This window comes from Pongo abelii, chromosome 3 (genome assembly GCF_028885655.2).
Source record: "Pongo abelii isolate AG06213 chromosome 3, NHGRI_mPonAbe1-v2.0_pri, whole genome shotgun sequence".
Lineage (NCBI taxonomy): Eukaryota > Metazoa > Chordata > Mammalia > Primates > Hominidae > Pongo > Pongo abelii.
This window is the reverse complement of record NC_071988.2, coordinates 17941900-18230257: the sequence shown is the minus strand read 5'-3', so window position 1 is coordinate 18230257 and position 288358 is coordinate 17941900.

Below are 288358 nucleotides of genomic sequence, written 5' to 3'. Positions count from 1 at the left end.
ACATGCACTGAATGTTAATGTTAAAGACTTAAATTAGGAATCATTGTAAGGAAAGGAGTGAGGCATGTCAACAAGAAGTGGGTTAAAGACAATTTAAATTAAAAAACACTAAATTACTGAAAAACGAAAGGGAGATTGTTATAAGTCTTACACCAAACCCTTATAATCACGGAATGTCAATGTCATAAGAGGAGTGACTCATCACCAAGGACAGCTGTAGTTGTATTATTGTATCCAACAAAATTATCTCTGAGTTTCGCAGTAGATATCCTTCATTTTCCTGATGATGTCTCTTTACCTTGAAATTCCTTTTTTCCTGCCAACAGCACACAAATTTAAGCCCTCCGCTTCTCATTTTTGCAATTATCACCTTAACATCATCTTCATGAATCTTTTTGACTTCTGCCCAACTCCAACTAATTCATTCTTGCCCTTGAAATCCACTTCCAAATTCATGTTTGTTCGTTGGGCTTTGTCCCATTTCTAGCCACCTACCATTCCACAGTGTTTTACAGAGGCTGTCATATGCTTGATGCTGCTGAAATTAGAGGTCTTTGGAGCTAGGCTCTGCCATGTCTTCCACATCTGAGTCATACTTCCTCATAGCTATATTCCTAAAACTCCATGCTATCCTGAACACATATTTTATAGCCCTGCTTTTGAAACATGAATGTAATTCAGAAAGAGAAAAAAACATGGAACAGATAGTACAGTTCTACTATGTTTCAAGAAGCAAAATGAAAAATGAAAATATCCAGAATTTGGAAATGCTGTCTAGTGTGGTAGATTGACTACTGGCATCTCACTCCCATCCTCACCCCTGCTATATTCTCATTATATCACAGTGGCTTGTACCTTGGAAGCTGTAATTTCCCGATTTTTCTGGCTCACTGGGCAAAGCTCAGGGTCTGACTGTAAGAGGTACTCATATGAGATTTAGAACATGGCTAGAAAGGAGTAGTCATTGCCATTCTCCTATAGTAGAAGCTAGGAGAAATGGGGGCAGAGGGCAGAGGTATGGTTTTCAACAGGTTCTGAGTAAACTTCTTCAAATCACCTGCTTCATTGTTGACAGCAACTGAGATTATTGGCAACAATTGCACTCAATTTCCTTGTGTCCTAATTTTCCTGAAGTTAATAATTTCTCACTGACTATTGCTCCCATAGCACTTTCCATGGGTTTTCAAGTGACTATTCCTGCTTTAGATTCCTTCCTGTTAAAAATACTTGGGTGGTTTCTTTTTTTCCTGTCCAAACTTTTAATGGTACGTTTTACCAACATCAGTTTTCTTGGTGAGTGGGATTATATACAGAATAGATGCAAATTGATGATATTAATTCACTTATTCTTTATGTTGTTAAATAGATACAGAGTAATTAAAATATACCACGTTCCAGAGTTGACTAGTAATGGTATACTCTCAAGGCACATAGAGTCTAAGTGAAAAAATTAATTCAAACGATGTCAATACAAGTTAAAATGGATTCAGTTCTATAAGAGAAGAAGGAGTGCTGTAAATGTCGAAAATAAAATAGGATTTGATCCTTCATTCTGATACTTTACATTCTTGGAATCTGTTTTTTCAGCCAGGACATTGGTGATACTTTTCTATTTGCTGCTGATGAATTTGAACTACGTGGTACTGCTATACTCATTCAATTCATTACATGAATTTATAATTAAATATTTAGTATTTGCATGTGTTTATGTGTGTGTGTTTGTATGTGTGTCTGTGTCTGGAGAATGAGAGGAAAAAAGAGAAAAAGAGAGAGGGCCAAGAGAAAAGCATTATCATCGATCTTGCAGAGATCACTTAGGTTGCCATTGACCCAATATTACATCTTATAGTCTAATGATTCTCAAGGAAATTGTGTTTAGCATTTGAGACAAGACACTTTTATGAAGGACCATCCAATGCACTGCAAAACAATGTGGCATTTCTGGCCTCTACCTACTAAATACCTATAGGACCCTTAAATCATTGCAACAAGTCAAATACTAATACTATATTATGTCTCCAGACATCTATTCCATACCATCTCTATGATGCTCCTCTCAAAAGGAAACAATGTTAGCATGAAATAAATTAATGTTGCATACCTTATGCACTGTAATCATTGCCTGACTCTTGATTAGCAATTGTCATCTAATGCTTATAGTTAAATAGTTAAATGGCATTTAAACCCTAATTAAAACAAGATGTCATTTCTGCCTATGCAATTAGGAAATGTTTAGAAATTTTAATATTTGATGGTAATGAGAATACAATAAAATATGAAGCTTCGTAAGTTGGGTATAGAAGGGTAAGTTACTCCAAAGTTTCTAGATGACAAAACCTATGTGCATCAGCCATCTTAAAATATGTTTATTTTGATAAATTAAGTCTATTTTTGGAAACTCATATCTTGTCTGTAATATAAACAAGAATGAGGTCAAAGAGGTTCATTCCAGTGTAAAATATATTTGAAAACAATGTAATGGTCTAACAATGTAGGCTTTTAAGCTTATTTCCATTAAATGAAGTTGAAAGTTCGTCTTATGGAATAGTATGCACCCACTACAAATGCACTTTATAAAATAATATTATCATAGGCAATATTAAATAAAAATGTTATGCCAGAAAATTACATTTAAATATCACCTCAATTCATCTAACTATGAATAAAGGTATACATAATAACACATTAAAATATTTGACAATTCTTTTCTACCCATCTCACTCAGTGAAGGGGTAAAGAGATATTGGGATGTTGCACATGTTTGTCAGCATTTACTAGATTATGTACATGAAAACAAATGCAAAATTTCATTAGCTTACAACAAATAGTCACTCACATTAAGTAAAGCTTGAGTTTTGTACCTCAAAGCATTCCAAAGCCTCCATGATTTCGCTGGTCTTGGCTGGTCTTCTGTGAGCTTGGCTTGAGTGTGCAGATTGAGTTTAGATGTCCTTTGAAAGAACACTTTCTTCTTGAGTTACAAGGACAAGAAGAGTTTCTTCAAGTCCTTTGGTGGAGGACAAGAACACAAGAGGGCAACGTGTTTCCAATGATTCATTCCAACATGCATTCCGACAATGCAAGAAGATTGACAAAACAAAAACTTGCACTGCTCCTAAAAGCATAGGCTTGAGCATCACACTCAAACCAATCATATTTCTTCGGCCAAAAGAAGTCTATATGAAGCCTAAAGTCAGTGGTTTGAAAAAAATCTACTCCACATAAGTAATGATGACAAAGGAGAGAAGTGGACAAACAATTCATAACAAATCTGAATAAATCTATCATTGCAAGGTGGAGGTTTCCTTGTTTTATTTATTTATTTATTTATGTATTGCTTCCCATTTTAGTATACTTTTCAAATTTGCTGTGTTTTACATTTTTTAATTTTAATTTTTTGATTTTTTTAAACTTTTAAGTTCAGGGGTACAAATGCAGGTTTGTTATCTAAGTAAACTTTTGTCATGGAGGTTTGTTGTACAGATTATTTCATCACCTATGTATTAAGCCTAATATCCATTAGTTATTTTTCCTGATACTCTCCCTCCTCCCACCCTCTACCTCCTGATAGGCCCCAGTGTGTGTTGTTCCCTTCTACGTGTCCATGTGTTCTCTTGATTTAGCTCCCACTTGTAAGTGAAAACATGCGGTATTTGTTTTTCTGTTCCCGTGTTAGTTTGCTAAGGATAATGGCATCCAGTGCCATCAAATGCAATCACAAGTATTTTACTTTTATACATAATTTTTTTAAATTCAAATATAAGACAGCATTTAAAATATCTATTATCATTTTTGCCCAAATTTGGGCATGGAATTCTCATCTTATATTGTGCAAACTACCTGCAATTTCTCTTTGAACAAAAAAAAAAAATTATTATTTTATTCTTTTCCCTTTAGCTTTTTGTACTGTTTCTCTTTTTCATATTTTATAAATAGTGTACTTTCATTGGTTCAGTGAGATTAATTTTAAATTATTTCAGAACTCTGAGATAGAATTCATTTGTTATAGAAATTCCAAGTGTAATGTGAGTAGTTAGGTGTTTCTTTACTGTTCATTTGTTCTTGTATGAACAATAAATGAAAGCAAGATCATCTGTTAACCACGAGAGGAGCAGAGTAAAGAACCAGGAGCTCAAAGAGAAGTGGGAGGTTTTAAATAGAATTGATATAAAATAAAAATGGATTTAGTAAGAGATGGATGAAAAGATCATTGAGAGCCAATGAAGGTCCAATTTATATATGTTGTTGTGATTATAGTGTTGTTGCTTTCTGTGAATTCCCAGTAGGGTACACTGTTCTTTAAAGTTACTTTGCATTTGGGGATTTCAGCTGAAAGCTGAACAAATCAACCAGTGACCTTTCATTGTGAATTAATAATTTGGTCATTTTATTTTATTTTTTGATATTTCTTTTTTCCTCCTCAACATTTAAGTTTTGGGGTACATGTGCAGGATGTGCAGGTTTTTATATAGGTAAACAAGTGAGATGGTGGTTTGCTGCACAGATCATCCCATCACCTAGGTGTTAAGCCCATCATCTGTTAGATATTTTTCCTGATGCTCTTCCTCCCCCCAAGCCTCCACCATCAAGGTTAATGAATCTTTCCTTCATAAAATAAAATAACCGTTATTTGGTGGTTTTATTTTACGAAATAAAGATTCATTTGACCCTTGGTATATGTACTACTCCATATTTTTTAATATAATTGTAATTTTAACAATATTTTTTACTTCCTTTTTAATAAGTCATAAACTTTGGATCATATAAACATAATTTCAGATCCTAGGTCTATCAGTACCAGAGATGTTGTGATATTTAAGTTACTAGTAATTAGACAGTAGATCTTAAATGACATCAATAGCATGATTATTAGAAACTAGATATAGAAAACTGAGACACACAGTAAGGAAAAGGAGTAAGTCGGTGATTTCCAGGAAAAAAAAAAAAGATGATCTTACTGGCAAGAATGATGTATGAATAAATAAATAAAAATAAATAATTGTGATTTTTTGAGATTTTAAATATGATCAGACAAATCCAATAGTAACCTGAGACTGTAAATGTGTGACTGAAAACTGTTGGGAACATCCAAACACACCACTGACAGCAAAATGAAAGTTAATTTAAGAGTGGTATACTAAACTGTGACTTAAATTTGGAAGTGGCAAACTGATGATTTATGTTGGAGAAAGACTGTGCATGAAAAAGTATGGAGCCACACAGTGAAAAAGTGCATGCAAAGTGTCCAGAGAAAAAACACAACTTTCAGTTGTCTTAGAGTGGTGCCTTCTCATCTTGGCCAAACCCACCACTTGTCTTTGCTTTGTTTCTGCGCTCTCCAGGCAACATTCCAATTAGTAATCCAGATTTCCCTGAGCTACAAGCTTGGATGAGAATTCCTTGGATGAAAGATAGAATGATTTTGGTCAATTAAAAGGAATGTCCCCTTTGAAATGAATTTACTAAGGGTTTGCTTTATATGGTTCTTTCTCTTAGGTGTTTAATTATTATGAGTCAGCCAACCCAATTTGTGAACAATGCAGCACGGACAAGAATGTTTGAAGGCATCATGATAATGACATCCTATGAGATTTATTTTTGAAAAATTAATTAGCCTTCAATTGTTACAACTTACTGCCATCTTCTGTCTCCCTACAAAATCGTAGTCATCTCCTACTTACCTACAATAAGCAAATTATGAATAATCTCTATAACCCTGGACTGAGTTGACTAAACATAGTATTGAAAATGTGCCTTAATATTAATTCTTAAATGTCAAAAATATTTCTAATCAAATATAAAATCCTAGATAATTATTATTCTCTTGATTCTCTTGATGTAGTAACATGAAAGTTTGATGGGTGGTTAATAATCTTCATGTGCACTATGGCATAGGCCCATAATAACATCATCTTGAGATTTATTTTTTCTTACAACATCACCTGATTATTTTAACTGCAATTCCATTCAAATATCTCTAAACTAGCATTTCTTCTGTGATCTCAAAATGTCATAGCATATCCTGTGCTGGAGAGAGCTGTAATATTAATTTATAACCCCAAACCTATGCTACTAACCAGGAAATACAAAAGCCTACCAGTAAGTGTCATGTTCACGATTCTAGTAATTTAATTGTTTAGTTTTGCTACTTAACTTTTTCCTACAATATTTTAAACATTTGGGCGATACTAAATCACTGGCTGTTTTGGGCGGATTTTGTAGTTTATAGAGACACAATGCATGGAAAAAAAGTAAAGATAAAATTGGAAATGGGGAAAATTTATCTATAAAAGGAAAGGAAAACTCTATGGTCATTTAATGAAATGAACACATTAATAATTTGTAACTTTCCCACTGCACTGCTAAATCTTGGCACTAAACAGAAATGCCAAATGTAATGTTTCACAAGCTATTTTTTCATAAATTATTCATTCTTTTTACAGTTGGAAAAAATATTGTCATTTATATTGAACAAAAAATGCTAAAATAAAAACATCTGGCAAAAATAGGCCAATGTGTTAAGATTTAAGTAGAAGCATTCCTGCTTATTGTATACTGCTTTTTCCTCATGTCAAATTCTTCATATATTTATTGTAAATTGTAGTTTAAGATAATAATGCTGCTACAAAATTATGGTTTTCTTTGTATTTTCTTGTGGTAAAGTTTTCTTATAATGTTACAGATTAATAAAAGACTGAAAGGGCACATACAATGTGAATAAATGTTTGGCACATGAGTCTCTGCCTCTAAGTCACTGTTAGAACTGACTAGTTATGTCACGTCTCTTTGGGGGTCAATCCAAAAATGCATATTTCATCTGCAGTTAAATGCAATTTCACAGAACTGAACACTACTTCATAAACGTCAAATACATATATGTTGGAGAACCTATAGAAAATTCATATGCCATAGAGAAGACCATGGGTTTTTGGAAAATAGATTTGAAAAAAAGAGATAGTTCATCAACTATCATTTGTTGATACTTGCTTGTAAGATTCAATTTGATATTTTTATCTTTTACTCCTTACCTAAAGATTACAAAGGTAAGGGAACTATTCATTTTTTCCATTGAGTAAGTCGACTTGACTGATTGTACTTTCATTGGATAGAAACAGATACTTAATTAGGCCTCCTATGTGTTCAAGAATAATTTGGCTCACGCCTGTAATCCCAGCACTTTGGGAGGCCGAGGCGGGCGTATCACAAGGTCAGGAGCTCCAGACCAGCCTGGCCAATATGGTGAAACCCCGTCTCTACTAAAAATACAAAAATTAGCCTGGCGTGGTGGCAGGCACCTGTAGTCCCAGCTACTCGGGAGGCTGAGGCAGGAGAATTGCTTGAATCTGAGAGGCAGAGGTTGCAGTGAGACGAGATAGTGCCACTGCACTCCAGCCTGGTGACAGAAAGAGACTCTGTCCACCCCTCCCCACCCCCCAAAAAAAGAATAATTTCATTAGGAAAATTTCCCCTTTTTATTTACTTATTTTTTATTTATTCAAGAGAGGATACCAAGAAGTATTTAAAATAAAACAAAAAATTCAAACTAGAAATTTATACTTTAAATTTATACTCTTCAAAATGCAGTGCACCCCAAACGACCTGTCCATCGTAATAAAAATACTCTCATGCTCTTGCTAGTGACCTAAAGACATGTATATGTCTTGTTTTGGCTAAAGAAACATAAAACACAACTCTTATGCTTATTTTAAAATGTTTATTTATCAAAATTATGAGAGACAAGGAAAAACAGTCACCTTCTGTTTTTGGAGGTTACTGTGTTAGATGTGATGTCTGGAACTGATACAGCCAAATTGGGCCATGAGGGTAAGCAGCGTTAACATGCCACCACACAGGACCAATTCACTAAGAATTGTCAGTGCAGAAAGAAAGAAGGAATCTGGTTCCCTAATGGCATTATTAAGCCCCTGAGGGACTCAAGGTAAAATGTGTTCCTTTGGCTTTTTGTTACATGTGATAAATATTCTTTTTTATTCTTTAAGTTAATTTGCGTTAAAATGTCTATTGTTGGAAACCAAATCATTTTAGCTGATATAAAAGAAGCTTATTTTTATTAAACACTAAGGCTCTGAAATTTGCTAAGTAGTTTGTGAATTTTAATCTTATTTAATTTTCATACAGGTATTGAAGTAGAGGTTATTATTACTACTTTAATAATGCTAAAGTGGATGCTAAAAGAGGTCAAATAACCTACATCAACTTACGTGGCTATAAACTAATGGGTCTGAATTTGAAACCATATTGTCTAACTCAAACACCTTACTTTATGCTGGTTGTTAGGATTCTTTGAACTTCTATAAAATTGTTCGATAATTTATATTAGAATATTAAGTAATACTTGGCAAAATTCTCCTCTGTGCAGATTTCTTCTAACTATCAAAAATACAACAAACAACAACAAATTAGCTTAATTAGGTAGTCCCAACTTTTTCATGGTAGCTGATCAATTTTATCAATCAAGCCATTCTATGTTACCTACAAAACTACACAATCTATTTACTATTTACTGCGTGCCTCTGGGATTATTCAATATCTGTATAATGTGGCAAGGATGCAGATATAATAGACATGGTCCCCTCCTTGAATGAAAACATTGCAATGTATCTGAATTATATGTGTGGACATCAGAGTATCCCTTTCTCAATCACATTTTGATATTCTTTTCCAATGTTGCCTTCTGCTTTAAGTCTTCCAGTTCTTCTTTCCTAACCAGTTGTCATGTACCCTTCTAATCTCTTAATTCACATACTACTTTGTAACTTTTAACATATAATCAGGCATTGAAATTATTCTGATATGTTTTAATTAGCCCTCATAATCATTTTTCAAAATTGTTGAGTGTCAAGACAAAATCTTATTCATGTTGCCATCCTTCATATCACCTAACATTTATTCATTTAAAAATATTTATTGAGCTCCTAATTCGGGCCAGATACCATGGTAGGAATTGGGGATAGAAAGATAAAGATATAAAGGCTTGGGACTTGGGAAATTTTGTTGAATTTAATTCAATTTACCCCACAATAATACAGAAGCGAGCCTTTACTGATCATCCTAAGAATTGGGGTCATATAAAACATAAGGTTAATGACTAAATAATGGAGTAAAAATTTAAGGTTAAATGCAAAGCTGGTATACTACATTATATAATTTCCTCACATAATGAAAATGGGTCATTACGGATTCCCTGCGTTCAAGCCTACTTAACCCAAACAACAATGAAAAAGAATCTAAACACAATTTCCCAGCTTTCAGATGGATGAGGTTAAATTGAGCAAGACAGCAAATAATGAGGGATAATAGTGAAGACCTCAAATCATGCAGTACATTAACAAAGCTTATGTGAACTTGATACTGGAAAAGACATACATCTCTGCCGTATGAGAAGCAGAAAGAGATTGCTTCCTAAAGAGAAAACAGAAGACACAGCCAACCCTCTCTCCATTTTCAGATAAAATTATTTCTTCAACACTAAGCTCACATATAACGTTTTTCATTCCTCCTTTCTCTGCCCCACAAGCTCTGTTCTCCACCCACTCAGAATGTTCAATCTGTACTTTGTGAATGGTGGCTTCTCTTTTGACCCAGGTAATGAGCTGTTAAGTCTTTAAGAAGAATACAAAACAGCTCCATGGAGGTCTCTCTGGCCTAGGAACAATGTTAGGCATTATGTATACACTATCTTACCTTATCCTTACAACAAATTTACAACATGGGGCCAAGCGACAAGATGAGAAGTGAAGTGACAAAAGCTAGGTTGTTTCCTGAGGTCACACATGAAATGAAGAGCCAAGCTGGGCTTCAGACTTAGGAATGTCTGCCTTCAAATCAACACACTTCCCACAATCTTAAACTCTCTTCTCAGAGTAATGTTGTTATTTAGATAGATTTTTTGTATATTGCATGTTTCATTGTGTTGATTAATTCAATAAACAAAATGGTAACAAGTAGGTGAAATAATAAAGCATTTCTATAATAAAATTAATTTTATGTCCTCAATTAAAGTATTACCAAAAACCATACATTGATTCACACATGCGATCCTGCTGATGAATGTTTCTTGTTAGCTGTAAGTCATCACTTTTTTTTTTTCTTATTTTGAGATGGAGTTTCATGCTTGTCACCCAGGCGGGAGTGCAAAGGCACGATCTCGGCTCACTGCAACCTCTGCCTCCTGGGTTCAAGTGACTCTCCAGCCTTAGCCTCCCAAGTAGCTGGGATTATAGGCGCCCAACACCACACCCGGCTAACTTTTGTATTTTTAGTAGAGACGGGATTTTGCCATGTTGGCCAGGCTGGTCTCAAACTCCTGACCTCAGGTGATCCGCCCATCTCAGACTCCCAAAATGCTGGAATTACAGGCATGAGCCACCACGCCTGGCCAGGTCATCTCTCCTACCATAGAGAAGACATAACATTTTTCCAAGATATGTTGAAACATTTATAGATTATGCTACATGATCTTTCCACTTTCACTTGCCTGACAATAAAAAATATAATACTTTTTTCACTTAGCTGAATCTAAATGAAAAAATATCAACTATGTTTTTGTTGTTAGATATAGTTTTATTTATTTATTTTTTATTGGCTTTCCCCAAGAGAAAGAGGCTAATGTCATCAATAAGCTGACACTGGAAACTTGTTTTTACAAGAAACTTTCTGAATGTACACTTATGAACATTTAAATTGCTGTCACAGTTTTAAACTATCTGATTTCTGTCTGAAGAACAAAGTTACATATAATGTTTACATTAGATAGGCTAAGCACACTTTATTTTATTTGGCCAACATCTCAGTTATTATAAAAGAGAAAGACTATGTAATCAAAATTTCTAATACAACCAAAGCAATGGTGAAACATCTTATAATGAACTAACTCACATAGAATCCTAGCTTTTAGGTTTTTTTAATTTATAATTTTAAGTATTTTAAGATTATCATATGTGTGTTTGTATATTTCATAGGCATTTTGATTAAACAGCTACCCTTCTTGGAAAATAACAATGCTCTTGTAATTGTTCTTCCTGTTTTAACAGACTTGGTGTTAGCTTAGGTCACACAAAATGAGCTACATTGTGCTTGACATGACCAAGATTTGTCATACAGAATTCCACATTTAAGACTGAATTTTTTCAGCTATCTTTCCTTTTTCTGTATCTTCTGGGAATTTCCTTGGTTTTTAGTAATAGAAAAGTCCCAGTAATAGTAGCTTAAACAAATGGGGTTATATTCTTCTCAAGTAGCAAGGCGTCTGGAGATAGATGATTTCTGGCATTGCTTCAGGTATTCAGTGAAATTAAGGTCCCAGACTCTTTCTAATTTGTCTGCTTTCCTATACTTTTGTCTTTCCTATGGTTTTGTTGGCTTGCTTTTGTCTTCAGGCCTCAGATGGTGCTCAGATCCATGCATCGTGTTCTCACCCAGAACAGGAAGAAATTGGAAAGATGCGACAGCTACTGCATCTTCCTTTATGTCAGGGAATCAAAATCGTCTCTCAAAAACTTCAGTGAGATGCCCCTTCATACCATAGGCAGAATTGAGTTACAGGGCCACTTTTAACTAGAAGACAGATTGCAATAGCAATTGTTTAGCTGGTATCTGGATACCCCCAGATACAACTAGGATACTGGTTAAAAGGGAATGAATGGATGGTATATCAATAAGCAGCTAAAAAAATCTGTTGCAAATCTAATAGCATTTCTTATTTTAGAAGGTTGAAGTAGTAGAAAGGATAAAAGTTTAACCAAAGATTATGGCATAAGAAAAGTGCAGAGAGAGTAGTAGAAAAGACTGTATGAAAACTTGGGTAATTTATTTTCCATTTTTATGATTTTTTAATTCCAATAGATGGTAACTTCAACCATAAGTTAGCATTGTATGTTTGTGTGTGTGTGTGGGTGGGTGGGTGGGTGCATGCATGAAGGGCTAGATGATATCTATTTCAGGCTTTGAGGACTATGTGGTTTCTACTGGAGCAACCCAACTCTGCCACTGGAGCACAAAATAGCCACTGATGATTATACATAAAGAAATGGCTATGGTTGTCCCACTAAGACTCTTTTTTTTTTTTTAAAGGCAATTTGGCCATAGTTAGCAGAACTCACCCCAGACTGAAAACAAAACGTACTATGAAAGAAAAATAAAATAATCAAATCATAAGAGACAATAGAAAGGGATGTTTTTATCAATAACATTAAATTGTGGGAAGTTATAGAGTGCTGAAATTTGAAGGGTCAGGGCCAACAGGACAATAAAAAGATCATGAAGATTTCATTGTGTCGTTAGGGCAAACATGTCAATGATGAGGAGATGCAAATCTCATGGTTTTGAAATGACAGAAATATTAGTGATGATAATCTTACATGTTACAACACTATCTCCAGGTTTCTACCCCAAACAGGAAAATTTCTTTGATCAGGAAACATCACTCTCGTTCTCCTGCTCTGCCTAGTTTCCTTCTTAGCATTTAATACTACCCAATATTATATTACAAGTATATTATTCTGTTTTCATACTGCTATAAAGAACTGCCCGAGACAAGGTAATTTGCAAAGGAAAGAGGTTTAATAGACTAACAGATTAGCATGGCTAGGGAGGCCTCAGGAAACTTACAATTATGGTAGAAGGGGAAGTGGAAGCAAAACACCTTCTTCACAAGGCGCAGTAAGAGGAAGTGCAAGCAGGGGAAATGCCAGCCGCTTACAAAGCCATGAGATTTCTTGAGAACTCACCCACTATCATGAGAACAGCATAGGGAAAACTGCTCCCGTGATCCAATTACCTCCATCTGATTCCGCCCTTCACGCAGGGGTATTATGGGGATTTTAGGGATTACAATTCAAGATGAGATTTTGGGTGGGCACACAGTCAAAACATATCAACAAGGTAACTAGTTAATTCATTTATTGTCAGTACTTCTCATCCCCAATAAAACATAAGTCCATGAGGTTTGAGACTTCAGTTTATTTTATTTTATAATATTGATTAATTGTTAAATCCTCAGTTCTTGGAATAACGCATGACACTTAGTTGTTGCTGAATAAATATTTATTAAGTAATTGAATGAAGAAATAATTCCATAAATAATGGTCTGGAAACTATGCTGACATGTAGGTTTTGTCTAAGACCCTGATGATGTGAACCATCCAAGTATTTCCACTGACTTGAATGTTCATGTTAGATTTTCTGGAAGTCTCAAAAACTTATGGTCACTTCACCCTTTTAGTCAAATTTGGAAGCCATGGAATGAAAAGTCTGTGTATGTATTTGGGAGAATCCTTTATAAACTATGCTAAGTGTTCAACAGATGAATGGATAAAGAAAATGTGGTACATATATACAATGGAGTACTATTCAGCCATAAAAAAGAATGAGATCCTGTCAATTGCAACAACATAGATGGCACTGGAAATTATTATGTTAAGTGAAATAAGCCAGGCACAAAAATACAAGCATCACATATTCTCACTTATTTGTGGGATCTAAAAATTAAAACAACTGAACTTATGGACATAGAGAATAGAAGGTTGGTTACCAGAGACTGGGAAGGGTAATGGGAGGGTGGGAAGAGATGAAGGTGATTAATGGGTACACAAAAAAATAGTTACAAAGAATGAATAGGACCTACTATTTGATAGCACAACAGGGTGACTATAGTCAATAATAACATAATTGAGTATCTTCAAATAACTCAAAGAGTGTAATTGGATTGTTTGTAACTCAAGGATAAATGCTTGAGGTGATGGATACTCCATTGTCTGACGTGTCCTTATTTCACATTGCATGCTTGTATCAAAACATCTCATGTTCCCCATACATATATATGCTTACTATGTACCCACAAAAATTTTAAAAATCATATTAATACAATTCACAAATAGTACATTAATATTTATGAAAAATATAAATTTTATAAATAAAGAAATTTATGAAATGTCTCTACACTTCTCTATAAATACAGACACAATAACCCAGGAATTATCATCAACTTCAAACACCCCATTTTGTTTTTTTCTTTAATTTGTCTGTTGTGGAAAACCAAATACCGCATGTTCTCTTATAAGTGGGAGCTAAATGCTGATAATATATGGACACACAGAGGGGAAAAACAGACACTGGGGCCTATCAGAGGGTGAACAGTGGGAGGTGGAAGAGGACCAGGAAAAGTAACTAATGGATACTAGGCTTAATACCTGAGTAACGAAATAATCTGTACAACAAACCCCCACGACACAAGTTTACTTATGTAACAAACCTGCAGTTGTACCCCTGAACTTAAAATAAAAGTTAATTTTTTTAAAAAAATTACTTATTGATTGCATCCCTGCTATGTGTCAGGTCCTCAATATGTGCTAGGTATATAGTGATTAATGAAGTAGGTGGTGTATAGTTTAGAAATTTTCAGGATTATAATAAAAAATATACAATACAATTAATGTATTTCATATAATTATATTATTAATACATCCCTGGTAATTGGTTATCAGAGAGGCACTTTATATATATATATAGTGGGATATCTCTCTCTCTATATATATATACACACACACACATATATAAAGTATATATATATATACACCTATATATAAAGTATATATATATTCTCTCTCTATATATAACACATATAATATATATTATATATTATATATAATATATACATAATATATATTATATGTTATATATAATATATATAATATATTTATTATATGTATATATAAAATATATATAATATATATTTTATATATTATATATAATATATAAAATATATATTATATATAAAATATGTATAATATATATAAAATATATATTATATATAAAATATATATAATATATATAAAATATATAATATATAAAATATATATAATATATATAAAATATATAATATATATAAAATATATAATATATATAAAATATATATAATATATATAAATATATATTATATATAAAATATATAATATATATAAATATATATTACATATAAAATATATATATTATATATAAAATATATATATTATATATAAAATATATATATATGGTACCTCCATTATATGTTTACAAAAAAAACAGAAATTTAAGAGAAGGTTTTTTTTTTAATTTTTAATTAATTTCATGCACACACACATACTGATCATTTGGTCTCCAGAATTCCTGAAGTAGTATGACATTTGATCATTAACTGTGAAAAAAGATATCATCTTCAAAGAGTTATGTGACAGTTTATCTTCAGAAGATCAGGGACAGCGAGAGTCTGTTATCCTGGATCCCTTTTTTTTCTCAACAGATGAGTATAATCCTACATGTCTGATGACTATCTCCAATCCCACTTTTGACATCAATTAAGCTTACATAGGATGCATCTAATTACAGACTTTCCCTCCTTTCCAAATTCCAGCTTTATAAACATTGGGAATACAAATTTCACATGTCCCTGAACTGACATTTCACTGATCATTTTTTCATTCACTTATTTGACAAATACAGTTAGCCCTCCATGTCTGTGAATTCTGCATCCATGGATTCAACCAACTATAGATCGAAAATATTTGGGGAAAAAATTCCCTGCAAAATTACAAAACGCTAAACTTGATTTTGCTGCACTCACTGAGTACTATGTTGTTAAATTCAGTTAGAATCAAATGTGTCAAAATGTATACGTCACTTCTCCATCAAGTCACCAAATGCTGATTCCCTGTTTTGACTGTACTTTTGAGGGAAGATTCTGGGATCATGACATCTTTTCAGTGGTAATAGGAAGGGAAGATATAGAATAAATTATTCTACTAAGCAGATGGGCCATTGAGGGTATTTTGTAAAGTTTCCCAAATTTATATTTATTATGAGAAATATGTTGAATTATCATTTGTCTATTTCTCTCAAGAAAGAGCCATAAATTAAAATTACTGCTGACTATCAATATTCTGGCTTTTTAGATTCCAGAAAATAAGATTTTGTCAAGCACGTTCATGCCCTTGTGCTTTTGTTCATATGGGGCTATTTGTCACCTACTTTGTGAAGTCTTCTCACAGTTCTTACTAATCTAGGCTAAAATAATAATTAATTCTCAGTGTCTCCTACGTAATAAATATTTCTTTTCAAATAGTGTTCACATACTTCTGCCTCTATGCTGGGTACTCTATATGATTTCACTGCAATGTCCAGTATGCTCACAAAGTGTTCATCTCCACTTCATATCTGAAGATACTGAGGCTCACAAAAGTTAAGTAATTTGCCCACCATCTACCTAATCCTGAAGTTAGAAATGTAGACAGTGTTCTTCCCCTCATCCCCCAAATCACAGCCAATTTCAAAGTTCTAGCAAGTTCAGTTTTGTTTTTTGTTTTGTTTTTTGTTTTTATGGAGTACTGCTCTGTCACCCGGGCTGGAGTGCAGTGACGCGATCTCGGCACACTGCAACCTCCGCCTCCCTGGTTCAAGTGATTCTTCTGCCTCAGCCTGCCCAGTAGCTGGGATTGCCGAGTAGCTGGGATTTTTTTGTATTTTTACTAGAGACAGGGTTTCACCATCTTGGCCAAGCTGTTCTTGAACTCCTGACCTCATGATCCACCCTCCTCAACCTCCCAAAGTGCTGGGATTACAGGCATGAGCCACCGCGCCTGGCCACAAGTTCATCTTTAATACGTCTCAAGTTCACTAATTTTTCCCATTTCCGTAGCCGTTGCATTAATACAGCCCACTATTTTATGTCACATGGGTTACTGCCCCATTCTCTGACTTGTTCCTCCTAACTCCAGTATTCTTGCTCTACAATGCACTATACTGCTGCTAGAACAGACTTTCCAAGATTAAAATAAATACTTTAACTCCATATTGTTCTATGGAAAGAAAAATCTTCCTCATTCTTTTTCATTCTCATTATTATTATTGTTCAAGTCATTGTTTCCTCCTTTGAGGTAAATAGGACACTAACTCAGATTCTCTTCTCTGTCTCAAGTCTCTAATATCACAAAATCATTGCAAAATTCACAAGAATTAAAATATCAAAGGGGACCCCAGGAAGGCCTTCTAAAGGAGACACATGAAAAGAAAGCACATATTGTTCAGGAAATTAGAGTACAGGAAATATTACAGACCATTTCTCATGACTAAAATGAATTATCTACAACAAACATAAACTTACATATAACTGCCTACTAGCCTGTAGATCTTTCATTAGAAGCAAGTCATTTATCCATGAAGAAGATACGATGATCAGAAGGGACTTCTGGAAGTATTCTTTGAAGGCAAGATATCGTTATAGAAGTCGTGTTTATAGCCAGAGGTAGTCAATTAGATATCTCCAAACAATGCAATAACTTACCACCTTTATAAAGATCTTGGACTATCCATTCTAACGGGAAAAACTAACATTATAGCTCAGAGTTTAAGAGCAAAAGCTATGGAGCCAACCTGCCTGTTTGCTTTAAGTTTTACACTGACACTAATTAGCTGTGAGACTTTGGCCAAGTTCTTTTGTGTGACTCAAGTCTCCTCATCTGTAAAATGCAGAACATAATGTTACCTAACAAGGAAGGGAATTATAGAGTTACATGAGCTATTTAAGTATGTGTGTGTTGCCAAGAACATTGTCTGGCATGTATTTTGTTACAGAATATTATAAACTTTATGTTGTACCTTATACATACATTCAAAATTTCCTTAGCTAGCTACTCATAGAATTAGAGAGGGAAAAAAAAGCTCTTATCATAGTTTATTACAATTTCAAAGAAACTTAGAGTTCTACTTTATATCCTTCATTGTATAATGTAGAAAATAGAGGCCCAGAAATATGACTATTATTAAGGCACTCATTCCTAATAAGGGAATATATTTAAATATTTAGCTGAGGCAATTCTACTCTTGGTTTGGTATCCTTCCAAATTAACTGTTATCTTACCAAATGCCAGTGATCTTCAATACTTTCCTTGAGAGTAAGTGTGGAGAAAGGACCATTTTCCCTGAGGGAAAGCCAAAGAAGCTAATAAACCAGATGATTTACCCAGTAAAACACAGCAAAGATACTGAGATAGAATTGTAATCCATGACTCCTCTTCAAAAGTTGTTTTCCCGCCTACAAATTGATGAGCTATGACTTTTGGGGATATAATACCAAAATATATATCCTCACAGGTTCAAGACGACTCATAACCTTAGTTTCAGATTTGTAGTCAACAAATACAAATTTGTACCACATTACTATCAAAATTCTCATACTTTTCTCTGGTAAAATAGCCTAAAAATGACTAAAGACATCTTACGTAACATTTTCATTATTTTTGGAAGATTGTACTTCTAATTCAGCATATCAATATGTAAGTGGGGCAAAATCATTATTTTGGAAAAGAAGAAAAAAATCAACTGCCTTATCTACTATTATATTATTACATCAAGCAAAGCCATTTCTATAGCAAAAGCTATGTATCCACAAAAATATATCAAACGTTTGAAAGTATAAATTAAGAAGAAAAATTATATGTAAGTCTGCGAAATTTAAAAAGGAAGTGCAGGATTGAGAGAGCAAAGAAAATATCTCACAAATTTGGCTCAAAATACTTTCCTTTGGTATCTGAAGCATCTGAAACCTAATAGAAAATCTTGGCTTCTAGAAAAAAAGTAAACTAAAAGTTTAGGATATCGCCATGTATTTTTAGCTGTTTGTCAGTAAATTATATAGATGAATATAAGGCTTTCCGAAGCATTGGTGAAAAGAATTTATATGGATAGTTGTGGGGTTTTAAAATTGAAGAAAATCTATCTGCTAAGAGGAGAGGTTGTTGGAGACTATTTTTTTCTACTGAACCCACAAATCACTTTGAGGTTCCTCTCACATTTCGTGGTGCATGTATCTTGTATCCTACAGAATGTAAACTGAAAAGCAATGTGTAGACAAGCCAATATTAGTAGCGTGTCTGATTGCCTGTTGCTGTCAATCTTGTGGGGGAAGGGGGCAGCAGAGAAATCACTGCTAATGACTTCAGAGTTTGCATGTCCCGTACTCACTTATTACTGGAAAAAATAAAATGTAATGAACCTGATATGGACAAGGAATGAGAGGAATAAAATATGTATTTTAGACTGTCAGCAAGCAATGAAACAAATGAGATTTATGGCAGAATTGGACATGTGATTTATAGTTTTTCTTGTTCTTCATTTAAAAGAGGAAATTAAAACCACACTTGCATATGATTCAATCTTTGATCACTAGAGAATAGCTGCTGCAAATTAATTATTATAAACTCCATTACCCTTGTTCACCCCAGATGCTGCATCCATAGTACCTTCCAACCAATATCCTAGGGGAAAAGAGGTTTTTTTGTTTTGCCTTGTTTTTATAATTCTTTAGGAAAAAAAATAGCTGACATTTGGTGTTTCACTGAGTGGTAATTTATTACTGAAGGAACTAATTGAATAGTCTCAAGGAAAGAACATAGAGGAAAGACCCAGATTAAATTGTTAGCAGCTTCTTACTTCTGGCTGAAAGAATGTGTGTGTTTATTCTCTTTTCATCATCTATAAGCCTAGAATCAAATACTTTAACTTATGCATAAAGATTTTCAGATCTTCAGCTCTGATAGTGTCTGTATAATTCTATAAGTAAATGCAGAAAATATTTATTTCATAAAGAATTTTGCTCTTGTAGTCTTCATTTAAGGCAATAAAAATTATTGGTCAATTAAAATATTTTAAGACAATACAGAATAGAGCAATGACTCATTGGAGGGCCCTAAGATATACCAAAGAAAGAATCCATTTAAAATAAATATTTCAATACAAATTTAATAAAATACATGCATATAATGTGGTAATTAAGTATAAGAAACCAACACTCTTTTAGGAGAATGCTTAGAAAACTACTAATAGAATAAAATATAAATGATCAAAAAAGAAAAATATTTCACATAAAGGTAATCAAATATCATACTTAAACAAAGTCAAAATCTAAGGTGTTTTTGTGTATTTTAACCTGTGAGCTGCAAGTGACGGTGGAAAAGTTGAATATGATTAGGGACCTTATTGATATGGCAACACAGGACAGATGACTTTAACAGAGTGGGCTAGATCTTTAGATGTTTGTTCAATTGAAACATGTATACTTTAATTTTTCTTGGACATTTCTATAGACGGTTATGTTTATTTGTAGAAAAAAAAGGAACAAATCTGTGAAGCACTTGAATAATAGTAAATAATTAAGATTTTTAATCTTGCACATGATAAAAACTTATTGTGATAGAATGAGAACTATATATTTTGATCTTTGTCTACTGTTCTTGGCACACAGCTCCTAAAATACTTGTAACTTCCTAAGTGATAAAAGCAATAGGAAAATCTCTTGTATAACTCTTGGTTTTTGTTTGTGGCTCCTGAAATAGCTTCGAAGAGATAGAGGCAATAGGAGCACCTTTTGTTATTTATAACAAGCCGCTAGGGGCAGAGAGAAGGCACCCAGACATGTGCGTATCATCACCCCAACCCCATGCCAACAGGACCATGCACACAGTCTCCAGCAGGAGTGCCCTGCCCCTCTCCAGCTTCATGGCCACTGCCACTGTGGCGAATGCCTGCAGCAAGGTGCCTACCAGCACCTGTTAGCACTCTGTCACAGCTGCCAACTTTGGCACCCCCAGTGCAGTGGATTCCAAATCTCGAGGAGCCAGAGAACAAAGTCAGGGCCCAATACAAATCCTACAGAGTTACAGAACAGAGTCTGGGAGTTGGGAGTGGAGTGTTGGCCTCCTAAAATCTCTCAGAAACAAAGCCTGTCAGCTGAATGCACGTTATATCACAATCAAACTCTCAATGTCATCAAATAGGATAAAACTAAACAAACAAAAAAAAAACACCCAAAGGTCAGCAACCTTAAAGATTGAAGGCAGATAAGCCAGGATTGAAGGTAGATATGCCCACAGATGAGAAAGCCTCAGCACAAGAATGCTGAAAACTTAAAAAGCCAGAGTGCCTTCTTTTCGTCAAATGCCTGCATCACCTCTCCAGCAAGGATTCTGAACTGGGCTGACATGGCTGAAATGACAGGAATAGAATTCAGAATACAGATAGGAGCAAAGATAACTGAGCTTAGTACATTAAAACTCAATGCAAGGAATTAAAAATCATGATAAAAAATGCAGGAGCTGACAGAAAAAATTGTGAGTATACAGAAGAATGTAAGCAACCTGATAGAGATGAAAGACACACTACAAGATTTCATAATACAATCACAAGTATTAATAATGGAATAGATCAAGTAAAAAAAGTAATCTCAGAGCTTGAAGAGTGGCTTTCTGCATAAGAAAGCCAGACAAAAATAGAGAAAAAAGAATGAAAAGGAAGAACAAAACCTCAAAGAAATATGGAATTTTGTAAAGTGAACAAATCTATGACTCATTGGTGTCTCTGAAAGGGATGGGGAGAATACAGCCAACTTGGAAAACATATTTCAGGATATTATTCATGAGAACGTTCCCAACCTAGCTAGAGCAGCCAACATTCAAATTCAAGAAATGCAGAGAACCCCAGTAAGGCATTTTGCAAAAGATCATCCCCAAGACACATAATGATCAGATTCTCCAAGGTCAAAATCAAAGAAAAGATATTAAAGGCAGCTAGACAGAAAGGTCAGGTTACCTACAAAGGGAAGCCCATCAGACGAACAGCTGACCTCTCAACTGAATCACTACAAGTCAAAAGAAATTGGGGGCCAATATTTAACATTCTTAAAGAAAATTAATGTCAAAATTTTATGTCTGGCCAAACTAAGCTTCATAAGTGAAGGAAAAATAATATTCTTTTCAGACAAGCAAATGCTGAGAGGATTTGTCACAACTAGACGTGCCTTACAGGAGCTCTTGAAGGAAGCACTAATATGGAAAGGAAAGACTGTAACTAACCACTACAAAAACACACCGAAGTACACAGACCAATGATGCTGTAAAGCAACCACATAAACAAATCTGCAAAATAACCAGGTAACACCATGATTACAGGATTAAATTCACACATATCAATACTAAGCTGAATTATAAATGGGCTAAATGTCACAATTAAAAAACACAGAGTGGCAAGCTGGATAAGGAACCAAGACCCATTTGTATACTGTCTTCAAGAGATCCATCTTGAATGCAATGACACCTGTAGGCTCACAATAAAGGGATAGAGAAAAATCTACAAAGCAAAAAAACAACAAAAAAGCAGGAATTGCAAACCTACTTTCTGTGAGAACAGACTTTAAACCAACAAAGATAATTAAAAAGACAAAGAAGAGCATTACATAATGTTAAAGAGTTCAATTTAACAAGAAGATCTAACTGTCACATATATAAGCACCCAATACAGAATCACCCAGATGCATAAAATAAGTTTTTAGAGAACTCCAAAGAGACTTAGACTCCCACACAATAATAGTGGGAAACTGTAACCCCACTAACAATATTAGACAGATTATTAAGACAGAAAATAAATAAAGATATTCAGGACCTGAAATCAGCATTAGATCAAATGGACCTGATAGATATCTATAGAATTGTCCACCCAAAAACAACAGTATATACATTCTTCTCATCCCCACATGGCACATATTCTAAAATCAATTACATAATCAGAAGAAAATACACTCCTCAGCAAATGCAAGAGAGCTGAAATCATAACAAACAATCTCTTCGACCACAGCTCAATCAGACTAAAAATAGAAATCAGAAATTAGAAATCAAGACTAAAAAATTCACTAAAAAACATACTTGGTGCAAAAGTAATTGAGGTTTTTACATTTTTTTTTTTTTTTTTTTTTGAGACTGAGTTTTTCTCTTGTTGCCCAGGCTGGAATGCAATGGCATGATCTCGGCTCACTGCAACCTCTGCCTCCTCAGTTCAAGTGATTTTCCTGCCTCAGCCTACTGAGTAGTTGGGATTACAGGCACCCACCACCATGCCTGACAAATTTTTTGTATTTTTAGTTGAGATGGGGTTTCACCATATTGACCAACCTGGTCTTGAACTCCTGACCTCAGGTGATCCACCTACCTCGGCCTCCCAAAGTGCTGGGATTACAGGCATAAGCCACCATGCCTGGCCATTTACCATTTATTTTAATGGCAAAAACCGCAATTACTTTTGCACCAACCTACATGGACATTGAATAGCCTGCTCTTAAATGACTTTTGGTAAATAATGAAATCAGGGCAGAAATCAAGAACTTCTTTGAAACTAATGAGAATAAAGATGCAACCACAGATACTAGCATCTCTGGGACACAGCGTAAGGCAGGGTTAAGAGAGAAATGTATAGCACTAAATGCCCATGTCAAAAAGGTATCAAGTTAACAGCCTAATATTACAACTAAAAGAACTAGAGACCCAAGAGCAAACAGATCCCAAAGCTGGCAGGAGACAAGAAATAACCAAAATCATAGCTGAACTGAAAGAGATTGAGACACAAAAAAACCTATTCAAAAGATCAATGTGGGCTGGGCACGGTGGCTCAAGCCTGTAATCCCAGCACTTTGGGAGGCTGAGGTGGGCTGATCACGAGGTCAGGATTTCGAGACCAGCCTGACAAACATGGTGAAACCCCATCTCTACTAAAAATACAAAATTTAGCTGGGCATGGTGGCAGGTACCTGTAATCCCAGCTACTCAGGAGTCTGAGGCAGGAGAATTGCTTGAACCTGGGAGGCAGAGGTTGAAGTGAGCCGAGATCGTGCCATTGTATTCTAGCCTGGGTGACAGAGCAAGACTCCATCTCAAAAAAAAAAAAAAAAAAAAAGTTCAATGCATCCAAGAGCTGGATTATGGAAAAAAATAATAAAACATATAGACCAGTAGCTAGACCAATACAGAAGAAAAGAGAAAAGATTCAGATAAACATAATCAAAAATGACAAGGGAAATATTACCACTGAACCACACAGAAATACAAAAAACCCTCAGATAATATTATGAATATGTATATATTGAATATTATGAATATATATATCTATACACATAAACTAGAAAATGTAGAAGTAATAGATAAATTCCTGGATACATACTCCCTCCCAAGACTGAACTGGGAAGAAACTGAAGCCCTGAAAAAAAACAATGAAGAGCTCTGAAATTGAGTCAGTAATATTAATAAATAGCCCAGAAACCAAAAAAGCCCAGGACCAGATCCATTCATAGCTGAAATCTATCAGATGTATAAGAAAAGCTGGTACCATTCCTGCTGAAACAATTTTTAAAAAAATTGAGAAAGAGGAACTCTTCCCTAACTCATTCTGTGAAGCCAGCATCATCCTGGTATCAACCTGACAGAGATGCAAAAGAAGACATACATATGGCCAATAAACATACGGAAAAATATTCAACATCTCTAGTCATTAGAGAAATGCAAATCAAAACCACAAGGAGATACCATGTCACACCGGTCAAGAATGGCTATTATTAAAAAGTCAAAAAACAACAGATGCTGGTGAGTTTGTGGAGAAAAAAGAATGCTTATACATTGCTGATGGGAGTGTAAATTAGTTCAACCAATGTGGAAGACAATGTGGCAATTCCTCAAGACGGAAATACAATTTGACCCAGCAATCCCATTACTGGGTATATACCCAGAGGAATATAAATTGTTCTATTATAAAGACATATGAATGCAAATGATCATTGCAGCACTATTCACAATAGTAAAGTCATGGAATCAACCGAAATGCCCATCAATGATAGGCTGGATAAAGCAAATATGGTGCATATACACCATAGAATACTATGCAGCCATAAAAAGGAGTGAAGTCATATTCCAGCTGAAGGCCAGTATCCTTAGCAAACTAACACAGGATCAGAAAACCGAATACTGCATATTTTCACTATAAATGAGAGCTAAACAATGAGAATACATGGACACAAAGAGGGGAACAACACACACTGGGGCCTATCAGAGGGTGAAGGGTGAGAGGAGGGAGAGGATCAGGAAAAAAACTAATGGGTCCTAGGCTTAATACCTAGGTGTTGAAATAATCTGTACAACCAACTCTTATGACACAAGTTTACCTATGTAACAAACCTATGCATGTACCCCTGAACTTAAAATAAAAGTTTTAAAAAACCCATTTTAACCACACCTGAGTTTATGTTCATGAGGTGACTTTTGGAAAGCCCCTAGATAACCACATTACAGGGGATGGTTGCCAGAAAAAAAGCAACTATGTGATTAGAGGGTGAGAAAGTTTCATAAAACCGAAAAGGAGGTTCCAGAAGTTTTGGGGTTCATGAACAAGAATGCATCCACATGCCAGAAGTGTGATACACAGCAAAACTCCAAGAACAGAAGCTCCTGTACTTGGGATCCTTCCAGACCTCGTCCTATATATCTCTCCATCTGGCTTCTTCATCTGGCTGTTCATTTGTATTATTTAATATATCCTTTGCAATACACTGGTAATAATAAGAACCACATTTTTCCCTGAGTTCTGTGTGTTGTTTTACCACATTACAGAAACTGAGCAGAGGTTTGTGGAAACCTGCCATTTCTGGGCACGTCAGATAGGAGTTGTAGGTAACCCGAGGACCCACACTACTTGTGAATGAATGGCATCAGAAAGAGGCAGGCAGTCTTGTGGGACTGAGCCCTTAACCTGTGGGGTCTGCATTAACTCCAAGTAGTTAGGGTCAGTACTGAGTTAAGTTGTAGGATACCTAATGGGTGTCTGCTGAGAATTGATTGGTTTGGGGAAAACACCTGCAATCTGATGTCAGACTTGAAGTATTCAAAGTAGTTACAGAGTAGAAACAGAGAAGGTTTTCTTTCAAATTTTAACTCAAAATAGCTTAAACAAAACCAGAAAATGTAGTGTCTCAAGTTATTTCAGATATAAATGAATTCAGGAACTCACAGGCCTTACTGGTTGTCCCTAGGAAAATCTGAATCCGTTTCTATATTTTTCAGCAAAACCATAAGAATTACTGACCTTGACCTAGCTTGGCTCCTAAGCCATCTCTGGATCAATTCCTTTTGATCAGAATGGAATGAAATGACTGGCCCACCTGAATCCTGTGCCCACCCCACTTAAAACCTAGAGACTGCAAATACAGCATGGGTGGTCTCCAAAGAAAAATCAGGATGTAATCTCCAAAATACACGGAAGCAATGCTGGGCAGGAAGAAAACAACACATGAAGAAATTTTCCTCAAGCATGTTACTTCTGTATCTACTGCCAGTTGAACTGCATAAGATATAGATAAGGCCTGCCAGAAAAAGAAGTCATTAATTTTCATTAGATATGAATTCATTTATGCCTTTTAAAATACAGTTTGGTGTTATTGTTCATTTGTTGTGGGTATGTATATTTTTCACTTTATTTTTTACATATTTTGTGGAACTTGAGAATATAGGTGTTGTCTTTATAAAGTAGTAAGATTTTAATAAAGTTAATTTTTAAGGTATGCTTATCATAATTTTAGAGTATATAATAAGGAATATAGAATGAAATATAATAATTCATAGCTCTGATGCCCAAAACACTTTGATGTCTCTATTTTTTCCTCCCCATTTCTTTTTATTCCAAGTTTGTGGTTATTTTTTATTAATATAAATTTAAATTTTTATTAGGTGTTGTATGTCACTTTTAACCTGCATCCTATGTTGAACATTGTTCTACTATTATCTGCTTGGTATTATAGACTCTTCATGTAAAAAAAAATAATGAATGAATAAAATCTAACCACAACATATCCTAAATTCTGTATTTGAAAATTTGGGCCAGGTGCAGTGGCTCATGCCTGTAATTCCAGAACTTTGGAAGGTGCAGGCAGGAGGATCACTTGAGGCCAAGAGTTTGAGACCAGCTTGGCCAACATGGTGAAATCCCGTCTCACTAAACATGCAAAAAAATTAGCTGGACGTGGTGGTGGGCATCTGTAACCCCAGCTACTTGAGGCAGGAGAATTGCTTGAACCTGGGAGGCGGAGGTTGCTGTGGGCTGAGATCGTGCCACTGCACTCCAGCCTGGGCGATAGAGTGAGACTCCATCTCAAAAAAAAAAGAAAAAAAGAGAAAAAGAAAACAAGAAAGAAAATCGGTATTGTTTCCAATGTTTTATGGTACAAATAATGCTGCCATAAATATCTTCTTGCCAATGCTTTGTTTTCTAGATTTCTATTATTTCTGTAAGAACATTTTCTATAAATGATATTCCAGGATAAATGATTATGAATGTCTGGTAATTGTGTAAGGATTGCCTTTGCTTTTGAGCTTTTCTTTGATTTAATGATTCTCTTAAAAAGTATTTCTTAAAGTTACACTTTTCTAAAGTATAACTTTAGAAAATATTGGAACATTGAACTTAGTATTCATTTAATAAATATTTTGGGAACACCTGTTGGGTATCATGGAGCATATTGTGGGGATATCTAATCTAGCCTTAGGGAGAAAGAGGAGACTTCTAGAAAGGAATGATATGTAAACAGATGATGTAGGCAAACCCCAAACTGGGGTTCAGCCCAAGAGGGTTCTTGGCTTTGCTCAGGAAACAGCTCGAGAGTGAGCCAATAGTGAAAGAAAGGAACTTTATTAAAGCAATAGTGTACAGCAAAATGGTTGCTCCATATGTCTGTGGGATAGCAGGGCTATCCCATAGGCAGAGTAACACAGGGTAGCACTCAAGGATTGCTGGCTAGCTGTATTTATACCCACTCTTAATTATATGCTATATAAGGAGCAGGTTATTCATGAACTTTCTGGAAAAAAATGGGGGAGTTCCCAGTACCCTATAAGGTTCTGGGACATTGCCATTGCATTTGTAAAATGTCATGGTGCTGGTAGGAGTGTCTTATGCAAACACACTCTAATTTCTCGTCCTGGCTGGTTTTAGCTGGTTTCTTTACTACATCCTGTTTTGATCAGCAGAGTTGTAACTTGTGCTCAGAAAAAAAAGTCCTGTTGATCTCTTACCTCACTGGGACCTGAAGAATCAATAGGAGTCAGGAGAATAATTAAGTATAAAAAGCAAATGTATACAGGGAAAAGTGAATCTCAAAGAGAAGAGATAAAATGAGAAAATGCATGTTATGCTTGGAAAATCACACGTGTTATAGTTTTGCTAGAGACATGAGACTGGGAGGGATGGCAGAGGCCATATTTCAAAAGGTTCACCTGTAGTCACCAAGGGAAATCAAGACAGAATTCAACAAAGACAGATGCCTACCTGACTCCAGCTCTCTACTGCATCACATTACATAATCTCTCAGGGGTTTGCTCTCAGTGTAGTGAACTTCTCTGTCTGACTCAAATTTAAAAATTGGTATTATCTTAAAGAACAATGGAAGGGTTGGAAAGGAAGAAAGAGAGTGATATAGTGTCTTTGACCAGTATCATTCATTGTCTGTTTTAGAAATATGGGTGGGCAAACATCTTTAACCTGAGTCCTCTTGCTTTTCCCAACACAGAGAAAATAATCTCCATTAATTTGCTTTAGTAAATGGTTTTATGACTAATTTAGGGGCCAAAATAGCTGAAGATATATTTTCTAGAAAGTACAAAAGATGTGGTTGAATACAGTAGACTTCCTTGGACTCAGCCCATATTAAATTTCAGATTGAAAAGAGGTACATCGTACCCACCGAAAAAATATGTTATTAGCAAATAATTTCCATGTGAAGAAATTAAGTCCTAACAACTCTCCTTACATTTCAGTTTTAGCTTTCTCTGAGAGTGGCTTATTTTGGCCTCACCTAAGGATGATAGTTTGCAAGCTGTCCATCATAGGCAGTGATACAAGCAGAGATGCATATATAAATGTAACTTACACCTCTGTTGCTGCTAGCCCACTCTTCAGAAAGCCCATACCATGTTTTTCAGAAACTTTTAGTAAGGAAGTTGTAAAAGCAAAATAGTGGTTGAGGGATGGGTTTGGCAGCCATCTCGCTCCTTTTCCTGCCTTTCCCTACAACTCATTAGAGACTGTAATTGAACCGCTTCTCTGTCACAATCTCCCCATCTATTAAATGAGGATAATTATTACTACCCTTTCCTTTGCCCTTTGATAACTTCACAGGGGTATTCAGAGATGTTATGAAGATTAATAAGCCAAATGTGTGTGGAGTGCTTCAAGCTCCTCTTAAGGGAGAAGATAACAAAATCCATCACTTTGAGAGCAGGAGGGGCAAGATACTAGAGGACAGTAAACAGGTGGTCCACAGCTCTGGCTTCTTTGAGAGGAGTACAGGTGGTCTTTCTTCCAGTGTCTATCGGTATCAGCCCTGGCCCACAGAGTACTGGTCATTGGCCTCATATTCCAATAAGCCCTCTCTGGGTTAACTCCAATGCTTAATCTAATTGACCTTAAAATATGCCTTTTTTTTTTTGGAGGAGGGAGTAGCTGTAGTAGATTAAATAATGGCCCCTCAAATATGTCCATGTCCTGACCCCCAAAACCTGTGAGTATGTTACCTTACAGTGACTTTGCAGATATGATTAAGTTAGATATACTGAGATCAGGGAATCACACTGGATTCTATGGATTGTCCCAATATAATCAAAGGGAACTTATAAGAAGAATGTGGTTAGTAGGAGGAGAGATGATGGAAACAGTTTGGAATAATGAAAGAAAGAAGCATTGGGCCAAGGAATGCAGCACCCTCTGGAAGCTGAAGAAGGCAAGGAAACGGATTATTTCCTGAAACTTTAAGAAAGGACACGGCACTAAAGACACCCAATTTTAGACTTCTGACCTCCAGAACTGTAAGATAGTAAAGGCGTTTTGTTTTAAGCCTCTGAATTTGTCACAATTTGTTATAGCAGTGTTTGTGTATACATACACACACATATATCACAGTGTTTACACACACACACACACATATATATTCATACACACAGACACATATATAGTGTATGTGTGTGTGTATATATATGCATGCATGATCACTTCAATAAAACAGATCTGCAGACCTGGGCAGTTTTTCTTCATAGAGGAAGAAAAGAAAGCAGAATCAGCTCCACCTGTCCTTTTTTAGAAGAGACTTCTACTTTAGGCATCCCTGCCCTGAGTTGTGTCATATAACTACCACCTGCTGCAAACCTGAATGAAATGAGAACAATTTCCATAAAGAAACTTGGTGAATGATTAGTGGTTGCACAACTAAGGGTGCCTAACACACTTTTTCTTAGACAACACTGTTTACAGGGCACTTTTTACTTACTAGATGAGGTGTATACACCATTAACCTCCTGAGTGTTATGCTTATAAAATGGAGGAGAGAAATAGATCTTGACAATCCACAAAGTAATGGCTAAGCTAGAATAAGAAAATTGGTGTAAAAATTATTTGCACACTTAAAATGCTCAAAAAATAAATTTTTACGATTATGAGAATTCAAGTGAGTTAGCACTGGAAAAGTTTGATTGCCAAAAAAGCAGTGCTTCTATTTCAATAATGACTTCCAAATTTTTACACCAAATGCATGATTAACAGGCATCCACCATGACCAGTTAACTGTCTATTCATCAGCCTCATCCAAGAGTGAACAAAGTATGGAAATAGGATGGAATACAACATTGCAATGTGCTCACCAAAATGCTCCCCACACCCCCAGTATACAGATAATTTCCTTATTTCCAAGCCTCCTTTGCAGTGATGTATGCCCATTTTCCTGCACAGAAGTGATAGAAGCCAGTCACAATCCTGACCCTCAAGGTCTTCTGAACAATCCTTCATGCCTTGTCTTTCATTATCCATAGGCTGAATAGAGAGAATAGGAGCTAAAGGTGCAGAGCCACAGAATAAACTTGGGTTCCTGAAATACTACATGAAACAGAGGCCTTGATGATCTATATGACACTGTAATGTCACCAAAAACAGTTATTGTGCAAGAAATCATTTGCAATTTGGGAGTTGCTTGCCTTAACTGTTGGCTTTGCCTAACACAAATTGGTGCACCAATGATGAGACAAGGAGAGCCCCCCAGAGCACAGGAAAAGGAGGGGTGATGCTTTGTACATAGAGAATTTTAAAGCAACAACAATGTAACAAAACTCACTAATGTCGATTTTATTTTTATTATCACCTACATTGACAAATGTAAATAATATCAGTGATAAAATCTTCCTCTCCATACAGTGGAATGAAGCTGTGAGTAGTTGAGGATAGGAGGATAGGAGGCAGGAAGACTGCTTTTCTCTCATTCCATCTCTGCTTGGTACACAACTGCTACCAGGGATAAAAAGCCAAAGCAAGCCAAAACAACAAACAAAAAAATCACTTCACCAGGTTCGAGGATAGGAAGTACTGCTCTAAGTTTTCACTCCCTTACTTAGTAAATGAAGCTCTCTGATTCTTCCACCTGGAAGTAAATTTCACAATTCGCTGAGTTTTCTGAAAATCAGATGAGGCTGTGAAACTCTTGGGGAATTTCATAAATATCATATGAATGAATGCTAGCATTATTATTACATTATTTGCATATTTCTAGGCACACAGGATACTCTTTCATGATCACATGTATAATCATAATCAGGTTTAGTTTATAGAATAGACTCTTTCTTTTTCATATACCTATACTTATATGGATAGATAGAAACAGGCATATCAGAGAGACTGAAAATACTTCTTACAAATACTGAGTTGTTCAAGTACCACATTGTTTGAAGAGAGGACCCTTCTATATTTCTGTAAATTGTGCCCAGAAGAAGAGAAGACTAAAGTAAACATTTCTACCACTTTACTTACCTTTTTGTTATCTTTCCAAACTCCAACCATTCTGCAGAGAATATTCATTAAGCATCTGTTGTATCAGTTCCTGGTTTCCAGATGAATAAGGCACCATCTCTACTGTTCCCAAATCTAGCATCTACAAAATTACCCATGGATATAAAGAAGCATTTGTAATAAACGTGGACAGGTGCTATAGCAGATTTGTGGATTTTATAGAGCAGTATATTGATTTTACTTGAAAACTCAAATTTGGTTGCCAGCTTTTGATTTTGCCAGACATTAAGATAACTAATTACAAATGCATTTTTATAAACTATGGAAAAAATTAACACTGAATATATAAAACATACTTTCAGAATAAAGTCAGATTCTTAAATTGATGTATTTATCTTATTTTATTTTTGCAAAATAATATTTATTCATAGTTGAAATCTACATTAAAATAACATATTTTGCCTATCTAGTTGACAAAGATGAAAAATAGATGTATTATGATTATTGACAAAGGGTGTTCTCAAATATGTGCTTTTAGTCACAGTGTGGGAAAATGTGAATGAATGTGTGTGTGTGTGTGTGTATTAGTACATACGTTACTACCTATACTTACATCTGTATACCTACACAGGTACATAATTTTTATCACCCCATAGCTACAGCTTTGTAGCCTGCTCTTTTTAAATCTTAACTTCGTATTTTGAGTATTTATTTTGTCATTAATGTTACCTTTTGTTCTTGTTTTTAGCAGGGGTACATGTGCAGGTTTGTTATATAAGTAAACTAATGTCACGGGGATTTGTTGTGCATATTATTTCCTTATCCAGGTACTAAGCCTAGTATTCAGTAGGTATTTTTTCTCATCCTCTCCCTCCCCTTAACCCCCACCCACAAGTAGGCCCCAGTGCCTATCATTCCCATGTTTGTGTCCATGTGTTCTCATCATTTAGCTCCTGCTTATAAGTGAGAACACACAGTATTTGGTTTTCCGTACCTGCATTAGTTTACTAAAGATAATGGCTTTTAACTCCATCTGTGTTCCCAAAGAGACGTGGTCTTATTCTTCTTTATGGCTGAATAATATCCATGGTGTATATGTACCATATTCTGTTTATCCAATATGTCATTGATGGACATTTAGGTTGATTCCATGTCTTTGCTATTGTGAATTGAGCTGCAATGAATGCTCATGTGCATGTGTCTTTATGGTAGAATGATTTATACTCCTTTGGGTATATATCAAGTAATGGGATTGCTGGGTCAAATGGTACTTCTGTTTTGAGGTTTTTGAGGAATTGGCACACTGCTTTTCACAATGATTGAACTAATTTACACTCTTACAGTGTGTAAGCATTCCCTTCTCTCCGCAACTTCGCCAGCATGGTATTTTTTGACTTCTTAGTAATAGCTATTCTGACTGGTGTGAGATAATATTTTATTGTGGTTTTGATTTGCATTTCTCCAATGATCAGTGATATTGAGCTTTTTTTCATATGCTTGTTGGCCGCATGTATGTCTTCATTTGAAAACTGTCTGTTCATGTCCTTTGCCCACTTTTTAATGGGGTTGTTTGTTATTTTTTCTTATAAATCTGTTTAAGTTCCTTACAGATATGGATATTAGACCTTTGCTAGATGCATAGTTTGTAAAAATTTTCTCTCATTTTGTAGGTTGTCTGTTTATGCTGTTGATAGTTTATTTTGCTGTGCAGAAGCTCTTAAGATTAATTAGATCCCATATGTTAATTTTTGCTTTTGTTGCAATCATTTTTGGCATGTTTGTCATTACATCTTTTCCCTTTCCTATGTAGGACTTTATTTTTAAAATCACAGTTTTTCACATTTTTTTGTTTGTTTTACCACAAACTGCTGAACACTTCATTTCTTGTTATAGACCGTGGCCTTCAGATCTTCACAGTGAAATAGGTGTGAAGAGAGATACAAAGGCTCTTAAGAGATACAAAGTAGAGAGCAGGCCATCTCCCAGAGACTCCAGTTGGAGGATTTTATGTGACTGTTTACCCCTGGAGTTGTGGCCTGGGGTACAGAAGTGAATTCCAGGAAGGTAAGGGGAATATGGAGATCACCAGGAAACTCGACTCACAGGACATTGTTCAAATGCTGATCCATAAACAATGACAAGGTATTAACAGTTAGGCAGAGAATGGGAGGGCTGGAGATGGTTTTCCCAGTAGAGAAAGCAGCTCCAGCAAAGGCAGATAAATACGAAAGAGCACAGCACTAAAGCCGCTCATTGTCAAAGGGGACATATTTGGTGAGGGTCCCAGTAGAGGAAAGGATGGGAACATGGAACTTGTCATCCCTCTTTCTGCATAATTTCTTTTCAGGATGCTGTTTTTCATGAATAAGAACTGACTGTTTTAATACCTGAGGTAGCTGAATTGCCTTATGTTATATGAGAGCAACACTTTCAGACTAAATGAAATTGGTATCAGTCAGGGTTCTTTAGAGGGATGGAACTAATTTTTTATATATATATATATACACACACACACACACACATATACATATATACACAAACATACATATATATAATATATAAATACATATATAATATATATAATATATAAATACATATATTATATATGTACACATATATATGCACATATATAAATATATATATACACACATATATATGTGTGTGTATATATGAATATACACTGGAACTAAAGGTGCATACATATATATGTATGTGTGTGTAGATATATTTATATATGTGCATATATATGTGTACATATAATATATAATATATATGTATTTATATATTATATATGTATTTATATATTATATATGTATGTATATATGTATATATACACACACATATATGTGTGTGTGAGTGTGTGTGTATGTGTGTGTATATATATATATAAAAAGGGGAGCTTGTTAAGTATTAACTCACACAATTACAATGTCCCTCAATAGGCCGTCTGCAAGCTGAGGAGAAAGAAGAGCCAGTCTGAGTCCCAAAACTGAAGAACTGGGAGTCTGTTGCTTGAGGGCAGGAAGCATCCAGCAAGGGAGAAAGATGTATGCTGGGGAGCTAGGCCAGTCTAGTCTTTCCACGATTTTCTTCCTGCTTTATATTCTAGCCATGCTGGCAGCTGATTAGATGGTGCCCACCCAGACTTACGGTGGGTCTGCCTTTCCCAGCCTATGACTCAAATGTTAATCTCCTTTGGCAACACCCTCACAGACACACCAGGATCAATACTTTGCATCCTTCAATCCAATCAAGTTGACACTCAGTATTAACCATCACAAATTTCAATACCAATTGTGATGTCAAATATAAAATAGCAGCGTATTCTAAGCATTTTTGTATAAATTGTGATGGGATAGACTTTCCTATCACATGCTGCAGTGAAGAAGAGGAAAAAATCATTCCAAGAATAAAGAAGAGGTTTGAAACTACCTTCATAATGCAATTCATGCTTGGAAAGGAGACCGCTCTACTCTCAATATTATGGTAAAGCATTAGCAATCATTGGGAAAATAGTAAACCTCCTCTTCAAGTTATCTGTTCATGTTGCTGTTATCTGTATAAAGAAGAAAGAAAGAATAAGATGTAACCCATGACTGAGACCAGCTCTTGGCCTCTTTTAATCTTCCATAATCCTGAACCAAATCTCCTACTATATACATTCCTCAGCAACAGAACTCTTAAGTGAGTCAATATCTGATTTGTACTAGAGGATGAAGATTTTAGAACCAAATCAACTAATCAAACAACAACAACAACAAAAATCCAGAGCCTCAGCTCAGGGACCAAGGAGAAGAAGAGATCAAGGAAAATGGAGAATTTAAGAGGTGGTTAGAAGTCAGACTCTGATGAAGGAATATCTTTATGAGGTTATACAGAATCCTGACCAAAAAGTTTTGCTTTTATGATCCTATGTATAGGAATAAGTGTGCCAGACTTGAGGCAGCATATCTGACTTCTTTCATCCCCTCGTGACCCTCCTTTGGGAGATGCTGCTCTTGAAGGAGAAGAAAAGTGCTAACTGGAAATTCTTTGAAGCCTCACTTTCTCATTGTCAGCTGGTTAAAAGAAAACAAAAACAAAAACACCTGCCCAGCTACAATCACCACTAAAAACAGAGATGTATTTGAGATTGCTCAGTAATGAAAATGAAGAGGCTGTGCTCCTTGGTATTTATCCAAATGAGTTGAATACATAAAAACCTGAAAATGAAGGTATATATCAGCCTTATTCATAATTGCCAGAATGTGGAAGCAACAAAGATGTCCTGCAGTTACTAAATGGATAAATAAACTGTGGTACATACAGACAGTGAAATATTATTCAGAACTAAAAAGAAATGAGCTATTATGCTATAAAAAGAAATAGAGGAAACTTAAATATCTTTACTAAGTGAAAAAAGCCAAACTGAAAGACTGCATACTGTATGATTCCAACGATATGATATTCTGGGAAAGGCAAAACTATGCAGAGGTTAGGAGAGGTTAGGAGAGAATCAGTAGTTGACAGCGGTTAGGAGGGAAGGAGGGATGAATTGGTATAGCACAGAGGATTTTTAAAGCAGCGAAACTATTCTGTATTACATGGTAATGGTAGCTGTGTCCAAATCATACATTTGTAAAAATCCACAGAATGTACAATGCCAAGAGTGAAGCTTAATGTAAACTTTAGACTTTAAAAATATTATTTTTAAATAATTTGTAAAAATATGTTGATCCACTATATTACATGTTGCATACTAGTAAGGGATATTGGAGGATGTTATGCATATATGGGAGCCAGAAATAGGAGCTATCTGTGTCTTCTGCTGAATTTTACTGTGAACCCAAAACTGCTCTAAAAAATAGTCTATTAAAGAAAAAGAGGAGGCAGGTCTAAGAGTGTTGTTCATCTAATCAGTAAAACTAGCTCCCTTATTTATTTTGGAAACAACTCCTCATAATATATATGACTAATATAATTTGGATCTGTGTCCCTACCCAAATCTTATTTTGAAATGTAATCTCCAGTGTTGGAGGCGGGGCCTGGTGGGAGGTGATTGGATCGTGAGGTGCTTTCTCATAAATGATTTGGCACCATCCCTCTTGTTACTGTCCTCGCGATAGTGAGTGACTTCTCCTGAGATGTAGTCATTTTAAAGTGTGTAGCGCCTCCCCCTTCACTCTCTTGCTCCTCTTTTTGCCAGGCGGGGTACCTGCTTCCCCTCTGCCTTCCACCAGGATTATAAGATTCCTAAGGCCTCCTCAGAAACTGAGCAGATGCCAGCACCATGCTTCCTGTACAACCTGCACAACCGTGAGCCAATTAAGCCTCTTTTCTTTACAAATTACCCAGTCTCAGGAATTTCTTTATATTAATGTGGAAGAGAACTAATACAATGACGTACAAATATTTCTCCCTTTCCATAGGTTGTCTTTTCACCCTGTTGATTGTTTATTTTGTGGCGCAGGTTTCTGGTTTTATGTAGTCCCGGTTCTCTATTTTTCCTTTTGTTGCATGTGCTTTTGATGTCGTATTCAAGGGGTCATTGGCAAAAAAAAAAAAGCTAAAAACTTTCCCCACTTTGCCTTCTCAGAGACTTACAGCTTCGTATCTTATATTTAAGTGTAACAAATTTTCAGTTGATTTTTGTGCATGGTGTACTGTAAAAAGAGGGTTCAATTTCATTCTTTTCGATGTGGGTATCCAGCTTCTCCAACATCATTTGTTGAAGGGACTATATTTTCTCTATTGTGTATTCTTGGCAGTCTTGTTTAAAATCGGTTGACCATATATGTATGGGTTTATTTATGGGCTTTCTATTCTGGAGCGTGTGTTCATATGCCTTTTATATGCCAATACCATATTGTTTTTAATGATTATAGACTCATAATATATTTTAAAATCAGGAAGTATGATGTTCCCAGCTTTTTTCTTCCTGCTCAAAATTGCTTAGGCTATTTGAGGTCATTTGTGGTTCCATATGAATTTTAGAATTGTTTTTCTATTCCTATAAAACATACCTTTGAGATTTGGATAGTGATTGCATTGACTCTGTAGATGACTTTGGGTAGTATGAACATTTTAACAATATTAATTATTCCTGTAAACAAACACATGAAGTTTTTCCATTATTTTCTGTCTGCTCTATTTTTTAATCAGTCTTTTATAATTTTCAGTGTATATCTTTCGTCTCTTTGGTTAGATTTATTTCTAAGTATTTTATTCTTTCTGATGCTATTGTGAATGGATTGTTTCTTAATTTCCTTTTCTTATAGATTATTGTTGGTGTATATAAATGCAACTGATTTTTTGTGTGTTGCTTTTGTATCCTGCAACTTTACTGAAAGTGTTTAATAGCTCTAACACATTTTTGGTAGAATTTTAAGGGTTTTCTGTATATAAGATCATATCATCTGCAAACAGATAATTTTTCTTCTTTCTCTCTAATTTGGATGCGTTGTGTTTATTTTTTCCTGCCTGATTTGTTTGGTTAGAATTCCTTATTTTACAACTCAATATCAAAAAACCCCAAATAACCTGATTTTTAAAAAGACAAAGAACTTGAATAGATGTTTCTTAAAAAATACATAAAACGGCTAAGAGCTATGTCATAAAATATGTTCAAAAGTGCTAATCATTAAAGAAATGCAACTCAAAACTACAATGTGATATCAACTTATACCTGTTAGAATGGCTGCTATCAAAATGAAAACAATGATAATAAGTGTTGACAGATTGTGCAGAAGTTGGAACACTTGCACACCATTAGTGGAAATAAAAAATGGTGCAGCTGCCATGGAAAACATTATAGATGTTCCTCAAAATAATAAAAATAGAACTACTGTCAGATCCAGACTTCCACTTTGGGGTGTATATGAAAAATAATTAAAATCAGAACCTTGAAGACCTCTACATTTTCATGTCATTGCAGCATTACTCACAATAACTCATTTACAAATACAGCCCAAGTGTCAATCAACAGATGAAACGATAGAGAAAAAATGGTATATACACACAATGAGATATCACTCAGCCTTAAAAACAACATGAGTGGTCTTGTAATACATTATGCTAAATTAAATACTTCTGTCACAGAAGGATAAATACTGCCTGATTTCTCTCATATAAGTTATCTAAAATAGTGAAATGTATAAAAGTAGAAAACAGAATGGTGGTTACCAGGGGCTGAAGGGAGAGGAATATGGAACGTTGTCCTTCAATGGGTAAACAATTACAGTTATACAAAATGAGTAAGTTTCAGGGGTCTATAATACCACATAGTGTGTATTGTTAACAATACAGTATTGTACATCTAAAAATGTGTTAAGTGGGTAGATTTCATGTGATTTGTTCTTACTGTAAACACACACATACAGAAAGCAACAAAGGGAAACTTTTGGAGGTTATGAATATATTCATTACCTTGATTTTGGTGATGGCAACTCATATGACCCTGTAATTGTACTCATTGACAGTTATCCAAGATAAATAAAAACATATCTCCATGTAAAATGTTTATATGTCTGTTCGTAGGAGCTTAACTTGTAACAGTAAACATTTTGCAACTATCCAAATGTCCTACACTAGGTGAATAATCAAACGAACTAGCACATCCATATTATAAAACTTTACTTATCAAGGAACTATTGATGCATACATGTAATAAAATAAAATATAGTGACATTAAATGAAACAAGATGAAGTGACATTTTAAAATGGGTTTCCTTCTGGCTCTAATTAATTATGGTATCTAAAACACATCTACAAATACTAATATGATTCTTGAATGGTATTCAGATATTCAGATAACATGCAGATGTGTCACATGTTTTTATTTACTTCATCCATGGACTTCTCTTGGCTGGAGAAGAAGGAAAGCCCCCTCCACTTCTCTTGTGGATTTCTGGATCAATAAACACATTTATATTGTATGCTGTGTGCTTTGCTTTATAAGTTCCATGACATGTATTAAAGAATGAAGTTCTCTATCCTTCAGAAGGTACCATGTTCTGACCAGTGTGAGTCCTGACATTGGACTAATGAGAATTTGAAGAGCTGAAGAGGTAATCGATAATTTATCAAGCACCGGAGAGAAAGAACAACTCTTTCTAGGTGATGTTGACTAAAGACAGAGGAAAAATTTGCTAGTGAAAAAAACAGTTGCTTCTGTAACAGATGAAGTTCCAAACATTCATAACTTAAGAAAACAAAATAAGGTCATTTTATTCTCTCTTCACAGTATCAGGTGGATGCTTCTAGCCAGGTAGACATCTTTTTGGTCACTTTAAGACCAGTACTTATTCCAGGTGTGGCTTTACCTCCCTCTGAGCAGACCCTCAGTGGACTTTCCATTCAGTTATTGGCTTAGGAAGGAGAGGCTCTTGCATAGGTTTATGGAAGGTTTTAGAAGGACAGTTCTGGAGTGGGTCACAATATTCCAACTCACATTTTATGGGCCAGAACTTGCCCAGTGCCTAAACTTTACTGCAAGGGAGACTGGAAGAAGCAGACTAACTGTGTGCCCAGGAACAAAAGGTAAAGATTTTGCAATACAACCAGTTAGTCTCTGCTACCTGAGGAAATAATAAAAGCAAGCAAAGCCCCACCAGGTCACAGAAGATTTTAGCCTGTGCTTACAGGTGCCAGGACTGGCAATTGATGTAGAAAAGGGGGTCTCAGGTATTTTATGAGAAAAATAGTCCCTGTAAGAACTGGGTGCTAAGTTATTGACCACTCAAGGACAAATTGTTAAAGTAGGGAATATCATGAAACACTGTAACAAGTAGATAAAACTAAAGCTGATGTTACTCAGAGGAAAGAGGTTTTCTCTTCTCGTGTCACTGGAAAGTTATAGAAGCAAGTGGAACATTTTAGAATGACCCAAGGTGACAAATATACATCTTAGGACACAGAGATAAAACAATTGAGGAACTAGAGAAAACAAGTTGAGCATCTACAGCCTGGGGTTGAGTTATGGAGAATCTGAACTTCCACAAAAAATCTCTGTCTTTCCCTCAACTGACTTATATGTATTTTTCAAATTTGCAAATATTGATTATATGTGTATTCTGATAAGTCAGTAGTCATCCTCCTATTCTCTGTAGGTTATACCATTACTTTAGCCACTTAGAACACAAATTGCCTTTTTACCCCTAGGCATCCACTATCAATGAGATTGGATATAAATTATGAATTAGAAGCAACTGACTTGTTGCTGTCTCTGGAATTACTCAGTAGCCTTATTCCTACTTACTTTCCTTCATCAGGTCTTATGCTGAAAATCTTTGAGCCAGATCTATTTAGTTTGGTTTGCTTTGGATAATCATCAGACTTAGTTGACCTGATGCCTTCACAGGTACCAGTATTTGTGTTTGTTTTGCTTTGTTTTATGAGTCATTACCACATTATAAGAATGGCAATTCTGTGCAGAAATGTGGTTTTTATGCCTGAAGGTAGTTTCAGTTCTAGGCCCCACTTAAGGCTTTTGAACCTGATCCCCCATGCAACTGTGAATAAGAGCTGTACAATCTTCCCTCCTTGGAAAGTACCTGCCACCTGCCTCACATTTAAAGAGGAAAGAGGAAATTGCAAGACCAGTTGATTCAATTTTTAAATTATTCCTGGAGGAAACAAACAGGCCAAAACAGCTATTCTGTGAAATTCATTTCCTGGACTAGAATCCCCAAACTAAGATAGTTACTGGTGAGGAACTTTTATGCCATTGGTCATGTCTTCACTTACCTCTTCTCTTTTGGAAAACTCACTCTCCCCTCCTTTTCTAAAACTTGGCATCCTGTTGTAAGTTCTTACTAACCTAGTTTCAGTGATTGGTCAAGAGAAGGGCACATGACTCATAATGAACCAATCAAAAACCTACTCTGCAATTTTTCAAAGTAGAAATGTTAAACAGAAAGTTCTTTTCTTTGTGTGACACAGCTGAGGATATATGATGCCAGAAGATGTCCTTGATCAGGAATATTCATGTCCATGGTGAAGCCCATCTTACAGGATAAAAATCTGAGTGAACAGAATGAGAAAAACACCATAAAACTCTACCCATGAATGAAACTTCCACCTTCCTCAGAGTTGGCTTATTGAGCTAATAATTTCAACTTTCTTTTTCTTATTTTTAATTTTGTAACTTTTAAGTGACTGTGTTTATATGTGTGTGTGTGTGTGTGTGTGAGTGTGTGCATGTGGTTATCATGTGGTTATCCAAACTAGTTTAGACTCAATTTTGATCAAAGCAACAGCAGCAACAACAGAGGCATAATTAAGATATGTGAGAATGTATGTATGAGTGTGATACATATTATACATAGATGATGGTTTTGTTACTGTTATCTCAAAAGGGGCTTTTATGGATAAGCACTGAGGATCCCAAAGTCTGGTCATGCTTAGGAAATATGGGGCACTCACTTATAACCCTGAGAAACTAGACATTGTCCAAGTTGCAGTGTCTTACTGTTCAAGATGAAAATATGTGTCTGTATGTTTTGTTGACATTCTCTAAAATAATAAATATGACTTATCTAATAGTTTAAAGCTTTGCTAGTATGTTGTTTATCATGAATGGACATATACTCTTGGACATTATTTAAATCAGGGAGCATATATTCCGTTTAAAACTGGGCTTATAGAGCAGAAGAACACATCAGTAGAAAATAAATAATTATTTTTGGTATCCAGTTTTTCTTAGTGATGTCTGAGCTCCAATATAGGGTAGAAGGAGAGAGAATTGAGTCAGTTTCCAAAATTATTGGGTTCAAATTTACTAAATGATATAATAACCCTTTAATCGTCTATTAGAAGTATAATCTGTTTTATCTACTAATATGTAAAGATTGGTCAAACTTATTTTGAGATGGCTGAAGCCCTGCATTTCTGATTTGAAAAGTTGCCTGTGACCCCTGCACAGAGACCATAAGAGTGCCCTGAAATACATCTCTTCCCCAAGGCCCCAGGATAGAACACAGACAGCAATTCAAGTGCAAAGCTGACTTGGCCCTTTAACGTAAAACAGGCCTGCTTCTGTTGAGCCTTTTAAGACAGCTCTTTCTTTCTGTGACGCCCCTGAGAACAAAACATCAAATACCAGTGAGAACAAAGAAAGTACCTTGGGAGTATACTCAAATATCCTCAAATCCTCCTCACTGTAACTCAAACACTACCGAATTTTGAATATTTGAACATAATTCACTAATGTGTTCCATATAACCCTCTTGAAAAGACGAATGAGTGCTTAAGTTTCTCTGAGCATTTACACTAACTTTGAATTGCATGTAAACACTAAGAAACCCTCTTAAATATATGGCATTTTTGAATAGTTGACATAAGCTAATATATATAACCTTTTGTCTTGTTATTCTGTTCAGTTTATATTTCATTGGGAAATTGCAGAAACTAAACAGGCTGTCATCTACATGTGTGTATGTGAATGTGTATTATATATGTATTATATAAACACGCATATATGCATATAATATATACTCATTTATGTGCATATACTGTACATACACATATATGTGTAGTTTATATATTAAGTACTGGAGACTTGGATAAATTAATTGCTTTTAAGGCATTTTTTTTGTTTGTTTTTAAAAGGCAGTTTGTTTGATAAAGGAATGAATCTACTTGAATCTCTGGGAATTCGTTTTATTTATTTATCTAATTTTTTTTAGAGATAGGGTCTCACTTTGTCACCTGGCTGGAGTGCAGTGGTGAGATGGACCTACTTTTGGTTCTTTTTCTATTTGCCAGTGGACACAGAGAGGAATGACCCGACAACCCAGCTGTCCCATCTAAAACTGTGTGAACTTGAGTCTCTCTGATCTCATTTATAAAAGGCTAACAATGATAACACTTGCCTGATTGGGATACTTTCTAACATTTGGAAATCATGTAGTATATAAAAGGCACTCAAAAGACGCTCTTTATATTTTTGCTATTAATGCCTTCTACTTATCCTTCTAGATTGTGAATTAGGATATTGTGAAACAATATCCTATAAATCTTACTTCTCCTGGGCCTAGAAAAAGATGTCTATTGCAAAGAAAGTGCTCAAATTATGTTTGCATAATTGAATAAATATGTCTCCTCTGAATTGGAGACACTTTATTTTTTTCACTCTTTACTGCCTTTTTATGTTTCTGTTTTGGCAACCCCAATTCATACTGCTCATCATTCATAATCATCTCATGCCTTGGCTCCTCTTTGTATTTTATGCATCAGGAATTATAAATTTGTATAGTTCTCTGAACATATTATGCCATTTAACCTTAATTCTTTCTTATATTATGTTCCCTGTATTTACAATGTGCTCACATGTAAGGTAAACATTTAATTTAATAAATATTTTTGGACACCTACTATGTGGCAGCTATTGTGCAACATCCTGGGAAGCAAACAGCTATCTTTGAACAGATTAGATACAATCCTTCCCTTGATGGAATCATGTATTTTTTTCTGAGAAAGTTCTATGCACTCTTCAATAGTGGTATGTGGTGGGGTGTACGGAGTGGGAGAGGTCTGTCCTAGCAGGAAATAATAGTTTATTACTGGTATTGTTTAGAATTGCTGGCTCAGAGCAATAATATAAGGCAGATTAATTTTTAGTTTAATTGTTATTTGTATTTATCTACAGAAAATGCATCACCTTATTGCGTATATCTAGGTTAGATGACTCCTTAGCACCCCTTGAAATAGTGAAAGAGGGGCTTTTGTAAAGTAGCTTAGGGCATGGGGGGATATAGTCATCTTTGAGCATGATAAAGGGCAGGTGAGAGGCTGGCGGTTTCTTATTTTCTTCATGCAAAGCATCTGATGAAATCTTAGGCTTTTCCAGCTCAAAGCCAGGTTACTATGAGACCATGAAAGTGCTGGAATGTTTTCCACCTTCAGGATCCAAAGCCCCACCCTATGTCTTAAAGGAAATTTTGGACAATGACTTTAAGACTTAGCAAAGTTTTCCTCAGGTACTCTACCATCCTGTGAGTTTTAAATGTTTAGAAACATGTTATTTGGATTTAAAATAAAGTTCTGATGGCATACATGATTTCTCAATTTCGTCTCACCAGCTGTCACTAAGACTGTATAATCTGCAGCATACTATGGAATAGAGCTTAATGGTGGAACTATTTATACACATTGACTTCCCTTAACTATTATAACAAAAAATGAGTTTTGGACAATTATCTTTCCTTCTTCTCTTTGTTTTTATGAAATTAAGCTTATCAGCTCTTTTGCATAACTTTGGAACTAAAAAAGCAAGCCATTTCTCCGGCATCATGTTGACTACTTCCAGAAATCCTGGAAATACTTGTTGACATATTTACATCTCATTTCCAATGAGTGATATAAGGGCCAGGTTGATTCACCAAAAAAAAAAAGAAAGAAAAAGAAAAAAAATGTAGTCTCAGAGAATATTTGGGAAAAAGTATCTCATTGCATAAGTGAGCCATTTGTTTCTTTTACAGTTTGTTACTCACTTTACTAGTAAGGGTGGAGCAGCTGGGTTGAAAATGATGGATCGCTCTCAATGAGCAGCTACTGAAATCCTGCAATTTCAGTAGGTCACACTGAGCAGAAGATACCAAGCTCTTCTGGTAACAGAATAAATTGTCCTGATGGGGCATTACTATGCCCTAGTGAAGCTGCAGTTTTTCAGATGCAAAAGCCCAAAATATTTCCCTTTCTGTGATTTCCTTATCTTTTCCTCAGATTTTTTTCCCTCAAGGTCTTTTACATTTGGATTTTATTTATTATTCTTCATTGGAACATTCAGTAGTCAACCTCACTAGGATTTATCATGTTTCCCTTTATGTCTACATATATTACGAGTATTAGAAGTTTCTCATTATTTGTCCTGTTAAGTAGTTCTTCTTGGGTTTCATCTGTGCCTTCCTGTAGTTCTTAGCTTCATTCATTCATTCAACACACAAAATCTGGATCCTGGAGTAGAAACAATATATGAGATATGATATCCCTGGTCTGCGGGAAGGTCAAAGAACATATATACAATTAATGGATTTACACCTTGATAAGTGCAATAAAAATCTAAATGGAGGTCTTACAAAGATGAGAATATCACTGCTGAGTGTTAAAGGAAGGTTACACAATTGAGTATTCTGAAGGATTCTTACAGAAGGATCTAGAGGAGATCTGCCTAGAAATTCTCCCTTGAGTAAAAAGTATGGGCTGAATCAAGTAGATGCGTTAAAATGTAGTTCACATAAAATAATATTTACATTTTTAATATATTAGTTCAGTGGTAATTAATATATCAGAGAGTTGTATAACCTTCTTCACAATCTAATTTTGGAATATTTTCATTACTCCAAAAAGAAACCCTGTATCTTTTAGTAGTCAGTTCTCATTCCTCCTTTGCCACAGCCTTTGGTAACAACTATTCTTTTTTTTTTTTTTTTTTTTTTTTAAGAGTTCTTTTTTTTTTTTAATTATTATTATACTTTAGGTTTTATGGTACTATTCTAAGTAGTGGTATTTTAAATTTATCTAGTCTGGATATTGAATATAATTGGGTTCATACAGTAAAGTGGTCTTTTCTATCTGACTTCTTTCACTTACTATAATATTTCAATGTTTATACCTGTTGTAGCATGTGTTAGTACTTCATTGCTTTTTATGGCCAAATAATATTCCATTGCATGGATATGAAACATTTTGCTTATCTATTAATCAGTTGATAGGCATTTGAGGTTTTTTTTTTTCACTTTTTGGCCGTTGTGAATAATGTTGCTGTGAACATTCATGTACAAGTTATTTAGTGGACATATGTCTTCAATTTTCTTCACTATATAGCTAGTACTGAAATATCTGAATCTCCTTGTAACTCTAATTGTAACTTTTAGAAGAAATGTGAAACTTTTTATCAAAGAAACTTACATCATTTTACATCCCCACCAAGAATGTATGAGGTTTCTAATAGGTATGCTGTGAGTGGGAAGTGATATCTCCCTGTGGTTTCAATTTGAATATTCCTAATGACTAATGATATTGAAGGACTTTTAATGTGCTCATGTTTACATTTTTTTGGATAAGTGTATCTTCAAATGCTTTGCCCATTTTTAATTGGTTTATTTTTCATTTGGAAGTTGTAGCAGTTCTTTATATATTCAGGATACCAGACAATTATCAGATAAATGATTTGCAAGTAGTTTCTACTATTCTGTGGATTGTATTTTAACTTTTTGGAGATGTCCTTTGAACCCTAAAATTCTTAGTTTTGATGAAGTCCATTTTACTTAATTTTCTTTTTTTCTTGTGCTTTTGGTGTCCTGTCTAAGAAAACAATGACAAATTTAATGTCAAAATATTTGCTCCTATGTTTTCTTTTAAGAGTTTTATAGTTTTAGCTTTATATGTAGTTTAATAATCCATTTCAAGTTCATTTTGCAATTAGTATGAGGTAGACATTTCACTTCTTTCTTTTTTTCTTCTTTCCTTTTCTTTCTCTCTCTCTTTTTCTTTTCAGCCAGGAGTCCCAGCACTATTTGATGGAAAAAAGAAATCAAAATAAAGAAAAAACAACACTATTCTTTCTCCATTAAATGGTCTTTGCACCTTTGCCAGAAATCAATTGACCATAATTATAAGGGGCTCTCAATTCTGTTTTATAGATTTATATCTAGCCTATGCCGTGCCCGTGGTTTTTATTTCTATAGCTTTTAGTAAGATTTGAAATTGGGGATAATTATTCTTCTAACTTAGTTCTTTTTTGGACATTGTTATGGCTATTCTGGGTTCCTTACATTTCTGTATGAATTTGGGGATCAACCTGTCAATTTCTGCAAAGAAGCAGCTGAGATTTTGATTTGGATCGCTTTTACTTTAGAGATATCTGAATTAGTGGAGTATTGCCATATTAATAATATTATGTCTTCTAATCCATGAACATGAAATGTATTTTCACGTATGTGGGTCTTCTTTAATTTCTTTCACCAATATTTTGTAATATTTTGCAAGTTTTAGTGTATGAGTCTTACATTGTTTGTAAATATTCCTAAATATTTTATTGTTTTATGTTATTGTAAACTAAACTCATTTCTTTATTTCATATTCTAATTATTCATTTTTAGTGTATAGAAACACATGATGTTTTATATTGAACTTGCATCCTACAAACTTGCTGAACTTGTTTATTAGTTCTAATAGTGTTTTAGGTGTGGATATGGAGAGGATGATGTCTTAGGATTTCCTACATACAAGCTCATTTCATATACAAATAGACAGTTTTACATTTTTCCTTTTTAATCTGAATGACTTTTATTTCTGTTTCTTGGCTAAGTGCCCTGGCTAGCACCTCCAGTACATTTTTGAATTAAAGTGGCCTCCACAGACATCTTTGTCTTGTTCCTGATCTTAGAATAAAGAACTTAGACTTCCATCACTAAGTACAATGTCAGCTGTGAAATTTTTACAGACAACATTCATCAGGTCAAGGACCTTCCTTTGTATCCATAATTTGTTGAGTGTTTTTATTTTGAGAATATTTTAGATTTTGCAAAATGATGTTTCTGCATCTATTTAGATAATTGTTTTGTCTTTGTCTTTTTTTCTGTTAACATAGTGTATTACACTGCTTGACTTTTTCAGCTTTAAATTCTTGCTGTAATTCTTACTTAGTCATAGTGTATTATACTTTTTTATGTTCAACTTTGAATTCTTGCTACAATTCTTATTTTGTCATAGTATATTATGCTTTTTATATGTTGCTGTATTTGGTGTACTAGTATTTTATGAAGGATATTTGCATTTGTATTCTTTAAAATATTGGTTGTTGATGTATTTTCTTGTAATATCTATCTTTGTATATTTTTTGTATTATTGTCAGGCTGGCTTTATAAAATGAGTTGGAGCATATTTAAGCCTCATCTGTTTTTTGGAATAGTTTATATCTGTTCTGATCACAATGGAATAAAATTAGAAATTAATGACAGAAAGAAAATGTGTAAATTCACAAATATATGATAAAATGACATACTCCTGAGTAATCAATGATCAAAAAAAAATCACAAAGGGAATGAGAAAATAATGAAGAAAAGAAAACACCATATACCAAAATGTGTAGAGTGCAACTAAAATAGTTCCTAGAGGGAAATGTATAGCTGTAAAGGCCTACATTAAAATGAAGAAGAGAGATCTCAGACCAATAACCTAAACTTCTACCTCAAGACACTAGAATGTGAGTGCAAATTAAATACAAAGTAACTAGAAGAAAGAAAATAATAAAGTTTAGACTAAAAATGGATAAAATAGAGAAAAGAAAAATAGGCACAGTCAATAAATCTAAAAATTGTTTACTCAAAAAGAAAAACAAAGTCAGCAAACTTTTAGCTGATAAAAGGAAAAAAACTCTTCCAAAAAACACGTAACAGTTATCATAAAGAATTTTTAGCAGTTATAAAAGTTGACATTGATAGAGGTGATGTATCTTCTAGAGTCATTTTATATAAAGTAGCAGGTATTCACTTGGGGTAACTGTGTGTATTTCACCCAAACTTGTCTGACAGGTGAATATCTTATTTATCAAAATATTGGCTGAAAATATCAACCTCACCAAATTCAATGGGAGCTCAAAAAATTTTGCAAGTACATAATTTGATATATGACTCAGAGTAGCTATTCAAGGTTGCTTTGCTTCTTCCCTGACTGGAAATTCTCTCTATATGTCCATCCCCATTACATTTAACATGGTTGGTTCTCTATCTAACTGGCTGAGTGAAGCAACCTGCACAGTGTTCACTGACTTATTCAGGAAATGCAATGAGCAATATGCATTTCTGTTATAGATAATCACAGTTTCTTGGAGTCAGGAAGACATCAACCTCCAACTATTATCAATTCTGAGACAGGTTACTTGATGTTAATATTTCTAAGTACATTCATCTACAAAACTGAGATGAAAATAAAATAGACACCAAAGAATTAGCATGACCATTCAGTGACCTGATATAATTTAACTGTCTCACACAGATCTGGCCCAGATTAAGGTTCAAAATATTATTTTTTCTCCCTTGATCTGCCCTTCACTTTCCTTGTGGAGTAGTGTATGTTTGTATGTATACTTATATGCCATAGGAAACAAAATTCCATCAAATGAACACAACATCCACTTAACTGGAAAATAAGCCTTTCAAACATTCTAGTTATAAGCATAGCAATTTCCTCTGAAAATTATGCCATGTGGCTAGAATAAAGCAGATGTTTAGCTGACCTCACCTTCACTTATGAGAAACTGATTACTTATTTGTTCATCTGTTTTCTTCCAAAAAAAAAAAAAAAGAGTAAGCCTGGAAGTAAATTGCTAGCTTCATGGTTTCAAAAGAATCATCGGTTTTCCCTGTCTGCATATTACTCCCCATTTTGAGCCACATCATGGTCTTCATTTGAGGGTTAAAGGTACACTACCATCATAAAGGTTAACGGCTTGCATCACAAACTCTTTCTACACCCCAAAATAACTAGAATATTTGACAAAGGATAACATATAGGAAATGGCTGCTTTAATCAAACACATCTTTTGTGTAGCCTTTTACTTGTGAATTGCTTCTCATTAGCTCATATTATGTGATACAGTTACCATGGCAATGCTCTGTCTATTTCCTAGATGCCATAAAACATATGGTATTTGGGCGGTTGTGTGCCGTAGTAGTTGTCAGATGATTCCTATCTCTAGCAAAACTGACCAGGTGGTTACAAAACAAAATTTAATTTCCATTCTGTGCCAGAAATTTTGGACAGTCAAATAGTTAGAGGCAAAACTCCAGAATGGCATTATTCCACAGAACATTTGATGATGATGGAAAAGTTTTAGATTTGCACTGTCCAGTACAAGCAGTGACCAGCCACATGTGGCTCTGAAGTACTTCAAATGTGATTAGTGAGACTAAGAAAGTGAATTTTAAATTTTATTTCATTTTAATTAATTAAAATTTAAATTTAGACAGCCACATGTTGCCAGTGGCTGCCCTATTGAACCCTGAAGCTCTTGATTAACAGGAAATGTAATCATTTTTATGCTGAAATTTGAAGAATTCTTAGAAAATACTCTGTCAAAAGAAAAGGCTGCCCAACCAGTTTTGTAAGGTCTGAAATTCTATTGAGACTGTGAAATTTGAAATGAATTCAGAAGTATAAAGGTAATGGCTACCCATTATCACAGTCATCATCTAGATTATTTTATTGCCGATAATTTCCCCTTCTCCATCCTTGATTTTATAATGATTTCATTCTTTAACTATTGCCTCTTATATTGTCATTTTTCTCCCTCTACCTCATTTTTTCCCACAAATTTATACACCCATTTGAGATTCCCAAACTATATTCTCATGATCCTCTATATCCTTTAACTCCTTTACTGCTACCTTACCTGGCCTCATAATTCAACATTAAAAGCAATCACTTGCATAAATCTTTAACCACCTTTCTCCTCTTTCCTTCACCAGCCTAGTGAGTCCCTAACCCTAGGTAAAATTCAACTTCCCTTCCCAGTCAATACCTTCATAGGAGCAGCTGTATGTGATTGGGAAGTATATATACATATATATACTAATATATCTAATTCTATACCATAATTACATGAGGAACATCACTCTTTAGTATGAATTAATTTCCATGTCTTTCATTTTCCTATGTATCAAGATTATTTGAAATCTTCAATCTCCTTAACCTTCCAAAACATGCTCTCTCCTTCTCAGTTTCGATTGCCGATCCTAGAGAACACAGGAGGAATGTAAAGAGAACTTGCACAGACTTCCATGATTACACCTACCAGCCTGGCCCATTCCTCTGACTTCCTTCTTATTACAATGGACCAACTCACTGTGCTACTAAGGACAACTCACTCATCCTTGCATTGCATTTCTTCCCAGTTTCTCTACTCAAGGAACCACTCCTGAAAGGACCCCTCCCTTTCCTACATCATACCATCTCCCTATCTACCTTCTCCCTCATGTCTACATATAGCATCTGTAATATCTCCTTTTTAAAAATACTTCCCTGACTCCCAGTCTCCTTAAAGCAAGTACCTTATGTTCATATTTGCATGCCTCACAGAAAACTGTAGTTTTTATTTCCTGCCTTGGCTTCCTCTCTCATGTTTTCTTAAACCCAGGGAGGCTTTCCTCCTGCCATATCCACAATAATTGCTTTTGCCAATTATCATTGACCTCCATTTTCTCAAATTAATAGTCATTTCTTAGTTTCAATTTCACTTGGCTTAGTGATATTGTGAATATTTAAATATGCTATCCTCTTTGAAATTTTTTATATCTTTGGTTTTTAGGGAATTACACTGTCATAATTTGAATCCTGTATTTTTCAGGGTTCCTCAGCTGGTTTCTTCTCCAAGGAACTGGAGACTGATCACCAAATATGAGCAACACTCCACCCCAGGCTTAATCTTTGGACTTCTTGTTGCATTAGCATTTACACATTTTGGTAATGTCATCATATTTAATGGCTATAAATGGCAAAGATACTCACATCTCCCCAAATCCTCAGTTCCAGATGCATGGCCAACTGCATATTCTATATGCCTATTTGGATATTTAACATGTATCTCAAAATTAAAATTCCCCTACTCACGCTCCCTTCTTCACTGATCCTTCCATAAACAGAACCTACATTCTTCTAATTATTTCTCTTTATCCTGCTTCTACTTTTTCCCCACTACCATATCTATTCTCTACACATTATGTTTCTTTCATTTGTTCTCTCCCTTTTTTCCTTGGCCAGCCTTCCTTCCTGCCTTCCTTCCTTCTTTTTTTCCCACTTTCCTCTCTCCATCTTTCTCTTTTTCTTTCTTTCTTTTCTTTCTTCCTTCCTTCCTTCCTTCCTTCTTTCTTTCTTTCTTTCTTTTTTATTTTTATCTTTCTTTCAAGGAAGTATCTTTTAAAGAACATATTACAGATACTATGCTTTCTTTCCTTCTCTTTAACATAAATCAGAACATATCACTTGTTGCTGACAGCATACTCAAATGCTCTGCCCTGATTCTGCTGTCTTTGACTCTCTTAGGATCCTCTCTCAGTTCACTGTTCTGAATTATTTGGCTGCCTTGCTGTTCTGAGAACTCTCGTACCACACCTCCAATGCAGAATGTCTTTGCTGTTTTTTCTGCCTAGAATACCCTTAACAAAGATATCTGTATGATTTTCCTACCACATTTCTTCCAGATTTCCCCATAGTATCACCTTTTAGATAAGAATTCCTTGATCATTCTATGTAAAATAGCAGTCATTTCTCCTTCCTCTCATCACTCTGACTCTGCTTTATTTTCCTTCATAGGATGTAACACCACAAGACAATGTGTACATTATTTTTTGTAAATTTTATTGCCCTTTTCTTTTCATTAGAATAGAAACATTTTTAGTACAGCAAACTATTCTACCTTATTCAGAATCTACTTTATTCTCAGCTCTTAGACCTACGTCTGACACAAAGAAGTCTACTTATCTACTTTATATTGGCCCATTTTATAGATGGAGAAAAATTTGGAAAAAGCTCATTTTTAATCAAGATTTTATGCTTACTGATTGTAAGGCTAATCAATTCATTTTAGTAAAATACATAAACAACTGCACAAATAATAATAGCAATAATAACACTAACCACATGGAATTCCAGCCTACAGGACATTCTCTACATAAATGCTCCGTTTCATTGCCCCCTTCCTTTGGCTAACTCTGTTTCCTTAGGTCTAAAGTTATCAGTTAACTCTATATAAGTTACCAAGTTACAATATTTTACCATCTGAAGAGATAACTGAATAATTTAAGCTTGGGCTTTGTAGTAACATATTAAAACTTCAGCTAAGATCACTTTGTTTTTCTGAAGGTGAGTTTTTTTTTTCTTAAATATAAATATGAAGATGATAAGAACACCTTCTTCATTACATTGTTTTAAAAGTTAAATGAAGTGAAATACGTGATGCTTGCCCCTGGCAGAACAGCTACTAGATTTAATTACCAGCGGTTGGCAAAACCATGACCCACTTGTTTTTGTAAATAAAGTTTTATTAGAATACAGCCATATTATTTACTTATTGCCTGTGGCTGTGTTCATGCTACAACAGTAGAATTAAATATGCCCTGAAAGACCTAAAATAGTTACTCTCTGGCCCTTTACAGAAAAGGGTTTTTATGACCTGTGAAGTACACAAAAATCATTACTTTCAGTAGTAAAATATCTTTCATGACCAAAACACCTCTTGATTTTTTAAAAGGACCTTTGATGTCTGAGTTCAAATACTGGAATCACTTATACAACACATTAGTTTACTTTATTTCTTCATTAATTTCTCAAAATGACTTTGTGAGGTAGGCATTATTATTATCCCTATTTACCAATGAGAAAAGTGAAGCCCAAAAAATGTGACATAATTTATTCACAATAGACACAACTAGTCAGCAGTGTAGCTGGTATTTAAACTCAGGTTCAGGGTCCATACTCTTAAACATTTGTTCCAAAATAAGCTATATAAAATTCTGAAGGATGCAGTCCTTATATCCATGTTAGCAGGGAAGAGACATACTTAGAGTCATGGGGCATTGACTTAAATTTGAAAATGCATTTTGTCCTGCTAATGCATAATTGATTCTGTATGCACATGGGAAAACTAGAGAACTGAGAAGGTGACATTGCTTTCAGGTTTTCTAAGAGTTTTGGAAAAGCAAAAACAGAAAATTGTAAGAAAGGGACTTCCCATTAAATGGAGGAATAGCTAATGTGCTGGATAGGGTCAGTGTCGTTGGCTCTGTGTGTGTGTGTGTGTGAAAAACAATAGGTTGTTTTTGATGATGATTCAGTATAGTGCAGTGCCCTGTACCCTATATGCCTAAATCAGCTCAAGCCCATTGAAATTCCCATCCCCAAGCAAGAAATTCACAGGCCAAATTGAGCAAAAAGCAAGAAAAGAGGTATAAAGAATGAGGTAGAAATGCAAAAGACATTAAAACATGTAGAATATTAAAAGAGTCAAAATAGCATTGAGTTAAGAGAACAGACTCTGGGGTTGAACTTGAGCTTCAATCCTAACACTCACAATTTACACACTGAGTGACCGTGCATAAATTGTTTAATATTTCTGTTCTTTAATTTCATCATCTGTGAAATGTTAATTATACAGTTGACCCTCATGTTTGTGGGTTCCCCATCTGTGGGTTTAATCAAACACAGATCAAATTTTTGGGGGTATTTCAAAAGGAAGGAAGGTGGAAGAGGAGTGATGGATAAAAATTACCTATTGTGTATAATGTTCAATATTTGGGTGATGTGTACACTAGATGCCCAATCCCCACTATTACACATATAATACCCATGTAACAAACAAGCCCATGTAACCTCTTAATTTAAAATTTAAAATTGGTTTTTAAATTAAAAATATATATATCAGGTTAGAAATTATGTCTGTACTGAACATATACAATATTTTTTCTAGCCATTATTCTCTAAATAGTAGAGTATAACAACTATGGTGTAACATTTACATTGTATTAGGTATTACTAGTATTTTAGGCATGATTTAAAGTATGTGGCAGCTGTGCATAGGTTATATGCAAACACTACATCATTTTATATAAGGGACTTGAGCATCTGCAGATTTTGGTATCCGTGAGGGTTCCTGGAACCAATTCTCCAATTACAATGACTATAATTGCACCCAAAACATATAATTAGTAGGAGAATTAAAGCATATAGCACTCCCAAATTGCTTAGCATACGTTAAGGCTAAAAACCTAATAGTTATTGTTACATTCTAGAATAGACTTTTTCAATATAGAAATGGACTTGTTCACCTTTATATTTCCAGAGCATAATGGGGTACCATGCATAGAACACATATTGAATAAGCGTTGTTTAAATTAAAAAAAGTTTCTGCTCTTCCCCTTCCACTCTAAGTAGACTCTTATCCCTCTCCCCCGCCTACTCCCACCCCACCGATCCATCGGTGAAAAATAATCATTATTGTGTAGTAAAGTACTGGCCTTGAAATATGAGTATGTGCTTGATCTTCTGCTTTACAAACTTAGCTCTCAATCTGTTAAATGAAATTAATGCCCTGTGGCTTACCTATATCTCAGAAAAATTGTGAAAACTAAATTAACAGTGCAGAGGACTTTAGAGAGGAGACATTAAACTGACCTAAAGGATTGGCATTATTCTTTGTTAGTACACATGCATGCTTCTGGTATTGCCTTTGTCTAGTTCATCCTGCATAGAGTAGGAAGAATAATTTTCAAAATGAATGTCCAGGATATCAGTCACTCACTTCAAACCATGAAATTGCTTCCCAACAGACTCAAATATGTTAGAAATAATCTCCCTGGCCTCCAGAGCTACCTCTCCAGCCTGGTCTTCTCCCTACCCCCAACTCACTGTGTTCCAGAACCTCTGGCCTTCTGGCTACCCTTAAGTGTGCCAAGCACACATCTAATGCAGAGCACTTGTATCTGCTGTTCATTATGTCTTAAATAATCTCCCCACAATTCATTTCCTTATCTTCTTCTGATATCATGTTCAAATACTACTGTTTCCGAAGGTCCTTCTCTGGTAACCTTATTGAAAATTCTATGCCCTGTTAACCCTTTATACTTACCTTACTTTTTTTTTTTTTAACAGAACTGACATTGTTGTAGAATAATATGTTTATTGTTTGTTGACTCTCTCTACCTTTTTAAAGCTAGGAATTATTTTTATTGAAAACTGTTTGTACCCACAGCCCATAGAACAGTGTCTGGCACATGATAGATACACACTAAATATTGGACTGAATATAAATGAACTTGTGACAGCATAGAGGAGGTCTCCTGACCACTTCTAATGAAAAGGATATTGGACTTAAGAATTAGGAGATTTGATCGCAAGTTCTAGCCCTGCTGGTTAAAGTATGATATTGGGTCATTTTGCTGATACTCTCCAGCTGTAGTTTTCTCACTTGTAAACCAAAAATTGAATGGAATCTCGAGTTTTCAAACTGCACAATACAGAGGCTTTCTGGAGGAAATTGGCTAGATACAGGGGTTATTTGTGATCTGGGCTTTAAAACGCAGTCTCTGCTTCAGCTAAAATGTTTGTTTCTACTTATTGTATATACTGAGCTACTATAGAAACTAGGGTTAGTGTTTAAAGAACAGATTTTATGATTGGGGAAAAACTTACAATCTGGCCCTAATTTTATCTCTGGTCAAAAAACGTATCAAAATTCATTATGATAAGCTAAAACCTGACTGTAAAAATGATTGTCAATATAATCTATCATTGGCATGAATTGATAAGAGACTACTTTTTATTTTGTGTCTTGGAATTTGTTAGCTTTGTTTATGTAATATACATTAGTTGAAAATTGTGAAGCAGAAAAAAAACATTTTAAGCAGTAACTGAAATATAACATCAGTTTTGCTTTGGTTTTCTTATGACCAGGACAACCAAATATAAGTGATGAATGAGATACAGTGTTCTTGAATCACAAACATTAACCATTTTTAATTCCCTTAAATCATTTAAGACTTTAAAATATGCTAGAGTTTAATCTAGGATCCATGAAATAAACCAATGATTGCTACATTTTAACAGCACATGTGGAAATAATACTCTGCCAAAGTGAGATGAAAATTTCAGTCTCAGTGCCTCTGGATTTTCCCTAAACCTTCTATAAATGTAAATTAAAATACCCATCCTTCCCCTGAATATGTGGACTGGGTGATTCTCATTCTTTATCTTAGATCACTTTAAATAAATTGATAGGATTTGCTGCAGGGAGTTTGGATAAGTTCACTATACTAAAGCAGTTTTTGAAGTGTGATGAAAGTGGCTTGACATGAGGATTTGTACAGTGTTGTGAAACTTGGAGGTAATTGCCAGCAGGTCACCCTTGATTCTTTACATAAACCCATTTTGGAAACCAACTGTGAACACCTATGGGACGCTCAGCCCTGCTAAGCCTACTTTCTCCCCAGAAAGTAGACCCCTAGCATTCTGGTCTAAGTTTCAACTGAGAACTTTTGGACACTTGCTCACTTTTGAGTTTCCAAAGTTTGTGGGGAAGAGGGGAATGGAGCAATTATAAATTAAAACAACAAAAACAACAAAATAATGGAGTTCAAGTCTCAGCTGTCCATGTCGAAGGAAATTATAACTGTAAGCTCTGTTCTTAGAGATTAGGCAAAATTGACAAGAATGTCACTTTGCTTCCCACACACTATTCTGACCTAGTTTTCCTTCACCAGTCTTCATTTTCTGTCCACAAATTCTTAGTGACAACAGGCAAATGATGTTTTGTGTGAGACAGGCCAGAACAATGTGGAGGCTCCTCAGCAGCCGCGTGTTAATGGTTCCTGACAGGGTTACCCTTCCATTCATCCTCAAAACATGAGCCTCTGGGAGATAAATTCACTGGAGACCTTTAGAAATAGGTGGTAAGTGGAATAGGAAATAAATAAATAAACCAATGCATAATCTAAGTGGGATGAAACCCTTCTCCAAGGCAAAGGAGGGACCTGCATCCATCACATGGTGACATTATAAATCTGTATGCTTCGCAAGGCAATGACATGAAAAATTAGACTGAACAAGCCACAGATGCACAATTTGTCAGCCTCGAAGGAAAGGTTAATGCAAGTTAAATATTGACATGTCAGCAATAAGGATTACGCCAATTATAAATTTACACCAACACTGCTGCACTTTAATGACTGTGTGACACTGACAGGTCAACATAGGGTGCAAGAATGACAACTGAAGAGAGCATCATATAAATTAGAAGTTAGCACACTTGGGCTTTTTAAGATCTTACCTTGTTTTTTCTCAATTTTACCTTTATATTAATCAGAGCCATATCTATCTATCTGTATGGGTGTATCTATCTATCTATCTATCTATCTATATATATATATATATATATATATGTATACACACACACATATGCATGTGTGTATCTGTCTGTTCATATGTATATACACACACACAGAGAGAGAGAGAGAGAGAATGAGCTCATGTCCTTGTGAAGATTGACGAGTCTCCAGATCTCAGCAGGTTGAGTCAGTAGGCTCGAGAAGGCAGTGAGACAGGAAAAACCATCTCGTTCTGGCAGGAGTGTCAACATTTTGTTCTATGTAGGACTTCAATGGATTAGATAAAGCCCACTTACACCAGGGTCAGCAATCTGCTTTACTTAGTCTACCAATTCAAATGTTAATGTCATACAAAAATAGCTTTGCAGAAACATGCAAAACAATGTTCAAGCAAATATCTGGGCACCCTGGACCATAGTCGAGTTGATGCATAAAGTTATTACAGTTCTCATCTAAACTCACTTAAGAGTAAATACTAGCATCTAATAATTATAAAACACTTCCCATATATCAGGCACTATGCTAAGTGGTTTACTTGTAGGCTCCTGTAAAGGCCACCACAATTCCAGAAAGCTACTAGCATTTGCATTGGCTGCATTTGCCAGATGAAGGGTTAAGTAACTTGCTCAAGGTCATAGAGCTGGTAGGTGGAGGGACCTGGATTGGAATCATGGATTTTAGTCTGGCTCCTGAACTCATGGGACTAACACCTTGTATTAGTCAGGGTTCTCTAGACAGCAGAACTAATAGGGTGTGTATGTGTGTATATATACATGTACACATATATACATATACACACATATACATATATATATACATATATACACATATATATACATATATATATATAATAAGAGTAGAAACCTTATATAATAAGAGTAGAAACCTCCATTTCATAGTCATATTTTCTGTTCCTTCTGCATATTCTTCCTACGGGGCATTCCACTATGTGAAAAATGTCTTTTGAAATGTAACAAAAATTCATCATTGCAATTGCTTAGGAGGAAAAGGAAACTATGGATACCCACCCTGACAAATAAAAATCATCTTTCTTCGAATCTAATTATGACAAGTATTTGAAATAAATTCATTCTTTTCAATAAGGAACTAGATGTACATCATGCAGTTTTGAATCTTTTAATTCAATTTCAGCAGTGAGCACTTAACTCGAGTATAGTCTTTGGTGAGCAATTACCATATAGGTAACATGTGTATAGTCACCATTCTTTTTACTGAAGTTGACTGATTTAGGCAAAATCAATATGCCTCTTTTAGATAAGAAAATATAAAAATTTGAAATAAAATTATAGTCTATAAGATTTTGAAGGAGGAAGTCAGGAATTTTGAAGGATTTGAAATTATTTCAATGCAACCATAAATGTAGATCCCTCCTGGAGGTATGGAGAATTCCAGGCAAATAGTTGATTGGTAAAGGATTGGATATAATTGACTTTCTCATTATTTGAACTAAGATGGGCAACTGGGCTCTGGTTTTCTAGTTCTGATAGCCATCCACAAAAATACTGGGACATGACTTTTAACTCATACGTCACAGAAATTCTGAAATACATGTTGGGAATAATTGAAAGCTTGCATAAATCTTAAATTTCTATTGGACACTATCACTCATATTAGATGCTATTTAATTTTATCTATTGTCCATAGCACATGTGAAATTATAACAAAAAAGTAATTCAAAAATTTTAAGAGCACTACCAATTGACCTATTATTTCAGTTTGTTGCTTCAAATATTGCATACCTGCTTTTAGAAAACTCTATTATCTACAGATATTTTGTAGATATAATTCCTATAAATTTGATTTAATTAATTAGTGGGAATGCTTTTAGCAATGGTAATTGGAGAGGGAACATTTATGTATAGCTTCCAAAAATCTCCACCTTGTAGTCAGGCCCCAAAAGAATGACATTACTACCCATTACTATAGAAGAGGCCTCTAAGATGAAGCTGTTGGGACTCTATCACAATTTGAGCTGATAGGGAAGAGAAACACAGTGAGAATAAACTAAATGAAACTCACCAAAATCTGGACAGGAAGTGGAAGTCAGCCTAGCTTTGCAGGCTTGGCTCAGCACGGGCAGTAGTATAGACCAAGACATAAGGCCCAGAGGTTATAGCTCATTGTGATTTTGGCTGCATTAGTACCATTAAATTCCATCTGAAGGCCACAGCACAGAGGGGATTATAAGCAGGAGTAAGAAATGTGTGCAGTGTAAAGACCTTTGCTGTGGTAATGATGTGACTGGCTATCCAACCTAGGAAACCAGTTTAATGTGAGAGAAAACCTAGTACCCAAATCTTGGTTCCTTATGTCATTCTTCAAGAAAATAAACCAGGAATTCTTGGAGAAATTATTGATTGCAGTGCTGGAGCAGGGAAAGACTCCTTGTCCCTTCTGCTATGTGAGGACACAGCAAAAACATAGCTGCCTGTGAACCAGACACCAAAACTTCCAAAGCTTTAATCTCTGTGGCCTCCAGAACCGTGAAAAATGAGTTTCTGTGTTTATAAGCTACCCAGTTTAGGATATTTTGCTATAACAACACTAATGGACTAAGACATCCATTCTAAGCATAAGAATAATATCACACAAATCCAAATTGAGGACATTCTATGGAATACCCAATCAGTACTCCTTAAAACTGTCAACATCATCAAAATTAAATGAAGTCTCAGAAATCTCAGATAAGAGAAGGAAACATGACAACTAAATGTAACGTGGCATCCTGAAAGAGATTCTTAAAAAAACAAAAGGCAGTAAGAAAAAAATCCTAAAAATGTGTAGTTAATAGCAATGTACCAATGTTAGTTCTTTAATTGTGACAAATGTGCTATCATTATATAAAATACTAAACACAGAGGAAATTTGGTGATGATATATGAAAACTTTTTGTACTTTGCAACTTTCCTATAAATCCAAAACGATTCTAATTTTTTTGAAAAGTCTATTTAAATTTTATTTTAAAATTATGGAAATATAAAGTGGTCCCTGGCTTACAGGAAAAAGATTTAACATAAATCAATTTTCTAAGCAAGTGGATTCAGTGTCGAATTTGTCCTCAAATTTGGTCAGATATGGTAAAATAGAGACAGGGGTACAGTTAATCTTAATAGTATGACTTTAAATCAAGATAATCCTGTGCTCATGTATTAATTGACTTAACAAATCAATTAATACACTGTTCATGTATTAACTGATTTAACATATTAATACACTGTTCATGTTTAACTGATTTAACAAATTTATTGTCGTGCCCTCTAATGTGAATGCTAAACAAAATATGAGCCTTGTCTTCAAGGACCAGATAGTCAGTCTAATAATGGATGAGACACAGGAGAAAAAATAATGATTAAATTACAGTAAGAGAAGTTCTACGATGCATGCCAAATGAGGATGATAGCAATAATGATAATATAATTTACTATGTATTGTGCATCCTCTTTGTGTAGACATATGCATTGGGGACTGGGGAAATTGACTACTTAATAAGAATAAGAAAGTCAGGGAAGGCTTCCATAGTAGGTGATGTTGAGCTTAGTTTTTCCAAGATTCGTAGCATTACTAATTAGGTGAATAAATTAGAGGTGGCCATAACTGACTATGTCTCTTTAAGCAAAGACATAAAGAGAAGAACCAGTCAAGTGATCCAACAGAGGCTGACAGGAACAAAGTAGCGAAGATTACCCAGGCGATGAAGCATGGGATTAGGGATTCCTAGTGGGCCAGCAAGGTAAGTGATTGCTATAAGGGAAGTACAGTTATGAGTAACCAATCCTTTCCCATAAGAGCAGATTTTAAGGAGATAACTTCAGTCACTTGAGAGAGAGAGAAAAGTTGAAATATGATGAGCTTCATTATTAAGCAAATAAAATAATTAAAAATAAAAGTTTGATATAAGAAAATGTTTTTGTTGCATCAAAATGAAAGCTATTTAAAGAGAATGTTAAAAATATAAGTAAGTAGAAGAGAAAGACATGCTGATCACGACTATTATGAGAATAAATTGGCATGATCTGTTTGAAAAGTGTTTGATAGTATGAATCTTAAAACTAATTTGACCAATTAATTTTATTTCTAGGAATATTTTATCCAAAGGAAATAAATGAGAAACAATGTAAAATGTTATATATGAGAAAGAATGTTAATTACGGCATTATTTATATTAAAAAAAAAGAATTGGACTTGGCCCAAGTATAAAAAATGTAATCTATCAAGAATATTATGCTATATCCATATAATTTAAAATTTTGCAACTATTAAAAATTCCATTTAAGTAATAGTTATAAACTAAGTGGTGTCCTTTTGTAATATTCTTATGTTGAAGCCCTAGCCTGCAATGTAAGTAAATGTTGAGATAGAATCCTTTATTTTTAGAGATGGAGTCTCACTCTGTCACCCAGGCTGGAGTGCAATGGTGTGATCTCAGCTCACCACAACCTCTGCGTTCCAGGTTCAAGCGATCCTCCCGCCTCAGCATCCCGAGTAGCTGGGACTACAGGTGCCCACCACCACGCCTAGCTAATTTTTGTATTTTTAGTAGAGATGGGGGTTTCATCATGTTGGCCAGGCTGGTCTCGAACTCCTGACCTCAGGTGATCCACCCGTCTTGGCCTCCGAAAGTGCTGGGATTACAGGTGTGAGCCACCGCACCCAGCCAAGATAGAATCTTTAGGAATGTAATTAAGTTAAATGAGATCATAAGGTTGGGGCCCTAATTCAGTAGCAATGGTAGTATCCCTGCAATAGAGGGAGCATCACCAGAGCTCTCCCTCTCTCCTCTTAACAACAGAGAAAGGCCATAGGAGGATAGTGAGAAGGATGCCATGAGCAGACCAGGAAGAGAGGTCTCACTAGAAACCAACCCCGATATTACTCAGAACTGTGAGAAAATACATTTCTGGTGGTTAAGCCATTCAGTCTGTAGTATTTTGTTATGGCAACCGAAGCTGACTAATACAGAGATTATTCTTTGATTCAAGATAATATTCACAATATATTATAAAAAGACAAAAGCCATTAACTGAAAATTATATGCTATATAAACTTAATTTTTAAATTATTATTCTTTTTAAATTGTATGCCACAAATTTTAGGGACATAAAGATTTTTTAAAAGAGAGAGAATTTACCCCAAATGTTAAATAATGTTTCTCTCATATACTGGAACTACTGGTGATTTTAATGTATTTTTTTTCCATGTCTATATTTTCATTTTATTAATAATGTCCATAAATTACTTTTTTCAAATAAAAATAAATAAAAAGTAATAATAGATATATAAAGGTGAATGGGTTAGAGCAAAAGTTATTTTGAAATGTAAAAAAGAAAATGTTAAAGTTCTAGGCTATAAAGTTGGCCACTGGAGGCAATGCAATGTCCCAAAGTCAACTCTGGGGTCATATGCCCTCTAACCAAGGTGAAAGTAAGGGAAATGGGGAGGACCTTCAGGGGATGTCAACGACCTCCCAGATACAGTAGCATGACCTACTGTTAGGACCCTATTCAGCCTGGAAGAATATAAACCTATATTAAAGTAGTTTATCTTCATCTTTCCTTGGTCAAGATTGGCTCAGGGGTCAAAGCCTCACTGATCCTGCAGACGGGAATATCAAAAGATTAGGCAATAAGATCCTGTGCATAGAAGGAGAATGGTTGGAGCAATGAGAAGGACATTGGCAGATCAAATGAACCATACTTCAGCAGCCTTTGAGTTGTCATAAGTGAAGCTAAATAAACATAAAAGTGGTAGAACTAAGAATTCTCTTGAAACAAGAAAGATTGCATCACATAAAAACAAATATAAGTAAACAAGAGAAAAATTAAATTGCCAGCTAAAATGGAATAGAAAATTTAGGATTGAGAAAAGAGAATGTTAGTAAATAATAAGCCTTCCAGTATCTCTCTATCTACCTACCTGCTTATATGCCCACACAGGTAGGCAGGTAGATAGATATTATCTATCTATCAATATTAGTTATTGTTTCCCATATAAATATTTATATATATTATATATGTATATATATATATTCCACAATACTATATTCGTGGGCATTATACACACACACACACATATATTTATAAATATAGCATATATAATATATATATTTCCCACAATTCTATATATGTGGGAAACAATAAGTAAGAAAAAGGTTCACATATAAATCTATTTAGCATTCAATGAAATCCAAATTCACCATATGCTACATGTATGATTTTGGTTGTCGTATTCAGTTCCATTTAATTTCCATTTTAATTGGAAAAGGTGCACTGGAGAACAAAAAAGATGATAAGCCATCAGAGAAGTTATTAATTCCGGGAGTAAGGAAGATAATGTTTGTATTTGCTAGAGAAGAGGCAATTAAAGTGAGATTATGATTGAAGGGGATAAGAGGCAAGGCATACAAAGTAGAGGCATTAAATGTTCAACAGAATAATAGCAATGATAGGGTGCATGTGGCATTGCGAATAGTTATGATAAAACTTTCCAGAAATATAATGGTCTGTTATACAATTTGCTTTATATGATGGTGTTATTCATATTAATAAATGATGGTACAATAAAGCACCGTGACAGTAGATACACTGATCAATATCTCATAAGCTCTAACCAATGGAATGCATGAAAACTAATAAATCAGCGGCATTACAATTATAGTAATATTAATAAAAACTATAGTAACAACTACAAGAGTAATAATAATTGTTAAAAACCTTCGTAGTTTACCACACACATACACCATATCACTTATCAGTTCAGCTTTGACTTTATACTGGTATTAGAAAAGTTTTGTTAATTATAAATAAACATTTGGAACATGCTACTAAGAGCCACTTTGATCCCTTTACAATTTTGCTGTTTGCAAGTATAGAATTCAAGCATATCAAATATTCTGTTTAATGGCGTAAATGACTCACCCACGGAGTGGATGCAAAGCACGTTCTTCCAGGCTTTATCTATTCCAACTTGTCAGAAAATGATCTGCATATTTAAATAAAAGGGAAGTTTGTTGTCATATATCAGGAAGGGGCAGGAATGGATTCCGTGACTCAAATATGTTATCAGAACTGAATTTTTGTCTTTAGTTGTCTCTATTTTACTTTCTTCTCAGAAAGACTCCGTAGTAAGCGTATTGACCAACAGCAGCAGGAACTTCATAATCTCCCTTTCTTTCAAACCCTTTAGAAAGAAGACTTTCTTCTAATCTCTACACACCAACAAATTGGTCATGTGGGGTAATGTACACATTCCTAAATTTGGTACGTAGGAACACTGCTTCATCAGCCAGCATGAATCATTCACCCATTCTAGAAGTAGTAACAGCATTTTGTCATGAACAGCTTCACTGGGGTTACAGGGGATCAGAGACATACTTCTTGAAGGGACATGAATCTGGAGAATTGGAAGGCGTACAGCACACACACACACACACGCATGCACACACACAAGCAGAGCCAGCAATACTCTTCTGCTAGAGAAATGGTACATCTCTCAGGAAATATATTTTCTTTTTATGCAACTTAGAGGTTCTGCTATTTTATGTTATTTTTTTCTGACAACTCTATAAGTCTCTGCCATACTTTTCCTGGGTTTACAATGCCAGAACTTTTCAGTGATATAACACCCTCAATTTACACACACACACACACACACACACACATCACCACCACACCATATACAAAGTTTCCATAATAAAAATGGTATCAGATTTCTCAACAGCAACACTGTTGCTGAAGAAAATGAAGTAGTGCTTCAAAAATTCTGAGAGGAAATAATTTCCAACCTATGAATTTATAACTAGTGAAACTAGCAATCATTTATGTAGAAATAATAAGAATATATTCAAATATGAACTAATTTTAGGGGAATTAATAAAGGATTTTCTGTGGAAAAATGAAAGCAAAAACTGAAACAGCAAATAATACAACCCAGGAAACAGAAGATCTGATCCATGAGAGAGGCAAGGAAAATTGTTCAAAACATGGGTGTTTTGAACAAAAAGTTGTGATAAAGGTCTAAAGAGCCAGCAGCTGGAATAAGGCAAATATAAATATATTTAATAAATTGCTATATTATTGAATATCTTTGAACACTGATTAATGTTAGTTTTATTGGAGAGTTTGGAAATAAAAATATAGAAAAACATATTAACTACAAGAATAAGAAAATATTGCAGAAAAATAGAAATATAATTATAGTACACTGTGTGGCACAAGTCTGAATAATATTTGGGTCATTAAAATAACAGCAAATAGCATCATTTATAAATAATAATTCTACAAAAATTCAGTGGTTCATAATGTGTCCCAGAGTATTAGTGTTGGGACCATGTGAGAAGTTGTGATCACAACATTGCTTTGATTTGAAATCAAACCATTGGGACCCACTGCAGAAGGACTGAATCAGAAACTCCAAGAATGAGGCCCACGATCTATGCTTCATTAGGCCTTCCAGCTGATTCTGATACATGCTATTTGAAAACCATTGCTTAAAATACATATGGAAGATGTGACTGTAGATCTTGGGAAAGAGTAGAAAAGCTGAACACTCCACTTTCAGAATAGAATATTAATGGAAAACAGAATAATTAAAATGGTAATATAAGAATCTTCTTAATAAATATACATGTGAATCTCAAAAAGAACAGGTAAATTTACTAAAAGTATTTTATTTGGGGGAAAAAGAATTAGGAGTGAAAAATTTGGGACAGAAAACCACTATTTTTCTTTATGACAATTGTTTGTAATAATTGACATCCTGAGACATGTAAATGTAAGTTAATAAAAACAGATAATTTAATTGGCAAGGGATAAAGATTAGAAAAATATGTTTTCTAGAAAAATAGAACAGACTGTATATATTTGTGCAAATGAATAGTATTCCCAAGTATAATATGCAAAATGCAGTGCTTTAAAAATTCTGAGAGGAAATAATTTCCAACCTGTGAATGCTTAACTAGTGAAACTAACAATCAAATATGTAGATATAATAAGAATATATTCATACACGAAATGATTTTAGGAGAGCTAATAGAGGATTTAGGGGAGTTAATAGAAGATCCCTAACTGGCTTCACTCTGGTCCTAGAGGCTTTTGAATTTGCTACTCATATACACATTTCCTGAAAATAGGATGTCATAGGTAAAGATTAGCAATGACCACTTTGGAAGTATTGTTGTTAAAATATTAAAGACTTTCCAGGAAAGTTGACAGAGGCAATAAAGAAGCAGTTTGACTGATGTTTGGAAGATAGGAACTGCTAAGGTGATGGCCAATTGTTATGAAGAAAAAGATAAAATTGGAACTCAGAAAATGGAGGAATGACAGCCTTGGAAATAAAACACAGATCAGAATGATGCTAGATACTCTAGATACAGATATCATAAAAGCAAATGGACACTGAGACCTGTAGTGTGGAAAGAATGAAAAACTAGGACTAAGGATTTGTCTGGTGTCTCTGCAGGAGAGGAGGTTAAAAATGAGGCCTTGATCTATCCAGAAAGAAGGAAAGAACTTTCTTGAGACTCTTGACATTATTGGCATGGCAGGTTCTTTATTTTCCTATGCAGACTGTGATGGTTCAATAAATATTGTTGGTAATGATCGATGGCTTTCATAGTGCCAGGGCTGTGTAGTGTCTGATAATATAAAACTAACATGAAACAGTGATTTACATTTCCTTGATTGCTTGATGGTTAACTAAATAGAATGTTTAAATATATATGCAAATGAATTGATTAACCAGTCTCACTTTTCAAATGACCTCTGTTTTGTATTCAGCTTTCACATAGACTCTTTTGATTTATCAGAATATTTAACTATGTACAGTATTTGGGTTTACATACAGTGGGGTGAATTTTAATGAAAATCATTTATCATCTTAAGGACTTAGCCAATATGTCCAAGTCAAGCCTGTTACTCTCTTGCAAAGTTTAGCATGTTGCAATGGGATTGCTTCAACTCCAAGAACAAGGACTTTGAATTCAGCATTTAGAAAATATCAGCCATACAATATAATTTTGTGAATAGTGATAATGAGGACCAATCTTAAAAATGATTATTTTCAAGCATATGTAACTCAATCTTAATAATAACAATAATAGCAACAATCATTTATTGAACACCTACCATGTACCAGATTCTATGTTAGAATTTTTTGTACATTTGCTTTAATTTTCTCTACAACTATCAGACTTCTCTACGTTAAGAATGTGAAAATTGAAGTTAGGAGACTATATAAGAATAACTATCAAAAATGTGGTCTTATGGCTAGTATGTATGGGACCATGAAGCGCTCTACCTAAGTTTTCTACCTCAAAGTTATCATTTTTCTCCATTGATTTCGTGCTTGGCTGTTTTTAAAACTGACATTTCTGTTGCACTGCCACAATATATCACAAAAGAATTAAACAAATATGATAGTGTTTTTCAGATACTGTATAAAACTTTCATGATGTTGAATTATTGATAAATAAATGAATGACTCAATAAGTATTTACTGGCTTCTACTAAATCCTTGACAGATGTTAATGCCCATAGAAGAGCTAACATAATACCCATCTGTCATTTATTGAATATCATTTTACACATGATAAGATAAAGGTTAACAGAAATTAAATTAAAGTGTAAGGATTTGGGGGGATGGGGAGATGCAGGAGTAAAACTCAATGTAACAAATTTCAAAGCCTTTCTTTTTTAAACATTATATCATGCTGACTCAAAAATTAAGGACAATGTTCCTTGTGAAATTATGGATATAAGATTAGCATCCCAGAGTAAACTAATATTGTAAAGTGCAGAATAGAGTGTTGGATGACAAAAAATAAGGAACTGTATAATTAATATTTTTAGTACTATCCCATGTGTCATGTATGGCATTTTACATGATGTTTTATCTAATCTTTACTATAACTCTAAATATAGAGTATTATTTAGAGTGCACTAATCATCAAATAGACTTGAGAGGATGTAATGACTCAAAAGGATTGAAAGTTTATGTCTTGCTCACATTGTGTTATTGGATAAGTAAATAGTTAGGCAGGGCACCTGTCTTCCATGCAGTCACTGAGGGACCAAAGAACATAGGCGTTCCATCTTTAAAATGTAACATTCAAGGTCATTTTTTAGGTAACCTCCATTACAACCAGTGGAGAAAAACTCCTGGAGGAGAGTTGATATGGAGAAACATGGGAAGGATACCCATTACCTGGGCTCACATCCCCATGGCTAGAAGGTTGTACTTGTAATAAACTACAAAAAATTCAGGAAAGATAGTTTTGGCAGAGTAGCCACTTCTCAGGCACAGCTTTCATTATGGAAAGGGGAGCATGAATTTTTGGACATAGCTAAATTGGACATAGCTAACTATCTCTGACACAAATAAGCGATTCCATTGTTCATGTAAGGAAACCAAGGCTCAAAAACATTAAATAGCTAGTTCATAGATTCAAGGTTCTGGAATTTAGGTCACGGTAAAACCTCAATGGTGCTCTGAAAACTACGGCCCACAAGCAAAATCCAGCCTGCCACAAATAATGTTTTATTGGAAGACAACCATATGCATTTATTTGTGTATTGTCTGTGACTGCTTTCACACTACAATAGCGTGCTGAGTAGTTGTGACAAAAGACAGGGTGGCCTGCAAAGTGTCAAATATTTTTAACTGCCCTTTACAGAAAAAAATTGCTGTGTAAGTCGGCTGTTGCTTCTATAACAAATTACCACAGTCTTGATGGCTTAAAACAACATAGATTTAGGTCTTACAGCTCTTGAGGTCAGAAGTCACAAACAGATCTTACTGGGTTAAAGTCAAGGTGGTATAAGGGCTGCATCCCTTACTGGAGAGTTTAGAGGAGAATCTATTTCCTTGTCTTTTCCAGTTTCTAAAAGTCACGTGTATTCCTGGGTTCATGGCCCCTTTCCATCTTTGAAACCAGCAATGGTCAATCATTTCTCATGACTCATCACCCTGACACTGATTCTTCTGGCCTCTTCTTCCATTTTTAAGGACGCTCATGATCATCCTTTTGAGAGTATCTCTTGCCCCCTTCTATTTAATAACTCTTGTGATATTATATTGGGCCTGACTGGATAATCTCCCATCCCAAAGTCAGTTTATTAATGACTTTATTTTATTTGAAACCTTAATTCCCCTTTGCCATGTAATATAAAGATTCACAGGGTCCTTCAATTAGGATATGAATATCTTTGGAAGGTCATTATTCTATCTATCACACTGACCCCTATTCTACATTCTAAAAAGTTGATTGTTTTCCTTTCACCATTTTCTGTTCCTAAAGGAGACATAAAGATGGCCGGGCACAGTGGCTTACGCTTGTAATCCTAGCACTTTGGGAGGCCAAGGCGGTGGATCACCTGAGGTCAGGAGTTCAAGACCACCCTGGCCAACATGGTGAAACCGTCTTTCTACTAAAAATACAAAAAATTAGCTGGGCGTGGTGGTGGGCACCTGTCATCCCAGCTACATGGGAGACTGAGGCAGGACAATTGCTTGAACCCAGGAGGCGGAGGCTGCAGTGAGCCGAGATCACGCCACTGCACTCCAGCCTGGGTGACAGAGAGAGACTCCATCTCAAAAAAAAAAAAAGCGTTTGCTAAAGCCAGAAAATTTGAATCTGTGGTTCAAAAGATATGTAAAATATGGATGGATGGAAATAATGGAGAAGAGTATTTGAATAGGGAAAATATTTGGAGAAATTACAAAAAAGGGTCATTGAGTCAGGAATGTGCAGGGCATGGAATGGATAGGAGCTCAGGGGTCTGTGTTAAAGGAAGTCCCATGCTTCAAAGTGAATGGACTAGATGAAAATGCACAGAGACTCTGAAGTTGGATATGTTAGGTAGAGTCAGATTGTATAGCACCTTAAGACAACAAGAAGAAGTACTACTCTTTATTGCAAGATTACAAAAGTAAATCACATTCTAGTTTAGGTAAAGGTCAGAGGTATACAATGTTAGATAATGTCTTTTTGGTTCTCAGTTTTGGAAGTACTACTAATAATAATTACCACATACTGAACATCTATTATGCATAGAGCTCATTACAAATATCAGTCTGCAAAGAATGTACTAGTGTTTCAAATTTACAAATACAAACCTCAGACCCAAAACAGTTGCTGTTAACTTTGAGAAGGGAAATCCAGTAAATATTGGACTTACAGTTTCTACCCTGAAATGTCTGAAATCATGTACTTATACTATATGGTAAGGACTGAACATTTTTATTTTTCTCTCAGTCTTTTGGAGTCTGTAACGTGGAAGATCTCTGGTGGGGTCACATCAAACTGAGGTGGAAATACTTAGGCATAGGGATCCCTTTGATTTTTCTCTTACTTTACTGGTTGACAAAATTCAATAATAAATAACCTGTATGATCAAAAATGTGGGTATTTTAAAGATGCACATTTGGACCTATTTGCAAGGCACAGTTAGAGAATTAGCTCTATGGATCTACAATGGTCTCACATTTATTTTGAATTGCAGGTGCCTTCTCACTATTTCTGCACGTCAGTGTGAAACTCCTCCTCCTGTCCTAAATACAGAAAAGAATAAATTGCATTTTCAGCACCATTGAAATAATTATGTTTTCAAGGTCACAATCAATCATCATAAACTCAGTACCTTCCCCTTGGGAAAAAAAAATGATTCAAATTTCAGATGCATTGTTTTTGTCATTTTGAAAAGAATGTGCCCACTAATACAGAGAGATATGAAACAATCTGCCTGATAGAGATTCATTGAAATCTTTTGATTCTGTGCTTTGATTGTTGTACCACCCAATAATAGCAGTAATGATAATAATACTAAAATCCATAATTACTATTTTGTGGTACTTCATTATTTGGAAAATATATTTGTATTCAGTGTCATGTTTAGTTCTGATAAAATCCCTCAGAGTCAGGCAATGATGACCATCATTTTTCTATTATACATGTAGATTGCCAAGGAGGTCTAATACATTCTCCAAAGTCATGCAGTTAGTAGGTGAAAGAGCAGGGAATCAAATCGAGGTCAGAATGATTCCAGAGCTCTAATGAAGGAAAACTCAGCCCTTGTGTATCCTTTTAGAAGTAATGTAAATAAAGCAAGACTTTTCTTCTCACTAGTCTCTGAACAGAGTGGACAAAAATACAACTGCTAATTTGACTGATTCTGATTTCAGTGCTACAAGTTTCTGGATTCATTTGCCCACCTTCAAGTATGTCTACCTTTTTGATGAATGCATTTTCTTCTATTTTCGCTATAGCAGAAATCTAAGGTGGATGTCTTATTTAATTTTCCATAATGCACTGACATACCTTTCCAATCTTGTTCTTCATTTCACTTATATCAGTTGTTTCTTCTTACTGATTCTGATTGTATTTTTCGTATTGCTTAATGCTCCTGTTTTCCTTTTCAGTCCATTTTCAGCCTCTCTGGTGGCCAAAACTATCCTTCTGTTTTCTTAGTTGAAGTTTGAATAAAATATTTTTCTCCTTTGATCTGAGAAAGATTAAATTAGTGCAGTAGAGTGCAAGGAACAAGAAAGAAATATAACTGGAAATGGGTACAAATGGTGAGGATTTCTTTGCCTGAAATGGTAGCATAAAAACTAACTTAGAGAAGTTAGCATAACCCAAGAGAACAAAAGGGCCCAGGACATGAGGGATAACAGAAGCAGAGGTTTCTGGTAAGTTGGAAATCTGAGTTGTAGGGCCACAGACCAAAGCTGATGTGAGAACAGAAAGATATTTCCTTTGTGAAGGAATATAAAATGTATGCATCAATAATAACTAAGCTCAGCAGTGTTCCCCCGGGTCAATTTATGGAACACTGTACATACACCCATCTCTCCTTGAGCATCCCACAAATCAAAAAGCTTTTGGTTGAAGTTAGACGGCTAGAGCTCTTTTGGACATAAGACATCTCACTTAAACCGACAAGAAACTCAGACACGGGATTTCACTAACTTAACAAATAATGTAAATGAAGTGTCTACTTAGGTGTTTGCAAGTTCTCACAGGTAGTCAGAATCTGTTGGTCTCCATCCTTCAGGTCTGCTTTGTTGTATAGTTTCATTCTCAGGAATGGAATCCTGTCTTGGTGAATTTATATTCCACTCCATCTAGCAACACCAATGTAAACAGGGAATTCTTTTTCTTTTTCTTTCTTTCTTTCTTTTTTTTTTTTTTCTTTTTAATTTTTGTTGAGATGGAATTTCGCTCTTATTGCCCAGGCTGCAGTGCAGTGGTGCAATCTCAGCTCACTGCAACCTACACCTCCCGGGTTCAAGCGATTCTCCTGCCTCAGCCTCCCAAGTAACTGGGACTACAGGCACACACCACCACGCTGTTAATTTTTTGTGTTTTTAGTAGAGATGGCGTTTCGCCATGTTGGGCAGGCTGGTCTCAAACTCCTGACCTCAGGTGATCTGCCCACCTCAGCCTCCCAAAGGGAATTCTTTTTCTTAGCAGTTTTGGCAAAAAGCCAAGAGTAGAGTTTCATTAATTTCAAGTTGGTCAAGTCCATTCATTAGTGAATCATTATAATTTGAACTGGCCAGATCTAGGGAAATTGTCTTCACCTGCAATTGTGATGTAGGACCAGGCCAAGGATTTAAAGTGGAGAAAAATATTCTCCAAAGCGGTAATGGATGTTGAGCAGGCACAAAACAATAGATTTGTTTCACAGATGACTCAAGATAATAGTTACTGAGTGCTCACTATGTGCTAGCTATTATTGTTATTGTTTTACAAAAAAAAAATTCAGTTCATCCTTACAATAACATTACGTGAAAGGATGATTTTTGTAGCTATTTTACAGGGGTGCAGAGCACTTGAGTAATTTCTCCCAACTCCCAAGTCACATGTGGAATGCTGCCTTGCTCACATATCCTGAGCATCAGTGAGCATGACTATGATGCTTAGGACACTAATCTCATTTGGAGGGTTCCAGAATGGCCAAGCAAGGTGAGACCAAAGAAAAATACCAGGTGAGATTCCAAACCTACGATACAGGGGGCACACCAGCATCAAGCAGTCAGAAACCAGCCCAGGGATGAGGAGAGAAGAAGAATACTGTAGGTAAGAAGAGTAGACATGTGACAGCTGACGATCATAGGGAGAGAGAGAGAGAGAGAGAGCGACTCGGTGTAAAATCCTTTTTTTTTTTTTTTTTTTTTTTGATAGAGTGTAAAATGAGGATGAGTAAGAGGCCTTCTTCCCTTGCCCAAAAGGTTTTCCTGTTTGGACTGCACCAAGGGGATCTATGTTCCTTACCACGGCTCAGCATTATCCTAAGGAAGTATGCCTTGTTGTTTATGTGATGGAGCTTTGCCTTCGTGTGTGCAGGCTGCTATAACTAAATATCATACACTGGGTAGGTTATTCTCATAGTTCTGGAAGCTGAAAAGTCCAAGATCCAGGCAGATTTGGTGTCTGCTTTTTGGATCACTGATGGCACCTTCTTGCACTGTCCTCAGATTGTCGAAGGTATGAGATGTCTCTTGTACCTCTTTAATAAAGGCACTAATTCCATTCATGAGGTGCCCCCCAGCAACATAATCATCTCCCAAAGGCCCCACCTCCTAATACTATGACCCTGGGAGTGAGAATTTCAACATATGAATTTTGTGGGGACATAACATTCTGACCAGAGCAAGCTACTCTCTGTTCCTCCCCTCAAAGCCCTCCCTTGCTTGTTGACTACCACATAGGCTGTGTGCACCCTCAGCCTTTTCCTGAGGCAAAAGTTTTTTTAAAAAGTAAATAGGTAAAGCTTCTACCTTTTCTTCTACTTATTTTCTGTATCTCACCTGACATGTCCCTGGGAGGCCCTAAATTAAATCCCTTTGCTCTAGTTTCTGTTATGTGCCCGTAAGCACTAATCACATATTATTCTGAATATCTGGTTAATGTCTGCCTTTGCTGATACACAAAATGCCTTCTGAAGTGTGTTTTCCAACATGTAGCTGCAGAATCACAGATTCAGAATCTCACGTTCACTCCCTTTCCCTTCTATTTACAATCAAATCATTTTGTTAGTGGCTAATCAAGTATCAAATAATCTCTCTTCTCCCTCTACACATACAAAAACACATGCCTCAGGTCCACACAGTGCTTCACAGTTAAAAAGGTGCCGTAGCTTAGGCCCAAGATCAAGTGGAGCCTTTTGCTCTGTCCTATTTTTATCCCCCAGTCTGGAGAATATGACCTTACCACAACAGTATTAGCAAAATTCCTCTCAATTTATACAGCGGTGTGGGCTGATTAACTGATACTCAGACTAAGGAAGTGATCGTGGAATGAGCTGAGCAGCAACAAATAATAGGAAACAGGAATATGTTTAGGGTATTCCACCTCTAAAGTTCTTAATCTGGTCCTCCCAACCAAAGACAGAAGAATGAAAAGCAGGACAAATGGAAAGAAACTACTCATCCTTACAGTTCAGGATGCTGTTTTATTCTGAATATCACCAATTTCGTCTTTTTTCCCATCAACTTTTCAACGAATGGGACTGCAATGGACTGAAAGTTTGTGTCTCCCAAAATTCTTATGTTGAAGCCTTAATCCCAAAGTGATAGTATTCGGAGGTTGCACTTTAGCGAGATAATTATTTCATGAGGGTGGAGCCCTCATGAATGGGATTAGTGTCCTTCTAAGAAGTGACTAGAAAGCTAGCCAGCTCTCCTTCTACCATGTCAGGATCCAAAGAGAAGTTGGCAGTTTGATGCTTAGAGGAGTGTCCTCACCAGAACTCAACCATGCTGGCATCCTGTTCTCTAACTTCCAGCCTCCAGAACTGGGAGAAATACATTTCTGTTATCTATAAGCCACGCAGTCCATGGCACTTTTTTTAGTTTTTGTAGATACATAAGGTATATATATTTATGGGGCAAATCAGATATTTTGATACAGACATGCAAAGCATAATAATCTCATCAAGGTAAATGGGGTATCCATCACTTCAAGCATTTATCCTTTCTTTGCATCACAAACAATTCAATTATACTGTTATTTTAAAATGTACAACAAATTATTGTTGACTGTAGTCACAGTGTTATGTTATCAAATACTATATCTTATTCATTCTAACTATATTTTTGTGTCTATTAACCATCTCTACTTCCCCCCACCCCTAACTACCCTTCCAAGCCACATGAACAAAACTATAGGACATTATGATGTGTAAAATAAGCCAGGCCCACAAAAACAAACTTCACATGTTCTCATTTATTTGTGGAAGTTAAAAATTAAAACAATTGAATTTATGTAGATAAAGAGTACAATGATGGTTACCATGTTCTTTTTATATAGCAGCCTGAGCCAAGTAAGATAGGAGATATACTGTGAAGCACAAAAATCCTGTAGAAAAGCATGTATAATTTTGATTTATAGCTAGGCAAGGACCCAGAATCCCATCATGTGGAACTGCTATCACCATTGGAGAATGAGGTGTGACATAGAGAACACAGTGTGGAAACCCACCTCTAAATGTCACTGGAACTGCTGTTTAAGAAGGTTTAAGTTATTCAGCCTGCTGCAGAAAGGAAGAATGCACCCAAGGGGAACCTAGGTAGAAAGGGAGAATTGGGAGAAGTTCTTATAGGATTTGGACTTGGGTTAGAGGTTTCTAAGCAGGATTGAGGAAAGTGGAACCAGTTTGTGTTAAGAGCTAATCAAAAAGTGAGAATTTAATGACTGGAAATCATAGCAAATTTTATCTAAGAGGCAGGAGAAATAAAGTGGGGTTTGAATTGCCATATACATACAGGGGAAACCATCACTCGAAAAAGACAGCATACATCAGGAGATGAGGACGCTTAGTTGCAGAATTTCACATTAATCATTGTCGATTTTGTGGTCATGAGGAGCCTTGTCTATATCTCATCCAAACATGGTCAGTGTGGTCATAGGCTTTGCCTTGTGTGAGCATTATTTATGTTCTCCTGGGAACACTTCACTCTTGTTGTTAACAGAGCTGTTTTTCACTTTTTCAGTGGTTCAGGTCATAATGACTAAAGATGTTTTTTTTTCCTTTCTGATCCTACATTTTATTTTCATTCCCCTCTCTGACCCCCAGTTGCAATCTTACTTGCCATTGTAATGTGATAAGATCTTACCCACCGGTCCTAGAGAGAATGGAGTAAAATGGAGCCAGCCAAGGGAGAGCATGCTCTTGAAAGATCACTAAACCCTGAGCATGACTCAGGAAAAAGGCAGGGAGAAGATGCAGCACTTCCTTCCACATAGAAGACACTCTAGCCCTCTTACAGATCTCTGACCACATAAGCAGGATGAGGAAGAAACCCCACCACCCTGCTGCTTTTAAAAGCTGTGCCCCCAAAAGGAGGGATTTCTTAATAATGATGACCTATTTGGTCAGAGGGTATATTTTGCCTGAGAAGTCAGTTCCTTATGATATGCCTTCATATGTAAAAATTTCAGCTGTACAGATAGAATTATTTGTCTTTTCTGCTGGTAGTAAGGTTGAGGTACAACTTCAGGCATTCTCCATTCTTTCAATTAGCATGCATGTTCGGAATGTCTTCTATCTAGCAAACAACGTGAGAGGAACTGGGACTTAAAGATGAAAAGATGGCTCCTGTCTTTATAAAACTCTCAGACATTCTTGATATTTAATATTGATCCTATAACATTTAGACGGATATTATTAATACAAATTGAAAACGTTTTAGGGAGTGCCTGATAGTCTATAGTGCAGCTAGGAAATATGTGGTAGTCTATTAGTCTGTTTTCATACTGCTGATAAAGACATACCCAAGACTGGGTAATTTATAAAGAAAAAGGGGTTTAATGGACTTAAAGTTCAACATGACTGGGGAGGCCTCACAATCATGGCAGAAGGCAAAAGGCACGTCTTACATGGCAGCAGACGAGAGAGAGAATGAGAGCTAAGTGCAAAGGCTTTCTCCTTATAAAACCATCAGATCTCTTGAGACTTACTCACTATCATGAGAGCAGTATGAGGGAAACTGCCCCCATGATTCAATTATCTCCCACCAGGTCCCTCCCACAACATGTGGGAATTATGGGAGCTACAATTCAAGATGAGATTTGGGTAGGGACACAGCAAAACCATATCAAGTAGTGACTGGAGGTAAAGTTAACGCTGGGAGACAGTACTGGACAAGGACTTTAAATTTCTGTTTCTCCATATTTAGAAGAAGAAAACTGGGAAAAATGGCAAAGAAAGTGTTTTCTAGATACAAGACTAGATGTGTCATGATCTATGTTATAAACAGAACCAAGAGAAACTTTTTGCTAGCTATTTTAAAAAGAGAAAGTTTTGTTGTTGTTGTATTGAAGTGTATGTGGATTTTGCTCCAGAACAGGAGATTTACATTAGTTGACATATGAACATTTTTGCTAGCTTTGAGGAACACTGAATTATCGGAAATTCATCTTGCCATAAGGCTCAAAACAAACCTTCTTCAGGGGTCGGTGATTGTGATTTAACTCAGAAATGTTATCAGAATGTGCTCTCACCTTTTGTTTTCCCAAGACTTTTACTTGCTTATCTAATCAAAATATAATACCTGATGGCTAAAGTAGAATGTTGCCTTGCAAAGCACTGTTTGTTTACTTTTGGAAACATCTGGAAGGAGCTAGTATAGCAGTTTGTACTCTAGCTACAATGTCACAGACTCAATTAGTGACATAGTCTAATCCTCTCCCTACCATTAACTTGTGGAATGAACTTGGTAAAGTCACTTAATCTCAGATCTAAATTTCCTGAAAAAATAAAGGGAGAAGAAGAATTACCAATATTTTCTCATAAAAAAATTGTAAAAGCTGATGGGTGCAGAAGTTCTAGACAGGCAAGGTATTTTCATGAGTTAGCAAAAGGCATGTAATTTTATGATTTAAAGACCAAATATTTTTGGTAATCTGTATTATTAACAGTTCATCTGGATAAAGAATATTTGCAAGTTTCTGGCTACTCACTGTTGTTGGTAGATTGAAATCAATAAAGCATTTAAACTTTATTGATTTTATCTTAGACTGAAGGGCTACCTGTATATAAAATAAATTGAAACTGAGGTGAAAATATATATTCTTTTGCTGTTTAATGACAGTCATAGTGGAGCTGACTTAGAGATTTTTTTTAGAGGGGGAAATAGGTGAAATCTTGTGATTCATCTCTTTCTCATGTTAAATAAGTTTTTATTTCTTAGATTTTGAAAATAATGTGAACAATAACCACCATTTGCCCACAGTCTACTTTATAGCAAAAGCTGTTCCCATTTTATTTTTAATTCTCACAATAACCCTACAATATCAGCAGGTATTGTCAGTTCCCTTATAGAGATAGTATCAGGTAAAAAAAATATATAATGTGGCTGGTCATTGATGGAGTCAGGCTGTGAACCCAGATGTAGCAGATCTAAAAGTTTCTTTAGTCTTCACATGACACACTTCCTCTTCTCTTTGATATATCTGAAGGGGCAGAAAAAGATGAGCAAGAGTCTGATGTGTTGCCTCCAAAAGATCTTCCCCCTCCTCACTGATGAATCAAGAATCTTGTATTTATGCATGCTCTTTGTAGTCCCCTTCCGTTGAATCTGGGCTGGCCCTGAACTTAGCCTGCAACAGAGACAGTGCAATAGAAGTGTGGTTGAGTGACTACAGAGGCTAGCTTAGGTGAAGCCTTGAAGCTTCTGTAGGGCTTTCTTGGAATGCTCTCCCAGGTTAAATGTCTTCAGCCTGGTCCCTTTCCATCTGTCCAGTCTGGCCTGTAGCACATCCAGAGTCATGTGTCTGGTAGGTAACAATCTGGATTAATACTCATGCAGATGCTTCACTGGAGAACGCAAACAAATTGGAAGAATCATAGGCTGCAGTTTCCCTTGTTCCTTCCTTTCTTCGATAGAAATGTGCAAGATTCCTTCTACCAGGCACTGGTGACTTAGGGATGAATGAGACAAGGCTCCTGTCAGCAAGATGCTCCATGGAGTTGACAGAAACCCAGACTCATTGAGAAACCATTTAGAACAGAGACAGGGAAGATTCTGGGGATGGTTTTTCAGGTAGAAATTGCAGTAAGTTTAGTGACTCTCAGCTAAGAGAGCTCATGGCACTCGGTGGAAAATAGAAGTACTTCAGCGTGCCTGGAGCTTAGCCCAAGAATGGAGGGCCATAGCAACCGATGAGGGAAGGCAAGCAGAGATGAGACTATGAGGGACCTTCTATTTTTATGTTAAAAAATTAAAAAAGAAAAGCAACAATGAGATAAATAAACACAAGCTTATGTTGCATAAAAATAGTTCTAATACAATCTAAAACCTTTCTGTGTTTGAAGAGTTCACAACCCTTTTTTTGATCTAAGATGCTAAGGTTAACTTTTTTGAGATGGAAAGCTTTTAAACATTGTTCCTTTGCCTTTGGTTCTGACAAGGGAAAAGGACAGTATTAAAATGAATCAAACTTTAAAAATTACTCACAGTGTAATATCTCAGGAACTGTGTAAGGGAGTGAACAAATCAACATAGTCCTTTAACTCAGAAAGCTTATAATCAAAATGAAGAAAATACTATGAGGCAATGGGAGAGATTGGGAAAACTGTTTGGATTAATAGAATTATCTTATGTGGCAAATTCCAAATTAATTTTAATATGTGTTTAGTTCTTAGCACTTCTCTAAGCTGCTTACACTATTGACTTAATTTTCATAATATATGTGTAATGTCGGTATTATTATATAATCTGTACCTGTGCCTATTTTAAAGACCAGGAGCTGAGGCGTAATGAAGTTAAGTAACTTGCTCGATGTTTCACAGCGTTAACCTGACTTCAAACCCCCAGAAAGTTGGTTTTAATATTTTTCCTTAATCACTACACAGCACTGCATCATATTTCCTCTGACAATGGTTTTAAAGTTACAAATTTTCCACTGCAGCTGTCCTCAGGGCAGTACCAGAGGTGACACAGGCTTGGCGTGGAACTCAGAAACTGCAATTTAAAGTAGCACTCTAAATGATTGTGAGGGAGGCTGTCCCTGGACCATATTTGAAGAAATAGTTCTCTAAAACATAGACTTGTCATTTTAAAGAGTGCAAGGTAATTGTGATGGGTTTTAATGACACTTATTGGTATTGTAAGAAGAATTATATAGATAGAAGCACTAAAGCTGGGGTCTGGCATTGCCTCCTGGCCTACTCCTAATTTCCCACAAGGCATTTATGTACCTAGATAAATTTCCCGATAGTACAGGCATGAATGAAGATTTGGCCTGCCACTTCAGGAAAGAATTTTCTCATTCCTTCTCTGTGTCATTTATAGAATGAAACATGGAGGATGCTTGTCTATCCCAGCCTGCTTGCTAAAATCTTCTAAATCAGCTTCACTCTATTACAAGTCTGGTTTTATTTTCTTAATCATGTATTTTCAGTTCCAAGACAGGCTATTTTTAAAGCACATTGACACATCTACACTTTGCAATTTTACAATTGCTTTGTTAAAAATAATTCAGAAACATGGGTTATAAGCAGAAAATGATAAAACAAACTTATTGCCAAAATCTACACACAAAGCAACACCCTACATGCAATACTCTTCTGTAAATGTATCCCAAATATGTGTATATATTAATTAGCATGACACTTTATTTAACACCTCTAGTAACTGTTTGCACTTTAGCTCCTTGCTTTTGATCTTATAAGTCTGTGGACTATTTAATTTTCTGTGCAGCACAGCAAATGCTGCCTCATTGCTCACCCATAAAGGATGATGAAGTGCATACAGATGATGTCTGTAGATGAAATATCAAACCAACTTCTCCCATGGCTGATAATCTGAATCCTACTTCTATGTGATAATGTTGTTTTTGCTCTGAGTCCTACATAAAGAAACTGATGCTGACTCAGGCTGAACTGCTGGGAAGGGTAGATGGCATTTCTAGAAGATTGGTGAACACAGTATTAAGATTATATGCAAACTCCTTTCCACAAACACTGAGCTTAGTTATATTGCTACGAGTATGTTCGGAGGCAATGGGCTTGCTTGCTTTCTTAGTTCCTTCCTTCCTGCCTTCCTTCCTTCCTTCCTTCCTTCCTTCCTTCCTTCCTTCCTTCCTTCCTTCCTTCCTTCCTCCCTTCCTTCCTCCTCCCTCCTTCCCTACCTTCCTTTCTTCTTTCTCTTCGCTTTCTTTCTTTCTCTCTCTCTCTCCTATTTGGAGTTTGCTCTAGATATGTTAATTTTCACTCAATTTCATCTCTATGAAATAGGGAAGGGAAGCTATTGTTGTATATGTGCTCAGGAATTGCATGGTGCTTAACGTTCAGGTTACAATGCACTATTATCATTTTTATAACCCGTTCTACAGGAGAGTTACATATCCTTGCCAAGTTTATTTGTTGATTGGTTTATTCATTCTGCATAATTAATTAAGCACCTTCTATGTGCAGCTAGGCACTGCACTGGGGTACACTGCCTGTATGTAATGGAATTGGGATTTGCATGCAGTTTTATTTAACCCCCAAATCCAAAGTCTAATTGTTTTTATAATGAAACATTGATTAAAAAGTTTCTTCATGCCAGTTATTATCTGTTAAATTTTGCAATATTTTCCTTTCTCAAATGAATGCATTTTACTTTCATGTTGGTTCCCAAGTGTTTTCTAAGAAATTGAGATTTTTTTAAAAAATCCAAATTATAGAAAATCAAAAAGCTTTAAACAGACTAGAGAATTTAGTGCCATTTTTAACTGAAAAGTCCATGAGATACCTCTTGCTTTGGGAATAGTATCTAGGTGTTCAAATTATAACATCATGCATTGCTCTGTATCATCAATTCCCTCTTCCTTCTCCTTCTTCTCTCTTTTTCTCCTCTGCCTCCCTCCCTTCTTTCTTCCTTCTCTCTCCTGTTCTCAGTTCTGTCTTCCTGTGGGTTGGCTAAAGTTCTCAGGTTTCTTATAGTGAATCTTTGAAATTATCTCCAAATTTAGGAGAAATAGAGTATTCTATCTTAATAGTGCTAATAGAATCCTACATTTGAACCACATCAGGCCTACTTAGCTCACATACTCATCCCTTTAAAAGATAGAAACAAAACAAAACCAAAACATAAAACTTTTTCTGTCAGGCAGACTTGGGTCAGCCTTCTCCTCAGAAGTGGAAAATGGAGCCCCACCTGAAATACATTGTTCAACGACTATTTAGCAAATTTGTATTACGCACCTATCATGTGCCAGACATATACCACATGTTGGGATACAGTGTACACATCAGTGTCTGCACTTAAGTTATTTCTGTTATGATGAACACAGAATGGGGCAGTCAATTCCCAAATTAAATCTAAATCATTATTTTAAGAAAAGAATGTAGATGCTCGTCAAGCCAAAAGCAAAACAATGATCATTACAGGCTGGGAGATGCATTTTTATTAAGAGTAGTTTCATGTTACAGCCAGAAGGAACTGTACACTCCCAGTTCATCCATTTTACAGACAGTGTAACTGAGGCCCAGAGAGGACAAGAAATTCAAAAAGTAATTGAAGACCCTGTAGTTCGGTCCCTGGTACCACATTTTGAACTTGAGGTTTCTCATCCTTAAACGAGTATGGTATTTTTCTTTTCTTTAATAGTTTACCCTTTAGCATCTGACATCTACTCACTCATGTAAGTGGCAGAGGATAATGCCCCTGATGTAGGAGTCAAAGTTTTCTCCTTTCTTGGAAGCAAGACAAATTTCAGCCCCTTTTCTTTTCTCTATCATTGTTAAGTATTTCTGAACACCACAATCCTTTGGAAAGGTTGTGTGGGTTTTACTCATTCTCTGAAATTTAGAGGGATTTGAATAGGTCTTGAGCTAAAGAAACGAAATCTCTTTTCAGTGTTTCCACTTAAACTAAATTCCCCCTAATATTTCCTTTCAATGTCTGCTTGACTGAGCTTTTCTCTACAAGGCTCATTTTTATAAGCAACATTCCAAACACAGCACTCTTATTATCCCAACCACTAATCCTTCTCATTTCTCATGTACTCATATCTTATGTTTGATGATTGCCTGATAAACTATATAGAAAAAAAAAATTCCAATTTATTATCTCTCATTCTTGTAGAGGGGAAATCCTCAACATACTTTACTGATAAGAGCCACTTCCTTTACCCATATTTATTGTAGAGATCTCATTATTTGCTTCATCACAGACTTTCATTATTCTAATGCATTTTAGAATCTCCATGATAGATTCTAATGCCTGCAGACTTGCTAAATCCGTAGATCTATACAAAAATATCGAAGATCTGTATAACCAGGTATTTTCTAAAACAAGCAAAACCCATTCAGCATAAAAGTAAAGACTGGTAAATTCAATTATATTAAAATTAAGAACTTCTGTTCATCAAGATGACATGAAGAAATTTGCGGTTTATATAACTGTACATATTTCTCTCCAGAGTTTATCATAACAAACAAATAAACGTACATACAAAATTCAATGGGGAAAAGCCATATGACCCAGCTGAAAAGTTTTTAAGGCAAGAATAAGTATTTCACAGGAAGAAACATAATAGATAAAAAAAAAAAAAAAAAAAAAAAAAGATTCAGTCAAACAAGATAGACCATGATGAAGTACTGTTTTGCACCTTTGGATGTATTGGCAAAATTTAAGAAATATGAGTCTATCAGAGTGTTGGTAAAACTTGAAAGAAATAATAACTATCTCCTGAAGCTAAGAGAAGTATAGGTGGTGCATTCACTTTGGAAAACAATTCAGAGTGTCATGTAAAAATGATTGTACAAATACCTTACAATGTGGAAATTCCATTCAACTATACAGTTTTAAATCAGCCCTACAGAAATTCCTGCTTATGAGACAAGGACACATGTCAAGGATGGCTTCAGCAATGTTTGTAACAGTAAATTACTTAAGTTAGAAGGTGGACTCAGGGACTTCTGTTCTATTGCGATGTGTCTTGACTTCTATTTACATTGCATATTTTCTACTAAGCTATCAAATACTGCATTATTTAAAACATCAAAACATAAAAAGTCAGGACATGAGGGGCATGAATAATATTCTAAGGGAATTCAGAACAGAACATCATTACAATATTATTTTAAGATTGTGAGAGCAGGAAATTTCTTGTATGTGTGGTAGCATTTTTAACAGGCCCTGAAGGATGTGTAATTCATTATTTATATCTTGCCTTGTTTTTCAAGATTTAAAATTGTTTATAAAAAATTTTATGCAACAAAAGTAAAAAACAATAAGGTGCAGAAATCAGGGTTTAAAAAATATTAATGAGCAAAAATAAATAAATAAAGCAAGAAAGGCGTATATAAAATCAACAAATCAGAATTCATAGTATAGTTAGATGTCAATTTGCCTCTAATTAAATGAAGACAAAGATTCTACCAGTTACTATATCAACAGTAATAAGACAGTTAAATGAAAAGACCAGAAATTTTTTGTTTCTTGCTTATTCATTTGCATATTTTGTTTCTTCTGGCACTATTTTCTTTGAAGGAGTTATTGTGGAAAACTGACAATAGAAGCCATTCTGAATAAAAGGAAAAGAATTATGGATCCAATGTAAAAATAAGGAAACAAATAAACAAATCAATGGCAGATATAAACAGAAATCAAGGAGGAATTTCATGTGACCTTGCTGCAGATGCTTGATGACAGTTAAAAAGGTTCCAAGGACAGACTGAGACCAGGCTCAGAAGAACAGGCTAAGGCAGTGGTGTTTCAACTGTGGTCCCTAGGCCAGAAGCATCAGCACCTCCAAATAACTTTTAAGAAATGCAAACTTTTGGCAACCCCTCAGTCCCTCCGAAATAGAAACCCCACAGATAAGGTCCAGAAATCTTTGTTTTAGCAAACCCTCTAGTCGATTCTGATGTATGCTAATGCTTGAGAATCACAAGGTAAGGACTTTGACTTATAAACTCTATGTGACAGAGGACCACTGAAGGGATTGTTGTCCAGTCCCAAATCTCAAGTTCCCATGTCCCTGTATCCCAAGATCCAGGATAGTTTTCGCCTGCTGTCACGTACAAGTGGAACTATGGGCAAAAGTAGTTGTTTCTGGCTTCTACAGCATTTCAATCTTGAAAGAAAATCCTAAAGCAGGGTTTCCCTAGCTCACCAATTTTGACATTTTGAGCTGGATAATTCTTCAGTTTGGGGGCTTTTCTGTGCATTGTGGGATGGTTATAATGGCATCCCTGGTGTTTCTACCCACCAGATGTCAGTAGCACCCGCCCTCCGCCTCCCATCATAAGACATCCAAAAATATCTCCAGACATTGCCAAGTATTCTTTAGAGAACCAAATTTGCCCCAGTTGAGAACAACTCTCTATTAAAGTATTTTCAAACTAAGATGTACAATCTGGCTGTCACTGCACTGCTGGGATTGTCTTTATATATATATCCTTAGTGGTAGCAGCACTATATCAAGGTTGAGGCTGGATAGGAAATTCTTCTGAAGAAATGGGTATGTACTAGAACAAAGATGATGATGAAACTGATAATGATGATTATGTCACAAAGAAGAGAAAGTACTTGTAATAATTTAACTGAAAGACCTTGAGGTGTCCCTCCCCCAGAGATAATCCAGAAATTTAAAAAGTTAATTTCAGAACCTTTACAAGATAACAAAAAGAACATTCATTAAAGTCAGTGTCAGCCAAGGAGAATCGATTTTTGTTAACTTTTATTTTAGGTTCAGGGGTACATATGTAGGTTTGTTATACAGGTAAACTGCATGTCTCAGAGGTTTGGTGTACAGATAATTTTATAACCCTGGTAATAAGCATAGTACCCTATAGGTATTTTTTCTGATGCTCTCCCTCCTCGCACTCTCCATTCTCAAGTAGGCCCCATTGTCTGTTTTCCCCTCCTGGTTTTCATGTGTTCTTGTTGTTTAGATTCCACTTATAAGTGAGAACATGTGGTATTTGTTTTTCTGTTCCTGTGTTAGTTTCCTTAGGATTATTGTCTCCAGCTCCATCCATGTTCCTGCAAAGGACATGATCTTATTCTTTTCTTTGGCTGCGTAGTATTCCTTGGTGTATATGCACCAAATTTTATCCAGTCTACTGTTGATGGACATTTAGGTTAATTCCATGTCTTTGCTATTTTGAATAGTGCTGCAATAAAGATAAATGTGCTTGTATCTTTAGGGCAGAGCAATTTTTATTCCTTTGGGGATATAACCAAAAATGGATTGCTGGGTTGAATGGTAATTCTGTTTTAAGTTATTTGAGGGATTGCCACACTGCTTTCCACAATGGCTGAATTAACTTACACTACCACCAGCGGTGCATCAGCATTCCATATTCTCCACAACCTTGTAAGTGATACAGGATTTTTTGCTCCTTAGTTCAGCTAAAATCCAGATTCTTGTCACATGACCAGGAAAAATGAGGCACGCAGACATATCAAAAGGTAAGGAGAGTGGAATTTATTAAAAGAAAGCTCTCAGTGAAAAAACAAGGTCCCGTCAACAGTCTCCCACCTCACAGATTGAATTCCAGACAACTACACACAAGCTCAAGAGGCCAGGCTCGTCCCCGCTGCCTAAGGCGTGAATTCCCGGTGATTCCACTCCATTCTCGCAGTGCGCAGGCGGGCCCCAGTCCATTGTGGATGCCCAGACAAGGCCTTGGGCAGGTTTCCTCATCTGCACAAAAGCATCTGATGTAAACTCTCATGGGGTGGGTCAGATATTCTCCGGGATCCTCCCTTATCTGCCTCCTGCATCTATCACCAGCATCTGTTATTTTTTTGACTTTTAATAGCCAAAATAAATAATAGCCATTCTGACTGGTGTGAGATGGTATCTCACTGGAGTTTTGATTTTCATTTCTCTAATGATTAGTGATAATGAACATTTTTTTCATATGCTTGCTGGCCACATGTATGTCTTCTTTTGAAAAGTGTTTGTTTATGTCTTTTGACCACTTTTTAAGGAGATTGTTTGCTTTTTGCTTGTAAATTTGTTTAAGTTATAGATCCTGGATATTAGACCTTTTTTGGATGCTGTATTAGTCAAAGTTCTTTGAAGGGACAGAACTAATGGAATATATGTATATATGAAATGAAGTTTATTAGGCTCACGTGATCACAGGCAAAGTTCCACCATAGGCCATCTGCAAACTGAGAAAGAAACCAGTAGTGGCTCAGTCCAAGTCCAAAAGCCTCAAAAGCAAGGAAGCCAACAGTGCAGCTGTCAGTCTGCAGCCAAAGGCCCAAGAGCCCCTGAAAAACCATGGATGTAAGTCCAAGAGTCCCAAGGCTGAAGAATCTGGAGTCTGATGTCCAAGAGCAGGAGGAACAGACAGAACCATCCAGCACAGGAGAAAGATAAAAGCCAGAAGACTCAGCAAGCCAGATTATCTGGCCTTCTTCTGCCTGCTTTGTTCTAGCCTTGCTGGCAGTAGAATGGATGGTACCCACCTACATTGAGGTTGGGTCTTCCTTTCCTGGTCCACTGACTCAAATGTCAATCTTCTCTGCCAACACCCTCACAGATTCACCCAGAAACAAAACCAGCTATCTAGGCATCCTTCAATCCAATTAAGTTGACATCTAATATTAACCGTCACAAGTCCACCCCTTGTCAACTTGGCATTTATACACAATTCCTGAAATCCTACTTAATCTCCAAAACAGGTAATAATAAGGTCATAATTATGCCTAACATAATATAGCTATCCTTTGTACACCCAGAATTGCACTAATTCTTAACCTAAATGATATTACATAAAGTTAACAAGACTTAAATGCTGGTATGAAGTCAATAAATCTTATATCTCATGACAAAGAAAAAGGAAAAGAAAATGAAGATATTTTCTTATTACAAGTGTGTACATGCACAAACATATTCTTAACAAGATAAGGAGGAAATACTAATGACAATTACAGTTCTCATTTTTGCAACTGGTCACATGGTCGTAGCTGGTGTTGATAACTACCTTCTTGTACTACCCATTCTGTAATCCCTTTGCCTTCAGCAAGCACCTGGGCTGGTTATGGTTTTTTAACTGATGGAGTGACCCAAACCTTTATTTTTGAAGGCCCTGGGCCATTTGTAGTCCTGCCTGGATTGAGCTGTTGCAATTGCCCATTGACCTTAATCACAGGGCATGGTAATAGTAAGAGATGCCTTAAGGGATCTCCTGTATTGCAGACATATTCATCCTTACCTCCGTTGTAAGTAATAGTCTGATTTCATCTTGATAGTCTGGGTTAATCACTCCATTCAACACTGTAACTCTCAGCCTTAGAGGCAGGAGAAGCCCAAAGTGTCCATGTGGCAATCATAACTTCCAGTTGAATGGAATCATTGTTGTGTGTTCTGGTGGCAGTGTTCCTTCGTTTGGAACTAAGACCTCTAGGCCAGCAGAACATAATGCCATGGGAACAGGAACCAAAAATCTTTCTAGTGGGTCACTAGAGGTGATGGTGAGTGATGCCACTTCCACATCCACCCCTTGACTCCTGGACCCATGAATCCTGGCTATGGGAGAAACAGTACCATATTTTGAACACTGATTCAGAACATACACAGCCTTCTGGAGAACTTTGTCCCCAGCCCTGCAAAGTATTGTCACCTAGTTGGCATTGCAATTGTGACTTCAAAAGACCATTCCACCATTCTGTCATTACAGTTGCTTCAGGATGATGGGGAACATGGTAATACCACAGTGAATACCATAAGCATGGGCCCACTGCTGAACTTCTTTTATTATTATTATTATTATTATTATTATTATTATACTTTAGGTTTTATGGTACATGTGCACAATGTGCAGGTTAGTTACATATGTATACATGTGCCATGCTGGTGCGCTGCACCCACTAACTCGTCATCTAGCATTAGGTATATCTCCCAATGCTATCCCTCCCCGCTCCCCCCACCCCACAACAGTCCACGAAGTGTGATGTTCCCCTTCCTGTGTCCATGTGTTCTCATTGTTCAGTTCCCACCTATGAGTGAGAATATGCGGTGTTTGGTTTTTTGTCCTTGCGATAGTTTACTGAGAATGATGATTTCCAATTTCATCCATGTCCCTACAAAGGACATGAACTCATCATTTTTGATGGCTGCATAGTATTCCATGGTGTATATGTGCCACATTTTCTTAATCCAGTCTATCATTGTTGGACATTTGGGTTGGTTCCAAGTCTTTGCTATTGTGAATAATGCCGCAATAAACATACTTGTGCATGTGTGTTTATAGCAGCATGATTTATAGTCCTTTGGGTATATACCCAGTAATGGGATGGCTGGGTCGAATGGTATTTCTAGTTCTAGATCCCTGAGGAATCGCCACACTGACTTCCACAATGGTTGAACTAGTTTACAGTCCCACCAACAGTGTAAAAGTGTTCCTATTTCTCCACATCCTCTCCAGCACCTGTTGTTTCCTGACTTTTTAATGATTGCCATTCTAACTGGTGTGAGATGGTATCTCATTGTGGTTTTGATTTGCATTTCTCTGATGGCCAGTGATGGTGAGCATTTTTTCATGTGTTTTTTGGCTGCATAAATGTCTTCTTTTGAGAAGTGTCTGTTCATGTCCTTCGCCCACTTTTTGATGGGGTTGTTTGTTTTTTTCTTGTAAATTTCTTGGAGTTCATTGTAGATTCTGGATGTTAGCCCTTTATCAGATGAGTAGGTTGCGAAAATTTTCTCCCATTTTGTAGGTTGTCTGTTCACTCTGATGGTAGTTTCTTTTGCTGTGCAGAAGCTCTTTATTTTAATTAGATCCCATTTGTCAATTTTGGCTTTTGTGGCCATTGCTTTTGGTGTTTTGTAAATACAAAATCCTGAATTTACAGGTTTTGTAACCTGTATTTATAGGTTTTGTAAATACAAAATCCTGAAATAAATAATGTGTGTGTGTGTGTGGTGTGGTGTGGTGTGGTGTGGTATGTGTGGTGTGTGTGTGTATAAAGTATCTTTAAATAGAGAAAATGCAGTTCTCTTTCCTGAGAAAAAAATCTCTGGAGCACCATGAAATCCTATTCATTGCAGTAGCCTGTAAGCAAGAAATGCACAGAAATTCCCAGGCAGCATCTTCACAGAATTAGAGGACTTTGGTAATTCTGTCATCTTCACATGTTTCTGAAATTACAAATAAAGACAGAAATATATTAAGAAGGGAAGTATTATTATTGAGGAAGATTATGCCATCAAAACTGAGGTTTAAGAATTTGCATGTGGATACCTTGAAGACTTTCTGCATTTCAGATACCATTATTGGTACAAGAAAGTGCCCAGGACATTAGCCTTTGGATTGGGCATTTACACGGAGCCCAGAAGAGGACACACATTGGAAGCAGAACCTGGCAATGAAAAAAAATCAGTACCAAGTTATTTTTCTAAACATGTCCTCATAATTATTCCCTTATTATTTGACATCAGTGTTTCACAATTATTAAGGTTGGGAGCAGGAACATTTTTCCTCGCAGAGGACTGGCCCAAGAATGTAGAATGTTTACTGTCTCTATTCATTATCCACAATAAGTAAATGTTGTCATCACCAGGCCTAAATAAATAAATAAATAAGTACCCCTGGCTATCAAATGCTTCTTATTAGGGCAGAACCACCACAATTAAAAATTACTACTTTGTTGTATACGTGTGCTGTTAATTGATTAAGTATGTGGTAAAATACCTGTTTAAAAAACTGTGGTATAGTCATGCACCACTTAATGAAGTTGTGTTCCACAAAATGCATCGCTAGGCAATTTTGTCTTTGTGTGAACATCATATGGTGTATTTCCACAAACGTAGATAGTATATCCCACCTATTATACAGCAAAACTATAGGGTATAGCCTATTGCTTCTAGGCTATGAACTTTCACAGCATGTTACTGTATTGAATACTCTACACAATTGTAAGACTATGGTAAGTATTTGTGTATCAAAACATAGAAAAAATACAATAAAACATGCTATTATCATCTTATGGGACCACCTTCATATATGTGGTCCATTCTTGACCAAAATGTTGTCTTGAGGTGCATGACTGTACTTATTTCATGAGAGTCACTCAAATAATCTTGTTTGAGCTAACAACATCTAAAGAAAATAAACTATTCATGTATGATTAAAAATAAGTAACTGAGTATCATCAATCCACCAGTATTGATTCTCAGGACTGTGGAGGATTTTGGGTCTGCCATGTATGCATGGCCAGCCTCTGCCTTCACTCTCCTAAACTGAGAATAACCAAAGAGAGCCTCCGTCTGTTCAGTAATTACACTGATATGATTCACTAAAAGTCATCTTTGTTGTCACCTCTATTTAATTCCAGGGCTTGAACAGAAGCAATTCCAAGATTTCTATTTCATTCATTCCAACCAAATTATAATCTCAATGCAAGTTCAACAAAATTATATTTATATTAGTTATAATTATTGCACTGTGCTAAATGTTTACAGAAAATAATAACCATGGCATGGTATGAGTCTCAAAAAACTCATATTCTAGTAGGGAATAAGCACATGGGGCCAACAAATAATGAGTACAGAGTGTAATCAATTAAAGGAGATGACAGTACAATCCTGAGGCAACATAGAAAAGAAGAGAATATCTCAATCATAGATAGAGAAGATATTTTAAAAGGTACCCAAATGCTGAGCTCACAACGATAAATAGGCATGTATCACATAAACAGGGAGGTTTTTTTCTAAGCATAGTGATTGGCATATGGAAAGATAAGAGCCCTTTAACCAACATAGTCAGTTTGTGGAACAAAAAATATTCTAATATTTCTACAAAGAAGATCAAAGAGTAGTAGGAGGTTAGCCTAAAGATAGAATGAGATTCAGCTCATTTAGAACCTAACACATGTAAAATGACAATTTCATCCAATTGCGTAAAACCCTCAAATAGATCTCCATTAATATAGAATATACTCAGCAATTAAAAGGAATGGACATGCAACACCAAGAATGACGCTCATAATAATTATGCTGAGTAAAATAAACCAGTGTATTATATTATTCCATTTATACAAAACTCTGGAAAATATAAACTAATCTATAGTGACATAAAGCAAATCAGTGGTTGCTTGGGGATGGAGGTGGGAGTGACATGGGAGGGCAGGAGAGAGAGATGACAAAGGGGTGCAAGGAAGCTTTTGAGATTGATGGATATGTTTACTCTCTTGATTGTGGGAGGGTTTCATGGACGTATTTATGTCAGAAATTATGAAATTGTACATGTTAAACATGTATCATGTATTGTATGCCAATCATACCTTAACAAAGTTGTCAAAAATTGAACAAACAAGCATTATGTATTGCTTTTTACTGCATAACAGCTCTGTGAGAATGTACATAGAACCCAAAATAATAGTTTCCTATTAGAGTGGTATAAGAACTGGGTGAATGGGGCCCAGGGAGGAAGGAGATTTTTCACTTACCCTTTAATTCAATTAATCAGATATTTAGTATCTTCTACATGACAAATACTGCAATTGACATTAAAGATACACTAGTAAACAATACTTTAAAACTCTCTATACTAGAGAAGTATATGGAATTACATAATCATGTAATTTAATGTAAAATATTAATAGAAAATTACAATTTTTACTTTAGTTGTAATAGCATTTATTTCTAAAATTATCTCTTATGATTATATATTAAATATAATTGTAATATTCCATATATAGATATTATCTAAATATCTAATTATCTAAATATCTAATATCAAATTAGGTATTTATTTATCTCTATATATAGATAGATATATATGATATATAAATATCTGTCTATATATTACAATTATATTTGTAATATATAGATAAGACATGATAGGTAATATTATAGATGGATAATATTATATTACTATGTATTATATATTGTATATTATATATAATTATAATATACATTATATTATGTTATATAATAATATAATGTTATATATTATTATATCTATGGATATAATATAATAATAGATGTCTATCTATAGTTCCTCCTTCCTAGAATGACTTTTCTGGCCTTTTACTTATCCACCTTTTAAACTGTTTATTCTTAAGGCAGATCTAAAGTGCTCCCTCCTTGTGAAGTCTTTCGTAAGCTCAGCTGTACACTGAGACCTTCTTGTGTGTCCTCACAAAGTCTCAACTATACTTCAACCAAGTAAGAGGTTAAACTTTCCTTCACTTATTTCTTGACCTGTGCCTCTTTCACTAGAGTGTCATCTTTACAAAAGCCATCATGTGTGTATTCTGAGCAGTCATTAAAGTGCCCAACGCACTGGTATATACTCAGCGAAAGAATTAATGCAATGTTTCTCATTCTTGCCTTAGTCCCTACATTCTAAGACAAGATGTACATGGCAAAGAGGTATTATCTGCTGTGCCAATCCCAATCTTCCAGGGTTGGAAAGCAGCAGTGTATCAACCAGAACCTCAGTGGTGTTTCTGAGTTCCACAGGACAAAGGATCATGTTTGTAAGAGGATATGAGGACATAAGCACCATACACTTGTGATTTCTAGATTTATGAATGAGCAACTAAAACATCGTATGAAACATTTTAAATCAGTTTTTCTATCCAAAATGGAGGACCACGATCTTTTTCTAGAAAGCATTTTTTGTTTGTTTGTTTGTTTGTTTCTATTTTCCATTTTGGGCGGTAAAATTGAGATGCCCTTCAGCTTTTCACACATCCTTATTTAGAAGAGAATATAAAGCAGTAACAGATATGTGGTTATATAAAAAATAAACTTTAAATTGGGGGTGGCTGAGAGACAGGAAGAGAGAAAAGGAAAATACAGGGAGATAACTTAGTGGAAGCTGGATAAAGAAATAGGAGGCATGAGAATTCGCCCCGACAGGAAACGCCAAAGCATTATAGGTGCTGAATGCCAGTTTCTGTGGCAAACATGCCCTGCATGGCTAATACTTCGTGAATAATAAGGAATTTCATCTACACTCTGAGTCAGGTCAAAGAGAAGATAATGGCTACAAGAATCATTGACACCAATTGGGTCAAGAGTTTAGTGTAAACCACAAGAACACACAGATGTAAGTGACCATAAATATGTAGCAGCTACACAAATTTTGTAGAAGCAACGGATTTTCATGAGGCATGATAGAGGAGCCAAAATAACTTTATGAAAATATCAAAGGACAGGATGATCTGGGTTACAAAGAGCACAATAGGCTCATATAATTCTTTACAGATTACAATAGGGTTTTGATGATTATTTTAGTGAATTTCTATGATGATTCTGGAAGGTAAGCAAGTTGGAAACTATTGTCCATTTGGAAGGAAATGAAACTTCCAGTAGTTAAAAATCATCCTGGAGCCAGTAAGTGTGGGAGGGTCAATATAACAGGCCTCTGCCTCCCCTCCTCTCTTCCCATCTCTCTCTCCTCTTCCTCTTCCTCTTTCTCTGCCCATTCGCCTTCTTTTTCCCTCCTCTCTCCTTTCCTTCCTTCCTTCTTTCCCTTCCTTCCCCTTCCCTTTCTTTCCTTCTTTCTTCCTTTTCTTTTTTTTTCTCTTTCTTTTTTGTCTATTGGTATTTCCACTATACCAGACTGAGCTTATGTGGGTCTTCATTTAATAGCTTAAAATTTATACCTCAGGGGTCATAGTTTTGAACACTAGTGGTAAACATACACAGCTTTAGATGAAGTTATAGGAAGTAAAGAAGATAAAGCCTCATTTTTTTATAGTAGGGATACACAATATGTGATTTACTTTTTGAAAAATCACTGTGTAATATAAACGTATATGTTGTCATTAATTTTTATTTTGCTGCAGGAATTAAGCACAGTGAAAGACTATGATGGCATAGGTCTGGCTTGATTATCCTTAATGACTTAAACTTTTACTAAAATGGGGCTTCTTGGGGTTTTATATGTATCCATACACTAGTGTCTATAATATATGTATATATGTGTATATACCTACACACGCACATGTAATTTTAAACAAACAATTTTAAACCAAAGCAGAGAAATTCCCTGTTTATTTTTGTGGTCTTTTGATTGGGTTAGGAAATTGCATTTATAAAGGCCCCTTTTGACCAGGAATAATTTTGTAATCTGGATGGGAAATTTCTTTCTTCTTTGATGAAGACAATTTTTTTTTTCTTTTTATGGGAACTAAACTATTCTTCAATTCCCCTGGTGGGATATAAATTAATATACTAGAACAGAGTTTACCCTCAACAGCTGCAAGTTGCACCTGTGCAGTGTTTTTTTAATCCTTTTTTGCCGCAGTGTGATAGAGAAAAAAGCAGGGGGAAATGCTTTATGGGACCTTCCAACTGAGATGCTTAATGCATTATTAGGAACAGAAATCCTCAGTGGGATTTAGCCATGCCTATTAGGAATTAGGCTTAGAGAACCAAATATGAAAAGTATATAAAATGTCCTAATCCTGCACTGAGATTGGCAGTAGAATCCACAGTGGTCATTTTCTGGTTTCTCTCCAAACTGTCATACTAAGTTTCCCCAGATAATTTCATCTTCTGCCTTCTTTGATCCATAGCCTATAGAGCAGAGGCATTTATAACACCACCCTGGCATTGTGTGAGCATCATTGGCTAAGACAGAGCACACAATCAGCTTTGCTGTGTGCCCGCTCCGCATCATTAAGCATTAATGAAGTGTTCTCTAATTGTTTCTCATTCCCAGCTCCCAGGCTCTTTATTGCTTGGTACTCCTGTGCAGCTACCCTTGGAAGTCAAGCTAATTCTTTTAACTATTGAGATGGCAGACACACGCTTTCCTGTGGAATTAATGTCATTAACCTGAGATGAATTGGAAGGCAAAGGAAGAAGGAAGAATGTTTCTGATCGTGCCTATCTAAAAACATCCTCATTTTTGCTTTTAGTTGCCAGTTCTTTCACCTCTGAATTGCAAACTCTGCCACTAACTTTCAACTTTGTGTGAAGACCTATGCCAACTACCAAAACTATATCATTGATGGCTATTTAGATAATTTTTCAGCAATAAATATGAATACATGTTTAAGACTTCTGGGGAAACTAGAGAAAACCTTGTAAATAATGTATATTAACATAAAATTGTTTGGTAAATACAGAAGATTAAAAGGAGTCAACTAACTAATTTATACCAGCACACAGAAAGAAAAACACTTCAAATGCCTCATATATTGATATATATTTTTTTCTTAAAAACTGTCATAAGTATCTCAGCAAAAAAATTTAAAAATCCCTCCCATAAGAAATAGAAGTAATGATAAACTTATATGTATGCGTTGGGGGTAGGAGGGAACTTTCACTGCTGACTACTAGAAAAGAAGTAAAAAGAACAAATGCTAACAAAGACTGTTGCCACACTTGACAGTTTAATAAGTGGAGATTATCAGAGTATTATTATCTTAGCAGATTATTTCATCTCACCCAGGATCTCAAGTGGCAAATCTAGCTTAGAATTCAGTGCCAACTTTTACCTTAGACATATTTGGAGACCTGAAAAATCCAAATGCAGCAAACAGTTCCTGTTGACCAAGCAGGAAAATAAAATTCAGGAAGAGGTAATGGTGAGCTTGTGAAATTCAACAACCTCAGGAGTTATTAGACAGAAGACTTTTCATTTTTAATGAGGGCTTTAGGGGATTTAGGGTACACAAATGAATGTGGTTCTGATTAAAAATATCAGTCACATATTGCATGAAAACATTTAAACTAAGACTAACGTACAATAAGGTTTCTGTGGGGTCAGATTATGTCAAAATGCATTCTAAAGAATTCGTGTGATTAATATGAATACATTGAACCACAAAGGAAAAATACCAATTATTTTTTATTTACCTTGTAATGATAATGTCCTATCGTGGAACCCAAAAGTATCCCTAGAACATACATTCCTTTATTTTTTATTTTTTTTTATTTTTGTGAGAAAGAGTATCACTCTATCCCCTAGGCTGGAGTGCAGTGGCACCATCTCAGCTCACTGCAACCTCTGCCTCCCGGGTTCAAGCAATTCTCTTGCCTCAGCCTCCTGAGTAGCTGGGACTACAGGCATGCACCACCATGCCTGGCTAATTTTTGTATTTTTTAGTAGAGACAGAGTTTCACCATATTGGCCAGGCTGGTCTTGAATTCCTGACCTCAAGTGATCCACCCACCTCAGCCTCCCAAAGTGCTGGGATTACAAATGTGAGCCACCATGCTCTCGGCCAATTCTGCGATAATTTTAGATCACCAAACTTCTCCTTTCCCTTTACGGTCCCTTATAAAAGTGTTAGCCAGTCATATCTTTGATTACGTAGATGCATCCACCTCTTTTTACTTGATTTGTTGACCTTGTGGCTGTAAGGGTTGAGGGTTTGTGGCACTGTCCCACAAGAACATATGTTGGTGGCCAAGACCTCTGAGTGCCTGTCACTTCTCTTTCGTTTGTATTGCACAGTTGAGGGAGCCTGTTCTTTGAATGATTGCAGGGACAGGGCCTGGGAGACAGTCAGAAATCAGAGTGACAACTTAGTTGAAAAGAGAGCCCCTCATCACAGACTGATATGCTTCAGAGGACACGTGCCTGCAGCTGGCATTTCCACCACATCTATGGGCTTAAAAGTACACATTTACTTAAAGCCATAGGATTTTCAGATCTGCATGGGAGATTCGATTTTTCCTAATCTTATAGTCAAAGAAAATGGCACCTACAGAAGTGAAGGAGCACTTTTGGCTGGTGTCAAGGCTAGTATTGAACTCCCGTCTGTTGGCTCTCAGCACCTCCAGAAACAAGGCTCTTTCTATAGTCCCTTAATGTTTTCCATCTTTCATAGCCTTGAACCAGGGCAGCTGGGATGTTACATACACCCTTTGTGTAAGAAGTAGATTTTTTTTCTTCTTTTTAGATTACAGCCTCTCTCATGTACCACTTAAGTCACCTTGCAAATACGAATAGTTGATTTTACAAGAAGGCCTTTAAATTAAAATTGGTTTATTTAGTATAATTCCATTATCTTTTCTGGTAAAGCAATTTAAAGCCTAGGTCCTGTTTGTGTTTGATATCTCAGTAATTTGTTGATATAGGATCTCTCAGTATGTCTGTAAAAGAGTTATTTAATCAATGTATTTGATTCAATTGTTTCCTTGAATTATTGTGTGGGTGGGTAGTTTTCAAAAGGAGAGGGGGGCTGTAGTTAAGTGGATAAAATGGTTCATCCAGCAGAATTCAAGTCTCTTTAGAGTACAGTATAACTCTTTGTATGAAGAAGGTTATGTGTACAGTAGACAAGTACTTCCAGCTGTACTGTCTTACCTGGCCTCCAAATTACTCCTCCCAGGCCTAGGTAGTATAAAAAAAGGTGTTAAGGGGCTGTTAACAATAGGGCTGGGAAGGAGAGTTCAATCTATTCCAAATGTGGCAGTTGACACCTTGTCTTAACCTTGTTCTCAGTCTAACACCTCATATATCATTGACAATGGTCCAATCAGGAATCACACCCATCAACTGAAGTATCATGATTAGGTGCTAATAATTAGGGCTGGAATTTCTTTGACTGAAGAAAACATTTTAGTAGTCTGTTTCTCAGAGTTTCACACTAGATCTTTTTTACCTGGCTTTGCAATTTTACTTTTTAACCCAAGTTTTCAATGTATTTATTTTTCTTATTTTGTCCACACTATTTGGAAAACGTGAGTGTGATTTTTTTTACCCTATTTGGAAACCACAGGATATGATATCCTGTGATGCACTGCAGAATCTAATTTATCAACAGATCTGAATTTAACGCTGCCCTTTTGTAGAACAAGAGTATGAAATACAAATAAGATTTTGGTACTATTTTGAAAGCTGTTTTGATCCAAAGGACCTCTTGCAAGAGCTTCAGACCATTGTATTAAAAGATATTCCCATGAAACTGACTATATCAACAATGGGAAATTGTAACATGAATATGTGGAGCAGGGACAGAAACAAGGATACAAGCTGAGAAGACATTTGAAAACAAATGAGATGCTGAAAAGGGCAGAGGACATTTCTTACAGTGGGGCAAGGAATGGAGGAAATAAGGTGCTTGAATAACGTAGAACATGTTAAGGGAGCTAAGTCTCTTCAGATGTGGTAACGCTGGCAGAGCTCTTCAGTGAGAGAGCAGCCTAGTACAGGTACAGGTGACTCAGAATACAGCCCAGGTACATACACTGCCAAATAATGAGATGTCCTTCAAAACCAAGCCAAAATTATTCTTGGATTTTCAATGTTATTCAAAATTATTGTTCTCCAAAACTCATCTCTAATGGCTTATAGAAGAGCAAAAATGCACCAGACCATGCAACACATCAAAGTCCCTGTTAAAGCACGAGAATTACTTGAACTCAGGAGGGGGAGGTTGCAGTGAGCCGAGATTGTGCCACTGCACTTCAGCCTGGGCAACAGTGAAACTCTGTATGAAAAAAAGAAAAAAAAAAAAAGAAATTAAGGAAGCGACCTACCTTGAACTGGGAACCCCTGTCCTAGGATGGAGTTGCAATTCCAAATTGGATATTCAAGTTAGACCTCCTTGAGAACATGACATTTAAACAAAGGCTTGCAACAGATGAGGAATATAATCATGTAGTTAGCTGAATGAAGAACATTTCAGACAATGGAAATAGTCAATGAAAATGTCCTTGTTCAGAAGAATATCTGAATTGTTTAAGAAAAACTATAAGGAAGCCAGTGTGGCTAAAGCAGAATGGTCATAGAAAATAAGTTTAGAGAGGTAACAGGGAGCCAAAGTGTGAATGGTATCCTAGGTCATTATAAGGACTTTGGCCTTCAGATGAAATGAGGAGCCACTGCAGGGTTTTGAACGAGGGACTATCATAATCTGGGGTGTATAGAAAGGACTACTCTTGAGGACTCAGCAATAATAGAGTGAAAGAGGGCAAAGATAGAAACAAAGAGAAAAGTGAGAGGCTATGGCCAAGAGTCCTCAAAGTGATCACCAATTACTTCCTACCCTGTGTCATGCACATGCTGGTCTTCACTATTAAGAGGTGGAGTCTCATTCCTCTACCTTTAAATCTGGGGTTGACTATATGATGAAATGGAAGTTGAAGAAGGACTTCATAGGAAGTCCTGCAACTTTGAACTAAGACTCTTGAAACTCATTCTTGGGAAGCTCCAGCTTAGAAACTAGCCCCCAGGCTGTTAGAAAACCAAGCTTCATGGAAAGTCCATATGTAGACAGTCCAGTGGACAGGCCCAGCTGAGCTTCTTTCAATAGCCAGCACCAACTGCCAGCCAAGGGAGTAAGCCATCTTGGACATTTGAACTCATGCACCAACTGACTGCCTGAAAGGCCTTAGTGAGAACCATTCAGCTAGCCACCTCAACCCAAAGAGTAATGCAGAAAAATAAAATATTGCTTTAAGTCACACAGTTTTAGGATAATTTGGAATAATCTATGCAGTTATACATACATGAAGTGTTGTGGTTAATCCACAGGGAGGTAGCAGTTGAGAAGTCAGAATAGTTTGCCTTCTCAATATTATCAATTAAGAGAAAAAAATATTATCTGATTGATTGGTGTGCAAGTAGATATAAAGACAAAGCAAGAATTAAGGATGACTACAAATGTTTTACTGAAACAATAAAGAGATAGGACTTGCTATCATATAAGTTGTTGGCAGACTATACATGGAACAGTGATGTGGTTTGGCTGTGTCCCCATCCAAATCTCAACTTGAATTGTAGCTCCCATAATTCCCATGTGTTGTGGGAGGGACCTGGTGACAGAGTATTGAATCATGAAGGCAGTTTCCCCCATACTGTTCTCCTTGTAGTGAATAAGTTCCACAAGAGCTGATGATTTTATAAGGAGAAACCGCTTTCACTTGGTTCTCATTCTCTCTCTTGTCTGCTGCCCTGTAAGATGTGGCTTTCACCTTCCACCATGATTGTGAGGCCTCCCTAGCCACGTGGAACTGTGATTCCATTAAACCTCTTTTTCTTTATAAATTACCCAGTCTCCAGTTTGTCTATATCAGCAGCATGAGAACAGACTAATACAAACAGGTATGGGGAAGGAATAGACTTTTGAGCAGAGATATGAGAAAGAAGTGACTTAGAAATATATTTGGTACAAATGAATAGGATAGGGAAAAGGGAGAAATTAAAAACAGAAATATTAGTGGAAGACATTCAAATCCAATTGCAATGTTTATCTGGTTTTCTTAAGAGTGGTTGCAGAAGAAATAGCAGAAAAAAAGAAAGAAAATGTATAAGTCAAAGAAAATGTCAGAGGAGATAAATGACAATGTCAAATGTCAAAAAGAGTCATATAACTTGGAGAATATGGTCATATCTTACACAGATAGGCATATAGACTATGTCAAGGGTTCTATAGTTGAAGTTAGATAAATGGCATTCCATTAGAACCGAAAAATTTGTGAAAGTATATGACAAATCCTAAGTAAATCATGCCAGAAAAAAGAGGACACAGATAAAGGAATATAGGTACTTTTGTCTTTGTGAAGAAGAGTCACCATGGATTATTACTTTTGTGTTATATATGTGTGGCAGTGTATTTTATTTGTCTGTATTTGTTTTTTTTCTTTGAGGAGATGAGAGACGAGAGTTTTAATTTTGTTTGTTTTCAGGAGGAGGGTAAATTTGTCATTTTCCATGTTATTCCAAAAGTGCCCAGATTAAATGTTGTGGCTTTATTTATAAGCCAGAGCCACTTGGACATTCAAGGAAAAATCTGTATCTTAACAGATTTTCACTGTAATCACAACATATTAGTGATCCAAATAGATTTGTATAAGCTTTGGTTAAATATCAAACACTTAACATTCTCTCTGCTCAAAACCCTGAGCCTACCCTTGCCCTTCTGAATAAGAAGAAAAAGCAAATATAAATATTTCTAAAAGATCAATGTCCAAAAAATAAAAATAAAAACAGTATTTTTTAACAATGAGCAGGAAAAATGGAGGGTTCTTTGCTTTTATAATCACACATTCTTTCTTTTCTCCTCTGAAAAAGGAAGGGTCATGGGAATATATAAACTGGAATTGCAGTTGGGTCCTTTTCGTCAAACTGCAACAAAAATCAGCGCATGTATTTTGCTGCTGAAAATTCAACTGTAGTTAGTTAACATAATTCCAATATAACATTTAAAACTCCTTATCATTAGTTCCCACAGCAGTTTTCCAGGTGGTGTTGATGAATTTTCCCGTGATCTGTCTACCCTGCAAGCATTATACCTGTCACATACCTAATTTTAGGCCTTATGGTTAGAATTTAACACTGGAAACTCAACTAAAACCTATTAAGTACCTATATGTATACACATATAAAATTATGGTTTGAAATTTGTTGATATATTATTTTAACTATGTCCAATTATAGAAGTATGGGGATACTTAATATTTTTAAGTAAAACTATGTGTCTAGCAGTTTTCAAAAAGTTTGCATGTACTACTTCTTTTAATCTTAAGAAAATTAACAGGTAGAAATTATTATCTTTATTTTACAGATGGAAAAGCTGAAGTCCATAAAAATTAAGTAACATGCAAATGTTGTACAATGAGCAAGTTGTAGAGTCGAAATTCAACCTATGAAATCTGGCTCCAGAAGCTGTACCCCTAACCAATATATCACATTACTTATTTATTTGCATAAAAAGATAAAGAACAGATAGCATATTAGAAAAGAAAACTGTAGGACAGAGAAAAAAATCAACATTCTAAATTATTAGTGAGATACACAAATTTCTTAAAGGCTATGGAAGAATCTCCTTATCTTGGTGATAGGAAATATTAAATGAATCTAGATTCACAGCCTTCAGTGAGTGAATAGATAAATAATATGTGGAGGTATTTTGATGCTATAGAATATTATTCAGCAATAAAAAGGGACAAACTGTTGATATATACAATAACTTGGATTAGCTTCAAAGGCATTATGCTTAATGAAAGAAGCTAGTCAATCTCAAACAATTGTATATTTGTGTAATATTGTACCAGAGCTTAGAAGATGATCATAATGAATAGCACAAGTGAATTTTTGGAGGTGATGGAACTGTTCCGAATACTAACTATAGAGCTGTTACACAAATCTATACATGTTTTAAAATTTATAGTTAATTTATCAAAATAAAAAAGACTCATTTTACTGTATGACAATTAAAAATAATTTGTATTATACTTTAAGTTCTGGGATACATGTGCAGAATATGCAGGTTTGTTACATAGGTATACACGTGACATGCGGTTTGCTGCACCCATCAACCCGTCATCTACATTAAGTATTTCTCCTAATGCTATTCCTCCCCTAGCCGCCCACTCCCTGACAGACCTCAGTGTGTGACGTTCCTTCCTCTCCCTGTGTCCATGTGTTCTCATTGTTCAACTCCCACTTTAGAGTGAGAACATGCAGTGTTTGGCTTTCTGTTCCTGTGTTAGTTTGCTGAGAATGATGGTTTCCAGCTTCATCCATGTCCCTGAAAAGGACACAAACTCACCCTTTTTTATGGCTGCATAGTATTCCGTGGTGTGTTTGTGCCACATTCTCTTTATCCAGTCTATCATTGATGGGCATTTGGGTTGGTTCCAAGTCTTTGCTATTTTGAACAGTGCTGCAATAAACATATATGTGCATGTATCTTTATAGTGGAATGATTTATAATCTTTGAGTATATACCCAGTAATTGGATTGCTCGATCAAATGGTATTTCTGGCTCTGGATCCCTGAGAAATCACCACACTGTCTTCCACAATGGTTGAACTAATTTACACTCCCACCAACAGTGTAAAAGGGCTCCTATTTCTCAACATCCTTTCCAGCATCTGTTGTTTCCTGACTTTTTAATGATCACCATTCTAACTGGTGTGAGATGGTATTTCATTGTGGTTTTGATTTGTATTTCTCTAATGACCAATGATGATGAGCTTTTTTTCATATGTTTGTTGGCCACATAAATATCTTCTTTTGAGAAGTGTCTGTTCATATCCTTCACCCACTTTTTGATGTGGTTGTTTGATTTTCTTGTAAATTTGTTTATGTTCCTTGTAGATTCTGGATATTAGCCCTTTGTCAGATGGATAGATTGCAAAAATTTTCTCCCACTCCGTAGCTTGCCTGTTCATTCTAATGACAGTTTCTTTTGCTGTGCAGAAGCTCGTTAGTTTAATTAGATCCCATTTGTCAATTTTGCCTTTTATTGCTATTGATTTTACTGTTTTAGTCATGAGGTCTTTGTCAATGCCTATGTCTTGAATGGTATTGCCTAGGTTTTCTTCTAGGGTTTTTATGATTTTAGGCCTTACATTTAAGTCTTTAATCCATCGTGAGTTAATTTTTGTATAAGATGTAAGGAAGGGGTCCAGTTTCAGTTTTCTGCATATGGCTAGCCAGTTTTCCCAGCACCATTTATTAAATAGGGAATCCTTTCCCCATTGCTTCTTTTTGTCAGGTTTGTCAAAGATCAGATGGTTGAAGATGTGTGGCATTATTTCTGCGGCCTCTGTTCTGTTCCATTGGTCTATATCTCTGTTTTGGTACCAGTACCATGTTGTTTTGGTTACTGTAGCCTTGTAGTATAGTTTGAAGTCAGGTAGTGTGATGCCTCCAGCTTTGTTCTTTTTGCTTAGGATGGTCTTGGCAATGTGGGCTCTTTTTGGTTCCATATGAACTTTAAAGTATTTTTTCCAATTCTGTGAAGAAAGTCATTGGTAGCTTGATGGGGATGGCATTGAATCTATAAATTACCTTGGGCAGTATGGCCATTTTCATGATATTGATTATTCCTATCCATGGGCATGAAATATTTTGCCATTTGTTTGTGTTCTCTCTTATTGCCTTGAGCAGTGCTTTGTGGTTCTCCTTGAAGGGATTCTTCACATCCTTTGTAAGTTGTATTCCTAGGTATTTTATTCTCTTTGCAGCAATTGTGAATGGGAATTCACTCATAATTTGGCTCTCTGTTTGTCTATTATTGGTATATAGGAATGCTTGTGATTTTTGTATATTGATTTTGTATCCTGAGACTTTGCTGAAGTTACTTATCAGCTTAAGGAGATTTTGGGCTGATATGATGGGGTTTTCTAAATACACAATTATGTCATCTGCAAACAGAGACAATTTGACTTCCTCTCTTCCTATTTGAATACCCCTTATTTCTTTCTCTTGCCTGATTGTCCTTACCAGAACTTCCAACACTATGTTGATTAGGAGTGGTAAGAGAGGGCATCCTTGTCTTGTGCCAGTTTTCAAAGGGAATGCTTCCAGCTTTTGCCCATTCAGTATGATATTTGCTGTGGGTTTGTCATGAATAGCTCTTATTATTTTGAGATACATTTCATCAATACCTAGTTCATTGAGAGTTTTTAGCATGAAGGGTGTTGAATTTTATCCAAGGCCTTTTCTGCATCTATTGAGATAATCATGTGGTTTTGTCATTGGTTCTGTTTATGTGATGGATTATGTTTATTGATTTGCGTATGTTGAACCAGCTTTGCATCCCAGAGATGAAGCCAACTTGATTGTGTTGGATAAGCTTTTTGATGTGCTGCTGGATTTGGCTTGCCGGTATTTTATTGAGTATTTTCGCATTGATGTTCATCAGGGATCTTGGCCTGAAATTTTCTTCTTTTGTTGTGTCTCTGCCAGATTTTGGAATAAGGATGATGCTGGCCTCGTAAAATCAGTTAGTGGGTGTAAGAGATCAGTCAGGGTGGTGGGAGAAGCTATAAGGAAAGACACCAACCTTCTTGAAAGGTCGGAAGGTCTTGCAAAAGCTTTGGGAGAGACTAAAGCTGAAGGCAGCTAATTCTCTTACCCTGAGGCTAAGGGCAAGGAGTAGGTAACAAGGGAGTGTAAAAAAATCTATCTAGATAAGTTTATTTACTTATGTCATCTGGAGACTGACCTTTGATCATCCACGTGCAAGACTGCTCCCTGCAAGAGAGGACAACCATGTTAATTACCCACATATTGTGTTGGCTACAGGCCTTTGACATTATACTAGTACTGAATAAATACAAGCGGCTCCAGCTTATCGGGACTGCTAACTCTCTTCAGCCCCTCGTGCCGGCAGTCCCCTAGCTGCTCTTTCACAGCCTACCTGTGTCTGAGTACTCCTTTTATCTGTTGCTCGGCCAGGGTCTGTGAGACCTGGCAAGGGAGGCATCCCTCTTTTTCTATTGTTTGGAATAGTTTCAGAAGGAATGGTGCCAGCTCGTCTTTGTACCTCTGGTAGAATTTGGCTGTGAATCTGTCTGGTCCTGGGCTTTTTTTGGTTGGCTATTAATTACTGCCTCAATTTCTGAACACGTTGTTGGTCTATTCAAAAATTTGACTTCTTCCTTCCTTAGTCTTGGGAGGGTGCATGTGTGCAGGAATTAGTCCATTTCTTCTAGATTTTCTAGTTTATTTGTGTAGAGGTGTTTATAGTATTTTCTTATAGTAGTTTGTATTTTTGTGGATCAGTGGTGATATCTCCTTTATCATTTTTTATTGTATCTATTTGATTCTTCTCTCTTTTCTTCTCTGTTAGTCTGGCTAGCAGTCTATCTGTTTTGTTAATCTTTTCAAAAACCAGCTCCTGGATTCACTGATTTTTTTAGGGATTTTTCATGTCTCTATCTCCTTCAGTTCTGCTCTGATCTTAGTTATTTCTTGTCTTCTGTTAGCTTTTGAATTTGTTTGCTCTTGCTTCTCTAGTTCTTTTAACTGTGTTGTTAGGGTGCCGATTTTACATCTTTCCTCCTTTCTCCTTTGGGCATTTAGTGCTATAAATTTCCCTCTAAACACTGCTTCAGCTGTGTCGCAGAGATTCTGGTACATTGTCTCTTTATTCTCATTGGTTTCAAAGAACTTCTTTATTTCCATCTTAATTTCATTATTTACCCAGTAATCATTCAGGAGCAGGTGTTCAGTTTCCATATAGTTGTGTGGTTTTGAGTGATTTTCTTAATCCTGAGTTCTAATTTGATTGCACTGTGGTCTGAGAGACTGTTTGTTATGATTTCCTTTCTTTCACATTTGCTGAGGAGTGTTTTACTTCCAATAATGTGGTCAGTTTTAGAATAAGTGTGATGTGGTGCTGAGAAGAATATATATTCTGTTGATTTGGGGTGGAGAGTCCTGTAGATGTCTATAGGGTCCACCTGGTACAGAGCTGAGTGCAAGTCCTGAATATCCTTGTTAATTTTCTGACCCATTGATCTGTCTAATATTGACAGTGGGGTGTTAAAGTCTCTCACTATTATTGTGTAGGAGTCTAAGTCTCTTTGTAGGTCTCTAAGAACTTGCTTTATGAATCTGGGTGCTCCTGAATTGGGTGCTTATATATTTAGAATAGTTTTTCTCATTGCATTATGATTATGTAATGCCCTTCTTTGTCTTTTTTTATCTTTGTTGGTTTAAAGTCTGTTTTATCAGAGACTAGGATTGCAACCCCTGCTTTTTTTTTTTTTTTTTTGCTTTCCATTTGCTTGGTAAATATTCCTCCATCCCTTTATTTTGAGCCTATGTGTGTCTTTGGACGTGAGTTCAGCCTCCTGAATACAGCACACTGATGGGTCTTGACTCTTTATCCAATTTGCCAGTCTGTCTTTGAATTGGGGCATTTAGCCCATTTACATTTAAGGTTAATATTGTTATGTGTTAATCTGATCCTGTCATTATGAAGCTAGCTGGTTATTTTGCCTGTTAGTTGATGCAGTTTCTTCACAGCGTCAATGGTCTTTACAATTTGGTATATTTTTGCAGTGGTGGTACCAGTTTTTCCTTTCCATGTTTAGTGCTTCCTTCAGGAACTCTTGTAAAGCAGACCTGGTGGTGATAAAATCTCTCAGCATTTCCTTATCTGTAAAGGATCTTATTTCTCTTTCACTTATGAAGCTTACTTGGCTGGATATAAAATTCTGGATTGAAAATTGTTTTCTTTAAGAATGTTGAATATTGGCCTCTACTCTCTTCTTGCTTGTAGGGTTTCTGCAGAGAGATCCACTGTTATTCTGATGGGCTTCCCTTTGTGGGTAACTTGACCTTTCTGTCTGGCTGCCCTTAACATTTTTTCCTTCATTTCAACCTTGGTGAATCTGGTGATTATGTGTTTTGGAGTTGTTCTTCTCAAAGAGTATCTTAGTGGTGTTCTTTGTATTTTCTGAATTTGAATGTTGGCCTGTTTTGCTAGGCTGGGGAAGTTGAAAGTTCTCCTGGATAATATCCTGAAGAGTGTTTTCCAACTTGGTTCAATTCTCCCCATCACTTTCAGATACAGCAATCAAACGTAGGTTTGATCTTTTCACATAGTCCCATATTTCTTGGAGGTTTGTTCATTCATTTTCATTCTTTTTGCTCTAATCTTGTCTTCACGCTTTATTCCTTTAAGTTAATCTTCAGTCTCTGATATCCTTTCTTCTGCTTGATCGATTCAGCTATTGATACTCATGTATGCTTCACGAAATTCTTGTGCTGTTTTTTTAAGCCCCATTAGGTCATTTATGTTCTTCTCTAAACTGGTTATTCTAGTTAGCAATTCCTCTAACCTTTTTTTAAGGTTCTTAGCTTCTTTGCATTGGGTTAGAACATGATCCTTTAGCTTGAAAGAGTTTGTTATTACTCAACTTCTGAAGTCTACTTCTGTGAATTCATCAAACTCATTCTCCATCCAGTTTTGTTCCCTTGCTGCCAACGAGTTGTGATCCTTTGGAGGAGAAGAGGAGTTCTGGTTTTTGGAATTTTCAGCCTTTTTGCGCTGGTTTTTCCTCATCTTCATGGATTTATCTACCTTTGATCTTTGATGTTGGTGACCTTCTGATAGGGTTTTTGAGTGGACATCCTTTTTGTTGATGTTGATGCTATTCCTTTTTGTTCGTTAGTTTTCCTTCTAACATTCAGGCCCCTCTGCTGCAGGTCTGCTAGAGTTTGCTGGAGGTCCACTCTAGACCCTGTTTGCCTAGGTATCACCAGCAGAGGCTGCAGAACAGCAAAGATTGCTGCCTGTTCTTTTCCTCTGGAAGCTTCATCCCAGAGGGGCACCTGCCAGAGGCCAGCCAGAGCTCTCCCGTATGAGGTGTCTGTCAACCCCTGGTGGGAGGTGCCTCCCAGTCAGGAGGCCAGGGGTCAGGGACCCACTTGAGGAGGCAATCTGTCCCTTAGCAGAGCTTGAGCACTGTGCTGGGAGATCCACTGCTCTCTTCAGAGCTGGCAAGCAGGAACTTTTAAGTCTGCTGAAGCTGCACCCACAGCTACCCCTTCCCCAAGGTGCTCTGTTCCAGGGAGATGGCAGTTTTATCTATCAGCCCCTGACTGAGGCTTCTGCCATTCTTTCAGAGATGGCCTGCCCAGAGAGGAAGAGTCTAGAGAAGTAGTCTGGCTTCAGCGGCTTTGCCGAGCTGCAGTGGGCTTCACCCAGTTCAAACTTCCTGGAGGCTTTGCTTACACTGTGAGAGGAAAATTGCCTTCTTAAGCCTCAGTAATGGCAGATGCGCCTCCCCCCACCAAGCTCAAGCATCCCAGATCAACTTCAGACTGCTGTGCTGGCAGTGAGAATTTCAAGCCAGTGGATATTAGCTTGCTGGGGCTGGGATCCACTGAGGAAAACCACTTGGCTCCCTGGCCTCAGCCCCCTTTCCAGGGGAGTGAGCGGTTCTGTCTTGTTGGCATTCCAGGCACAACTGGGTTATGAAATTAAACTCCTGCAGCTAGCTCAGTGTCTGCCCAAATGGCTATCCAGTTTTGTGCTTGAAACCCAGGGCCGTAGTCATGGTAGGCACCCAAGGGAATCTCCTGGTCAGCGGGTTGTGAAGACCTTGGGAAAAGCATAGTATTTGGGGCAGACTGCATCATTCCTCACGACACAGCCCCTCATAGCTTCCCTTGGCTAGAGGAGGGAGTTCCCTGACCCCTTGTGCTTCCTGGGTTAGGCAATGCCTCACCCTGCTTTGGCTTGCCCTCCATGGGCTGCACCCACTGTCTAACCAGTCCCAATGAGATGAGCCAGGTACCTCAGTTGGAAATGCAGATCTCACCTGCCTTCTGCATTGATCTTGCTGGGAGCTGTAGACTGGAGCTGTTCTGGTTTAGCCATCTTGCCATCCACCCAAGAAAATGAAATTTTAATAATCCTGGATTGGGGAAATCTCAAGTCATTGACTTTGCCAATTACAACTTTGGAAACTTGATCAAGTTATTCAGTTATTAAACTTTTATATCCTCAATTTTCTATATTTAATTACCAATTAATTAAAAATACCTACCCTGTAGCATGTGGTGAGGATTAATGGTAAATACTTACCATTACCAATTACCATTATTTACCAATAATGGTAAATACTATGAGCATCGTGACTAAAAAATGGAAACAATAAATGGTCATAAATCCTGACCATTGTCTTCAAAGGAATATAGATGTAGCTCCCTTTGTCCTATGTCCAGATTCTCCCAATTATAGGGTGTGATGATCTGGCCTCAAGAAGGCAGGCTCCTCCAGCAACAAAAGTCCACATAATCCTTCTCCTCTCCTTGGTTCCTGTATGGGGATTTTACTGTATTCTGTGGGAGGACATTCTTCTTTTCACCAGCTGAGTCAAGCATCCTGCCAAAGAATCTGTATATGAAACTCTTCAACTATAGCAATTAAGAAATGTTAGCTCCTTCTTCCACTTTCCTCAGTCACCTCCAATTCCATTGCCACTCCTTAAAACACCAGTGTCTCTTTTAGCAAAGCCTTTCCCACTTTTCCTTTCAGCAACCAACCCCAATCCCTGCTTTTTCATAAGGCCCCAGCATTGTCCTTCTCATGAGTTCTCTGAGTGACTTCCTATTTGAGTAGCTTACATTGCTCCATAATCCCAGACAGCCTGATAGATGGTTAAGGAAATAATATGTTCATGCCACATTGTCCCAATGAAAAGTCAAGTTTCTTGAAGGTGGGCAGAAAAAAAAACTAAAATATCTGGCAAATCTGCTGTGTGTGTGGCCTTCTGCTCAGTATTTGTTATGCAGTGTTTGGTTTTTCTCTAAAACGAACCTATAAAATAGGCAAGTTTACTTCCATTAGGTGGAAAAAGAATCAGTTAAAGTCACTTTCCTAAGGGAAAGTCATAAGTAGGTGCTAGGATTTGAACCTAAATGTAACTCAAAATCCACTCTGTTTTATTTGAGGAATTGTAGACTTTTGTTTATATTTCATAGGATATTGAATATATACAAGGTTTGTTAATTATCATAGAATTTAATTTAGTTGAACATTTTCTACCTATATCAAATTTTTTTTTTTTTAGATTGTAGCCTCTTGTTTCCTGAGAAAAATGATGATCTGACTTTAACCAAATAAAAGCTTCAGGCAATGGAAAAAGTAATTCAAAGATGGTTTTACTTAGACTCTCCAAAAAAATACTTTCATTGACATATTCCTCGCTTCTCCTCTCCTTTTTGTTGTTACTGTAATTGCGTTTTCCTTTTCCTCTCTTTATCCTCTTCCTTTCTCCTCCTTTTCCTTCTTTTCTTTCTTTTTTCTCTCTTATTATTATTATTTTGAGTTAATGGAAGCTATTTCTTAGAGTCAAAAATAAAAATACCTTTACTGAGACACTTTTAAGATGTTATAGGTAGTACTGAGAAGATCTGTGAATAATTTGACTAACAGAAATTGTTTTTTCCTTTTCAAGAAATAAGGTATATATAAGGCTGTTAGAGCAAAAAAAAAAGTGAAGACTAAATATGTCAAAAAATCTTTCTTCCAAATTGATGAAAATAATTAACAAAGACGTTGTTACAGACTCTGCAGAGAAGCTCATCTCCCCTGCTTTGCCATGCAGCAGATGCTCAGGCATTACCCTTTCATAATGCTCCTCAGAGAAACTTCTGTTCATGGTAGTAGCATATGAATCAAGTAAGACTCAGGAACCCTGATAATATAAATTGAGCATCCCAAATTCAAAAATTTGAAATCTGTAATGATCCGAAACCTGAAACTTTTTTTAACACTAACATGAACCCATAAATGGAAAATTTCACACCTGACCTCATATAATGGGTCACAGTGAAAATGCCGTCAAAACTTTGTTTCATGCACAATATTATTAAAAATATTGTATGAAATTACCTTTATGCTATGTGGATGAGGCATATATGAAACATAAATGAATTTCGTGTTTACACTTGGGGCTCATTCCTAAGACATCTTATTATGTCTGTATGAATATTCCAACATCTGAAAACATCTGAAATCTGAAGACACATCTGGTCCCAAGCGTTTCAGATCAGGGACACTCCACCTATAGGACTTGGGAAATTTTGAATGTTTGTATTCAATAGCAGGAGTCCTGAAATATTGCTCAGTCTCATCTGATATATTTCTAATATGTTAGAAAGTTACATTTTTACAATGTATTATAGGATAATATTTAAAGTTAACATTTACTGAGAACTCAATATGCACCAGTCACTGTAGGTAAGAACTACACATCCTAAGCGAGAATCATACCCCTAGACCAACGAGCCATAAAAAATGCTAAATGACGAGTTAATGGGTGCAGCACACCAACATGGCACATGTATACATATGTAACAAACCTGCAAATTGTGAACATGTACCCTGAAACTTAAAGTATAATAATAATAAACTAAAATAAAGAATTTTTTTTAAAAAAAGAACTACCCATCCATTATCATGTTTAAGTCTTGTAATGATGATTTTTATAATTTGAATTTCATCAGTTGCAAATGACAGAAGCCACTGAGCTACCTGTACTCATAACAACTATGTTATATTTCTTTTCCTGGGGAGTTGCAGCTACTGGAACCACCTTCCCTGGCTTTTGATGAAAGAGCCTATATCTGCAGTCTACCCTACTATATAAATGCTTGCACTTACCTATTGAAATGAGGTATTTGCTATTCACTCTTTGAAATTTACTCAGAGTACAAAAAGCTTTGTGTGGTCATTGCCCAAATGCACTCTCAATTATTCTTCAAGCTAGTTTCTTTGGATGAGTATTGATAAGATTTACAGTCACAGAGAAATTCAGCTGATACCAAACAAAGACAAGGAGAAAGCTTAGCTTCAAACTAGTATCATCCATAATGATTGACCTTGTGCTGTGAATTTTAACTGTTAAGCAATTGAATTCCAGACTCCAAGCAAAAAGAAGTTTATTACATGGGTGCAGGAATAGCATTATTAGCTTGCACAGACCTGGGCAAGGAAGAAATTAGGTACTATACCATTTGTTAGTTTTGTAGACATGAAGGTCACCTGTAAACATTTATTTACAAGAAAAGAATGCAATTAAAATTTACATAATAAACTGGTTATTTCAACACCAAGACTAATACACTGGGAACTCTTCTCACTATATCAATATATAGCAATGACTTCATACATTTTTGGAACAAAAAAATAATTTTGAAAACAAATTATGACAACTAAAAAGCCCCATCGACTGGCCTCACTGTCAACGTTTTTCACAGAACATAAGAAAACCTGATAATTCTTTACTTCAGAAACAGCATTGGCTTTGGAGAATATGTTGTATGACTATGTGACTCTGAACTTACAGAGCAGTGGAGATCTATGATTTAAAAAGTGTCCCCAGAAACACTGAAGACAAAATTTGTAAATGAATGAACTGTATTGGCTATAGACTTTGAAACAACAAAAAACACCTCTCTTTTCATGGCTTTGTCTTTGGTCCTTGGAAATTGTATGGTACAGCATCAGGAATCAATGTATACTCAGATGAATAAACGATTATGACCTTCTGGAAAACATAGATTTTAGTGCTCACTGCACAGATGTTGCAGATTTAAAGGAGATAAATGTCATATGCTGCTGTGCAGTAAAGGTTCTCATTAAAGAGTAGTTACGAGATCATCATTAATTCATCCTATGTTATTGCATCCCTATACAGTGTGACTAGTTTGCTAGGCAGTTGAGCTGCAAAAGTAACAAGACATGTTTCCTAAGTCTACTAAGAAAGAAGGTGTGCAATGAAGTAACTAATTAGTTTTAAAATGCCGGTTCTATGGCATATGTGTATTAACCTAAGTCTTGTATATCACATTATTAAGGGAAATCCTAGATGGTAAAACTAATGAATTCTATATTTTAATAGCTTGGATGCAGGTGTTCCCAGATAGCAGAAAGGTGGTTTTCCTCTACGTATTATTCACTCATCTTCTTCCTCAGGCATCTCCTATACTCTTTCAGTCTCTGTATTCAGATGGAAGATGTGGGAAAAGGTTACAACCACTTCCTAAACATCTTAAGCAAAAAGTAATGCATATGATTTCTGCTCACAGGCTATGGCAAAAGCTAATTAAAGGATTCCACTTAGATTACAGGGAATCTGAAAATTGCAGTTCCTCCTTAAGAAGCTGCTTCCCAGAGAAAACACCTTGCTATGGAAATTTGGTAGATAGTCATAATCATTTTTGCCACAGATCTCCACATTGGGCCAGCACTGCTTGGCTGAAAGAGTCAGAACAGCTTTACACAAGTGGTAGCGCATGAACAGACTTGAATAATAAATAGGCATTTTCCAGGAGGATAAGCAAGAGGATGTCCCAGTTTAAGTAAACGACATGTGCTATGGCCTGCAGATGAAATAGAGGAGGTGTAAACAGGAAAATAAGCAATTTCTATCTTGCTTCTGCACTAACTGTGTAATAGTGAGCAGTGAAAGATGGGACTAGAGGAGAAAATGAGAAGCTGAAGATGAAGAGCTTAAATGTCATTATAGTAACACCTTATCTTTCAATTTCTTTTCCTCAGTATTCTCATTGATTGGATCTAGGTCCTCACAAACTATTGTTCTCCTTCTTGCTCATTCATGATGATAATCTCCCTGCTAGACAGGGCCACTAAAAGGGAAATCTTTCCTATTGAATGAATGACCTTTTAATTCTCCCAATTGACTGTGTAGATAATGCCTGGTCATGTGTCTCAGCCAACTAGTCCTCTATTGAGAAAAGCAGAGCATGGTTCTCTTACTCACACAGACATAACTTGAGTGCACCAAGGACGTGGGCAAGGGTCGTTCATATAGCATTTTCTAATTAACTGCCTTTTGAAAAGTAGGCAGTTCAGTGTATTGTGTCCTGGTATTGTGTTTCCTCATCGATACCCTTCAGCCCCAGTGACAATCCCCAATGACAGCAATATGTTCATTTTTTTTTTAATATTCCATGACCTACTCAGGGTGATGGCCTCATTAAAAAACGATTGATGTCTTTGGCATAAGCCTGTGAAGTGTCCTTGTTGTCTGCATTTAAACATGTTGAAGAAAGAAAAAAAAAATGAGAAAGGGTTGCCCTAGATCTTTCCAAGACTGTAACAAAAACTGACAAGAGTAATTGTTTGCTACTTCAGGGACTTACAAAAGTAGATAACCAATCAAATGAGGTCAGTAAATTTTGTTTCTCCTATATATGGTTGAAAACTATGTTATTTTTAAAGTTTTAAATTGCTGACTTTAATGAGAAATATCTGGCTCCCTTATTAATTTGACTTAATTAATTTTCTGTGAATACCAGGATACTAGAATATGTAGAATCTTTTTAACTTCAGGTTATCTAATGTAAATCCTACAAATGATCTTTTTGTTAATCTCACTATAGATACTGTGCCAGGGAAACACATATATAATGTGTACAAGTCTGCATAGTCCAGACTAAAATTGTAGATACTGACAGCTGTCAAGAAATACAACTATCACAGGATGACTTAGAAATTTACAGACAACAGTAGTAAAGGTATTACTTGAAATAAAACATGTTTTTATGCTTACTGCTTGCCAATAATTAATATTCATAATTATGTGTTTCTCGTAAAGCACTTCTTTGCCCTATAGAATCTTCTGAATAACAGAGGAAAGATTGCACTCTGGTAAGCATCACTTTGTTAATAACTATTGTATGATAAGTTAATTATTTGGAAACTGCATGTCAATGTTTGGTGCACATGTTAACCCAAGCACTAACTGAATATCTAATATCTGCCAGAGAGTGCTGCAGGACTGAGTGCAATGATGAACAAACTATGGCTGCTGACACTGAGATGTTCATAGTTTAATAGAAAAGACAGTATGTGAAAATGATCCCACCAAATTGCATGAATGTTAAAAGAAAGATGAGTACTAGTCCTCTGGGAGCAGAGGAAGACAGGAGAAAAAAATCCAAATTGATTGGGACTTTAGGGATATATAAATGTGGGTTAGAATTCCAGATCCACTACTTCTTCATCATATATGAGTGGTGTGATCTTAAATCCATCAATTTACTTCTTCAATCTCATGGAGATACTCAAAATACAGTGTGCTGTGAAGATTAAACACAAAAACTCATGCGTATAGGTAAAATAATGTCTGAGAAAATATATTCTTAAAAATCTTAGTTCTTCATTATCTTAATATTAAGAGAGAGGGGGTAATATTTCAGAAGGAGAAGGGCTTTCAATAAAAACTAAAGGTTTGCTAGATATAGAAGGAAGAGAAGAAAAATATTGTAGGCAGAAGAAAAAGACACAAAAAAGACCAAACTCTGTCGCCACATTAATCAGTTACTTAGGGCTCCATTTATTTTGTTTTTAGCAAAAAAGTAAAAGAGCAAACATATTTTAATAAAAACAGCAAACATATTTAATAAAAAATGAGAAAAGCAATATATATTGAACACTATCTAGATAGCTTAGTAAATCTTCGGGCTCAGTATATTCTATTTTACCAATAAGGAAACTAAGAATCTAATATCTATTAACTTGCTGTGGATTATCAGACTAGTAAATAAAGCCTAAAATTCAGGCTCACTTAATCTTACCTCCAAAACCTATGCTATTTTTACCTTATCCAAACTTGGGTTATGTTTTGATAATTTTAATTGATACTTTATTAGTGATAGAATCTATATCACTGAAAATATGAAATCACTATAAAAAATTTTCAGTTGACTATTTGGCTAATTTCTCAAGCAGTATTTCATTGAATACACAACAGCAAGGAGGTATAATTATCTCTATATAGAAAGTGAAGTTTAGAGAGATAATACTAAGGTCACCAAGTATAAACAAGGAAACAAAAATCTAAAACTTTGGAGTCACCAGCCAGCAAATGGTGAAGTCAAGAATTGTCATAGTTCGTTCTGGCCACTATAACAAAAATACCACAGACTGGGTAGCTTCTAAACAACAGAAATTTATTTCTTACTGTTCTAGAGGCTGGAAAGTCCAAGATCAAAAAGGTTGCAGATTTGATATTTGCTGAGGGTTTCCTTCCTAGTTCATAGGTCATGTTTTGCTGCTGTGTTCTTACATGGTAGAAAGGGCAAGGAAGTGCTCTGGGGGTCTCTTTTACAAGGGCGCTAATCCCATATATGAGCACTTGTGAGCAATCACCTCCCAAATGCTTCACCTCCTAATACCATCACATCAGGGGTTAGGATTTCAACATATGAATTGGGGCCAGAGGGTTACTCAGTTTTTAGCAAGAACAAATCTAGCTCTATCTGATTCCAACCCCTCTCCCATTTCTACTACATGTAGATGACATTTTTTATTGATAATTTGGACAAAGCCTGTACCTAATCAGAACTGACTGCATCTGGACACATCTAAAGATTCCTTGGACTGCTTTGTTGCATATATCACTGAAGATGATCAATAACTCTCATGGTTTTTCATCAGTTCATTTCTGAGAAGACCTGAATTTAAATCAACTAACCAAAAACTGAATTGCAAACTCACACTGATAATATGAGCCAAGCAAATTATAAAGTAAAATCTTTCAACATCATCCCCACCTATCTTATATTTAAACTCTGATGGTTTCCACCTTCACGCTGAATCAGAAAGCCAGAATATATTTTTCAGAAAATAGTATTTGAACCAAATGAAATAGTCTCCTGAAAAGCCAATTAAATAAACACTCTCAAACCAGGTTATATCAAAACGTCAGTTCTCAGGCAGCTAACACAAATATAACCACAATCTAGACACTCAGATTTTAAATTAGTTATTCTCCTTTCTGCAAACATACCAATTTCACTTAGCAGAAGTACCAAAGTAGGCTTAAAAATAAGATATCATAAAATATTATATAATGTAATGTATCTATACATAAAAAATCAGATTTATATGTATTACATATAAGAAATGTTTATATATAGAAACATATAACATAGCATATACTAAATATACAATATAATATATATGTGAGATATATGTATATGACACATGTGAGATATATATATATATAAAAGACACACAGAAACACCATATATATATGTGTATATAAGACAGATCTTTTTTCTCTTAGGTAACTTCTTTCAGGGATTCAATGGCTATAAAAAAGTGTGGGTATTTCTAGCCATATCTCAACTATTGTTTGAAGAATGAGGGAAAATGGACCTTCAACGTGGCTAGAATCAATTTTTTCTATTTGTTGTTCTTCTTTAGCAAATACATAAATTTAGCACTAGCTATGTATACTTATAAGAATGTGCATGCATTTTCTCACACACTTTTTAAACCATTCCTAGGAAGCATTAATATTGTTTTAGCTGAGAAAACAGAGACACTAGCAGGTTAAGTACCTGCTAACGTCCACACAGCTGAAAAGGAATAGTGCCAGAATTTAAATCCAGAGTCTACACTTCAGAGTCTACACTCAATTTCCTCTCCAAGTACTCATTTGGCATATACTGTATGGCAGGCAGTGTGCCAGATGCTTTGCTACCATTCAGTACACCCCATTCTTTTACCTCCTGGTCATTTGCATCAAGACAAATCAGGTACCTAACCAGTCAAATACTTCACTCTCTTCTCTCCCCTATCACGCTAGTAACTTGAAGCTTGGAAAAGGAGTGATCTCTGTAAAGCGGAGATGGGTTGTGGAAAACACTAACATATTTTAAGCAGAATCTTGTGTTCCCAAAGTAGCTTTTGGTTAGGAGTGCAAAACAGATAACGAGGCATGCAACCTTTTGAAGTCCAACCAGATGAAGGAACAATCAATGGCCCAGCTGCAGAGCTCAGACCTACAAAACTCCTCTGCCAATTCCCAGTCATCTTCCCGGGGAGCCACATTGTTCTCATCAGCATGGTCCATAAATTTTGCAGTAGGATGCAAGCTGCTGGCTTGAAGCTGACACTGATTGAAAAACCTTGCCCCAGGCCAACTGCTGTAAGGAAAGAACTTGGGGGTTCAGAAGGAAACACCAGGGCTTGTTGTTTAGCAGATTTGTCAGCATTTAGAGATCACAGGAGAGAGAGAGAATACCAAGATAAGGCTAATTCCCCAAGGGGAAATATTATACTGTTGTTATTTCTTCTTCTTCTTTTTTTTTTATTTTGGTCAAGCAAAAATAAAATTTAGTGTCAGACAGGCAATTCTTGGTAATTACAATAGGATGTAAAGGAGATTTGGTCTGCTAGATTTTGTTGTTGTTGTTTTTTACCTTCCAATGAACTTTCTTCTTCCTACCTTCAAGCAATAGAGGGTGACCTAGGCTACAGAAACCTGATTTTCTCTCATTAGAGAGTAGCCAAGGGCTCTTTAAGGTAATAAAGCAAGAGCAAAATCACAGATAAAACAAGATAGAACATTCAGGTGGAGATGACGACAAACTGCCTTAAAGGGTTTATGTTAACAATTACAGTCTGAGAAGTAGGAATTAGACTTCTGAAAAAGAAAAGCACTTTATAATTTATTTACAGCAGCTTAAAAATGTTCTGCATCATAAGGCCAATTTTAAAGTTTTCCATCACCTCCCCCACCATAAACATAGAAGTTTTCCCCAGAAAATTATTCAAAAAGCAAAAGTAAACACTTTCTCAAACCAGAACAGTCATTTTTATAGCAGGAAGAAAATGAAACAAAGCATGCACTATAATACATTGAGATTGTCTTCTTTAGCCTGTTGGAAATTCTGGAGGGCGCATGTTTGGATCTATAAGGCAATATCTCTTGGTATCCAGTAGGAAAAGGCCTCTAATTTCTCCCCATCTAAGTTGTCTCTCAATTCTAATCTTTCTAATTCCAGAATTCCAGGTCTTTTCTTTATATTTCACTTTTGTTGTTGTTGATGTTTTCCTTTTTCTATGCTCCTAGGTACCTTTCAATGGAAAATCAGTTGTTCTATACTTCGCTTTACTTTTTATTTATTCATTCTATAATTTATCTAACAGATATCTGGAGACAAGAATACTGATTGGTAACATTGCAAAAATGAATAAAACTAGGTCTCTGTTTTGATTAATTCACACAAGTAGAAAAGTAGATAGACATAAAAATCTGTAATTATACATTGTGAAGCATTATAACATAGCATTTGAAAACTCATTCCATGGGGTCAAAAGCACCTGTCTTTGAACACTGTCCTTTTCTCTTACAAAGTACATCAGCCTTGACTAAGTTACTTAAGTTTTATTAACCCTGATTTCTTAATCAGTAAAATAGAGATAATAATGCCCAGCTCATATATTTCAAAGCAGGGATAAAAATATGGTATATATAATGCTTAATACTAGGCATTCACATAATATTGCAAACAATACATGAGACACGTACAATATTGTGGTGGGACAGGGGAAGGAATGACTAAGTTAAGACTTCCCAGAACCGTGAAATGTGAAGTGGAGTCAAAAGAAATGAGACAGAAATTCAAGAGGTAGTTATAAGAAAGTCCTAAGGTAAAATCTATATACAGATACACATATTATACAGGAATAAGAAGTAGTTGTTTATATTTGGAGTGTGAGCTCATGCTGAATGATTGAAGAAAATTAAACTTAAAAAATAAGTTGGGAGAAGATTATGAAAGGACTTGTACTCCATGCAAAGGAATTTTAATCTCTGCAAATGATAAATAATTAGAGATCTTTCAGAAGAGTATAAAATACCATAATTGTACCTCAGAAAGTAAAATATGAACAGTGGGTAACAGTGGGGAGAAGTTGGGGGCAGAGAAACCAGTTTAGAGCACATATAAATAATTTATAAATAACATTTACATTTAAATTATATGTATGTTTATAAATCATACTTGTATTATTATAACATAAACTTATATAATAATATAAAGGAAATAAAACCTACAGTCAAGCAATGATAATAAAAACAAAGGAAGGGATGGAAGTAAGAGAAAAGAATTCAGAAAACTGTGACTAGATAAAGGGAATTGTGGATGTGGATATGTCAAAAGCATTCTGGGTCTTTAAGCCTGAGAGACTGTGTGGCTTGTGATGCCCTTAATTATTCTATATAATTCAGGATGAAAAGGCAGAATGAGGGGTATGGTGAATTGGATCATTATTCACTAATTATTTATAACTAATCCTTTGCCACATAATTTTGTAGTGCTTCCTACTTGAGATTATATTTTCTTGTCCCCCAAGACTTTGGGCCATGTGCCTTGCTTTGGTCGATGGAATATAGATTGGAGGGTCAGAATGGCACTTGCAGGCTTAGGCTGTAATAGATACCCCTTATTTCTGCTCAGCCTCATGTAATTTAGGGATTCATCATGAGAAGTACATGCTCCAGGTATCCTTTGGTCCAAGCAGAATGGGAAAGAACCTGAATTCAATTCTCAGCCTAGAGAGAAGCCCAGGGAAGCCCAACCAAGCCCAGCCAAGCCACAGCCTGAAGCAAGCTTCCTGAGCTAACTTGCAGACCTATGACCAAGAAAAATAAATTATTGTCATATGCACTCTTCAAAAAAAATATTTTTATGCAACATTATTGTGGCACTCATTGCCACTGAGGATTGGATTGATACAAAGGGACAGAAACTGACATTTAAATATCTGGTTCTAATTTGTTCCCAAGCTCCAACTACCTTCCTATGCTTGGAATCTCTGAACTGCTGCCACAGTATTACCCCAATTAATCTATTTTTTTCCTTTGTTTTCTTAAGCTCAGTAGAAAAGTTTTTATTATCTGTCATCCATTCACTTCTAGTACGTTTACAGTTCTGCTGAGATACTTTTAACCTTAATTATCTTTCCAGACAAAATGGTGGAATAATGAGGCCACATGTTGGACCAGGGATGATCACGTATAGGAAAGGGCCACTTCATTAAAAATTTAATTGGATTAAGACATTAATTAATTAATGATGGAGTGGACTCCATAGCTACAAACTATCTATCTATCTCTCTATCTATCTATCTATCTATCTATCTATCTATCTATCTGTATGTATATCTTTTTATATCAGTTAAGCATCTTGAAACTAGGTTTCATTAATGAATAACAAAGGGACTGAATTAAAGAGTGTGGGTAATATAAATATTCAAGATATGGTTACATTAAAAATAGATTGAGAAAGAATATGAGTAAAAGGAGAATGGGAAATAATGGTGATGTTAAAGCAAAATAAGATGAGATTTTCATAAAAGATGACATAAACTAACAAATACCAAAGAGATATCAAATAGGTTAGATAACCATTAGCAGGATCAAGTTATGAGGGAATATTCCCCCCAAGCAATAAATAATGTTTGTTCTAAGAGCAGCTAAGAGTCTTCACAGATCACAAACTTTCAAAGAAGGAAACAGCCTTCCAGATACTAGGAGAGGAAAATACATATGATTCCTCAGGTTTTGCTTAGAATTTTTACGGCACCCACATGAGTTGTCTATTTTCTTGTTTTTTCAATTTCTTATGAACTGAAATTGACGATTAAATAAAAGTTATTATTGGTTATTTATATTATAATTAATCATGCTTGTGAACAAATTAATTCTTTAGAAAGCATAGCATTAAAAAAAAAAATTATTGGCTGGGCACAGTGGCTCACAGGGGTAATCCCAGCACTTTGGAAAGTCAAGGTGGAAGGATTTCTTAATCACAGGAGTTCAAAACAAGCCTGGGCAACATAGTGAGACCCCATTTCTCAAAAAAAAAATTTAAACCTTTTATTTTCATTCGTCTCTAAAATCTCCACATTAAAGCTCTATTCAATTCTTAGTGAATATAACAGACATAAATAAAACGTTTATATGGCCATATTCTTTGTCTAACAAAAATTGTTCTTGGTTTTAGTCTTTTTATTTACTATAGAAAAGCAAGTTTCAAATCTGATACTTAAACAAATGGACTGTGCTTAATTGGGTCTATCCAGATAAGCTGAATGTACTTTAAGAGCAGATGTGGTATGAATATACTTGCTGAATAGTTCATAAAGGGAGAGCATTTTTATTTCTCTTTTTGTAATTTTGTTTCCTGCATATAAAAGTGTCTGATGTATAGTTCTCAGTGAAAGTCTGTTGAATGAATCAGAAAGGGATCATGTGTCATTGCCCTCTCTCACTCTTAGGTTTGGGGCAATATGTTCTTAAGGTTTTGTTTTTTTTTTCTCTCACCCTCTGTCTTTTCCCTCTGTTTCTATTAGGAAAATCTGGATAAGTGAGTCATCTATGAAGGGGATGCACTATAATGATATGTATGTTTATCTGTATATAGAGCTATTTTGCTTGCTTACTGATAGCCTTCACATCACAATGTCCTTGACAGCATTGGCAATCAGTCTTATTTTATGCTTCCATTAGGGTAGCCATTAAAATAGATGAGCATAGCAGTAGGCACCTCGAGGTAGTGGTATATTTATACTCAGTGGAATGCTACAGTTTGGTTGCAGTAGAATCCATCTGGTTTAAAACAAATCAGAAGCTACAGTATAAGGACAGCTTTCACAGATTACATACACTCCATCTCTGACCCCAGCAAAGAGCTTTTCAGGCTGTCAGAGCCACAAGCAAAAAACTAGAATCCAAGGCAAGCCTTCTTATCTGGATAAAAATGGAAGTGTCAGTCAGAGAATTGGACAATCAGCGGGAGCAATCGGAGCCAGGCAAAGAGACTCAGGCCACAGCTTGGTCAATTATATCTTCTAGGGGGTTTGAAAATTTTCTGCAGGACTAAGATCTTCACCCTCAGACCTTGTTGGATGAGACAGGTTGAGGCATCAAACTTGCCTGAGTCTGCAGGCCTGGAAACCTGCAGTAGCTGAATCTCTCTGGGGTTAGGGAAGGCAAGGATGGGTGCGCTTAGCCTGTGAGAGCCCAGATAAGACCACAGTCATGCATTCGTCATGTCATCTGGCAGAAATATCCAAGACATGATCGTTTATTTTTTTATTTAATTAATTAATTTATTTATTTTCAGATGGAGTCTCACTCTGTCGCCCAGACTGGAGTGCAGTGGCGTGATCTCAGCTCACTGCAAGTTCCGCCTCCCGGGTTCATGCCATTCTCCTGCCTCAGCCTCCCGAGTAGCTGGGACTACAGGTGCCCGCCACCATGCCCAGCTAATTTTTTTGATAGTTTATTTAAACATTTTATTTCTTAAATTTGTGAATTTCTGAATATTTTCTCATGTTCCCTATCATGCTTTAAGCTTCACTAAGAATGTTTTAATACCATGATTTGTTCTGGCAAATTAATTTCTGCTTCTACATTTATTGCAGTTTATAGGACCCTTGAGATGTGAAGAGTTCATTGTCTTTAGGGTCAGAAAAAAACTATTCCTAGAGACAAGTTCAACTTTTAGATAATGTAATTATTGGATACCCTAACTAGAAAGAACCTTCAAGTACAGCTAAGTAAATACATGCCAAAAAATATTTCCTGTGGTTCTTTGAGAAAAAAAACACATCAAATAAATATTGGAAAATACCACATATTATATTTCCCTTTTTTGAAAATTCTCAAAGCATGTTAGTATCTTAAAGTTTCAAAACTCTTTTACAATGGGAACTATGCTTATGTGTGCTTAAACAAGCTGTCAAAATATTTGACCATAGATTAATGAAAGTGCAAAACATCAGTTAGTAAGTAGTAAAACCACTGTACCACTGAATAACTGAAACCATTCAGGTGTGGCCATTTGTTGTCTTCATTTCAGGACTCCAAGGGGTAATTAGCACAAGGGTCTATTTTTTTTCTTCTTATTTTCTCATCCTACCAATTTCTCTTTTAGTAACTTATTTTCTCCTTTGCTTCAACTACTTTCCACACCAAGCTGATGCTGACTCCAAGAATCCGTACTTGCATTCCAGAATTTTTTCTGAGCTTCATACTTTCACATTTGGCTGCTTTCTGGACTTGTGCATGTGCTTGTCTCACTTATTAGTGGGAGCTAAATGATGAGAACACATGGACACATAGAAGGGAACAACACACTGGGGCCTTTCAGAGGGTGGAGAGTGGGAGGAGGGAGAGGATCAGGAAAAATAACTAATGGGTACTAGGCTTAATACCTGAGTGATGAAATAATCTGTACAACAAACCCCCATGACACAAATTTACCTATGAAACAAACCTGTACTTGGACTTCTGAACTTAAAATAAAAGTTTTTTAAAAAAGAAAACTGATTTCCAATTTCATCCATGTCCCTACAAAGGACATGAACTCATCCTTTTTTATGGCTGCATAGTATTCCATGGTGTATATGTGCCACATTTTCTTAATCCAGTCTATCATTGTTGGACATTTGGGTTGGTTCCAAGTCTTTGCTATTGTGAATAATGCCGCAATAAACATACGTGTGCATGTGTCTTTATAGCAGCATGATTTATAGTCCTTTGGGTATATACACAGTAATGGGATGGCTGGGTCAAATGGTATTTCTAGTTCTAGATTCCTGAGGAATCGCCACACTGACTTCCACACATGGATGAAATTGGAAATCATCATTCTCAGTAAACTATCGCAAGAACAAAAAACCAAACACCGCATATTCTCACTCATAGGTGGGAATTGAACAATGAGAACACATGGACACAGGAAGGGGAACATCATACTCTGGGGACTGTTATGGGGTGGGGGGAGGGGGGAGGGATAGCATTGGGAGATATACCTAATGCTAGATGACGAGTTAATGGGTGCAGCGCACCAGCATGGCACATGTATACATATGTAACTAACCTGCACATTGCGCACATGTACCCTAAAACCTAAAGTATAATAATAATAAATTTTAAAAAAGAAAAAAAAAAGAAAACTGAGCTATTGAGCTATTGATTGTATTCCCTTTCCTTTTTCATGCTAATATGGATTATATTAACATACACCTGAGAATCATTCTTGACTCTTCCCTCATACAGTTTCTTGCCTTCTTACTATTGCAGCAATCTGACATTCCTGTCAATTTCACCACCCAAAGAGCTTGAAAATCTTTATCTCTCTGTACAGAGAGATAAAGCGTCTGAAAGGCTTGTATCAGTTTGAGTTTCCTGTGATTGGTGAAGTGACCTCAGTTGATTGGAGAGCAGGACTAAGGTAGATGGAAGAGTGAGACAAGGACGGAAGAAAAGTCAATCACAGATATGTTATTGTGCTGACTACCACTGTGAGCAATGGAGCTCATGGTGCTGGGGAAGTTCTGCAGAACTACGTAGAGTGTGTCTCAAAGGTGTCCCTCTGAAGGATGGGGAGCAGGTTTTTATCTCCTGTTCCTTTCCATCATCAGCTGAAAGGCTGGTCCCAGGTGCATTAACTCTACTTAACTTCTGGGCTAATCTACACACATCCCTGGAGGCAGAAAAACTAAATTAAGTGAAGCACTTGAAGTAGCCTGCTGCCAAGGGTGCAGGAACTGCCTATCAAAGCTGTAGGTGAAACTAATGCAGTGGGCCAAAGAAGAACTTTTTTTTTTTTTTCTTTTTTTGAGACAGAGTCTTGCTCTGTCACCCAGGCTGTGTTCAGCGGTGCAATCTGGGCTCACTGCAAGCTCCACCTCCCGGGTTCACGCCATTCTCCTGCCTCAGCCTCCCGAGTAAAGAGTAGCTGGGACTACAGGCGCCCGCCACCACGCCTGGCTAATTTTTTGTATTTTTAGTAGAGATGGGGTTTCACCGTGTTAGCCAGGATGGTCTCGATCTCCTGACCTCATGATCCGCCCGCCTCGGCCTCCCAAAGTGCTGGGATTACAGGCGTGAGCCACCGCGCCCAGCCAAAAGAAGAACTTTTATTAAAACAACAACAAAACCTTTTAAACACTCTTGTCTCTAGGCTTGCCCCTCTCTAAACTATATTTTACATGGTCTCCAGAATAATAATTCTTATATTTTTATATTTAATTTTTTATATTTTTATAATTCTTACATTTTAAATGTGCCCTAATGTAGCGCACATATTGTAAGTACATTCTAATTGTCAGATAGAGTTCTATGTGTTGGTGAACAAGACCAGTGTTTCGTGTCAGGGAATTTACATTCTAGAAAGAGATGTATAAAAACAAGCAAATAAGCAGAAAAAATACAGCGTCAGAGAGTCATCGATCTTATGCAGAGAATTAAAATACACGTGGTGAAAAAAAAAATGCTAGATAGGTCCTCCAAATTATGTAGAAGGCTATTGCAGAGGCAATGAAACAAATGTCAGTTTAAGCTTGTAGGGGTGAGCATGGAGAGGAGTGAATGGATTCAGAATATGTTTAAGAATTAGTGTCTATGAATTGTTTAATGAATTGAATTTGAAGCTTGAGTAAAAGAGAAAAGTAGAAATGATGCTTAAGTTTTTGGCTTGACGTTCCAATAGATAATGGCGCTGCTGTTTATTGAAATGAAGAAGCCTGGGGGAACAGTGAAGTTCAGGAGAAGACGATGGATATCTTTTGACCTACATTGAACTTGAGATGATTATTAGTTATATATGTTTAGATGTCAAGCTTAAATGTGATGTTATTATTCTTGCACTTAAAAATCTTTCTAGACTCTACTTGCCCTTGAGATAAAGTCCAAACTTGTTGACAGAACCCATGCCATGCTCACAAAACCTTTTCTTTCCCCCACCTACATATTTCAACATTCAGCCACGCTGATATCTGTTTGCAGTTCTCAAAAGGCTACAGGCCACTGTATGCCTCCTTGCAACATCTTTCTATTTGTACTCACTCATTCATTCTTTTGCTTCGAAATGCGGTGCTGGTTTTATCCTTCACAAACATCTCCTGACAGCCCTGTTAGTTGAGGTTGCCCCATTCTGGGTGAAGATGACCTTGCTCTCAGTCTGTGTTCTCTGTACTTCTCTCTAGCATAATGCTTAACGCATGGTGTAATAATGTATTTTGCTTGTTGTTACTTGTTTTCCTCATTAGCTATGTGCAGCAAGATTTTATTTCCAACACCTAATATTGTTCCTACCTAGTATTGGATATCTAGTTCTATTAGTTAGTTAAGTGAATTAAGAAATGAATGAATAATAGATTAAGGAAAAGAATGAAAGAAAGACAGAAATAGTTGAAACTTACACATTTAGTTAAACGTTTATACATTCTTGAGTATAATATTAGCTTACTTTGTTAGTTTGGGTTCTTCCCCTGATTTTTTGTAATGCCATGTTTGTAAGAAACTGGAAAACTTCTACCTTCTCCTTAATAGCTAAATTAAAATTTATATTTATATAAATTTCCTCATTAAAGCAAGTGGTGAACTGAAGAAAATATTTAACATTCATTCCCATTTATCATTTGCATCCCATTTCCCCCGTTAAAAGAAAAATTTCAGCCAAATTAAATTTAAAGGAGTTTAATTGAGTAATGAATGATTTGCGAATCAGGCAGCCCCCAGAATCAGCAGATTCAGAGAGACTTCAGAGATACCTCGTGGTCAGAACAAATGTATAGACACAAAAGGGGAAGTGATATAAAGAAATCAGCAATGAGGTACAGAAACAGCTGGATTGGTTACACGTTGGTGTTTGCCTTATTTGAACACAGTTTGAACACTTAGCAGTCTATGAGTGGTTGAAGTATGGCCTCTGGGATGGGCTAAGACTCAGCTATTGTTACAAGCACATACTCCTAAGTTAGGTTTTCAGTCTTTTCTGACTATTAAGCTAGGTTACGGTTCGTCCACAAGGACTCAAATGTAGAAGTAAAGAGTCCTTGTTAGGCCATATATTTAGTTTGCTTTAACACCCCAAAACCAGTTATGTAGCAAACAGATGTAAGTGCAATAAGAGGATGAAGTATACTTCGAAGCAGATGAGCAACAGAGAAGATATAATTTAAATGTTGGTAAAGACAAAAGAAGAAGAAAAAGAAGCAGTAGCAACAGCAACCACTCAAGCAAATATTCACAATGTTCAAATGTGAATATTCACAATGTTTAAAGCTGGTCAAAAAGTGAAGAACTATCTGGAAATACATGTTTTAAAGCTAGTTCAAAAAATTATTAGTTTTAAGAATTGAAGTATCTAGGGAATTCAAAAAATTTTTTAAAACTACTTAGGTCAATTAAAGTATTTCTGATTCACACAACAAATACATTCTGATTATGACAATGTCATGTTCAAGTGAGTTTATCTAAAATAAATTCTAGGTCAGGTGCGGTCACTCACGCCTGTAATCCCAGCACTTTGGGAAGCTGAGGTGGACGGATCACTTGAGACCAGGAGTTTGAGAATAGCCTGGCCAGCATGATGAAACCCCATCTCTACTAACAATACAAAAATTAGTTGGGCCTATTGGCACACACCTGTAATCCCAGCTACTTAGGTGGCAGAGGCACAAGAATTACTTGAACCCAGGAGGTGGAGGTTGCAGGGAGCGGAAATCGTGCCACTGCACTCCAGTCTGGGCAACAGAGTGAGACTCTGTCTCAAAAATAAATAAATAAATAACATAATAAAATAAAATTAATTCTAATGTTCTTTTTACCTACAAAAGATGATTCAACCTTTAACAACAGTATTGATAACAGACCCACGACTAGGTTTGCACATCAGTCAGGGTTTAATCAGAAGCAGGACCTCGAGAATATATATTTGTATGAAAGAAGTTATGACACAGATTTGACTATATTCACTTGTGGAGGCAAGTTAAGCAGTATCTGTAAGGGTATTGCTTACATGTCTGATGACGCCAGAGCTTGAAGTCTACAGGGAATGTAATCGGGAAAGGAAGATGGATATTAAGCTGGGGAGGACAAGATTAAGTTAGAAACCACAAGCAACAGCTGGAGCCTATGAGAACAGACTAAAACCCATACCAGTTCTTTTTGACTCCTACCTTTATTGTATGGATGCCCTCCGGAAGCAAGGCTCTTGTCACACAGAGAAACACATACACCTGGTCTAGGAGGCAGAGGGGCTAATGTGGATCTAGGCTAAAGTGGTGGTATAGTTGCAAGCCTGGCTCTACGTTGCCTTACGTCAATGTGGTGCACCAGCAGATGAAAGACAATGCATGTGAGATACTTCATGGCTGCTTTTTCACTTGCACCCCCCAGATATCATGCAAGAATCTGTCTTGTGGCCCACACCAGAATATGTTTCCCATCCTGTGTGATAGAAAACATACAGGAACGAAAATTCTGGAAAGTAAAGTTTAACTCAGGCAGGCTGACACATTTCCAAAACCAACATAGCTTTTTGGCATGATAAAGTTACAAGTCAAATATGTATTGAGCAAATAAATGAAAATCTAGGATGAACTGAAGGATGGACAAGTGGATGCATGAATAAGTGCATAGGCCTCTAGATTCTATCCAAAGGCCATTTCTCTGCCAGTCTTCTTTGTAAATGCCTTATCACAGATTCAAGTCATACGTATTTCATGAAAGCAATATAGGATTGTCACTAGTATCAATAAAACCAAAGATTAAATACTAACAGGAGATTTATTCAAAGTTTGTCATTGAAAGACTAGCTTTAATATTAAAATCTAATCCTTACCGAGTATTTATTTAGTTATGTTGATGATATGATTTAATTTTCACAACAGGTGAAAGGTAATGATTAATATTATTCCATTTTTAGTATGTAAACTGAAGCTTGGAGAGACCAAACACTAAAATATTGCTTTATCTAGTCTTCTGTGATTCTCTCTCTCTTAGGAGCGTCTTGCAGCGATGGAGAGTGGCAAAAGGTAGGTCTGGTGGATATGTCTACAACAGAAAACATTAAAGGATTAAGAAATCCTGATCTCAGTCATTTATCTCTTTTATTTTCTCTTAATATTTTCATTTTAGAAATATAAGGTATATGTGGAATTTATTTATTTATTTATTTATTTATTTTTGAGAAAGAGTGTCTCTGTCATCCAGGCTGGAGTGCAGTGGCACGATCTCAGCTTACTGCAACCTCTGCCTCCTGGGTTCAAGTGATTCTTTTGCCTCAGCCACCTAAGTAGCTGGGATTTCAGGTGTTTGCTAACACACCTGGCTAATTTTTTGTATTTTTAGTAGAGATGGGTTTTTGCCACGTTGGCCAGGCTGGTCTCAAACTCCTGACCTCAGGTGATCCACCTGCCTTAGCCTCCCAAAGTGCTGGGATTACAGGCGTGAGGCACTACACTCAGCCTGGAAATTATTTTTATTCATTCATATAAAACACAAAAATTCATCTTGGCTTCAGGGTCATTGAGATAAAATTTATGTTTTTTTTATTTTCACCTTTGTAAGCTGATATTGAAAAACGTACTACTTTTCTATTGAACAATCTTATTAATAGATATGATGAATTCCCTAAAATGACGTCATCTTGCACACTAACATCAAAGCAGGGGGTTGGATGTGTTATTCTCAATCCCAGGTCAAAGAACACAGGGATAAAAACAATTTGGGTGAAGTTATCTGAGCAAGATCAACAAAGGAGTCTGTGATGGTTAATTTTATTTTGTCAACTTGACTGGGCCATGGGATGCCCAGATATTTGGTAAAACATTCAGAGTCTTCCTGCGAGGGTGTTTTGAGATGACATTAACACTTAAATTGGTAGATTGAGTAAAGGAGTTTGCCCTCCTTAACGTAATCTGCCCTCTGTAATGCCCTCCCAATCAGCTGAAGGCCTGAAGGCCTGGATATAACAAAAAGGCATACTGTTCCCATGTAAGAGAGAATTCATCCTGCCTGCCTGCTTTCAAATTGAGACATCAGCTTTTTCCCTGCCTTTGGACTCCAAATAAAGCATCAACTCTTCCTGGATCAATCTCGAGCCTGCCTGCTTTCAGACTGAAATTTAACATCATTGGCTCTCCTGGTTCTCAGGCCTTTGGACTTGACAAGAACTCATACCATCAGCTCTCCTCGGTCTGCAGCTTGTCTACTCAAGATCTCAGTGCAGATGTTGAGACTGTGTTAGCCTCCATAATAGCATGAGCCAATTTCTTATAATAAATAAACAAATACATCTCTTGTTTGTTCTGTTTCTTCAGAGAACCCTGAATAACAAAGATACATAACCAGTTCATTGCATCTTTGGTTACTCAAGAGTGATGAACAAATAGGGTCCAAGGAACTATTTCATTTTATACATTTTGTTTAGTAAGATTCAAATTGTATTCCCCAAATAGTGAAAAGAAAAAACATGCAAATAAGAAATTTCACTTACATAAACATATTTTGAGTTTATTCTGTATCAATTGCTCTTCCTATATTTATTAGTTTGTTGGAATAGCTCAAATTGAAAACAAAATAAAAATTGATTTTATTATTATCAATTGACTAAAGACCAGTTGGAATATGAATTGCCTAGATTCTCATAAAATTTTCTAACTCAAGGTCCATTTTCATACATTTACAGAGGACATACAAATCATCAGAGTGAAACTGGTTGAACAATTTGCTTATCCAAATATGATTTAAATGGTTTACGCAAACAGTTTTTCAATAGTTTTAGGGCAGTTCTCACAAAACAAAAGCACTCCTTTGGTCGATTCAGATTTGAACACATTTCCTCCTGTGGGGTGAAAGGATTAAAGTTTTTAACACCTGTGCTATTCCAGGCACTGTACAGAGTACTTCATAGTGATCATTTCAGTTAATTAAGCAAAAGCTCAATAAGTGCTTTACCTTTCAAGTTTGTACTCAATAAACTAAACATTTCACAAAGCTTTGCTGTCCAATGCATGTCCCAGAACATAATATAGTAGGCATTCTGTATTAACCAATGAGTTAATTGATCAATTCAATTCAATCTAACAGTTATTGAATATCTACTCTGCGACTAGTATTGTACCTGACACTGGGAATGCAAAAATAAATCAAGTGGAATACCTACTCTGAGGACCTTGAAGTCCAGTGTAAGAGTCAGATGTGTGAGCAATATAGTATAATAAAGTACAGAAATTACTATGGATATGAGATTGGGGTGAAGCAGTTTGGGAATGAAGAGCAAAGCAATAAATTCTCATTGTACTTCAATTTAAGAATTGAGGGACTTTTGCAGGAGGAGAGGATCTTCCAAAAAATGGCAGCAGGATAAAGAAAATGCAAATGCTTAGTGAAACAGGAACTGTAGAGCAGATTAGGTAACAAAGGATGGTGGTTACTTTAGAGTGGTTGGGAAGAAACTTGTCAGTCAGGGTGGGAGGTGAAATTGAAGTGCTAAGACAAATTGAAATTGTGAATGATTTTGAGTATGAAGCCACGCACACAGAATTTGGTTTTCATAATGGAGGCACAAAACATTTGAAACTTTGATTTTTGTTCGTTTTGATTTTAGAAAGGTAAGCGTCTAGGAGCAAGGTATCACACAGTGCTGAGCAACGTTCATGTATTATTTTATTAGATGTTTCTAACAAACACATGATAGAGATACTCTAGTCATTTCCTTTTTCAGAATTTTTTTTTTTTTTTTTTTTAATGAGCCTTAGAGGTTAGGTATTGTTGCCTTATTGGTGAAAGACAAGCTCCAAAGCCTGGTCTGAGAAGCTACTAACCTCTGTAATATCAGGCCTTTTCCAAGCTTCCAAGCTGGATTATATTGTCAAACGGACCCTCATGACCACTAAGGAAGGTTCAGATATGGTGTGGGTGCTGTATTTCTTACCCAGTAGAGCACTGTAGGTCAGAATTAGGCATTAAAAACTCTAGGTCATAACTAACTGAAACTATATTCAAATATATAAATTAGTTTGAAGACAGAACTAAATTAATTAACTGGTGATTTTTTTAAAGTATATTAACTGGAACTAACCATTAATTTCATTTAGTTCCAGCTTATTTTTCTATCTTTGTGTCCTAGAAAAATTCAGTAAAATGTTTCACAAATAAAATAATACACTAACTGATATAGAAATGCAATGTGGAAAAAAAAAAAAAAAAACAGAAGAGGGTAAAATGGAAGGGATTGGAGACAAAGATTACGGGTTTCAATATAGTGGTTTGTCTTTGCGTCAGTTGTTAAAGATTTCTTATTATCCATTTGCTCACCTGAAAAATGAATATAACACTCATACGGTAAACTTCCACGTGCTTAATGTGAAGAGCATATGGAATCCTGTATATAAAATTGCTTTGTAAACTTTTACGTCTCCTAGAAACATTTCCTTTCATCATCATGATAACCCTTTGATTAAAACCCACTTTCAACCATTGAAAATGAGATTCTGTACAGCTTCAATCTGATGTTAAAATTGAACTATCTTATTTGAAAAAAGATCAGAGATGGTCTTCAAAATGCCTACAAAGTACCACACATGTCTATACATAGCATCAACATATGAAGATTGAGTACTTATTTGAGTCTGTGCCAAGACTCTATCTGACAAAGCCATCCTTAGACTTCACAAGGCATCAACATTCCCTGTAAGGATATAACAAAGGCTCTTTTGTAGCTCAGGAAAGCAGAATTAAAAATGGAAACAGCCAGGGACTTTCTTTTATGTGTGTGGTGGTGGTGTTGGTGGTGGTAGTGGTGAGGAAATCTAGTAATAAATGAGTGAAGAAAATTCAAGGACAGTGGTTATAATCAAATTAAGGTCCACAATTACAAATTCAGTATATTTAGTAAACAAAAATATGCAGGTTTATTTCAGCAAAACCAACTTTTTAATGGAGCTGGGAAGCATAGGTGAAAATCATCATAATTTAAAAACTGAGGAAAAGAATCCAAGAAGTGGAAAAACTTGTTGGTGTATTCCCTGAAAATGTTTCAGTCTACAAGATAGTAAACTCAGGTAGAAAAAATATGTATTCCAAAATAAATACTCGAGAGAAAACAAAATATTTTGAAAAGGTAAATGCTTAGACTATGATGGTTAGTAAATACAACAGAATTGATGGAAAAACATAAAAATGAGATATGACATTTTATACAGCAGCCAAAAAGAGCACTGGAAGTTGAAGTATTTGAACTGTAGTCCTGACTTGGTCAAAAACTAATGTGGAGCTTTGGACAAGTCAGTTCTTCCATATGCACCTCTGTATCATTACATATAAAATGAGGAGATTGAAATAGGTAATATCTAAGGTTATTATGATTTTATGATTCTAAGCCAAACTAGAATAAAAATCCTACTTGCTCATCAAAGCCAACGTAGATTATTGTTTACTGATGTGATATCAAACGTGCTAAGATTTTCTGCCCTCAAAAATCACACCCCTCTCTCATCAATGTTCCAAATGCCTTAAAAAGGAGGTACTAGTTTGCTCATGCTGCTGTAATAATACAGCACAGACAAGATGGGCTTAAACTGTACAAATTTATTTTGGAGACTGGCAGTCCAAGATCAAGGTATCAGCTGGTTTGGTTTCTCTTCAGGCCTCTCTCCTTCACTTGAAAATGACCATCTTCTCGCTGTCCCTTAATATGGTCTTTTTTTCTTAGTGTGTGCCTGTGAAACCTTAGTATTTCTCTGTAAACCCTAATCTTCTCTTCTAAGGACACTAGTGAGATACCATTAAGACTCACACTATGGCCTAATTTTAACTTTATTACCTTCTGTAATGTCCTACCTACAAATGCAGTAACATTCTGAGGTACTAGGGATCAGGGCTTCAATATGTAAATTTTGGGAGAACACCTTTCAGTCCACAAGAGAGGAAAAATGTTTTATTTATTTATCTATTTTTCTCTGCAATGAGAAAGTACCATTCTCTTATGCACATAGCATGCTCTCACATAGGAACAGCCCTTTCTTTAGCACAGATTCTGAACATGTTGGGCAGGGAGGACAAGAGGCATTGAGTAATAGAAGGTGTGATGCTGCAGTATGTGGGAAGAAAGACTGAAAATAGGAAAATAAAAGTGGCCTACTACATTTTTCAGAGATGATCAATTAAGAAAAGACTGGAAGTCGTGTAAACGCTGCCCTTAAAGGCCAACTTGGCTGTCTCAAGGACAGGTTTTTGAGTCTAATTTTAAGAATCAAAAAAAAAAAAAAAAAAAGGAAAGTGGGAAGAGAAAGGGAGCAAGGAGAGGGGAAAGAGAAAGAAAAGCAAATAAAAGCTGAATTGAAAACACATACACACAGGAAACAAAGTAGCTCTCCTGTTGTCTCAGTCTACTTGGGCCGCTGTAATAAAATACCATAAACAGTGTGGATTAAACAACAGACATTTTCTGGCAATCTGGAGGCTGGAAGTCAAAGGTTAGGGTTCCATAATGGTTAGGTTCTAGTGAAGGCTTTCTTCCTGGCTTGCAGATGGAAGATTTCATCTTGCTGTGTGCTCACATGGCCTTTCATGGTGCATGTTCCTAGGGAGAGAAAAAGATCTATTGTCCTCTTCTTATGAGGCTACCAATCCCATCGGATTAGGACCTTACCCTTATGACTGCAATTAACTTTACTTTCTAAAAACTCAGTCTCCAAATACAATCACTTTAGGGGTTAGGGCTCCAACACATGAATTGGGGGTGGGGGAGTGGCAATTCATAGCACCAGTATTGCTGATTTGAAACATGTCCAAACATTACTAAATTTTTCAGTGGATTGCCTCCTGGTCTTCCAGTTATAGAGATGGATGGAAAGGGGTTTTGTTGCTGTTGTTGTTGTTCATGTGTTTTTTTTTAGGCAGCTTTGAGTGAAGACCTGGTGAAACAGGAAGCTGGATCAATAATGCCCTTAAGGTGTGAAGAGCCAAAGGTGAAATTGATCCTCCTGGAATGAAAGGAACTAGAAGTATTCATGCTTTTTCTCAACTATGCAGTTAGTCTGAGGATTGCTTGCAGTTCCTTTGTTAATTTACCAATCTGCCTTTAGAGGAAAACCAGTTTTAACCTGAAAATCTGAATGGGAGAAAATGAGATGTTTTCCCAGTGAGAATAAATAAACACAGGGCAATCTAATTTACTCTATTTATAAAGAAGACCAAAGAAATAGGTTCTGGAAAATGTTATGTTTTCTAAAATCTGAAACTCTCTGATGGTAGGAGCCCGATGATAAGAAAAGTAGTCAGGTAGAATCATACTGTATTTCTCCTTTCTCTATTTTTCCATTAGTTAATCCCCTGATTTTTCAAACATTTTGACACATGAGAAATTTCTGTATGTCAAATACTCTACAGAAGCCAAATAGATGGAAGAGATGCTTGTATTTATAAGACATACAGTGTCCAAAAGTATTCAGTTTACAAAGTGGCTACATGACATTAACTTTGGAACCAACTTTCAGCAATTCCTGGTTTTGTCATTTACTTGCTATTGATCTCAGTCAAGTAACCTGAGCATTCTTTCTCTTAGTTTCCTCAGCCATAAATTGGATACAGTAATAGTACCTGATTCAGAGTATTGTTATGAATATTAAATTAGATACTAACCTTTCACAAGATGTCATGCAATTGACCAATGTTAGTTGCTCTATTACTATTATTACAACTACTACTGCTATGATTACATTACTACTATTATGATTACTACTATATATTATAAAGGAAATTTTTTACCATTGAGTCTATTCTGGTGACCCAGTATGAATCAATTTCCTTAGAATTTTCTACTTCTATCTTTATATTTGGCAGTAAGTAAGGCACTGCATGGGAAAGAGAAGAAATGTAAACTGTGTTTCCTACCGTCAGTGGTCTAAGCATTTAGTTAGTGAAATCATGACAAATGCTTTCCAAAGCCCTTTGGGAAAGGAATCTGAAGCCTAGACAGAACCTAAACATGTTTTTCAAGGTCTCAGAGTAAAGGCAGCTAGGCTGACACCAGAGTTCGTCATCAGATTAGAACACTAAGCTCGCCCCTCTCAGCCCCATGTGTGCGCTGAGAACCAAATCACCCAGGCGGCAAAGGGCATAACTGTGCCAGATGGGGTCACAGTTATGACAGCCACCAAGAGACAAACCAGGCCAGTGAACTTTGGCCCCATTAGCGCTGGACTTTCACCAGTTCAACCCATAATTTCTCCACAGCCACAGTCCCCAAACGCAACAAATCAGCAATGGCTAATGTGGAGAACAGCCCAGGGATCCAACTCCACATTGTTATTTTTTTCCAGAGACAATGTCTCTTCCTTCCTATCATACATAAGTAAGGCTGAGGAAGATGTCTCTGGTACAGAGAGATTTTAGACTTGTCTACAATAGGAGTGCCCCACATTTCCAAATTCACTCAAAGTGCTTGTCACAATATGTGTACAATACAGACTCTGGGTCAGACCTAGCTTGTGAGGTTAAAGAAAGGTAAAAGCTTAAGTTTCTGGTATGCTGTTCATACCAGAGATGCCGCTGCAATGAATTTCATGACTTTCTGGAGAGTGAATTGGCAAAGGAAGCAATCACTGTACTGTAATTTTTGTGTTATATTTGTACATTCCACGCCTTAACTCCTACCTATAAACACTGAAAGGAAATCATAAGCACAGTTAATGACATATTATATGTAAGTCCAGTGTTTCCTAAAGGACATTCCCCAAGGCAGTTGTTCAAAGAGAATTTGGAATTTTCCATCAGAAATCCTTCTGGTTCTTAATAATGATCTCACATGACATGCATTCTTGTGTTGCTTTTTTTTTTTTTTTTCCTCTTTTGATACATCTTACACTCTTCATTCTACGGGAAATGCTAATTCTCCAGAGCCTGAACTTCAGTCTTAGAAATGCAGGGTAATCCTAGGAGGTTAGTAAGAGATCTTCTGCTGGAATGTATTTGATCTACAATATAGCCTGGCCAAAAGACATCCAGATTTTGAGAGCAAGGCTGGGGACTGCTCAGCATCAGAATAGACCAGAACTCAGCACTCTGGCCCTTTCCCTTTGTTCCATGCAGGATAAATCACATACCCCAACAACAGTTAGGGCCACAGTTTGCCAACTATATTTGTTTTCTCCTAGGCAAAACTGACAGTTGAATGTGATAAATAAGAGCCAATGTGACATGTTTTAAACATCCAGGAGATTTCACCATTTCTAAAAGGGAGTAGATTTTCAAGTTTACTTCTAATTGTAAACTTAGGTTGAAATATTTGTCTCTGCCCATTAAGTATTCCAGGCTATTGGTTGATACAGACCAGCTTGGGAAAGACCTTGGACAACTGGGTCTCTACTTTAAAAGATTCCTTTATTTGCTTCAAAAATGACTTCCATACAAACATTCTAACTATTGAAAAGCCACCCCCCCCCCACCTTTCACTTTCTAATGTATCCCTTTAATATGTCTTACAGGACTCCTAGAGCTCTTTTTTCTCCCTTTCTGGAATAATTCTGTTGTAATTGCTGAGACGAACTCCTCAGAATTAAAGAAAAAAATATTAATGCATAAACTATTTTTTCTTAAGTGAACATTAGTTTTCTTTTACTGACCTTGTAAAATCATCATCATGTATAGAGAGAGCCAGATTCTATAGACTCCTATCTTGGATAAATTTCTTTTCCTTTTCTTCAGTTTCTGTGTCAACAAAATGGGGATAGTAACTGCTTTATGGGTTATTATGAGAATTAAACATGGTAACACATGTAAAGCACAAAGTTTAAGCACTCAATAAATGTTAGATATTATTGTTAGTAATGGTAGCACTATTGGGTTCTTTCAAAAATTTAAACTTATTTTCCTCTTACATTTGTATCTCTGTATATCTTAGTCATACAGTAGTGAAATATTTTCATTCCCTAGAAGGTTAACTTATTCCTCCAGGACAGTCTGACACTTGGTTTCCAATTAAACTTTATTAAGCACATTATCTATTAAGCACATTATCACTATATTTTGTATTTCTATTGATATGGTATTATACTTGCTTGGTATGTGTTCTAAAAGGCCAGTTTCTGAGGAGGTACCTGCCTCCTTTTCTAGGGATATGTTTGCATCATGTAAGAAAAATTAAAGTCATGATATTTCTATTAAAATAGTACTTTTATGTATATTGTTAAAAAAAAAAAAACTGCTTTAAACAAGAAGAGCATCAAATCTCTGGGTTTGAGGCTTTTGGAATTGGACTGAGCCACTGCTGGCTTCTTTCTTCCCAGCTTGCAGATGGCCTATTATGGGACTTCACCTTGTGATTGTGTGAATCAAGTCTCCCTAATCGACTTTCTTTTATATACAAAACAAAATCCTCTTTGAATATAAGAACAGATGAACTTTGGAAATAGCCAGATTGGAGTCTACGTACTATCCACGTATATATTTTCATATGCAGATTGAATTGAATTGGATATGCTGCCAGGATACTAACAGAAAGTGGATGTAAACCAAAAGGGACAACGAGGAAGAGTTTAATAATAGGTCTATTTACAACTCATGGGCAGTTGTTAGGGAACCAACAAGAAATAATACAGCAAGAGCCAGATTGCTCTTAACCCATCTCAACCTGAAGAATCAAAGGGAGGGATGAGCATCAGGAGCTCAGACAGAGCAATGCCTTTTGGAAAAGTTTGCTGGACAGGGTCTGTGGCCCTCCAGCCATCACCAAATTGCCACTTTGGCCCAGCAGGAATGGAGGTGATCAATGCTCTACACTCCCTTCTTCCACTCTCCATTCTCAGCCAGGGCTTCTCATTGGCCAAATGCAAACAGGCCTCTGAATCCAATGAAGTTTAGATAATGCAGCCCCCGAGGCCAGCTTCCTCAGTGGTCATAGTAAGGTAGAAAGGGGAAAAGTGACCTGAACTTGCAAATAGCCTACAAAGTCATTGTTGTTTCATTTTTGTAACTTTTCCCATATTGTAGAAGAATCTTGAAAGCTAGTTCTAGAAACAGGCTTCCAGCAAAGAACCCCTACTGAATTCAAGATTCAGATTGTATGCATTAAAATGAAAAAAAGGCCGGGTGCAGTGGCTCACTCCTGTAATCCCAAGAGTTTGGGAGGCTGAGGCAGGTGGATCATTTGAGGTCAGGGATTTGACACCAGCCTGGCCAACATGGTGAAACCCCGTCTCTATTAAAAATACAAAAATTAGCCGGGCAGTAGTGGTGCGCGCCTGTAATCTCAGCTACTTGGGAGGCTGAAGCAGGAGAATCGCTTGAGCTTGGGAGTGTGACGCGCCACTGCACTCCAGTCTGGGAGAGAGAAAGTGAGACCCTGTCTCAAAATAAATAAAATGAACAAAAACAGAAACAAGTTACTTTTTGTATTTAGAGGGTTTTTGTCCATTCACTTTAAAGACAATTTGAATTAAACTGGAATATTGCCTTCCTACATGGTTTTGCTTTCTTTATTACTTTTGACTGACTAGTTTAATTGTTCTTCCTCTAAAATAGTGGTCTCTTAACTCTTTTGGCTATAAGGTCTGTCAATTAAAAATTAAGCATGCGCTCCCAAAATATGTGTACTTATTAATAAATTACATATTTGTGTATATGAATACATCTACTATTCTAATATGCACATTATGAAATAGGTGAAAACAGAGACTAGTAACAGATGAGATAAAACCAATAAAGAGTTCAATTTTTCTTCCCACACTTCAGGGCACACCTTATCCACTTTACTCTTAGCTTTGGAACCTTTCACTCTGGAGAGCCACTTACAAGACACCTGTGGTTCCACACCTGATTCAATGGCCATTCTAGGCATAGAATTGTTCTATCCATTAAACAATTTAGCAGCTCGTTTTTTAAGAGACAATATGTATAATAAAATTGGTGTATTTTTGAATGAGCAAAAAGTGCTAATCAGGTATGTCACATTTGAGACACATGTTGAGACGTTGCAAATTGTGGTTAATTGTGGTCAGCACACACTTCACAGCAACCCTGCAGAGCAGATCCCATCTCCATTTTACAAAATATGAAACTGAGTCATAGAATGTTTTAGTAACTTGTTCCAGTTGATTTTTATCTGTCACAAATCCATGTTCCCGGGGTCATAGTTGAACATTCAGTCTCAAGGTTACCAGGCTTCCAGCTTAGCAGGTTTAGTTAGCAGTTTTCTATAGAAGAAATTGATGGAAGAAACCACAATCTGCAGCACAAAAAGGTCTCCCTGGAAAAAATATGCCATGGTCCCCTAAGAGGAATAGTTTGCTCAGAGAACTGCAGGGAGAGAGGTCTGATGCATATGTGGCCTCTTGGTTTTGGCCTTTCCTGCTAGGACTGAGAGATTCCAGCTGGAAGTTGAGTCACTGGAGCCAGGGACTATGTTTATCACTACTGTTCCCCTGGCACCTGAGACAGTGGCTAGCAATAGAGATTCCCAGTAAAAATGGTGAAATGAATAAATGTTTACTTCACTGAAACATGAATTTATATGTCTTCAAAGCAGTAGCAAATTTATAAATCATTTGTAGAAATGTCTAATTTTTTTAAAAAATGATCTTTAAAGATTGTGAAAACTACCTCACAAGTATCCCCTATACTGTAGTTAATTGCAACAAAGGAAAAGAATTCTTGGCCAGTAAGTCCACCTCATTCACAGCTTTCAACAGTTAACAAGGTACAGTTCAATTCCATTTTGCCTCCAACTCCTTCTCATTAAGCTTGGCTCAAATTCAAGCCCCTGAGACCCTCCCACTGTCCCTGAATGGTCCCGATGTTTCACTTCACTAAAGAAGAGATTAATTTGTAGAAAGGCTTCAGCACATTCCTGAGTTGCTCAAGTGCACTTCTTTTCATAGAACAGGCTTTTGATTTTGCGCTTTAAATCAAAGGCAGAGAGAGCAAAAATTCCAAGTATGTACGGGCTTCCGACCTTTAAAAAAACAGGATTGTTCAGATGGAATTTGACACAGAAATGCTCTACTCTATTACCCTTGTTAGTTTGATTCTTCCTCAAGATACACCCATTCTTCTTTCTACTAAATATCAGCTTTTCAATCAAGCTGGAGTTTGGCAAAGCATTAAAGATGAATGAAGAGTTCATTATTAGTAATTTATTCGTATTGACATTTAAAGGTATTCATTTCATTGGAAAATACAGTGGCTCCAGTTAGAAAACCTATTTGGCAGAAAATGTATTAGTATCTAATTTTCTATGTAGTGGGAGATAATGTGTTTAGTTGGACATTGACTCGGCAGTCACTGTGAACAAATACTATGGTATTTAGAAAAATCATTTCTGAGAATCTGTGCAAACTTCTGAGCCACAGATTTATGAACTAGAGAAAGAGGAAGAAGCAAGCATGATTAAATATTAAATACGTATAGTAGGGCCTTTGAAAATTTACTTTAAACCATTTTTTAATCCCCTGCATGCTATCATTTCCATTTTTGGCTTCTTGACGTAGTTGTACCCAAAGCTTATGGGAGTCTAGTCCAAAACCAAGCAGCCAGTCACAAAGAGGACAGGCCCTACCCCATGTTGGATGGAAATGTGCTTTGAGTTTGTTAAAACTGTCTGTTGAATAAAACACCATGCCGTCCTTCTTCCTTGGTCTGATTTTATGTACATACAGGCACACACACCCCTTCATTAACAATTTCGGGGGAAAATAGGGACACTGTGATTGTGAAGGACTTCTGACGGATGAGAATATATTTAATAAATAAGTTGCATTTGAGAAACGTTTTTTACCTTTCCAAAATATTTTCAACCTAATGTATTTTCAGATCTTTTGATTACTTAAAAAGTAAGTGTTCTGATTGAGTAAAAGGGAGTGCCCTGGCTGGTTACAGCAGAAATTTGTTCACTGGGATGGGTAAACATGGTTAGCTTGAATCACATGAATATGATGGGAGTAGAATGACCATGTGCAGTAGCACTGATCAATTAGCCATAGATACTGCTTCCTTTAGAATAGTCTTGAAACCATGGCATCCTGTCCTTGGTTTGGTTATATTCAAGTATTCTAGGGGGTGTCCAAATGGCTAACCTTGCATATCACACACAGGAAGTGTTAATCAACTGCTTTCCTAATACTACCCTTGCATATTCCTGTTATGTGTATAAAAGTGTAAGACAAGCAGAGTCCTATACCTTTTTCATTCTCCTAAACCTGTAATTTAGTCAAGCTTCTCTCAACACTGAAGAAAATGCAGATTCCTGGAACCTGAATGTGGCTGGCAAAGGGGTATTTACCCTGCTTAATCCAAAGCAGAGTGGCCATAGCGATGAGAGTGAAGCTGCCATGACAACATAGCCATTTAGTGCAGGTTATAACATTCTCTGGGCCATGCTCTGGCTACCATAGTTTAACATGAGGGTGACCTCAGATGGAATTTCCCCTATGTCTTACCCACCATCATTCAAGAAGGAGATGAAGAAGTGGTATCAACTACAGACAAACTCATTCCTATAAGAAAAAATTGGGCTAGACACTAGGAGAGAAAACCTTTAGAAAGAAGAATAAGTAAGTTTTTTTTGTTTGTTTTTTGTTTTATAAATTTTGGCTTTATTTTAGATAATGGAGGTACATGTACAGGTTTGTTACATGGGTAAATTGTGTGATGCTGAGGCTTTGGGTACAGATCCCATCACCCAGGTAGTCAGCATTGTTATCTGTCAGGCCTCTGAGCCCAAGCCAAGCCATTGCATCCCCTGTGACTTGCACGTATACATCCAGATGGCCTGAAATAACTGAAGATCCACAAAAGAAGTAAAAATAGCCTTAACTAATGACATTCCACCATTGTGATTTGTTTCTGCCCCACCCTAACTGATCAATATACTTTGTAATCTCCCCCACCCTTAAGAAGGTACTTTGTAATCTCCCCCACCCTTAAGAAGGTTCTTTGTAATTCTCCCCACCCTTGAGAATGTACTTTGTGAGATCCACCCCTGCCTGCAAAACATTGCTCTTAACTTCACCGCCTATCCCAAAACCTGTAAGAATTAATGATAATCCACCGCACTTTGCTGACTCTCTTTTCGGACTCAGCCCGCCTGCACCCAGGTGAAATAAATAGCCATGTTGCTCACACAAAGCCTGTTTGGTGGTCTCTTCACACGAACACGCATGAGAGTATCCAGTAGTTTTTCAACCCATATCCCCTTCCTCCCTCCCCTAGTAGTCCCAGAGTCTATTGTTCTCATGTGTGCAATAAAGCAGTTTTTAAATGTTTTGTTCAGTGAATATATTCTTCTGAATCCTTTTCTCTTTGCAATGCCTCTTTTTAGAGTTGCTTCAGAAAGACAGTCAAGGAACTGATTTCCCTGTCAAAGGGACCCCTTTCCAAAAAGAAGCCAGTATGGAGTCCAGAGCAAAAGAGACCTGGAATAGAGTACTTAGAAGAGCTCTGCCTTTCCTTAGGATCCTTTCATTTTGGTTCTCACCTCAGAATTAGAAGATTACAAGAATCAATATTAGGGTAAAGATCTAGGAAAAGAGACCATGATGGCTCATTAAACCTGCTCTTCAGGTTGACTTTATGACCACCAATTACAATAGTAAATACTTATATTTAACACAGTATTTGCTAGGTGCCAGGCACTTTCTAAATGTTTTACATACATACATTAATCCATTTAATCCTCTCATCAACCCTCTGTACCAAAGCCAGAGAGGTTAACTTACTTATGTAAGGTCACACAACTAGTAAGAGGCAAAGATGGTGTTCAAACTCAGGTATTCTGACTCTAGAAGTCTGTACATTCAAGTGTCACTCTTGTGTTACTGAATGTAAAAGAAGTCATTTGTGCTCACATAAATTTCAGCCCATAAGTTGTGGAGCTTACAGTGGTCAAATATCAATAACAAATGGACCACCTTGTGTATGAACCTGAGAGCACTCATAGAAACACGACTACAATCATGATAAACATATCAGCTGGATGTGGAACTCAGAATATACGACAAATGCCTTCATTCCCATAATGTCCCTGCATTCCAAGGATTAGATTTTCAGAGTGTCTAAAATAGGCAAGACCTACTTTCCTGAGTGGCTGTTTCAAAGTCCTGGAAGGTCACTAAGTTCCCTCTTAACCCACCCTATGGCATTTCTTGGCTCAGCACCCTGATAATGGAACACATTTATATTAATGCTGGATTTCGCTTTGCTTTGCCTCCCTTTGATTCTAATGTTTAAATAGGCATTCGCTGCTAACTTTATGCAATTTCACCTCCATTCCATGAGGTTACCTTCTTGTTAATAAAGCTGCCTTCCAAAAGTCAGGTGTTCTCAGAGTTCCTGCTCTGAAGAAATACAATATTTGGAAAGCAAAAACAAGAACAAAATGAGCTGGATTTAGAAGCTCAGCTTAACTAAGAATCATAGAACATACCATATCTCCTCCTCCTGTAGGCTACAATCACAGATTTCAGAAAGTAAAAATAATGTAACATGGCCTCAAGAAACATAATTACTATGATTAAACCACACTGCCCCCTGGCACACACAGAGGAATAAAATCTACCCATCAAGAAAAACCATTTGCATTAAAAACAAGGTGTCCATGTGGAAATAAATCAATTACTAGAAAGCATACACCCTGACAATGTCTAAACAATGCCCAGTCATGATTAATCTTAGTTGGAGGAATTCAACAAAGAAATATTGTCCATTCAGAATTCCCAGTCCTGCTGAGGTCCTGGGATGTTGCCAATTGCTCAACTGCTATTCAGAAATGCTGGCAGCCTGAGCCTGAAACTCTCCACTTTAAAATCACCAGAAGATGTTACCAGGGTTTCTTTCACTCTTCCGATTTTCACAGCCACTGTACTCCTCTTGGTGAAATAAAAACCAGTAAGAATATTTCCCCCAGTTCTACCAGCCATAGAAGTCTCTTGGTTTGTAGGTTAAGCTCACCCAGGCACATTAAGGACTCAATTCACAAATCAAATTGAAGAGAAAGTAGAATCCAAGATTAATGTTTAATATATACAGTAGTTAAGATAGTGGATTTTGTTACCAAATCCAAGTCCTGTCTCTACCTTTTCCAATGTCTTGCTCTTGGAAAAATTCTTATCATCTCCTCATGAGGATTGGTTTTCTCATGAATAAAATGGGGTTAACGATGGTAGTAGCTGACTCAGAGAGTCATCAGCAAAACTACTCAATGGGTAGCTAATGGACTGGTAGCATCAGCACCATGTCATCTAGGAGCTAGCTAGAAATGCAAATCATTGGGTCTTGTCCCAGAACTCAGAATCAGAACTGAAATTGGGGAGGAAGGATGTTAGTGAGGAATCTGCATTTTAACAGTTCTTTAGGAGATTGTTATGCACATTAATGTTCAAAAAGCTTTCATTCAAAAAATTCAATAAAACATGAAACATGAAATCTGTAGGACTGCCTCTGGTATACAATATGGTCTCAATATATGTTAACTATTATTTTTATGAGAGTGGAAGAGGAGAGTTTAGATTTGACTCTGATCAGTTATTCAGGAGCTCACATGGCTCCAATGAACTACTAATAAAGACACCAGCAAGTTACAAGCTAATCAGAAAGAGCTTACAAACCTGTTATTCTCTCTCTTCATTTTCCAAGATCTAAATTGAATTTCCGTACATTTTTTTTGTTTGTTGCACCTATAATTTATTTCATTACAAGCTGTAACCATGCTGAACTATCTTAGGTATGGCTGTTCAATTTACATCATGGAAAACGTAACTTTTTTTTTTATTTTGGCAGTGAAAAAGTCCATACCTATACAGCAACATGAATCATACCGGGAGTGGTCAGAGAGACAGACCCATGAATGATGTTCTTTTTGAAAGAGCAGAGCTGTTAATCAGCCCATCACAGCACCAACAGAACAAATGCCAAGAATGTGTGAGAATTTCTGTGGGTGCCATATTTAACTTGACAAGGATGATTTGTGGCCACAATCAGTATTTTCTCAGCAGTAGTCTAAATTAGGCAGTTTGTGTGTGGTTCACACACTGGAACTAGAGAGGGAAAAAAGACCCTTTCTCCAATCTACTTCTGGGTTCCCTCAAGAACCCACAGGTTGTGTGAGAAATCACACAACCCCTACTTTTATGTTAACCCAGAAAAATCTATGCAAAGAAAAGTAAAATTTTTAACACTGTGCCTACAACATTATGGTGTCTTACACTTAAAAGATAGAATTATTGAATTTAGGATTTCAGACAAACAAAATTTTATGAAAGCACAAGGACTTCAGAATACAAGTTTGATCTCCAAACAAAAGCAGAAGTAACAGCTCCAATAACTTGGATGAAGAGTTACCTACTTCAAACTACCTCCAGCAATGTGACTCTCCATTACTGTAGGTGCTTATTATTCTATAATTAGCTTAGAAAATATCTTTGCATATTTTCTGTATACACAATACTGACTAATGATGCCCCATTCTAGTTGCCTGTATTAGATATTGAAACTTTATCATTATTGTAGATTGCCTTTTATTAAACCTCATCAGGATGGGCAGTTAATCAAATCATTGAAAAGGTTGAAATTAGCAGGGAAACATAATGTTTATAACTTAAAAATATAAAATAACATGATTTATCCATCTTTCTCATAAATTTAACCTGTAATTCATCCTATACAATTTCTCATTTTAGTTCCTTTAAAATAAAGAAAAAAATTAGAAAGACTTATGAGACATATTAGTTATATTCACTCTAGAGTTTTATGATTGTTTTCTCTGTCTTGTCATTGTCTAACCTACATGTAATTACACAGTATTTTTTTTTTCCAGACATAGTCTTGCTCTGTTGCCAGGCTGGATTGCTGTGGTGCAATCTCTGCTCACTGCAACCTTCGAATTCCTGGTTCAGGCCATTCTCCTGTCTCAGCCTCCCAAGTAGCTGGGATTACAGGCATGTACCACCACGCCCAGCTAATTTTTGTATTTTTAGTAGAGACAAAGTTTCACCATGTTCTCCAGGATAGTCTCGATCTCCTGACCTCATGATCTGCCTGCCTCGGCCTCCCAAAGTGCTGGGATTACAGGCGTAAGCCACCGCACCTGGCCAACACACACGATATTTATCAGTCAAGTTCACTGTCTTATGTGGGTGTGGTTCGAGGTGCCCCAAAGCAATTACAAGCAATTACAATTATAACATCAAAGATCACTGATCACAGATCACAATAACAGAGACAATTAATAATGAAAAAGTCTGAAACATTGTGAAAATTACCAAAATGTGATGTAAAGACATGAAGCGAGCATATGCTGTTGGAAAAATGATGCAATAGAATTGCTCAACAGAGGGTTGCCGCAAACCTGCAATTTGTAAAAACTGCAATATCTGTGAAGCACAATAAAGCAAAGTGCAATAAAATGATATAAGCATGTATTGGATCATATATTTTCTATACATTACCTCACTTGGTCACCAAAAAATAATAAGGTAATCATACCAGTCCCATTTCTACAGGCGAGGAAATTAAATCCTAGAGAAATCAAGGAATTTATCTAAGGACGGGATCAGAATTTAAGACCATGAACATTAACTCAGAGAAGACTCTGAGAAGACTAAAGACAAGGAGGGAAACAACGCTTGTTGAAAGGCATATTTTAACTAGAAAGTTTCTATATTTCAAAAACACTTAAGACGTCATTATATTAAGTCATTGCTGCTTTCAAGAATCTAAGCCTCAGAGACAATTTGTCTAAAATAATGGGATCGGAATTCAAGTCCACGTCTATTGAATCAAAGTGATTGTTCTTCTACTTAGAAGAGAGACTATTTTAGCTGGAAGCGGCTTTTCTGAAACAGTTCAAAATAGATTCCTAATGTTATTGATAAAATAAAACAAGGGTTAAAGAGAATGAGGTCCATTGGAGGCTTGCAGAGAGGAGAAATGCAAATGAAACAGGATCCTGCAGTGTCTCTTGGAAAACAAATTTCTATCTTTGTTATTGGAAGGCCATTCAACATCCTTTAAAGGAATTTACTTTTGTATAATTAGTGACCACAATAAGCTTAATCTGGGAACAACTGTTTTTGGTCAACTCCTACAAATTTGTTGTGGGAGAAAGATGGACTTCCTTTTCTATGAATTCATAATTCATAGCACATGGTAGTCACCCAACATATGTTTGTTGGATAAATGATGAATGAAACAGAATAAATAACAGAACATCTTTTTATGAGAATGCCTATATATTTAAAAGCATATTCTATTGTCAACTCTGACAACAAATAAAGGCCACTTTCTGTCTACTGGGATATGAATCATATTTTCCCCACAATCAAATTGACGTATTTCTAGAAGACACTGACCTTAATTTATAAATAGTCCCATGCCAGAGTGGAATGAGAAAAGACTGAAAAAGACTAGACTAAAAATTATGAAGTGGGTGAGAGTATGATGGAGAAGAGAGAGAAAGGATTGGTAAGAAGTAAACACTGCCTCTCTGCCTCGTTAGGGTATATATTTACTTATGTGTGCACACATGCATGTGCACATGCATTTGTGTGACAGAAGTCAGCTGAGAAAGAACAGTTAAAGATAATATAGTTGTAAGAAATAATTTTATCAAGCAATTTACAGGATATAATGTTCCTAAACATAAATTTACAAATGGTTATGGAGGCTTTACCATGTGTTAGACGCTTCTGTAAGTACCAGAGACCCAACAGTAAACCAGACAAAGTCCTATTATCCCTGTCAGTGACCACAATTATAATCATGGTAAGTACCGGAGACCCAACATTAAACCAAAGTCCTTGACCTCATGGTGCTTTTTCCTTTTAATTTTGTGATTTTTAATTTTTATACTTTTTCATGTTGTCTTACAACTGCTTAATCAAGTGTTGAACTGTATTAATTCTCAAAGTAGACATTGGTTAGCAAATTTATTTCTGTGAGCACATAAAATAAAAAGCAGTGGTAGAACCAAAAGTAGCTCCTGATGGTCAGAGCTGGAACAATTTAAACACAATAAATAACATAGTGTTGCATCAGGTCCTGAAGTATAAAATAAATTCATGACTCCATAATGATAGAAAGTGTTGAATAAATGAATAAATGTGATGAAGCAATCTTCAACAATTCTTGCAGAATAAATTTAATTCCAATTCTCAGAAAGGAAGAGTTTAGATTTCCTGCATCTCCCTTGAGAATATGCTAGAGTTGGTAATTGTTTCCTAAGAATAGCACAAGGAAAGAGAAAAAATAATAACTGTACAATGGAGAAACCTGAAAAACACTGTGTCAATCAACTAATAATGGATGCCATCACCAGCATGTCATGTGGATGTCATGTACTTCTGATAAGATAATACGAGAAGAAGCAACTTTTACTTCTGTGATATTCTGCCCAAACTCATTATCCCCAGTCTAATTGTGAAGAAAACATTAAAAAAACGCAGATTGAGGGCAATTATACAAGATAGCTGGCCAATAATCTTTAAGAGTGTCAAAGTCATAAAAAAACAAGAAAAGACTGTCACAGAACTGTAGAGATATGACAACTAAATGCAGTGTGGTAGCCTGGATTGGATACTGGGATAAAAAAATGATGTCTGAATTTTTGGCAGTAGTAATGTACCAATGTCCAGTTTTTTAGTTTTTTAGTTTTTTAGTTTTGGCAAATGTGCCACGAAAATGTAAGATGTTGACAATGGAAAAAATTGGCGATGTATATGTGGAAACACTCTTTATTATCTTTGCAAATTTCCTGTAAATCAGAAAGTATTATAAAGGTAAAAATTACTTTGTAAAAAGCAATGCCAGAGAATATTAAAAATAAACTCAACAAACAAAAAGGCAAGGTGTGGGTGTGCTGCTCCCAGGAGTCAATAACTTAGAAAGTAAAAGCTTGAAACTAATTACATGCAAGCACAGGAATTTTATGTGAACTTGGGCAAATTTCACCCAGGGAACTCCTCTAGCCTTGTGAAAATTCTGAAAATCCTCTTTACATATTGGGCTGATTATCCATGTCAGCAATCACAACTATAATGAGTACAGACAGGTTTATGGCTGTAAAAGCAAAAGTGAGATGGAAGTGAAACATGGATTTGTCTTTGAAATAGGTGACAAAAGGTTCTACCAAGTGAGAAGCTATTTCCCAGACCTTGGGTATCACTTGTTGGAAATACATACTTGATGTGGAAAAGAAATCCTAAAATAAAAAACACGTGTGAGTGAAGAGCTATGAAAGGATACTTTATATCTCCAGGGATTTAGGGAAGTAACTAAAATAGTCAAGGAAGGCTGCATTTCATTCATTTGACAAGAGTTGAAGTGAGAATCACTAGGCTAAATTCATTGCATTTATTTCTGTATTCATGGACCCCAAAATAAGAGAGGAATGAATGAATGAATGAACATAATGAAAAGATAAAATGCTTGGAGTTGTAGGAAATGCCACAACACAGTATTCTAGTAGGGCAGATGCTCATCAATAGTTCGGATATAAAAAAAAAAAAAAGATAGTACAAGCAGTAAGAGATTTAAATAAAAAACCATAGCAGTTCAGAGGACTGTGGTTTTAAAATATTGTTAGGACTTTCCCATGTAATAGGTCAAGCTTCATTCATTCCATGGTTGTGTGTGCAAGGGATAAAGCAAGGACGTTAAAGTTTGAGTCTCAGCTCCACACGTGACCCCCATATACTTAGCTCCTATAGATTAAGTAATTTTATCAGTAACACAAAGAGAATGAGAATACCTAATTTTGTCACCGATTTGCTGGGAAATTTAATAGGCAAAGTTTGTAAAAGTGGCTGGCAGAGCGAATGCCCAATAGTGGGAAATGACTATGAATCTAGATAGAGGAAAGTGATGAATAGTTGACTGTTTCTGTTCTTAGTCTGGGTGGGCAGTCCTTTATTGGGTCTATCCTCTCCACAAGATAGTATTTGTACTTTATGAATACCTGGTCAGTCTAAGAACTGCCTAATAGTGGAATTTTAGAGAGCTAGAGAGCAGGTAGAAACTTCTCAGGCTCTTGACAACCACGGTGTTCATTCAGGCGACCATCCTGAATACAATAAGCCTTTTTTTTTTTTTTTCTACTGTTAGCATTTAGATTGGCAGATACCAGAACATTCATATATTGGTTTCCAAATGCATAGACCCCAATCTCTTTGCTTAGGCCGGTTAATAGTAAGCATTGGTTTTACTCATGTAGTAGATGGTCTTCAATGGCATTTCCCTGAGGCGATATAGTCATATAACTTTCATTTTGAATTGAAACACTCAAATCAGGAGAAGAAAAATGTCTTCTCATTTGCAAAAGGGAGAGCCAGAAGTGCGGAAGGATCATGGGTAATTGGTATAGAGTTGCGGGAAGGCAGCTGAGCATTTGAGTTATCTGTTGGCAGTAACATTATAGTCAGTTTGGCCTTCGATTTTCTCTCAAATAGTCCACAAATCCTGAACACTCATCATTTAAAAAAAAAAAAAAATTCATGCAGGGATTATGGTGGCTAAAAATTTGAAGTTCAGGTATTCTATTTTAAATGCCTTCATCCTGGGCATTTATCAGTCTTAGGTCTTGTGCTTTTAGTTAGAAGAATGACACAAAATCTGGGCAAAAAAAATTAGCAATATTACTCTTTAAAAAGTGTTTTTATTTGTGTTAATTATTTAATGCTCACAATAGGAATTTGCAGGTCAATTTCATCATTTCTGTTTTCCAGATGAAAAAAACACAAGCTGAGAGAGGTTAAGTGATGTGTTCAAAGTAGCAAGATAAGTTAGTAAGTCTTTTAGCTGTGTCTAGAAATTACTATGCCCTGCTGTTAATACCTGGGGGTGAATTAATTTTAATTAGCACTTCCTTCCCAGGGCTATTGACTTTTAAAAGAACATTGTAAGTAAAAGGCTTCATTCACTAATACTAGGACTTTAGACATTATAACCCTTGAGTAAGTAGACATTTAGAGGAAGCAAAGAACCTTCTAAATGTTCCACAAATCATATAAAACTTAGGTGAAAAATATCTACTTTCATGTAAGATTTATTTTGATGATATTCAGCTGTGACCCTGTTTTATTAGTAACATTATACATATTTAAATTTGTGAATAATTTAAAATTCTTTCTGGTTGCTCTAATCATGAGTCAGAACAGCAGTTGTACAATTATCATCTGTCATAGTGACCATTGGAAGACCAAAGAATGATTCTATAAAGGACCATGGGAGTGTAATTTGAACATTTGGAATGTTCTAATAATTCTATAATTGTTCCACCACTGCATCTGACATTGTAATTGTTAGGAATAGGTTATTCCTCATGTCAGTAAATCAAACATCATTTATGCAGAATATCAAGAAGTTTGACTGTGAAAGAAACAAAACCTAGTGATCTGGTAAGAGCTGAGAATAATTTGAATAATGGCGTAGATGATAACAGAATCATTCGTAGATGTGTTTAACATTTTGAGCTTTTAATTTCTCTGTGATGGATGAAAAAAGGTAAAGTAAGCCATACACTGTGGGTTTTTAATAAATAACCAAAATAGTTATAGAAAAGAATAATTATGGATCATGAAGATGATGAGAATGATTATTTTGATAGTGAGATTAGAGTTGCCAGAGAATGAAAAAAACCATGGAAATCAGTAAAGAGCACTGGACGGCATGTTAAAAGACTGAATCTGAACCTGCTTCTACTGTTCCCTGGCCTTATGATCTTGGAAAGTGATCTAATCTCCCTAAATCTGTTTCCTCATCTAGAAATTAGTTAATACATAAGACTTGAAACCTTCCCTTCCCTATGTGATATAAAACACATCTTGCTAAAGAGGTAGGGATGTAGAAAGGCACTTCATCATGTAGCTGGAATTCTACACTGTGCTTGATGCTTTGGAATTACCATCTCCTTGCATGTGGGATTTATTTTGATAATATCATTCACCCATGGCTCCTGCTTTATTAGTAACATTATTTAAATTTATTAATAATTTTAGATTATTTCAGGTAATTATAGACTCTGAGTCCCATCCCCACTCCCCCCATGCCCTGGGCTTTGAGCATTCAGGGTGGAAACAAATTCATTTACTGGAGATTAAGCATAGCATAGTGGTTGGCAGCATGGGCTCTGGAAACAAACCACTGGAGTAGAAATCCCCTCTCCATATATTAGCCTGGAGATGTCATTTAGCTTCTTTGTGCCCAAATTTTCTCAGCTCTGAACTTCCAGTTCTTCAGTTTCCGCAACTGTAAACTGGATGTGATACTAGCATCTAACTCATAGGATTACTATTAACATATGCAATGCTTTTAGAAAAATGTCTGACATATGTGCTATATGGATGTTTATTAAATAGGTACAATAAAACGTTATAAATGATACAACCAGTGTTTCTCAACTGGGGCAATTTTGTCCACTAAGAGATATTTGGCAATATCTGGAGACATTTTTGGTTGCCACAGCTGGGAGGGAATTGCTGGCATCTGGTGGATAGGGGTAGAGGTGCTGATAAATATCTTACAGTAAAGACGATAGCCATCCACAACCAAGAATTATCCAGTCCCATGTGTCAATAAGCACCAAGGCTGAGAAATATTGGTATATACAGAATACCAGGGTGACACCACGAATCAAGAAATCAGTTCTATTTGAGTTGGCAAGAGGAAGGAAGGATTTACAAAGGTGGAGGTAAATAGATGTTTGAGAAGACATCACAAGGCCTACAAGGCCTAGAAGATCCCATGGCCATCTCATCCCATTGAGATGAATGCTTCCTGGATGCTAGGTGTGGCCAGAGGCCTTGAAAACCTGCAAGTGTTTACATCACTTCCTGTGGTATCAAGGGGCTCAGACTCAATGGCAAAGTTTGTACTTTACAATAAATACTTTGCGTTACTAATTCAGTTGTTCTTCATCACACTATAAGATAAATATTATTATCCTTACCTAGTCTGTAGCAGAGTAGGAAATTTGACCCTATGCTTCCTTTGTGTAAAAGTAAAGAGAAAAATATCATTAAATACATCAATGGGTTCACGGATAAAACGCGTCTCCTCTGTCTCTACCAGAAAAGGAAAGGAATTGAAATTAAGAGAAGGGAGACATTGAAGGATGGAGCCAAGATTGAAAGGAGAAAGAGGTTTAGGGATAGTGAGAGAGGTTGGAGAAGAGAGTAAAAAGAGGCCGCTTACCCGATTTAAAATTGGTGAGATGTTCCTTGGGCTGGTTGGTCTGAGGACCCGAGGTCATAGGTGGATCTTTCTCACGGAGCAAAGAGCAGGAGGACAAGGCATTGATCTCCAAGGGAGGTCCCCCGATTCGAGTCACGGCACCAAATTTCACGTGTGTCCGTGTGAAAAGACCACCAAACAGGCTTTGTGTGAGCAATAAAGCTTTTTAATCGCCTGGGTGCAGGCGGGCTGAGTCCGAAAAGAGAGTCAGCAAAGGGAGATAGGGGTGGGGCCATTTTATAGGATTTGAGTAGGCAGTGGAAAATTACAATCAAAGGGGGTTGTTCTCTGGCTGGCAGGGGTGGGGGTCACAAGGTGCTCAGTGGGGGAGCTTTTGAGCCAAGATGAGCCAGGAGAAAGAATTTCACAAGGTAATGTCATCAATTAAGGCAGGAACAGGCCATTTTCACTTCTTTTGTCAGTCTTCAGTTACTTCAGGCCATCTGGATGTATATGTGCAGGCTTGGGCCCAGAGGCCTGACATTAACAATATATTTGATTTACAAAGGGTACAAAATTTCAGTTTTGTAAGATAAGTAAGCTCTGGAGATCTACCATACAGAATAGTACCAAGAGCTAACATAGTATATAGTATTCTTAAAATTTTCTGAGAGCATATCTTATATGTTCTTATCAAACACACACACACATACACATACTGATGATGATGGCAATAACAAAGAAGGCAGAAGAAAATTTGGGAGGTGAGGGATATGTCTATGGCTTTGTTTGTAGTGATGGTTTCATCACCTATTCCTAAATTCATTGAGTTGCATGCATCAAATAAGCAAAACTTTTTACATGCCAATTGTGCCTTAATAAAGCAGTTTAAAAATATATACATATATATATGACCAAGACATTTTCTGTTTTTTTTATTTTTATTTTTTTGAGATGGAGTCTCGGTCTGTCACCCAGGCTGGAGTGCAGTGGAGTCATCTTGGCTCACTGCAGCCTTTACCTCCTCGGTTCCAGCGATTCTCCTGCCTCAGCCTCCTGAGTAGCTGGGACTACAGGCGCTCATCACCACATCCAGCTAATTTTTGTATTTTTTAGTAGAGACAGGGTTTCACCATATTGGCCAGGCTGGTCTCAAACTCCTGACCTCATGAACCGCCCACCTCTTAATGGTCCTCACATCATCATGTTGGTTTAACTCAGCCGGAAAGCCTGAAGTAATGATTAGTCTGTTACTAAGAATTAAACCAGTAATTAATGGACAGAAAGAATGTCACCTCCTTCTCTATGAAGAGTTCTTTCTCTCTGGGCAGCTATGGGATCAATTCCTCTTTCCTTCTAAATCAAGGAAAATGTTTTAATTAAGACTTAAACAACTTTTTGCTTTTTTTTTTTATTATACTTTAAGTTTTAGGGTTAAACAACTTTTTTCAAAAAATCCTGAAATAGATTGCTATGGGAATTTTTTTCTTTAAAAGGAATGACAATAGTTTATATAATCTTATATAATAAATGTTTCTATAATGTTAAACAATTATATGTATAATTGTTTAATATAACGGCATATAAACAATTGCCCAGAGGTGGAGTCACACTGCATTTTCTCACTCATAGGTGGGAATTGAACAATGAGAACACTTGGACACAGGATGGGGAACATCACACACCACACCGGGGCTTGTCGTGGGGTGTGGGGAGGGATAGCATTAGGAGAAATACCTAATGTAAATGATGAGTTAATGGGTGCAGCACACCAACATGGCACATGTATACATATGTAACAAACCTGCACGTTGTGCACATGTACCCTAGAACTTAAAGTATAATTTTAAAAAATTGCCATTCCTTTTAACAAAAAAAAAATATAGCAGTCTATTTCAGGATTTTTTTCTAATTTATGTTTAGTTATGTTCTGCTTATGCCTAGAGTCTCATAACCTTGAAACAAAATATGGGCAGCATAAAATGACTTGACTGACCATCTTTTCAGTAGTGAATTTTTAGTGTATCCAACCATCATGTATTGAGCACCTAAGTTGAACTGGCCTTCTTTCTAATTTATTTTCTTTTCAACATCACATGGACCTATTACTGACCCATTACCTACAATAAGAGCAGAACAGTTAGCTAGTTAGCTGTTATGAAATATGTGTTATATAAATAGCACATGCATTCATCCAATAGTCATTTATCAAGCACATGCTATGTTCTAGAATTTACACGCAAGTCACACAATAGGCAGAAACACCACATTTTTCTGAAACACATTTATTGATATTTAAAGCATTTTTCTTCTGAACCTGTGAGTTCACTTTTCAGTAGGCACATTGATTTTTCAGCTGCTTTTCTATAGGGTAAGGACTCTCAAATATCTTCACTCAATACAAACCTGTTATAAGCCAAAGGAGGACTTGCAAAACTATAAGGTAAACCCTTAGCCCTAAAGCCACGGGACAACAGAGCAATTCATATCTACTCAAGTATTTTATTTACCAACTCCACAGGCATATATTGAAGTGAAAATTCTGACAAATGTGTCCTCTTTTCTCCCAGCCGTCAAATCCCCCAGCACTACGGTTTGGTCAAAAAATAAAACTGTAATGCACTCTCAAATCTCTGCTGATTTTATCAGCAGAGCTCTAAGGATACCCCACCTTCCACACCACACATGCGCATGCGCGTGTGCGTGCACACACACACACACACACACACAGATTTCCTTTTTCTTTCTCCTTCCTCCCCCAAGTAAACTTGTTCTCAGGGAAATTTTTAATAGGACTGAATCAAAGGCAATGATTATGCTTCTATCTTCTGCAAATCAAATGTCATCCCACTGTGCCATTTTAACTGAAGAGTACAGAGATTGAGAGAGAACCAGCAGATTTGGGGATCAGAGCATGAAAATGAACTCTGAAAGTGGCCTGGAAGAGGTTAGTGTGCCCAAATTTCAAAGGCGGTGCACAAGCAGGTTTGAGTTCAGCCAGTTTGACACTTCTCTAACTCCTGGAAAACCAGGTGCTGCAGAGCCAGCTTTTATAATCCAGAGACTCTAAGAGGGGAGGCGTAGCTTTTCCTGACTCAAAATTCATTCAAAAGTTAAAGACATTTTGATTGTTTTTAATGGAAGAGAAGAGTGGTTAAAAATTGTCTTTATTCCCTTCTTACCTCTGAGTTTTGGTGATGGGGCTGCCCTTGTCTGCCTTTACAGAAATTATCTGAAGATCTTTCTTATGGATCTCAGACAGGTTGGCAGTCTCAGGCTCAGCAGGACCCAGTAACACTGAATTGTATTTGAAAAGTTTTGACAGATAAATAATTGTTGGCTGGTGTCCTAGGTTAAATATCATAACTCCTCCCTACAACTGTCAAGGCAATTGCAAAATGTCTGACCCTGGTGCCTAAGGTCCAGGCCATGAGAAAGCAGCAGTGTCACCACCAACTGATCACTGGGGTGTATTGTTCTGAGTCTCTTCACAATGACTTTAACCCTTCAAATAATGTAGCTGGAATTTGCAACTCTGCACCTCTGGAGGATCAGGCTGGTCTACACATTATTTTTGAAAGCCCATCAATATGAAGCCAAACCTTTGTACATTTTAAGATTGCTTGTGAGGAATTGCATCAAGAAATGTCCAGATTACAATACCTGCTTTCTCCCAGTGAGCATAATAAGGAGTTAAAATTGTTGTGTGTGTTTGTTTGCTTATTTTTGAAACGAAATACTTACATCTGCTGTGAAAATTGGAATTTCTTGTTTTGAGTACCTTAAAGAGAAAAAGTCATGAAGTGTTAACTGAAGAGATAACCTGGTTTGAAAAAGGGAAGCAGAGAGATCCTGGGAAAAAAAATAGAGAAAAGAGAGAGAAAAAAATAAAGAAAATGGAGGTAAAAGTGGGTAACTTTAAGTGAATACAATTATTAGTACTTAGAGAAAGAGATATTGAATAGATTATGAAGTATCAATAATAAAATTAATGAGAATATGCATTTATCAAAACTACTGGTGTTTTTGTCATTAAACGAATAATACTTTAAATTTGTATTAAAATAGATAATAATAGTAACAATAGGTTTTGGTTATAGGGTTTTTACCATGTGCTAGGAACAATGTCTGCAGGAAAAGTATCAAAATCTCTCTTTCAAAGATGATCAAACTGAAACTCAGCTGATTTCACCTACTCAAAAGTGTAATCAGTGTTTAAGCATAGGTCAGTCTGAACCTAAAGTATGGTTGATAAAAAGTAGATACATCTTTAAGAAGTGGTTCATCCTCTCTTTTTAACCCATGACCTATACGCACTAGCAAAGATTTTGCTGAGTTTTACTTTCTGTAGTTTGTATATAATGAAAACCATAGTCCTATGAAAGTGCTCATTTAACGTACGTCTCCCAAGATCCTTCCTTTGCTTCCCAGGCTGTAGCCTCCATCCCTACCCATATTCCTGTGCCACCTCTCCCACTCTTCCAGACCTTATTAAGAATCATCTATGCAGTCAGTGAACTCAATTTTTATATTATATTTACTCGATTTATTTATTTGGGCATTGTCAATTTATTTATTTGGGCATTGCCAGTATGCACCATACTATAGTCTAAGTAAATTTTGCTTTCTCAAATCTTATGAGTGTGTGCTACCTAGTTTTATAGAAAATCTAACTAAATGTTGGTCAAAGGGCATCCATGCTCAGCACCCATTTGAACAAAAAAGAAAGAGAATGAACATGGAAGAAGGGGAGTGTTGGGTTCGAGTCCTAATGTGTCATTTACTAGCTGTATAAAAAACATAATTCTGATGCCTGATAGCCTGAAATCAAATCCTGTCTCATCCATGTAGCAACTGTGACTTCCAGTATTTTACTTCATCTTTCTGAGTTTCAATTTTATAATATATAAATAAAAGATAATAATAGCACCTGCCTAATGAGAATTAAATGGGATATTGATGTCAAGTTCTTAGAACAATGCTTGGCTTATAGTAAAGGGTCAATAAATGGTATACATTATTATTTTATTATTATTATCAACATCACCACCATTATTGTAATTGTATTTACTATTACTCTTGTGGTAAGCATTATTATCAATATCTATTATCAGCCTCAAGCTCTTCATGAAAGCAAATAATTTATTGAAGCAGTTGTTTTTCAAAATTGGTTCTTGTATTTAGCTAAGTATATTAGTTTTATGAAAATATGGTTTTTGAAAAAATAAAATAATTTATTCAAATAAAGGGGCTATTTGATAAACCCTATATTCTATAATAATTTCCCCCGTGACAAGCTCTTCTCACATCTTACTTGGCAAAAAAAAAAAAACGAAAGAAAAAAGAAAATCTAGAGACCTTTCCCTTGGTGAATCTAGTCACTTGCTGAATCTAGAGAGATTTTTTTGGAAGTTAAGCCCATCTGCATTAGACTTAAACCTACTTACTTCTAAATTCCAGCTCCAAAAAGGTTCAGTTTTCTCATCTAAAAAATGAGAATCATAATTACTACCTTGAAAGATGGTTGTAATGAATAAGAACATAATATTACAAAGTAAGAAAAGCCAACCATTGCTGAGATCTTTTGTGCCACACACCGAACTAAGCACTTTTCATGTATCAACTAATTTAATTTTCACAACTGCAATATAGTTCATACTATTATAATCCCTATGCTTGTAATTGTGAAGTGAATTGCAACTTCAGTTATTTAAACTAGTATCTTCACTGTATATGGCCTTAGTCTTTAGAGAAAAAGCCTTTTGAAGATTCCCCCTTTCCAGGATGCCTTTAAATAGCCACATTATCTGCCCAGGTTCCCTACTGCCTGCCTTGCCTGAAGGGCTCCACGCTGAGTGTGGGAGAATTTACCAGGGAGAAAAACAACTTAGTTTTACCTGGGTGACAGCAATTATGCAGAATGACAACAGGAGCAGTTAAGTTACAAGTTAAGGATGATAATTCACTCTCCCCAGGGACTGTCACTCAGGAAGGCTTGAGAAAAAATACCAGCAAAACAATGGCACGCTCTGTTGTTAACAGTCATGTCCCCATAATGCCTTGGCATTGTGAAACAGTAAGGCCAGTAATGCAGTCTGCTGTCCCTGGAAAGCTCTCCAAGCACATGTGCTATATCTCAAGCTGTCACTCCTTAGAATCCCACCATCGAAAGGGTCACCAGGTCGTCCCTGTCAGCCATGGCAGCTCCACAGTGATGGTTCCATAGGACACTCAAAATAACCTACTCGCAATCAGAACTCTCCAATGGATTTTAAAATACATAAACCAAGGAGTATGAGAAACGCAGATAATTTAAAATATATCTTTCTTCAACATAGAAATGGGAAGTGGGGATTGTGGTCTGGGAGTTTAACATTATGATGCAAGGCAGTTGCTGAGACAAAGCACTATTCTTATTACTTTTGCACACTATAGAAAGCCTTTTGAAAACAATTCCGTCAAATTAGTTAAAAAAATTGTGAATGCCCATATCTCTAAAACTGCCTTTGCAAAAATTATAACTGAGGAAATTATAACACTGAAAGAGATCTGACCTAACTGATTCCATCTTTTTTCTAATCTCCAAGCTGTCCTTGTTCATTCCTGGGCATAAACCAAATAAACTTTGGGAGGAACTTAGTTTATAGTTTAACTTTGAAACAAAGATGATAACAGTCCTTTCCCCAAACTCCCTTCCTTCCTGGGGACTAGATTGCCTTTGTAGGACTACAAAATTAACCGCAAGTTTAGAAATTATGGTTTAGGAGTCATGCAGCTGGAGGCTGCAAGATTCTCACCCTCCCTAAATTGCTCCTAGGGATAACATCACTATTGTAAAACCTAAGCGCTTGAGATATTTCGCAGACCCTGCACTTGATGGATTAGTTGGCACCACCCAGATGTATAAACTGGCTCATCTGGTTTTGTGGCCTCCACCCAGGAACTGACTCTACAAAAAGATAACTTCGACTCCCTATGATTTCATCTCAGACATGACCAATCAGTACTCTCCACTTTTCAACCCCTACCCACCAAATTATCCTTGAAAATTCTAGTCTCCAAGTTTTCACGGAGACTGATTTGAGTAACAATAAAACTCTAGTCTCCCATACAGCCAGCTCTGCATGAATTAAACTCTTCCTCTATTGCAATTCCCCTGTCTTGATAATTGGCTCTGCTAGGTAGTGGGCAAGGAGAATCCATTGGTTCTCCCATTAAGCCCATTAAATATATTCAACAACTATTTTAATTATTTTTATTCACACTTGATTTATAATGAAATTGTGCTCAAGGAAGTTTCATAATATGCTCAGGGTCATACAGAAGAAACTGGACTGGAACTCTAGCCAGACTGAAACCGCCTTTGCAAAAATTATAACGGTGAGAAAATTATGGCAGTGAAAGCGATCTGATCTAAACAACCCCTGTCTTGCCTTTAACCCCCTGAATAAAACAGCACTATTGTAAGACCTAGGATTGGCCTTTTGAGATGTCTTTTCAGGTTTTCACATTTCTGATGAGGAGAGCTCCACCCAGACTTGCCAGCTGGTCCTGTGGCCCCACCTAGAAGCAGACTATTTTCCATATCTCTATCATTGTATGCCCCACAAATCATTAGCACCATTCTCTGGCCCACCAAACTATCCTTGAATAAACCTAGGCTCTGAATTTTAGGGGAGACTGATTTGAGTAATAATAAAACTCTGGTCATCCATTCAATTGGCTCTGCAAAAATTAAACTCTATCTCTATTGCAATTACCCTGTCTTGATAAATTGCTTCTATCTGGGCAGCAGGCAAAATAAATCTATTGGGTGGTTACAAGTCTGGATTTAAATCCCAAATGTTCATTACCACTTGATTCTATTTCTCTGAGGAAAGCTTTGGGGAGAGTCAGAACTGCGGTCACATTTCCTGCTTTGCTGCTTAGCAGCAGATGTGACCATGGGAAAATTGTAAAAATTCTGTTAAACTTAGTTTACTCATGTGTAAAATCGGGATAATCATAACAGCCAATTTACAGGTGAGATGAAAGGAGTTTAAGAGATTTTTATGATTAAAAAAAAGTACCAGAAGGCTCATTTCATGCAAGTTGTCTGCTTTTCTTTTTTATTCTTAGTGAAGGGTGTTCTATTTGCAAGTTCTATGGAAATACTGACAAAGCACTTGCTTTGCTTTTGCAGGGCTAAAGAGATTTATGTGGCAAACTTTACTTAGATTTTGTTTTTCCAAATCATCTTTTTTTAGAGAAATACTAGTATTAGTCAAAGGATTCAATCGAATTTATGTAAAGTTTAATGTAAATCATATAAAAATCTTTATGACCCAAAATTGTTAGGCCTATGATCACTTTTTGATACAGTTGAGCTTAAAATTCCAAAAGTTAGAATGTGGGAATTTGGCTTTTAGGAATGTTCCAATCAACCAGAAATCTGAGCAGCTATAGGCTCAGAAGTCAGCGTTCTGAACAATGTATTTTCACTAAGCACTTATTGAATGGAGCATTATGCATTAAAGCACTAGCCAAGTAGGTAGTTTAGGTTGAGGTACTAATGAGGTCTAGGGGAGACCAGTCTTTGATATGGGACAGAAGGAAGAGAAATTCTATCAAAAAGGAGAACTAATAGTGTTTGTACCTGAGACTTGGGTTTTTAGGGAGGTGGAGGAAGGGCACAGACACTTAAGACTCATGGGTGGGCCAGGAAATAATGCGTTTGATATAGACTTATACCAAGCATTAGCAAAGAAATATAATGGGAGGTGGGAGCAAAGGTGGAAGAAATCTCAAAAGAGGCCAATCTGCAGAGCTGAACCAGGCACCCTTCTCTGTTCTCAGAAGTCTCTTTGTCTTTCTCTAGTGGCTATAGTGTTAACCACAGTGTCTTCCTCCATTTGTGTTGTTACAACAAAATACCACAGACTGAGTAATTTATGAATAATAAAAATTTATTTTTTATATTTCTTAAGGTTGGAAAGCCAAAGATCAAGTTGCCAGCAGATTTGTTATCTGATGAGAGTTGCTGTCTGTCCCCAAGATGTAGCCTTGTTACTGCATCCTCTGGATGGAAAGGACACTGAGTCTCCACAAGGTGAAAGAACATAAGACCGAAAAGAGGCCTAGACTAGTTTCCTCCAGCCCTTGTATAAAGCACTAATCTGTTCATCAGGGCAGAGTCCTTATGACCTAATCATTTCTCAAAATCCACCTGTTAATACCATGTCGATATTGAGGGATATTCACACCAAAACATACAGATTATTTGTTGATCTGTCTTCTCCACAGATTAGAGGACCTTGCATAAAATGCCCCGATCATTGAAAACACATATGAGTTTATCCATCCAAACCCAATATTAGGACATACCATTGGGAGAGTGAAGTACAGGGATATGCATTTATTCATTCAACAGATATGAGCTAAATAGCTTCCATTTGCTAAGGGCTTTACTAGATGATGGATTCAGGTAGAAAACAACACAGACGAAGCATATTCTGTAAAGTATAATATCGAGGAAATAGATTAAATAAAAAATTACTGAATTACCATGTGATGGCTGCTACATAGGAAAATAATAGGATTTGTCCTGCCATAGATTAGAAGCATAGAACACTTTGGGGGCAGCTCCTCAATGTGATTCAGATATCTCTTCCTTTAAAAGCATTTAAAAGATGTTGGATCTTTCTTATTTTCTTTTGGCTCTTATTTCTATAATTTTTTGTCTGCTACATTACCTTACTTAAAAACACCTTTACATTTTTTTTCCCCACGAGAAATTAAAGGCTGTCCACATCCTCTAAGTCAATGGGACAAGGTAAACATTGAGTTGTGACTGGATGACAATCCAATGGGGAAGCAACTAAGTTGGTATAAGCATGTAAACTGATGTGATTTTTTAAATCAAATCTCTCAAACATTAATAGGTACAACTCCCAATAACACCCTATCCCACTTTCAGCCTAGGCACTGTAGTTCACTTTTAACCATCAATGTGACAGATTGCACAGGAAACCCCAAAAACATATTTCAACGTGGTGTTCTAACTTACTCCTAACATTTTGGACCATAATAAATTATAGCCTATCTAAATGACCTTGTTTCTCATATTTGTATATCATCATGGGTATGATTAATATCCAGAACATCTACTCTGAATTCACTTGAAACCCTTTACAGGCCAGGCGCAGTGGCTCACACCTGTAATCCCTGCACTTTGGGAGGCCGAGGTGGGCAGATCATCAGGTCAGGAGATCCAAACCATCCTGGCTAACACGGTGAAACCCCATCTCTACTGAAAATACAAAAAGTTAGCCGAGTGTGGTGGCGGGCGCCTGTAGTCCCAGCTACTTGGGAGGCTGAGGCAGGAGAATGGCGTGAACCCGGGAGGTGGAGGTTGCAGTGAGCCAAGATCGCGCCACTGCACTCCAGCCTGGGTGACAGAGCAAGCCTCCGTCTCAAAAAAAATAAAGAAAGAAAGAAACCCTTTACAAAACTAGGATTCTGCAAATCCAACAGAGATAAGAAAAAACCCTCATTTAAAGAAAACTCTAATTGATGCTCAACGCAACCACATTTTTTTTTCTGAGAAATCGATTGTCTTAATTACATGGCATAGAAATTAGTCATTTTTGAAGAATTTGGTGTGGGTGGAGGGCATTCTGAGTTTGTTGTTATGGGTAGGATCAGAGAAAGCATTTCCAGTATGTATGCAAGAGAGATTGTCCCTGAGCATAAAGATCTGCTTTCCCCAGGCTTATGTCTGTAGGTGTCTCTTTCCACTCAGAGGTCTCAGTGTGGGGTGGGGTGGTAGAAGACTCATACTGCATATTTGTCATTTGGGGCCCATGTTGAGCTGAAAGCATCAGAGAGATGAAAATTCCTCTTCAGCTGAGAAATCTGTGGAATGCTCAATGCAGTGATCTTTTTGTTGTTTACTACATCCTCCTGCTTTCTGTGTCATGCATTCCAGAGGTTTCTGCAACGCACACTGCTGACATCGGCCAAGTTTACCTTTGACATTTCACAGCTTCCATTTCACCTATTTCTCTACATTGGAGCAGTACACTCTTATGATGGTGTTAAGCACTCTTGTTTCATTATTTTCAGGCATTTTTTAGGGCATACTATATTTTAAAACTACAGCTATTTGTTACTTTTATTATGTCATCTTTTTCTTTCAAGAAAATCACAATTTCTTTTTTTCACCAATGGCAAAATGAGCCCTTTCATAGATTTGTCTGGGTCTTTTATCTTGCCTTTTTATAAACATAGAGATGAACAAAATGTCAGACTCTAAGCCAGTATGCTATGGTCTGAAGAGCACCAAATTGGATTTGAATCCCAGCTTTGCTTTTCTGTGACCTTGAGCATGTGAAAGTTAGGCAAGAAATTGCATATGAAGAAGCATCTGGTTCCTTACGGATCTAGTTCTAAATCTCTACAATCTATAATTCTATGATTATTTTAGGAACATATGTAGCATAATTTCTAGGATACTCTTCAAAGAAATTAATAATTTGCTAGATATTTGTGAGTTAATATTTATTTCTAAATCAATTCTAAATCCTTGATGCAATAGAATAATTGAGACTGCGGTTTGAAAGATACATCTTCATCCAGATGTTAAATAATGTTTCTGAGTAATAATTCCCTCAATTTTAAAACAAAATGATAACATTTATCCTTTAGGATTTTTGTAAGAATTAAACAAGACAATATATGTAAAAATGCCTAGCATGAGATCTGACACACATAGGGGTCAGAAAAATAAATGGGAGCAATCCTTAAAATTATTGACACAAAACTTTGTTCTTTCCAAGGCCCATTTATATACATTATTTTATGCTACCAGACTAAACTAATGCTGCCAAGAAGTTTCATGTAAACACATATCCCAGGGTCAGTGACATTATAAAATTCTCATCCTGAAATGAAGAGACTGTTGACTGATTTTAACTGGTAGCAATAAACCCTTCCAATCTATGTTTCATTCATTCAAATATTTTCTTGACCCATCAGCCCTGTAACAAGCCTGCCATATTTTATTTATGCAGTCATTAATATAGTAAATATTTAGCAAGTAGCAACTATGCACATGGGTATTATTTTATCAGAATCTAGTTTGTTGTATTGAAAAAGGACAAAGGAAACAAAGACAGCTACAGTAGTACAGAAATGTGTTTGGAGGTGAGTTAATATTAAAAAGAGAGTAAAAAGTTGAAAGTAATTTCTAAGATGAATTTATTTAAAATATTTAATGAGTAACCATAATCATAATACATTAAATTTTCACACTGTGGTAAGATTTATGAAGCTCTTTTTTTAAAATATATCCTACGTCCACATACTTTGCCCAAAACCGGCTAAAATCTCTGTCTTTCAAGCCACCTTTATTTCTAACCAAGACTCTTAACAATGGCTTCCTAACTGGAGGACCACTTTACTTTCTGGTTTAAAACCTTCCAGTGCCCTCCTGAGCACCTCTCCATCTTCATGTCCAACAGTCGCTCTCTGCCCTTGCTAACTGAGCTCAGGCCACAGACAAATATGGGCCTGTACTGGAGCAGGTAGAGCTGGTTTCTGCATTAGGACCTTCATACTTATTTCTTATTGAGTCTCAAATATGCTTTTCTCTCCTTTCCTTGAGGCTGGGGTCTTTTCATTAACTGGATATCAACCTTTGAACACTCATTCTGGAGTTGCCCTCTCTAACCCATTATCACTACAGTTATTACACTATTGCTTCTGTTTCTATTGTTTTTGTTTGTTTTCCATAGCTCTTTACCCTTGCTTATGAAAGTGTTGTCTATTTGCGTAATCATATATTGTCTAACTTCTCCACTGGAATGTAAACTCCATGAAGGAAGGAATCTTGCTTTCTCATTGACATATCTCTGTTGCACAAGGAAACCAGCACAGACAGGTTATATGACTTAAACAAGTACAAAGAACTGTAACAAGTATCCAGAAAAATATCAGGTTTCCTAGTTTCTATTTCATGTTCAATTACATTTCATGAGTAGAGAATTTGTGCATATACAAATCTTGATCTCTTGTCTTAAGGAATTTGAATCTAGCTCTTAGAGCAAGATATTCACTCATCAATAATTAATGATCCAGGAGTTAGACTGCATGGACCATGACAGATCAATAATGCAATAAGACTGGATATTGTTGCCGGAAGGCAGGGACCCCGAAAGGAGGGACTGGCTGAGGCCGTGGTGGAAGAACATAAATTGTGAAAATTTTGTGGACATTTATTTGTTCCCCGAATTAATACTTTTATAATTTCTTATGCCTGTCTTTACTGCAGTCTCTGAACATAAATTGTGAAGATTTCATGGACATTTACCACTTCCTCAATCAATAGTCTTATAATTTCCTATGCCTGTCTTTACTTTAATCTCTTAATCCTGTCATCTTCGTAAACTGAGGATCTATGTTGCCTCAGGACCCTGTGATGATTGCATTATCTGTACAAATTGTAAAACGTGTGTTTGAACAATATGAAATCTGGGCACTCTGAAAAGGGACAGGATAACAGCGATTTTCAGGGAACAAGGGAGATAAGCATAAGGTCTGACTGCCTGCAGGGCCGGGGAGAACAGAGTCATGTTTTTCTTATTGCAGAAAGCAAATAGGAGAAATATCACTGAATTCTTTTCCCAGCAAGGAATAACCCTGGGAAAGGAATGCATTCCCAGGGGTAGGCCTATGGACAGCCGCTCTGGGAGTGTTTGCCTTATGCGGTTGAAGATAAGGGATGAAATACACCCTGGTCTCCTGCAGTGCCCTGAGGCTTGCTAAGATTAGGAAATACCAGCCTGGTGAATTCTAGTCAGACTGGTTATCTGCTCTCGAACCCTGTTTCCTGTTAAGATGTTTATCAATGACAATGCATGCCCAGTGGGACAGGGAACCTCATCAGTAATTCTAATTTCACCCTGACCTTGTAATCTTGCTCTGCCCTTCTGCCCTTGTGATCTTTTATTGCCCTTTGTAGCATGTAATCTTTGTGACTTACTTCCTGTTCATACCTCCCTCCCCTTTTGAAATCCCTAATAAAAACTTGCTGGTTTTGTGGCTCAAGGAGCATCATGGAACCTGCCAATATGTGATGTCACCCCCAGAGGCCCAGCTGTAAAATTTCTCTCTTTGTACACTTTTTATTTCTCAGACTGGCCGACACTTAGGGAAAATAGAAAGGACCTACGTTGAAATATTGGGGGCTGGTTCCCCTGATAGTATATGATTGGGTGCCCAAATGATCTGAGATAATAAGTGCTTGGAGTTTGCATACAGATTTTAAACAACTAGGTTACAAGAAGCATTTTTTTCTCTGGTAAATATGTTTCGTTCTTTAAGTTCATGTTACTTGACTCTGTGGTTATTTGATTATTTGTTTCTTTAATTGAATGTCGTGTCCCAGAGTATCTTGAATTGCTATGTTCTATATATTTATTTTGTAAATTAAAGTTATTTCTAATCAACTCTTTCTTGACATTTAAAAAAATCTTTCAAAGCCTCTTTAAATAAATGGAGATACAACACTGGTGATATTTCAAAATCAGCGTTTTGGTAGAAAGAGAAAAACACCACCAAAATGGGAACCTATCTCACAAAGTCTTCAATTTTTTTGTGGGGGAGCCCAAGACAGTAGTTTGATTGGCCTTTTCATCATTTTTTGTCATTTTTTATAGCATTGTAGCTTATAACTTAAAATTATCCTTAAATTTCTATGAAACTTAAAATTAATTTTAAAAATTCTATCAATGGTTCCCCTTCTCTCAACTTGTCTTTAAAAACAACACTATGAAATCCCTCTAACAGGATAAATACCTCTTTCTAAAATATGTTGAGAGGCCTTATATTCCTGAGAAGATTATCTGAATGAAAAAGAGCAGCTACCCCTTTCCTGATACATATATTAGTACCACATATTGCGTAAGTGGGGCCATTGCTACCTGGAACTTTGTGAGAAATGGTTATGAACATGGTAGCCTTTTTATTCTAACTGCCTTTCTGTGAACCTCTAGTTTGTCTCTTACCATTCCTGGCTTCATCTAAGCCTACAAATTTTACCCCAGAAATGAAGCAGGCTATCCTAGTTAAGAAAGATAAAAAATAGAATATGTCACACAGAAAATGCTAAATATTTAATGTCTCCAAAAGCTTAAATACAGGATAGGCAAACATATATCCTGTGAAGGCAAAGAAAGTGAACATTTTAGGTTTTGTGGACAGTTGTCTTTTTCAGCTACCAAACTTTGGCATTGCAATGTGAAAGCAGACATAGTTAATATGTAAACAAATGGACCTGGCTATGCTTCATACAATAATGAGTTCCCTACTCCATAATGAAACTGTAAGTCATAAATATGTCTTATAAATTACATAGCATATAAATATGAAAAAAAGTGTTGAAAATAGCATGATTGAACTGGAAGAAATTCATACCTTATAAGATAGTTTAGTTTATATAAGCTATCTGTATAATCTCTCACTTACTGTCAGATTAGAAAATAAAAATAGGTCGGGCACAGTGGCTCATTCCTGTAATCCCAAAGTGTAATCCAAAAGTGGAGGCCGAGGTGGGTGGATCACGAGGTCAAGAGATCGAGACCATTCTTACCAGTATGGTGAAACCCCATCTCTACTAAAAATACAAAAATTAGCTGGGCGTGGTGGTGCCCGCCTGCAGTCCCAGCTACTTGGGAGCTTGAGGTAGGAGAATTGCTTGAACACAGGAGACGGAGGTTGCAGTGGCCGAGATGGAGCCACTGTGCTCCAGCCTGGCGACAGAGCCAAAAAAAAAAAAAGACTGTCTCAAAAAAAAGAAAGAAAGAAAAGAAAAAGAAAGACAGATAATTTCAATAAAATAATTTATAAATACATTTTAACAGAGGCCTCTTACATTTTGAACCTAAATAAATATGTATTCAAAAATATATCTCCAAATATATATAAATATTAGTAAAAATAAAATACTTTTTTGTTTTATTAAAATTATAAAAAATAAAAACATTAAATAATTTAAAAATTAAAATAAAAATTATGGAAAATAAATACTTATGAATTCTTTTTCATTGATTATTTCATTTAATCATTACGACTATCTTGCATGGAAGATACTATCATTGTTCTCATTTTACATGCCCAGTGTTTCAGAGCAAGTAAATTCTTCAGTCACATGACTTAATAACCTGTCACCTATTATACTCTAGGCATAAGATACATATTGTCAACTGAAGAATGATGAGGTTCATAAATTTGGAAATGAGTGTTTTATTTTGCATAAAGTGTTGCAGCCTGCAGGGTGGTTATTCTGACAGGCTGAGAAGTATAGTTTCCAGCAAGGGAGGGGCAAAGGAAACAGGAATTTATGTGGGGTTGCCAAATATACATATTCAATAAGCTATAAGAGGAGTCATGAATATTTATGAAAGGACAAATATGCACCTGCACAGTTGAGTTTCATGACCCTTCATAAAACAAATGTACAGGCCAGGCACGGTGGCTCACACCTGTAATCCCAGCTCTTTGGGAGGCCGAGGAGGGTGGATCATGAGATCAGGAGATCGAGATCATCCTGGCTAACATGGTGAAACCCCATCTCTACTAAAACTACAAAAACTTAGCCAGGCGTGGTGGCGAGCACCTGTAGTCCCAGCTACTCAGGAGGCTGAGGCAGGAGAACGGCATGAACCCAAAAGGCAGAGCTTGCAGTGAGCTGAGATCACGCCACTGCACTCCAGCCTGGGCAACAGAGCAAGACTCCATCTCAAAAAAAAAAGAAGGAAAAAAAAATAAAACCAATGTACAAAAAAAATGGCAGTGTTAGCATAAAGTGGCAGTAAAGCTTTAGGCCCTCTGATATCAAAAAGTGAAGTGGAGGACAAAAAAAACCCTTACTGCACATTCTCCTTAGATTGGCCAGGACCACTCTATGGTCACCTGGTAGGTGACCAGGCAAAAAAGAAGAGGTAATGTCAGGTGGTTGTTGATATTAGTGGTGGAGACTTTTGATCATACTGGTTTCTGTTTAGCCCTTAGGGAAAAAAGCTGAATTGTGGTTAGCAAGGGAGGGGATATTTTTAACCTCTTATCCCATCAGAGTCAGGGCTGAGTACTCCATTTTCAAGGTTATTTTGGGGTCCCCTTCTCCAATAGACAATCCATTCTCAGACAGTTGGAGGAGCTTATAATTTTATTTTTAGGCTAGAGCCTAAAGATGTACTCAGTGTCAAATTTAGTAGCACACAGGCTTTTGTGATTAAAGAAAGAAAAATGGAAATATATGAAGTAGTTATTCAAAGCAAAGTTTAGGTAAAATAACAAAACAAACATAAGGAAGCAGAATGGAAGAAAAATGTGTTTTTAAAGATGAAAACGGAAATTAGTAAATTAGAATATCTAATATGATTTTTAAAACATCCCTAGTATCAAATTTTAAATGAAAGCAATAATCAGATCTAGTAATTTTGAGAAAACCAAGAAAGTAAAACACAAATTAAAAAAAAACAGCTATGACATCTGAAATTAATAAATGATTATAGCAATGTTGCAGGATGCAAAGTGTCTTAGTCCATTTTCTGCTGCTATAACAAAATACCCAATATGGTTTGGCTGTGTCCCCACCCAAATCTCAACTTGAATTGTAATAATTGCCACATGTCAAGAGTGGGACCAGGTGGAGATGATTGAATCATGTGGGTACTTTTCCCCATATCATTCTCATGGTAGTTAATAAGTCTCATGAGATCTGATGGTTTTATAAATGGGCATTCCCCTGCACAAGCTCTCTTGCCTGCCATCATGTAAGACATGACTTTGCTCCTCATTCACCTTTCACTATGATTGTGAGGCCTCCCCAGCTATCTAAAACTGTGAAGCAATTAAACCCCTTTCCTTTAAAAATTGCCCAGTTTTGGGTATGTCTTTATAAGCAGTGTGAGAACAGACTAATATAGTAAATGGGGTACTGCTGTAAAGATGCCTGAAAATGTGGAAGCAACTTTGGAATTGAGTGACAGGCAAAGGTTGGAACAGTTTGGAGGGCTCAGAAGAGGACAGGAATGTGGAAAAGTTTGGAACTTCCTAGAAACTTGTTGAATGGCTTTTACTAAAATGCTGATAGTAATATGGACAATGAAGTCCAGGTTGACGTTTTCTCAGATGGAGATGAGAAACTTATTGGGAACTGGAATAAAGGTGACTCTTGCTATGTCTTAACAAAGAGACTGGTATCATTTGTTCCCTTCCCTAGAAATTTGTGAAACTTTGAACTTGAGAGAGATGATTTAGGGTGTCTGGCAGAAAAAAAAACTGTTAAGCAGTAAAGCATTCAAGAGGTGACTTGAGTGTTATTAAAAGCATACGGTTTTATGTATTCACAGAGATATGATTTGGAATTGGAACTTATGTTTAAAAGGGAAGCAAAGCATAAAAGTTTATAAAATTTGCAGCCTGGTAATGTGATAGAAAAGAAAAACCCGTTTTCTGAGGATAAATTAAAGCCAGCTGCAGAAATTTGCATAAGTAACAAGGAGCCAAATGTTAATCGCCAAGACAATGAGAAAATATGTCTCCAGGGCATGTCAGAGGTCTTCACAGCAGTCCCTTTCATCACATGACTGGAGACTGGAAAAAGTGGTTTTGTGTGCCAGTCCCGGCCCCACAACCCGGCCCCCCCATCCCCCGCCCTGCTGTGTGCAGGCTAAGGATTTGGTGCCCTGTGTGCCAGCCACACCAGCCATGATTAAAAGGGACCAAGGTACAGTTCAGGCCATGGATTCAGAGGGTGGGTGCAAGCCCCATGCCTTGGCAGCTTCCATGTGTGTTGGGTCTGCAAGTGCATAGAAGTCAAGAATTGAGGTTTGGGAATCTCTGCTACATTTCAGAGGATGTATAGATAAGCCTGGATGTCCAGGTAGAGCTGAGCTGCCGGGGCAGAGCCCTCATGGAGAACCTCTGCTAGGGCAGTGTGGAAGGAAAATGTGGGGTGGGAGCCCCTACTGAGAGTCCTCACTGGGGTGCTGCCTATTGGATCTGTGAGAAGACGGCCATGGTCCTCCAGACACCAGAATGGTAGATCCACTAACAGCTTGCACTGTGCACCTAAAAAAGCCTCAGACACTCAATGCCAGCCCATGAAAACAGCCATAAGGGAGCTGTACCCTGCAAAGCCACAGGGGCAGAGCTCCCTAAGGCAATGGGAGCCCACCTCTTGCATCAACCTGACCTGGATGTGAGACATGGAGTCAAAGGAGATCATTTTGGAGCTTTTAAGATTTGACTGCCCTGCTGGATTTCAGACTTTCATGGGGCCTGTGGCCCTTTCATTATGGCCTATTTCTCCCATTTGGAATGGGTGTATTTACTCAAAGCCTGTACCCCCTTGTATCTAGGAGGTAACCAACTTGCTTTTGATTTTACAGGCTCATAGGCAGAAGAGACTTGCCTTATCTCAGATAAGACTTTGGACTTGGACATTTGAGTGAATGCTAGAATAAATTGAGACTTGGAGGAACTGCTGGAAGGGCATGATTGTGTTTTAAGATGTAGGACATGAGATTTGGGAGGGGCTGAGGTGAATAATATGGTTTGGCTGTGTCCCCACCCAAATCTCAACTTGAATTGTAATAATCCCCACGTGTCAAAGGTGGGGCCAGGTGAAGATAATTGAATCATGGGGGCGGTTTTTCATGGTAGTGAATGAGTCTCATGAGATCTGATGGTTTTATAAATGGGAGTTCCCCTGCACAAGTTCTCCTGCCTGCTGCCATGTAAGACATGACTTTGCTCTTCATTTGCCTTCTATCTTGATTGTGAGGCCTCCCCAGCCATGTGGAACTGTGAGTCAATTAAACCCCTTTCCTTTATAAATTACCCAGTCTTGGGTATATCTTTATTAGCAGTGTGAGAACAGACTAATACAATACCACAGACTGGGTAATCTATGAATAAAAAAAATAATGTATCACAGTTCTGGAGGCTGAGAAGTCCAATATCAAGGTGCCATCATCTTTCCAGGGCCTTTTCTGTTTTGTTTTGCATCATCCTGTGGCAGAAGAGGAGAAGGTAAAAGTGAGCACATGAGATAGAGAGAGAAAATGGGAACAAACTCATTCTTTTATCAGGAGCCCTCTTCTGCATTAATGTATAGTAGTTAATCCCGTCATAAGGGCAAGGACATCATGGCCTAATCACTTCTTAAATGCCCCATCTCTTAGTGCTTTTACAATAGCAATTAAGTTTCCAACATATGAACTTTTAGAGTACACATTCAAACCATAGTATTCCACCCCTGACCCCCAGTACTCATGTCCTCTTTAAATACAAAATACATTTATTCCATTTCAATAGCCCCAAAAGTCACAACTCATTCAGCATCAATTCAAAAGTTCAAAGCTCAGGGTCTCAACTGAATGAGGTGTGGGTGAGATTCAAGGCATGATTCATCCTGTGGCAAATTCCCTCAAGCTGGGAGCCTGTGAAATCAAAACAAATTATCTATTTTAAAATACAGTGGTGAACAGACAGGACAGACATTCCCATTCCAAAAGAGAGAATAGGTAAGAAAAAAAAAAAGGACAGGTAACTAGGGTAACTAGTCCTAAGTAAATCCAAAACTCAAGAGGGCAAATATTAAATTTTTAATGCTCTAATAATCTTCCTTGACTCTATGTCCCACTTGCTGGATAATTCGGGACAATGTTTGGGCTCCCAAAGCCCTAGGAAAGAGCCCCTCTCCCATGGCTTTGCTGAACTCAGCTCATGCTTCAAGTCTCCCATGATGGCATTGCATGCTGGTAGTTTTAATACCCTGTGGTCTCAGTGACAGTCTCTCTCCCATGTCTCCACCAGGCATTCCCTGGTGGGAACCCTGTGGAAGCTCCAACTTCACATTTCTATTTAGCATTGCCCTAGTTGGAGCTTTCTATGGTGGCTTCGCCCCGTGGCAAGAGTCTGCCTTGACCCCCAGGCTGTCCACATCATCCTTTGAAATCTAGGTAGAGCAAGCTATGGCCCCACAGTTGCATTGTGTGAGTCTGCAGAGTTAGCATCAAGCTGACGCTGCCAAAATTTATAGCTTGTACCTCCCAGAGTGGTGGGTTGAGTCACACCTGGGTCTGCTTAAGCCATGGCTGGGGTGGCCAGGCAGCACTATATCAGAAAGTGGGGAGCAGATTCTGTAGACAGCCGTAGGTAGTGAGTCCATGATAGGCACTTTAGGCTTTTCTTCCCAGAACATTCTGTACTCCTAGAGCTCTGGTCTCTAATGAGAAGGGAAGACTTGAATATCTCTGAAATGCCTTCAGGGTCTTTGTTTCATTGTCTTGAAAAAATAGCACCTGGTTTATTTCTATCCATGACATTATATTTAGCAATTGGTTGCTTGGCCACACACTTAGTATTGTCTCCTGAACACACCTTTGCACTTTTTACACGACCAGACTTCAAATTTTCAATGTCTTTCCACTCTGCTTTCCTTTTAATTATAACTTCTATCTTTAAGTCAATCCTTTCCTCTTGCATCTCATTGTATATAGTTAAAAGTAAGCATATGGCAGCCTGAATGCTTTGCTGCTTAGATATTTCTTCCAAGTATCCTTGTTCATCCCTCTTAAGTTTTGCATTCCAGAAAGTTCTTCAGCATGAAAAAAATTGAGCTATTTTGTGCTACTTCATAACAAGAATGGTCTTTAATCCAATTCTAATTTATTGTTCCTGTTTCATTTGAGCCTTCATCAGAATGGCCTTTACTCTCTATTCTTTTAGTAGCATTCTGGTCATGACTATTTAAGTAACTTTTAAGAAGTTTAAGAATTTCCTGTCTTCAGAGTACTCACCAGATTTTCCCCTAATGCATCATTTATGACAATACAGGCTTTTTCTAGCCCGCTCCTTCCAATTCTTCCAACCTCTACCTCTTACCTAATTCCAAAGCCATTTCCATATTTTCAGGTATCTGTTACAGCAACAACCTCACACTTGATACCAATTTTCTATCCTCATCCATTTACTGTTGCTGTAACTGAATACCAGAAACTGAGTAATTGTCGAATAATAGAAGTTTATTTGGCTCATGATTTTGGAGACTAGGAAGTTCAACACCACGGTTCTGGCATCTGTCAAAGGTCATTCTATGGCAGAAGATGAAAGGCAGAAGTGAGCTCATGAGAGACAGAAAAAGAAGATGGAGCCAAACTCATGTTTTTATCAGGAATGTACTCCTAGGATAACTAATCGACTCCTGCAATAGAGGCATTATTCCATTTATAAGAGGTGGACCCCCATGGCCTAATTACCTCATAAAGCCCACACCTCTTAATACTGTTAAAATGGCAATTAAGTTTCCAATACATGAACTTTTGAGGGACACATAACGTCACATGAGATTTAAATACACAAGTTAATTGCTTTCTAGACTTACTATAAAACTATGGTAATGAAGAGAGCATGGTATTGGTGAAAGAACTGAAAAATAGACCAATGTAACAGAACAGAAAGTCCAGAAATATACATAAATATATTACAGGAGACCAGATAAATATACTGTGGGAGACTAGAATGTGTCACCCTGAAATATGCCTCTCTGGCAGAAGGATTAATTTGAAGTGATAATTTTGTGAAATAGCATACACAGGCGAGGCTCTGTAAACAGAGTGTAAGTTACTCTTTTGTAAGGGTAATTTATATTTATAATGAAGTCTCCATTTGTAAATGTGTTTCCCTCTCTATACCAGGAAGAGAAGGATTGCTCTATATCACAACAGACTCTTATAAATAGAGAAGGAACCAAATTAAATCTGCAAAACTGTGGAAACAGTAAAAAATTCAGTGGCTGCCAAGGCCTGGGGTGCTGGTAGGTAGAGAGATGAACAAATGGAGCACAAAGGATTTGGGGGGAAGAAAAGCTATGCTGCATGATATTATAATGGTTGATGCATGTCATTATACATTTGTCAAAACCCATCATATATATAGTACTAAGAGCAAACTCTAATGAAAACTATGGTTTTTAAGTGCTAATGATGGGTCAGTGTAGGTTCATCAGTTGTAACAAATGTACCCCTCTGGTGGGAGATGTTGATAGTAGAGGAAATTGTGCATGTTGGGGTTTCAGGTACAAGAAAATCTTCACATTTTCTGCTCAATTTAACTTGGAATCTAAAACTGCTTAAAAAAACCCCACCAGTCTATTCAATAAAAGAACTTAATGGAAAAATACATAGGAAAAATGCAAACAGGTTATAAAAATTACTTGATGTTAAGGTCAAAGGCAGTCATAGGTTTATTTATTCGGTTATTTCAAACTTAAAAAAATAATAATGTTGTAGAACGTTCTCCTTAGTTCAGCTAAAAGCTGGGTTCTTGTCACATGGCCATGAGAGATTAGACTCACAGGCACTTTGAAGGGTGAGAAAAAAATGGAATTTATTAGGCAAAAAGATTTTAAAAAATTAAAAAAAAAAAAAAAAAAAAGGAAACAAGGATCCTCCTCAAAGCCAGAGTCTTGCTAGTGCACTTCCCACCTACAGATTAAATCCCAGGTAACATCCCAGGACAGGAGAGAGAGGCCAGGCTCCTCCCCGCTCCAAAGGGCATGAATTTCCCATGGCTCCAACCCCATACACACTCCTCCCAGTGCATAGGCTGGTTGGAGATTTTCCAGAAACCCCTTTACACTTGGCTGTCTCAATATCTAGTTATTATATAATAACATGAATAAAAACACATCAAAATATTGAAGATCGATATCTACAGGTGGTAGATTACAAGGAATTATGTTATTCCTTCTGGTTGACTTTAGTGTTTGTTTCAATTAATATACATAATTGTATGTAAGATAAAAAACATTTTTTGAAATTAAAATATTTAATTAGAAACACTTTTATACAGACTGTAGTCTCAAAAGCAAAAGTCAACCAGCAAAAAAGGCACAAATTTCAGTGTTTTGAAATAATTCAATGAGAATAAACTAAAATTGGACATTATAGGGGAGGAAAGAGCTGACTTTTCTTCACTTATCACAAAGACCAAGGCTGACACCCATGTAACAAAACACAGATTAACAGTAGAAAAACTTAGCAAATTTATTTAATCAAAATTTTGCATGGCTTCAGATCTTCAGAAATGAAGACCTAGGGAAAATTGTGTATTTTTATGCTAAGTCTGACGAAAGAAGAGGATAGTTGTGGAGAAATATGATTGGACAACAAGGGTTTGAGTTAATGGTAATAAATCAGAGAAAACTCAGAAAGGTCTGTTCAGATTCTTCTTGACCTCTCTGTGTGGCATGTTTTTCCTCCCAAAACATGGGGCAGGACCGCTCTGGAATGAGGATCTTGTGACATACTTTCAGACAGGGTAGGTCTTTATGACCCTACTTCATGCAGAAAGGTGGGAAAAGGTCAGAGTGAGCATCTTGCTTCTGTGGCTTCCTCAATCGCCAAGTGTCATATTTTGGGGTATCATATGTATTCCAAGCCCAACAATATGAAGGCCTAAAGGGAAATGAATAACTAAAACAAGTACCCAAACAGGCTACTTGCAAGGGTAATGCACGTGTGATTTAAAAATTTATATGATAAGATTATATATGTTCTCACTAACATCCACAGTTTTGTGGACAGCTTATAGTCCACAGGGCAAGGATCATGTATTCTTCAGATTTGTGTCTTTAATAAGCCAAGTAAGAACAGGAATTTTGGTTTGTTTTGTTCTCTGGCATATTCTTGGGACCTATAACAGCACCAATCATATTGTGGGTGCAAGGTAAAAAGGTAAATCTTTCTTGAATAAATAACTAGCTTTTTGTAAAACATTCACAACCTGCTCCTCCACACACAAACACAAAATTTCAATATTGTATTTCAGACATTATAAGAATCTTCATTCTCATATTTCCTATCTTTGGATACTACTGTCTGCTTTTTTGATCTGCTTATATCAGATTGTGTTATTCATTACTGTTGACCACCAAATATTTCTGGCTCTCTGTCTTCCAGGCACCTGGTGAGATGCCATTTCCCAGACCCCCTTGTAATTAGATGGGAGCATTTCTGACCAATGAGTTGTGAACAGAAATGATAAGTATTGGAACACTTCGTTATTAATGCAAAATGCTTTCACACTCTTTCATCTGCCATGGTAATCTGCAGTGCTCATGATGATATTGTTTCATCAACCTGAACCTTAGACTCAGGACTTATGGACAGAGCTCAGAGGTGACCTTCAATAGACTGTAGAATGAGCAAAAAACTAAACCTTTGTTGTAGCTCCAAAGGTGTTGAGGCTCTTTGTTACTACAGCATATCCTAATCCATCCTGATTGATACACTCATCCAGTAGAAAACCATATTAAATATTATATTTTTATGACAAACTTCCATAGCTAGTCTGATACATTGTTCTTATTTTTAAAATTTTATTTTCATAATTTTTTGGATATCATTCCCAATTTATTTTCAATGAAATCTATTGTTTTAATTGGTATTGCACAGAATTTATAGATGAATTTTATGAGAATTAAAACTTACACAGTATTGAGTTCTAATACAAGAGTATTAAATTACTTAAAACTTCATTTATGTCTCTCAATAGAATTTTAGAAAAATGTATTTTCATATAAATTATGCATATTTCCTGCTAAATCTATTCTAGAGAGTACATCTTTTTTGTTGCTATCATATATGAGACTTTTTCTTTCATTAAAATTCTTATCTGATTATTGTTTTTATACAGAAAAGATGTTGGGTATTGGTGTTTAACATATTAATTTTTAAACTGCCTAAATATTCTGTATTTAAGAAATATTTTCTGAATTTCTGTTCTTTTTGCCTTTTAAAATATATAGAAACAAAAACAATATTAATTTTGCTTTCTCCTTTGCCATATTTATACAAGCATTTTAAAAATAATATTAAAAAAGAAATATTTATACAACAAAATAGTAATGAAGAAGGCGGCCATAAAATAGGAGCTCTAAATCATATGGCACTAACTGTAAGTGGTATAAATAGTTTTGGAATTACGATGAAGCAATACCACAACTTAAAAGGTCATTATGTTAAGGAAAAGTAATTTTCCATAAGAAATGCTTGAAGCTACATAATTACAAATGTATTTTACTGCTGCAAAATTACAGTGAAATGAGGTATTAAAATCAGTGTATTTCAGTAATTGTGGTGTTGGCCTTAGTCAGCAAGACCAATATGTTTTTATCTTTATGTTTGCAAACCGTAACACACTCAGCTGAGTATTTCCACATGGTTTCTGCAAATTGTGGTATTTATTATTTGTTGCAATTAATATTTAGGTTAACTTCTTAAGTTCAAATGCTACAGGCATTTTAGCAAAATTCTTTCTGCACATTCTGCAGATATCAGGACAATACCAGACCCTACTTTTTTTCCTTTGGTCTGTATTCTCTCTCTTCTTCCCATTGGTTTCCCTGATTTTATGTTTCTTACAGAATTATTTACATTCTAGTGTTTGACTCTTGGTGGACAGTATGACAGTTCCATCACCCCATCCCTATTTCTCATGATGAAAAAATGAGCAAACTTTGTAAGTTAATTTTGTGTTGCTTTGACCAACAGATGTGGGGTCTGGAATTGAGAAGTAAGTCTCTTTAGTGAACATTTAGTGAACATAACTAAATTACAACACTGTATCCCAGTTGTAGGTTCATCCAACTCACAAGTCCCTCAGTGGTTTTTGATAATTCGGTGGTGGTATGGGTGTTTTTAGTTATATTTATGAGGTAGGGAGAAGCTAATGTCTTTTGCTGGGCATGGCCAGAAATGCGAAATATCTTGTATGCAAAGAAAATAATTAAGCTGCTCCTCTAAACCAAAACCAAAATTAAACCAAAGGAAAAAAAATTAAAACTGTTTAAAACAGCCTACATCCCTAAAGCTGTCCCTTCACTCCCAGTCCACCAAAGCAATAACAGATATTTTGCTGATGATCTGATACTTGCTTCTCTGCCTGGAAAGTATTTGTGTGATCCCTCAAGGCATACAGTAGTAGGATTGTACTTTTACCTCTTTTCAATTTAAACATAGCTATGATTTTTATTTTGGCCATTGAAATATTAAAGGAAGCTGAAAGCTTTAAACCAGTGTACAATTGTCCAATTTTCCTTTTACCATTCTGTACACTGATGGAAGCATGTGTCAAGATATATATGTCTCTGACATCCTGATTCCCAGAATCCATGAACAGAGTCACTGCTAAGCCAGACTTTGCCTATGATATGAACAAGAAATAAATGGTTATTGTATTAACTCATTAAGATTTGAAGATTGTTTGTTATTGCATCTGATCCTTGCCTATTCTGACTGACATTTCTCCTTTGGATACTATAAATCATCTTGCTTCTATGTACCTGCTGTGGATTGAATTGTATCTTTCTTCAAATTCATAGGTTGATGCCTTAATTTCCTATGTGGCAGTATTTGGAGATAGGGCCTTAAAGAGGTAATTAGAGTGAAGCAAAGTAATAAGGGTGAAGCTCTTAATCAATACCACTGGTGTCTTTATAAAAAGAAGAGGAGACACCAGAGGTGCACACACACAGAGGAAAGACCCTGTAAGGTTTCAATGAGAAGTGCTTGTCCATGAGTTAAAGGGAGAGGCCTCAGGTGAAACCAAACCTAACGAGACTATGCTCTTGAACTTCTAGCCTCCAGAACTGTAAGACATTAAAGTTATGCTGTGTAAGCCCCAAACCTGAGGTATTTTGTTATAAAAGTCCTAATAATCTAATCAAGTCTCAATTCTACCTTCTTCAGAATAGTCTTTCCAATTTCTCTTAGTTACATCCTGAGCCAAAGACAAGCCCTGAGATGATATTGCACCAAACCCAGGTCTCAGGCTGACACTCTGTGCCTCCAGCTTGCCTGGAAAGATGCTTTGGAGTTTCTTCTAAAATGGCAATGAGTCGTTCAACATGCCTTTGAATCCCAGCTCTTCAATTTAAGCTCTTTCTTAAACTTTGTGAGATCTTTGACAAGTTACTTTATTTCTCTGTGCCTCAGTTTTCTCATCTTTAAAATGGAGACACTATTAGTACTTATGTCATAGGGTTATAGGGAGGCTAAAATGAGCTCATAAAAGTAAAACTCTTATGACAAAGATTGATTTATAGTGAACACTTAAATGAATATTAGCATTCATTACTGAAATGGGAGAGTTCCCTGACTCCCCTCACAGGATGTGCAACAGGGGTGTGGCTTGTGTGTTTGGTCACTGCCACTGCTCCAACACCTTGTGAGGGAGGAGCACACAGACAGGTGCAGGAGCCCAAGTGGGCATGTGTCACAGTGTGCCATTTTAGTCTTGCCATCCATGGATGGCTTGAGTGTTAACCAACTCAGTGGACCCTCTGCCTTTCTGCAAGGGCAGAGGAGCAGTGTGACAGCTTTCTGTATCCCAAGTTCTTGTCCAGTGTCCTGGAAGAATTGGATCACACATAGACTTAAAGAATGAATATGGGGTTTTATTGAGCAGTGGAGGTGGCTCTTAGTAGGATGGATGGGGAGCTGGAAGGGAATGGAATGGCAAGATTATCTTCCCCGGGCCAAACTCCTCTCCACCCACCCCCAGCCAGACTCCTCTCTGTGTTCAGATGTTCCTCTTCTTCTCTTTCTCTGCACCACCATTCTGACTTTCATCTGCTTGTCTCTTTGTCTCCTTGTCTGCTCATCTGCTCCTGGAGCCTCGGATTCGGGGTTTATATGGATACAGGATAAGGGGGCATGGCCGGCCAAAAGGCAACTTTTTGGGCGCAAAAACAGAAATGCCTATTCCCACTTGGGGCCATGGGTCTCCAGGCTTGAGGGTGGGACTTTTGCTGGGGAACGCCGTCTTCTACCCAGTGTTTCTCTGTCTCCTGTCCATATCATTATGATAACCTTTGGATTGAAATGACCAACTGTTGATTGCCTTAGTCACACACAGAAAAGCTTGACAAGTTGGTGAGGACAATGGTAAGCTAAGTGAGGCACTTTTATGACCCGGAGAGGAAAGCCTTTTTAAATACTGAAACTTACTTAGTTGCTTCACTTGACTTCACTCTAGTTTTGGCCTTGATAAGCCTGAAAAACACTTCAAACTTTTACCTCAAGTAGGCCAAGTTCCTTTCCTAGCATTAGCCTCCATAGCAAGTGGAGCCCACGGCCCTGCACAGAGATATGGGCATTTTGGAGTTCCTAGTTGCAACACTGCCTCTGCTAGTAATGTGGTGGAAAGATTCCCGTACCTCTTGTCTGCAATCTTATCCAGTTGGTGAGGTAGTCTAAGACATTTTTAGTCCCCTAAATGACAATGATGACAAATTAAAATCCAATGGGTAATTTACTTGAAAATTGAATAACTTGTAAGTACACTTAAAAATATGCAGAGGAGACAGAGCATGCAGGGTTTGGTAGCAAAATGCAACTTCATTTGTATTTTATAAAAAGGAAATAAAGGCCAGAGATGTGTTCCTTTTCACACTAAAGGAAGTAGCTTCTATCGCCTAGAAGGTCAGCTCCAATAACTTCGGGGATGCATTTGGCTTTATTAGGTCTGTTGCCATTATGATGGGCTAAGAAGTTCTTTTGAAGAAAAGTAATTACTGTACCAGAGGCCCTAGTCAAAGAAATGCAATTGTGTTTAAAAAAAAATCCACTTGCTCAGCACAATTTAGGCTCTCTTTCTGCGCCTTTTTGTAAGGCTGGATCGATAACTGGCAGATATATAGACCTCCAGGATGGTTACAGCTTAAATGTTCTCAATTACACTCTATAGTGGTACTAAAACGGAAGAAAAAATACGGTGTGAAAACATGCTTAATAAAGCTAAATTAGTACTTTATCGCATTCACAAAGTAGTCACTTCTGTATCAAAGGGGCCTTAGAAATGTGTAGGAAAGAATATTTGTTGAATATCTACTTTGGGCTAGGCTCTGCAATATGTGATGTATTTGAATTATATGATATGTATTATAGGATTCTTATCACTGCTACCTAAGTATGGAGTGTGAATGTCAGAATCACCCTCAGTAGGAAACATAAAACTAAAATAAAAGAAAATAAATCTAAAGCATTACAGAGCAGTCAATTACCCAGAAATATTTACTGAACTTTTTTTTTTAAAAAAAGAAGGGCGTTTACCTTAAATCCCTATAATGTGTTACTTACACTTAGTACATCTAAAAACCTTCATGTAGCTGGATGGTAAAACGTATATGGTTTAAATGACTGTCCAATTCTCATAAGTAGTTTAGTTTTCTTCCTAAAGTCTCCTAGCCTCTTATTGAAAGATGTTGAAACCAGACAGTAGACCTGAGAAAGTGACAGTGAAATTTTCATGTCCAGACTGGGCAATACCTCTTACTGAGTGTCACTTTAAAGAGATTTATTTTTGACATTTTCTTTCTACAAGGGTTGCTTCCTCAAGTGAGGGTCAACATTTTTCTTAATGTTAGAAGCTTTACATGATTTTGGAGTCCTGGATTTCCTTCCAACCAACTGAATGAAACCCCCAAGCAGGAATCCTTATTTTAGAAAAAACAATGCAGAACAAATTCAGTTTACCATCATCTGAAGAAGATTTAACTCTTGTAATTCTGAAATTGGGAATACAAATTAAAAGTAAAATGATATCTTCTCTAATGTTTGCTGTAGCAGGCCTTGATTTGAGAAAGAAAAAAAATTCATCTGGCCTTAATAAAGATCGCGCTTTCTGGGTTGTTGGCATATATTGTTTCTTGTCTATTTTTACAGTGAAGGCTAATTTTTGATGTGGTGGAACTAAACAATTTATTTTCTTTTTATAGAGATCAGTTTTATTGATTCCATACGTCTTTATTGAAAAATAAATGAATAAGTGTTGAGAATCTCCTCTGAGACAGTGTGATATGATGAGTCTTATGCCAGAGAGAGGTAAGATGTGTTCGCAAGAGAGAACTTGCATCTAATTCGCAAGTTAGGCAAGGCTCCCCAGAGGATGGGGACCCAGATCGAATTTTGAAAACAGGCAGCAATTACCAAAATGAAGAGTGGGAGGAAAGACTTTTCAGGCAGAATGAGAAGTGAATGCAAATCACATTACTGAACTCTGATAATGACACATTTCCATCTAAACCTGGTACTTTCTCAGATGTCACACAGGCATCACTCATCAGCAGCATGGCACATGCATAGCTCCATCTAGGCGCCTCATCTTGGGCAGTGGAATCACACATGGCTATTTATCCAGATCAGAAAGTATGAAGTTAAACTTGACTCCTCCCTCTTCTTTACAATATTAAAGGAATCACCAAATGTTCTCTATTGCATCTGCTAGTTGTACATTTAGCTTTATCACAGTAACATTTATTTATTTATCTGCATTTTCTCGTTTAGTCTTCACAACTGCTATGGCAAGCTTTTATTAAATAATTAACTATCCCCTTTAAATACAGGAATTGTTGGCAGTTGTGGTAGGTTATGTACTAACTGCTTTGGATATAATGATGAACATGGTACTACCACAGCCTCCAAAAAATCATATCTACTGGAAAAAACAGAGACATGAAGAGATAATTTTAACACAAGACATGCTAAAGATATACACAGAAAACATACTAGGAGGAGAGAGGAGGGCTGGAAAGCCTTACAACGGGATTAAAATCCTATGGTGAGACTTTAAGTATAAGAAAGAAATACCCTAGAGAAAATATCCCAAAGAAAAGAGGCAGAATTAGCAAAGGCTGGTTATAAGGTTTAAAAGACTATAATGTATTATGTTGCTGAAACACAGTTGGGGTAGAAAATGATGAAAGGTAAAGGTATCTTCCTTCATCCCTGGAGTATATTTGTTTATTCCCCAGCACTCGGAAGGCTCCAAAACCCTATGCTAGTTTCTTTCACAAAGACGTATTGTCCAAAAAAAAAAATGAGGATTCATTTTTACAACGTTGTAAGAATGACTATGAAGACATTGAAATGTGGTATTTAACCAAAGATCATATAAGAAATGTAACTTTCCATAAAGTTATCATGGTTACTCTATAAGGTAATATAATAGACAGATATATTTTCCTATAACTGGTCCGGTAGGGGAGTATAGTCGTTCCCACTGATGTATGGCTGTCTCTGAATTTTCCACGCCTGTGCTTTATAATCTAGGTACTTAGAAAGATAGCATGTTGTGGTCTAGCCAAGGGCACTGTATAAATCAAACCATAACCCATTCATTTCTGTTCTGTCATTTGGAGACTGCAAAGAGTGTACTTTTCATGTTCCACATCATTAGCATAGCCTAACACCAGATTTAGCTGTGTAATGCCTATGCCTGAAGGTGAATGAGGGAGTTGAGATGTTCAAAGATGAGAGCACGTAGACAAATGAATCACAGATATAATGCCATTTAATCTAATCTTCAATAGCTATTTATTGAGGATCTACAAAATTCCATATTACCTAGAACAAAGGTATAAGACCAAGTGCCTACCCTAATAAAACTCATGATCATGCTGGGGAGACAGAACATGATACTTGGAATATAGATAACCAGTAACACACCAGTACAAGAGACTTCATTCCACAGGAAAACACATTAAAATAAGCAGTTTCAGATCGCTTGTGAATAATGGGAAGAGCAATGGATTCATAGCAAGAAGTTTGGGTTCTTGCTCCTATTCTGACATATGATACATCTATGTCATAGAACAAGTTATTTTAACTCTCTGACTTTTGAGTTTATACCTGTATACCAAGATAAATATACCTGTATACCAAGTTCACTGAGATTTGAAAAGGATCAAATGAAAGTGCTTTTAAGACTTTAATATAAAACAATACATGGCGATGTGGTGTAAGGCAAACCTTCCAAGCAAAGAACATGTTGGTAGACCATGAACTTAGCAGTTTCTACGTGAGTTCTCTTCATTCACTTTCAAGCTGGTTCTTCTCTTCTACACTTATTAATCACTCAGTTAGATATGATTTTGGTATCTAATATTGCTTTTTGTATCTAATAATGATTAGAGACATTGATGATATTGCTTTTTGCATTTAATAATGATTCATTGAGCAAATAGTGAGAGGTGAAGCCAGCTGGACTTCCTGGATTGAGTGGGGACATGGAGAAATTTTCTGTCTAGCTAAAGGATTGTAAATGTGCCAATCAACACTCTGTAAAAATGCACTAATCAGCACTCTGTGTCTAGCTAAAGGATTATAAATGCACCAATCAGCACTCTGTAAAATGGACCAATCAGCAGGATATGGGCAGGAATAAATTATTCCCAAATAAGGGAATAAAAGCTGGCCACCCAAGCCAGCAGCAGCAACCTGCTTGGGTCCCTTTCCACGCTGTGGAAGCTTTGTTCTTTCGCTCTTCACAATAAATCTTGCTGTTGCTCACTCTTTGAGTCCACACTACCTTTATGAGCTGTAACACTCACTGCGAAGGTCTGCTGCTTCACTCCTGAAGTCAGCAAGATCATGAACCCACTGGAAGGAAGAAAGTCCAGGCACATCTGAATATCTGAAGAAACAAACTCCAGACACACCATCTTTAAGAACTGTAACACTCAACACGAGGGTCCACGGCTTCATTCTTGAAGTCAGCGAGACCAAGAACCCACCAGAAGGAATAAATTCCGGACACAATAGTATATCCTAGTCAGTGTGTACAATGCTGGAGATTCATGAACATGTCACCACTCAAGGACCATGTGTCATGCACAAACTGTCTGGCATATAATGGGTGCTCAAAAAAATGCCATTTTACATTAAATATTTGATTTCCATATTTGGTGGGGATATCCAGAGAGGCAATTGAAAGCAAAGAAGATATTTTCATAATATAGAAATTGCCTAAATAAAATGAAGGAAAAATTTTTGACTACTGTGACAAACATTTGCACTCCAAAATATTTCAGAACTGCTTTTAAAAATTCTATTAATTTAATTCTCAAACTTAGCCAGGAGGCAAAGGAAGGGAGCTGACAGTTCACAACAGTGATAAAACAAATAGCAAATAAAACCTTGACAAATTTTTAGCCTCATTAATGAGCAACTATATGTTTGAATATATATACTTGTACCCTCTGTATCCATGGTTTCTGCGTGGGTGAATTCAAACAATTGCATATCAAAAAAATTCTTTAAATGGATAGATATGTCTGAACTAATCATGTACAAACTTTTTCCTTGTTATTTTTCCTTAATACAATATAACAATGATTTACACAGCATTTACATTATATTAGGTATTATAAGTAATCTGGAGATGATTTAAAGTATACAGAAGGATGTACATAGGTTATATGTCAATACTACACCATTTAATACAATGGACTTAAACATTCATGGATGTTTTTGTATCTGCAGGGAATTCTAGAACCAATTCTCCACAGATACTAAGGAAAGACTGCATATATATATATATATATATGGATGCAAATATATATTTATGTACATATATGCAAATTAAATTTTAAAGTAAAATTTTATTTTAAAAATACGTTTTAAAAATTAAAATTTGAAATGATTACTTCACATGAAAAAATGTGATTGAAATAGATACATTTTGATAGTTCTAACATTTTGATAGTTCCAACATTTTTATTTTACCTAATGCAGACAATCTTTCTGGAGATAAGTTTTAAAATGTCTTACTATATTGGAGAGATGCTACCATATGACCTGATAATACTCCTGTATTTTTATTGATACATGACAGTACTTCTAAATACTTAGCAGCTTATAACAACACATATTTCTTGTATCACGTTTTGTAGGTCAGGAGTCTGGGCATGACTTAGCTAGATTCTCTAAGGGATGCACAGGCTGCAATCAAGGTGTCAGCCAAGAATGAAGTCATATCACAGGTTCGAATGGAAATGATTCACTTCCACCTTCATTTGAGTTGTTTGTAGACTTCAGTTTTTTGCAGTAGTAACACTGGGGGCATTTGTTTCTTGTTGGTTGTCGGCTGGAGACTACCCTCACTTCCCAGATACCATCCACTATCCCTTGCCACACAGGGCTTCCCAACATAGCCACTTGATCCCTCAAAGCCAGCAGGGAGAGACTCTGGTAAGACAGGCACTACAATTTTATGTAAACATAATCATATACACATAATCACATACATTCCATCACTTTTGCCATATTCTGCTGTTTAAAGTCACGGGCCACCACTGCTGCCTAAATGCCAGGGTTTCAGTCCAGGTCCTGCTGCTCACTGTACAGAAAGCCAATCACTGAGACAATGAGTATTGCTGGGGAAGAAAGCTTTCTTCAGGTGCTTTGGTTAAGGAGAACAGATCAGTCTCAAATCTGTCTCATCAACTGGCTAAGTTTAGGGGTTCATATAGCAGGGGAGAAATTAACTATGTGTAGGAAAACAGGAATTAGGGAGGGGTAAGGAAGAGGAGCTGGTCAACAGGAAGTGGTTGATTAGGTAGTCATGATGAGTGAGGGGCCGGGCATCTCATTGTCTGGATGCAGCGATCTGGTGAGTTTCAGTTCCCTAATACCACCTGGGGGGCCTGAAGGCCGGTTTCCTGGGGAAGGAACTCAGATGAGACAAATTTAAGTTTCAAGCTTTAAGACCAGGAGAGTTTCTATGTTTATCCGAAAAACAGTAGACATCACTTCTATGGTACAACTGGGCTAGTGTCAGCACTACATGTAAAGGGAGGAAACTGAACAAGGCTGTGAAAAATAGAAAGTGGAGTTTATGGGGAACACCTGAAGATCTATTTGTCTGTTACAGCCATATCTGTGATATAGTTCAAGGAAATAAATCAAAACAGAGAAGAAAGATTTAGACAATATTGTTTATTTATGTACTATGTATTATTCCTGCTAATTGAGAGCAGTTTTAATTCACAAATAAGTAAGTGCAAGAAGAGAGGGAAGATATAAATGTCTAGACTCTGGAAAATCAACCCAATTTATATATTACTGTCCATATATGAAAACAGAGGTTCACACACATGTATAATTGAAAAATAACTAAAAGTAACAATAAAGGCACAATAAATATAAAAGAATGAATACATAATCATAGCAACTAGACTAAAATTTGCCGGAATATATATTTGAATTAGGAGAAGCTACAATATTTGTGAATAAATTTTGGTCATTACTAATTTACAGTCCTTGCAAAATTTAGCTATTGTCTATAGTTGTTGAAAATCAAAGGAGAGCAACTTACAAAAACATGAGTTATTAAAATATGGAAAACAAAAATAATTTATAGATATGATTTTTTAAAACCCTGTGGTTTGATTTTTTAAAAAGGCTCACAAAACTGATGAAATTTTAATTAAGGAAACAGAAGAGAAAACAAAACTACATATTATGACAAATCAGAAAGGAGACATTATATTTTTAGGTTTAAAATACTTATGTGCAAATATTGTGTGCAAAACTAGGGCAACAAATTGGAAAATTTGGAAAAAAAAAGGAATGATTACTTATCAATGTATAAATTATCAAAATTGATCCTAAAAAAAGTAGAGAAGTTAAACAGACATAAACTACAAAAAAATTAGTGGTATGAATGAAATATTTTGACATTTAAAAATAAATTACCTTAGATATCTTTATAGATAATTTTTATATCATCTTTAAATAACAGGTAATCCAGTGCTGTGAAAGAATTTTATAGATCACAAAAGATTGAAAGCCCCCATTTTATTTTTAGAAACAAGTGAAACTTTAATATCCAAATTTATCAAGATAAAAAAGGTTTAAAAAGCTGCGCTGATCACATTGTAATGATAATGTACAATTTTAAATTTAAAATTAGAATTTAAATCCCATATTACAAAATGACTGTATAGTATAAATGAAATCGAGCCACATTATTCAAATACTGAAATAATAACTGCATATGATATATCAAATAAATATATTTAAAAGAAAAATACAAATTAATATAGCAATGTATTGAAAGTACATTTGGTACAATTCAGGCATTTTTTTATTAAAAAATTCTAAGGAATATAGTGGACAAAATACTATTCAAACAAACAGGAAAAATCATTCTAAAGAATTAAATGTGATATCATTTCCATTAAAATTAGGAGCAAAACAATTTTATATGATTTGAAAATGCTAGTTAATACAATAAGTCAAGAATGAAATATGTATATAAATCTACATGATCATTGGACAAGAAATTTTTCTCTTAACAGATGATATATTTTTATAACTAGAATCATCAAAATAATTTAATTAAAACAAAACAATACATACAGAAAAACATACGCACACAAAGAAAAGATGAACCATTAAAATTAGAGACTGATAAAGACTTCAGTATAATAGTATTTCCACTGTTGTCCAGTTAAAATAAAAAATGGAGAAAAATCTGATGAAGAAAACAACAAACATTGATGGAAATATATAATCTAAAATCTGAACAAATAGAGGAGCAACCATGTGTTTTAATAAGATTATAATTTACAAAAATGTAAATCCTTCCATATTTACAAGATAAGTATGTTATAAATCGAATTAGAATATAAAGTTATTTTAAAACTGGATATATTGATATGAAAGTTCATGGAAAAATAAAATTTGATTGTGGCCAAAAGAAAAAAAAAAGGAATACTGGAGGGAAATTTGCCTTAGCAAATACCAAACTTACATTAAAGCTATTGTAATAGAAATGGTATGGCAAAATCATAGGTATAATCATATTGATTAGAATAATTACTTCAAAACTGATCCAAAATAAAATATGATTGAATATTGGAGAAGTCATAATTTAATTAGTTAGCAAAATGGTACTTCCTTTTACAGCCAGTATAAGTGTTTAGAAACTTATAAGAAAACAAAGCACATACCACATACAAAAAATTCTTCCAGAAAATTTTAATGTATAGGTTAACTATCTCATGTATAAATAATTATAATTTGTACAAATATATATAAAATAGTATGCCAATAATAAATAGTAATATGCAAGTATATTTTATAACTTTGCACATATATTTAAAATAATTTTTAAAAATATATACATTAGAAAAATTTAGGAGCTCTAGTGTAGCTCTTTTGGGAAAGAGTAGGCCCACCAAAGTGAGAGGAAACCCAGATGTCACAAATGAAAATAGACATAAAAAGAATTCCATTAACAAAGTCAAAGAACAAAATAAAATATTTGCAACCCATATAGTATGATAATTACTATTTCAAATATACATAAGACTGTTCCATGATGAAAATATATATATATATAAATTAAGAAAATTATATGAACAGATAATTCATAGAATAAAAAGTAGAATAAAAAATTCAAATAGCCAATAAAGACAAAGATGGCAACCTCAGTGACAGGTGGAAGTTGGAAGACGATGGTAAAGCATGTTTTATCTCTCTTTACAAAAGATATAAAATAAAATATAGCCTGGAGCTAGTATCTAGATAATGATCTCTGATAAGAATGTGAATTGCTCCTGAATTTTGAAAAGTAATCTGCCACTACTTACTGCAAAATAAAAGTTCCATAGTCTTTAAATTTTCACTTTCACTTTTCACTATTGCTCCACCATGCCAGGCTAATTTTTGTATTTTTAGTAGACACAGGGTTTCACCATGTTGGTCAGGCTAGTTTCAAACTCCTGACCTCGTGATCCACCCACCTCCAGCCTTAAGTGCTGGGATTACAGGAGTAAGCCACCACGCCTGGCCTGAATCTCACGCTTTTAAAGCAATATGTACAAAAATACCTACTGCAGATTTGTTGTTATTATTGTTTTAGTTGTTTGGTTTGTGTGTTTTTGTTTCTTGTTTTTTGCTTTTTTGGTCCTGCAAAAAAAGTAAACAAACAATAAAGAATAAAGAAAAAAAAACCTAAGGAACCCAAATGTTGGTTAATTGAGAAAAATCAGTGCATGTAATAGTATGCAGCCTTTAATGTTTATTCTAGCTTTTGGTATGCAGCTAAATTAATGTGTTAGCTGTGTATTTATTGATCTAATAGCTAAACCATATTATTGAGTAAAGCAAGATGCAAAGTAATATGTATATGAAAAACTGCAAAAATACTTTATGTGTGTGTATTTAAGCTTCTATGAAGAAATAAGACCTGGTACCATACTAACCAGGTGTTAATATTGGTTATTTTATGGCATGCTGCAAAAGGTGGGTGTGAGTGGTGGAATTGTGTCAATGGTTGTCATAAACTCACATGTTGATTGTTTTATATATATATATTTGAGAAACCTGTAATAAAATACTTTAGAAGAAAATGTACATTTAGTTAGAAGAAGCTATAGGGTTTGTAGATTAGCAAGATTTAGGGTTTATAGCCATGATGTCCCGTTGCTGTTCCTGGTAACCTATTTCTGCTCGGTTCTTAGTATTATATTTAATACATAACATAAAAAAGGGAACTGGCTGAATCTGAGAGAAGATGTGAAGAGAGATATTTGATATAACTCTGCCCATCTCTTAAATGTTGATATTCCTCAGATTTCTGTCCCAGACTCTCAGCTCTTGCCGAGTAATGGCTTTAATTGCATTGTATTTGAATTTCCTGCTTACTTTCTGATTCTCCTACAGGGTTTAAGGGTCTCATGGGTCCCGTAATGATTACTTTATTATTTTCTCCTTTATTCCTAGAATATAATTAGTAGCTATAAACTGGCAAGCATTCAAGAGATATTTGCTGAATTGCAGAAAGAAAGAAAAAAGGGAGGAAGGATGGAAAGGTATGAAATACGTGGCACTGTGCCTGGCACATACATGATCTTTACAGAAGGTCCTCACCCCACACTTTTCCCGCTCCAATCCCTCTGTCCGCATTCCCTTAGTCATATGTACTGCTCACTTTCCTGATGCAGATATCATATCCAAGCTACACAAAGGTTATCCAGCAATTTATCAATTCCTCACCTCCCATGCTTAGCTTTCCTGGCAGCATTTCAGCCCCTGGTGGGAGATCTGCAGCCTTTGGCTCTGCTTGCAAAATGGCCAAAGAGCACATCTGGATTGAGCATTTCATTTTCAGTTCGAACCTGGTTATAGTAACGCTCTGTCATACTTAATATACACAGGGCAACATGCATTGTGCTAGATTTGGACTCACTGGAAAAAGACAAAGCATGACATTGTTGAGGCTGTACCAGCAGGGGGTATAATTCTTTGTGAAGCTATATAATATGTTCCAAACATACTGCAGCTGTTGATAGGTTTTATTACATTTACAGTTAGGGACCTTATTATATTTGTAGGAAAGATTTATTATATTTGCTTTTATTACTTTAGCAGTTTGGGATACTTTTCTATTTGTCATGAACTTATTCCATTTATGCCCATTGAGTTTATATCTTAGGTTTGCTCCATGAGCAGGCTATGAATAATTTCACCTGTTGTCATTACATTTGCAGTCAATTTTCATTACCATCCTGCTAATATTTTACAGTATTTGCAGGTGCTATGTATTACATTAGTACTTTGAATATTTTAAAGTCAGCAATAATGGTAGAGCAATCAGCTGAAAAAAGGACACAGAACCCTTCACATGCTCAAACTCTTGGCAGATGTGGGGAATACACTACATCACAGAAGCTGGTTTGATAGCCAGACTTGTTTTTGGAGTACGTGTTCAAAGGACCGAAACCTTAGTCTGAAATGCTCAGACTCATGGACTCCAAGTTGGCTGTATATCTTATTGTTTCAAATTTTCAGGATTCTTCCACTGACGAACTAAATGAAGATAAGACACAAAGCTTCAATGTATGATGAATTTATGTTTTCAAAGCAATTCCTTGCCTGAAATATCTCTAGCTTGAAAGACTAAATGGACATAGGAAACCACATTGCTGGTGAGCACAAGCAGAGTACTTATGCTGCTTCTTAATATTTGGGGTAGAATTTGACATATTATGCACCAGTCTAGGCCTCCACCATGTATAGCCTCTGCAGTCTATTCATAAATGGAAAATTCGATGCAAACGTCTGTTTGAAGTTATATGACTCATTGTAGCAGTTAATGGAATCAGTAAGAGAGGCAATTTGGAGCAAGGGAACAACTGGAATAACTGCAGTACATGTGTAAAGCAGCAGCTATAGGAACAAAATAATAATAGTAGAAGCTTATTGTTTATCACTTACCAAACACCATTGTAAAACACTCCATATGCATTAAATTAATTAGTCTTCCTGACAACCCTATGAAATGGTTATGCTAATTAGTCCCATTTTACAGGTGAGAAACTGAGTAGCAGAAGTTAAGCAATTTGTCTAAGGTAACAGAATTAGGATAGATAAAACCAGGTTTGAGCCCAAGTAATTTAACTTTCATGTGCAAGGTTTGAACCCCTAGTCCATGATATTAATTCTCAGCTCTACAACTCAATCAAGGAAGACAGACTCCTAGTTCCTAATCAACTAAAGATTTATATTTAGCTCTTATTCATTTTATGGATTATGCTATGCTCACTGGACTGTTTTCAAATCAATAAAGGTTTCTACTTAGCCAATATTTAAATAAATATACTTTCCACCAATTTTCTGGGAATCTACTGGTTTATAGAAATATAGGTTTTATTGGTTTATTTATTTATTTTGAGACAGAATCTCACTCTGTCACCTAAGCTGGAGTGCAGTGGCGCAATCTTAGTCCACTGCCTCCGCCTTCCAGATTCAAGCAATTCTCCTGCCTCGGCCTCCTGAGTAGCTGGGATTACAGGCACGTGCCACCACACCTGGCTAATTTTTGTATTTTTAGTAGAGACAGGGATTCACCATGTTGGCCAGGCTAATCTCAAACTCCTGACCTCAGGTGACCCACCTGCCTCAGCCTCCCAAAGTGCCGTGATTACAGGCATGAGCCACTGTGCCCAGACTGAAATTTAGCTTTGATATTATAAATATATTAGAATATATATATGTGTATATATTAGAATATAGTTTTCCTCTTTCAAAGTACTTGTCATAATCTAATCATCAACTCAAAGGCAGAACACAGACTAAATCATCCTTATAACCCCAGTGCCCCTAACATATGCTAAAATGGTGTAGCTAAGTGAAGTACTTAGGAGCACACAATCATCCTTTTAAACTATTGCTCAAGCCAGATGGGTGAAACACAAGAGTCCTGGATCAGAGGTGAGAAAATCTAGCTCTGGTTTCTGTTCCACAGCTCACTAATACTTACAGACTTTTAGAATTTCAGTTTTCTTGTCTGTATAATTAGAAAAGTCTAACACCTGCTCTATCTTCCTCGTAGGTTGTTATGAGGTATTAGAGTTCCCAGATTTAACAAATACAAATGTGTTATATCTGGTTAAATTTGATTTTCAGACAAAAAGAGACAAACACATTTATAATATGAGGATGTCCCATGGAATATTTCGGACATATACTAAAACAAATGCACAGTTTATCTGAAATCCAAATTTAACTGAACATTACATATAATATTGGGCAACTCTACATGAGGATTGATGAGATAATGCATAAAGACGTACTTAAACGTTTGACATTCTGACAAAACATATTGAGATTGTAAATGTAGCTGATCCCTCTGAAACAGGAAAACAAAACAAAACAAACAAACAAGAAACAAAAACAAAAACAAAAACAAATACCCAGAGGGATTTAATATAAAGTCTTGCTGTTCATTGTCTCTGGAAGATTTGTTCCTTTGTAGGTGGAGGACTCTATGTGTGGCTACATTGGAGAAAAACTGATTCAGCAACAGAGCACTCAAAGCCAGGGATGAGCCAAAGATCACTAAGTGAAGGGGTTTTCTAGCATCGTTCATGGACAAATGCCAGACTTACTGTGCTAGGAATCACCAGATGAGAGGCTGTTACAGACGCAGCTTCCTAGCTTCTACCCCAAGAGCTCTCTTGTGGTCCCAGTGTCTAAATGTTTAACAAGATTCCCAGATGAATCTGAGAAGCAGCCAGTTATGCCAACTACTTCTAGATAGGTTTTTAGGGACACCAGATGCTTTTTATGAGAGCACTAATGACCACTGCCAGTAGCAACAAGTAGAAAATCCATGTCCCCAGAGTGGACCCTAACCCCAGCATCTACAATGGACATCAGAGGAACATTGGCTAACAAGGTGGCCTGCCTTGCATGATTTATCTACCTGCCATCTACAGTACAAGTCATTTAAAAAGGTCCAATATTTGTCTTAGTAGTACATTAAATGAACTATATGCATTAAAAATGGCTCTTACTGTTAAAAACAACAGAGGCCTAACTCAAAATAACTTTTAAAAGGATGGAAGTCAAGAGCCCAATCTGCAGGCCTAGCTATATCCAAGTGCTTATGATATTATTATGACCTCAAGATAATAGTCATCTAATGTATTCTGTTTCTCCACTTTCCCCCAGAAAATCCTACAGCGAACTTAACTGGCCCAATACACTTGATATGCCTGTCCTTGAACCAAAACTACAGTGATTGATTGCACAGTCCTGAGTCACAAGCTCACTCATGCCTTGGGGACAGGTCAATCCCACTCAAGCTATATGGACTGAGATAGAAGAGGGTAAGTTTAAATGCCAGAAACATTTCTAATACTAGAAAAAAATGGACATAAAGGTGTGTGTTAGAGTATAAAAATAATAAAATGAAAACTTTCCCAGAAATGTGAAAATTAAGAAAAAAGCAGAAAAAAATTATGTGACTCCAATTTTTCCAAGAGGCATTCTCTGAAGTCCTAGTTAAGTATTCTGGATTAAAGGGGGTTTCCTGGTCAAAGTGTTGGGAAACACACAGCACTTCTTCGAACATGTATGCTTCTTGTAGCTTAAAATGAAAAATGATTACATTAAAACCTCTGTAAAGCTATTCAATACAGAAAGCTTTTAAAACTGGCTTTAACCCAGAACTTTTGAAATTGAATGAAACAAAGAAGATTTTTTAATAGTGGAACATATCATAGAATTAGCATGTTAAGGCAATAATTCTCAAAGTTTAATGTGTATACCCACATACCTGTGTTTCTTGTTTAAGTTCAGAATCTGATTCAATAGGTTTGAAGTGGAGCCTAAGATTCAGCATTTCTAAAACAATGTCGTGGGGCCTACACACTGAGTAGTAAAGCTTTCAGAATGGCATTTTGGGAAATAAGCTCTGCCTAAACCCTACATTCTTTCATGGCTATTTCTGGGTCTTCATCATCACGGTAATCTTAGCTTTCTTGCAGGGCCTGACACATGGAGATGGTCCTTAACTATTTTAGGATTAAATGAATGTATTAAAGAATGGCCGACTTGAAAGCTTTGCTCTGTGATAAGGTTTACATATCAGGCACATTTTCTAATAGGTTAAGTAGAGTATTTCCATGTGGGATGGAGAAAGAAAAGGAGCATAATGGGAGAGAAGATTCACAAAAGACAACAGGCCTTAGGTAGCTAGAGGGTAGTTACAAGATGCTGAGGTAATGTTTTCAATGCCAGGTCAATGAAGGACCTGGTGGAACCACAAATGAGCATGGCAATAGGGAATTAAAATGACTCCAAAACAATGGTCTTCAAATCTTTCAGACCCAGTGACCCGAGGAACGTAATATACTGATCTCTACGATTCTACCTCTATAGTTCATTTAAAATCAGATTCTCAACTGGAGAGAGTGGAGGTGGATATTAGAACCTCTAAGTGAGTAACAGTCTGAAAAGAGTCCTCCTCTTCCCCCAGTTCTGATATGCAGCCATGCTCCCTACTACCACACACTTAGACATATTAGTCCAAAGGAGAGCACCAAGTATTAAAAAATAAATAGCTGCTTCTAAAAAAGATTCTATGTTGTGGGAAGTCAGGGACCCCAAACGGAGGGAGCTGAGGCAGACCATAAATTGTGAAGATTTCATGGACATTTATCAGTTCCCAAAAGTAATACTTTTATAATTTCTTATGCCTGTCTTTACTGCAATCTCTGAACATAAATTGTGAAGATTTCATAGACATTTATCACTTCCCCAATCAATACTCTTATAATTTCTTATGCCTGTCTTTACTTTAATCTCTTAATCCTGTTATCTTCATAAGCTAAGAATGTACGTCACCTTAGGACCACTGTTGTACAAATGGATTGTAAAACATGTGTGTTTGCACAATATGAAATCAGTGCACCCTGAAAAAGAATAGAATAACAGTGATTTTCAGGGAACAAGGGAAGATAACCATAAGGTCTGACTGCCTGTGGAGTCGGGCAGAATAGAGCCATATTTTTCTTCTAGCAGAAAGCCTATAGATGGATGTGTGAGTAGGAGAAATATCACTGAATTATTTTCCCAGCAAGGAATAACCCTGGGGAAGTAATGCATTCCTGGGGGTAGGTCTATAGATGGCCGCTCTGGGATTGTCTGTCTTATGTGGTTGAGATAAGGACTGAAATACACCTAGTCTCCTGCAGTACCCTCAGGCTTACTAGGATTGGGAAATTCCAACCTGGTAAATTCTAGTCAGACCCATTGTCTGCTCTTGAACCCTGATTCCTGTTAAGATGTTTATCAAGACAATGTGTGCACAGTGGGACATAGACCCTCATCAGTAATTCTAATTTTGCCTTCGCCTCGTGATCTTTATTGCCCTTTGAAGCATGTGATCCTAGTGACCTACTCCCTGTTCACACACACCCGCCCCTTTTAAAATCCCTAATAAAAACTTGCTGGTTTTGCAGCTCGGGGTTGCCATCACGGTCTTACCAATATATGATGACAGTCCTGGAGGCCCAGCTATAAAATTTCTCTCTTTGTACTCTTTCTCTTTATTTCTCAGACCAGTTGACACTTAGGGAAAATAGAAAGAACCTACATTGAAATGTTGGGGGCTGGTTCCCCCAATACTTCTATGTATTCTCTTAAGTAACCAGCATAGTCTAATTATCATCATCATCATCAAAATAAGTGGATTGAAAAAATTATACCAGCTACATATTTATCAGAGCATCTTTTTTGCTCTTTGATGTTAATATGCAATTAATGCACATTAGTTTCTCAGATCATTTAAGTGCTCAGGACTTGGTTTTTCATTAAGTTCAGAATCATCATAGTATTATTTGTTGATAGGAAAGCAGAAATTTTGTACTCCTCTATGACAAAGTGGATATATCTGCTCAATTCAGGAGTTAAGTATTAACAAGCTAGCCAACTTGCCTAAAGATTTATAACCAGGTTCTTAATTTATCTTAATATCAATAAAGCAAATACTCTTGCTATACATTTCTTTGTTTTCCGGATTTCATTTTGTTCTAAACTAAGGCCAATATGTTATGATTAAGCTCCCCCAAACTCTAATATTTGGGTACATTGTCTGTGAACCTTAAGAAAATTCAAGAAATGTAGGTTACCAAAGAGACAGAAAGAAATTGGCTGGTAGCTTTATTCCTAAAGGTTTAGTGAGTGTGGCCTAAGTGAAATTTTGTCCTTGGTGGATCATTATGGTTTATGGCAGCTTTGTTCACAGGCAAGTGGCTTTATTGATATAGGTAGGGCTATTTTTAGCCAGCTTAGCTCATAGAAAATGCAGACCCCTTGATCCTTAGCAAACAAGGCTTGCAAAGACCTTAGCAAATGTGGACAGCTCTGCCTTATTGAGCAGTCCGTATTGGTCTTGGACTGTCTAAAGCTACCTTGAAGTAGAAAACTGTAGCCTCACTTTGCAGAAGCCAATGAGGCAGAGATTAGCCATTATGTGTAAGAGGTTATAAAGGTGTAAAACTGAAGAGCTCTCTAACAGGCCTGATGTTAAGTCATCTACAAAGCAGTCAGGAGAAAGAGGCAGCCTTCTTTGGCAGGGAGAAGATGCTATGCTGCGTGATTGTGTCTAGGAAAAGGCAAAGCCTCAAAGGAAGCCTGTACCTGGTAGGCATCACCTTGGTTTGGCAGCTAATTTTGCTGCCAACCCCGCAACTAACATAAAGTGTCATAACTCTTACTGGTTGTGCATGACTTAAGGAATAATCTAATAGGAAGATGGGGAACATCCAGGTATATGGATAAAATAAGAGATTTCACAAAATCAAATCATTCATTGATACATAAAAGGGTCATAAGTTTTATTAACAAGCAAATGCAAACATTGAACTGCATGCAGGGAAGTGATAAAGATGATATTTTATCTCTATCTGCCTAATTCCATGTCTATCTCCTTCTAGTGATTAAGGATTCAAGTAGAGAAAAGGGGTACTTTTTACTGGGCTCCTAGAATTCCAATAATAAAGAGTAATTCATGTTCATTCTTAACTTTTTAATTTTTTTTTCATTTTCATGTTATCTTCACAACAATACTAGACAACATATGCAATCATAGCAATGGTTATGGTGGTGAAACCCCCTAATCAATGGTGAAATCCTGGTGGATTCAGAATATATCTTAGAAGTAGTGGCAATGGCACTGGCAGAAGTATTGAGTGTGATGGAAAAGATACCTTTTTGGCTGTAATGTTGATTAATTAGACAATTATAATTAATTAAGATGGTAAACACCATGAAGGAACAGGTTTTAGGGAATGAGACAAAAGCTGTATAAATACAGGTAAGTGTTATCTTGATTGTGTTTTAAAATTTGGTAAAACAAGACTGGTAACTGCTGTATCCTTCAGGGTTTGCTATGAGGAAAAAGTGAGATATTCTATGGAAAAAAAAATGTCTTTGAAAAGCATGAAAACTTCTGAAAGTAAAAAGGTTTAAAGAAAGCAATTACCCAGATAGGAAAAAGATAAAAATAATTCTGTCTTTTTTGAATTATCCATAGATGTTAGACATTGTCTTAGTCTATTTGGGCTGCTATAACAAATGCCATAGACTGAGTGGCTTATAAACAGCAGAAATTTATTTCTTAAAGTTCTGGAGGCTGCAAAGTCCAAGATCAAGATGCTGGCAGATTTGATGTCTAGTGAGAGCCCATTTCCTGGTTCCTAGATGACTGTCTTTTTGATGTGTACTCACATGGACAGCGGCATGGGAGCTCTCTAGGGTCTCTTTTCTAAAGGCACTAATCCCATTTATGAGGGTTCTTTTCTCATGACCAAATCCCCTCAAAGCTCCCATCCCCTAATTCCATTACATTGTGGGTTAGGATTTCAAACTATGAATTTTGGGGGACACAGATTGTCTTAGTCCAGTTTTGCTGTTTTAATAATATACCTGACACCAGGTAATTAATAATGAACAGAAACTTATTTTCTCTCAATTGTGGAGGCGAGGAAGTTCAAGTTCAAGGTGCCAGCAACTAGCAAAGGCCTTGCTGCTTCATCATCATGTAGTGGAAGGGCAAAGAGGAAAAAGGGGGACAAACTCACCATTTTATAATGGCATTCATCCACCCATGAGGGCTTAGCCCTCATGGCCTAACACCTTTCAAAGGTCTTACCATTAATACTGTCACAATAGCAATTACATTTCAACATGAGTTTTGGAGGGGATAAATATTTAAACCATAGCACAAATATTTAGTCCATAGCAAACATCACAAAACTCCCCCATTTTTAATTTTGTGGAAATTTATCTTTGGCTCTTGAGAGCTTCTTAAATAAGATTATTTACCTGAAGTGCGATAGAACATTATTTAATTCTCTTTTTAAAATAGGAGGGGGTAGGATAGGATATGTAACATTGAGGGAATAATTACTATGCTTCAGACTCAGATCATCCATCTTAAAAATATTATTTTATATTTATTATATTTATGCAATATTCACAACAAACCTGGGTAGCTATTATTATGCTTGGTGATAAAACTCTCATTCAGAGAATAAAAGTAATTGACATGAGGCTACAGTGTTAGCTAATAACTAAATCCAGGATTTCATCTGGCTTTGATAACAAGTAAACACATTCAGTCTAACAAATATGTCTTAAGAGCCCACTATATGCTGATATTGTGACCTGGCTCTGTTTATCATAGCCAACTTCCCCAGTTACGTAAGAGGAACAAAACCAGCAGGAGTGAAAAATGGGAACAAGACTCTTGGCCAGAAGAAATATTCACTGTAGCCTTTCACTTCCAGGAGTACAAAGTCTTGCTAATGCAGTGAAATAAATTTTGATGGTGATTCCAGGTAGTAAATCTGGGATTGGAAGTTATATATTTTTTGTCCTTAGGTTAGCTGACAATTTTTTCTACATATTAAATAATAACTTTGCCCAGTAATTATATACATTGCTAAGTTGTTTTATATAACAAAATAGACAGCATGTACTGAGAGACTGAGTAGTTTGGAAAGGCAAAAAAATCATGTACCTTTCAAGGTTCTAATGGTTCCACATCAGGCATAAAGCAAAGTGATGATTCAGATTAACTATCCACCTCCCTCTTTCTTCCTATAAATAAAACAAGTTACAAACGAGTCATTATTTTCCAAAATGTGCTTCTTGAAAATATTACCCCTACACTGAGGGGTGAGGGTACTGGAGCATGTATAAGTATATTATGAAGCAAAGTCATGTTAAAAATACCAGATTCATTAATTTAAGAGACAGATCAGAACTTCTGACAGTATTGTTTCTGCTCATGGATGTATCCAAAATTCATTTAGTTTATTTTTCTAATTGTCTTGTAACTTGTATTGGAGCCAATGATTCTGATGATGTTGACTGTGACCGAAAGAATATAGTTCAGGCGATATAGTAGATGGTCAGTAAACACCCGCAAACTTTATCATTTGGTATTCTCTTTTATTTCCACAATGTGTTTCTGTTTACAAACCACTTTCATATATAATAATACAATGAATTTTGTGGGAAAAGGAGAAAAAAATAGGACAGATATTATTTCTATTATGCAATTGGGAAAATCCTGGCAGACTTAGAAATCCTATTTTTTGGCTGTTCCAACACAAAGTTCTGCATTAGTCTTAAATAAATATATTTTCTTTAAGGGAAAAGAAAAGATGTGTTCATAAATACATGCATAATTATTAATTTTCTTAGCCTGCTTGGGTTGCCAAAACAAAATACCACAGACAAGGTGACTTAAACCACAGGAACTAATTTTCTCACAGTTCAGAAGCCTAGAAATCCAAAATCAGGGCACCATTATGGTTGGGTTCTGGTGAGGGATCTCTTCCAAGCTTGTAAGCAACTGCCTTATCGCTATGTGCTCACATGGTCTTTCTTGCATGTGTGTACCTGGAGAAAGAGAGATATCATTCTCTCTCTTCTTCTTCTTATAAGGCCACCAATCCTATGAGATTAGGATCCCACCCTTACGACCTCAATTATCCTTAATTAGCTCCTAGCAACCCTATCTGCAAATACAGTCACATTGGAGAGGAAGGCCTCAACATATGAACTTGGTGGGGACACAATTCAGTCCACAGCATTAATTTGATGAAAAAAAATTTATTTTCTGAGAATTTTTTCTGTAGATTTATCAAGTTTTCTAAAAGACAATAAAATATTTTGTGGTAATGCTATTTTACATGCAGTTTTACTTTATAAAATTCTTACATTGCTGATAAAGTGAAATCTTTTTGTAGTGTTAAAATTATGGCTATTGTTGCTGTTTTTTTAATTCAAAAATTAATTAGAAAATGTTCATTTTCATTCAAAAACATAGTTTCAATTTATTTATTTATATAGTTAAATGTCCACTTTCTATTTACTGTTTGTATAAACTTGCAATAAGAGTATATTTTGTGCTCAGTGCCCACAGTTATAAAATTGGTCTTTTCCACTAAAAAAGAAAAATAAAGCATATTTTATTCACTCAAATGACCTGTATCCAATTATAAAAATAAAAAGTGTAAATCAATATAACAAACTGACTAAATTGCTTGGTAATGAAATGCATGTGAATTAAAATTAAAAACCCTTTTAATATCTATCAGGTGACTAAAAATCATTTCTAGTATTGATAAACTTTTAATATCATTATCTTTATACACTGTTGTTTACATTATAAATTAATAAGATTCATACAAATTCATAAAAAAATCATAGCTTTGACCATAAAATATCTCTGCTAGGACTATTTCATAAGAATATTATTCAATAAAATTTCTAAATTAGAAAAACAGAAGTATTGATATGATAAAAATAAAGGGAATTTCAGTGTATTTTGTCTAAATAAAAATTTATGGAGCTATTTAAATAATTATGAAGACTATAGAGAAAAGAAATAGTTTATAATACAATAAGTTAGCAAAATTCAAACTTATGAATACTTCAAGATTATAAGAAAAAATATGCATAAAGAAAAGAGTCAGCAATTAACATTCTTGTGTGCACACACAAAAACAGGCACAAACACGTACATGCACAAGCACACATGCACACACATGCACACTCACACAGCTGCTAATGAGCTTGGGGTTTTGGATTATGAGTCATCTATCTTCTTTTCAAAGATTCTTTATATTTGACTGTAACCTTTGAATAATAAGTAAAAGCCTTTTTGATACAAGCCATTTTAACTGGAGTAAGATATTATTGCACTGTGCTTTTTACTCACATTTTTCTGATGATTAGTGATGTTGAGCATTTTTTTCACATACCAGTTGATCATTTGTGTATCTTCTTTTGGGAAGTGTCTATTCAGATGTTTAGCCAATTTTTAATGAGGTTATTTGTTTTTTTGCTATTGAGTTTATTTGCTCTCCTTATATATTCTGATAGTTTGGAAATATTTTCTCCCATTCTATGGGTTGTCTCTTTACTTTGTTGATTGTTTCTTTTGCTGTGCAGAAGCTTTTTAGCTTGATGTAATCCCAATGGTCTATTTTTGCTTTGGTTGCCTGTGCTTTTGAGGTATGTAATAACAGATACTGGTGAGGATGTGGAGAAAGAGGAACCTTCATATACTGTTAGTGGGAATGTAAATTAGTACAACCACTGTGGAGAACAGTTTGAAGCTTCATCTAAAAAGTAAAGAGAGAATTATCATATGCTCCCATAATTCTGCTATTAGGTATATATCCAAAAGAAAGGAAATCAATACATTGAGGAGATATGTCCACTTTCATGTGTATTCCAGGACTATTTACAATAACGAAACTATAGAGTCAACCTAAGTGCCCATCAATGGATGAATGGATAAAGAAAATATGGTATATATACACATTATTAAGCCATAAAAAAGATGAAATCCTGTCATTTGCAGCAATATGGATGGAACTAGAGGCCATTTTGTTGAATGAAATAAGCCAAGCACAGAAAGACAAATGTAACATGCTCTCACCCTTATGTGGAAGCTAAAAAGATCCATTTTGTGAAGACAGAGAATAGACTGGAAGTTACTGAAAGCTAGGAAGGATAGTCAGAGAAAAGGAAAAAAGAAGAATGTAAATATAGTTTTATTATCACTGAACTGTATACTTAAAAATGGTAAACATTGATACCTTAATATAAATAAATTAAACATAAAAAATCAATATTAACACACTATTATATTTTTAAAAATAGTAAAAACCTGTGGAAATAAATACGATCAAAATAAATACAAATAAATTTAGGTTTAATATAGAATTTTTATACACTTTATATTTTTGAACAATGTTTCTCTCCAATTTAGCTCAAATAACAACCCAACAAAAGAAGCTAAAATGAAAAGAAAAACAAAATTAAACTTGGCTAGCATAATGCATGACATCAGCAAACGAGTTTAAACTAATTATCAGATTTTATTGTAATAAGGTCAGATGTAAAATTTACAAATCCACACACCATGCATGGGAGCATGAATAATGGAGATGTGCTTTCATATATTTCATTTTTTTTTTGAGAAAAAATCTTATTCTTGTTTTGTTCTCTTTTGCTAGTACAATACTTTGTATAATGTAGGCATTCAATAAATAATTACTCAATTGAGTTATGATTTGTAAGAAACCTATCATAAACTGGATGTTAATATATGAATGCATTTTCAGAAATTATGTTAAATTTTAATTTATGTAAAATTTGAGCCACTTTCATATTTCCTTCTGAGTAATTGGAAAATGTAAAAAGAAAATAATAAACAGGAATCTGATATAGGCGTACAATAAATATTTATTAAATAAATGAATGAATAAGTTAGTGACCAAATGAATACATTTTCTTACTCTCATTTAGGTTGCCTTTTTCTAGGGACTATTATCTATGCTTCTGTTGAGTATTACCATAATTTAAGAAGCAGTTATTCCCCAGCCAGCAGCATCAACCTCACCTGAGAGCTTGATAGAAATGCAGATTCTCAGCAGGAACTCTGTGAGGAAGCTACAAAATTTATTTTAACAAGTTGTCCAGGTGATTCTAATGCACATAACGCATGCTCATGTTTGCAAACCAATTACATAGCCTGACTCACATTGCCTAGAACTATGAATTCCATGGATGCATCCCAGTGAAACAAGAGGAAGAACCTGGGTTCACAAAATACATGCTATAAAGAGATAATATGTCAATGTGAGATTTTTTAAAAAACCAAAGTTTAAGAAGAGTTTCAGGAAAACTTCAGCAAAAGAAGTAAATGACACATAATCTCAAAATCTGAAAGACACAGATAACCCAGTATTTACAGAAAAGCCAAAAGCAAAGAAAAATAATTAAAGACTATCAAAAAGGAGATTTAAGTAAGCTCCAAGATCAACATTTGATCAAAGTGTAAGACAATATCCAGATCATGGTGAAAGGTTGAGAAAACTACTTTGCCAAAAGATCAACCAAAGGGTCGTCATGGGAAGAATATTTACACTTCGGGTACTTAGAGAAAAAAATGAGTTTGGAAATCAACATTGTCATTCATCAGAGAACTCACACAGGGAGGAACTATGTGTAAGAGTTTCTGTTCTGAGAAAATCTTCAGACGAATGTCTAAATCCCATTTCTCGGGGGAATCCATTTTGGGGATAAAGCCAATAAATGTGATCAGTGTGGGTAAGCATGCTGTCAAAGATGATATGGTCACGTTTACTCATGAGACTGTACAGGAGAGAAGCCATATGAAATAAAATCAGTATGAGGAGGAAAATGTAACCAGACATCTCTTGCAAAAGCCACATAAAAAGCATTCACAAAACACATGTAAGTTAGTTTTCGGTCATCTGCTCTTAAAGGATTATTTATGCTACTGTGCCCCTTGGTTGCCAGTCGTAAATTAGTACATTCTATTAAATGTAACAAAAATTAAACTTGTGCTTAAGATGTAAAAGGACATTCTTAGAGGCCACGAAGGCTGTAAAAAAGTGAATAAAAAGTACAGTGCCTTCCCTCCAAGAAGCTTGCAATGGAACCACAAATATAACTCAATAAGCAATTCATGTTTTTTTAAGTTAAAATTCTAAGTAAATCAAGCAATGTGTATAAAAAGTAACAAAATGCAGGGAAAGGACATGTTTTCTCCCTGTGAGCAGAATCTGAAGAGGAAGCTGTATATGAGATGGACTTTGAATACAGAGGATGGATAAGGTTTCAAAAGAGTACAGTGGCATAAAGAGAACCTTATAAAGTTGAGTAAGGGAAGAAAGAGGGAAAAGATGAACAGTAATGAAGAGAGAGGAAAACATGGTGTGGTAGACAGAATAATAATCCCAATAATAATCCCAAAGATATACACGTTATTCCACAGAATTAATAAATGTGTTAGGTTAAAGGGGAGTTAGGGATGCAGGTAATATTAATGCTTCCACTCATCTGACTCCAAAATAGGGAGATTATCGCAGATTATCTGGGTAAGCATGATGTAATCACAAGAGAAAGTCAGAGAAACACCCATAAAGATGCAAGCAAGGTTAGATTGATGCAGCTGGTGGCTTTTAAAGAAGGAAGAAAGGGGCCATGAACCAAGGAATAGCCTCTAGAAGTAAGTAGCTTCTAGAGCTGGAAAGGCAGGAAAATGTAGCCTCTTGTATTTATAGGGTCCCCAGTAGCCTCCAGAAAGAACCACAGATACGCTGACACCTTGACTGTAGTCCCTTGAGATCTACTTGAAGTCCTGACCTCCAAAATGATAGGGCAACACATTTGTATAGTTTTGTTTGTTTGTTTTGTTTGTTTTGAGACAGAGCCTCACTCTGTCACCCAGGCTAGAGTGCAGTGGTGTAATTTCAGCTCACCACAACCTCGGCCTCCCTGGTTCAAGCGATTCTCATGCCTCAGCCTCCTGAGTAGCTGGGACTATAGGCATGTGCCACCACGCCTGGTTAATTTTTTGTATTTTTAGTAGAGATGGGGTTTCACTATGTTGGCCAGGCTGGTCTCGAACTCCTGACCTCAGGTGATCCACCCGCCTCAGCCTCCCAAAGAGCTGGGATTACAGGCCTGAGCCACTGCATACAGCCCACATTTGCATAGTTTTAAGTCACTAAATCCATGGTAATTTGCTAGAGCAGGGATAAAAATGTAATAAATGTTTTTGGAAAATGGATTTGGATTGTGAGAACCAAACCACAGTGCATTCTATAAAATTTATGGCTATATAAGGAATGTAGATTATTACCATTGTAAGAAGCGTCTTTACCCTCAGGGTAAGACAAGTCTAAATTTTAAAATAAATGTGAAATTATCACAAATGTCAAGCTGGGAATTCTTTTGCTTGGGGGGAGGTGTTGTATGGATTTTAACTAGAAACAGTGTATAGAATGGATTGGAGGAGAGAAAGAGAGGAGACAGGAAGTCTCACTGAAAACTGATAGGAAAGTTCAGTTAAAATATTGTCAAGGTCTGAAAGGTGACCACAGCAAGAATAGTTAGGAAGGTGATATGGTTTCGCTGTATCCCCACCCAAATCTCATCTTGAATTGTAGTCCCCATGATTCCCGCATATCGTGGGAGGGACCAAGTGGGAGATAGTGGAATCAGGGGGGCGGTTCCCCCCATAATGTTTACGTGGTAGTGAATAAGTCTCACGAGATCTGATGGTTTTATAAGGGGTTTCCCCTTTTTCTTGGCTATCATTCTCTCTTATCTGCCACCGTGTAAGATGTGCCTTTCACCCTCCACCATGATTGTGAGGCCAGTCACATGGAACCATGAGTCCATTAAACCTCTTTTTCTTTATAAATTACTCAGTCTTGGGCATGTCTTTATCAGCAGCATGAAAATGGATGAATACAGAAGGGAAGGATTTGGTCGACATCTCAAAGACTGACCTGCAACTGTGTGTGGAGTTTCGAGCCTGGGATGACTTGGAATGAATCAAAGCATCTCAAGCGCAGATAAATGAAAACATATGTATATTATAAAGAAATCAAAAGAAGCCAGGGGAATGGAGGAGACAACAAGGTGGCATAAGTTTTGACACTTGGAAAACAGAAGGTTATGGTTTTTTTATATTAGAAAGATAGAAAATATGTCAATTGGATCTATACGATATTTTACATAACAGGAGCGAAGCAGAAACTGTTACCTGCTCACCAAAATAAATTTTCTCCTTTCATCAAAATGGGGATCATTGCTGGACAGAAATCTGTACTAGTGTTTTCCAGCCTCCTTTGCAGTTAGATCATGTGACTAGGCTCTCTCCAATAGAATGTGTGCAGAAATAATGTGGGAAAATTTTTGTTCAGAATTCTTAAGAGAGTTGGTATAGAACCTCCATGCTTCCTTTTCTCTTCTTTTCTCTTCCTTTTCTCTTTCTTTTCTGAGGGATGGCAGAGCCACAAGCTACAAGGAGACTGGTCCCAGCATGACCTAGATGAGGTGAGTTGCTCTGCCTATCTGAACAAACTCCCACACAGTTACATGAGGAAGAAATCAGCTTCTATTTTGTCAAGCCACTGACACATTTGTTTCCTCAGCTAAGCCTGCCATGAGAAACACATAGAGTTTCTGTCACAAAATAAGACATCAGAAAATGCAATTCCAACTGTCTTTAAATAATGCCAAACTCTGTCATGCAGATTTAAACACACACAGTCATACATGACCATGCACATTCAATTCATTTAAACATGAAGTATCTTCACTTCTTTTGCAAATACAAGTTGAAAACGTAACTTCAGAAACACGTTGTATTGCATAAAGTGAGATAGAAGAAAATCTATGTTAGATATATCAGCAAGGAATAAACAAGAAACTAATTTAAAGAAAAAGTTTTAAAAAAGCAGAAAGATATTTATTATCACTCCAGTTGGGAAAACCTCCAGGATTTTACATTCTCATGTTTTCACAAAAATAAATGCACACACATGCACGCACATATGTAACGTAAATTAAGAAAAAGTATTTGCTGTCATCTCAAAGCTGATAATAGTTTATAAACAATTTGGGTTACTATGTGGGCCATGTTTATCTAAGTCTAAAAGGGAGGAACCATGTTGGATTAAGTGAATGGTTTCTAGAGTAAGATTTTCAGGATAAAAACGTTATCTACTTTTATATCTTTTAGACTGAACTTCAAACGTATCACCTCACAGCTCATTAGGCTTAAAGAAGGAATAACTTAGCTAATCATTATCTAGCCTTAATGATGCATGGAAATGGGCTGAGCTCAGCTTCAGGCAGACTGACCTATCCCAAGGGAAGGGCAGCCAGGCCATGGCTTTCAGCAGATGAGACTCAGACCAATGGCACGCAGTGGGCCCGGAAGGAAAATAGCTCATTTCAGTTTTGATACTTCGATATTTCTATATTGTTGGTGGCTCCACATGCTTTAAACCAAGGTAGGATTAAAGTATGTTTTTTAATTTGGATATTTGCCAGGTGGTTAAAGGAGTAACTTGAACATTGTATAATTCTAGGATAGAGAAAAGAAGAAATGAAGAACACTAGGATTTTATAAAGGAGATTTCATGCAGCCACATTTACCACCCTGTCCTAGTTCATACCTAGAATATTCCATTGTCCATCTTAGCCTCTCCATTTCCTTTATCAGGGGGAATTTCTATTTTTCCTTCCTGGTTTATTGCAAGTGCCTTCTGGTTGTCTCTATAGCTCTCACCACCATTGCCATACAATTATATGCTTGTCTATTTCATGTATTGCACTATATGTTTCCAAAAGGTAGGAAATATATCTGCCTTAGTTTCCTTGTCAGAAATAAACAAATATTATAATAGAATTCCTAACCTTACAAAGTATTTATGAAGGCTAAGCTGGTGAATACCTGCAAAGTGCTTTCGAGTTTGCTTGGCATACGGTAAGCACTCCAGAGGCATTTGTCGTCATTGCTGTTGATTGTTATTGTTTAAATAAGTTAAAACCTAGCCCTTGTCTTAAGAAATTTCAATTTATTTAGATTTAAATTTAGATTTCTTAAAATTAAATAAAATTTAAAATCTGGTTACTTAGTCACGCTGGCTACATGCCAAGTGCTCAATAGCCACATATATCTATTGGCTATCGTATTGAACAGAATAGACATAGAACATACCCATCACCACACAGCCTTATAGAAGACCGTGTCAATAAAAAATATTCTCTTTCCAATTTTCTAATTCCCACATTTTATCCAGCACTATCCTCTCTTACTCTGAATAGAGAGAATATATCTATTTCAGCCATCATTTTATTTCTAGCACCGTATTTTTATTGATTGAATAAATTCTACAACAGTCAGCTGAGCCTATGAGTTTTCTCCCATATTCAAAAGGTAACCCAAATATTTTCTCCAAGTTTCAAATCTACAAACCAAATTTCTCCTGGTTATCTCCAATAAGATGGTCCATAAAACACAGCGAACATGTTCAGAATATCCTAGCATCATTCTCTTTATTGTTCATATTAACAAGTGACACCAGCACTCATACATGGTCACATGCTGGCCCCCTTGAAGCTATCTGTAGGCAACAGATATAGTTGTCTCCTAGAATCTGTTGCCCTCTTGTTTGCCTAGGTACACAGCTAAACTGTGTTCCCCTGCCTTCTTTGTACAGTAGTCTTCCCTGATCTGTGGTTCCGCTTTCCATGGTTTCAGTTATCCATGGTCAAATGTGATTTCAAAATATTAAACCAAAAATATTGGATTCATAAGTTTTAAATTGTGTGCTGTTTTGAATGATGCAATGAAACCTCACACCTTTGTGATCTGACCCACCCAGTATGTGAAACATCCATCTGTTCAGCATTTCCATACTGTATGTACTACCTACCAATTAGTCACTTAGTAGATGTCTCAATTATCAGATTGAAAAAATATAGTATATGCAGGGTTTGGTGCTATTGAGGTTTCAGGCGTTCATTGGGGGTCTTGGAACATGCCCGTCATAGATAGGTGGGGACTACTATATACAGACCTAGCCATGTGACTAATAGTCAGTGCAATGTAAGTGGAAGTTATATATGTAATTGTCAGTCTGGAGCTTTGAGGAAGTATCTCTTCTTCCTGGTGCTCTATTTTCCTCTCTACTAGTTGTATGAAAAGAACTCCAAGGCATTAGGGCATGACAGAGCCAAGGGTGATACATTTGGGTTCCCTAAGTCACCACATGGAAGAAAGACAGTCATCTGTCAGGAACATCTGCTTTGGAAAGTCTCTGAGAAATAAAGCTCTATTTTATCAAGCCATGGAAATTTATAATTTATTTATTATACAATCCAGTATCATTTTTACAAATATATCCACATTTCTTCCTCTTTTACTCTCATGCTTCAAATTTAGTCAAACGAAAGTTATGCAGACCATACATCAAGTAAATGTTCCTTAAATACAATTCCTTCCCACTACTGCCCCCTCCATTGAAGTCTTCATAGCCAGTTGTCTTAACTGATCCAAGAGCCTCCTACCTGATAACATCTTCCTGTCTTATTCTCCAGGTCCATTCTCCCTTCAGAGACCAATGTGGTTCGTCTGAAACATAAATCCAAACTAGTCACTGATGGCTCTCCATTTTTCGCTTTGAAATCTGAGTTTCTAAATATGACTCTCAAAAATTACATTTGTAGGCTGGGCACAGTGGCTCACACCTGTAATCCCAGCACTTTGGGAGGCCAAGGCAGGAGGCTCACTTGAGCCCAGGAGTTCGAGACTGCAATGAACTGTAATCACACCACTGCACTCCAGCCTGGGTGACAGAGTGAGACCCTATCTCAAAAGAAGAAAATATATATATTTGCATTCATTTACATATCTTATCCCTTCTACCACTATTTGTTACAAACTTGTTTGTATTCCCTTTAACTCCATGCTACTTCTCACCTCTGTGATATTCTTATGCTTTCTGATTCTAGAATGCTTGCCCATCCTCTTGCATGAATGGGGCTTAATCACACGTTCAATTTACCTTCAACGTTAACTGAGAATTCCCCTCTGGCCTCCCCTGTCTAGGTTATATCTTTATCAGACTGAAGTGTAGTAGAGATGAATAAATTTCATCAAATAAATGAGTAAATAATGGCAGGTATTTTTCAGCTAGGTTGTGAAATGCTAATTTTCCCTCTGGAAAAATAAGAGTTCAGTGAAATTAAGTAAACAAAAATGTGTAAGTGCTTAACAACATATTTACATAGTAAGGGTTCATTAAAATACCACTGCCATTAATAATATAATTAATAGAAGAAATCTGTCAACACAGACAATATTTTAACTATATATATTTATAAAGCTCTGGCATAAATCCAAAAGGCATTTTCCTGTCCTCAAATAACTTAGTATTTAATTAAATCTCCAAATCTTTACAAGTTCTTAAAGCTTAACTGAATTCCTTGAGGAGAAAGATTAGTCATTAACTTTCATGTTCATATTTACTCAGCAGCAAACTCATTCCCCTAGTAAGTACTGAAACATTTTTGTTGAACTGGATTCAGTAGTTTTACAACAAAGTACTCATCTTCTAAAAGAAAAGCAGTGTTTACTAACTTATTGAAACAGCGTAAAATATGCTTATTCAAGCTTAAATCAAAATGTAGTCTCTGTAGGTCACATATGTGTTAAAAATCACAGAATTCTAGATTTTCTGTACTTTTTACTTTAATAAAAATAACAGGAGACCTAAGTGTGATTAACCAAAAAAAGTCTAAAATAAGATTTGCTTTTTAGTATTATGCATAAATATGAAATTGAGCTGATCATGAATCCTTTCTATTTCTTTTTATTTCAAATATCTTTACCTGTAAGGCCTAAACAATTTATATCTAGGTTTTAAAATGTGAATGTCGCCCCCTTGTTATGCCTGTCTTCTCCACATTTCGGAAAGATATAAATTTTGGGGTCTATTTTATCAACCTTTTATGCTTATCTAGCGTCTTCCAGTATCCTAGCACTCCTCCACTCCAATTCTTGTCAAGTATTGTATCTAACAACAACAACAAAAGGCTTTTCATTGCTATTGTTTTTAACTCAAAAAAACTTTCCACTTATTAAATTAAGCAAATAATCCTTGTGCTATCAATCAAAACTCAACTCAGGCTTTCTAGCTGACTTTGTTTTTTTATCTCAAACATGTATCCCACCAAACTCGACCTCATCCTCTCCATGTATCCCCCTGCCATATTCTTATGTCCATGACATTATTTGAGATGGGTGGTGGTATGCACCTGTAGTCACAACTACTGAAGAAGCTGCAGCAGGAACATCACTTGAGCCCAGGAGTTCTAGTCCAGCCTGAGCAGAACAGTGAGACCCTTTCTCTAAAATAAATAAATAAATAAATTTACTCTGCCAAAATACCAATAGTTGCCTTTCAAAATTATGCCCATCTCTTAAGGCCATATTTAAATTTCATTACTTGCATTATATTTTTATCTCACATCTTTTTAACTCTAGTAAGTTTCTTATGTCCTTGTGATCCTAATAGACCTTTTAAAGTCATAGATTTTAAAATACACCTTTTAAAATCATACATTTTAAAATACACCTTTTAAAATCATAGATTTTTTAAATACACCTTTTGAAATCATAGATTTTTAAAATACACCTTTTGAAATCAGAGATTTTTAAAATACACCTTTTGAAATCAGAGATTTTTAAAATACACCTTTTGAAATCAGAGATTTTTAAAATACACCTTTTGAAATCAGAGATTTTTAAAATACACCTTTTGAAATCAGAGATTTTTAAAATACACCTTTTGAAATCAGAGATTTTTAAAATACACCTTTTGAAATCAGAGATTTTTAAAATACACCTTTTGAAATCAGAGATTTTAAAATACACCTTTTGAAATCAGAGATTTTTAAAATACACCTTTTAAAATCATAGATTTTAAAAATACACCTTTAAAATCATAGATTTTAAAAATACACCTTTTAAAATCATAGAGGAAAGTTCAAATCATAGATTTTAAAATACCTAGAACACTACATCATGACAAAATAAGAGAATATGTATTTGTATCTCTAATTGAACCATAATAAACGTCTTAAGGGAAGGAGTTTTGCCTTACATTTAACTTTAGAGGAAAGAAAAAATGAAATAACTACTAAATACAGTGCCATGAATATAATAATTGTTTTTAAATACAAAAACTTAATAACCTTATTTAGCAAACACTCACTTAATATGCTGTCCAATGCACTGAGAAAGAACAAGGACTTTGAAGAAGCCATAGGCCGAACCAGAGCCACTTTCTTCCTCTAGGAGCTCCTGATCTAATTGTCAGCTTGCCTAGCTCAAGCCAGAAACCTGGACAGCATCCTGGGCAACTTGGCGAACTCTCAATCTGCCAACTCCTTTATACACCAAAAATGTATTAATGTCAACTGCTAACGATATCACAAATCTGACTGGTACTCTCCATCTGATTCAAATTGCCATCATCTCTATCTGGACATCGTGAGACGTTTGATATTTGACTCACACATACTGAAGACGGTATGATCTTGTTCTTTGTCGATGTTGTCATCTTCTATTACAGCTTCTAGCAACTTTCCATTTTTCTTAGTACAGAGGCAGAATTCCAAACAGGTCTGATTCTCACCATTATTTCGGCTCATTTTCCCGTAAGGTTCTGCTCCAGCCATATCAGCTTTATTTGGGTTCCAAATCCTGTCACAAGGTGACCTTTTCTGATCTGCTGCATTAAGCCAGATTCCCTTATCACAGGAACTCTAGTACTAGTTCCCTCACCTTCACAGAATTTATCATGGTTATCATTTTAAAAATTGCTTCTAAGATCCTTCAATACATATTTATCTCCCTACTAGGAGTTGAGATTGTGTAAATTTTATTGATGGTGGTTTAACCTATGATAAGTGTTCCTTAAATGCTTGTTGAGATGGAGAATGAATAAATAAATAAATCTGAATCTAGTAATATTTTGCTTTGTGAAACTTTCTCTTAAGGATCTCATGTTATGTTGGTGAGTCTGACTTGTAAGCTATTGTTACATTGCATTATTACAGAAGTAACCAAAATAATTATATCAGGCACAGAGAAGCTCCTAATAGCACTAGGTAGTAGAGGAAAGTTCAAAGTATGAATCTTTTCAGTTAAATCTTTAAGAATGGAGCAGAGTCACCAAGAAGAGATGTTGTGAGATGTGAAAAGGGCATAGAAGTCAAGTGGGGTCATCCTATAAAACAAAAAGCCATGAAAGAACTTTGCTTGTGTAGGAAACACATTCTGAGGAATATTAGTAATGTGGCAAGTTAAGAGGCCAAAATGCCTATCAGGGAATCATAAGAGTAAAGGTAAATGCAGGTAGTTCATCAAGGGACATGAAATTGGATGTTTTAAAAACATTTTCTAATCTTTATTTGCATAAATGTAATTATTGTATAGTTATACAAATACAAGTTATATATGTTTTATTTTAAATTCTTTTAACTCATTTTCCTCCCTGAAAAAGAATCCCCATTGGAATATATGTTATAATGCCTCCATGGACCTGCTTTTATGCTATTAACCCCAAGTGATCTTTCTGCACATGTATATTTTTCAGCCTGAGGAACAATACTAAAATTGCTGTTTTTGATTTCAGGTACTGCTAGGATGCCATGGTAACCATTTCTTTATATAAATTTTGACTATACTATTCAAGGGTTACTTAGAAAATACATTACTGTTGCATATTTTCTGGTTAGTAATTTTGTAGTAAAATTCTCAGTGCTACAGCTACACATTTCTTAGCATTACAAACCCTTTCCTTAAAGTACACTCACACTCACAACACACAGAGAGACATAGAATATTCCCATTAATGGCTACATCTATACAGTTAAATGTTCAGGTTTATAAGTAGCAAAAGCTCTCATAATACCAATAACCCCCCGCACACTCCCATTACTTCTTTGTTTAGTAAAACAAGTTTTGGTTAGAAGAGACTTTGGCCAATGACAGCAGTGACAAACCATTGAAAGGGTATTTTTAGAGTGACTAATAATGCATTTAAGGTTCACGACCAGCCTGGCCAACACAGTGAAACCCCGTCTCTACTAAAAATACAAACATTAGCTGGGCATGGTGGCGAGCACCTGTAATCCTAGCTACTTGGGAGGCTGAGGCAGGAGAATCACTTGAACCAGGGAGGCAGAGGTTGCAGTGAGCCGAGATCATGCCACTGCACTCCAGCCTGGGTGACAGAACTAGACTCTGTCTCAAAAAAAAAATAAAAATAAGAATAAAATAATAATGCATTTAAGAGGAACAACATCTTACATATGTTGAGGACTTTATGGTTTACTGTGTATTTGTGCATATGTGTTCCTACTGTACCTTAATGAAATATTTATAAACTGGCAAGAGTATCCATATTTAATGGATGAATACAGAGTGGCCCAGAGAATTAAGTGACTTGCTCAACTTTACCCAACAAGGTAATAGAATTATCAGCTAATAGAACCTGTCATCAATAGTCTAACCGGAATTCCAATGCTGTTTACTACCACAAATGAAGTTAATTGATATCACAATATAGACAGATAGAATAGCATTGTTCTCCTTGGTTAACAATATTTCCATTCTTTAAAACAGTAGCCTGCTTGTTTTCCTTTACTTTATTCAGTCTCATGGGTTCTGTTGTTGTTTTTAGCTCAAGTTAATGAAAATAATAACACTTTTCTGAAACATTTTATGGTTATAAGAATGAACTCAGTTTTAAATTACTTGAAATCTTTGCTACAGATAATGATATAACAGAAGTTCACAGATTCATTACATGATGTTTCATTACATGATGTTATAGTTACAGTATAGCCAATAACATGCTTTTCATCTGGAATGCTTTCTTGGGTAGAGTTAATCATTCTTACTCTAAGCATCAACTTTCCAATAATAAAGATTGGTTTAAATATGCATTTTCATTTCTGCATTTCACTAATTGATTTTTATTTTTAACCCTGGTCTTGTATTAATAATAAGTAAAAGAATCAGTGTATGAGCCTTCATTTCAATGGTTTAGATCTTGGATTCATACAAAGATAACAGGAAGAGCTTTTGAAACTGATGAACCTGGATCAGTCTGGCTGCCGTGCAGTCATCCTTACTTATAACAGTTTGGTGATTTTTATGATATTGTGATTTAGAAGAAAATAGTCTCAAGTCTCTTAGGAGAAAATTATTGTTGTCTAATGTAGGAAAATCACATTTAGAATCAGAGAATCCTAAGTTAGTGTGATTCCCCACCTGACCATGTACCAGCTGAATGATATTGAGAAAATGAAACTATTAAGAATTTAGTGTCCTCATATGTAAGATGGGATAACAATTTCTATCCCTTAATTTTGTTAAGATTACCAAATACTCTGTTAAATAGGAAATAATATTTAAATGTGATTTACAAATTAAATGAATGAAATATACTATTAATTAAATAATATAATGTAAATGTAATTGGTATTTTTTCAGTCTCTATAATTTTATTTCAGATACAGGCAAATATTGATGCTAGAGAGAACTTGGTATTTTGAATTACTTCCCTTTTTAAACTGTGTTTTTGACATTGCTATTTACATTCATTGTAAAATCTTGTTTGTTTTCATTTGTGCTATCGCGTCTCAATTCTGTATGTTTCCATAATTGCTATAAGTTGGGGACAGTTTTGCCAAAATGAAAAAGTTCTCTTTGCTGACTGAACATAAACATTTTTATGTTTAAAATAAACATAAACTTTCTAGCTACCCAAGAACCCTCTTAATGTACATTTAAAAAGAGCTAACAGTGTGATTAGTTGAAAAGGTCTGGGAGCAAAAAACAATATCAACTAAATTTTCTGAGTTTTCCATGCTTAAAAAAGGAACTTGTAAGAGCTAGCTGTGCCAGCTTTTTGAATGACTCCTGTTTTGAGGAGATTTAAAGTGGACTGACATATCTGATCATTTTGGCTCTTTACTCAAATAAAGATGTGTCTTAGAGGTGTCACATTAACATAGACAGTGATAACATCTACGGATTTTGTTTGTCCAACATCTCCTCACTTTTTTCTTCTAGTAAGACACAATGCTTTATTTGGGTAAATGGCCTTAGTTTACTCTAACCCAAGATCCACATGGTCTGATTCTTGAGAAAGACCCCTTTCTTCATACTATCCCTGACAACAGCTTTAGATATACTGCCAAAATTTGGCCAATCATAGATTCTTCCTATTTCTGTGTGTGTGTGTGTGTGTGTGTGTGTGTGTGTGTGTGTGTGTGTGTTTGTCTATGGTATATTTCTTAATGAATCATATAGTATATTTCTCTTTCTTTTGGTATATTATGGCATACCTTGCTTTATCAAGGGTATTTCTTAATATAGTATGTTTCTTTTTCCTCTATAGTCTCAAAAATAATATGATGCTCCCTGTTTCCATGCCCCACTTCTTCTTGTGGAAATTGACCTGTAATGGTAAGAATGAGGCCAACAAAAGAAAAGCAGAAATTTCATTCTGTTAATCAGTCATTCATGCAACTAATATGGATGTAGCATCTACCATGAGCCAATTCTAGGTACTTAGAATACATCAAAAAACAAAAGAAATAAAAACCCTTGCCTTCATGGAGCTTATATTTTTGTGGGAATAGGGCTAAAGGGAGAGAGGAGGAATTGGAATAGAGAAACAGAAAAAATATTCAGTAAATACAATGAAAAGTGAGTTATATGATAGATTGGAAGGAAATAAATACTACTAAAAATTGGGTCTATTTAAGGAGAACCAGAAGTACTAGGTTCAGTTTACATGATGGAATAAATAGTTAAGGTATGACCCAAAAAGAAGATAAAATATGAGCAAAGACTTGAGGGAAGTAAAGATACTAGCCATGGTGATATCTTGGGGAAAATCTAGAGGGAACATGAAGTTACTAAGAAACAGAAAGGAGGTGATACACCTGAAGTAGAGAGAGAGAAAAGGAATAATATCAGAGAGCTAGCTGGAAAGCAGATAATATAGGCCTTCAGGTAGTTCAACATACTAACAATCTAAAGAAGGTAAGTCATATGATTATGTCAATTGATATAGAAAATGCATATGACAAATTCATCATCCATTCATGATGAAAAGTTTCAGTAAGTCAAAAAGACAAGGAAACATCCTTAACCTGGTAAGAAACATTTAATATTTATAGGGCTTTTACACTATTGCAAATACTTCACTGTAAGTTAACTACTAGTTACATCTTACAGGTCACTAAACTAAGATTTAAAGAGGTTAAACACAAACAACCCCATTAAAAAGTGGGCAAAGTATATGAACAGACACTTCTCAGAAGAAGACAGACAAGTGGCAAAGAAACATGAAAAAATGCTCAACATCGCTAATCATCAGAGACGCAAATCAAAAACACAGTGAGATACCTACCATCTGACGCCAGTCAGGATGGCTATTATTTAAAAATCAGAAAATAACTGATGTTAGCAGGGTTACAGAGAAAAGGGAATGCTTATACACTGTTGGTGGGAATGAAAATGAGCTCAGCCCCTGCAGAAAGCAACGTGGAGATTTTTCAAAGAACTAAAACTAGAATTACCATTTGACTCAGCACCATTACTGGATATATACCCAAATAAAAATAAATCATTTGACCAAAAAGACAGTTGCACTCATATGTTTTTGCAGCATTATTCACAATAGCAACGGCATAGAATCAACCCAGGTGCCCATCAGTAGTGGACTGGATAAAGAAAATGTGATACACGTATCATGGAATACTATGCAGCCATAAAAAAGAATGAAATCATGCCCTTTGCAGCAACAGAAATGGAGCTGGAGGCCACTATCCTAAGTGAATTAATGCAGAAACAGAAAAACAGAGACTGCATGTTCTCACTTATAAGCGGCAGTTAAACATTGGGTACACATGAACAAAAAGATGGGATCAATAAACACTGGAGATTCCAAAACGGGGAAGGAGGGAGAGAGGGGATGGGTTGAAAAACTACTTGTTGGGTACTATCTTCACTCTTTGGGTGACAGGATCATTAGACGCCCAAACCTCAGCATCACACAATATATCCATGTAACAAACCATGGATCCCTGAAACTAAAATTTAAGAAAAACAAAACATAGCCGGGCGTAGTGGCTCAAGCCTGTAAACCCAGCACTTTGGAAGGCTGAGGCAGGTGGATCACAAGGTCAGGAGATCGAGATCATCCTGGCTAACACGGTGAAACCCTGCCTGTACTAAAAATATAAAAAAATTAGCCGGGCGTTTTCACATGTGCCTGTAGTCCCAGCTACTCGGGAGGCTGAGGTAGGAAAATGGCGTGAACCCGGGAGGCAGAGCTTGCAGTAAGCCGAGATCGTGCCACTGCACTCCAGCCTGGGCCACAGAGCGATACTCCATCTCAAAAAAAAAAAAAAAAGAAAAGAAAGAAAAACAAAACAAAAATATAAAGTTAAGTAACTTATTTACAGGAATACAGCTGTATTAAAACAGTGTGATTTCAGAGGTCTTATATTTATCCACTGCACATGTTGAACAATAGATGGCATGACCCATTCTTATGAAGCAAAGTTATTCTTAGAGAACAACTATGAACTAATAAAGAAATGCTGCTTAAAGACTACAATTTTGCCTAGCATATAAATGAAATGCATTTTTTCTATTGCTGATAAAAGGAGTACCAAAGCAAGGAGTAGAAAATGCAGCATGAAAATTATAAAACAAACTAGAGAAAATCATCAGAATCGATGAAGAGAAACATAATTTAAACCACAAAAAGATGTACCTTTTAAACACAGTGGGTCAGAATGGTTGTTACTACTTGAGTAAGGAATAATTGAAAGTTTATAACGGACCCCATTAACATATGTTCCTTTCTTGTGTATTACGTTCAAATTTTTTATACAGCAAAATGTACCAATTCTTCCTTACAACCTGACTTGTGTTGATAAAGCAAGGCATTTCTACAGCTCTCATTTTCATAATGACAGCTAATTAATGAGAGGAACCATCAAGATGGGCTGTATAAGATGATGGTCTGTGGAGACACCATTACTGGGATTCAAATCCCAGTGTGGCTATTTAGTAGCTTAGAAGCCACTTTATTCCTGCTAATGTGGGACTACAATCAGTACCAATCTCACAGAGCTGAAGTGAGGGTAAATTAAATATTGTACACAGAAGTGCCTATATGTAGAAAATAGTAAGAATTTAACAAATGGTTGCTGTTTTTGAGAACATGTGTGGCATTGTGCTGAGGTCACAGACTAGTGACATGATCAGGAAATTATTCCTTATGAGCATTGTTGCTTTAATTCATTGACTTTGTGCCTTTTTTATTGTAACAAAGGAAGGTAAAGATGACAGAAGTATATGAATGGATAGCAGTAATATGCAAATAATGGTGCTAGTGATTATAAATATTGTGAGATTATTAGTCACATATTATTATTGGTCAAGAACAAGATATAACCAAATTTTGGATTTTCTTTGTGATTTCAAAACTGTATACCTAAGCATTTATGTTCTGTTTGTTTAAATATTTTGCCATTTAAATCTCTGCAGAAAGTTTGTAATTTTAAATAGGAATCTAAATTCCTCAAACCATACTCCCACATTGAAAAAAATATTGCTTTTATAATGCAATTTTTATAATACAAAGTTTGTTAAGAACAGAACAAACTGGTACCTAAGTGTCATTTTTATATTAGTATTTGAACATTAACATCCATGACTATCATAATAAGGATTAGAAGGCCAAGATATGCAAAACTGATTTAATTCCTAGTAATACCTAATAGTAGTTTCCTGGGTTGGGCAAATTCAATTTTGCAAATTTATTCTTTGAGTATAGTGTAATTTTTGAAAAAAGAGAACATTATACATTGCATTTAGCAAACTCAACTTACTTGGTGTGCCAAATTTCAAGAAGCTAGAATTGGGAAATTTACTGGTGCCTGTTCAAAAGAGAGGCCTTTTACTTTCAAGCTTAGGCAATTCATGCTCCTATGGGGAAACTTGATGTATGCACTTATGTCAACTTGCTAGTTTCAGCATCTTTAAAGCTGCACACATTTCCTGGCACACACTACATCTTCAATAAGCTTTGTTGTGAATCAATGGCAAAGTTCAAAAACATCAAAATGCTCTTAAGGGTAAACTCATTCCTAGCTAGAGATACTTAGAACAATTTCAAGAAGAATCAACACTGACATAGGCTTTAAAAGTTAACATAGCTTACATGGGATATTTTTAAAGGTAACATAATCCTCTCCATTTTGGTCTCTGATATACATTATGAAACTATGAGGAGTGATTAAAATGTCAATTTTGCCCTTTATAGACAATGGGAGTCTTCTATGAGCCACCTAGATTGAAAAAGTTTTACTTCTGCCGACTGTTTCCATCGATCAAACACTCTAATTTAAGATGCATGTGTACAAATTATTTATCATATAGATTCACAGAGGACCAAACAAATCTCAGATAAACACTATCAGTGTGTGAGTGCCCGTGTGTGTTGGAATTAGCGTCCGCCTCACATAAGTCTTTATAAAGGCCTGCTTATAGAGAAGGAGCATGTTCTAATAACATGAAGTTATCTGAACATGGGCCCCTCAACACCCGTTGACCATGTCTGCCATGAAATGAGCAAACTTTGTTAATATAAACATGCATTTTTCTCTGAGCTACAGTCCAACCCCATATTGATGAAAGGGCACTTATTCTGTTAGCTGAGATTTATAATGTAGCTGAGAGGCAATAAAAAACAACCTACATTTGCCATCCAGGTTGCTTCTTTGCCCCTTTGGAAGAGTAGCATCATCTTTGTTAGATGAGGTTTTGTTATTTTTCCTAGCTCCATCTCCTTCCAAGAAAATGGAATGTGAAATTACTTGCCAATTGACTCCACCATTCAGAAACACGTTTGTAGAGCTGAAAGGAAAGTGTTGCAAAGATAGCAATATATCATCTTCCTGGAGAAAAATGAGAAAACAATGAGTTAGGTCGAAGCCATAGGTAAGTCTAGATAACCAAGGGCTTTTATACTTATGCAAAAGAGTTTGAATATAAGCATGGGGGCAACAGCCAGAGCTGGTACCACTTTAAGAGCAATGGTATTAGTTAGGAGGTCCTAACTTCCAGGTTCAAGTTCTGGAAGACTTACCAACAAGTCACTCCCTCAAAAGTCCCTAGCCTACCTTTGCTCAGTTCTCTGACAAAAGCATGGGGATCAGAGCGCAATCTATTTAGTCACACTATTCTATCACATACTCTCTCAGCAAGTAGCATCTAGAAAAAGGCAAGAGAATTTGGAATCACAAAGATGTGTAAGGCAACTAACCTTTTTGACTTAACTGTTACAGATACATTTTTGACTTAACTGTAATATGGGGATAATAATACTCACTCCAAAAAATTGTTGTGGGGATTAATTAAGGGAGAAATTATCTTTCTTCTTTTTCCATTACCTTTGAGGTCAAAAGGAAAAAGAAAGTTTAAAACAACAAAAAAGCCAGGTGGCACATAAACACAATTTATCTACTTAAGTGTAAGTCAAATCTGTGAAAGTAATTTTTGTTTGTTTCATGTTACTGTCACATTGGAACTCAAAACTTCTCCACAGCCATTATACATAGCCTAAAACACTCCTGAGGGTATTTCCTTTAAGCAATTATAGACATTTTAATATGATACACTTTTAGTTTGTACAAGGTGTTTCATGCAAATCACATCCCAAAATGCTGTGCAGAGTTAAATAATTCACTTAGAGAATTCAATAATACATAAAGGGAATGGGAAAAAGAAATTAGAAGATATTGGCTAGACAGAGCACTGAAAACCTGTGATTGTTAATAAAAGAATTAACTTTGGTGAGGCAAAGAATTAACAGTGAACAGAGCAATTGCTGCATAATATGCAAAGTACATGGAGATGCAAGATATTATCATAAATTTAATATTTCTTATCAGAGTAACAACAGGGCCAAGGTAATATAAAACAAAGTATCATGAACATTATAGTAAAAGGAAAGATTTCAGAGGCAGAAATGGAAAAGTCTGAGGACTTTTAAGGAAGAAAAAGAATCCTGAATATTTGTGTTTGTAAGATACATTGGGGTAGTAAAATATTTGCTTCCCCAGAATAAGATAAACAGCGCATTCAGCAATTCTAGAAGCTGCTTGAGGTACTGTTATAATTCAAGGAAAAGTAGAGGATTTAGTAAAAAAAAAAAAAAAAAAAAACTGACTATGAGTTCTAATTCCACAATGTATTACTTTATCTCTGGGAGGGAGACTTAGCTTTGTGTTTTGTGTTTTCTCATCTACAAATTGTTGCTTATAACAGATGGGCAGAGAAGAATAACAAAGCACTTTGAATCATAGAGTAATCCTAAACAAATATTACTTGTTAGCTGTTCTTGTGCCTTCATCTCATTGGTTTCTTTGGGGCTACTCTCTGCTCATTCATTCTTGCATTTATGCGATGATGTTTATTGAGCTCTTACATTATTCTAGAGACTGTTCTCTGCACTTCAAATAGAGTGTTTAATTAAGAGACACAGTTTCTCCCTTCGCTCATGGTCTAATGGGGAAGAAAAACATTCAATGATTAAAAAATCAAATTACGTAATTCCAATGTGGAATTTCACACTTTTTATAAAAATAAACAAACAAACAATGCTGCAGTAAGCTGTGGTCATGTCACTGCACTCCAGCCTGGACAACAAAGTGAGACCATATCCCAAAAACAAAGAGGTAATGCAAGAAAGAATATTAGCGGTTGGCCTTAATATTAGAGTATCAGGAAAGTCTTTCTTTTGAGGTGACATTGAAGCTGGAACATGAGCAACTAATAGGAGCCTATCATATGCACATGTGGGAAAAGCATGTTCAAGGCATAGGAAAGAATAGGTGTGGAGGCTGCAAGGTGCAAAAAAGCCTGGTACCTATGGGAGAGGAGAGAGCCCAGTGTGTGGGAACAATTAGGGCTGAATTTGTTGGGCTTCCTCTGGGGGCCGAATCCTCTGTGCTTCTTTCTCTCTCATTGTGTCTTAGACCATCATATAATTGTCTGTTTGCTGATGTGCTTCTTCTCTAGGGATGATGTCAGGGGCTGGTACTTTCATCTCTGTAAATTCATGTTGCCTATTACAGATCCTAACATACTGTAGGTATTCCATAATGCTTATTTAAGGGGTAAAGGGACACTAGCCCCTGGTGTAAGATACTAGAAGAATAAATATTTAACTGGTGGAAAAATATAAAAGTTGAGTTAAACCACTGTCTTTCAGTTATATACTTCTTTCATCCAGTATATTAAAAACCTGTTATCTAACAGGCAGCATAATGGTCCTAGGGACAGAGAGAAGAATTATACAGTGTGCCTGCTTTATATGATCTCAGAATATAGTGGGGAGCAGAATAAGTAAATGAACAGATAGAGAAGTTTGTTTTAGGTTTTATGACAAGGTGACAAGCATAAAAGTCACACAAGGGTATCTGTGAAGGCTTTCTGAGTGTGGTTTTTACTTTTTTCTATAATCAATATTTATTTTTTAAAACTAGAGATAGCTTAAGAAATAGTGGCTGCATCTGTACAGTGTGCAGATGATTGCTGGAGAAAATAATGGGAATACAATTTAAAAATACAGAACTTTAACCCTTAAAATATTTTGAAGGCATCCATAAAGAATCCTAGAACAAGACATTAGTTAAAGCATCTTGAAAATTGTATTGGAATACTGTATTAGTTAGGGTTCTCTAGAGGGGCAGAACTAATAGGATAGATGTGTACATAAAGGGGAGTTTATTAAGGAGTATCGACTCACACGATCACAAAGTGAAGTCCCACTAGAACATCTGCAAGCTGAGGAGCAAGGAAGCCAGTTCAAGTCCCCAAACCTCAAAAACAGGGAAGCTGACAGTGCAGCCCTCAGTCTGTGGCCGAAGGCCCAAGAGCCCCTGGCAACCCACTGGTGTAGGTCCAAGAATCCAAAAGCTGAAGAACTTGGAGTCCTATAGTTGAGGGCAGGAAGCATCCAGCATGGGGGAAAGATGAAGGCTAGAAGACTCAGCAATTCAAGTCCTTCCAACTTCTTCCTGCTTTTATTCTAGCCATGCTGGCAGCTGATTAGATGGTGCCCACCCAGATTGAGGGTGGATCTGCCTCTGCCAGTCCACTGACTCAAATATTAATAGTTTTTTGGCAACACCCTCACAGACACACCTGGGAACAATACTTTGCCTCCTTCAATCAAATTGTCACTCAATATTAACCATCACAAGTACTAATATGAGGGGATGATCATGGATACCATGGAAAACTTCATGAAAGAGGTGGAACATGGGTCCATTTTTAATAGGGGAAGGAATACTAGAAACAGCAAAGAGTAACAGGAAGACATAGATCATACCTAAAAATGGTAAATAGTTAATTTAGCAATTTGTCTACATTCAAAGAGGGATAGTATCTTATTATTCTTATTTATATATGGGAAAATTAGGGCTCAGATACGTCGAAAGTGATGTTTTTTCAAGGCCACAGAGTGACTACAGAACAAATTTACATTGTGTAACACAAAGTCCAGTGTTACTTCCATATGATTGGTTAGGAATTTCCAATGCAGCCCTCTGGGTAGATAAAAATCATATGTAGGAATCAGCAAATGACAGTTCGAAACCATAGATCCAAACTGTCTTGGGATCTATCAATAACTTACTCAATATGTGCCTGCAATTCTGCCTTTGCTCAGCACTTTTCCCATGAAACCCATAGGAAACAAGGAAACTGAATAGATGATCAGTATTACGAACTAAACTGTGTCCTCCTTCACCCAAATTTGCATGTTGAATCCTAAAACCAAATGTGACTGTATTTGGAGGTAGAGCCTTTACGGAGGGAAGTATAGTTAAATGAGGTCATAGGGTAAGGCTGCATTCCAATAGAATTGGTTTCCTTATAAGAAAAAGAAAAGACACTAATGAGAGGAAAGACTACATGAGGAAACAGCAAAAAGGTGGCAATGTGCAACCCCCAAAAAGAGACCTCTACAAGTACCAACCTTGCCAGCACCCTGATCTTGGACTTCCACCCTCCAGAACTCTGAGAAAATAAGTTTCTATTGTTTAAGGCACCCAGTCTGGTAGTTTGTCACAGGAGCCCAAGTATTAATCTATTAATCTATTAGGTTGGTACAAAAGTAATTGCTTTTTTTTTTTAACCATGGAAAGTAATGGTGAAAACTGCAATTACTTTTGCACAAACCTAATAGATTAATAGATGAAGAGGCTGGTGGTGATTGGTTTGTGTGTAATTCAAAAGTCAAGTCACAAAGAGGCTACTGAAATACCCCATGATATTGGTATATTGGTGCACCCACAAATTAAACACCTGGGCAATGGACCAGATGGACTGCAATGGAATAAATCCACAAGAGGTTCCAAGATACAGGAGAGAGATGATTCTGAGCAACTTCAAATTCCGTTATGAGTCTTCTCCAGATTTCCTGCCCTTTTTCTTGATCTGAGGCCACTGTGAACACTGCTTCTTCTCTCTGACTCAGGTTCTTGAGTCGTCCTAGAAAACTTCCACAAAAAGAATGGCTAACTCTATTATACAGATGAAGAAGTTGAAGAGGGGGAGCAAGCTGTGCAAGGTTATGGATCCAATAGGTAGTAAATACCCCTTAACTTGTTTCCATTCATTTCCTAGCCTGTTGGATCCTTTCTGTGTATCCCTGATGTTGGTTCATAAACTCTGACTGTGGGTTAACATTGTTCTCTAATATTTCTCACTACCTTTAGAAGAATCTATGAATATAATGAATCTCTTTGCAGTAGATTTCACGTCATAACCAAATAAAGGTTATTCCAGGGAAGTTCAATCCCTCGTTTTTCAGCCTGAGTTCATCTTAAACTAATCAGGGAAAATAAAATAGAATCCAAGCAGAAAAGAGTCAGATAGAAGAATTAATACTTTATTGAAGCTGCCAAATCTTTCCTTCTTCAAATGTAGAAACTGAGGCCAGAAAGGTTATATGACTCTCGCAGAATCACATAGTTACTTAAAGACATTAAATTTATGTGCAAGTGTCTTACAGGAAAGAAATCTTAAGTTGAAGGAAGGAAGGAAATACAAAACTTTGCTTAGTTTTTAATTCAGAAATTATGAAGAAAATTTTGTGGATGATTCACAGAAAACAGAAACATGTTGAGAGTTTTCAATATATCCCACAAAATATTTGACATTAGGGAACCTATAGCCAAACAGTTTTAGTCTAATGTGAAAATAGAGCTCACTGAATTGCAGCAGTAATAATCCTAGGTGTTCTGCAGACATCCCTACAAGCCTGTCTTCCCTAGTCCCAATCTCCTCATGCACTCCCTCCCAGGCTTCTAACCACATTGCAATCTAAATGGACGGTTTATGCTTGCAAATCTTATTTCATAAATTGTTATATCTAAGATTTGCCTCAATTTAAAGTGCATGACCTCTACACTTTCCTGTACTTTCCAATTTGGCAATTCTTTCTAAAATAGCAATCATATTTTTCTGGCAGGATGTGTTTTCTTACAAACCCCTGTTGTGTGTTGTCCCTTTTCCATTTCGGCCCAATACACATGCAGAGCTTCTCTTATTACTTCTATATTTGTGAACTGAAACACTGAGAGTGAATTTACTACTCAGTCAGCCATGAATCCCCCTGGGTGTGGAAGAAAAAAAAACCTACTTACCCAGAAACTCTCCATCTGCCAGTAGCCTCGGGAGATAATTCTTACACTTTCTTTCAAGGAAAGAGTTGGTGGTGGAAGGTGGGGGTGGAAGGAAACCAGTGGGGCCCTCTACTTTTAAAAATTATACCAAGAAGCACAGTATTATACATTTTTGTTTGTTCTGCTTCATGGAGAAAATCTGACCTCATAGAACTCAAACTCTCACCTTCAATGAACTCTAAAGTCAACCACTCTGTGATTCACTCCAGGGGAGCTTAAGTTGGTGGGATGTAATTTAGTGTTCCCCAGCAGGAAAGAAATTTAACCAGCCCTCTGTGTCAACATAGCAACCCCCTAACAAAGAACTCGGTCAATCAAAATTTTGCCTTTAAAAAAATTAACTAAATAGACTCTGTGTGTATGTGTGTGTGTGTGTTCATATGACTAAACTCTTCCCAGTTTTTTATTGTTAGCTGTGACCATTTGACATCAAATGCTTTGATTAGATCAGGAAAAGATAAATAGCATTAACTGAAATGCAACTATGAGCTAGGCACTGAGCTAGAATGCGTCTAGCTATGTTATCTAATATAACCCTTAGTAGAATGTTCTCAGAAAATTTATTAACTCCTCTATCTGCCTCATAAAAATGAACTTCTTGAAGAATGTTGGAATGTAGCCTTTATCAATGAAATGAATCTTTAAATAATCCTGAATGAATATATTATTATAATTTTTATCCATTATTTGTGGGTCAATTTTTCTATAAAAACTAGAAATGTGTATTTATCTGTTTGGGTGATTTAAAAGTATTTACCTTAGATCTGCGATTCTCAGCCTGGGGTGATTTTGGCTGATTCTCAGCCCAGTCTCCCACTCCTACTGGGAATATTGGGCAATGTTTGGAGACATTTCACAATTGTGGGATGCTACTGGCATCTGGTGGGTGGAGGCCAGGGGCACTACTAAACATCCTACAGTGCACCAGCAGACCCACACAACAAATATTGTCCAGCCCAAAATGTCAATCAATATTGCCTAGGAGGAGAAGCCCTGCTCTAGGTATTTTCTTCTAGCACTTATTCATTTAATAGGCATTTATTTAAGACCAATTATGCACCAAGTATTTTGTTACAATCTGAGGAAACGAATCTAAGACAGAGCCCTTAACCTCAAGGATCTCACAACCCACTCAGAAGACAGAATAAAGACAATACATAATTGTTGGGGCATCAGGAATGCCAGGCAGTGTACTAGAAAGCAGGAATACTATGGAGACCAACACAGATAGAGTCCTGACCTCAATCAGCTTACAGTTTAGTGAGGAAGACAGAAATCAAATAATCATTGTTCCAGAGTTGAGGTGTAGACTGCTGTTAGCCTATTTGACTTGAGGATCCCAAAAGGCTACACTGAGGAAATGACATTTGAAGGAAGTTCTAAAGGAGGAAAAGAAATTCAGAAGCTTGGAAAAAGACATCCTAGTATGTGTGCAGGTGCATAGGCTGAGGAAATTGAAGGAAAGGTAGAAAAGCACGTTTACCTACTGAGATTAGGCAGGGGTCAGATGTGAAGTGTTATGATAAAAGCTAATCTGTAGTTATAGAACAAATATAACAAATATTCTTAACTTGGACTCATTTCAAAGAGGAATTAGAGCTAGGACTTAAAAGTTGGGTTGTAGCAATTAAGCAGAAAAAAAATACAAGAGGTATTCCAGGCAAAGGAATCAGGGTTAGAGGTAGCATGGCTTGTTGGAAGAATGGTAAAGCGTTTGAAAATCTGCATGGGTTAGAGGAAAAGGATATAAGAAAGAGAAGAGACTAGGATTGCAAACTTTCATGCGCGTCCGTGTGAAGAGACCACCAAACAGGCTTTGTGTGAGCAACATGGCTGTTTATTTCACCTGGGTGCAGGTGGGCTGAGTCCAAAAAGAGAGTCAGCAAAGGGAGATAAGGGTGGGGCCGTTTTATAGGATTTGTGTAGGTAAAGGAAAATTACAGTCAAAGGGGATTTGTTCTCTGGCGGGCAGGAGTGGGGGTCACAAGGTGCTCAGTGGGGGAGCTTTTTGAGCCAGGATGAGCCAGGAAAAGGACTTTCACAAGGTAATGTCATCCGTTAAGGCAAGGACCGGCCATTTACACTTCTTTTGTGGTGGAATGTCATCAGTTAAGGCGGGGCAGGGCATATTCACTTCTTTTGTGATTCTTCAGTTACTTCAGGCCATCTGGGCATATACGTGCAAGTCACAGGGGAGGCGATGGCTTGGCTTGGGCTCAGAGGCCTGACATTCCTGCCTTCTTATATTAATAAGAAAAATAAAACAAAATAGTGTTGAAGTGTTGGGGCGGCGAAAATTTTTAGGGGGTGGTATGGAGAGAGAATGGGCTATGTTTCTCAGGGCTGCTTCAAGTGGGATTAGAGGCGGTGTGGGAACCTAGAGTGGGAGAGATTAAGCTGAAGGGAGGTCTTGTGGTAAGGGGTGATATTGTGGGGATGTTAGAAGAAACATTTGTCATATAGAATGATTGGTGATGGCCTGGATACGGTTTTGGATGAATTGAGAAACTAAATGGAATAACATAAGGAGAAAAACAGGTATAAAAGGTCTAAGAATTGGGAGGACCCAGGACATCTGACTAGAGAGTGCCTAAGGAGATTCAGCATAGTCCTGCCAGCAAAGATTATTTATTTACTTCAAGAGTTTAGAGTGGTGGTTTGGGGATAGCACCAGGAGATAACAGCTGTGATGGCTTGGAGAAACAGTCTAAACTGGCAGTGTAAACAAGAGCAGGTCATGTATGAGTAGTTGAGAACGGTGAATAGGAGTATGACTAGACAGAAGATAGTAGGGATGACAAGTTTTTTGGGGCACAGTCTAAGTTGGTCTGGTGTCTAGAATGAGACTGGGGCCTAATAAAAAGGAGCGTCTATACAGGAGCTTAAATGGGCTGTACCTTGTAGCATTCTGAGCACAGGTATGACTTCTGAGAAGGGAAAGTGGTAAAAGTATTGTCCAGTCGTTTTTAAGTTGGTGGCTGAGCTTGGTGAGGTGTGTTTTTAAAAGACCTTAAGTCCATTCTACTTTTCTTGAAGACGGAGGACTGTAAGGGATATAAACGTTTCACTGAATACTAAGAGCCTGAAAAACTGCTTGGCTGATTTGACTAATAAAGGCTCATCTGTTATCAGACTGTATAGAGGTGGGAAGGCTAAACTGAGGAATTATGTCTGACAGAAGGCAAGAAATGACTGCGGTGGCCTTCTCAGACCCTGTAGGAAAGGCCTCTGCCTACCCAGTGAAAATATCTACCTAGACTAAGAGGTATTTTAGTTATCTGACTCAGGGCATGTTGAGTAAAGCTAATTTGCCAGTCCTGGGTAGGGCAAATCCTCGAGCTTGATGTGTAGGGAAGGGAGGGGGTCTGAATAATCCCTGAGGAGTAGTAGAATAGCAGATGGAACACTGAGAAGTTATTTCCTTGAGGATAGATTTCCACGATGGAAAGGAAATGAGAGGTTCTAAGAGGCGGGCTAGTGGCTTGTACTATAGCATAACCTGCCTTTGCTGGTGTGTGGCGATTAGGCCTGGTGGAACTGCCATCAATAAATCAAGCATGATCAGGGTGAGGAACAGGAAAGAAGGAAATTTGGGGAAATGGGGTGAATGTCAGGTGGATCAGAGAGATACAGTCATGGCGGTCAGGTGTGGTATCAGGAATAATGTGGGAGGCCGGATTGAAGTCCCGGCCAGGAACAATGGTAATTGTGGGACTTAACAAAGAGTGAGTACAGCTGAAGGAGCCGGGAGCAGAAAGTATATGCGTCAGGTATGAGGAAGAAAATAGATTTTGGAAGTTATGAGAAATGTAGAGAGTGAGTTGAGCATAGTTTGTGATTTTTAGGGCCTCTAACAGTATTAAAGCAGTGGCAGCCGCTGCACACAGACATGAGGGCTAGGCTAAAACATTAACGTCAAGCTGTTTGGACAGAAAGGCTACATGGTGTGGTCCTGGCTCTTGTGTAAGAATTCTGACTGCACTAACCATGCCTAGGAAGGAAAGGAGTTGTTCTTTTGTAAGGGATTGAGGTTTGGGAGATTAATCGGACACGATCAGCAGGGAGAGCACGTGTGTTTTTATGAGAATTAGGCCGAGATAGGTAACAGATGAGGAAGAAATCTGGGCTTGATTGAAGTAATGGGGGCTGTCTGTGAAGCTTTGCGGCAGTACAGCCCAGGTAATTTGCTGAGCCTGATGGGTGTCAGGGTCAGTCCAAGTGAAAGCAAAGAGAGGCTGGGATTAAGGGTGCAAAGGAATAGTAAAGAAAGCATGTTTGAGATCTAGAACACAATAATGGGTAGTAGAGGGAGGTATTGAGGATAGGAGAGTATACGGGTTTGGCACCACGGGGTGGATAGGCGAAACAATTTGGTTGATAAGGCGCAGATCCTGAACTAACTTGTAAGGCTTTTCTGGTTTTAGGACAGGTAAAATGGGGGAATTGTAAGGAGAGTTTATAGGCTTTAAAAGGCCATGCTGTAGCAGGCGAGTGATAACAGGCTTTAATCTTTTTAAAGCGTGCTGCGGGATGGGATATTGGCATTGAGTGGGGTAAGGGTGATTAGGTTTTAATGGGATGGTAAGGGGTGCATGATCGGTCGCCAAGGAGGGAGTAGAGGTATCCTATACTTGTTGGTTAAGGTGGGGGGATACAAGAGGAGGATGTGAAAGAGACTTTGAACTGGGGGAAAAGGTGGCAATGAGGTGTGGCTGTAGCCCAGGAATAGTCAGGGAAGCAGATAATTTAGTTAAAGTGTCTCGGCCTAATAAGGGAACTGGCCAGGTGGGGATAACTAAAAAGGAGTGCTTAAAAGAGTATTGTCTAAGTTGGCACCAGAGTTGGGGAGTTTTAAGAGGTTTAGAAGCCTGGCCGTCAATACCTACAACAGTTATGGAGGCAAGGGAAACAGGCCTTTGAAAAGAAGGTAATGTGGAGTGGGTAGCCTCCATATTGATTAAGAAGGGGATGGACTTACCCTCCACTGTGAGAGTTACCCAGAGCCTCTGTGATGGTCCTGTAGGCTTCTGAGGTGATTGGGCGGTGTCAGTTTTCAGCTGCTAAGCCAAGAAGATCTGGGAAGGAGTCAGTCAGAGAGCCTTGGGCCAGAGTCCCAGGGGCTCTGGGAGTGGCTGCCAGGTAAGTTGAACAGTCCGATTTTCAGTGGTGTCCCACACAGATGGGACTCGGCTTAGGAGGAATCCTGGGTTGTGGACATTCCTTGGCCTGGTGGCCAGATTTCTGGCACTTGTAGCAAGCTCCTGGGGGAGGCAGGCCTGGAGGAACGCCTGGCCACTGCAGTTCAGGCGTTTGGAAGTTCTTGTGTGCTGGAGATATGGCTGGGGTTTGTCTCACAGTGCAGACAAGGAATTGCAACTTTTTTCTGTTATTGTACACCTTGAAGGCGAGGTTAATTAAGTCCTTTTGTGGGGTTTGAGGGCTGGAATTTAATTTTTGGAGTTTTATTTAATGTCGGGAGCAGATTGGGTAATAAAATGTATTTTGAGAATAAGACGGCCTTTTGACCTTTTAGGGTCTAGGGCTGTAAAGTGTCTCAGGGTTGCTGCCAAACAAGTCATGAACTGAGCTGGATTTTTATATTTGATGAAAAAGAGCCTAAACACTATCTGATTTGGGATAAAGAAAAAGGAGCATTAACATTGACTATGCCTTTAGCTCCAGCCACCTTTTTAAGAGTAAATTGCTGGGCAGGATGGGGAGGGCTAGTCACGGAACAAAACTGTAAGCAGGATCAGGTGTGAGGAGGGGCGGTGATAAAAAAGATTATAGGGTGGAGGAGCAGAGGGTGAGGAAGAATTGGGACCTAGCTCAGCCTGGTGAGGAGCAGCCTGGGGAGGCAGGGAGAAGTCAGATGGGTCTGTAGAAAAGGAAGATTAGAAAGACTCAGTGACGCTTGGGGTTGGGACTGAGGGGACAGGCAGGAGGGAAAGGAGGAAGATTTGGGACGAGTTGCACTGGGCACAGAGACTAGGAAGGGACTGATGTGTAAAAGAATGCCTGGACGTCAGGCACCCCAGACCGTTTGCCTATTTTATGACAAGAATTATTTAGATCTTGCAGGATGGAAAAATTGAAAGTGCCGTTTTCTGGCTATTTGGAACTACTGTCGAGTTTGTATTGGGGTCAAGCGGCATTGCAGAAGAAAATAAGGAATTTAGGTTTTAGGTCAGGTGTGAGTTGAAGAGGTTTTGATTTCTTGAGGACACAGGCTAAGGGAGAAGAAGGAGGAATGGAGGGTGGAAGGTTGCCTATAGTGAAGGAGGCAAACCCAGAGAAAAGAGAGCGTAGAGACACGGAGGGAAGGGGTTCGGGGGTTCTTACCCTCCAGAAAATGGGAAGGGGGGGTCGGGGCATGGAAATAAGGGATTGGGGCACAGAGATAAGAGGTCGGGGTGCGGAAATAAGGGATTGGGGCACAGATAAGAGGTCGGGGCACAGAAATAAGGGATTGGGGCACAGAGATAAGAGGTCGGGGCATGGAAATAAGGGATTGGGGCACAGAGATAAGAGGTCGGGGTGCAGAAATAAGGGATTGGGGCACAGAGAGAAGAGGTTGGGGTGTGGAAATAAGGGATTGGGGGTTCTTGCCCCCTAGAAAAGCAGGACTTGCCACTAAGGGTGAAGGAGAAGGGGTTGAGGGGTACTTGCCTCTCTCCCAGAAAAGCGGGACTTGCCGCTAAGGGTGAAAGAGAAGGGGTTGAGGGGTACTTGCTCCTCTCCCAGAAAAGCAGAGAAGGGGTAGAGACAAGGAGAGAAGGGGTTGGGGTACTTGCCCTTTCCCTGGAAAAGCAGAGAAGGGGTAGAGACAAGGAGAGAAGGGGTTGGGGTACTTGCCCCTTCCCCAGAAAAGCGGGACTTGCCGCTAAGGGTGAAGGACCAAGGCAGGCGTCCCTGTGTGGTCTGACACCCTTGAAACGTGGGTGAATAATCAGAGAGGCATCCCTGCAACGATTAAACACCAAGGGAAGGCTGCCTTCCCAGTCCGTGACCGGCACTGGAGTTTTGGGTCCACAGATAAAACGTGTCTCCATTGTCTCTACCAGAAAATGAAAGGAATTGAAATTAAGAGAAGGGAGAGATTGAAGTGTGGTGCCAAGATTGCAAGGAGAAAGAGGTTGAGGGATAGTGAGGGAGGTTGGAGAAGAGAGTAAAAAGAGGCCGTTTACCAGATTTGAAATTGGTGAAATGTTTCTTGGGCTGGTCGGTCTGAGGACTGAGGTCGTAGGTGGATCTTTCTCATGGAGCAAAGAGCAGGAGGACGGGGATTGATCTCCCAAGGGAGATCTGAGTCACGGCACCAAATTTCACGTGCGTCCGTGTGAAGAGACCACCAAACGGGCTTTGTGTGAGCAACATGGCTGTTTATTTCACCTGGGTGCAGGTGGGCTGACTCCAAAAAGAGAGTCAGCGAAGGGAGATAAGGGTGGGGCCGTTTTATAGGATTTGTGTAGGTAAAGGAAAATTACAGTCAAAGGGGGTTTGTTCTCTGGTGGGCAGGATTGGGGGTTGCAAGGTGCTCAGTGGGGGTGCTTTTTGAGCCAGGATGAGCCAGGAAAAGGACTTTCACAAGGTAATATCATCAGTTAAGGCAAGTACCAGCCATTTACACTTCTTTTGTGGTGGAATGTCATCAGTTAAGGCGGGGCAGGGCATATTCACTTCTTTTGTGATTCTTCAGTTACTTCAGGCCATCTGGGCATATACATGCAAGTCACAGGGGATGCGGTGGCTTGGCTTGGGCTCAGAGGCCTGACACAAACCCTGCTTTTTTTTTTTTTTTTACTTTCCATTGTCTTGGTAAATATTCCTTTATCCCTTTATTTTGAGCCTATGTGTGCTATGTGTGTCTTTGCACATGAGATGAGTCTCCTGAATACAGCACACCGATGAGTCTTGACTCTTTATCCAACTTGCCAGTCTGTGTCTTTTAATTGGGGCATTTAGCCCACTTACATTTAAGGTTAAGGTTAATACTGTCATGCATGAATTTGATCCCATTATCATGATGCTAGCTGGTCATTTTTCATATTAGTTGAAGCAGTTTCTTCTTAGTGTCATTGGTCTTTATATTTTGGTGTGTTTTTGCAGTGTCTGGTACCAGGGGGCTTAAAACCTAGATGATGGGTTGATAGGTGCAGCAAACCACCATGGTATGTGTATACCTATCTAACAAACTTGCATGTTCGGCACATGTATCCCAGAACTTAAAGTAAAATAAAAAATAAATAAATAAATTTTAAAAATGGGAAGAAACTGGGTCTTCCTCTTCCTCATGTTTCTTTGTGTCCTGTCTAAATATGTGAATGGTTTAAAATGACTTTTTATTTCCTCTCAATAGAGGTCGATGATTCCTAACAGGCCCTTGTTTATAAGTTTTATGAACTTCAAGGAGCCTTTTACCCCAGGCCCAGGTAGACCCTGTCTCAGCAGGGGATTGATTGATGAAATGAGATCTTAGCAAGACCTTGGCCAGTCCCCTCCACCCTGCCTTTCTCTTCACAGCCTTTCATGACTGCAGTCCCTCTGCTTCAAGTTCCATTTCAGTGCAAAGTCTCAATTCGCTTCAGCCTTCATGCTTCTGCACTGTCACTCAATTCTCGGCTTTTCAGAGCCCAGTGGCTTTTTGATTGCTGGTGTTCTTACAACACTTTTGGCAAATCATTCGGTACCTCCCACACACAGCCAGCTCTTCACACACAATAGGAGTGCATGAAATTCAATTCACAACACTACAGCTTACACATTCCAAACTCACTGAAGAGATAAGCCTTCCAATTAATGATCTCCCTGTGTAATTGCTTTCCCTCGCTTACCCAGTTCACTTTTGATCATGCCCTGTTACAAATTCCCTCACCTGCTTACACGGTGAGTTCCTTTCAAAGGGAACCACTGGGGACTGCAGGAAGTGGGCTGGGTAGTTGGATACACGGTGAGATGGGTTTAGCTGGATTTTTGGCCTGTCATCTTTTAGCTTACACCTCCCTAACTGTTATATCAGGACTACCTGAGGTCTTCTTTCTTGAACTTCTGACAAGTTGTTTCCTTTGTTCCTTTTACTCCCTTTTAAGAGACTGTCCATTTTGAAGAGAATTGAATCATCTATCTCAATCTGAATGCCCCTGCAAGTCTGAATCCAATGGTAGGACTAACCAGCTGATGACTGGTTTCCCATGGACAGAAAGCAAGTTAGGATGTCAATTCTGTCCTGTTGTATTTATGTCTTATTTATAAGACATCATTCTTATGAGTCTCTGCATCATAGGCATCTGCATGTGGCACATAGTAGGAGTTTGGCAAATATTTATTACTTGGCAATATGGATGAATACTTAATAATAATTGCAAACTTAGCTTAAGGATTATTTTAAAAACAAGATGGCAGAGATAAAAAAAACAGTGATTTTTTTTAAAGAAATATATACAGAAAGCAAACAGGAAGAGACGATATAAGAAGCCAAAGGTTCTGATTCAATAAGGTTGGTGGGAGCACCTGATTCTGCAATTTACAAGTGCCCAGCTGACCTTGGTAACAGGTAGCCCTTTAAATTCTTTGAAAAACACTTGTAAACAACAAAAGCCAGTCCTAGAGTCAGAAAACAAGGGTTCATGGCTGGGATTCATTTCCACCATTTGCTGGTTGACAATGAACTGGACTGAGATTCCCACCTCCACAACCCCTGCCTGTGCTAAAGGTGAATGACAACAGCATTTAGCATTAGTCTCCCAGGCTAAACACAGTAAGAGTGGATTGAGACAGGCATAAGAAAACAATCCCCAAACAGAAAAGTCAGCTGTTGTTATTTAACAAAATAGAGTGGACAAAATTCCATTAAGATGAAATAGATGATTTAAAATACATATCCAGGTGATAAGCAAACAGGATTAAGAGCTGATGACTGGAACAAGTTGTCTATTATTTGTATTTCACTTTATTTTTGGTGTTTAGAGGAAATGCCTTCACTTGGTCTTAATGGGCTATGGAAAATAATAGCACTGGAAAATTAATGGTGTACCATAGCATTCTTGACTTATTTGATGTCACCTGTCATAATCTGTACTATATCATACTCATGTCTGCAGGTTGGTGAGGCATTCACTCTATGGACAGTTATACACAGGGTCTTTACAGAATGAATCATGTGAGTGAGAATACGTCATTGGAGTTAGAGCACAAAGGGTCTTAGTTTCACTAATTTTAATGACTTGGGTTTTTCTTCACTTGAGAGTGTAATTATCCCTGATCAGCAACTCTGTCCTAAACACTCTACTAAGGGGAAGGAAGTAGATAAAGAGGAGATACCTTTATTTCCTGTTTGCTAAATCGACTGCTGGATAGACACAAGGGGGAGCTGATACAATATATGAATGAGTTTCCTACGAAAATTCAGCAGTGGCTTGAAGGTCACATGCCAGCCACGTGAAATAGTTCATTCCAATTAATTCATTTCTTTTTAATGAGCACTTCAGTGAATGTTTTCAGTTATTCAGGAACCATACACAAGGGAGGGTGTGTGTGTGTGAGGGAAATTCAAAAATCACCAAGTCCAGGTCTTCATCCTTCAGGGCAGGGATTTCCCAAGCCTGACATAAAACAGAGTGGGATATTTACCGTATATTATATCCTGAAACAAAACAAATTCTTCTCTGACTTTCTTAATATTGAAGAAACAAGCTCAAACTATCACAAACTAAACTAAGAAAGGTCAAAAAGAAGATCCCTTCAGAGATAATTCATAGCATAAAATTAATCTGACTTTTCCTGGGTTTCTAAACTTCCCAAGTGGAAGAGCTTCTAAATCTTCTGTCTCATCTTCACATTTCCGTATATAGATCAAAGAAAGCAATTCACATCCCTCCACATTCAAGGTAATTCTGTTCTCTTTTTCAAGTTGCCTTAAATAGCAATATTTTGAACAATATTGCTCATCAGCAATATTTTGAAGCTAGTCCTTCTGTATCTTGATGGTCAAAAACAATCTTTCCCCACCTCATCCAATCCACCTATATATCTACATCCATCATTCTCTCGCCTCTTTCCTCTCTCATCAGACACAGTAGAGCAACACAAGATGCAATGCATGAGGGAGACTGAAAAAAGAGTAAGGTGTATTTTAGTCAGAACATTTCTGAATTCTCCCGCTTTTGAGAGAGGCCCATAAATGGCCTTCCTTAGGCTTCATTGGCTTTCTCCCTCTCATTGATAGAAATCTGTCCTGCCCTGTGAATCCAAAAGCATTTTTTTTTCCTCAAAGGCAATTGTGCTCATTATCTTCTATTACAGTGATTTGCCTTCTTGTTGCCTTTCCTTTAGTAGATTATAAACTCTTTATAATTTGGATTATATTTTGATTCGTCTCAGTTTTTTTCACATAGCCAAGCACCATGTTTTATACAGTATAGCAGCGACATATATGATTGTTGCACAAAGTTGTGGGGCTTTACAATATAATTACAATAGCCTGAGAAAACTTTATCTTGGTAGTTGAAAAAGTTCCATAAATATGCCGAAGCATCTCTGAAGAGTTCCTGCATTTTATTATCTACATAAAAACATTTCTACCTCCTCCTGTCCACTATCATAACAGTACTGCCATGTACTTTTAGAATGGAATGTCTCATCATATGACCTCTGGAAGTAATTTGCCTGAGTTTGCAATTCCAGATAACTGTTCACTGTATGAGTAACCTAATAAAAAAAAAGTTCATTACTGCACTAGTAACCTAATGGGGGAAAAAAAAAAGCAAAGAAAGAATTAAGATCGACGGCAGGAGAACCTGAAGTAGTCTGTCACTTCAGATGAGCAATGCCCTCATTAACCTTTAAGGTCACATCAGCTATTATTGAAGTGTCACATATCACTGTGTCAAGATTAAATTAGACAAACTATTACCTCATTATTATGCTAACAAATCTCAAGCTATCTGAATTAATACTATACAGACTGGAGACCCCCTTTGCCAGTTTACTAATAGTGCATGGATTTAAACTGTTTAGATGTAATGTATGAAATCAATTTTCTAGCTAGAAAAGAATTATCTGAAGCTACTTTCAGTTACAGTAAAGTCATGAACATACCTGGGACTAAATTACCAGTTGGCATTTAATTTTACAGCAACATATTGAAGGAAAGTTGATGTCTATTGATTTTACTCTGGAATCCTTTTACTTTCATGTCAGAATTTCTCAGATATAATAAAATAAGTTTATACTTTATCTAAAGAGAAGGCATGCCTTTGAAAACATCAAAATAAAGGCAATTTGTGATATAAAAGAGCATCCCACTACATGTCTTGTTTTGAAAAGGTTATCACCCAATCAATACAATAAAATATTTTGTACCAGATGTCATAGATGGCTGGTGGGAGGTATGGGTTAATTCTAGATTTGTGTAATGGCTGAGAGAGAGCCAAGACTGTATCTTGCTCAATCCAGTAAATATTAAGTCTTATAACAACGGCTCTGGAAGGGACTTTAGAGATCAACTAGTCCTGAAACCCTTGCCATTTCATGAATGAGGAAATAAGTTCAGAAGGTTTAAGTGATTTGCTCAGAGTTACAGTGCTTATAGCACTGTCAGCAAGCAGGGCCATTGTTGTATACAGACTGCTGGAAGCAAGAAATTGCAAAGGAATCTTCCTCACATTGCTATCTCTAAAGCTTGTCAAAAAGCACACCTTGTCAAAATTGAGTAATAGATTATATGCTATGGGGTAGGGCAAAAGGAAAAGTTTTGTGTTCCTGATTAAATATCTTTAACGATATAATTTAATTTGATTATTTCATAAGAATGTTCTTTGTGCTTTTTTATCATAACAACCTAGAGTTGAAAGGCTTATCTTTAATTGGTACTCAGACAATCCAGAACAATAAGTGCTGTGACTTTGACACGCCTACAAATGATTTATAACTCTACTTAATTTTAACACAATATTCATGCTTTGTTTTTCTCCTTAATCATTTTTATATAACAATAAAGCAAAATACAATAAATCAGTATTGAACTTACATCATTAAATATATCTTTGTGAAGTTGTCAGAGTAGAACTATTGACTAATAGCTAATGTCACCACGGAATATTTTGAAATTTTCACTTGTGATCTGTTATTAGCAAGGTCATAATTTAGTTATGAAGGTGAATTTACAGGTGTCAATCTCTAATATATAAAAGAAGTGATTGTTCAAAAGTTGAAAGTATTGAAATCGAGAAAAATCTACATATGGTAGTGTACATGCTAATAAACTAAGCAATATATTATTGAAATGAATGAGCATGTTCTTACCAAGGAGCTCTAAAGAATTTTTTCAGAGCCTATGACCTGAAAATCTTCGGGTAAATGAATAGTAGAAGAGGAGACAGAGGTTTTTACCTTCCTTCTCTTCTGAATAGTGTCACTACACTCTCAAAAGATAAGCAATGGAAAGTTGCAGTAGCAGCATTGTAAAATCTATTGTATTTTTGATATGTATGCAATACATAATGATAATATTTTAAGAGAACAGAGCTGAGGCTACACAGCTTGCAAAGTACAACATAAAAAGAAAAATCTCAGGGAAAAAGACAGATGCTTGTAAATATCTATGTTGAAATATGTGGAGCTTTAAGTTAAGGTAAAGTAGCCTCTGGGCCACCATGATGGACAAGGTAGATATGCGTAGCCAGAGGACCTATTTTCCCTTTGGCTCACCAAACAGAACAGTTTTGCTTTTATTTTACATACTATAGTTCCAGCTAAAATTGTATTTGAAGACAGCATTTCTACTGATTTAGCCAAAATGCACAGTGTTTCTCTGGATTTTTCATTTTTCATTTGAATGGTAGTAACCATGGAGAAACCCAAATTTGCTAATCACGAGTTTGAATCATGAGCATTTTAGTGGGTTCTTTTTTCAACTGTGAATCTAATAACTGATTATAAAATACGAACTCACGCTTAAAACTCTGAGGATAATAGCTTTCTCATGTAAAGTGGTACAAAGGGTAGAATCTGAGAAGCATTCTTTTTTCATGATATGCTTTCATGCTTCGAAGTTATTCACTTCCTGAACCAAACCACCTGCTGATTAGATTGATAAAAAGAGAATTCCCCCCTCCTTAGGTAACTATGGAAGAAAATCAGTTTGTGCAGCATAAAATCATTTATGAGCTGAACCCGACAGAGTCACATCCCCTCTTGTTCTCATGTGCCATGTCTGGCTGCCTTCGGCTGCCCTGCTTTCCACCCAACCCCAGGTCATCCGGGGTTGAATCACCAAGCCATAGTTGATTCATTCTTCTAGATCAGAGGGTCTTAATATGTGTGTGTTAGACCTTGTTGGCAGTCTGGTGAAGCACATTTACTCCATCTCAGAATGATGGTTTTAAAATTGTACTATATAGCATTATCAACAAAAGCAGTTATTGAAAATGCTTAAAATAAAAATTTAAGATAAAGTAATCTATGTCTTTCTATTAATACTTGGAATAACAAGATCTTGAAGCATATCTAACTACTGCCATAATTTCGAATTAGTGGTGCGTTAAAAGACATTTTCATATGTCGACATTAACTGTAATATGACAAAAAAAAAGTCAGGACCAATAGAAATATTGGTCACAAAGTCTCAGGTCTGCCACTAATATTGTCTGTGACCCTCTTTCATAGTTGATGAAAATGCTAAATTTCAGTTAGATGCTAGTGAAATTAAAGATGTATATTTTCTCATCCAAACGAATCAACCCCTGAATTAAATATGCGAGTTAAATTCTACATTATATTCAGGAGTCAACTTCTCAGATTATAAAATATTTGGTACCACCTGCCACATGAAGGCCAGGATAACCACCCTTTCTCAGAACTCCGAAGATAGCATATGTTTGCCTCTATCAAAGAACTTGGCCCAGTGTATTACCATTTTATTATTAGTTTAATTTTATGAAGTACTTATTTTAAATACACAGGTAAGACACAAATATGTCCTTGTCACAATTCAAACAATATAAAGACTGTTGGCTAACTACCTTCCACCCAGCCACTGCAGATTGCCAATCTTAAATTCCATTCTCTTCTCCTAAGGAAACAACTATTATAATTATAATTATTGTTTATGTCATTTCAGATGTACATTTTAGGCATTTACATACATACACACATATGTGTACATATATTTATATACACAAACATCTATAAATACTAAGTGTTATGTGTGTATGTTTAAGTAATTTTTTAAAACGTTAAGACTAATATAACAAATGTTTGCATCCCAAACACACGAAATTAATAGCTATTAATATTTTGTAATATTTGTTCACAATTTTTAGGGATTGTGCATTACAAATACAGATGAAGCCTCTCATTAAGGTTTGAGATTCTTTCATTTTCATTTATCTATACATTATCTGGACCTTCAATTAAAAAATATATATATAATATATATAAAATGAATTTAATGCATGTTTGTATGCTAACCATGTAGATGTCTATTTTTCTAAATTTATACATATAGATGTACATAAAACATGGAGTTTTATGTATGCTTAATTTTTAAGAATTATATGTTATATATTAATGTTATATATCGTTATATATAACATTCTATGTCATGTTTTGTTTTTCTCTCAATTGTGATATTTTGGCCATCTTCCCATATCACTATTTAGAGATCTAGTTTATGTGTATCCGAAGTATTGCATAGTTTTTGACTCTATGACTATATTACATTTTATTCACTCCTAATCCTACTGATGAGTATTTTGCTAGTGTAAGCATCTTACTTATTATAAACAGTAGCCTAGTGAGAAAATTTTTAGACATTTCTAGGTAAGTGTGGGAAAGTTTCTCTATGTGGAATTGAAACAGAAGAGTTTGTATATACTTATATTCAATTTTATTAGAATATGCCAAGTTACAGCTGGGCGTGGTGGCTCACACCTATAATCCCAGCACTTTGGGAGGCCAAGCCGGGCAGATCACCTGAGGTCAGGAGTTTGAGACCAGCCTGGCCAACATGGCGAAACCCCATCTCTACTAAAAATACAAAAATTAGCCAGGTGTGGTTGCAGGCGCCTGTAATCCCAGCTACTTGGGAGGCTGAGGCAGGAGAATCGCTTGAATCCGGGAGGCAGAGGTTGCAGTGAGCCAAGATCGTGCCATTGCACTCCAGCCTGGGGGACAAGAGCGAGACTTCATCTCAAAAAACAAAACAAAACAAAAAGAATATGCCAAGTTACTCTCAGAGTATGTCTATTTAAATTCTTAGCAACCAAGGATGATAATCCTATTTCTCCAAGTGTTTGTTACTGTTATATTTTTATAAAAAAGTATGGCATTATTGAGATATCATTGAAGTAAATTGCATATATTTGAATAGTAATCGTTTTTACTATGTATGTGCCTGTAAAATCAACCTCAAAATCAAGATAATAAACATTCCCATCATCACTCATGAGTTCCTTGTACCTATATGTGATACATTCTCCACTCCACCCCGTCTCCAGGAAACCACTGACCTGCTTTCTGACACTCTAAATGTATATGGTCTAGAATTGTATATCTCTGAAATCATAGAGTATAAACTATTTTTTTGCCTTACATTTTTTCACTTATTGCAATTATTTTGAGATTCATGTTGCTCTGTGTATCCGTAGTTTATGCCTTTAAATGAATAAGTATCCAATTGCCTGTTCATGGACATTTAAGTTATTCTAGTTGAGAGACACTACAAGTAAAGCCACTATAAGTATTAGTATATAAGTCATTATTCATACATGGTTTTAGTTCCTCTTAGGTACATAACTAGGAAGAGAATGGCTGGGTCACAAACTAGATATATATTTAGTGTCTTAAACCACCAAACATTTGCATTTTATATTTTATATTCTCTCCATTACTGTACAGGAATTCCGGTTACACCAAATCCTCAGTAATACTTGATACACCCATTATTTTTTATTTTAGCAAATCCAGTGGATGTATATGGTGTGCAGTAGTATCTGATTGTGGTTAATTTGCATTTCTCTGATAACTAATGATATTTAGTATCTTTCCATGTGCTCAGTTGCCATTCCTATCTCATCTTTTGTAAAGTGCCCATATCTATTGCCCAACTTATATTGGATGATTTACTTTATTATTGCATTGTAAAGTTTCTTTATATATTCCAGGAGCAAGTTCTCTGCCTTATATATGTGTTGTAAATAACTTTTACCAGTATGTAGCTTTCATTTTCATCTTCTTAATTTTGTACTTTAATGGGAAACATTTTTTAAATGTTAGTGAGATCCAACTTACTAATTTTTTTATATTATGTTTTATGCTTTATTCATTCTTCTAGAAACCATTGCTCATGCTAGCATAGTAAAGATTTTTCTTTTCTTCTAGATATTTTAATCTTTTACAATTACAGTTAAGGCTATGATCCATTTGTAGTTAAATTTTGTGTATAATATGAATAAAGTGTATATTTTTATTATTTTACCTTTGCTTACTTATATCATTTGTCCATCACCCTTTGTTAAAAATATGTTTATTTCCTCATAGCAATGCCTTGTTTTCTTTATGTTGTAGGCACAATTCTGGACTCTATATTCTCTTCCAGTGATGTATGCATGTGTTTTATCTTCTCAGCAGTACCAATTTCTGTGCTTTCTAATGACCTATGTAGTAAGTCTTAAACTCAGTTAGGATAAGACCTTCAATTATTCTAGTGATTCCAAATCCTTTGCATTTCAAATCCTTTGCATATTTTAGAAGCAGATTTGTCAATTTATTTTTTAAAATAGGTAATCAAACTTTGTCACTTTAATATCATTTTATTGAATCTTTAGAAAGATTTTAAATTTTGACATCTTAACAATAGTGAACACTTCAACTCATGAGTATCATATATCTTTGCATTTATTCATTTCTTTTTTGACTTATTAATGTTTTATAGTTTTCAGTATGGAAGGCTTGACTATGTTTGATTAGATATATTTCTAAGTATTTAGTGATTTTGGTGCCACTGTAAAAGGGATTTTAAAAATTTACTTTCTAATTGTTTGCTTTTTGTAAATACAAATATACTTTATACATATATTTACTTTGTATCTGAAAATTTGCTAAATGTATGTACTTATCTTAGTCATTACTTGTAGGCTTCCTGGAATTTTCTGTATGAACGATCATATAACCCACAAATAGAAAAAGTTTTACTTTTTTTCTTTCAGTCATTACACTTTTTATTTCTTTTTCCTGCCTTAATGCTATGCCTAAGACAACCAGTACAATGTTGAATAGACATGGCAGTAGTGTTTATGTTTTATCGCCTATTTCAGAGAAAAGCAATTAAGTCTTTTATTAGGTTGTAAAATATTGGCCATGTGATTTTATAAATGTCCTTTGTCATTGAGAAAGTCCCATACTATTAACTGATTTGCTGATAGTTTTTATCTTAAATGCATGTTCAATTTTGTCAAACAATTTTTCTGAGACAATTGAAATAATATACTTTTGGTGAATTACATTGATTAGTTTTTAAGTCTCACTTATCTGGAATAAACTGTGTTTGCTCATAATATATTTCCCTTTGTTATGTTTGATTACTTCATGTATTTTTAAGACTTTTGCATCTATGTTCATGAAGATATTGGTCTTTTCTTTTTATATATTTTTTCAGGTATTAGGGTTATATTGGCCTCATAAAATGATTTCAGTGTTGACCTTTCTGTTGACCTTGATGTTCTGAAGATGTTTGTCTAAATCTGATATTATTTCTTCATTGCATGTTTGATAAATTTCACCAGTGAAACATCTGGGACTGGAGATTTATTTTTGAAAAGATTTTAAATAACAGATTTGATTTTTAAATAAGTATAGATATACTCAGCTTTTCTGAATAGGGAAATATAGCTATCTTACTATGTTTTGTTTTTAAAGAAATGTTTATATATTATCCAATCATCCAAGTTGTCAATTTGTTCACATAAATTTGTTCATAGCATTCTCTTCTTAGTGTCTAGAATCTGATAACTTCTTTTTCACTCTTTGTTTATGATTTCCCTTTCTCTTTATCTCTCTCTCCCCTTGATCAGTTGAACTAGAGGTTAATCAATTTGGTAGATACTTTAAAATAATTAGCTATTGGCTTTGTACATTTTCTCCATTGCCTGCTTTGTATTTTTTAAAATTTCTACTTTTTGTTATTTTTTCTCTTTTCTTCATTTGGATAACGTTGCTTTTATTTTTATGGCTACTTAGGTTTAAAAAATTTAATTTATTTGACGTATTTTCTTTTTTCTAACATAAGCATTTAAAAATATAAATTTCCCCCTAAGCGCTGGTTTACTTTCAAGCTATACAGTTTGATATATTTTTTATTGTCACTGACTTAAAATGTCTTATATTTTTCTCCAAGATTTTGCCTTTGTTCCAGGTATTATATAGAAATGTATTGTTTATTTTGCAGCTAGTTGTATTCTTCAAAAAAATATATGAGTACCAGTAGCAGTAGTATTGAATTTTAATTTGTTTTGTAAGAGAATGCCATCTGTATGATTCTGAACATTTTAAATTTATAGAGATTATTTTATGGCCCAACATATGTACTGTATTGGTGAATGTTCTGTATGCATTTTAAATGAAGTTGTATTCTGCATTTGCTGAGTGTATTGTGCCATAAATGTCATATAGATCAAGTGGTTGCTAGTGTTGTTGGATCTTCTATGCTTTTAGTAACTTTTTGCTTAGTTTATCAGTTGTAGAGATGGGGTATTAAAGCTCTCTTAGCTGTGGAATCATCTACTTATTCAGCTAATTATGTCTATTTTTGCTTCATATGTTTTGAGGCTCTGTTACTACACACATACACACTGATAATTATTATTTATATCTGGTGAAGTATTCCCTTGTTTTGTTATAGAATTTTCTCCTTATCTCTGCTAATATTCTTTGAATTCAAATCTATTTTATGTGATATTAACATTGCAACTCCAAACATCTCTATACTTCGTGCACGGTATGTCTTTTTTTTCATCCATTTATTTTCACCTGTGTCTTCATTTTTAAAGTGTTTCTCTCATAGGCAACATATAGGAGAGCTTACTATTTTCTCCACTGTGTTATTCACTAAATTTTAATTACATTGTTTACATGATTAATATTTAGTGTAATAATTGATTTAATTAAATTTAAGTGTACTATTTTATTACTGTTCTCTCTCCTCTTATTTTTGTTGGTTTCCTCTGTGTTCATGGTCCTGTCTTATTTTGGATTATTTGAATTCTCTTTTAGTTTATCTATTGGCTTTATGGACACATTACATTACCTTTTTTATGGTTGCTCTAGGAATTACAATATACATATTTAACCTTTAACCATCTGAAGAGTTGATATTTTTACTATTTCCTGTGAAATCTAGAAAATATTACCATTCTGTGGGTCCTTTCGTATTCTCTCCTGCCTTTTATGTTATGGTTGTTATATGTATTACATCTGTATACATTGAAATCACCAGGCAATGTTAGAATATTTGCCTTAAATCATCGTATGTATTTTAAAGAGCTTAGAGCAGGGGAAAATATATATTTTATATTTATCCAGCTGTTTACAGTTTGTATTTGTTTCTTTATTCCTGAAGATCAAACTTTCCCATTCACATCATTTCCCTTCAGCCTGAAAACTTCCTTCAGATTTTCTTTAAAGCAGGTCTCCTGGCAATGAATTCTCTTGGGTTTATTTCATCTGAGAGGTCTGCATGGTATCTTCATTTCTAAGTGATGTTACCACTACATAAAATGTCCTGGTGTGACATTCTAGTTTTCCTTTTAGCACTCTGCAGCTATTTTTATTCTTCCTCTGCCCTTGTGATAGACAGAAACAGATGACCCCTGTGATCCTCACCTTCTGCCATTCATGCCTTCACATAGTCTCCTCCCTTTAAATGTGAGCAGGACCTGTGATTGCTTCTAACAAGTGGAATAATGGCAAAGGATATAAAACATACATGATTATAATTATGTGATTGTATAAAGTTTTAATTCCCATCTTGATGGAGTCTCTCTCTGTTGCTGGCTTTGGAAGCAAGCTGCCATGAATCCATATCTATAAGGAAATGAATTTTGGCGACAGCCCAAGGGAGTGTTAAAGTAAATACTTCCTCAGTAGGGTCTCTGATGAAATCCCAGTTCTGACCAAAACCTTTATTGCAACTTATGATGCCCTGAGCAAAGGTACTCCATTTCTATAGAGATTTGATCTCTACCCCGATCACCTCCCTGAATTCTATTATTCTATATCCAACTACCTACATTATACCTCCACTGAAGTTCTAATAACCATCTTAATATTTGGTTACCAAAATTTTATTCCCAAACCTTAACTTCCTACCATCCCCCAACCCCAATATTACTTGACAGCCTGCTGAATCTCAGGGGAGATTATTCACTATTTTTCAGTTGGTTCCTTAATCCATTCATTAGTAGATCATACTGATTTTACTCTTCCTAATTAATTCATATATTCATGCATTAATTCACTCAACTTACATCATCTGGTCTTTGCTGGGAACCCTCTAGGAAACTAAGACACTACATGGAGCAAATCAGACAGGGTTCTGGTTTTCTCTTATGCATTTTATATTTTATTGGATTGAGGTACACAGTAAGCAAATAAACATATGTCAAATATGGCAAGCAATTATATGAACTATAGCGAAAGATAAATCAGAGGACATGTTTACAGCATAAATGGTGAGACTACAGCATAAAGATTGACGAAGTCACATTTTTCCAAAAATACAATGCATCATGCCACTTCTCTATTCAGATCTTTATCTGTCTCATTATCTATTTCATGAAAAGTAAAATTAGACATACTCGATTATGTCTTTTAAGAATGCTATCTAGTCCCTGCCATCTCTGACATCAGCTGCATCCTTCCTTGTCATTCCCTTCCTACTATACTGGCCTATTTTCTCTTGTTCAGCGTATCTCAAGAACATCACTTCCACTTTAGTGCTTTTGCATTAGTTGCTGCCTTCCTTCAGCTGAAATCCTCCTCCTCTAGATCTCTACATTACTGAGTTTTGACTTTCACCTCCCTCAAAAATCTTCCCACTCTTGTCCATCTAATTCCCTGATCTCTGCCGCGTCAATGGCTTTTATTTTTATCATTACATGTATTACTTGATACAATCATGCTTGCTTTTTAGTTTGTTGACTTAATGTCTGTGTTCCCAACTAGAATGTTTAGTCTATTGAAGGACGAACTTTGTATATCTTTCTCATGGGTATGTCCACACAATGCTGGAGAGTGGAAGCTCAGTAAATATTTATTAACCAAATTATCTTACTTAAATCCTCAAAATAATCCTATGGATTAGACACTATTATTTTCCCACTTTTAAAGATGACAAAAAATGGTGTTTGGAGAAGCTAAAGGACATGTTAGAGAAGCCTTAATAAGATTCAGAGTCAAGATTTGAATATGTATCTGTCTGGCTCTAGAGCCTAAATTCTTACCCATTGAGCTATGGGGCCTAGGATAAATTCCATACTTCTTGCTTGGGTCCCCTAGTACATGACAAGAATATCCACAGAGGTTACTGTTTCATAGGAGAACAACTCCGATCTGTATTGTAATGCATTGCATTTCAGATGCTTATGACTCATACAATTGCATTGCAGGTATAGAGTTGGAAGGCAACATATTTAAAACACCATCATTTGCACCTCTCTCTGAAAATGTCATGTGAAGATGAATGAAAAAGTTCAGACACCAGTATAGCAAACAAATGTCAACATATTACTAAATAGCATATTCTCTACATTTTAATAACTGAGCTACAATAAGTTCCCAATAAAAGTAACTTATTTCTAAGTGGTTTAATATAAAGAAACTACAGAAAAATGCTTTCCTTTGTGTTCTTGCAAAATTAGGTAGTGCATGTATAAGAAACACATCACATAGACAGCAGGGTAATTCCCCAGAGCTTAGGCCCCATGGTCAAAAACAGAGACATTTTTTCCTTCTAAAATTAAATTTCCACTTAGTGTTTTGACAAAAGATATTTTCTTAATTTTTATTTCCTTGAATGATCCACATTTTATGACAAAATAAACACTGACCCTAAAATAATTTATTTAATTACCCTATATTTGCCTTTCAGATTTAGTTTCCAAAATCATCTCAGTCTTCTAATGCCATATGTAATCTGTGTTGCATAAACAGAGGCTTTTGCAGTTTTGTATCCTACAGCCTTGAGACTGAAGAAAGTTAAAAAGGAAGGCCTGCCATTTATTAGAAATGAGTTTTGCTTATAGTTAAAACTTTTGACCTTTTCACTAATGGATGCAAAGGAAATTGCAAGTCAGATAACAGTTGTTCCAAACCAGAACTAACACTAACACATGTAATTAAATTATGGCCCAAGGCTGATACACTGTAGTAGACAGAGCAAGGCTCATGTAAAAGGATGCAGTTGGTCTGCGTTCAGCTCAGCCACTGTCTGGGGCCTTAGGAAGGAAAGATACTTCTCCTCTCCGACTTCAAATCCCTCATCTGTTTGGAACCTGTCTAATCTTCATAGGGTATCATTTAATGATACACTTTGAGAGATGAAAACCACGGGCATCAATGTAATTATTCCTCCAGTTAGGCTATCAGCTATAGATATAGGTAAATTCTGATGCACATTCATCCATAATACTAGCACTGCCAGTTCTTTTTCTCTTGGAAGGTTTGTACTACAGATCAACACCAAATTAGAAAGAAATGCAATAGAAGGTCTACTGACTTTCCCTCAAGTAAGATGCATGATTTTAATGACAGTTGTATATCCCATCAATTCCCTTGCCCTCATCTCACTGTGTCGTACTTATCTGGAAAAACTCAACTCTTTGCCTCTGCCACACCTGAACCAGAGCAACTAAATTTGGGTAGAAGAAAGCATAAAACTCTGCAAAGAAGTCTGCCTTTAAATGCTTGAATTCTAACTTCATATATCCTATTGGATGCCCATACATTCTAGTGGAAATTTATTTTCCTTCTTCTTCCCCCAGATAACTATTTCACAACTTCTGTCTCCTTGAACTTCCAACACTTCCTCTTTCACCTTCATTCTCAGGTGATGGCCTAGGATCCCATTTTATCAACAAAACGGAGAGAATCAGTAGGTAAATCCATATGCTCTGACTAAAATACCTACAAGAAAACTGCTTTTGCATTTGCCAATTTTTTCTTAATTCCAGTTGTGATGAACATACTGCTCAGGCTTCTGTCTAAGGCCAATCCCACTGGGATGCATTAGAACTTGTCTTCTCTCACCTGCTCAAGGAGATGGTTGTTTCAGCATTGTTAAATCATTACCTTATACTCTTTATTGGATCATGATTATTAACTTGTGAACATGCTATAATCTCAGTTTCAAACCAACCAAAAATTATCCTTGATCCTGTAGCCCCTTCCAGCTTCATTCTCTTTCATAGAAAATCTTTTCAGAAAAGCTATTTGAATATTAGGTATCCAAATCATCTTCTCTCGGTCTCTCTTAAACCCTATGTGATCAAGCTTTCAACCCGTAGTTCCACTAAAACTACTGGTTTCAATTATAAGCCTGTGTCTTACTATACCTATCAGCTATATCTGATAGAGTGAATCAACTCTTCTTGAAACTCATCCACTTACTTAGTTTCTAGGACATATTTCTCTTACTTTATTTTCTTTCAATGTCACTTACAGCTTTTCATTCTCCTTTGTTAATTTCTTTATCTATTGTGATCTCAAAGCAATAAAAAGCTTTGGGTGACAAATCTCAGACGTCTGGTCTATCTACACTAACACACTCAGTGATCTCTTCCAAACCCACGATTATTAATATTATCTTCAGTCTGACAACTTCCAAATTTATATCCTCAGTTCAAGCCTTTTTCTGGAACCTCAGACTTACAAACACAATTACCTACTAGACACCTTCACATGGATGATTAATATGTATCTCAAACCCAGTGTTTCCAAAAATCATAACCTGATTTCCCCCTATTACCCACTAGAACTGATTCCCCAAAGTCTTCTTTATCTCATATAATGGCAACGCAAACTTTTCAGTTGCTAAGGCCAAATCATTCCTATATGTTTTCTCTCTCCTATACACTTTACCAAAGCTAATACCTTCTTAAAATATACAAGCTATAAAGCCACTTTTCTTTTTTTTTTCTTTTTTTTCTTTTATTATTATTATTATTATTATTATTATACTTTAGGTTTTATGGTACATGTGCACAATGTGCAGGTAAGTTACATATGTATACATGTGCCATGCTGGTGCGCTGCACCCACCAACTCGTCATCTAGCATTAGGTATATCTCCCAATGCTATCCCTCCCCCCTCCCCCCACCCCACAACAGTCCCCGAAGTGTGATGTTCCCCTTCCTGTGTCCACGTGTTCTCATTGTTCAATTCCCACCTATGAGTGAGAATATGCAGTGTTTGGTTTTTTGTTCTTGCGATAGTTTACTGAGATTAAGAAAATGTGGCACATATACACCATGGAATACTATGCAGCCATAAAAAATGATGAGTTCATGTCCTTTGTAGGGACATGGATGAAATTGGAAATCATCATTCTCAGTAAAGCCACTTTTCAAAACCAATGCCATTACATTCTTGTCCAAGACACTGTGTAATCTCACCTGGATTCTGTCCATAGTCTCCTAATTTGTTTCTCTGCTATATCCTTGCCCAACTATGGTCGTTTTTTACCCAAAGGTAGAGTAATTCTATAACTCTTCTTCTCAAATCCTCTAGTGACTCTCCATCTCACTCATAATAAAAGCAAGCATATTTACAATAGCATAGGAGGCATAGCATGTTCTGGTCCCTGTTAGCTCTGTTACACCATGTCTTACAACTCCCCCCATGTGTTCCATCTGCTTCAGTTACATCGGCCTCTTCCTTCTTCTAGAATGTGCCAGCTACCATCCTAACTCAGCTTATGCACTTTCTGTTCATTCGGCTTGGAATGCTCTTTCCCAGAAAGGTGGGAGTGTGCTTGACAAATTATCCATTTTTACTTACTTAGCTTACTTCTTAGCTCTAGGAAGCAAGTTAGATATTTATTCTACCTTAGTGTCTGGCAGTCTTTGATTCTATTCTAGACACAAGTAAAGAATAGGTAGTGGCATTGGGTGTGCTCAAATTCAAATAGGCTCACATATTCTTAAATAAGCCCTTGTTGAAATTTCACACATATACTTTGCAATATTCTCCTTTGTAACTCTAGTTCTTAGTGCATTGGCACTAATTAGTGAATTAATGAAGGTTTTATGTATGCCATGCAATGTGAAATTTATACATACATAGTTCATAGTAATATCAGGGAAACTGCAATCTGGTAGTAAGAACAAATAGATATAGTCACTGGGGAGTTGCATGCAAACATTTAAAGTATACAGGAGAGATAAATTAGATATATATATATATCTCTCAGAGTTGGGGGAGATGGATTATTACTGGGCAATGTAGAATTTGAGATTGTCTCTGATGAATGGGAAGGATTTGGAGAAGCAGAAATAGCTGGGAGGGGCAGATTAAATAAAGACCAGGAACTACAGTGAGTATAACAGAATATGTAGCCTCATATTTCCAATTCTTCTAAAAATCAAAGTATGGCTTTCAGATTCTGAGACCCTCTCACTCTTAAATCCATACACTTAGCTTCAGAAGGGGTGGATGTTAATGTATATCAAGGGTTGTAATGAAGATTCTGGAAGCTCTCTTGAACTAGAAGCTACTGGAAAGCAACCATAATTTCAAAGTTCCTCAAATTTGAGGTCCAGGCAAATATTCCTAATGACTGCAACACAACACACACAGACAGACAGAAAGACACACACACACAAACAAACACGGGGGTGGTGGGGGAGGGAGAAAGAGAGAAGAACACAGGTAATGTAGCTCTAAGGAGAGACATTTAACCTTGATTTAGGAGCTGAATGTGTTCAACAGCTATAAATTTACACAAGGGTTTCTCCAATCATTTTGGAAAATTAGTTTTACAGTTGCAATAGAATTTTTATCTTTTTAAAATATAATTTTAAGCTAGCATACAATAAAATTAACTTTTAAAATTTTGGATATACTATTCTAATTATTCTAACATCCATATAGATTTATGTAACCACTGCCACATCAAGATACAAAATAATTGTAACCCCCAAAATTCTCTTCTGCTGTTCCTTTGTCATGAACCACAAACCTAACCTCTAACCCCTGGCAACAACTGATTTCCTTCTATCATCATATATTTGCTTTTAAGAGAATGCCTTATGAGTGAAATCATAAAGTATGTAACTTTTTTACTGGCTTCTTTTATTTGGCAACATACCTTTGAGATTCACCCATGTATTGTAAGCATCAGGTGCTTGCTCCTTTTTTGTTATGTAATGGTGTATCATTGTATGGATATACCACTATTTGTTTTTCCTTTTACTGGTTGAAGAATATGTGCATTGGAAGGTAAAGAATAAAGTAGTTATAAACAATTGTGTACATGTTTTTGGGCAAAAATAATTTGCTTTTTTCTACGGTAAATACTATATGCCAGGCTATCTAATAAGTGTATATTATTTAACTTTATAGGACATATGCATCTGTTTGCAGAGCGGCTGAGGATTTTTGCTGTTCTAGTAATGGCTGTTGTTTGTGTGTGTGTGTGTTTTTGCATAAAATTAGCCATTCCAGTAGTTGTATAGGGGTATCTCAATGTTGTTTTAATTTTTATTTTAATTTGATGTTGAATATCTTTACATGTGCTTATTAGTCATACCAATATTTTCTTTAGTGAGGGGTTTATTCAAACAGTTTCTTCAAATTTTTATTGTGATTAGTTTACTTATTTTAGAAATTTGAAAGTTTTTTAAAAATATTCTATATACAAGTCTTTTTTTAGATATGTGATTGCAATATTTTCTCCTAGTTTGTAGCTTGTCTTTTTATTTTCTTAGAAATACCTTCAGTGGAGCAAAAAGATTGGAATTTTGATAAAGCACAAAAACCTTTCTTTTTTAATAGATTGTGCTGTTGGTGTCTTATCTAAGAACTCTGCCTAACTCAAGGTCAAAAGATTATTCTCATGTTTTCTTCCAAGGGTCTTATAATTGTATATTTTACATGTACATGGTGACCCATCTTGAGTTCATGTAGAGAGGTATAGGCTTAGTTTCTTTTCTGTCTCTTTTTCCTTCTCTCTTTTCTTCCTCCCTTCCTTTCCTTCACCATTCAATAATTGTATTAGGCCATTCTTGCATTTCTATAAAGAAATACCTGAGATTGAGTAATATTAAAAATAAAAAGAGGTTAATTGGCTCACAGTTCTGCAGGCTTTACCGAAAACATGTTGTGGGCATCTGCTCTACTTCTAGGGAGGCCTCGGAAAGCTTATAATCATGGTGGAGGTGAAGGGGGAGCAGACACATCACATGGCAAAAGCAGGAGCAAGTGAGAGAGAGAAGGGGGTTAGGGGTGGGGAAGGTGTCACACACTTTTAATCAACCAGAACTCATGAGAACTCACTATCACAAAGATAGCACCAAGCCACGAGGGATCTGCCCCCTGGATCCAAACACCTCCCACCAGGCCCCACCTCCAGCCTCAGGGATTACAATTCAACATGAGATTTGGGCGGGGACAAATATACACATTATGTCAATAATTTTTACATCATTGTCGAAAATCAATTGATCATATTTGTGTGGGTCTATTTTGGGGGTCTTCTATTCCATTCCATGTATCTATCTGTCAGACCATTTATTTTTATCCACCTTATTTTCTGGACTTAAAGTAATACTGTGTTGGGGACCCATTACAATAGATAACAGAATCATTTAACATATAACAGTAGATCTCTTTGATACTTAAAGATCTGTTTAATGTTCTCTGAGCTTGGTTACATAAGTCATCAAGGACAAGAAAAGTCTCTTTAACCTCTATAACTGTTGTTATATATAAATATAGTCTTAAACAAAGGTAAATATTAATAGTAAGGTTGCTGGCATAAGTGCCTGATATCTAACTCCAAATACAGATCTTAAATATTTGAATAGTTTTAGATAATATAGCAAGGTAAAAATAAATGGAATATTTTAAACCAATGTATACAATCTTTCCTTGAGTCACTAGTCAAACTATGAGAATTTTCCCCTTTAGTCTCTTCTTTACTAAGATCATGTAGAACTCTGGAATTACCTTAAATTCTATGCAGTAGTTGAATTATGAGTGTCTTTGATTATCCGGCTTGAAGGTTGTTTTGCAGGGAGACTCATAGGACAACTTAGAACAGTTGCCTTTAAGCTGTAGAAAGACAAGGTGACTACACCTTGTTTAGATCTGCAAATATTATCTCCTGTTTCACAGTTTAGAACTTGTTTGCTATTTTAGGCAAAGGCAACCTCAGTTGTAGGAGACAGAATTAGAAGTGAAAATTTAAGTAACTAAAAATATTCTTAAAAACAGTTAGCAAGGGCTTTAGTTTATAAATATCATCCAACCTGCCCATGTTTCTTTGGTTTCATACCCCTTGCTATAATGCCAGGCACTCCTTCCCAGTGACAGTTCTCATTTCCCATTGTTCAATTTTAAAAATCTTCCACATTTATTTTACTTACTTCTAATATGCTTGCAACCCAATAGTAGGATGTATGCAGCTATTTGGAGATCGCAAAATGTTGGCGTTTCTTAGGTTATGTCGTGTGATTTAACTTTACAAATAATTCAGCAGGCCTAGTAAGTGCGGTTGAATGTTTGTAAATTGTAATCTGTCCTCCATTTTCTGGTATAGCCTTTTCTTTAAAGAAAAATCAAATCACTCAAGCTAACATGCCATTCAAAAGCAGAAATTATAGTGTCCTCCAAGGAAACTTCAGGGGCAATTTACATTGTCAAGGCTATTTTCATTCTCAATTTGAATTCACAATGAATCTTTCACACCTGCTGTTGGTATTGCCTTCTGCAGCTCCTGATCGCTCAACTCACTCATCCCAAATTTATAAAACATCTCTTTCTCTTTTCACTCACTAAAAGCACACCTACCACAAGGACTTTAAGTATGAAACATTTTACTGGTTACTTGGGTAAATGCAAATGAGGCAAGACAGTTTTGTAAATTGATTATGACACTAGGATAAATGCTACTGAAAACCTTGCTAGTGCAAGTCAGGATGCACTATTCCTAGAAATGTACCCCTCATTCCACTAGCCATGTTTCTTCTCAACCCTATCCCTCACCATACTTTATCTTCTACATTCATTTTACATCTCTCCTCTTCTTGGGTGTCAATATTCTTCAAGACCTACAAGAGGCTAATGTGAGAATTATCGAAACTTTATCATATTGTAAGATCTAATTAGTAGAGTTTTGTCTAAGCCTCTACTAAAGAAGAACACCTTACATAATAAAACACACACTTCATTGAGTTAATTGAGTTATTCTTAAATGAAGAGCAATTCTTTTCTTAGAAAAATTTTCTCTAGAACAACTAGCTCAATCTGCTTCCACCTGTAAATATAAAAATTATTGATATAGCACAGTAAAATTATCATGAATTATAAGAAACCTTTTTCTCATAAGACAAATAGGATCTGCCCGTTGCTGGTTTTGTGGATGTACTTTATATGTCAGTGTAAATATCACACACAATGGGATGAAAAAGGAGACATCAGCAAGAAAAGAATTATCTGAGAAAATAAAATATGGATTATTCTCTTGAGGCAGTTGTGGACTGACATGTAGGAACATGAAAAATTCCCGACAATTCTTAGGAATTACTTGCTTCTCCACAATGAGCTGAGGTATTTGGTGGGGAACTCTAATTTTCTTAAGAACTGCAGCAGCTTCCAGTTTAAGAATTATTCACTTTGGTGCTTCAGGTTGAGAGTGTTAGTGTTGACTCCTCTGACTTGCAGGAGATCCTCTGATTTTCAATAGCAGCTTCCCTGTCTCTGCCATAACAGCTCTTCCAACAGATATTTAAGTCCATTATTGTGCATAAAATGACTCTACCTGAATACACAGGATACCTTCTGTCTTCCTGACTCAAGCTTGACTGACACACTAACTAATTCAGACATTGGAGTTTTGTGGTATTTTTCATATTTTATGTTTATCTTTATTTTGTTTATAATGATTCCATAAAATTAATTTTTAAGGATCAAATTATTCTAATTACAAAAGTTTTAAACTACAATAATGAACTCTTTTTATTGAGTTTTAGTGAGGTATATTTGACAACTAAAATTCTATCTATTTCAGGCATATTATCTGAAGTTTTGATATACATTGTGAAATTATTACTACAATCAAGCTAACACACCCATTATCCCACCTAGTTACCTTGTATGTGTGTGTGTGTGACTGGATGCATAGGTGTGTGTAGGTGTGCTGAGAACAATTGAGACTTACTCTCTTAGCAGATTTCAAGTACAGCCCTCCTCTTGGCTGCTTTCATGAGCTGGCATTGAGTGCCTGTGGCTTTTCCAGGTATACGGTACAAGCTGTCAGTAGATTTACCATTCTGGGGTTTGGAGGACAGTGACACTCTTCTCAAAGCTTCACTGAGCAGTGCCCCAGTGGGGAGTCTGAGTGGGAGCTCCAACCCTTCATTTTTCTTCTGAACTGCCCTAGCAGAAGTTCTCCATGGGGGCTGTACCCCTGCAGCACATCTCTGCCTGGACATCCAGGCATTTCCATATGTCCTCTGAAATCTAAGTAGAGGTTCCCAAACTTCAATTCTTGACTTATGTGCATCTGCATGCCCAACACCATGTGTAAGTCACCGAGGCTTGGGGCCTGCACCCTCTGAAGCTATGTCCTAAGCTGTAAGTTGGCCCCTTTTATCCATGGCTGGGCCACAGGGCACCAAGTCCTGAGACTGCATACAGTAGGAAACCCTGGGCCCAGCCCATGAAACCTTTTTCCTCCTAGGCCTTCAGGTCTGTGATGGGTAGAGGTTGTCGTGAAGAGCTCTGAAATGCCCTGGAGACATTTTCCCCATTGTCTTGGTGATTTACAACTGGTTCTTCATTACTTATGCAAATTTCTGCAGCTGACTTGAATCTCTCCTCGAAAATGGGATTTTCTTTTCTATTGCATCATCAGGCTACACATTTTCTGAAGTTTTATGCTCCGCTTCCCTTTTAAACCTAAGTTCCAATCCCAAACCATATCTTCGTGAATAAATAAAACTGAATGCTTTTAAAAGCATCCAAGCCACCTCTTGAATGCTTTGCTACTTAGACATTTCTTCCACCAGATACCCTGAATTATCTCTCTCAGGTTCAAAGTTCCACAAATCTCTAGAGCAAGGCAAAATGCCACCAGTCACTTTGCTAAAACACAGCAAGAATGACCTTTGCTCCAGTTTCAAATAAGTTCCTCATCTCAATCTGAGACCACCTCAGCCTGGACTTCATTGTCAATATCACTATCAGCATGTTGGTCAAAGCCATTCAACAAGTCTCTAGGAAGTTCCAAACCTTCCCACATCTTCCTGTCTTCTTCTGAGCCCTCCAAACTGTTCCAAATTCTGCCTGCTACCCAGTTCCAATGTTGCTTCCACATTTTCGGTTATCTTTATAGCAGTGCCCCACTCCTGGTACCAATTCGCTGTGTTAGTCCATTCTTATGCTGCTATGAAGAAATAACGGAGACTGGGTAATTTATAAAGGGAAGCAGTTTAATTGACTCACAGTTCAGCATGGCTGAGGGAGCCTCAGAAAACTTACAATGATGGAAGGCAAAGGGGAAGCAAGGCACTTCCTTCCCAAGGCAACAGGAAGGAGTATGAATGCAGAAGAAACCACCAAACACTTATAAAACCATCAGATCTCATGAGAGGTCACTCTCTATCATGAGAACAGCACGCGGGAAACCACTTCCATGATCCAGTTACCTCCACCTGGTCTCTCCCTTGACTTGTGAGGATTATGGGAATTATAATTCAAGATGACATTTGTGTGGGGAAACAAGGCCTAACCATATCACAGGCATTTTCTCCTATACCATAAGTTTCCTTTCATTTTTTTTATGGTTTCTTTTGCTGTGCAGAACGTTGTAGTTTCATGTGTTCCACTTGATTATTTTTGCCTTTCTTCTCTGTACTTCTGGTGTCAAATCCAAAGAGTCATTGCCAAGACCAATGTTAAGGAGCTTTCCTCTGTTTCTTTCAAGCGGTTTTAGAATTTCAGATCTGATGTTAACTCTTTAATGCATTTTGAGTTAGTATGATAAAGGGTCCAATTTCGTTCTTTTACATATGGATATACAGTTTTTCAAATATCAGTTAGTGACAAGACCACACTTTCCCTGTTGTGTATTATTTGTGCCTTTCCTAGAAATTTGTTGACCATGTACGCATGGGTTTATTTCTGAGCTCTATTTTTTTCCCATTAGTCTATGTGTCTGTTTTTATGCCAGAATTATACTTTTTCTAATTAGTATAGCTTTGAAATACAATTTTTATTTCTTCCAATTTTTTACTTCTGTTCCAAATTAAGCTATTGAGTATCTTTCATAGTTTCATACAAATTTTATAATTTTTAAAATTTTTTTTGGAAAATGCCATTGGAATATTGGTAGGGATTGCACTGATTTTTAGATTTCTTTGGGTGGTATGGACTTTTTAACAATATTAACACTTCCAAACCATAAACACAAGATATCTTTCCATTTATTGATGTCTTCTTCGATTTTGTAATCTTTTGAATGTACAGATCTTTCACTTTCCTGATTAAATTTAAACCTAAGTAGTCTATTTTTTGACGTTATTTTAATGGTATTATTTTCTTAATTTCTTTTTCACATAGTTATCATTACATAGAAGCACAACTGGTTATTGTATGTTGATTTTTATGTCCTGCAGCTTTGCTGAATCTATTTATTTATTTGTTTGTTTTAGAGAAAAGGTCTCACTCTGTTGCCCAGGCTGGAGTACAGTAGCGTAATCAGAGCTTATGGGAGCCTAGAACTTCTAGGCTTAAAGGATCCTCCCACCTCAGCTTCCTTAGTAGTGAGGACTACAGGTATGTGTCACCATGCCCTGCTAGTTCTTAAATTTTTTGTATAGGTTGGGTCTCATTCTGTTGCCCAGGCTGGTCTCAAACTCCTGGGCTCATGAAATTCTCCCACTTCAGCCTCTCAAAACACTGAGATTATAAGTGTGAACCTCCATGCCTCACCTGAATTTATTTATTTAAACATTTTTGGAGGGTTGGGGTGGAGTCTTTAGGGTTTTCTACACAATATCATGCTATCTCCAACACAGATAATTTTACTTCTTCCTTTCCTATTTGGATGCCTATTTTTTCTTGCCTGTTTGCTCTGGCTAGGACTTTCAGTACAATGTTTACTAGAAGTAGCAAGAGTGGCCATCTTTTACTTGTTTCTAATCCTGATCTTAGAGGAAGAGCTTTCATATTTTCACCATTGATTATGATGTGCTTTAAGCTTGTCTTACATGGTCTTTAGTATGTTAAGATACCTTCCCTCTATATCTTATTTGATGAAAGTTTTTATCAGAAAAAGATGTTGAACTCTATCAAATCCTTTTTCATCTGCATGTACAGGTTGTTGTATGATTTTTATTCTTCATTTTTATAGTGGTCTGACACTTATTGATTTATGTAGTTTGAACTATACTTACATCCCAGGGATAAATCCCACTTGATCATGGTGTACTTTTAATGTACTGTTGAATTTGGTTTGCTAGTATTTTGTTGATGATTTTTGCATCTGTTTTCACCAGGGATATTGATATGTAATTTTCTTTTCTTGTATTTTTCCTATTTGACTTTGGCATCAGGGTAATGATACTCTAATGAAATGAGATTGAAAATGTTCCCTTCTCTTTGATGTATTCAAAGAGTTTGTAAAGGATTGGTATTAATTCTTTTTAAATGTCTGACAAAATTCAGTAAAGTCTTGTGATGCTGAACCTTTTTTGGTGAGAGATTTTCAGTTGTTGATTCAATCTCCTTGTTCATTATTTGTCTGTTCAGATTTTATTGTTTCTCCATGATTCAGTCTTTGTAGCTTGAATGTTTCTAGAAATTTATCTGTTTCTTTTTGCACATTAATTTTTTGGCATATAATTGTGCATAGTCCTTTATGATTTTTCTTATTTCTGTGGCATAAGTTGCAGTGTTTCATTTTTCATTTCTGATTTTATTTGAGTCCTTTCTCCTCCCTCTCTTTCTCTTTCATTAGTCTAGCTAAAGGTTTGTTAACTTTTATCTTAAAAATCTTAGTTTTATTAATCTTTTATCTTGTTTTCTACTCCATTTATTTCTGCTATAATCTTTTTATTTCTTTCCTTCACTAACTTTAAGCTGAGTTTTTGTTTTAATTTCTTTGAGGCTTAAAGTTAAATTTTTTTTTCTTGTTTGTTTTTATCACTATAAATTTTACTTTCAGCAGTATTTTAGCTGCATTTCATAGTTTTTTGTTAGGTTGTGTTTTCATTCACATTGGTTTCAAAATGTTTAAAAAATTTCCTCCTTTGATTACTTCTTTGCCCATTGGTTAACAGGAGTATGTCATTTAATTTCCACATATTTGTAAATTTCTCAGTTTTTCTCCTGTTACTAGATTCTAGTTTCATACCATTATAGTTAGATATCATTTTGATATAACTTGAATATTCTAAAATATGGTGAGACTTGTTTGGTGGTCTAATATATGATCTACTCTGGACAATCTTCCATGTGCACTTGACAAGAATGTATATTCTTATGCTGTCAGATGGAATGTTATGTATATATGTTAGATCCATTTAGTCTAAAGCATAGTTCAAGTCTAATGTTTTCTCATTGATTTTTGTCTAGATGATCTACCTATTATTAAAATTTGGATATTGAAGTTCTCTATAGTTATTGTATTACTATTTCTCACTTCATATCTGTTAATTTTGTAAATTAATTTGGTGCTCCAATGCTGGCTGAATATATATTTATAATTGTTTTATCCTCTTGCTGAATTGACCCCTTTATTATTAGATAATGACCTGATTTGTGTCTTATTATAGTTTCTTAACTGAAAGTCTATTTTGACTGATCTAAGTATAGCTATCCATTCTCTTTTTTGGTTTCCATTTTTATGAATTATATTTTTCTATTTCTTTACATTCAACCTATGTGGATGCTTAAACTGAGATGTGTCTCTTCTAGGCAGCATATAGATGGGTCTTGTTTTTTAATCTATTCAGCCATTATATGAGTTTTTAATTTTAACCTTTATTCTATGTTCATAGGTACATGTACAGGTTTGTTTTATAGGTAAATTGTGTGTTACAGGGGTTTGGTGTACAAATTATTGCACTACCCAGGTAATAAACATAGTAACTCATAGGTAGTTTTTCAATCCTTGTCCTCCTCCAACTCTCAAGTGGGCACCAGTGTGTGTTGTTTCCTTCTCTATGTACATGTGTACTCAGTGCCTCATTCCTACTTGTAAATGAGAACATATGGTGTATTCATCCTCACATTGGTATAAAGAAATATGTGAGACTGAGTAGTTTATAAGAAAAGAGTTGGCTCATGGTTCAGGAGGCTGTACAGGAAGCATAATGGCATCTGCTTCTGGGGAGGCCTCAGGAAACTTCTAATCATGACAGAAAGCAAAGAAGGAGCAGGTGTGTCACATGCTCCTTCCTCTGGAATTTTCATCCCAGTGGGGCACTGGCCTGATGCCAGCCAGAGCTCTCCTATTTGAGGTGTCTGTTGACCCCTGTTGAGAGGTCTCTCCCAGTCAGGAGGCATGGGAGTCAGGGACCCACTTGAGGAGGCAGTCTGTCCTTTAGCAGAACTCAAACACTGTGCTGGAGAATCCTCCTTGTCAGGATCAGTCGCTCTCTTCAGAGCCAGCAGGAAAGAAAGTTTAAGTCCTCTGAATCTGCACCCACAGCCACCCCTTTCCCCAGGTGATCTGTCCCAGGGATATGGGAGTTTTATCTGTAAGCCCCTGACTGGGGCTGCTGCCTCTCTTTTAGAAATTCCCTGCCCAGTGAGGAGGAATCTAGAGAAGCCATCTGGCCACAGTGCTTTGCCACACTGTGGTGAATTCCACCCGGTCCAATCCTCCCAGGCTCCTCAGCACTATCAGGGGAAAACCACATGTTAAAGCCTCAGTAATGGCCCATGCCCCTCCCTGCATCAAGCTCAATTGTCCCATGTCAACTTCAGACTTCCGTGCTGGCAGTGAGAATTTCAAGCCAGTGGTTCATAGCTTGCTGGGCTCCATGGAAGTGGGACCCGCTGAGTGAGACCACTTGGCTCTCTGGTTTCAGCCCCCTTTCCAAGGGAGTGAATGGTTCTGTCTTGCTGGGATTCCAAGTGCCACTGGAGTATGAAAAAAAAACTCCTACAGTTAGCTCAGTGTCTGTCCAAGCAGCCACCCATTTTGTGCTTGAAACCCAGGGCCCTGGTGGTGTAGGCAGACGAGGGAATCTCCTGATCTGCAGACTGCAAAAACTGCAAGAAATGCATAGTATCCATGCCACATAGCACAGTCCCTCACAGCTTCCCTTGGCTGAGGAGGGAGGTACCCCAGCTCCTTGCGCTTCCTGAGTGAGGCAATGCCCCACCCTGCTTCTGCTAGCCCTCTGTGGGCTGCACCCACTGCCTAACCAGTCCCAATGAGATGAACTGGGTACCTTAGTTGGAAATGCAGAAATCACTCGCCTTCAGCATTGGTCTTGCTGGAAGCTCCAGATTGGAGCTGTTCCTATTTGGCCATCCTGCCCCAAAATGCTTATTTAAAGAATTAATGGCTAAAAACTTCCCAAGTCTTAGGAAAGATATTAACAGCCACATACTTAAAGCTGAAATATTCCCGAACAAGTTAAATTCAAAGAGGTCTTACCAATATATATGTACAATAAAATTATCAAAAATCAAAGAGAAAGAAAAAACTGAAGACAGTAGAAGAAATTTTGTCATATGCAAGGGAATTTCTATAAGACTATCAATGAATGTCCCAGCAGAAAACATATAGGCCAGGAAAGAATGTAATGATATATTCAAAGTGCTGAATAAACAACAACAAAAAATAAGCCAGTAAAGAATATTATACCTGACAAAGCTGGCCTTCAGAAATAAAACAAAGAGAAAGACGTTCTTATTTGTACAAAAGCTGAGGGAGTTGATCACCACTAGTACTACCTCATAAGAAAGGCTAAAGAGAGTCCTTCAAGCTGTAATTAATTAATGAAAATTTTGAAAATATAGAAATTGCAGGTAAAAGTAAGTATATAATGAAATTCAGAATACTATAATACTGTGATGTTGGTCTCTAAATTTCTTTTAACAAAGGCCACACAAAGAATAAAATACCTTGGAATAAAGCTAACCAGGGAGCTGAAAGATACCTACAGTGAGAATTAGAAAACACTGCTGAATGAAATCACAGATGACATAAACAAATGGAAAAACATTCTATGTTCATGGATAGGAAGAATTCATATTGTCAAAACAGCCAAGATGCCCAAAGAAATTTACAGATTTAATGCTATTCCTATCAAACTACGAATGACATTCTTCACAGAATTAGAAAAACTATTTTAAAATTACTATATTAGGATAGTTAGCTCTCTTGTTGCATTGATTCCTTTACCATTATGTAATGCCCTTCTTTTTCTCTTTTGATCTCTGTTAGTTTAAAGTCTATTTAAATTAGATTAAGATTGCAACCCCTGCTTTTTTTTTTTTTTTTTTTGCTTTCCATTTTCTTGGTAAATATTCCTCCATCCCTTTCTTTTGAGGCTGTGTGTGTCTTTGCACATGAGCTGGGTCTCCTGAATACAGAACACCAATGGGTCTTGACTCTTTACCCAATTTGCCAATCTGTGTCTTTTAATTGGGGGCATTTAGCCCATTTACATTTAAGGTTAATATTTTTATGTGTGAATTTGATCCTGTCATCATGATGCTAGCTGGTTATTTTTTACATTAGTTGATGCAGTTTCTTCACAGTGTCATTCGTCTTTATATTTTGGTGTGCTTTTGCAGTGGCTGGTACCAGTTTTTCCTTCCCCTATTTAGTGCTTCCTTCAGGAGCTCTTGTAAGGCAGGCCTGGTGGTGACAAAATCCCTCAGCATTTGCTTGTCAGGAAAGGATTTTATTTCTCCTTCGTTTATGAAGCTTAGCTTGGCTGGATATGAAATTCTGGGTTGAAAATTCTTTTCTTTAAGAATGTTGAATATTGGCCCCCACTCTGGCTTGTGGGGTTTCTGCAGAGAGATCCACTGTTAGTCTGATGGGCTTCCCTTTGTAGGTAACCTGACCTTTCTGTCTGGCTGCCCTTAACCTTTTTTCCTTCATTTCAACATTGGAGTATCTGATGATTATGTGTCTTGGGGTTGCTCTTCTCAAGGAATATCTTAGCATTGTTTTCTGTATTTCCTGAATTTGAATGTTGACCTGTCTTGCTAGGTTGGGGAAATTCTCCTGGATAATATTCTGAAGTACGTTTTCCAACTTGGTTCCATTCTCCCCATCACTTTCAGGTACACCAATCAATCGTAGGTTTGGTCTTTTCACATAGTTCCATATTTCTTGGAGGCTTTGTTCATTCCTTTTCATTCTTTTTTCTCTAATCTTGTCTTCACACCTTATTTCACTAAGTTGATCGTCAACCACTGATATTTTTTCCGCTTGATTGATTCAGCTATTGATATTTGTGTATGCTTCACAAAGTTCTCGTGCTGTATTTTTCAGCTCCATCAGGTCATTTATGTTGCTCTCTAATTGGTTATTCTAGTTAGCAATTCCTGTAACCTTTTATGAAGGTTCTTGGCTTCCTTGCATTGGGTTAGAAAACGCTCCTTTAGCTCAGAGGGATTTGTTATTACTCACCCTCTGAAGCCTACTTCTGTCAACTCATCAAACTCATTCTCTGTGCAGTTTTGTGCCCTTCCTGGAGAGGAGTTGCAATCATTTGGAGGAGAAGAGGCATTATGGTTTTGGGAATTTTCAACATTTTTGCACTGGTTTTTCCTCATCTTTGTGGCTTTATCCACTTTAATCTTTGAGGCTGATGACCTTTTGATGGGGTTTTTGTGTAGGGGTCCCTTTTGTTGATGTCGATGTTGTTGCTTTCTGTTTGTTAGTTTTTCTTCTAACAATCAGGCCCCTCTTCTGCAGGTCTGCTGCAGTTTGCTGGAGGTCCACTCCAGACCCTGTTCACCTGGATATCACCAGTGGAGGTTGCAGAATAGCTGGGTCGAGCTTGTCAGTGTGCTCACTGTGGTGATGATACTGGTTTTGATGAATGGTTCCTGTAGAGCAGCCATGGAACCAGAGGCTGGAGTGTGAGTGAATATGGATGTACTGCAGTTCTTGTGTCTAAAACGATGGTGGCACCAGTTCTAAGACAGCAGGGACTTCCACTGCAGTGTTAGTATTGTGTGCAAGGCATGAATGCATGTGAAATATCAACAGATCCAGGATCTAGAGCGTGGGCACATGCAAGGTGGCTGTGACTCTTGGGTCTGGAGTCTGTACGGGTCTGGGGAGTTGGTGGCCCCAATTTGAGAAGACACAGCAGCAGCTTCTTCTTCGAGGTACAGCAGCTTCTCTCTCCAGAGGGCCCATGGTAGCCACATCTGGGTACCTCAGTGGCAAAACTGCCAGTGTTCTCTGTAAAATAGGCTACTAGGGTCCACACCAATGAATACTAATGGGACCCCTGCTGTGAAAGCTCCATGAAGCCCCCAAGTGTCATATGTGCTGTTGGGGTCCTCAATGGCAAAGGCTGCTTGGGTTCTCCATAGAGCAGGCAACTGGGACTCATGGTGGCACCCACTGTGTATCACCCATTGTATCTTAACAATCAGTCTTTCTGGGTCAGCTTACACTGACAGTTCTCCTTTTCATCTTTGTCCCTAGGCATTTCCCAATGACTCAGGTATGCCAATTACCTCAGCAGTCCTTTCTGTGCAATTGTTTTCTACTTTCGCATCACTCTGTGCCTGCAGGTTTTTAAATGAACTCTTGAACACTCCCAGGGCTATTTTTGTTCAGCGATAGCTGTTGTATGTGTGTGTGTGTTAGGTGGGGGGTGGGGGAGAAGAAGGATGGCACCTTCTACTCTACCATCATTCTGATGTCACTCCTCTGCAATAGCTATACATGCTGAATATCCCTAATATGAAAATCTGAAATCCCAAATCTCTAGGATACAAAACTTTTGATCACCAACATGACACCACAATGTAAAATCCCACAGATAAATACTTAACACAAACTTGGCTTCATGCACCAAGTTATTAAAAATATTTTATAAAATTATGTTTAGTCTATGTGTAAAAGCTGCATATCAAACATAAATAAATTTTGTTTTCAGACTTGGGTTCCATTCCCAAGATATCTCATTATGTATATGCAAATTTTCCAAAATTTGAAAAAATCTGAAATCCAAAACACGTCTAGTCACAAGAACTTCAAGTAGGAAATACTCAAACTCTATTTGCGTTTAAATGTCATTTTACTGTAGTGTTTGTCTGTTTTATCTCTCTTTCATCCTTGTTCTTACTCTTGTTCTCAGTGCATGTATTTACTAGTTAGCTAAGTTTGTATTTTTTATGATAGTTACCTTTGTAGTAATTACTTTTCAGAATATGCAATTCATGCTTTTATTTTATTTTTTTCTTTTTGGGTATGTCTATTTGTCTCCAACTATAAGCAAGTTTGTTAGGTAAAACCTCTCCTCTCTCCCTGCACATAATTTATCATGATATATGATACTTTACTCTCATTTAATATCTATAGGAAATGATATGAACTCATTCTGCTTTCCTTTTACTGTCTATATTCTCTCAAAACAGATTTTAGTTCTATTGCTAAAATTTTATCCAGTGCTCACTGTGAATAGTTATGACAGTGTCTTTTTAATCATTTACATGGTACTATACATCTTTAATATATTTTTTATGAAGGACTCACATAAAAAATATTAACTGATATTCTGTGTGAATAACAGTATGTTAGTATTTTGAAAAAAAACTTTATATTTCAATATCAATTTGAGTAGATTTGTAACTGTTGGCTTACATTTTCTTTTCTAAATTTTCTTAAATATAATATTATATTGTTTCCTGGCTTAAAATATTGCTTTCATTAATTTCTATAACAGTCTGATTTTTTTTCATATTAATGACTTCATCTTTTTGTGAGAATGCCGGAAGGATTTTTATTTCTTTAAAGGCCATAATTATCGTAACAATCAGTATTTATGGGTTAATTATTAAAAGTGTGTATTGCAGTCTTTCAAAATCTGATTTTGAGTCTTTTATTCTGAGGAAATTTTCTTATTTTCTTTAGTATTTGCTTCACTGTTGTTTGCTATTCTTTTTCTGCGGTTACTACTATTATACAGTTATGTGCTGTATATATATGAAAGATATATCATAAGCCACATACACACACATATATATATATATCTCCTTATGTCCCTTATGACATAACTGTTGTTTTCATTCTGGTTTAAATTTACTTATGAAATTGACCTTTTGCTTTCATTTTCAATTATTTTCTGAATTCTGTTTGTCTTCCATTCATATTATTTTTTATTAACAATCTTTTCTAATTTTGATTTCCATTGTGTTATTAATAACTTTTTAACTGCTTAAAATATTAGCTTATAAATCTTACTTTGTGCTTGGTTTTTTGAAATGACTTAAATGTCTATAGACATTTTATTTTGCTCATTTTCTTTTTTTCCTTATAGGAATTTAGTACAGGTTCCATTTATATATATTTTAGTGTTCATTTCCAAGAGAAATAAGTTTTCCCAGACTCTTAGAAGGGAAGGGTAGGGTAAAAATGTCATTTAGTCACATGATTCTAGAAAAATATCTTCTATTATTATAAAATTTAAAAACACAGCCTTGCATTTTCTGAGACAGGCTAGCTCTGTTTATTTTTTGTTTGTTTGTTTGTTTTGCTGACTTTTTTATGGACTATGTTTATCATTTGTGCCCAGTATCTATTTTCTGCTCAATGCAAAGTCTATTGACAGCAATTACATCCATGTCTGGAGCTTTATCCTAAAAATGAGTTAATTAACTAAAAAACTGCATAAGAACCATACCATTCTAACATTGCCTAAAATTTTCATGGTCACCATTCACTTCCTTGGAAAGGTAGCCTTTGTAGATGTCTTTTTAGCTGGACTCTTCTGGTTTTGCCCACCAAGCTTTTCATAACAAATGAGGGTGATTTTGGGGTTCTTCTGCTCTCAGGCCCATTTGAAGATTATTTCCTGTATCTGCTTTCTGTTATGGATTTGTTGAAATCATGCCTTTTATTACTGTTTTTTGTTTGACCCCACTTACATCAGCATAGTTTATTATATAATTGTATTGAAGATGATGCCTGTAGTCTTTCTGTTATGCTTATCTTGGTGACTGTATCTATTTTGTATGGGGATTCTGGGCTATTCATAGAAGTATGCCAACAACTGTCATGCAGGCAAACTATTTATATTCATGACTACTACCACATACAAAATTTAATTAAAAGTCAAGTAAAATATGTCCATTTGAAAAATATTTTCCAAATGCTATTTAATATATAGAGCAACAATTCCAAACATTACTGTATTTGTACATCTTTTAGTAATACACAATGCTGTGATCAAGAGAAGTTTAATTTTACTAAGGTGTTCAAAATCAAACTCTTAAAATTGTGAGGTATAGGTCAATCCATCTCAAAAATTGAATATTTTTATAGTTCATAAATCCACTCAAATTCCAGGAGCTTTTTCTAATGTTAATTTAACACAAGACTGAATAGTTATTAGCTCCTTTCCCTTTTTCCAAAATCTTCATTTCCAAACATTATTAAAATAGCCTCCCCGGTACATTTAGAAAGGTGCAAACACACATAATTTGCATGAGAGACCACAAAGTAATCCATCCCTCTCCCTAATGAACCAATTCTTACACTGTGTAAAGTTTTCAAGTTTAACAATAATAATGAGTGATAAAAGTAATATTTAATTTTCAAGTAATCTATAGCTCTAATAATATAGATTATAACCTGGACTAAAGTTCTAAACTGTGTTTTTAAATGAGCAAAACCATCAATGCAAACAAAAAATTCTTAAACTAGTTGAATATGCATTGCTCTCTAATAAACGTTACTTGGAAAGTATTTTGCTAAAGCACAGACTAAAATAGAACCTGGAATTTGCTTAGTTTTAATCTTCAATTTTATAAACCTAAAATTCCTCTCTCTCACAAACAAGGCCATTTATTTGTAAGATATCACATGTGATAAAAGTCAGCTGTGCTGTGATCATATGCACTGTGACTGAGTTATAGATACAAAGTTATTTTTAATCACTTGAAGTGCTTTTAAATTCACAGAATACAGTTGGAAAGAGATTATATTTAATTCTAGGAAAAGCCTGGATTCTCTTCTTTGTACTTAATGAAAAGTAAGGTGAATCAAATTTCAGTTTGAGTTTCTGTAAACCAAAATATACAAACTCCATACATCTTTGCTTCCAAAGATCCTTGTTGGAAAAATCATAATGTTTAAATTTGGAAAGGTTGCTAAGATTTTCCTTTTGGGTATAGTGGTCAAATTTAGCATTTTCCCTGGGGAAATGCTGTACATAGATTTGGTAAAGGAGTTTCAGGTTGGGCTATTTACCAAATGTTTAGAGAAGACATATTTCCAGTCTAGACCAGAGAGGCAGACAAAAAGCAACAAGAAAATTAACTGTTTTGAGCAATCAGGATTAATTCAGGAAATAAACACTGAAGAAGATAGTATCAATCTAAGCCACAAAAATGTGCTCAGGCCAAAATTCTACTTCTCTATCCAGAAACATCCCTTGGAGTCCCAGAGCACATTTCCTCCCAACTCAACCAGTTGTCCTGAAGATATTTTTAAATTAACAATATGTTATAAATGGATTGAAAGTAAGATAAATGGCTTCGCTTAAAATCAGGAACATATTGGGCATTAGTACATAATATATAGTCCATGAACACAATAGTAAAAACAAATGAGGGGCATTTTGTCAGAGACTATACAACTCTGAAAACTCCAGACTCAGTTTAGCATTTGCATTATGAAGTATCAATTATAGAGAGAGCTGATTGGAATACACATAACTCTGACATATAGACTACAACTCAGTCTCTATGTATCTAGTCACTGTTGATACTAGACTAATTTCAGTAAGAAGTTTTAGGGCCAGGCGCGGTGGCTCATGCCTGTAATCCCAGCACTTTGGGAGACCGAGGTGGGTGGATCACAAGGTCAGGAGTTCGAGACCAGCCTGGCCAACATGGTGAAATGCTGTCTCTACTAAAAACACAAAAATTAGCTGAGCGTGGTGGCGGACGCCTGTAATCCAGTTACTGGGAAGATTGAGGCAGGACAATTGTTTGAACCTGGGAGGCAGAGGTTGCAGTGAGCTGAGATCGTGCCATTGCATTCCAGCCTGGGTGACAGAGCAATACTCTGTCTCGAAAAGAAAAAACAACAAAAAAAAAGTTTTGACAAATTCCCAGAACCTCAAGATATCTTTAATGTCATCTTATCCTAACTTTGTTTCATTTTATTGGTGTGGAAAAGAAATAATATTTCAAGTTGACACAGCTAAGTGCTTAGAGCCCTGAATAACATACCACTTACCACATTCATAATATTATCTTGAAAATAATAGCACTAGACTGAATATTTTCGACAAATTTGTATTTCTATATCACTCTTTGAATCTTTCAACATCTGTGTGAACAAACAGCAGATCCTGCTATGGTCTGAATGTTTAGGTTCCCCCCCAAAATTCATAGGTTGACATCCTTACCCCCAAGGTGATATATTAGGAGTGGGGCCTTTTGGGAGATGATTAGGTCTTGAGAATGGAGCCCTTGTAAATGGTATTAGTGCCCTTATAGGGGGCCAAAGAGACCAAAGGTCTCCCTTTCACCATGTGAGAAGGCATCATTTCTATGAAGCAATAAGTGGGCCTCACCAGATATCAAATCTGCCAGTGCCTTGATCTTGCAGTTTCTAGCTTCCCAAATGGGAAGAAATATATTTCTTTTGTTTATAAGCCACCTAGCTGATGGTGTTTTGTTATAGCAGTGCAGATGAACTAAAACATGCCCTCATAGTCAACATTTTCAAAAACTAATTTTTTCTTTCTCCTAAAATAAAACTATTTCTTTTCCTATATTACCTCTCACAGTTGATCACAGAGGTCATGCTAGACGTTCTCTTTTTCTACTTCTCATATAGAATTTGTCCCCACATCCTGGCCCTCCTGTTTCCCAAGTTTCTCGTCAGTCTGTTTATCCTTCCCTTCAAATCCATAGCTATTCTCACCCGATTGGTCAAAATAACCTACTAATTGAATTTGTATCTCTAATATAGTACCTCTTTGACCTATCATTTATTCAGCCCTGAAAATGATATTTCCAAAATGTAAGCCTTATTGCACCGTGCCATAACTTAGACTTTTCTATGGGAGCAGCTCCTAAAAACTCATCTATCAATTTCTCATTCAGCATTCAGTATTCCTGAAGAGGATGTTAGGTTTCCCATGAAACAACCAATTAATTACATAGCACAACCATTTTGTTATTTTCACATTTTCTTCCATAAAATCTATAATTTTTGTTTTAATAAAGTAAAAAATAAATTGAACAATATAAAAGTAAAAGATAATGATATGACTTTCACAACCATTGACTTGTCCCACTAATATGTTGGGTTTTGTTTATTTGTATTTGTTTTGTTTGCTTCCTGTTTTTTATTAATATGGGAAGCTATTTTTCATACGCATACATAAAGTATACCTTCCTTTGTGCTTTTCTTATTCCTCATTCCTCCCAAAGTATACCAAATTTATTTTTAGCTTCCCTCTTTATTATCTGCATAGATTTGCATACTCACTTTAATATTAGGTCATAACCCATCAACTTGTCATTATCTCTTGAATTTTATGATGTAAGCTAAGCAATGTAATGCCCGATGTTCGCTCATATTTTATTCACCATTACTTTTCACGTAAATGTTTTTGACATTCATCCCATTTTATTCTGTAAACTTAGTTCAGTTAACAAATATTTATAGAGCACATTTGTGTCAGAAAAGTAAAGCATTTCATCATTTTTCCAGTTGCTGCTAAACATTCTGTAATTCACAAGCCACCCTCTCACACAAAAGAATTACCAGATGCAAAATGTCAATAGTGCCCAGACTGAGAAACCCTGGACCAAAATCATGTAATTTCTATATTATTTTCTATGTTTCAGTGAATGAATTGTGTCCTTTAAAAACGTTCCTTTTAAAACGTTTTGACTTTCTATTCTACTTTATTTTCTAAGACAATTTCACAGTTAACATCAAGCTTTTAAATTTCACTCACATTTTGTGTGATATTTTGAATGTCATGTCTTCCTCTTTCTTGTGTTTCATCTTAAGTTTGCTGGAATTCATTCTACAAAATCACTTTAGGAGGTGAGTGGTAGACTTAATGAGTCCATGCATATCCAAATATGTGTCTGTCCTGTACTTGTCCTTGATATTTTGGTAAGGAATGATATTTTCCTTTAAAACTTAAAATAACTGTATTTCTCCACTGTCACATTTGGATTTGCTGATGATACGTCAAATACCACTCTAATTCTTATTTCTTTCTTCTTTCTTTTTTCGGAGACAGAGTCTTGCTCTGTTACCCAGGCTGGAGTGCAGAGGCATGATCTCAGCTCATTGCAACCTCCGCCTCCCGGGTTCCAGTGATTCTCCTGCCTTAGTCTCCTGAGTAGCTGGGATTACAGGTGTGCACCACCATGCCCAATTGCCCAATTAACCTTTGTATTTTTAGGAGAGACGGGGTTTCACCATGTTGGCCATGATGGTCTCAAACTCCTGACCTCAGTTGATCCGCCCATCTCGGCCTGCTGAAGTACTGGATTACAGGCGTAAGCCAACGCACTTGGCCTCTAATTCTTATTTCTTTATAAGTAACCAGCTTGTTGTTTGTGTTCATATCTTTTTGGAATCTTTTACATATTTTTCAATTTTCTGAAATGTTATGAGGAAGGTGTCTAAATGGATATTTTTTAATTTAACCTACTCAGTCCTTGGCAGACTCTTTTATGCTGAAAAATCACATCATAATTTAGCTTTAGGAAGTTTCATTTTTCTATTTCTCCATTTTTAAACAATTGTTGGTATCTTAAGAAAATCTACTCAACTTGTATTAGAAATTATTATATATTTGAGCATATATTAACACAAAGATCTCTGGAGTCAAGACACCTGGATTTGAATCCCAGGTACAGCCACTATGTGGGCGACTTTGTATAAGTTACTGAACCTCTGTGTGCTCAGTTTCTCAATCTGTAAAATAGGGATTATAACAGATCCAACAGCATAAATAACTGTGAGGACTGTGTTGGCATGCAGTATACAAAAAGAACAAATAAAAAATCTGAGAATTCTATCTGGCAACTAGCATACTTAAATGCTTCTTAACATTATATTTATATGTTTAATACAATATAGTGTCTCCATAGGCCAGTGATAATCTTTTTGGCTATTGCAAAATAACAATTACATGAATTTTCTCCCGGAAAATATCATATACCAAATAGCAAAAAAAAAAAAAAAAAAAAAAAAAAATGCATATGTAATTTACTTATCAGTTCTATGTTTTTTGTAAATTTCAGATTTGGTAATAGATTCATTTTCATTGGATTGATAGATCCATTGTAATTACTTCTCCTTTTTTAAAGGGGATTGTGATAAGGAATTTTTGGTGGATGGATTTTTTCATTGACAAACTAAGGTGACCCACCAGTTGTGATACACACATACATGGAACCAAGACTCATAAAGAAGAATTTCAATGGAATATTCCCTTTCCCCTTTTGACACTCGCTTTTTAGACTACCTCTTGAGGAAAGAGCATACTTTTTGCATCAAAAGACAGATTCTAATTTCATCTCTGTCATGTGCTAGTTGTGAAATTCTAAACAAGGTACTCCTTAGGGATTCCATTTCCTTGTAGTTTATGAAATTGTGTCATACCAATGGTGTCAAATGGAGAATAGGAGTTGGGTAGTACACACACCTGTGTAGCATATAATAATCGTGCAAGCTCTTCTAAACCTGATTTCATATAGATTAATTTATCAGAGAAAGAAGGGCTTAACCTACGCGTACACTTAACTAATTTGGCTCTGCTCTAATAATTCATTAATGAGCATGATTTAATCATATATATTATGTATCTCTCTTTATATTTCACTTTACCTCACATTTAAAAATATTTCTTCCACATCTTATTTTCTTTGTTTATTTCATTGATGGTAGGTGATGTATAAGGAATGTTTGGTTTCTCATGTCTAAATTTCTATCACTCTTATCTTGTAAGGAATATTTATTTTCCAAGGAATCATAGTATTGAAAACATAGGTTTTACTCATAAAAGAACAACTTCTTTTCCTAAATGGGAGTTATTTTTATATTGACACAAATATATGGAAAAAATGTAGCTGTATGAGTTCCCAAAGAAATATTCGACAGACTTGTTCTGTTAATTATAATAAACATAAAATGCAAATTTTAATATCACTATATCATCAAATATCTTTGGATAACCTCAAAATATTAAGTGATTACAATTTTAATGCAAAATTCTGGCAAAATATTCACCATTGGCTTGCATAGTTGATGCCCTAAAGGACTTCATGCCACCAAAAGGAGAAGGTTAAAGTCCATTGAAAAGTGCCCTTCATTTTCCTGGAATGGTGCCTAGATCTTGGAAAGCAATTTACAAAAGGCCTTTCCTTCTACTGTAATCTTTTTCACCCCTTCCTAATGACTCTTTTATTTTAATGTTTATCTAGAGAGCCAGATAGCAACTTAATGCAATGTTCTGGTGCATTAGGCAGTCTTCATGAATGAGTGAAAAGTTTTAAGATGTAGAGAATGTGAAGATTGGGAAGGACATGAAACAAATAACCCAGTAGAATTGCCAGCACCATTTATTAATAGCAGCTGAAGACATCAGTCACTTTTGTAAAGGGAAGGGTAATGACGATCTCATTTTTTAAGGCAATTCCACTTTAAGTAACTACAGGTTAAGTGGGATGTTCTCACCGCATCCCCTCCCCATTTTTCATCACATTCTTGCAGATCAGAGACTCCACAAACATTATAAGGTTAAAATCCCTAACTTGCCCTCTCTGAAAATTGTCAGAATATAGGTCTATAATTTGTTCAACTAATTATTTAATTTAGGAGAGGAAGAGAAAACCATCAAAATATGTAATTTCAGCCCTTCTTTTAAAGCAGTAGTGTGTGAGTTTCCTATTGAAGCTTTAACAATTTACCCCATATTTATTGACTTAAAGGAGCACAAGTTTATCTTATAGTTCTGGATGTCAGAAGCCTAAAGTGAAGGTGTTGGCTGGAGGGCTGTGTTCTTTCTGGATTCTCCAGGGATAATCTGTATCTTGATTTGTTGGCTGGGCTGTGTTCTTTCTGGATTCTCCAGGGGAAAATCTGTGTCTTGATTTTTCCGGCCTCTAGACTTGCATTTCCAGCTTCTAGGCCTCTACTTCTTGTCTTGGTGCCCCTTTCTCCATCTTAAAGTGCATTATTGCAACCTCAGTTTCCATCATCCTCTCATCTTCTTCTATGGTTCAATCTCCCCTTGCCTTCTTTTATAAAGGACACTTGTGATTTTATTGGGCCATTCAGATAATCCAGGACAATCTCCATGTCTCAAAATTCCTAACTTAATTACAGCTGCAAGGTCCCTTTTGCCGTAAGGTACGTGTTCAGGGAATCAAGATGCAGGCATCTTGGCAGGGTCATTATTCAGCCAACTACAAAATAGAAATCAATGTTTAGATTCCATCGGACCTTCAAAAAATGTTCAAAAATTATGCATTTGTCAGATGGGCAGACCTATTTATGTAGTAATATGAAAATAGTGGCATCGTTTTCAGGTACTGCTAATCAAAACTATTAAGCAAGGTGACTACCAAAAAAAAAAAGTCATTCTATTAAAAAATTTAAGGCCAGAGGGAGTGGTTCACACTTATAATTCCAGCATTTGGGGAGGCCAAGGTAGGAAGACTACATGAGCCCAGGAATTTGAAACAAGCCTGGGCAACAGAGCAAGACCCTTGTCTCTACAGAAAAACAGAAAAATTAACTAGGCAAGGTGGTGCATACCTGTGGTCCTAGTTGCTGGGGAGGATGAGGCGGGAGGATTGGTTGAGTTCAAGAGTTCAATATTACAGTGAGCTAGGATTGCGTCACTGCTCTCCAGCCTGGATGACAGACTGAGATCCTGACTCTGAAAAAAATACAAAACAAAACAAAACAAAACAAAAATTTAAGAATGGAAATAATTGATCCATAGTAAAAATTAAATATTCACACCTGAAATATAAACACGTCAATAGAATTCACATAGTTACCACTTCAAAAATTTATTTTTTCTTTTTTGTTTGTTTAAGAAAGAAAATTTTATCTGAAATCTAGGCTATTTATAAATGATGTATAATTGTAGCTGCTAAAATAAGTTATATTAATTCCACAATGAAAATCTAGATATCCTATCACTATTTGAGGGTGTTTCTGTTAAGTTTGCCTTTGAAGAATTAATGCTTTAGATGATCTGGAAAACTACTCATAGATGTATGCAAGGTCAAATGACTGTTATCAGTCACCCATTTTTTTAAAATAGAGACGTTGTCTTGCTATGTTGTCCAAGCTTGAGTGCAGTGGCTATTCATGGGTGCAATCATAGTGGATGGTACCCTCAAACTTTTGGCCTCAAGTTATCCTCCTGCCTCAGCCTCCTGGATAGCTGGGACTAGAGGCCCACACCACAGTGCCTGGCCAGTCACTCATATTTTTAAAAACACATTAAACTTGAAAACAAACTTGAATATTGTGTTTAGGCTGAAAAAGTTCTGATTTCCAGGAGAGTGCTATCTTAAGGCCATTAGAGTAAATTTTCCAGGTGAACTTGAGAATCAAAGGTCAAAAGAAAGATGTTATATTGAATAGACTACCAAAAGGGTGTTTTCCCTTTTGGTTTGCCCAAATTACTATGCTGAATAAATGTTTAAATTAATTACCTCATAAAATGATAATAAAAATTATTAGTTGGCATTTTATACATAGACACACAAATACATACACACATCCATCCATGATATGGAAATAATGCCATAGATAAATGCAACTAACAGAGACAACATACATTAAATGTTATCACAAATGCAAGAAGACCAGCAAATGCATTCATCCTAAATGCAAGAAACAGTAAACTGTGGATCAGGGAAGTAAAGCAACTCTGCCCAGAGTCACACACCCAATAGGCACAATTCGATTTTAAATGAGACCTATAAAATCTGTTCTATCCACTGTACCCAGCTGCCTTTAAGTAAAATAGAATTCAATTTTATGACTTAATCCAACACTTTCCTCTATAAATAAAGAAACAAAATGTAGATACAGGTTAACATGCTTATTTGACTCAGTGTGATTTCAGCAGGTAGAATCTGGTGATCAAATCCAACTGGAAATGTGCTTATTTTGTTTAATGTGATGGTCTCATGAACATCCTGTCCTGATCAAGATTTTCATGAAAAGCAGCTAAAGGATGATTTTTGTAAGAGAGTATAATTATTGTAAACTTTCAAAAAATAGGGTCGGGGTTTTCAATTTGTTCCCAAACTCCAATTAACACCTCATCTCATGTCAAATCCATAATTTCTGAGAGAGTTTTATCATTTGGCAATGGATAGAAAAGAGTGGAGCACATGGTAGTTAGGCCTTATATTCTTAGTTCATAAGCCTTACACTCAAAAAATGTAGAGTAAGTTGAACACTCAAATGAAAACATAGTTATTTTATTAGAATCCTCACATGCATTATTATGAATTCATATTAACCAGATTTATTACCCATACCCCAGCACCACTGATAAAAGCCAATAAACGCAAGTCCAGGTGACAGTTTCCACAACTGCTCTTTACAAGTGATTTATCTTGAAGATTATTATCAGGTTTATTATCAATGTGGTTTCTAGATACAAAGGTCTGCCATTTCTCTAGTTTTTATTACCATGGTGGATATCTTGCCCTACCTTCCTTCTATCTCCCTTTAAGCTTAACTACATCTGGAGCATTTTCACTATCTATTCCAATCCTTATCCTACCTTATTACTGCAACTCTAAAGTCAACAAAAACACAGCTCTAGTTGAAGATGTAGATATCACCAAAATCTCTTATTTGAGTCATGTCAAAGACTATGTATCAATTTGACTGATTCTCTCTGGATGGAAATTTACTGTACCTACCCTGTCAACAAAACTGACAAATTGATGCAGCGAGGAAAATTCACTTCTTTCTCAACTAACAATATATTAAAAAGTCTGGTACTGGATTCATTCATCTTTATTTCAAAGTTTCAAGCATATAATTTATTATAAGAAACTTTACTATTCTATATGTATATATGTATATATGAAATATACAAGCATATATACAAAATATAGACATATATAAATTTTACTTATCATTTAAAGCAATCCAATTTTAAGAGACTTCTGAAAATGATTTTCTTAGGGGAAGGGAATAGTCTCAATATCAAAATAAATGTTGCTTTTCAATCCTAATATATAAGCCTGCTCCCCTTTGAGATATACCGTATTTTCAATTCACAAAACTCACGGAAACTGAAGGTCATTTTTGTCCAAAGCCCTTTTGATATACTTCTGAAGCCATATATGTAGTTTTTTTCCTCAGAAGAGTATAACTTGTGAAGAAATATACACATAATCTGTTTAATTGAGATGCATCTACATTGAATGGTAATTTCAAGCAGATATTCTAGATTTTAATGAGAGTCCTAATGTATTTAAGTGCTAATAATTAAGCACTTTCATTCATTTGTTCTTCGAAACCACCTAAATTTAAACA